We start from the raw sequence: 288,358 nt of genomic DNA, 5'->3' as shown, positions 1-288,358 counted from the left end.
TTCCGGAGGGTCCACGCCATCGGACTCCATCACCAGTCGTTTCCCGCCGATTGTCCGCCATTTCCAACTTGTTCCCGCCATCTGCAGAGTTTCCCGCCACTGGGCGACGCTTCCCGCCAAAACCGCAGATTTCCCGCCTTGGAAGAGCAGCGGACTCCATTATGGGCGTGCCAAAGGAGGGCAAGAGGCCACCTCCCATCGTGGGCCGGGACAGAAAATGGCGCCAAAAGTGGAAACCGCCCCCACCAACAGAGACTGTGATGCTGGAGGTGTCTGTCAGCGTGAAAGAACTACCCCTGGAGCTGACAGTCACCGAGTTGCCCCGGGACCGCCCTCGAAGTGGGAGGAGACGAAAGAGAAGAGAAAAGATGGGTGTCGCTTGGAGCAGTCTAGAATGAGCGCACCCGGAGACAAGGTGTCTAGAGCAAGAGCACCCGGAGTCGAGGAGAGAAAGAGCAGACCCGGGAATGGAGCGGCAGCAGTGCAGCACCGGCCCGCTGGCCAGGAGCCTGCAAAAGGAAGAAGGAGGAGAGCAGAGCAGCACCGGCCCGCTGGCCAGGAGCCTGCCGGAAGCAGAGCAGAGCAGCACCGACCCGATGGTCAGGAGCCTGCTGGAGTCAACAACCCCGCTAGGCTTAGCGGAGATCCTGGCGCAGCTTCCCCGAGATCGGGAGTGCGCGCGGAGTGCCCTGGAGGGCCTCGCGGGAAGGATGGCCCGAGTGCAGAGGGAGATCCTGGCGGAGTGGGGCCGGGAGATGGCCCAGCAAGCTGGAACCCGTCCACGGAACCCGCTCCCTTGGAAGAAGACATCGACTGCCTCTGCGGATGACGCGGGAGGATCCAAGGCCGGAGACGGCGCAGAAGAGGGAGCGAGACGCATGGCAGCAGGTAAGGGGGACGCCTATACCCCATACCGGAAGACCGCTTACCTGCCCCAGCTCCCCGTCGCAGAGCCCGAAGGTCCCCCGGCCGTACCCGAGACCGCCATGACACCGCCACCGACTAGGCCCCGACCGGAAGCCGCCGTCGCGACCCCGGTGACGTCACGCGTCGTGACCCGGAGCGTGGCGAAGGAGGAGGAGCCTCCGGCCTGGTCGCAGGGCCTAGCGTTTCCGGGCGCCGCATCCCCAGCAGAGCCATCTACCTCCGCGGAGCCTCCGGCCTGGTCGCAAGGCCAGGTAGCCCAGGGCGCCGCCGTGTTAACAGTTCCATTTACCTTCCAGATGCCCCCGGCCTGGCCGCAAGGCCTGGGCAACCTGGGCGCCCCCACCATCGCGCCCGCACCCGAAACACCAAGGGTGCCATATCTGGGAGAGGACCCCTTCAGCCAGCTAACGTGGCCGGACGGGCGGCCTTTCATCTGGCCCAAAGAATTCTTGGAACTGGAGCGACAAAAGAAGTTAGGTCCCCTGTGTGAGCCCCTGATCCCGGCTCCAAAGCCCGTGACTCGGGTCTCGCCTCCACTAGAAGAAGCCCAATTCGTGTGGGACCCCACGGGAGAAGATTTGATGGGGTTCACCGGAGAGACTCGGGCAGCTGCAGCAGAGCGTACCGAGTGTTGCCGTCAACAGCTGGCAGAGTTCAAGAGAGAACGGGAGGAGAGGCGGGCCAGAGAGCAATGGGCCCGGACCCGCAGCGCGGAGCAAAAGAGTCGGACCAGAAGGGACCCCTATGCAGCAGATCGTCCCCGTACCATCGGGACGGTAATAAAGTTTAATGCGCAGCATGGGTGGGGCTTCATAAAGGACCGGAACACCATGGGTGACGTCTTCGTTACCCGACGGGATGTCGAGTCCCACCTGCCAGAGGGTCACAAAGGCCGTGACCTCTACGTCGGTGACGAGGTAACGTTCACCCGGCACAAGTGTGCCAAGGGACCTTACGCCCTCCACGTGCATCGCCTGACAGAGGAGGAGTTGCGGTGTAGGGAGGAGGAGCCAGAAGACCCGGACGGGTTCAAGGCTAGAAGGTACTATGACTGAAATAGTACAAAGGAGATGTAAATAGTTACACGTCGGGGTACCCAAGTAACCGTGGCTGCTTTAAAGTTTAGTCCCCGTTGGGACCAGTGAACAGTTTAACCCGTGTGTCCCCTACCCAAACCAGGCTGAGGACTGTGAGCAGCCATCCCTTTCCCCTTACTTGGCCGGGGACTGAGAACGGCCAAAACTTCCCTGTACATAGTTGCGCTTCCTAAGGCGCCCCCTACTGGTTTTATGAGAAACTGCTTATCAAAAGACTGTCGCACTTTACCTGGTCACGAGTTGCACGGTGACCAGAGGAGGAAGAAAGAAAGAGACGACGAGAATGTTATAATGATGTTTATATGAAAAAGTTTATATATATAATATTTTATATGTTTTATATGTTTATAAAAATTTGTATGTTTTGGTGTTTTTGTCTTTGCAGCCCGAGGACGTGCTGTGATTTACCAGGGGGGAATGTAGCACCCTGAGGATTCGGCTGCTACAGGAGTATTGCACCTCAACCCAGAGGTGTGATATTCCACTCCCGGGTAAGGATGGAGTGTGGAACTGAGCTCAGATAGACTGCATGCACTACATACATCCCATTCCAGAGGAGCAGGCCGACGGCACTCCCACTTAGAAATGTGCAGGTGCGACCGAGCCTGTTCCTGGCTGGAGTGGGAGGGGGGTGGTACATCCCATGTAGTGTAGGGGCAGATAGGGGGAGCAGTCTGGGTAGTGATAGGAGCTCATTGGGTGCTGGTCACCTGAGCTCACACATAGAGGGATATATAAGGAGGGCACCAACTAGAATCAGGGTCAGACGCAGAGGAGCCTGTCAGATGCAGAGGAGCCTGTCAGACGCGGTCAGTCAGTCAGTGCAGAGGACAAGTCAGCAGGAGAGGAGGAGCGGAAGCTGGCAGAGGAGCAGCTGAAAGAAAGAGAGGCCCTGAAGAGAGAGAGTGGAGTGAAGAAAGACCCAGAGGGGGACAAAGAAGGGACCCAAGAACCCAAATAAGAACACCGGGTGAGGAGTCAGCAGAAGGGTACCGGAACCCAAGCTGGTGGGGGCAAAGACATTCCCCAGCCAGAGACCGGAGACCGTGGGCAGTGTCTGTCACGGTCACCCACTACATTCACCCTGAAGGCACACCACAGGAAGGGTCAGGGAACCTAAGGCCAAAGGTTGCCCAACAGAAGGCCCGAGGGAGCTGGACTTAGGTGAATCACTGGTGGGGACGGCTGAAGTAAGGACAGAGGGAGAGCTCAGGGCCACGCTCCGGACTTGTTTGGGGGTTGGCCGGATCCAGGACCTGGTGGACGCAGCACGGCTCGGGAGGTCACTTGGAGCTAGAGTGACCAGGAACATCTGCAGTAAGTAAAGACCCTTAACTGCACAACCCGAGTCTGTCATCATTACCGGCTGCACCGCACCACCACAACCCCCATCCTCTGCGCCTGTCCCCTCTGAGGCTATACCCCTCCCGTTGGGGGTTATCCCACCAAGCTGCGCATCCACCATCAGCCTCAGCGGACCCTGCTGCAGCGGCGGCCACAGTGACCGCATCACAACGGGTGGCGTAGTCGACACAACGAACTTTAATAACATCAGTAAAGACTGCCACATAACACTGAGCTTGACGCCCTGGGCACGGGACCGGGTCACAGCCGCTCGGAGACTACAACCCCCCATCTGATCCGGTGCCGGGTATTCCCCTCAAAAAGGAATATGTCCCAGGGGGCGCGTCACCGGCAGGAGAGGTGACTTTCCCGATCACCTCCCCTTGCCCCCGCAATGCTGCGAACGACTTCGATCGTAGCATTGCGGGGGTTAATGTGCGGAACCTCTCCCAGCACATAGCACCGGGTGTCAGCTGTGACAATCAGTTGACACCCGGCGGCGATCACGCCCGCACAGCCTGTGTGCGGGCGCGATCGCAAAGATGTACTAATACGTATCAGGCTCTTAAGTCCCAGGGCGCAGATACGTATCAGTACGTCTTGGGCTTTAAAGAAGTTAAAATTATGTGAAAATGGGAAAAGTCACAAAACTTTGCAACTTTTCAAGAACTTTATGCCAGTTTTCTGGCAAAAACACTGGTGAATCGGGTTCATAATCTCTAATCCTTTCAGCTCCCTTTAATTAGACTACTTTCAACAAACTAATTATAAGTATTGGGTCTGTTTTTTTTTTAATGCTTTTAAAATAATTGTAAATATTTTCAATCCCCTTTTGTTATAAGGATTTCCCAAAAATTAGCTAATCATAGGTTGTCCTGCATTCGTGACAGTGATTGACTGCGCGGTCACTTGGAAGTTTACATTGGCATCACTACAGGGCCGGTAAAGAAGGACTGTCAGGGACCCCCAGAGTGTGGTAAAATGCGCCAACTAATTCATAATTCATTTAATTCTCACACAATATACTAAGTTAGTGTAAGTCTACAAAAAAGCAACAAAACTTGGTGCTAAAAAAATTGAGCATAACTTTTTGAAAAATGAACCAGGTTATGCCAAATCTTACATATTTTGTGACTTTGTGATCAGTTATCAACACAAATATTTTACTCAAATTACCAGATCGATGGATAAGAATTGTGACTTTTCCCTAAATCTCTCCAAAACATCACCGCTTATAGAAGACCACCCTCATATCCAGATCAGATTTTCTGTGAGAGATGCCCAGATTCACAATATAGTATGCATACTGGCCATCTATGAGAAGTCCACCCCAATGGAAGTCCAGTTATTAAAGGAGATTTTACTGTTTATATAAGGGGCAGACAGTGACAGTGAAGGGCCCTTAATCAGGACTTCTGATCTGGGCCCCCCACCCTCCATCAGGCACCACCTACATATACATTTCCATGTATATTTATATTAGGCACACATATAAAATTTGCACATGCTAATACTCTATACACATTTTAACGTATGCATATACATAGTGCACACAAACATAAAATACGGACATACAGTGCTGGCCAAAAGTATTGGTACCCGTGCAATTCTGTCAGATAATACTCAGTTTCTTCCTGAAAATGATTGCAATCACAAATTCTTTGGTATTTTTGTCTTCATTTAATTTTCTTGCAAGGAAAAAACACAAAAGGGAATGAAGCAAAAATCAAATCATTGATCATTTCACACAAAATTCCAAAAAAGGGCCAGACAAAAGTATTGGCACCCTCAGCCTAATACTTGGTTGCACAACCTTTAGCCAAAATAACTGCGAACAACCGCTTCCGGTAACCATCAATGAGTTTCTTACAATGCTCTGCTGGAATTGTAGACCATTCTTCTTTGGCAAACTGCTCAAGGTCCCTGATATTTGAAGGGTGCCTTCTCCAAACTGCCATTTTGAGATCTCTCCACAGGTGTTCTATGGGATTTAGGTCTGGACTCATTGCTGGCCACCTTAGAAGTCTCCAGTGCTTTCTCTGAAACCATTTTATAGTGCTTTTGGAAGTTTGTTTTGGGTCATTGTCCTGCTGGAAGACCCATGACCTCTGAGGGAGACCCAGCTTTCTCACACTGGGCCCTGCATTATGCTGCAAAATTTGTTGGTAGTCTTCAGACTTCATAATGCCATGCACACGGTCAAGCAGTTCAGTGCCAGAGGCAGCAAAGCAACCCCAAAACATCAGGAATCTCCGCCATATTTGACTGTAGGGACCGTGTTCTTTTCTTTGAATGCCTCTTTTTTTTCCTGTACACTGTATGTTGATGCTTTTTCCCAAAAAGTTCTACTTTTGTCTCATCTGACCAGAGAACATTCTTCCAAAACGTCTTAGGCTTTCTCAGGTAAGTTTTGGCAAACTCCAGCCTGGCTTTTTTATGTCTCGGGGTAAGAAGTGGGGTCTTCCTGGGTATCCTACCATACAGTCCCTTTTCATTCAGACGTCGACGGATAGTACGGGTTGACACTGCTGTACCCTCGGACTGCAGGTCATCTTTAACTTGTTTGGATTTTAGTCGAGGTTCTTATCCACCATCCGCACAATCTTGCGTTGAAATCTCTCTTCAATTTTTCTTTTCCGTCCACAACTAGAGAGGTTAGCCACAGTGCCATGGGGTTTAAACTTCTTGATGACACTGCGCACGGAAGACACAGGAACATTCAGGTCTTTGGAGATGGACTTGTAGCCTTGAGATTGCTCATGCTTCCTCACAATTTGGTTTCTCAAGTCCTCAGACAGTTCTTTGGTCTTCTTTCTTTTCTCCATGCTCAATGTGGTACACACAAGGACACAGGACAGAGGTTGAGTCAACTTTAATCCATGTTAACTGGCTGCAAGTGTGATTTAGTTATTGCCAACACCTGTTAGGTGCCACAGGTAAGTTACAGGTGCTGTTAATTACACGAATTAGAGAAGCATCACATGATTTTTCAAAGGGTGCGAATACTTTTGTCCACCCCCTTTTTTAGGTTTGGTGTGGAATTATATCCAATTTGGCTTTAGGACAATTCTTTTTGTGTTTTTTTCATTGAAGACAAATTAAATGAAGAGAATAATACCAAAGAATTTGTGATTGCAATCATTTTCAGGAAGAAACTGAGTATTATCTGACAGAATTGCAGGTGTGCCAATACTTGTGGCCAGCACTGTACACATAAGATGCACATACACAGTATAGAGTCCCGGTAGTCCTCATAGTTTTAAGCATGGACCCTGGCAAATTGTAGACAGACTTTTATTGTTCATGGGCTTTAAGGGAGAGAGGCTTCCTTTGTGGAGGACACTCATGAATGCCATTCATTTGCAGTGTACACCGTGTCGTGTCATGGAAAACACTCACCCTAGTTTGGCTTTCTACTTCTTCAGCTAATAGCAATGAATTTGCCTGTCGATTTTCTTCTCATCAGAAGATGCTTTTGTTTAGATGTTAACTTCCATCTGACTGATAAGAAAAGCTTTGCTGATCTTCTTGTCGACTTCACATTTTTTGTAAAGAAATTATTTTCTTTCTCAGAAATGTCTTGTGACATTTCTCTTCTATGTGGTGCCAGTTACCCTTCTCATCAGAGGACGCTTTTGTTTAGGTGTTAACTTCCATAGTCGGCCTGGACGTCTCTGTAAGATGGTTGCAATTCCATCTTTGTTATAGTTTTGCATCACTTTTGCTACAGTATTCTGACTGATAAGAAAAGCTTTGCTGATCTTCTTGTAGACTTCACATTTTTTGTAAAGAAATTATTTTCTTTCTCAGAAATGTCTTGTGACATTTCTCTTCTATGTGGTGCCACTTACCCTTCTCATCAGAGGACGCTTTTGTTTAGGTGTTAACTTCCATAGTCGGCCTGGACGTCTCTGTAAGATGGTTGCAGTTCCATCTTTGTTATAGTTTTGCATCACTTTTGCTACAGTATTCTGACTGATAAGTAAAGTTTTGCTGATCTTCTTGTAGACTTCACATTTATTGCAAAGAAATTATTTTCTTTCTCAGGTTTTGTGACATTTCCCTTCTATGTGGTGCCATTGCTGATAGCATGAAATGGGAAGGAGTTTTCTTTATTAAGTAACTTCCTTTTACAGACACCTGTCTGCTGGACATCTGTTTAATGAATAATTACACTTACCTGTGGTTCAGTTCTTGTTAATTAGAATTTTGTTGTCTAAACTTAGCTTTTCTCTTAAGACTGTTACTGGGATGTTCTCATTTTTGAAACATGATCTTGAATGAGTTTGTTAAGAAAATTACTTTTTTGGGGTCTGCAAAATACCAAATCTTGTTTGCATTCAATGGCTCAAATTTGTGAGAGTATTTTGTAGTATGGTATCCCATATAAAATGATGATTCTGAAAGGAAACTACAGGTTTGCTGACAAATCTATTTGGGTGTACTGATTTATGCTAAACACTGTATATATATATATATATATATATATATATATATAAACCTTATAAGTTTGGTATCACAGTAATCGTACTACTGACTCTGAATCATTTTGTCAGTTTGTTTTTACAACACAATACACACTGTAAAATGAAGGAACCCAAACCTGGCATTTTTTCTCATTTTTCAACACATTATATGATAAAATGAATGGTGTTGTTCAAAACTACAACACTAAGCGTCAGCACACTGTGATTTGCTGATCTGTAAGATGTGTTCTTTGTGCTGTGAAAATACACAGCTGTGATATCTCACCAAATATTCATAGTGGGAACTTAAAATTACGTTTTTCTGCCATGATTAAGGATGGTTTGGATGTATGAAACATGTTGACCTTTTATTTCTATCTTTGTGGAATTAAGGCTGCATGAACCAGTCACCAACCATTATCTGTATATGTACAAATATTAAGTGCTACTGAGTGCTGTAGCAAAAACTTAGAATAGTGAGGTGATTTGATAGTCCTGCCACAAATAATCTGTTTCTACTGCACACTTAAAATCTCTGATAGTGGGAATGAACCTGATTGCCTGCAGTAGTGCACTCCTGAGAGCTGGTGCAGCAGAGGAAATGTCTTGGACATGAAAGTGGGAGGTCCTGATTATGGAGGATGTTAATCTTAGCTCATTGGAGTGTAGATATGGTAGAGATGCAGGACTGTGCAGCAGTGTGGAGAGGTTTGTGAATGAATGTAATGACTGGTACAGGGTGGAGGCACCAGTGTAACTGCTGGACAGAAATATGAGACTGCTGCATTAAGGATAATGAGAAATACATTTAGTGAGAAGAAGAGCAATTAGTGAGTTACAAGTATTTGTGAATTCAAGACAAAAAGGAATCGGGGCAACAGTAACTGATTTTACTTTTTTTTAATTAATAATGGGATGAATAAAATCGTGAACATTATCAAAAGACTAAATCAAAGTCAGGAAGATAGCCGAGGTCAGATACCAGGTGATCAGTAAATGACAAGTCAGACGAGCAGTATGAATACCGCGGAGCCCGATGACAGAGGCGTTACTGAAACTTGTCCAGGTTGACCAGTCAGAAGGCCACAGGTAGATGGTGAAGGTCCTTCTATACAGCTCCAGCAGTGATGATGGATCTGCTGGACTTCAGGGCTCTGGATGCTTAGGTGTCCCGTCTTTTAGATGGTTTTAGGGCAACAGTGACAGCATGCAAATGCGCGAGCAGCCCTGGATAATCCACGCCGGCAGGATGATAAGATCCGGCGGAAGATGGAACCTATGAGAAGAGAAATAAATATAATGTAAGTGATGGGACTCCATATTACATGATAATGCTGTGCAGTCACTGTGGCCGGACGGCAGAGGAATATTATCATACAGAGGTCAGGGGTCATTGTCAGCAATCATACATGTGACAATCCCATCACTGACAGATGACATCTACTCCACATGAATTATTCTCACTGACATCACACAACATGGAGTTGATTCTCACACTTACCTCGTCTCTTTTTCCCATTTTTTCCATTTTCTGAGTTTTGTTGCTCCATACTCAGATTTATTGCCGATTTTCTTTCTTCATGAGATGGAAATTCTGATGAAAAATTAAAAAAAAAAATCAGTAACAATATCTTCTTATAGGATCTGCTTTGTCATAATATGGATAACATAAGAGACCTATAGTATTGTATAAAACCATGTGGGAATATTTGAGCCTTGAAGTCAACATTCACATTGCTGGTGCTGTAGACATGTACATACCTGGCAATGGGGACGAGGGTGGCAAGATGGTAACAGCATTGTCTGTATTACATACAGGAACAGATACTTTCTGCCTGTTTGAAGAAGAAAAACATGTAAATCTCAAGTAAACTCCGTATAAAAGGGGTTGTCTCACTAGAAGAACACCGACTATAAGGCCAGTAGGACATATGACTGTCATAGTGTGGAAGGTCTTCTGCTCAAGACTACCTTTTATAGAGAGCTGAGAGGAAAACAACTACCAAGAATGGCCGGCATTTCATACTACATCTCTCCTACAGTGAGGGCAGCACTAAAAGTGCATGACCGGCCACAATTATGGGCTGTTATCTCCAACAATTCCGAAAGCTGAAAGCACAATGACCCATAACCATGGGGCGGTGGATGCTGCATTTGATATTATGGTATTTATGTCCTATATTTGGTGTTGTGCACATATATCAGCCTGGAGCTCCCAGTAATGACCCCATAATCTACTCACATTTCTGAGATGTTTGTGTTGGATTCTGGTGTACACTCTGGAGGGGCCTTGGGATCCTCGTTGTTCACCATCCCGTTAGTGGTGGTAGAGTGCTAAATGTGGATAACAATAAGTTATTAAATATACATACTTTTTAATTTTATAGATCCTTTTTTGTACATATTTTGGATTTATCGATCACATACTTACTTTAGAAAGCCTCTCAGAAGATGATGATGCAAATATTCGGAAGATAAAGTTCTCATGGTCCTCACTTGTGCCCTCCTTATCCTCTGAGACCAGATGGTTGTTTTCATCAGAGTGATCTACAAGACATAGGTAAGGAAGGATTGTTAGAGGGTGTCAGTATAACACAGTCGCTATATCTCACTAGGTTAATAGATGATGCAACGTAATATACAGAATACATGAAAAAAAACTCCTGTACAAAATTAGGGAAATAGGGATACAGTACGAACCCATGGTCAACATAGCTGAGATCCATGAAACATGGATAACATAGTAGACCAGAAAAACCATGTGGAAATATTTGAGCCTTGAAGTCAACATTCACATTGTTGGTGCTGTAGACATGTACATACCTGGCAATGGGGACGAGGGTGGCAAAATGGTAACAGCATAGTCTGTATTACATACAGGAACAGATTCTTTCTGCCTGTTTGAAGAAGAAAAACATGTAAATCGTAAGTAAACACAGTATAAAATGGGTTGTCTCACTATAAGAACACTGACTATAAGGCCTAATAGGACATATGACTGTCATAGTGGGGAAAGTTTTCTGCTCAAAACTACCTTCCATGGATCAGAACACAACTACCAAGAATGGCTGGCAAGTAATACTACAGCTCTCCTACAGAGTAGGCAGTGCTAAAAATGCATCACCTGCCACAATTATGGGCTGTTATCGTCTGCATTTTCTGAAGCCAAAAGTACAATGACCGTTAACCATGAAGCGGTGAATGCTGCATTTGATATTCTGATATTTATGTCCTATATTTGGTGTTGTGTACATAGATCAGCCTGGAACTCCCAGTAATGAAGTAATGACCCTTTATAATCTACTCACATTTCTGAGATGTTTGTGTTGGTTTCTGGTGTATAATCTGGAGGGGCATTGGAATCCTCATTGTTCACCATCCTGGTAGCGATGATACAGAGCTAAATACGGATAAAAATAAGATATAAAATATTTTTTTACGTGCTTTTAGAGATTTTTAAATTTTTTTTTACATATTTTGGATTTATTAATCACATACTTACTTTACAAAGCTTTTCAGAAGATGACGTAAGATTTTGGAAGTCAAGGCTCTCATTGTTCTCACTTGTGCCTTCCTCATCCTTTGAGACCAGATGTTTGTTTATATCAGAATGATCTACAAGAAATAGGTAATGAAGTATTATTAGAGGTTGTCAGTATAACACAGTCACTATTTATCACTAATATTAATGGGAACAGATGATCACATATTAGGGAAGATGAGACAAACAGTCGCTTAGTCTAGATGACGTCTCCTTCTACTTACTGATAAATAAGCTGGTGTCTGCGTCTGAAACAAGCTGAGGAACATACTCCAGCTCCTGGCTCAGAATGTTGTCAAAGTCCAAGTCACTCAGGAATGGATGAACCTTGATCTCAAATGCTCCTCCTAGAAAAAGAAAAACAAAAGTGATGCGGACATAGTCAGGGATGGCTCCATATCTGAACAGTTTATCGTAATCTGAACTAATGACAAAACTGAGCCGACATGAAGGAAATAAACTGAAAGTCTTAGTGTGGAGAACTAGAAATACAGTAGATGAGCTGATAGAGAAATGCTGATCTTCATGGACATGAGCGATATGTCCTTGGTCTAATAAGGGAATATTAATACTAGTATATCTGTTACCTGTCCCAAGTCTACGCACAGGATTTCTTCTCAGCAGCTCAGTGATGAGATTCTGAGCATCCAGGGGTGGAGCGCGATCACAATTCCAAATTAGTTCTCCTGTTACATAGAAAATTACAGAAAATAAAACCTCTTTACTGGACTGTAACATAAAGCAAAGGAAATAACTAAACAAATGTAACCAATCAACGCAATGATCGGTTTATTCTACTCACCAATGACAACCCTTTTATAAAGCTCAGTGAGGGAATCAGCATCAAATGGTACACATCCCAGCAGGAATTTATACAGGATGATCCCCAATGACCACCAGTCAACAGGTCTTCCATAGCCTTCTTTCAGGATGATCTCTGGGGCTATGTAACATGGGGTGCCACAGAACTGGAAACCAACAGAACATAGAGATGAGAATCGATGAAACAATTATTATGACAAGATATCATCGTTAACCACTTCGCACCAGAGCCTGTTTTTGCCTTCGTGACCGGGCCAATTTTTTCAATTCTGACCACTGTCACTTTATGAAGCAATTACTCTGGAACGCTTCAACGGATCCCCCTGATTCTGAGACTGTTTTTTCGTGACATATTGTACTTCATGATAGTGGTAAAATTTCTTTGATATCACATGCGTTTATTTGTGAAAAAATCGGAAATTTGGCGAAAATTTTGAAAATTTTGCAATTTTCAAACTTTGAATTTTTAAGCCCTTAAATCAGAGAAATATGTCACACAAAATACTTAATAAATAACATTTCCCACATGTCTACTTTACATCAGCACAATTTTGGAACCAAAATTTTTTTTTGTTAGGGAGCTATAAGGGTTAAAAGTTGACCAGCGATTTCTCATTTTTCCAACAAAATTTACAAAAACATTTTTTTAGGGACCACATCATATTTGAAGTCACTTTGAGGGGTCTTTATGACAGAAAATACCCAAAAGTGACACCGTTCTAAAAACTGCACCCCTCAAGGTGCTTAAAACCACATTCAAGAACTTTATTAACCCTTCAGGTGCTTCACAGAAATTTTTGGAATGTGGAAGAAAAAAATTAACATTTAACTTTTTTCACAAAAATGTTACTTTAGACCCAATTTTTTTTATTTTCACAGGGGTAACAGGAAAAAATGGACCCCAAAATTTTTTGTGCAATTTCTCTTGAGCGTGCTGTTACCCCATATGTGAGGGAAAACCACTGTTTGGGCGCACGGCAGGGCTCGGAAAGGAAGGAGCGCCATTAGACTTTTTGAATGTAAAATTTGTCTGAATAATTAGCAGACACCATGTTGCGTTTGGAGAGCTCCTGATGTGACTAAACAGTGGAAACCCCCCACAAGTGACACCATTTTGGAAACTAGACCCCTTAGGGAACATATCTAGATGTGTGGTGAGCACCTTGAACCCCAAGGTGCTTCACAGAAGTTTATAATATTGAGCTGTAAAAATAAAATTTTCACATTTTTCCCACAAAAACGTTTTTCATCCCTTAATTTTCCATTATCATAATGGTAATAGGATAAATTGCACCATTAAATTTGTTGTGCAATTTCTCCTGAACACGCCGATACCCCATATGTGGGGGAAAACCACTGTTTGGGCGCACGGCAGGGTTTGGAAGGGAAGGAGCGCCATTTGACTTTCTGAATGTAAAATTTGTCTGAATAATTAGCAGACGCCATGTTGCGTTTGGAGAGCCCCTGATGTTCCTAAACAGTGGAAACCCCCCACAAGTGACACCATTTTGGAAACTAGACCCCTTAGGGAACTTATCTAGATGTGTGGTGAGCACCTTGAACCCCAACGTGCTTCACAGAAGTTTATAATAATCAGCTGTAAAAATAAAATTTTCACATTTTTCCCGCAAAAACGTTTTTCATCCCTTAATTTTGCATTATCATAAGGGTAATAGGATAAATTGCACCATGAAATTTGTTGTGCAATTTCTCCTGAACACGCCGATACCCCATATGTGGAGGCAAACCACTGTTTGGGTGCACGGCAGGGCTCGGAAGGAAAGGAGCGCCATTTGACTTTTTGAATGTAAAATTTGTCTGAATAATTAGCAGACGCCATGTTGCGTTTGGAGAGCCCCTGATGTTCCTAAACAGTGGAAACCCCCCACAAGTGACACCATTTTGGAAACTAGACCCCTTAGGGAACTTATCTAGATGTGTGGTGAGCACCTTGAACCCCAACGTGCTTCACAGAAGTTTATAATAATCAGCTGTAAAAATAAAATTTTCACATTTTTCCCGCAAAAACGTTTTTCATCCCTTAATTTTGCATTATCATAAGGGTAATAGGATAAATTGCACCATGAAATTTGTTGTGCAATTTCTCCTGAACACGCCGATACCCCATATGTGGGGGAAAACCACTGCTTTGGTGTACGGCAGGGTTCGGAAGAGAAAGGAGCGCTATGTTGGCTGGGATAGGCAGCAGACACCATGTCACATTTGAAGAGTCGCTGACATGCAGAAACAGCAGAAACCCCCACAAGTGACCCCATTTTGTAAACTACACCTCTCAAGGAATTCATCTAGGGAAGTAGTGAGTATTTTTTAATTTTTAAATTTATACCATTGGGCAGTGAAAAAAGCATAATTATATTTTTACCACAAAAAAATGTTTTACCCTCAGATTTTACATTTTCACACAGGGCAATGGGTAAAAATGGTGCCGAAATGTGTCACACAATTTCTTCTAAAAGTGCCAATACCCCATATGTGGCTGTATCGTACCGCTCAGCCATACGGCGAGATCTGGGGGGGACGGAGTGCTATTTGACAATTGGAGAACAAATTATTGTAGAATAGGCATTTGGATTTGGGAGCACAAAATTTTTTGAATTTCTTTTGGGGGGCAAGGGCCATTTCGCTTTTCCAGAGCCTTTCTGCTACCAGTAACTTGGAAGTCCCTTATATTTTTAACAGATGACGGACCTGAGTGGGGACTAGCTTTTTTTGAGGACTGAGTTGAAGCTTTTATTGGGAACATTTTACGTAACATTTATCCGGCGCTCTAGGCTGAGCACTTACATCGGGGTTTCCATCTAAATTTCCAAGTGATGTAATTCAGATGAAACCCCTGCGGGATCCATTCACTGTAATGAGGCAGCAGAGTTACTCTGGACTCCGTCTGGCCTCTGTTTAGCGGTGTCCTTTTTTTCAGAAGTGCACAAAACTGTGGCCAACCGCACTTTTATGCACGCCTAAAACAAATGACACCGTGGGATCACAGGCCAGACGGCATCCACAGTGGCCTATATCTGCCTCATTACAGGGAATCTTCCGTCATGGGTTCCGGCTGAATCACATATTTCAGAGATTTACATGGAAACTCTGGCGTAAGTGCTCAGCGCAGAGCGCAGGATAAATGTGTGCCGAGCCATACTGCGATCTTTGGGAGACATAATAAACAAATCAGTAGCAGGTGAAGAATTGGTTTTATTTATTTTTTACGCCGTTCCTAGTGTGATATAACTGATTAGATTACTTTATTCTTCGGGTCGGTGCGATTACAGAGATACCAGATTTATATCGGGTTTTTATGACTGACAGCTGTCACACACTAAGAGACGCTTTTTTTTTGCAAAATCTAGTTTTTGCATCGCCATATTTTGAGAGCTATAATTTTTCCATATTTCGGCCGACAGAGTCATGTGATGGCTTGTTTTTTGCGGGACGAGTTGACATTTTTATTGGTACCATTTGTGGGTACGTGACATTTTTTGATCGCTTTCTATTCCGTTTTTTTGGGAGGTAAAATTAACAAAAACCAACAATTCAGGAATTGTTTTTTGAGGTTTTTTTTTATGCCGTTCTGCGTGTGGTAAAAGTGATCAGGCAGCGTTATTCTTCGGGTCAGTACATTTACAGCGATACTACACTTACTGTATATTTTTTTATGTTTTGGCGCTTTTACACAATAAAACAATTTTAAAGAAAAAATATTTTTTTTGCATTGCTTTATTCTGAGAGGTATAACTTTTTTATTTTTTGGCTGATGGAGCTGTATAGTGGCTTGATTTTTGCAGAACAAGATGACGTTTTCAGCGGTACCATTTCTATTTCCATTTTGCTTTTTGATCGCATTCTTTTCCACTTTTTGTTTGGCGATATGAGGAAAAAGCATAGTTTTTTGCTCCGTTTTTTATTTATTTTTATTACGGTGTGCACAGAAGGAGTTAATTAGTGTGACAGTTTTATAGCTCGGGTTGTTTCGAACGCGGCAATACCAAATATGTGTACTTTTTTTATTTTTGCATAACTATATGGATTTATCGGTTTAATATTTTATTTATTTATTTTTATTTATTTTGTATTTTTTTTTTAACAGTTTCAAAACATTTTTTTTTACTTTTTTTACATTTTTACTTAGTCCCTGTATGGGACATTAATTTTTATTTTTCTGATCCCTGATCTCATGTAATGTAATAGACATATATTACATTACATTACATTACATGAGATCTTCCCTGACTGTTTCAGTCAGAGTCTCCTGTCTGGCTCAGCTTGCAGGCTGAGCCAGACAGGACACCATATATGGCAGAGCTGGAGGCGGTCATGTGACCTCCACCTGCCATAGCAACCCCAGGTCCTGGAAGGAATCGGAGGTCTTCGGAGAGGTAAGTAAGACGACCCCCTCTCCTCCTGCTGTCTCCTATATGCCGCGATCACTATAGATCACAGCATATAGAAGACAGCAAAGGGTTAACATCACTGGGACCTGATCCAATTAGGTCCCGATGATGTTCCCTGTCAGAGCTAACGCTCTGCACCGCTCCTGAAGCGCTTGCAGGACCCTGGGGGTCCTGAGCACTGCGAGACCACCCACCGTTTTTAAACGTCCGCGCTGCACAGAGCCCAGGCAGCGCGGACGTTTATCTACAGTGGGCGGTCGGGAAGCGGTTAAAACACAATGCAGAAGATAAAATATTAGTGGAAAAGTTCTCTAGAAAGGAAGATCGTAGAGAAGAGACAATAGTGTGATGAGATTTGCAAATAACAAGCTAAGTTCTTGTAGGTGATGCTGACCTCACGGTCCTGGAACTCTCTGGAGATGTCCACTGCTAATTCCTTGTAGGTGTTGGTTTTCGGTATCATTAGACCAAGTTTTGAAATCCCAAAATCGGTAACTTTAATATGTCCAGTAGATGTAATCAGGAGGCTGCAAAAGAGAAGATGGTTTTAGCCTCACAGACTGAATGATAATAAATGACAACTTTCCCCACTTTATTATACTACGGGGGCACTTACTTTTCCGGCTTCAGGTCTCTGTGCACCACACCGTAACTATGCAGGTATTCCACGGCAAGTACCGCCTCTGCAAAGTACAAGCGGGCCATGGGGACAGAGAAAGGACCCCTGGTGCTTAGAAGGGTCCCACAGTCTCCACCTATAGAAGAAAGGAAATATGACGGGTGAGGGGTTTATACAGAAGATAACCATGATATACCACGAGCAGATAACCATGATGTATAATGAGCAGTGAGCGGAAACATCCTGGGGAGATCACACAGATAGTGGCGCACATAGAAATCACAAGACCCCATATCAAAAGTTGTAATTGCCCCCCACCCTAAAAATTAAAAAAGAAATATATTTATATCCCTGTTAAAGCAGCTTGGTGTTCTCACCAGCAATACAACTTTTATGGCCATTTTAGAGTATGATGCTCCCAAAAATGCCCACACCTACACTCAGTGAGTATGGTGTCTCCACAGTGAATCCTCCTAAGGAGGCCACCACTTAGAAGGAGGCCAGCCACAACCCCCTACTTGATGTGATGGCACCCACAGGAACCCTCCCACTCAGGATAATGGTTCCCACAGTCCCTCACACGATATAATGGTCCGCATAACTCCCCACTCAGTATGATGTCCCCACACAGAATGGGGGCCTCCATATAGAGTGAGGACCCCCACAGCACCCCACTTAATATGATGACCTCCACTCAGCATTCACAGTCCCCCCATATCTAGTCATACGGCCCCCTTTCAGTATTTTGGCCCTTACTAGCCGCCTACTCAGTATTTTTGCCCCCACCAGCCCCACCTCCTTGAAGAAGCAAATACCGCTGAAATTGTGATGACAGGTGGAGGGATGCTGCCCACTGCCGAGCGTCGACAGACCCCCTCCGACTGATGAGCCCCATAGCGCCCCTGCACCAAGATCAATGAATTTATCAGCATCTTGGTAATAGATAACCTATAGTAAATGCTCTGTGGGGATGTAACCAACAATGTCCTAATGATATGAGCAGTGATAAGATGAAAGCAGACATGGGCTGAATATAATACAATAGATGTGTCTTACCTCCTACATACTCCATGACCATACACAGGTGAGATCTAGTTGGAAAGGAGCAGAGCATGGAGACCACAAAGGGACAATCAGCAAATGTTAAGATGTCCCTCTCCAGAAAGGCCCATTCCAATCTCTGTGCAGTATTTAGGTTCCGCTTAGCCATTTTCTTCATAGCAAAGGTCTGGTGTGAGTCTTTATGATGCACTAAGTAGACGGCCCTGAAGAGAAGGAGAATCCATCGGTTATAATAAATCCTTATTAATAATCCATCTATAGAAATCATTATATGTTTAATACTGGTATCCAAGGGGTAACATTTCTCCTTGCGGAGAGTGACATGTTAAGCTTGTCAAGGTGAGGAGACTTTTAAGCCTCAATGATCCTCTGGGAAATGTGCAAATTGTCTCTTCAGAGAGGAAGAGAACTAGAACTCTAGGGCCACCTATAGGAAGTAGTAATCCTAAAAGTCAATATCGACCCTTTAACGAGCCTTATCACATGACATGGAATAATAGCCATAACCAAAATCTCAATTTTCGGACACTATGTTTTGGGGTACAAGCACTCATCAGTGCAAAGTGTGAGATATGGTTTGGCTGGGTGAGAGGCATCTGACCGGGATCCAAGCGGTAACGTTTCTCCTTGCGGAAAAAGCCATGTTAAGCATGTCAAGGTGAGGAGACTTTTAAGCTGCAATGCTCTTCTGGGAAATATGCAAATTGTCTCTTTTCAGAGAGGAAGAGAACTAGCACCCTAGTGCCACCTATAGGAAGTAGCAATCCTATTTCCCAGAGGAGCATTGCGGCTTAAAAGTCTCCTCATGTCCGCAAGGAGAAACGTCAACCCCTTGGATACCGGTCAGACACCTCTCACCCAGTCAAACCATATCTCACACTTTGCACTGAAGAGGGGCAGTACCCCAGAACACAGTTCCTGCAAATTGAGATTTTGGTTTTGGCTATTATCCTAAGTCATGCGACAAGGCTTGTTAAAGGGTCGATATTGACTTTTAGGATTGCTACTTCCTATAGGTGGAGTTCTAGTTTGCTTCCTCTCTGAAGAGACAATTTGCATATGTTTAATACTAGAAGTCTGGCCGCCACTATAAATCCACATCTAGAAATACATAAAATAGCACTACATAGATCACCTATGGGAGGTCTCCACAATGCCACTTCTGCCGGAGCCATCACCCAGGTCACATTATAGATACGAGAATCTATCGAAATTCTCTTTGGGCAGATTCGCTATAACTGACCAAATATAATTTAGTGCAAATAAAATTGGTCCAAAATGAATGTGCTCCAGGGCTCTCTTCTGCTGCTGAGGCCAGTGATTGGGCCCACATGGTCATGGTGGAGGGTGTAGATGTCATTGACGTCAATATGGTGTCACCCTTCATGTGACCATGTGTAGCCAACTTCTCTGATCAGCTTCATAATGGAGCCCCCCCATCAAAACAAAGATCAGAGTGGAGAGCAGAAAAGCTCAGGTGGAGGAGGCAGCATAAGAACAGATGAGGGTCTAGCACAGGCGAATGTAATAATATTATATTATTATATATTATATTATATGTAATTATATTATTTAAATCGCTTTCCTTACAGTTTGATTTGCTACAGATCATATAATTTCCCTATGATAACACTGAATGGCAGAGTGCAGGGGCAGAAGCATTGTCATAGGGAACCCTGAGAAATGTGGATTATGGCAATAGAAATCTCACCCAAAATTTCCACTGCTGATGAGTTTGGAAGTTTCATAGTCGCTCATGTGCGGCTTTCTCGCCGGAACCAATGAATCGATCACACTCTATAAAAGAATAAGAAATAATACTGATTTATTGAAGATGCAGGGAAAAAGTTACAGATGCAAAAACTTCTCCCCCCATATTATGTCCCAGATAATTTACACTGATATGATGTTGGGAGGATACAAACCGGACGCTGGGCAGACCTGGCGCTAGCACCCAGCGCACCCAGGCAAGTGCCGGGGCCCTGAGTAGGCGAGGGGCCCACTTGCTGTCGGGCACCCTGGCGCGCTATGGGACCGGTGAGCAGAGGAGAGTGGTGCCAGCGCCAGCTAGTGGGCCTTGCTCCCCCCCCCCCCCCAATGCTTGCCCAGGACCACGGCCGGCACAATACTTACCTCTCCACAGCTGGTGAGCAGTGAGGTGAGCATTTGATTTTTTTTTTTTAATGTATGGAGGTATGGGGCATTATATGGGGGGAGAAGTGACATCCTGCATGGGGCATTATATGGGGGGGAGGTAGGGACATCCTGCTTGGGGTATTATATGGGGGAGGAGAAGTGACATCCTGCATGGGGCGTCATATGGGGGGAGTGACATCCTGCATGGGGCATTATATGGGGTGAGAGGTGACATCCTACATGAGGCATTATATGGGGGGGACATCCTGCATGGGGCATTATATAGGGGGGTGACATCCTGCATGGGGTATTATATGAGGGGGAGAAGTGACATCCTGCATGGGTCATTATATGGGGGGGAGTGACATCCAGCATAGGGCTTTATATGGGGTGAGAGGTGACATTCTGCATGGGGCATTATATGGGGGGTGACATCCTGCATGGGGCATTATATGGGGGGAGTGACATCCTGCATGGGGTATTATATGGGGGGAGAAGTGACATCCTGCATGGGGCATTATATGGGGTGAGAGGTGACATCTTACATGGGGCAGTATGTGTTGGGTGGACATCCTGCATGGGGCATTATATGGGGGGGTGATATTCTTCATGGGCATTATATGGGGGGTGACATCCTGTATGGGCCATTATGTGGGGTGGGACATCCTGCATGGAGCATTATGTGGGGGGGATATCCTGCATGGGGAATTATATGGGGGGTGACATCCTGCATGGGGCATTATGTGGGGGGGATATCCTGCATGGGGCATTATGTGTGGGGGACATCCTGCATGGGGCATTATGTGGGGTGGGACATCCTGCATGGGGCATTATGTGGAGGGGACATCCTGCATGGGGAATTATATGGGGGGTGACATCCTGCATGGGGCATTATGTGGGGGGGATATCCTGCATGGGGCATTATGTGTGGGGGACATCCTGCATGGGGCATTATGTGGGGTGGGACATCCTGCATGGGGCATAATGTGGAGGGGACATCCTGCATGGGGAATTATATGGGGGGGCACAGCCTGCATGGGGTATTATGTGGGGGGCACAGCCTGCATGGGGCATTATGTGGGGGGTCACAGCCTGCATGGGGTATTATATGGGGGCACAGCCTGCGTGGAGCATTTTATGGGGTCCATTATTCTATATGGAGCAATATATGGAGCTCATAATACAGTATAGAGGACTATGTGGTACCATTATACTGTGTGGAGGACATTACTGTCCGGTCTGCACTGTGAGCTGTGAGGATTCGCCGCTTTCTGAGTTATTGTGGAATTTACAATAGATATCGCTCATGTAATGTAAGAAGTGAAATCTTCGGGCTTGTACTATATATATATATATATATATATATATATATATATATTTATTTATCTGCGGTATCTGTGCATCATGAATCGTGGTATGTGTTAAAGGGGCCACTGAGACTCTTTCGCCCAGGGCCCACAAAATCCTGGAGCCGCCCTGCAACGGTCATCATACATTACTATAACATTCTGGATAATGTGGGAGATCACACAGAGGAGGACTTACAGGTAATCTGTCACCAGGTGTTTGCTATGTATTCTGAAAGCACCATGATGTAGGGGCAGAGACCCTGATTCCAGTGATGTGTTACTTACTAGGCTGTGTGTGGCTGTTTCAATAAAATCAGTAGATTATCACTAGAAGACTATCTGTCTAGCCAGGTAGTCCTATTGCTCTGTACCCCTGCCTCCACCACTGATTAGCAGCTTTCTGCCTATGCACAGTGTACACAGAAAGCTGCCAATCAATGGTGTGGGCGGGGTTTTACAAGACTCAGCATTCAGAGCTCTGCAGCAGAAAAAAATAGTGATTTTATCACAACTGCTCCACCGAGTAAAGTAATCAACACATGGAATCAGGGTCTCTGTCCCTGCATCATGCTTCTCTCAGACCAAATAGCATAAACCTGGTGACAGATTCCCTGTAATTCAAATGTAATTAACACCATAGGGTCATCTACACTTAGAATAGAGACGTCCCATGGTTGTATGGGGGATAATACTGGACGAGTCATTCACACCCCATGATCTGATGACACACACGCATCCCCCTCTATGATACTTACGGGTTCTTGGATCTCCGGGATCTCACTAATTCCATTGTTAGGATTCGACAGCTCAGTTGTTTCTAAAATAATGATGAAGAAATGAAATGTATTAGAGGATATTATTCCTACATAGATAATACAGCAATATAACGGAGAAATGACAAGATGTCTGTAAATGGGATTAATACTCGTTATATGGGGATTCTAAATATGAGAATATACGGGGAATCCATAGATAAATGTAATGTAAATGATGGAGAAACCCCTTCATAAATAACAAAAGACTGACCATCACTTCCGAAAAGAAAATGGGTGTGAACAGGTGCATACTAAGAGTAGCCATCCAAATACATAACTAACAAAGTTGCACTCTGTAACGCTATAGCATGTAAACATGAAATAAATGAAATTTGAATTGCATTACTGCTGTAGAAAATAGGATAAAAGGAAGATACTTAGCGCATAATTTGGCCAATTCATGCATGGCCAGCAGCCACGGCAAGGCGACCTTCTTTTTCTGGGTGCATGCCAAGTAGCCACGGCAAGGTGACCTTTTTTTTTGCTGGGTGCATGCCCAGCAGTCACGGCAAGACGACCTTCTTTTGCTGGGTGCATGCCCAGCAGTCACGACAAGGCGACCTTCTTTTGCTGGGTGCATGCCTAGCAGTCACGACAAGGCGACCTTCTTTTGCTGGGTGCATGCCTAGCAGCCACGGCAAAGCGACCTTCTTTTGCTTGGTGCATGCCCAACAGTCACGGCAAGGTGACCTTTTTTGCTGGGAACCTATCTCCACCCATCAGCCCGGGGTGGTTTTAATTACAACAGGATCCTACCTACCCATATAAATGTAGGCTTCAGCCTAGGAGAGGATTCACATTAGGAGAGGATTCCAACAAAAAGATCGCCTTGTCATTGGCTGCTGGGCATTCATGAATTGGCCAAACTATGTGCTCAGTATCTTAGTTTTTTCCCATTTTCTAGAGCAGTAATGCAATTTAAATTTAATTTATTTCATGTTACTTGCTATAGCACTGCAGAATGGACCCTCCATCACATGAATGAGGAAGCCCCCACACACGCTGCACATACGAGTGATGGTAAGAGAGCTGAAACATAGGAGAGATTTGCAAATTAGCCTGGAAGTGCACTGGGGGCGTGTCACTGCACTTGGATTTCTTCTTTCACGCCCCCAGCGCACTTCCATTCTGATTTGTATATGGTGTCTACTTTACATTTCTCCTGACTGGCACATTGGATTTCTACAAACAATTATTATTAGGGGACAATGGCCTATACCGTCACACCACTACTTCTATATGTAACAATGTGCTGCCAGGTTCCCATTACACAGAGTAGAGAGTAAATCTAACATTATCCTCCGTCCTCTGTAATATCTGGACATTCCTTGTAGAAGGTCGGGTGATCGCTCACCTGTAATCAGATCGCTGTTCAGCTCCGGCTGACTCCTATTAGGGTCAGGGATTTTCGGGGTCACATTTTGCCCATATTTGGCGTCGCCTCCTGTTGTTTCCTGATAGATATAATATATATAATTAATATGTGGAAGATTTCACTAAATCACCAAATACATAAATCATGAAGGACTAAACCAACATTTACAGATGCACCAATTGTAACGATACAAATCCCGCGCCATCTTCAGACCTTTTCTCAGAAAGTCTCCTCAGATACGGTGGATTAAGATACGTCTATTAATATTGATCCTTACCGGGCGTTCCAATGAGCGTTCTAGTATAGACAGGACTTTTTCGGCCAGTTCTTTAAAGACAGCCAAATCTTCAGTCTGAGATCTTTCTTCAGCCTATAAAGAAGGAAAAATGGAAAGGAGAATTTTGAGATGAGAGCGGTCAGAATGGAGGCGGAAATTGTAGGTGACATCGGTTCTCTGTCTGCAGATACAATGACTACATACTGTATTTGGGGACTCGTTGTGTTTTACCGTATTTTTTGGACTATAAGATGCCTTTTTTTCCAAAATTTTTGACCTCCCTTCTAATACTCTCGCACCCCTCCAATCTATCCTAAACTCTGCTGTCTGACTAATCCACCTGTCCCCCCGCTATTCCCTGGCTTCTCACCTCGCTCCGCCAATCCCTTCACTGGCTCCACATTACCCAGAGACTCCAGTTCAAGACCCTAACCTTGGCATGCAAAGCCACCCACAACCTGTCTCCTCCATATATCTGTGACCTAGTCTCCCGGTACTTACCTGCACGCAACCTCCGATCCTCACAAGATCTTCTCTACTCCCCTCTTATCTCCTCTTCCCACAATCGCATACAAGATTTCTCCCGTGCATCCCCCCTACTCTGGAACTCTCCACCCCAGCATATCAGACAGATTATTAATAATAATAATTGTCTGAATGTAGTTTACCAGGGGGGTGGCAGTGGTGGAGTGAGGTCACAGGAGGTAGGGTCACTGCTGTAGGAAGCCGGCAGTAGAAGTGGGGCGCTGCTGCGGGCCCCGAGCTGGGAGGAGCGGGGTATCCAGGAGGTGCGAGGCTGCGGGCAATGGGCTTCAAGGAAATGTTAGCGGTGATTTAGTAGGGGAGTCACCGCTCTGCCCATTGATTTTCTGGCGGTGGGCTTCAGGCAAATGGCCGCTGGAGGCAGTGCATGTGCAGATTTAGATCTCGGCTTAATGACGAGCTGAGATCTCAATCTGCGTATTGGCCATCTCCAGCAGCCTACTTCTTGAAGCCCACTGCAGAGAAATCAATAAGCAGAGCAGGGCCTCCCCTCCTGAATTACCGCTAACATTTCCTTGAAGCCCAGGGCCCGCAGCCTCGCACCTTCTGGACACCCCGCTCCTCCTAGCTTGGGGCTCGCAGCAGCGCCCCACTCCTACTGCCGACTTCCTGCAGCAGCGACTCTGCCTCCTGTGACCTCGCTCCACTGCCACCACCCCCCTCAGTAAGCAACCGAAAATTCGGACTATAAGACAGACCCCCATTTTATTATAATAAATGTTTTTCCTATTTACCTCCCAAAAATTTTTGGTGCGTCTTATGGTCTGCAAAATACGATATATTAGAAGAAAAAGCTTCTATCCGTCCATTATTATCTATTAATATTGAGATGTTCTGTGCAGAGTGTCTGCCACTTACCTGGTGTAGTAATGTCCTGATGTTCTGAAGTAAATCCGTCAGATAGTCTGACGTTAGACGACGTTGTCGGTGTTTGGTCAGGCAATCCTTTACTAGCTCCATCACCAGCCGGTGAGTGAAGCTGAGGACGCCATCGGGTGGTAGAAGCACACTTTTAGGACGATTGATCATAAGGATCATCAATAGTGCTTTTACCTGAGGAATGTCCAAAACAATTCCAGCCATAGTGAAAAACTGCAAGTGCTATCAGTCACTATAGAGCCAAGAAAGGCACGGGTGAGCCTATGTGCATTGTATATATAGCGCCTGTGAGCAGTGATGTCACCATCACCTGTGATGTCATCACGGAATCTTGTGATAGAATCTTCACGGAGCAGCTCTGCGCAAATAGAATGCGGCCTGGTATTATATAAAGTGAAAACACTATACAATTAACTACCCATGTTATCATGACCGTTCTATTTTATATCCATATAGAACACAACCAGGATAAAGGTGTGTTCACAAGTTGGATTTTGGCAGCATTTTTTTTCTACCTCAAAAATCAAAGGAGGCAGGAAAAACGCTGCTTAAAATTCAGGTGTTTTTACTTATGTTTTTTTTTCCATTCATTTGAATGGGTGAAAAATGCTGCAAAACCTCTGAAAGACTTGACAAGCTGCAGATTTAAAAAAAATGCAAAAAAAACAGCATGTGAATGAGATTTCAGAAATGTCATTCACTAAGATGGTACTGTAAAACACAGCATTTTTGCTGCAGAAGAAAAAACAGTGAATACACCCTAAAGATATCCTCAGTCATATTATGGGAAATATTGTATATTTCGCATTTATTATCTCACGTGTTTTTCTTCACCATAGAGCTTTTAAGGCTGTGTGCCCACTATGCGTTTTTTAGGCGTTTCTGCAGCGTAACTTCCGCCGCGGAAACACTTAAAAAACGCTTGGTGATAGGTCTGCAATGGTCCCCAATGATAATCCGCATGTGCTGTGCACATGCCGCGGAGATTTCCGCTGCGGATTATCATTGCGGAAAAATCCGCAGCACGTCCTTTAATTTTGCAGAGTCGCTGCGATTTAGCCGCCATTGACTTGCATTGGAACGCATAACATCCGAATGACTACAAATACACATGTGGATATTATGCGACTCAATGCGTGGATGGTACCCGGGTCTGGAGATGAAGAGACTCTCCTCCAGACCCGGGTACCATAGTACCATAGAATTAAAATAAAAAATAAACATATACTTACCTTCTGATGGCCCCTGTCTGCTCCCGGCGGTGCTGCTGGCTCTTCGGCTGCTCGTGGTGGTAAAATGACCTTGCATGACGCCATTTAGTCATGTGACAGGTCACGCGACCGCTGACATCGGCGGTCGCGTGACCTGTCACATGACTAAATGACGTCATGGAAGGTCCTTTTACAGCACCGTGATCCGCCGAAGACACCGGACGCACCGGAGAAGGAGATCGAGGACCATCGGAAGATGAGTATAATGTTTTTTTTTTTATTTTTCACCATTATTATTCTTTTTTTTCATTATTGATGCTACATTTGCAGCATTGTAACTTGGTCACACTATATAAATCCATGCCGGTTGCATGGAATTATATAGAGTGACCAAGTTGTCAAGCACTTTTCCAAGTGATGCTAAAATCACTTGGCAAAGCGCTTGACAATCCAGGGAGATGCAGAAACGCTTAGGAAAAATCTGCAGCATCTGCTTCGTGGTCATATATCCTAACTCATTGGCAAACTGTTATACAAGGCTATATTCACACTAGACGTTTTTTTAGCGGGCTTTTTTATGCAAATTTTCAGCTTCGTTTTACAGTACCAACAAAGTCTATGAGATTTCCGAAATCTCATGCACAAAGCTTGTTTATTTGTCATCAGTATTTTGTGCTTTTCATGGCTTTTTGCAATAGAGTATGTCACTTGTTTCAGCGTTTTTCACCCATTAAAAAAAAGGGTGGTGGAAAAAAATGCTGAAAAAAAGCCTAGTGTGAACATTTTGCTGCGTTTTTAGTGAAAAAAGCAAGTATGTGACACACATTTATTCTTGTGATTTTCCCAAGTTTAAACCATCTTGTCTTGGTCACCTGAGATAGCAGCTTGGATTATTACAGTTTAATTAAATTAGTGATGCCTACAAAGTAAACATTGGTTGAGCTAGGTGTGAGATTGAACAACACGTGTGGCCCAGGGAGGTGTGAAAATGAACAAAGCCTGAGCAACTCAATGGCAAACCATAATGTGAAAGTAAATAGTGTCCTACAAATTCAATGCAATGCCAGGGTCTTAGATAAACCATTCCAGACCAATTCACCCCCCCCCCCTGTTACATTTGTAATGTGTACTTTTTCATGAACATATGTCTTGCAATGGTGACCTGTTTTCATGTGTCTATGGTGGAAGCAAAGCTGAACTTTGGGATCCTGAAAAACGCACCAAAAATGCACCAAGAACCACTGCAAAAAAACACACCAAAACCTGCGTTTTTGACGCTACTTCTTTCCTGCCAAGAGATTATGTTTTGCTGCAGAAAAAAACACCTAGTGTGAATATAGCCTAAGACTTACTCTGCTAGCATTAATAGTCAATATTCTGTATACAAATAGGACTCCAATCCAGGTATTCAGTTTATCATAAACATGCCTGAGTTAATCTGCCAAATACACATAGTATGCTTTCTCATAGGTGAAATATAAATCCTGTTAAAGGTCCAAGTTGCAGCAGTTAAGTAGAACAAAACAGACCTCTTCATTCTTTGTAGGTGGAAAAACTTTCGAAATTGTCAGTGTATCAAGTACTTATACTCCTGACTGTATATAGTATAATTGCCGCACTACTACATACAGGTGCTTCTCAGAAAATTAGAATATCATCAAAAAGTGAATTTATTTTAGTTCTTAAATCCAAAAAGTGAAACTCATATATTATACAGAGTCATTACAAACAGAGTGATCTGTTTTAAGTGTTTATTTCTGCTAATATTGATGATTATGGCTTACAGCCAATGAAAACCCAAAAGTCATTATCTCAGTAAATTAGAATTAACAAGAAACACCTGCAAAGGCTTCCTAAGCCTTTAAAAAGGTCCCTTAGTCAGTTTCAGTAGGCTCCACAATCATGGGCAAGACTGCTGACTTGACAGATGTCCAGAAGGCAGTCATTGACACACTCCTCAAGGAGGGTAAGCCACAAAAGGTCATTGCTAAAGAAGCAGCTGTTCACAGAGTGCTGTATCCGAGCATATTAACGAACGTGGAAGGAAAAAGTGTGGTAGAAAAAGGTGCACAAGCAACTGGGATAACCGCAGCCTTGAAAGGATTGCTAAGAAAAGGCCATTCAAAAATTTGGGGGAGATTCACAAGGAGTGGACTGCTGCTGGAGTCATTGCTTCAAGAGCCACCACACACAGACGTATCCAGGACATGGGCTACAAGTGTCGCATTGCTTGTGTCAAGCCCCTCATGACCAATAGACAACGCCAAAAGCGTCTTACCTGGGCCAAAGAGAAAAAGACCTGGACTGATGCTCAGTGGCCCAAGGTGTTGTGTTCAGATGAAAAGTAAATTTTGCATTTCATTTGGAAATCAAGGTCCCAGAGTCTGGAGGAAGAGTGGAGAGGCCACAATCCAAGATGCTTGAGGTCTAGTGTGAAGTCTCCACAATCAGTGATGGTTTGGGGAGCCATGTCATCTGCTGGTGGAGGTCCACTGTGTTTTATCAAGACCAAAGTCAGCGCAGCCGTCTACCAGGACATTTTACAGCACTTCATGCTTCCCTCTGCCCACAAGCTTTATGGAGATGGAAATGTCATTCTCCAGCAGGACTTGGCCCCTGTCCACACTGCCAAAAGTACCAATACCTGGTTTACACACAACAGTATCACTGTGCTTGATTGGCAGCAAACTCGCCTGACCTTAACCCCATAGAGAATCTATTATAGAGAATCTATGGGGTATTGTCAAGAGGAAGATGAGACCCCAGACCCCACAATACAGATGAGCTGAAGGCTGCTATCAAAGCCACCTGGGCCTCCATAACACCTCAGCAGTGCCACAGGCTGATCCCTCCATGCCACATTGCCGCATTGATGCAGTAATTGATGCACAAGGAGCCCGAACAAGTATTGAGGGCATTTACTAAACATACATTTCAGTAGGCCAACTTTTCGGATTTTAAAAACATTTTTCAAGCTGTTGTTATGAAGTATTCTAATTTACTGAGATAATGACGTTTGTGTTTTCATTGGCTGTAAGCCATAATCATCAACATTAACAGAAATAAACACATAAAATAGATCCCTCTGTGTGTAATGACTCTATATAATAGATCCCTCTGTGTGTAATGACTCTATATAATGGATCACTCTGTGTGTAATGACTCTATATAATAGATCCCTCTGTGTGTAATGACTCTATATAATAGATCCCTCTGTGTGTAATGACTCTATATAATAGATCCCTCTGTGTGTAATGACTGTATATAATAGATCCCTCTGTGTGTAATGACTCTATATAATAGATGCCTCTGTGTAATGACTCTATATAATAGATCCCTCTGTGTGTAATGACTCTATATAATAGTTAGTAAAGCCGAATAAAGACTTGCGTCCATCAAGTTCGACCTGCTAGTTCCGTAATTGCTAAAGTTGATCCAGAGGAGGGCAAAACCCCCAAATGATTTAGCCAATCTTCACCTGAGGAAAAATTCCCTCCCGACTCTGAAACCAGCAGTCAGAATAAATCCCTGTATCAACCTACTATTTTATTTTATTTTTAAGTATATGCAGAAATCTGCCTGGTATCTAGAAAAGCATCCAGTCCCCGCTTGAACTGGTTTAGTGAATCCGACATTACCGTCTCCTCACTCAGTGAATTCCATATTCTCACTGCTCTTACCGTAAAGAACCCCTTCCTATGCTGGTGCTGAAACCTTTTCTCTTCCAGTCTTAGTGAATGCCCTCTTGTTACCGTAATATCCCTCCTTTTGAACAAATCCCGGGCAAGGTCTCTATACTGTCCCCTAACATATTTGTACACATTTATTATGTCCCCCCTCAACCTTCTCTTTTCCAGGCTGAATAGTCCTAGTTTTGCCAACCTCTCTGGGTATTGCAGTCCCTCCATTCCCCTTATTAATTTTGTTGCCCTCCTTTGTACCTTTTCAAGCTCATTTATATCCTTTCTATATATTGGGGCCCATAACTGAGCACAGTATTCCAAGTGTGGTCTGACCAGTGCTTTGTACAGTGGAAGAACAATGTTCTCATCCTTTGCAGCTATACCTCTTCTGATACATCCCATTACCCTGTTTGCCCTTACAGCAGCGGCCTGACTTTGGGCACTCCAATTTAGTTTGCTATCAATCAAGATGCCCAAGTCCTTCTCCATCTCTGAATTCCCCAATGATTTCCCATTCAGTGAGTACTGGTGACTTCCATTTTTCCTTCCCATATGTATGACCTTACATTTCTCCTCGTTAAACCTCATTTGCCATTTAATGCTCCACCTACCCAGCTTATCCAAATCCCTCTGTAGGTCTTCACTATCCTCTTTTGTATTAATTGTTTTACATAACTTTGTGTCATCTGCAAATATTGATATTTTACTATTTATCCCGTTGACTATGTCGTTAATAAAGATATTAAATAACATTGGGCCTAGTACAGACCCCTGTGGTACCCCACTAGTGACGCTTACCCAATCTGAGTATATTCCATTTATAACCACCCTCTGCTTTCTATCCTTTAGCCAGTTAGCTACCCACTTGCAGACATTTTCCCCCAGCCCCATCATTCTCATTTTGTATACCAACCTATTATGTGGCACGCTATCGAACGCTTTTGAGAAGTCGAGATACACGACATCCACTGGTTCCCCCTGATCTACTCGAGAGCTAACCTCCTCGTAGAAGTCAATCAGGTTTGTTTGGCAGGAGCGATTCCTCATGAATCCATGTTGGTTCGGGGTTAATAGATTATTAGCGTCAAGATGCTCCATGATTGCCTCATTAATAAAGCCTTCAAAAATTTTGCCCACAACGGACGTCAGACTCACCGGCCGATAGTTTCCGGTGTTACTTTTTGCTCCCTTTTTGAATATTGGCACTACATTCGCCTGTCGCCAATCAAGTGGCACAGACCCAGTCTCAACAGAGTCCTTAAATATAAGATATAACGGTCTGTCTATCACATTACTTAGTTCCCTTAGTACCCGTGGGTGTATGCCATCAGGTCCTGGTGATTTGTTTATTTTAATGTTACTGAGGCGTTTCTGTACCCCAACTTGGATTAGATTTGTCATACTTAGTGGAGGATTAAGCTTGTCACTTCTCATTTCGCCTGTTAGTTCTATTTCCTTTGTGAAAGTTGACGAAAAAAATGTATTTAATAGATTAGCTTTATCCTCATCTTTCTCTATGATTTTGCCTTCATCACTTTTTATCGGTCCAATATTATTCGATTTAATCCTTTTACTATTTATATACGTAAAGAACAGTTTGGGATTTGATCTACTTTCCCTAGCAATACGTCTCTCTGTTTCCTCCTTTGCTATTTTTATTTGTTTTTTGCAGGTTCTCGTTTTTTCCTTGTAACACATTAGTGCTTCCTTACTGTTTTCCTGTTTTAATCTCTTGAATGCCTCTTTTTTGCTATTTAACGCCCCTTTTACGTTCTTGTTCAACCATATTGGTTTCCTCTTATTTCTGGCCCTTTTATTCCCATACGGTATATATCTCTCGCACTGAGTATTCAGAATTCTTTTGAAGGTTTTCTTTCAGCTGATCAAACTTCGCCCTTCTAAAGTTTAATGTTTTAGTTGTTCCCTTATTGATAACCCTACTGAAGGGCATTTTGAAATTGATAATATTATGATCGCTATTACCTAGGTGCCCCCCTATCTGTACCTCAGTTATTCTATCAGGCCTATTAGTCAATATTAAGTCCAACACTGCCTTCCCTCTCGTTGGTTCCTGCACTAGTTGGGAGAGATAATTATCCTTGATATTTGTCAAGAACCTTTTTCCTTTCTGCGATCTACAGGTTTCTGTTTCCCAGTCAATATCCGGGTAGTTGAAGTCCCCCATTGCAATCACCTCATTATGTTTTGCTACTTTGTCTATTTGTCCTAATAGCAGTTTCTCATTCTCCTCTGTTATATTGGGTGGCTTATAGCAGACCCCCAGTAATATTTTATTATTATTTTTTGCCCCCTCTATCTCTACCCACATGGACTCGACCCCCTCTTCTCCCTCTCCTATATCTTCCTTTAGTCTGGGCTTTAGACGTGACTTTACATATAAGCAGACTCCTCCGCCCTTCCCCTGTTTCCGGTCCCTTCTAAATAAACTATAATCTGTTAAATTTACCCCCCAGTCGTAGCTATCGTCTAGCCAAGTCTCTGTTATACCTACGATGTCATACCTCTCCTCCGATATAAGCGCCCGCAGCTCATCCGCCTTATTGGTCAGGCTTCTTGCGTTGGTCAGCATGCAAGATAAAACTTTGGGGTTATTTAGCATCCTATTCTTCTCTAACGATCTAACTGTACTATCCCCAATAGATCCCTCTGTGTGTAATGACTCTATATAATAGATCCCTCTGTGTGTAATGACTCTATATAATAGATCCCTCTGTGTGTAATTACTCTATATAATAGATCCCTCTGTGTGTAATGACTCTATATAATAGATCACTCTGTGTGTAATGACTCTATATAATAGATCCCTCTGTGTGTAATGACTCTATATAATAGATCCCTCTGTGTGTAATGACTCTATATAATAGATCCCTCTGTGTAATGACTCTATATAATAGATCCCTCTGTGTGTAATGACTCTATATAATAGATCCCTCTGTGTGTAATTACTCTATATAATAGATCCCTCTGTGTAATGACTCTATATAATAGATCTCTCTGTCTGTAATGACTCTATATAATATAGGAGTTTCACTTTTTGCATTGAAGAACTGAAATAAACTAACTTTTGATGATATTCTAATTTTGTGAGAAGCACCTGTATATAGTATGAAGCCCCACTGCCCCATATGTGCATGTATAATTTGATGCACATGACTCGCCCCCTGGGCCGTGGGGTACACGGAACCGGGCCTTCTAGTGTACGGTGCTGATGGGGGTAGTAGTGGCAACCCGATCCCATGGCTCAGGGTGGTCAGACCAAATGGTGGCAGTCTATTTATCAGTGTTTTGAATGTCTGATTACGCCACCCGTGGATTGCGGTCAGGGATAACCGCCGCTGCGAGGCAGACTGCTGAGGCTGGTGTTGGTGTGCAGCACAGGTGTAGGATAACTCCCCACGGGAAGAGTGTAGCCTCAGGGCAGTGTAGGTGGATGTTGGGGGTGATAGTGCAGGCCGCAATAGTAAGAGTTCAGAGTCCGCTTCAAACAGTTCAGGGTCTTTATTGTAGATATTATTAATGACCCAACAGTACCGGTTAGGAATGGGCCTGGGTGTCTGAGAGCATTCGGGCGAGCCCCACTGGTCAGGGTGAGTGTGTAGGCCTACCGTTCTCTCTATGCTCTTTCTGACTATCCCCCTTTTCGTGGTGTAATAGCCCACGTCCCTGAGCTGGCCGTGTACTTCTCGCCTGTATGGCATGCGACTAGGGCCTTGGGTACCTGTTGCTTGCTCCTCGCTGTACTGGTCCCTCTGTGTGGCGGAGCCTCCAGGCTTCTTAGGCCAAGGGACCTGAAATCACTCGCAGGTTGGTTCTCTGCTGCTGGGCTTGTAACCCTGACAGCCCCGGACCCCAATGCCCGGTAGATTGGTTCTCTTCCAGGACCTGCTCTCTGTCCCTGGCTTGCAGTTTCTCCTCTGCCTCACGGACTCCTCAGCTACAGCTGAACTGTCCCTCCTTCTCTGGGACTAGTCTCACTCCTGAGCTAGGTCTTCCAGTTCTCTCTAACCCTGCCCCCAGTTCCAGCTTTTATAGAGGCAGCCAGCTCCCCCTGCTGGCCTGGGACAGGAGGTGCTGTATGCTAATTGTCCCTAACCAGGGGACCTCCCTCTTGCTCTCAGACACAGATTATTGTTTGTGGCATCCAGGCCTGGGGTAACACATTCTCCCCTAGCAAAATTTAGTACTCCGGACTAAACAGGAAAGACAAATACAGGGTATAAATGACAACATAACATATATACAAGTATATTTTGTCCTTGAGGTCACGGCGCTTCCGTGACCGGGTGTCCATGTCACCCAACAAGGTGAAGTTTTCCACGGTGTGGGGACCTGTTTCCATAAACCCCAAGTTCCTGGCCTTGGGCGTGGCGACAAGGTTGAGCTCTCTACTTTGGGCCACAAGGAGGCCACACCGGACAGATTTTTCTTCCGTGGCCATCTTCGAAAGAGGGCACCAAGTGCAACTATCTACAAGACAGTTCCGGTTATTCAGCGTCCATAACCTGTTAGTCCATGAACTAGAAAGACTGGAAAAACATAATTAGCAACCAGGCAACAAACATAAAACATTTACAATATACAGCATTTAGATCTTCCAGCGAGCTGGTATTTGCCCCCTAGTGCTCCGGGTTGACCTGCGTAACCCACTGTCTGGTGGTGGTCTAACCTGACTTTCCCCACTAGCATTCAGGGTACAGCTACTAGCTGGGTTTACAGGCAGTGCAGGCAGCTATCTGCGGGTCCTTTGGCTTACCGCAGGTATGGCAGGCTCACTGTCTGCAGAGGGTTGACTCTCCTGGGCTGCTGGCATGGGTTCTTCTGCCTCTAGGGCTGCTTGGTCTTCTGATTCCTTCTGCTCTCCTGTAGGTTCCTGCTGGGTTGGTTGAAGGAAGTGTAGGACGGGTACCACTATTGCATCATTTATCCGAGTCCAGGACCGGGGGAACTCTCCAAGAACTGTGCTGATCATTTCTTTCTTGTCTTCTGCGGGTTCAAGGTCATCTTGATCTTCTCCTGCACTCTGTAGTTGCTTGGGGCACCTTTTTAGGTGGTCTCTGGAGACGGTGCTAGTGGTTTCTCCTCCATCTTTGGTAATTACACATACCTTCGGGTTGTTGTGGTTGGACTGCAGTACTGTGTACGGGTCGCTCTCCCACTGGTCATCTAGCTTGTGAAGCCTTCTCTTCCGCTTCAGGACCTGCTCACCAGGTTCCAGGGGACCAGCAGGGGCGTGTTGGTTGAAGAGCCTCTCTTGCTTTTCTCTCGCTTAAGCCAGACTCCTCTCCACACTCTCCTGCACCTGCCGTTCCGTATCCCAGTCTGCGTCTGGGGAGGTGTCCTCGGGGGTCAGGACTCCCATCTCCAGGTCTATCGGCAGCTTACCTGGTCTTGCCCTCATCAGGTAAGCCGGGGTGCAATTTGTAGCATTCACCGGGATATGGTTGTATAAGTCTATCAGGTCTGGCAGCTTCTCCGGCCACAGGCTGCGTTCTTCCAGGGGCAACGTTTTGAGGAGATCAATGACGATATTATTCATTTTCTCACATAGCCCGTTGGTTTGTGGGTGGTAAGACGTTGTCCGAATCTTCTTACAGCCGTAGAGGTTGCAGAACTCCTGGAAGATTTCAGCCTCAAACGCTGGACCTTGATCTGTCAAGACCTGTTCCGGATACCCGTGTGGACGGCAGAAGTGTTGTTGGAAGGCTCTGGCCGCTGTTTGGGCTGTCAAGTCTTTAACAGGAACCACCACCAGGAACCGGGAATAGTGGTCCACTATTGTCAGGGCATAGACGTAGCCCGACCGGCTTGGAGCCAGTTTCACATGGTCCAGAGCTACCAGCTCAAGAGGCTGCCTGGTGACGATGGGCATCAAGGGCGTCTTCTGGCTGGTACCGTCCTTCCTTCTGAGGTTACATGGGCCGCAGTCCCTGCACCACTTCTCTATGGCCCCTCTCATTCCGACCCAGTAGAACCGCTCTCTCAGTAGGAACTCCAGTTTCTTCCACCCGAAGTGTCCCGCTCTGTCATGGTAGGCCTCCAGGACCATTGCTGCATCTCGTCTCGGGACCACTACCTGCCAGGTCAGCTCGTGCGTCCGGTGGTTGACAAGCCTTCTGCACAGCTTACCTTCGTAGAGGAATAGCCTGCTTTTCTCCTTCCATAACTGCTTGGCTTCCTCTGGAGCGTCCGAGCCAGGGCTAGCGTCTGCCTGGGTCAACAGGTCTTTCACCAGGCGAATTGCAGGGTCACTATCTTGCGTTTCAGCCCAGCCGTGGTGAGGTAAGGTATTGAACATGACAGTGGTCAAGTCTTTGTCTCTTACACGGTGGTAGTACTGAGTGGCCCCGTACCGGTGGAATGCAGGGCGCTCTATTTCCTCCAACTCGTCTGGATCTTCTCCCTCATCGGGCAAGTGGGGCATTCTCGATAGGGCATCTGCATTGGCATTGGCTCGGCCTGCCCGGTACTTGATGGTGAAGTCATAGTTTGCTAGCCGGGGCATCCACCGCTGCTCTAGGGCACCAAGTCTCGCATTGTCCAGATGTGTCTACGGATTGTTGTCCGTGTACACAGTGAACTTCACAGAGGCCAGGTAATGCTTGAAACGTTCTGTTACGGCCCACACCACTGCCAAGGACTCCAGCTTAAAGGAGCTGTAATTCTCCGGGTTTCTCTCGGTGGGCCTCAGCTTCCGGCTGGCGTACGCGATCACCCTTTCTCTGCCCTGTTGGTTCTGTGACAGTACGGCTCCCAGCCCCACATTACTGGCATCTGTGTGGAGGATAAAAGGCTGGCCATAATCAGGGTAGGCCAGGATCTCATCCCCCGTGAGGGCCATCTTCAGCTGGCGGAAGGACTCCTCTTCCGGCTTGTCCCACTTGAAGGGTGGCTTTTGGCTTCTGGTCTTAGATTGTCCTATAAGGAGGTCCTGCATAGGGGTTGCCATCTTGGTGAACCTGGGGATGAACCTTCGGTAGTAGCCTACCAACCCGAGGAACTGCCTCACTTCTTTTATGTTAGAGGGGCTTGGCCAGTTCTTTATTGCCGTGATTTTGTCAGGGTCGGGGGCTACTCCTTCTGCACTCACCACGTGTCCCAGGTACTGTACCTTCGGCTTTAACAGATGGCACTTGGAGGGTTTCACTTTCATGCCAAAGCCTGCCAGGGCCTTGAACACCTCGGCCAGGTGCTTTAGATGGTCCTCGTAAGTCTTCGAATAGACAATCACGTCGTCCATCGAATAGACAATCACTTCGTCCAGGTAAAGTAGGACCGTCTCAATGTTTCGGTGCCCCAGACAGCATTCCATCAGCCTCTGGAAGGTCCCGGGTGCGTTGCAGAGCCCGATTGGCATATAGTTGAATTCACTTAATCCCATCGGGGTGGTGAAGGCGGTCTTCTCCTTATCAGCCTCTGCCACAAGAACCTGCCAGTACCCACTAGTAAGGTCCAAAGTAGAGAATAAATTAGCTGATTTTAGTGCGACCAAAGACTCCTCTATTCTAGGCAACGGGTATGCGTCTTTATGAGTGATACAATTGACTTCTCTATAGTCCACGCACATTCTCATAGTACAGTCTTTCTTTTTTACCAGAACCAAGGGGGCTGCCCAGGGGCTACAACTGTCTCTAATGACCCCGGCTTCCTTCATTTCTCTCAGCATGCCCTTTGCGTTCTGATAGTGTGCGGGGTGGTACAGGTCTGTATCTTTCTTTTATTGGTGGGTGGCTCCCCGTGGGGATGTGGTGTTCTACCCCTTTCACTCTGCCGAAATCTAGCGGGTGCTTACTAAAGATTCTCTCGTACTCTTGAACCACCCGGTAGACTCCTTGTTTTTGGTGCAAGGGAGTGGAGTCAGCACCCACGAGGAGTTTCTGGCACCAGTACTCCTTGGGTTTCTGGGAACCATTACCCTCCGCCTGGGGAGATGGAGGCAAGGGTTCCATGGCCCTGACAGCATTGTATTCAACAGTATACAATTTGGCTAGTGTAGCGTACCGGGGCAAGTGTACTTCCCTTTCCCCAATGTTTAAGATCCGGACGGGCACCCTTCCATGGCGGACATCGACCACCCCCCGGGCTGTCAAAATGGTGGGCCTGCTGTCTGAGTACACGGGTTCTACCATGGCTTGGTAGTCTCTCCCTCTTAACCCGATTGCAGTCCGACACCAGATCATTTCACTTTTGGGGGGCATGGCAATGGGGAACGGGTCGCTCATCCTCACGCTACCGATCTCACCACCAGACAGTTCTACCTGTTGCCATCTCATCAGGGCTCTTATCTCCTTCTGGAGGACCCTCTGTTGGCTGGAGCTCGTGTTCATCGCCACCTGCTGCAAAATTACAATTGCTTCTGAAAGACAATTTTTAATCACATTAGTACCAAAGGTTATTTTAGGGTGACTTTCTCGACGGTCAATGTCCAAAATGATCACTCCCTGTGCCGGCAGTTCAACTTTACCAATCTTAATGGTCATCTCTCTGAACCCCACCTGCGGCACGGGTTGACCATTGCTGGCGATGATGCTCAAGTCATCGTCTGGATAACGAGTTATATCAGTGTCACTCCAGTACTGCTTGAAAAGTACATAGGGGATGGTAGTCACTTGGGACCCGGTGTCCAGCAGTGCACTCATGGGGATACCGTCCAGCACTACGGGTAAAACCGGGCGTCCCCCTACGTACTTATCACGCCAATTAGATGGGCCTGATGACCTTATGCCTGGGGGTTGGCCCTTTGCCCCAGGTCGGACTCATTTAAAGTACAGTACCTGGCTACGTGTCCCGGCTGGCTGCAACGGCGGCAAATCAGCTGTCCATCCTCAGTGTAATGATCGGCGGGCCTCCCTCTGAACGACGGGATCCTCCTCCGTCGACGCCACGGGACATCCTCCGGACTGGAAGCCAGCTTGATTGGTCCTGACGGGTCCATCTGTAACGACTGTACGGTCCTGGTCAATGCAGCAACACTCTTTGTTAATTCTTGGACCTGATGGTGCAGGTTTGCAGGCGGGGATGGATTTAGGGCCTGCGCATCAGCCCCCACAAGGTCTTCGGGATAGGGCGCCGCCCCCTGGTGGTAAGGGATGGCAGGGCGCCGGGAAGCTACAGCGCCACCCGGTGCAGGTTCTCGGAGCACCCGGATGGCCCTATCTTTGAACTGTGCAAAAGTCAAATCGGGGTTCTGAAGGGCCATGAGGCGCAGCTGGGTTCTGTGGGCGCTGGACAGCAGACCTTCTATGAACTGGTCAGTCAATAGTTTATCTGTATCCTGCACGCTGCCAGGGTCAGCTTGCTTAATTGCCCCCAAGGCTTCCTGTAAATTTAGGGCATAATCTCGGATGCTATCTTGAGCTCGCTGCTTACATCCATAGAACCGCATTTTGATTTCTGCTGAGGTACGGGTATCAAAGGTGTCCCGTAGACGGGTCAGAACCCCCCTTACAGTCCTTTTCTCCTCAGCTGTCCAAGACTTTACCTCCCGCTGGGCCGCACCAGTTAACTGCCCTATCAGTATGCTTACTTTCTGTTCTTCTGTCAGGGGATAAACTTTGAACAGTCTATACAGCCTTTCTTTAAAGTCGCCCAAGGTATGCGACTCGCCGGCATACTGGGGCAGCCAGGCCGCTCCGGGGATATAGGCAGGGGTGGATTAAGAGTAGCAAGGGCCCCGGGCAGTTTAGAAGGCGCGGGCCCCCTCCACACACCTAATTTATCACGTGACATGTCACATGATCCCCTGTGATAGATCATGTGATAGTTCACGGGAAATTAATTTGGCATAATATTAAATGTGCTGCCTCATCTGAGAGCAGCACAATATTGGGGCAGATACCCTGATTCCAGCGATGTGTCACTTTTTCAGCTGCTTGTTGTCATTTTGAGAAAATCACCGTTTTATCTGCTGCAGATCTAGCAGCTCTCTGAATGCTGCGCTCTGTATAGCCCCACCCACACCACTGATTGGCAGCTTTCTGCCCATGCTCAGTGTACACAGAAATCTACTGATCAGTGATGGGGGTGGGGTCCTACAGAACTTACTAGTCATCTAGTGATAATTACCTTCTGACAAATCAATGATTTTATCAAAACAACACTAAGCTGCCCAGTAAGTGACACATTACTGGAATCAGTGCCTCTAACCCTACATTATGCTGCTCTCAGATTAGGTGGCAAAAACCTGATGACAGATTCCCTTTAAAGGAGCTGTAAAGACAAAAAAGTTTGTATTTAAAAAAATACAAGCCATTTGTTAAATTAACTTTTTTTCATTGTTAATTCACATTAGACTGTATCTTCAACACTTTTGTCAGCAGGTCTTATTACAGACTCTGAATAGGGCAGCTCTCTCCCTCTCCCTCAGCAGAAAGTCACAGCATGGTTAAAAAACGGGATCTTTTATGATTTTCTCATAATAAATAAAAAAGGACATGCAAGTCCTCCAAACTATTTTCCGTTTCTCTATAGGGGAGGTCCTAAATCTTTCTTGTTCTTTAGTTGATCACATGTCAAAAATGCAAAGCATTTACTATGAACTCGCCTAAAAAAATATACACTTGGAGAGTAATATCATCATCTACATGTAAATATTCCTTGACTCTAAGGGCTCGCTCACACTGTCGTATAACACGGCCGAATGCTATGTGATGTTTTATCGGATAGGACTCGGCCCTATGTTATGCTATGGGACAGTGCGATTATTGGCATGAGAAAATAATCTCATTCGATATTCGGACCATGTGCACCCATACAAGTCTATGGGTGCACGTAAAACATTGGACTGCACTCGGATGTCGTCCAAGTGCAGTCCGATGAACACTCACAGAGACTATGGAGAAGATGGAGAAATTAAGTTCTCCATCTTCTCCATATCTGTGCTGCGAGAGAATCGGATCACACTCAGTTGAAGCTCTGACAGAGTTTGAGCCCAGTGTCATTAGCATAATTGGCCCTATTCTCTTGCATGAGAGAATATATGGCTTAGTGAGTGGACCCTAAAACTGAATAGTAGTGACGGACAGGCACCTCACAAGCGGGATCCATGTAGCTCTCAGATGTCATGTAGGTAGGGCTTCATTCCATGGGGTAGGGCTTAATTTCAAGGTATATAAAAAAATGGACTTCAAATAAAAATTAAATGAACACAAAAAGCACTAATTGAATTATTTTTTTCGTATTTATGTTTGCAGCCCCTTTAAAAACCCTTTGAGGACCAAGGCACATATATGTCCCATAGTTTTAAACTGTAAAAAAATTTGATTGAATAAAATGTAAGGTCCTCGAAGGTTTAAGTAGGTCATAAATTCATATGAATACTTGCTCATACAATTGCACATGCCAAAAGATGAAGAAGAACAGAATCAAAAATATGACATTAAGTGGAGCACTTACAGGTATTCAAGGTGAAAGAGACCAGCAAAGGCATCGTCTCGAATGACAGTAAATGAGTTAGAATTCAGCAAGCTGAAAATGAAGACAGCAGGTTAGAAGCGAACCAGACTTTATGGTGCTCAGAATTAGTCAAGCAGAATTTATTGACTGCTCTTGCAAAGCACTGAGACTCCCGCTGTGTATAGATGGCGCCGTGCGGCCTCCCGCTGTGTATAGATGGCGCCGTGCGGCCTCCCGCTGTGTATAGATGGTGCCGTGTGGCCTCCCGCTGTGTATAGATGGCACCGTATAGATGGCTACGTGCGGCCTCCTGCTGAGTATACGTGTATAGATGGCTACGTGCGGCCTCCTGCTAAGTATACGTGTATAGATGGCTACGTGCGGCCTCCTGCTGAGTATAGATGCCGCACGGCGCTCCCCCCAGAGACAGCAGGAGGCCGCACAGCGCCATCTATACTCAGCGGGAGGCCGCACATAGCCATCTATACACAGCAGGAGGCCGCACGGCGAAATCTATACTCAGCGGGGGCGCACGTAGCCATCTATACACAGCGGGGGGCCCACGTAGCCATATATACACAGCGGGAGGCCGCACGGCGCCGTCTATACACAGCGGGGGACCGCACGTAGCCATCTATACACAGCGGGGGACCGCACGTAGCCATCTATACACAGCGGGGGGGGCGCACGTAGCCATCTATACACAGCGGGAGGCCACACGGCGCCCCCCCCAGAGACATCAGGAGGCCGCACGGCGCCAACTATACTCAGCAGGAGGCCACACGCAGTCATGCACACACACAATCATATACAGACACGCATAAACACATTTGAAACACAAAAATACATACAAACAGACATCACACAATGACATCTGCCCACACACACACACAAACACACACAAACAAACAGAGAGACATCACACACACACACCTGCCCACACACACACACACACACACATACACACACACATACACACACACACACATAAACACACATACACACACACACACACACACACACTCCTGCCCACACAGACACCTGCCCCCACAGACACCTGCCCACAAACACACACACACCTGCCCACACACACATCTGCCCACACACACACACACACACTCACCATCCCCCGGCTCAATTCCTCCTGCCTGCTCTCTCTCTTTTCCGGTGCAGCACTGCAGGCCGGGGCGCACTGTGTGACGTCACAGCTAGGAGACACAGCTGCGCACAGGGCCATGTCTCCTAGCAGTGACGCGGCCGGGCCAGCACAGGGAAGTTAACTGCTGCAGTGCTGGCCCGGCCGATGAAGAAGTAGCGGCGGCCGCTGCTGGGGGAGCGGTCCGGGCCCCCCCCCTCCCGCCACTGCTACCGCTATGTGCCGCGGCGGGCCGCACATATAATGAGGGCAATCCGGCATTAGACACCCCGCCTGGAGCCGCGGGCCCCCTGCAGGATCGGAGCCCTGGACGGTCGCCCGGATTGCCCTCATTATAATCCGCCTATGGATATAGGGCATGGAAAACGGCATCACATCTGCAGCGGCTACGCTGGTGGTAGAGGGTCCCTCCGCGTCCGACATCTTCCTCCCCCCTAGTTAACCGTGGCCTACCTTCTGGCGATCCTCTTCTGTATGCCGCGGCTCCGCTCGCGATGCTCTGGGCGAGGACCTTGCATTGCTCGGTGATGACGTCGGCATCCGCTGGATCTCCTTCCAGGACCTTGAGCAGCGTCTCAGCGTAGGGCGGGGCTTCAGGTCTCACGCGTTTTTGGACGTCCACGCCCCTCTTCTTCCCGCGCGGCGTCCCGAAGATGGCGCCCGATGGCGGGAAACGGCTCCGATTGGCGGGAAATGGCCCCGAATGGCGGGAAACTTCACTCAGATATGTATAGAGTCTTTTCCAGGCACGCAATACCCATTTGTGGCGGGTTGGTCACAATTCTGCCGACTACGCCAAAGCTGACTCGCCCCCTGGGCCGTGGGGTACCCGGAACCGGGCCTTCTAGTGTACGGTGCTGATGGGGGTAGTAGTGGCAACCCGATCCCGTGGCTCAGGGTGGTCAGACCAAATGGTGGCAGTCTATTTATCAGTGTTTTGAATGTCCGACTACGCCACCCGTGGATTGCGGTTGGAGATAACCGCCGCTGCAAGGCAGACCGCTGAGGCTGGTGTTGGTGTGCAGCACAGGGGTAGGATAACTCCCCACGGGAAGAGTGTAGCCTCAGGGCAGTGTAGGTGGATGTTGGGGGTGATAGTGCAGGCCGCAATAGTAAGAGTTCAGAGTCTGCTTCAAACAGTTCAGGGTCTTTATTGTAGATATTATTAATGACCCAACAGTACCGGTTAGGAATGGGCCTGGGTGTCTGAGAGCATTCGGGCGAGCCCCACTGGTCAGGGTGAGTGTGTAGGCCTACCGTTCTCTCTATGCTCTTTCTGACTATCCCCCTTTTCGTGGTGTAATAGCCCACGTCCCTGAGCTGGCCGTGTACTTCTCTCCTGTATGGCTTGCGACTCAGTCCTTGGGTACCTGTTGCTTGCTCCTCGATGTACTGGTCCCTCTGTGTGGCGGAGCCTCCAGGCTTCTTAGGCCAAGGGACCTGAAATCCCTCGCAGGTTGGTTCTCTGCTGCTGGGCTTGTAACCCTGACAGCCTCGGACCCCAATGTCCGGTAGATTGGTTCTCTGCCAGGACCGGCTCTCGTCGCCTCTGTCCCTGGCTTGCAGTTTCTCCTCTGCCTCACGGACTCTTCAGCTACAGCTGAACTGTCCCTCCTTCTCTGGGACTAGTCTCACTCCTGAGCTAGGTCGTCCAGTTTTCTCTAACCCTGCCCCCAGTTCCAGCTTTTATAGGGGCAGCCAGCTCCCCCTGCTGGCCTGGGGCAGGAGGTGCTGTATGCTAATTGTCCCTAACCAGGGGACCTCCCTCCTGCTTTCAGAAACAGATTATTGTTTGTGGCATCCTGGCCTGGGGTGACACACACACACTGCTCTATATTTAGTATGATGCCCCACTCCTCCATATATATAGCATGATGGTCCCACTGCTCCATATACAGGTGCATCTCACTAAATTAGAGTATCATCAAAAAGTTTATTTATTTCAGTTCTTCAATACAAAATGCTGTCTTTCAGCTCATCTGCATTGTTGGGTCTGGTGTCTCTCATCTTCCTCTTGACAATACCCCATAGATTCTCTATAATAGATTCTCTATGGGGTTAAGGTCAGGCGAGATTGCTGCCAATTAAGCACAGTGATACTGTTGTGTGTAAACCAGGTATTGGTACTTTTGGCCGTGTGGACAGGGGCCAAGTCCTGCTGGAGAATGACATTTCCATCTCCAAAAAGCTTGTCGGCAGAGGGAAGCATGAAGTGCTGTAAAATGTCCTGGTAGCCGGCTGTGCTGACTTTGGTTTTGATAAAACACAGTGGACCTACACCAGCAGATGACATGGCCCCCCAAACCATCACTGATTGTGGAGCCTTCACACTAGACCTCAAGCAGCTTGGATTGTGGACTCTCCACTCTTCCTCCAGACTCTGGGACCTTGATTTCCAAATGAAAATTGGAACTCTAGGACCTTGTGGAGTGTGTCAATGACTGCCTTCTGGACATCTGTCAAGTCAGCAGTCTTCCTCATGATTGTGGAGCATACTGAAACAGTATTGAAGAACTGGAATAAATTAACTTTTTGAAGATATTCTAATTTAGTGAGATGCACCTGTATATACTATGATGGTCCCACTGCCCCACATACATATAGTATAATGGCCCCACTACTCCATATGTAGTATGATGGACCCACTACTCCAGATATATAGTAGGATGGCTCCACTGCCCGATCATTTAAAAAAATAAAGTTTATTCTCACTTAATCCTGATTCCCTACATCACGGCCTCTGTCAACCTTCCATGGCGGTACTGCAGAGCAGAGCGATGCAATGATGTCATCGAGCCACCTGCGTGAGTATGCTGACATCTCATTAACCGCAGGCCTATGGCGATCTGTGGCATATGAAAGAGATAGTGATAGGGCAGGGAGCTTGTGTCTCACTGCTTTATCATGCGACGCCTCTGCATAAGAGACATTAGGGCTACATTAGCTACGTCACAGAAGACACTGGAGCTGGAGTATATAGAATAGGAGACACTGGGGCTGGCGTATATTCATCACAGGATACATTGGGGCTAGAGCATATACATCACAGAAGAAGCTGGAGTATATAGAATAGGAGACACTGGGGCTGGAGTATATAGAATAGGTGACACTGGGACTGGCGTATATTCATCACAGGATACATTGGGGCTAGAGCATTTACATCACAGAAGAAGCTGGAGTATATAGAATAGGAGACACTGGGGCTGGAGTATATAGAATAGGAGACACTGGGGCTGGCGTATATTCATCACAGGATACATTGGGGCTAGAGCATATACATCACAGAAGAAGCTGGAGTATATAGAATAGGAGACACTGGGGCTGGAGTATATAGAATAGGAGACACTGGGGCTGGCGCATATACAGTTCTGCTCAAAAGTTTACATACCCCGGCAGAATTTTTCCTTTCTTGGCCTTGTTTCAGAGAAAATGAATGATAACAAAAACACTTTTTCTCCACTCATGGTTATTGGTTGGGTGAAGCCATTTACTGTCACATTTCTGTGTTTTCTCTTTTTAAATCTTAATGACAACTAGTGATGAGCGAGCATGCTCGCTACTGCTCGGTGCTTGCCCGAGTATCTCACTGCTCGAGATGCTCTGCACTCACCGAGTATTTCCGGGTTGGTCGGACGGGAAGTCGGGTCCCCTCCCTGCATGTTTGGCGCTCTTTACAGAGCCAATGAACATGCAGGGATTGCCTGCCATGCACTGTAATGCCATAACCATGTTGGTTGTGGGCATTACAGTGATTGGCTGGCCGCACAGCGTCATCAGGTCTATATCTGACCTGGCGCCGCCATGCTCATCACAGTCACTCCGGATCAGACAGTGTAGGGAGAGCTGCTGCTGCGTTAGGGAGAGATTTGATCGTGCATTAGGTAGTGTAGGGAGAAAAACCGCACATTACACATATCCATCTCAACAAACAGTCCTTCTGAGGACTAATCCATCTGCAGAGATATCAGGCAGGCAGTGTATATAGGCAGGCAGGCAGTGTATATAGCAGACTGCAGTGCATATAGCACAAGAGGCTCCATTCCAATTCTGCCTTCTGCTGCTGTTAGATATTTCTATACAAAGGCCCAGGTCTCAGGGGCGAGGAATACTTTTCTTTGGATCTTAATCCTCATTATTTGCTTATAAAGCAATCCAGAGAACACCGTTTTTCTGCGCCATTTGCTTGTTGGCACTGCAGAATACAGCCAGGTCCTTTCCATATTAGAGCGCTAGAAATCCAGCTATTTAAAACTGTGTTTTTTCCGTCAGACGGATCACATATACGTTGTCAGAAAATACTGCCATTTCTGGCCTCCATTTTTTCAGTGTGTCAGTGAAGCAATTCACAGCAGTTTGCTCTTCACACTACTTACCTACAGGCCAGGTATTTAAAACTCTGTTTTCTCCATCACACCGATCACATATAACTTCGCTTCAAACTCAGTCATTTGTAGTGAGCGTGGAAGATACTATCCTCCATTTAAAATGGGCAAGGCACGTGGCAAGGGACGGGGAACTGGACGTGATGGTAATGGTGCATGCAGAGGCCGAGGACAAGGCCGTGGGCAAGCCGAAATTGTGCCACAACAAACACCCACATCTTCTCGCCTGACCTTCCTGTCCCAATTTCTAGGGGACCGCAGCACACCACTATTGAACCCAGATCAGTGTCAAAAGGTTGTTGGTTGGATAGCAGATAATGCTTCCAGTCACTTAGCCACCACCACCCTGTCTTCCACACGGTCAAGTCTCAGTAGCCATGAGTCTGGACCTCATATTCCTCACCCTGATCCTCCTTCCTCCCACCATGCCGAGTACCCAGAGACAACTGATCCCACACTTGGACAATCTGAAGAGCTGTTCACTTTTCCATTTATAGATTCGGGCCTCTCACCCGGTCCACTTGAAGCGGGGCAAGAGGAGATCACGTGTAGCAATGCCCAAATATTTGAGCAGCCACGGTCACACGAAGGCGACGGTGGGAAACTGTCACAAGAGGTGGACGATGATGAGACACAATTGGCAGAAAGTCAGGAATAGTACCAGGGTGCAGAAGTGGGAGACGAGGTGGTGGCTGATATAGTAACTGACCCAACCTGGCAGGAGGACATGCAGAGCAAGGACAGCAGCACACAGGGGGAGGGAGGCAGAGCACCCCAACAGGCAGGAAGAAGCAGTGTGGTGGCCGCAGACAGAAGGCAGGCTACCGTTTCCCGTAACACCAACATGAAGGAAGTTGCCACTACAACTGTTAGGTCTTCCCGAGTCTGGTTGTTTTTTAAAGACTCTGCCGATAACTCCAAAAAGGCCATTTGCATCACGAGCCAGACCAGCATCAGCAGGGGTGGCAAAACGACCAGCCTGACCACCACCAGCATGATCAGGCACATGGCAGCAAAGCACTCGACTTTGTGGGCCGAACACCAGGGTCCAGGAACAGTGTCTACAGGTGGCACCATTGCTTCTTCTGCTGTTGTGCATGCAAGTCAATCCCCTGTCCATAGTGCATGCAAAGATGCCTCCTGCCCTGCACCTGTCATTGCACACTCTCAAGTAGCAGCATCAGGAAGCACGTCCATGTCCTTGTCCCAGCGCAGCGTTCAGTTATTCATACTCCAGTCCTTGGAATGCAAGCGCAAATATGCAGCCAACGTCCCACAGGCCACACTACTAAATTCTCACAATTCACGACTGCTTGGCTCGAAATGTTGCCTTTTAGGCTTGTGGAGACAGAAGCATTCCGCAACCTGATGGCGGCGGCCGTCCCTCGGTACTCTGTCCCCAGCCGCCACTATTTCTCCCAGTGTGCCGTCCCCACATTACACAAGCACGTGTCCCAAAACATTAGCCGTGCCCTCAACAACGCAGTTACCGGTAAAGTCCACCTAACCACGGACACGTGGACAAGTGCTTGTGGGCAGGGACGGTACATCTCGCTGATGGCACACTGGGTTAACATAGTGGAAGCCGGGACCCAGTCGGACCTTGGGACGGAACACATCCTCCCGACGCCAAGGATTGCAGGCCCTAGGTCAATCAGGGTTGCCCCCACGGTCTACAGCTCCTGAACCTCATGCTCCTCAGCCTCCTCCTCCTCCTCAGCCTCCATCTCCGAAATGACCACATCAGTCACAAGCTGGAAGCACTGCAGCACTGCCTCGGCCAAGCGGCAACAGGCTGTGCTGAAGCTAATATGCTTAGGTGAAAAAACACACAATGCTGAAGAGTTATGGACAGCTCTGAAAGAGCAGGCAGATCTGTGGCTCAAACTGCTGAACCTACAGCCAGGCATGGTCGTGTGTGACAATGGCCGGAACCTGGTGGCGGCTCTGAGGTGAGGCGAGCTCACACACGTACCATGCCTGGCCCATGTGCTTAACCTCGTGGTTCAGCGGTTACTCAAATCCTACCCGGAGCTGCCGGATCTGCTTGTTAAAGTATGCCGCCTGTGTGCCCATTTTAGAAAGTCAGCTACAGCTTCCGCCGCCCTTGCAGTGTTTCAGCAGCGTTTGCAGCTTCTGGCTCACAGACTGGTGTGTGATGTCCCCACACATTGGAACTCTACATTGCAGATGTTGGGAAGGATTTGTGAGCAGAAGAGGGCAGTTGTTGAGTACCAGCATCAAAAAGGCTATCGGTATTCAGTTCAGACTCCACACATAAGACCTCAGTAGTGGACGTGGATGTCAGACATATGTACCATCCTCCAAAACTTTGAGGACTCCACCAAGATGGTGAGCGGCGATGACGCCATAATTAGCGTCACCATCCCGCTTCTCTGTCTTCTGAAACGCTCTCTGCTCACAATCAAAGATGATGCATTGCAGGCGGAGCACGATAAGATGGAGCAATTAACCATACAGGGTGATTACACACAGCCAAGCCTCATCTCATCCCAACGTGGATTGGGTGACAATGAGGATGAGGAGGAGGAGGAAGGACAGGAACTAGTTTCATGCACTATAGACGGTGCTATCTGCACAGCTGTCATACCGTCTGTTAAGCGTGGATGGCCAGAGGACAGAGAGGAGGAGGAGGAGAGCATGGTCAGTCATCCTCTTGGTGAGTACACGGAAGTCTTGCCTGTTAGTAGTCTGGCACGCATGGCTGAGTTTATGTTATGCTGCCTTTCCCATGACCCTCGCATTCTCAAAATTTTAGGTCATTACTGGTTGGTGACACTTCTAGACCCACTCTACAAGGAGAACTTTATATCTCTTATTCCTGAGGCGGACAGGTGTACAAAAATGAGGCAGTACCAGAAGGCCCTTGTTGCGGAACTATTAAAAAAATTCCCATCTGAAAACGCTGGAGGCAGAGGGCACACTTCGTTCGACAACCAAGGAGTACAGGCGAGAGAGACACAACTTCAATCCAGCAGAGGCAGGGGAACACTGTCAAAGTTCTGGGAGAGTTTTCTCAGACCCTCCCATCGCACAGGCCCTGAGGCGCAGGGTACTCTCACAAGGAGTGCAAAGTTTGGGAAGATGCTGAGGGAGTACCTTGCCATACCGTACCAACGTCCTCCGTGATTCCTCTGTGCCTTATAAATATTGGGTATCCAAGCTAGATATGTGGAATGAACTGGCTCTCTATGCCTTGGAGGTCCTGGCCTACCCTGCCGCCAGCGTTTTATCAGATCGGGTTTTTAGTGCCGCTGGTGGAATTATAACTGATAAGCGCATCCTCCTGTCAACTGAAAATGCTGACAGGCTCACTCTTATAAAAATGAACAAGGGCTGGATTGGGCCAGACTTCTCAACACCACCGAATGATAGCAGCGTAACATAAACTCAAATCCAGTGTCTTTTCTTGGGAGGTGTATTCCCATGCACCTTTTCACACCCACACATGGGTATACGCTTCCTGATTTTGGCTATTTGCTCTTGTCCTCCTCCTTCTCCTCATCCTCCACCACCATATCACCAGGGTGACCGTGGTCCATGATGCAACACTCACATAATTTTTTTAAAGGGTGTTTGACTCGCCCCTGGGCCGTGGGGCACTCGGAGCCGGGCAATAGGTAGACGGTGGGGGTAGTAGTGGCGACCCGGTTCCGTGGCTCAGGGTGGTCAGACCAGTGGTAGTCCTTTAGCAGTCCTAAGTGATGTCCGACTACGCCACCCGTGGATTGCGGTTATTATGAACCGTCGCTGCAAGACAGACCGCTGGGGCTGATGATGTATGCAGCTGAGGTAGTGTGACTCCCCACGGGAAGAGTGCAGCCCCAGGGCAGTGTAGTGGATGGTGGGGGTGATGGTGCAGAGAGTCCCAGTGCCTTTAGTGCTGGAGGAGCAGAAGAGTACACAGACAACGTACTGCAGTCCAATGTCTTTTACTCACAGTTCATGTACTCCGGGTCACTTCTGTCAGCAATGACCGCCCGAGCCGTTCTGCGTCCACCAGGTGAGGGGCTCGGTCAACCCCAGGCAGTTCAGGAGCATGGCACAGGACCCCTTCAATCCTTTCTCTGGCCTGTCTCACCAGTGACTCACTTTTGTCCAGCTGCCGCGGACTTGTGCGGGTAAACGTGGTTCCCGTTCCCCGCTGTCCTATATGGTGCCTTCCTAGCAGGTTTGATGAGGTGTCGCACCAATAAATGATCACGACCTCCGGTCTTTGGCTGAGGGCTGTTTCTCCTCCACTAACTTGGGATCCGGTACCCTTAATCTGCCTGACCCTTCACCCTGTATTCTCGTGGGTTCTTAGGGTCCCTTCTGCCGTCTTGTTCCTGAGCCCTTCTGTTTCTCTCTTTCTCTTTCTCTTCTGTTCCTTTCTGTTCTTGTTCCTTTCTGTTCTTGTTCCTTTCTGTTCCTGGCCTTCACCCTAGGCCTGCCTCGTGGAGCTGGGCCCAGACTGAGCCACAGCTCCCTGTCAGCCCTCTCTGGCTGAACTCCTTCTCTTACTCCACTCACTGAACTTCTCTTCTTCTCTTCTCTCTGTGCTGGCTGGGCCTCAGAGGCTAGGCCCGCCTACGGAGCAGAGCCCCTTGCAGAGGCCCCCACTCTGTCACTTCTTCTCTCTGACTGAACACTGTTCTAAGATGGTGCCCACCTTTTATACCTCCCTCTAGAACATGAGCCCAGGTGACCAGCAAACAATGGGCTCCTATCTACGCTCAGGATCCAACCCCTATCTGCTCCTATATCACTGGGTATTCCTACCCCTCCCCACTCCAGCCAGGGACATGGTCTGTCGTGCCTGCATTTCTGTCTAATGTGAGCACCGTTGAGCTGTCCCTCGGAAATGGGGTGAGTGTGCTGTATGCAGCTAACTGAACCCTGGTCCATACTCCATCCTTACCCGGGAGTGGAATATCACACCTCTGGCAGAGGTGCAATACCCCTGTAGCGGCCGAGCCCTCGGGGCGCTACATTTTTATGATGCCCGTAAAAAAAATTTTTTATACAGTATGTTCTTGTATACCCCCCAGGAGTAAATGTTTGTCAGCCCATACACTTAGTGCATGGCATTACAAGTATAGGAGGCCCGCTCCTTTCTAATGGTAAAAAATTTTTATGATGCGCTCCTCCACGTCTCTTCCAAGGGCCATTGAAGTACCTCCAAATTTTTGGCAGCCCTTGCAGTCACTGCAAAGTCCAACACTATGGGAGACTCTCTCCTTTCTAAAGGGAATTTGTCATTACTGTGGCCTGGTCTATGTGTCTTTAAATTCTTAGTGGGTTTTTTCCTAAACTTGGTCAGCCGTTGGACTCACTGCATACCCTATAACTGTATAGCTGACCCTCTCCTTTCTAATGGGAACATGTCATATCTTGTTACTGTGGCCCTGCTCTGTGTGTCTTTAAATTCTTAGTGGGGATTTTCCTAAAATCTGTCAGCCGTTGGACTCACTGCATACCCTATAACAGTATAGCCGACCCTATCATTTCTAATGGGAATTTGTCGTTACTGTGGCCCTGCTCTTTGTGTCTTTAAATTCTTAGTGGGTTTTTTCCTAAAATTGGTCAGCCGTTGGACTCACTGCATACCCTATAACTGTATAGCAGACCCTCTACTTTCTAATGGGAACATGTCGTACCTTGTTACTGTGGCCCTGCTCTGTGTGTCCTTAAATTCTTAGTGGGGTTTTTCCTAAAATTTGTCAGCCGTTAGATTCACTGCATACCCTATAACTGTATAGCAGACCCTCTCCTTTCTAACGGGAACATGTCGTACCTTGTTACTGTGGCCATGCTCTTTGTGTCTTTAAATTGTTAGTGTTTTTTTTCAAAAATTTTGGCCACCCTTGCAGTCACAGCATGGGCATTACCACTATAGAAGACCCGCTCCTTTATAATGGGAACTTTTTTTTTACTGAGACCCTCCTCTATGTCTCTTCAAAGGGGTATTAGGTTGCGTCCAAATTTTTGACAACCCTTGCAGTCACCGGATGCGCAATAACAGTATAGGAGACCCACTTGTTAATAATGGGAACAACAAAGCATAGCCCTCTGATGGCTCTCTAACAATAGCTAGGGCCGACTGCTGGCCTTTTAAGAATAGTAAGGGCCGTCTGATGTCCCTATAAAAATAGGCTTTATGACTTTCAGAGTCCCTCCATCAGAAATAAAACAGGATGTGTCTGATGACACCACATTGCCAGATGAGGTTGTAAAATGTTAAAACGACATTTCCCGGTGAATGCATTTGTCAAAAAAAATAACATAAAAAAACATAACAATAAGATCTTTCTTTAGTATAAAAAACAGCATCACCAATTTAACCTCAATGTAATCACATTGTTCAGCTCATGCACCTCCTCCTCCATCTCCGAAATGACCACATCAGTCACAAGCTGACAGTGTGTCACCCTACCTGGATGCCACAAGTGTAATTAAAGCTGTGTCTGAGAGCAAGGGGGAGGTTCTCTGGCCAGGGGAACATTAGCATGCAATGCCTCCTGTCTCAGGCCAGTAGGGGGAGCAGGCTGCCCCTGTAAAAGCTGGTACTGGGGACAGGGTTAGGGAGAACTGGATTGCCTGTCTCAGCTTTGAGACGTGTCCCAGAGTGGAGCAGGGACAGAAAGTTGATTGCACCTAAGAGGAAGTGTGGCAGTAGGAGAGAGCCACAAGCCAGAGACAAGAGGCAAAGAGAGCCTGTCTTGGCAGAGAAAAGACTTTATTTTACCAGACTTTGGTGTCTGAGGCTGGAAGGATTCCACATCCCCCAGCAGAGAACCAGTCTGCAAGGGACTGTACATTCCTTGGCCTAAGAAGCCTGGAGGCCCTGCCACAACCGAAGGGACCAGTGAAGCCGTACAAGGCTGGGAGCAGAAAGGAACCCACGTCGCAGGCCATACAGGTGAGAAAGCACGGAAAGCTCGGAAACGTGGGCTGTTACCCTATCAGGAGGAGATAGCCAGAAGGAGCGCAGAAAGCACGGTAGGCCTACACCCTCACCCTGACCAGGGCCAATTTCCCCGTTGTTCTCAGACATCCAGGTCCCCTCCTAGCTGGGACTGTTTGTGGGTCAGTTTACCTGTTCTAGTAAAGACCCTGGACTGCAACCTGTTGTCTGTGTGCTCCTTGCTCCTCCAGCAATATCATCACTGGGACTCTCACTACCATCACTCCCACCATCCACTATACTGCCCTGGGGCCGCACTCTTCCCGTGGGGAGTCACACTACCATAGCTGCACACCCCATCAGCCCCAGCGGTCTGCATGCAGCGGCGGTTCCTAATAACCGCAAATCCACGGGTGGCGTAGTCGGACATAATCATTAACACATAACGGACTACCACTGGCCTGACCACCCTGAGCCACGGAACCGGGTTGCCACTACTACTCCCATCGTTTCCCCCTATTGCCCGGATCTGAGTGCCCCACGGCCCAGGGGGCGAGTCAGCTTTGGTGTAGTCGGCAGGATTTCGTGCCCGCAACCACCGGGTAAGGAAGATGTCGGACACAGAGGCCCCCACTACCACCAACGCAGCTGCAGCAGCGGTTATGCCCTTTTCCTTACCCTACATCCCGGGAGCGGCCTGGCTGCCCAAGTACTCAGGGGAGCCCCATGCCCTAACTGACTTCAAGGAAAGGCTATACAGTTTGTTCCACGTTTATTCCCTGACACAGGAACAGAAGGTCAGCATATTAACAGGGCAGTTAACTGGCGCAGCCCAGAGGGAGGTAAAATCATGGCCCACTGAGGAGAAAAGGACTGTGAAGGGTATTCTGGCCCGGCTGCGGGGTACCTTTGATACACGTACCTCCGCTGAGATTAAAATGAGGTTCTATGGATGTAAGCAGCGGGCACAGGACAGCATCAGAGACTATGCCCTAAATCTGCAGGAAGCCTTGAGGGCTATTCAACAAACTGACCCTGGCAGTGTGCAGGAAACTGATAAGCTGCTAACAGAACAATTCATAGAGGGTCTGCTGTCCAGCGCCCACAGGGCCCAGCTGCGCCTCATGTTCTTCCAGAACCCCGACCTGACCTTTGCCCAATTTAAGGACAGGGCCATAAGGGTGCTCCGTGAATCTGCAACCAGTGGCGCTATAAACCCCCGGCGCCCTGCTATCACCTAACACGAGGAGGCAGCGCCCTCCTCTATGGACTTCGTGGAGGCTGATGCACAGGCCCTGAACCAAGCCCCGTCGAAAGGCCTGCACCACCAAGTCCAGGAGCTGACCAGGAGCGTCGCGGCGTTGACCAGGACTGTCCAGGCGTTGCAAGTGGACCCGTCAAGACCCATCAAGCTGGCTTCAAGTCCGGAGGATGTCCCGTGGCGTCGACAGAGGAGGATCCCGTCGTTCCGAGGGAGGCCCACAGACCGCTACGCAGAGGATGGACAGCCCATTTGCCGTCGATGCAACCAGCCTGGACACATTTCCAGGTACTGTAATTTAAACGGGTCCAACCTGGGGCAGAGGGCCGACCCCCAGGCATAAGATCACCAGTCCCTTATAATTGGCGTGATAAGTACGTTGGGGGGCGCCCGGTTTTACCCGTGGTGCTGGACGGTATCCCCATGAGCGCCTTGCTGGATACTGGGTCGCAAGTAACCACAATCCCTTATGTACTTTTTAAGCAGTATTGGACTGATGCTGATATCACACGGTATCCAGACAGTAACTTGAGCATCATCGCCAGTAATGGCTTACCCGTGCCGCAGATGGGGTTCAAGGAGATGACCATTAAAATTGGTAAAGTTGAACTGCCGGCACAGGGAGTGATTATTGTGGACGTTGACCGTCATGAAAGTCACCCTAAAATAACTGTGGGTACTAACATAATTGAAAATTGTCTTTCAGAAGTAATTGTAATTCTACAACAGGTGGCGGTGAATGCTAGTTCCAGCCAAAAGAGAGTCCTCAACAAGGAGATAAAAGCCCTGATGAGACGGCAGCAGGTAGAACTGTCTGGTGGTGAGATCGGTAGCGTAAGACTGAGTGACCCATTCCCCATTTCCATGCCTCCCAAAAGTGAAATGATGATCTGGTGTCGGACTGCAATCGGGTTGAGAGGTAGAGACTACCAAGCCATGGTAGAACCCGTGTACTCAGACAGCAGGCCCACCATTTTGACAGCCCGGGGGGTGGTTGATGTCCGTCATGGGAGGGTGCCCGTCCGCATCCTCAACATTGGGGAGAGGGAAGTACACTTACCCAGGTACGCTACACTCGCCAAACTGTTTGTCGTCGAACACCAAGCTATCAGGGCCGTGGAACCCTTGCCTCCATCTCCTCAGGCGGAGGGTAATGGCTCCCAGAAACAAAAGGAGGACTGGTGCCAGAAACTCCACGTGGGTGCTGACTCCACTCCCCTGCACCAAAAACAAGGAGTCTACCGGGTGGTACAGGAGTACGAGAGAGTCTTTAGTAAGCACCCGCTAGACTTCGGCAGAGTAAAAGGGATAGAACACCACATCCCCACAGGGAGCCACCCACCAATAAAAGAGAGGCACAGACCTGTACCCCCTGCACATTATCAGAATGCCAAGGGTATGCTGCGGGAAATGAAAGAAGCTGGGGTCATTAGAGATAGCTGTAGCCCCTGGGCAGCCCCCTTGGTTCTGGTGAAAAAGAAAGACGGCACCATGAGAATGTGCGTGGACTATAGACAAATCAACCGTATCACCCACAAAGACGCATATCCGCTGCCTAGAATAGAAGAGTCTTTGGCCGCACTAAAATCTGCTAACTTCTTTTCTACTTTGGACCTTACTAGCGGGTACTGGCAGGTTCCTGTGGCAGAGGCTGACAAGGAGAAGACCGCCTTCACCACCCCGATGGGACTGAGCGAATTCAACTGTATGCCTTTCGGGCTCTGCAACGCACCAGGGACCTTCCAGCGGCTGATGGAATGCTGTCTAGGGCACCGAAACTTCGAGACGGTCCTCCTTTACCTGGACGACGTGATCGTCTATTCGAAAACCTACGAGGACCACCTAAAGCACCTGGCTGAGGTGTTCGAAGCCCTGGCAGGCTATGGCCTGAAGGTAAAACCATCGAAGTGCCACCTGCTGAAACCAAAGGTCCAGTACCTAGGGCACGTGGTAAGCGCGGAAGGAGTGGCCCCCGACCCTGACAAGGTCACGGCAATCAAGAGCTGGCCAAGCCCCTCGAACATCAAAGAGGTGAGACAGTTTCTCGGGTTGGTAGGCTACTACCGAAGGTTCATCCCCGGGTTCACTAAGATGGCAGCTCCTATGCAGGACCTCCTGATCGGACAGTCCAAGTCCAGAAGTCAAAAGCCACCCTTCAAGTGGGATAAACCGGAAGAGGAGTCTTTCCGCCAGCTAAAGTTGGCCCTCACTGGGGATGAGATCCTGGCCTACCCTGATTACGGCCAGCCTTTCATTCTCCACACAGATGCCAGTAATGTAGGACTGGGAGCCGTACTGTCCCAAAACCAACAGGGCAGAGAACGGGTGATCGCATACGCCAGCCGGAAGCTGAGGCCCACCGAAAGGAACCCGGAGAATTACAGCTCCTTCAAGCTAGAATTCTTGGTGGTGGTGTGGGCCATGACGGAACGCTTCAAGCATTACCTGGCCTCCGCAAAGTTCACCGTGTACACGGACAACAACCCGTTGACACACCTGGACAATGCAAGACTGGGTGCCCTGGAACAGCGGTGGATGGCCCGTCTCTCCAACTATGACTTCGTGATCAAGTACCGGGCAGGCAAAACCAACGCCAACGCGGACGCCCTATCAAGAATGCCTCACTTACCTGAAGGTGACGAAGACCCAGAAGAGCTGGAAGAGGTAGAACTCCCCGCGTTTCACCGGTATGGAGCCGTTCAACACTCTCACCGCGTGAAGGAGGAGGATCTAACAACTGTGATGATGAATCCCCTACCTCACCACAGCTGGGCCGAAACCCAAGATAGTGACCCTGCTGTCCGCCTGGTGAAAGATCTGCTGACCCGGGAAGACGCCCCCCTAGATCCAGATGCCCCAGAGGAAGCCAAGCAGCTATGGAAGGAGAACAGCAAGCTGTTCCTCTACGAAGGCAAGTTGTGCAGAAGGATTGTCAACCACCGGACGCACGAGCTGACCTGGCAAGTCGTGGTCCCAAGGCGAGATGCAGCTATGGTCCTGGGAGCTTACCATGACAGAGCGGGACACTTCGGTTGGAAGAAACTGGAGTTCCTACTAAGAGGAAGGTTCTTTTGGGTCGGCATGAGAGGAGCAGTAGAAAAGTGGTGCAGAGACTGTGGCCCTTGTCACCTGAGGAGGAAGGACCGCACCAGCCAGAAGACACCCTTGAGGCCCATCGTCACCACGCAGCCTCTTGAGCTGGTAGCTCTGGACCACGTCAAATTGGCTCCAAGCCGGTCCGGATACATCTACGCCCTGACAATCGTGGACCACTATTCCCTTTTTCTAGTGGTGGTCCCGGTAAAGGACTTGACAGCCCAAACAGCGGCCCGAGCCTTCCAGCAATACTTCTGCCGTCCACACGGGTATCCGGAACAGGTCCTGACAGACCAGGGTCCAGCGTTTGAAGCCGAAATCTTCCAGGAGTTCTGCAACCTCTATGGCTGTAAGAAGATTCGTACAACGCCTTACCACCCCCAAAACAACGGGATGTGTGAGAAGATGAACAATATAGTCATTGATCTCCTGAAGACGTTGCCCCTGGAGGAACGCAGCCTGTGGCCAGAAAAACTGCCGGACCTGGTAGACATGTACAACAATATCCCGGTGAACGCTACAAACTGCACCCCAGCTTACCTGATGCGAGCCAGACCGGGTAAGCTGCCCGTAGACCTGGAGATGGGAGTCCTAATACCTGAGGACACCTCCCCGGATGCGGACTGGGATACGGAAAGGCAAATGCAGTACAAGAAGGTACAGGAGAGTGTAGAGAAGAGCCTGGCCCAGGTGAGAGAGAAGCAAGAAAGACTCTTCAATCAACACGCCCCTGCTAGTCCCCTAGAACCTGGTGAGCAAGTCCTAAAGCGAAAAAGAAGGCTACATAAGTTGGACGACCAGTGGGAAAGGGAACCCTACACCGTACTGCAGTCTGACCACGACAACCCAAAGGTGTGCGTAATCACCAAGGACGGAGGAGAAACCACTAGTGTCGTCTCCAGAGACCACCTCAAAAGGTGCCCCAAGCAACTCCGTAGTGCAGAAGAGGATCAGAGTGACCTTGAACCCGCAGAGGACAAGGAAGAAATGATCAGCACCGTTCTCGGAGAGTTCCCTCAGTCCTGGACTCGCATAAATGATGCCATAGTGGTACCTGTCCTGCATTTCCTGCAACCGGCACAGCAACAACCAACACCAGAGCCGGAAGGTGAAGAGGAGCAAGCGGTTCCAGAGGCAGAAGAGCCTGTTCCAGCAGCCCAGGAGAGTCAACCCTCTGCTGACAGTGAGCCTGCCATGCCTGCGGTAAGCCAAAGGACCCGCAGACAGCTGCCTGCCCTACCTGTACACCCAGCTGGTAGCTGTACCCCTAACACTAGTGGGGAAAACCAGGTTGGTCCACCACCAGACAGTGGGCTACGTAGGTCAACCAGGAGCACGAAGGGGCAGATACCCGCTCGCTGGAGAATATAGAGTGTACTAAAAGTGTAAATAACCCTGTTGCCAAATGTTGAATCGTTTGCAAAGTTACATGCATGTTTGGTAATACTCTGTTTCAGTTTCTTGCAGCTACCGTAAGGACTCACAGGTTATGGACTTTTATAACCGGGACCTTGTATGGACTGCATTCTGAGCCTAACCCAGGAATGAACTAAGACTGTGAAGGACTTGGGGTATGACAGACCCCCACCTGGTTAAGGCTCCCGTTGTGTTGGTGATATGGACACCCGGTCACAGACCACACTGTGACCTTAAGAACTCAATTTGTGCGTCGTCTGTCTATTAATGTTTTATTGTTATGCATATTGTCTTTGTTTACTGTTTAGTCCCGGAGTACTAAATTTCACTAGGGGGGAATGTGTCACCCTACCTGGATGCCACAAGTGTAATTAAAGCTGTGTCTGAGAGCAAGGGGGAGGTTCTCTGGCCAGGGGAACATTAGCATGCAATGCCTCCTGTCTCAGGCCAGTAGGGGGAGCAGGCTGCCCCTATAAAAGCTGGTACTGGGGACAGGGTTAGGGAGAACTGGATTGCCTGTCTCAGCTTTGAGACGTGTCCCAGAGTGGAGCAGGGACAGAAAGTTGATTGCACCTAAGAGGAAGTGTGGCAGTAGGAGAGAGCCACAAGCCAGAGACAAGAGGCGAAGAGAGCCTGTCTTGGCAGAGAAAAGACTTTATTTTACCAGACTTTAGTGTCTGAGGCTGGAAGGATTCCACATCCCCCAGCAGAGAACCAGTCTGCAAGGGACTGTACATTCCTTGGCCTAAGAAGCCTGGAGGCCCTGCCACAACCGAAGGGACCAGTGAAGCCGTACAAGGCTGGGAGCAGAAAGGAACCCACGTCGCAGGCCATACAGGCGAGAAAGCACGGAAAGCTCGGAAACGTGGGCTGTTACCCTATCAGGAGGAGATAGCCAGAAGGAGCGCAGAAAGCACGGTAGGCCTACACCCTCACCCTGACCAGGGCCAATTTCCCCGTTGCTCTCAGACATCCAGGTCCCCTCCTAGCTGGGACTGTTTGTGGGTCAGTTTACCTGTTCTAGTAAAGACCCTGGACTGCAACCTGTTGTCTGTGTGCTCCTTGCTCCTCCAGCAATATCATCACTGGGACTCTCACTACCATCACTCCCACCATCCACTATACTGCCCTGGGGCCGCACTCTTCCCGTGGGGAGTCACACTACCATAGCTGCACACCCCATCAGCCCCAGCGGTCTGCATGCAGCGGCGGTTCCTAATAACCGCAAATCCACGGGTGGCGTAGTCGGACATAATCAGTAACACATAACGGACTACCACTGGCCTGACCACCCTGAGCCACGGAACCGGGTTGCCACTACTACTCCCATCGTTTCCCCCTATTGCCCGGATCTGAGTGCCCCACGGCCCAGGGGGCGAGTCAACAGCACTGCAGCACTGCCTTGGCCAAACAGCAACAGGCTGTGCTGAAGATAACATGCTTAATGCTTAATTGACAAACCGCCCAGCGCTGCATAGTTGTTGAAAGCTGTAACACAGCAGCTTGATCTGTGGCTCTCATAGCAGAACATACAGCCAGGCATGGTCGTGTGTTACAATGGGCGGAACCTGGTGATGGAGAAATGACAACCGGGGTAGATAAGGTTTCCCTCTATGCCAGTCCTTTCACAGAGCTAAAGAATATGGCTGTGGTGAAATACAACTCCCACTGAGAAGCTGTTTCAGATTGAAAAACATTTTGCCCACCAGAGGATTTGTTTCTGAGGGCTAACCTTTCTCACCCGCTCAAGAGCCCCATAGCAGCTGCAAAGTTAGCGCTATCATGAACTCTCCTGAGGTAGAAGCCAAGGCACACCAGAGAATTCTCTGGTGGGACTGTCCAACCCTGCCGAGAAGCAGTCCTGGCTAAGAAAAGTGTGTGGGAAGATTCCAGGACACTCTATTTTTACTGAGGAGGAAACACATGCAAACATGGGGAGAACATACAAATTTCTTGCAGATGTTGTCCTTGCTGGGATTTGAACCCAGGATCCCAGTGCTGCAAGACTTCAGTGCTAACCACTGATCCAATGTGCTGCCGTTCACCCTCTAATATCTAACAGGCTGGAGAAACTTGAACCTACTGCCACTCTATCATCAGCTCCTTTGTGAGAAAATGTATTTGGGCAGCCACTCAGTCTACCAAATAAAATTCCAGAGAAGGAAATTGAGGATGGCTTCGCTACTGGTGCTGGGGGCAGTGCTAATACCATGGTGTTGTACCATAGTTTGCTGGAAATATTCCAGGCTGGTAGGAGGCAAGAAAATTTCCACAGAAAAGTACCAGCAGTAATGTTCAGGCCACATTTCAAGTGCAAGCAGCTTTAGAGGACTTCCTGGGAGAAATGACACGCAGGGTAGATACGGTTTCCCTCTCTGCCAGTCCTTTCACTGAGCTAAATACAACTCTTATCAAAAAAAGTTGTGGACTGGCTCCGTACCGTCCCTGGCCACATTCACCTGTCCACGTGTTTGTGGTTAGGCAGTCCTTCTTAGTAAGTGCACTGGGTAGGGCATGGGTAATGTTGTGGGACCCATGCTTGTGGAAGGCGAAGGCGATACTGGGAAAAATAGTGGCGGCTGGGGACCGAGTATGGACACCCGGCCGCCGCCTGCATGAGGTTGTGAAAAGCTTCCACCTCCACAAGCTTAAAAGGCCATATTTCAAGTGCAAAGAGCTGCCCAGAAATCTGTCAGTTTAGTGTTGCGGCCTGTGGGTGGGTGGGTGGCTGGCTGCATACTTGCAATTGCATTCCAAGTAACAGAAAACTAAGCAGATGATGGCCTCTATCATCATCATGGCCTCACCTCGGCACTATGAACTCTCCTGAAGGAGAAGCCAGGGCCCGCCGGAGGAGTCTCCGGTTCTCTGGTGGGCCCATGCAACCCTGCCGAAAAGCAGCCCTGGCTAAGAAAAGTATGGGGGAAGGTTCCTGGACACTCTATGGCTGCTTTTTTAATGTGGATCGGCCATGCTTATGCATGTTATTTCTCAAAACGCATTACGGATCAGGCCATTTTCCAACTCTGTATTCAAGAAATTAAATGCGCAAAGAAAGATGTGTGTGTGTCAAAGCACCATTGACAAGTGCGAGTTGATGTTGGATGGGCTGCTATTGCTTCTGCAACGAGCTCAATTACAGGATTTTCTGGGAGAAATGACACGCAGGGTAGATACGGTTTCCCTCTATGCCAGTCCTTTCACCGAGCTAAATACAACTCTTAGCAAAAAAAGTTGTGGACTGGCTCCGTACCGTCCCTGGCCACATTCACCTGTCCACGTGTTTGTGGTTAGGCGGTCCTTCCCAGTAAGTGCACTGGGGAGGGCACGGGTAATGTTATGGGACCCGTGCTTGTGGAAGGCGGAGGCGATACCGGGAAATATAGTGGCGGCTGGGGACCGAGTATGGACACCCGGACGCCGCCGGCATGAGGTTATGAAAAGCTTCCGCCTCCACGAGCCTAAAAGGCCACATTTCAAGTGCAAGCAGCTGTCAAAAATTTGGCAGTATAGTATTGCAGCCTGTGGGTGGGTGGCTGCCGGCATTCTTGTGCTTCCATTCCAAGGAATGGGGTAGGGACAACTGAACACTGCAGTGGGACAAGGACGTGGACGGTGATTGTTGCAAGTCTGCAACGACAGGTGCATGGCGGGAGGCATCTTCGCATGTGCCAAGGATCACTTATGATTAGAGATGAGCGTTGTTCTACTCGAACTGTTCGCCAATCTCAAATTCGAGCTGTTTTGGGCGGTGTTCGAGCCGTTCGGCGAACACGAACGATTTGAGAAAAATTCGGCTGTTCGAGGTTATGTTCGATAACTGTTCGTGCACCAAAATCATAACTGGATTTTTTCTCAGTAATGATGAAAATTAATGTTAATACGCAGTTTGAGTGTACAGCGGGGTGGGGGGAGGGGCAGGGGATGGATCTCTGCAGGAATAATGAAGATCTCCATTTTTTTTTCTCTTTCCCACATTTACAGTGGGGAGGTGCAGTCTGTCAGCCTATCAGCAGCGCACACACGGAGCGAAGTGCTTTTTTTCACACAAGCAAGGGCATGTGTCATTGGCAGTGTATGTCACATGTCCTTGCCCTATAAGACCAAGCCATTTTCCCCGTCGCCACCATTTTCTCACTGCTGCAGCTGCGTGTTAGACGACACCGCTGTTGCTGTGTGCGCTATACCTTGTTAATTTCAAGCCAATTTTCGCACAAATCTACAGATAGCTTGGGAGTAGGGAATAGTTGTGATTGCAGTCCTTTTAAGGACTAGGTTACAGCATTTCCTACGACTTTTATCAGGCAGGTCTGTGCTCTTAAATAGATAGGTTGTGGGAGTAAAGACTAATTGTAAGTGGAGTCCTTTTCAGGACTAGGTTACATCAGTTCCTATCAGTTTTTGCCAGGCAGGTCTGTGCCAGTGCTGTGCAAGTTTTTTTCACAGCATTTGGCTAAATCTAGCAAAGCTAATCCTTTTTGGCCTATTGCAGAGTGTGTTAGTCAGTGGAGTAGCCTATCTGTGTTGCAAGATATACCACCTGTGTATTGAATACCAATTTTTTTACTGCACCTAGTGAAGTAAAATCTTTTGGGCATAGCATCATTCTATTAGTCCATCTATACTGACCTCCATCAGGTTGCAAATTGAATATAATTTTTTTCTGCATCTAGCTCTGAAAAAATATTTGGCCTTCTAGCAGTGTGTGGGACTTTCTCTATTAGTCCATCTATACTGACCTCCGTCAGGTTGCAAACTGAATATATTTTTTTCTGCATCTACCTCTGAAAAAATATTGGGCTTGTAGCTGTGTGTGGGACTTGTTCTATTAATCCATCTATGCAGACCTCCATCAGGTTGCAAACTGAATATAATTTTTTTCTGCATCTACCTCTGAAAAAATATTTGGGCTTCTAGCTGTGTGTGGGACTTGTTCTATTACTCCATCTATACTGACCTCCATCAGGTTGCAAATTGAATATAATTTTTTTCTGCATCTAGCTCTGAAAAAATATTGGGCTTCTAGCTGTGTGTGGGACTTGTTGTATTAGTCCATCTATACTGACCTCCATCAGGTTGCAAACTGAATATATTTTTTTCTGCATCTACCTCTGAAAAAATATTGGGCTTCTAGCTGTGTGTGGGACTTGTTCTATTAATCCATCTATACAGACCTCCATCAGGTTGCAAACTGAATATAATTTTTTTCTGCATCTAGCTCTGAAAAAATATTGGGCTTGTAGCTGTGTGTGGGACTTGTTCTATTAGTCCATCTATACTGACCTCCATCAGGTTGCAAACTGAATATAATTTTTTTCTGCATCTAGCTCTGAAAAAATATTTGGCCTTCTAGCAGTGTGTGGGACTTTCTCTATTAGTCCATCTATACTGACCTCCATCAGGTTGCAAACTGAATATAATTTTTTTCTGCATCTAGCTCTGAAAAAATATTTGGCCTTCTAGCAGTGTGTGGAACTTTCTCTATTAGTCCATCTATACTGACCTCCATCAGGTTGCAAATTAAAAATAATTTTTATCTGCATCTAGCTCTGTAAAAATATTTGGGCTTCTAGCTGTGTGTGGGACTTGTTCTATTACTCCATCTATACTGACCTCCATCAGGTTGCAAATTGAATATAATTTTTTTCTGCATCTAGCTCTGAAAAAATATTGGGCTTCTAGCTGTGTGTGGGACTTGTTGTATTAGTCCATCTATACTGACCTCCATCAGGTTGCAAACTGAATAAATTTTTTTCTGCATCTACCTCTGAAAAAATATTGGGCTTCTAGCTGTGTGTGGGACTTGTTCTATTAGTCCATCTATACTGACCTCCATCAGGTTGCAAACTGAATATAATTTTTTTCTGCATCTAGCTCTGAAAAAATATTTGGCCTTCTAGCAGTGTGTGGGACTTTCTCTATTAGTCCATCTATACTGACCTCCATCAGGTTGCAAACTGAATATAATTTTTTTCTGCATCTAGCTCTGAAAAAATATTTGGCCTTCTAGCAGTGTGTGGGACTTTCTCTATTAGTCCATCTACAGTTATATGAAAAAGTTTGGGCACCCCTATTAATCTTAAGCTTAATGTTTTATAAAAATTGGTGTTTTTGCAACAGCTATTTCAGTTTGATATATGTAATAACTGTTGGACACAGTAATGTTTCTGCCTTGAAATGAGGTTTATTATACTAACAGAAAATGTGCAATCTGCATTCAAACAAAATTTGACAGGTGCATAAGTATGGGCACCTCACCAGAAAAGTGACATTAATATTTAGTAGATCCTCCTTTTGCAAAAATAACAGCCTCTAGTCATTTCCTGTAGCTTTTAATGATTTCCTGGATCCTGGATGAAGGTATTTTTGACCATTCCTCTTTACAAAACAATTCCAGTTCAGTTAAGTTTGATGGTCGCCGAGCATGGACAGCCCTCTTCAAATGATCCCACAGATGTTCAATGATATTCAGGTCTGGGGACTGGGATGGCCATTCCAGAACATTGTAATTGTTCCTCTGCATGAATGCCTGAGTAGATTTGGAGCGGTGTTTTGGATCATTGTCTTGCTGAAAGATCCATCCCCTGCGTAACTTCAACTTTGTCACTGATTCTTGAACATTATTGTCAAGAATCTGCTGATACTGAGTGGAATCCATGCGTCCCTCAACTTTAACAAGATTCCCGGTGCCGGCATTGGCCACACAGTCCCAAAGCATGATGGAACCTCCACCAAATTTTACTGTTGGTAGCAAGTGTTTTTCTTGGAATGCTGTGTTTTTTTGCCGCCATGCATAACGCCTTTTTGTATGACCAAACAACTCAATCTTGGTTTCATCAGTCCACAGGACCTTCTTCCAAAAAGAAATTGGCTTCTCCAAATGTGCTTTTGCATACCTCAGCCGACTCTGTTTGTGGCGTGCTTGCAGAAACGGCTTCTTTCGCATCACTCTCCCATACAGCTTCTCCTTGTGCAAAGTGCGTTGTATAGTTGACCGATGCACAGTGACACCATCTGCAGCAAGTTGATGCTGCAGCTCTCTGGAGGTGGTCTGAGGATTGTCCTTGACTGATCTCACCATTCTTCGTCTCAGCCTTTCTGATGTTTTTCTTGGCCTGCCACTTCTGGCCTTAACTAGAACTGTCCCTGTGTTCTTCCATTTCCTTACTATGTTCCTCACAGTGGAAACTGACTGGTTAAATCTCTGAGACAGCTTTTTGTATCCTTCCCCTGAACAACTATGTTGAATAATCTTTGTTTTCAGATCATTTGACAGTTGTTTTGAGGAGCCCATGATGCCACTCTTCAAAGGAGATTCAAACAGGAGAACAACTTGCAAGTGGCCACTTTAAGTAGCTTTTCCCATGATTGCATACACCTGGCTATGAAGTTCAAAGCTCAATGAGGTTACAAAACCAAAAAAAGTGCTTTAGTAAGTCAGTAAAAAGTAGGTAGGAGTATTTAAAACAAGAAAATGATAAGGATGCCCATACTTATGCTCCTGTCAAATTTTGTTTGAATGCAGATTGCACATTTTCTGTTAGTACAATAAACCTCATTTCAAGGCAGAAACATTACTGTGTCCAACAGTTATTACATATATCAAACTGAAATAGCTGTTGCAAAAACACCAATTTTTATAAAACATTAAGCTTAAGATTAATAGGGGTGCCCAAACTTTTTCATATAACTGTATACTGACCTCCATCAGGTTGCAAACTGAATATAATTTTTTTCTGCATCTAGCTCTGAAAAAATATTTGGCCTTCTAGCAGTGTGTGGGACTTGTTCTATTAGTCCACCTATACTGACCTCCATCAGGTTGCAAATTCAAAATAATTTTTTGTCTGCATCTAGCTCTGAAAAAATATTTGGCCTTCTAGCAGTGTGTGGGACTTTCTCTATTAGTCCATCTATACTGACCTCCATCAGGTTGCAAACTGAATATTTTTTTTTCTGCATCTACCTCTGAAAAAATATTTGGGCTTCTAGCAGTGTGTGGGACTTGTTCTATTAGTCCATCTATACTGACCTCCATCAGGTTGCAAATTGAATATAATTTTTTTCTGCATCTAACCCAGCCAATAGTTTTGGCCTAATACCACAGTTTGGCCACTCAGCTCTGCTCGGTTCCCATCCATTGTTTTTTTGTGCAAACAACTCCAGAGTTGTGAATTAGTTAACCACCAAAATGAGTGGAAAAAGGCCTGCTGCTGGTGGAAAGGGGAATAGGCATGTTGGGAAGGGGAAAAAAGGTTGTGTCCGTGGGGTAGGTGTTAAAGCAACAGTAACATCTGCAGAAGAAAGACCATCTTCTAGCCAAACTAAAATGTCTACTTCTTTTAGCGGACAATGTGATAAGATCCCTTTCTTACGGCCACGCCAATCGCTACAAATTCCAGATGAGGCACAAAAACAGCAGGTGCTTCAACGGATATCAAGTGCTCCTTTAAGTGGGCTCTCCTCCACATCAACTTCAACATCACAAATACTCCAGTCCTCAAAGGTGTCACCCCAATCGCACTTGCTTCCTCACAGCTCCCAAATCTCCAGCTGCCCGTCTGAGTATGAGGTAGAACAGATGGTTGAGTCTGCAGAGCTGTTTACTCATACTATAGCCTGGGAATCAGAGGTCGACTCCAGCGCTTCTGTGAATCCAGACGAGGAAATGATCTGCACTGATGCCCAGAATCTTTATGAGTCGGATCCAGGACCAGACGCAGAAGGTTCTGACCATAATGTAGACCCTCATTCCCAAACTGTAACTCCTGTTGGTGGAGACAATGAGGAAGACGATGATGAGACTCAAATACCTGATTGGAGCGACAACTTTAGTTTTTTGTCAGGGCAGGAACAGGTTGGCTCTGAGGACGACGGGTGTGATAACGCACAGGGTGATGATGATGAGGTTGGAGATCCCACTTACTGTCAACCCACAGTCAGCCAAGAGAAGAGGTCAGCAGAGGAGGTGGAGGAAGATGCTAGTGACGACAAGGTCAGGTTGCGCCTTCCTGGACAGAGACGTAGTACTGGAAGCACGTCAACAACTGCATCCTCAAACACAACTCTGCCTCTCACCACAAGTCGTGGTGGCTCTTCAGGTCGCATGGGTGCTAAGCCTTGCATAGCCTGGGCATTTTTTCAGATCGATAAAGATGACCCAACTCGTGTTATCTGTAACATTTGTCAGCAAAAGCTAAGTAGAGGCCAAAAAATACATAGTTTGAGTACTTCATGCATGAACCGGCACATGGACATGAAGCATAAGTTGCAGTGGGAAGCTCAGTGTGCTACAATGCGGCCTAGCCGGCCGGGCCAACCACCGTCTGCCATATCTTGTGCATCCGCGGCCTCTTCATCCTCTGTGACTGGGGGGACAGCAGTCACACCTGTTTTGGGGCGCAGACCTGCCACCTCTTTACCTGCAACAGCCAGCGTGATTGGCAGGTCATCATTTTCTTTGGAGGTGGTAACACCAGCTGGTGTTGAGCGCTGTCCGACATCGATAGCACCACCTTTGGATCAAGGCAACCTAACATGTCCGCCTGCATCTTCCTCACAGACCGGCAGTTTGCCGGGGACACCCTTATCAACCCCGTCTAAGCACAATAGCCAGCCCTCGGTCCCTCAGATGTGGACAAGTAAAAGACCATTTCCTCCTAGCCATGAGAAAGCTAAGAGGTTGAATTTCACCATCTGCAAGCTCTTGGCTACAGAAATGCTGCCTTTCCGCCTGGTGGACACAGAGGATTTTCGAGACCTTATGTCCGTCGCAGTGCCCCAGTACCAGATGCCCAGTCGGCACTACTTCTCAAAGAAACGTGTGCCTGCACTCCACCAGCATGTCGCACACAACATCACCGCTTCTTTGAGAAACTCTGTGTGTGACAGGGTGCATTTCACCACAGACACTTGGACGAGTAGGCATGGACAGGGGCCTTACATGTCGCTGACTGGGCACTGGGTAACTATGGTGACAGCAGGACAAGGGGCTGCTGTCCAAGTCTTGCCGTCCCCATGAGTTGTGCGTCAGTCCTCTTTATGTCAAAGTTCCTCCACTGCTTCTGCCTCCTCAACCTCCTCTCGGTCTTCCACCTGCACCCAAAGCCTGTCTGGTCATGCCACAAGCTTTCTAACTGCGCAGAAGGGATCCTGCACACCTCCTTACTATGCTGGCAGTAGGGCTCAACGTCATCAGGCGGTTTTTTACTTTGAAATGTCTGGGAAATGTGAGTCACACAGCTGAGGAGTTGTGGTCAGCTCTGGAGAACCAATTTCATGAATGGTTGTCTCCACTGGACCTGAAACCAGGGAAGGCCGTGTGCGACAATGTTGCAAACCTGTGTGCGGCCCTTCGCCGGGGCAATGTCACACACGTGCCTTGTATGGCTCACGTGTTGAACCTGGTTGTCCAGCAATTTTTAGCCCACTATCCCAGACTAGATGGCCTTCTGCAGAGGGCACGGTCGCTGTGTGCTCACTTCCGCCGTTCGCATCCCGCAGCTCAGCGACTCACATCTCTACAGAAGTCGTTGGGCCTCCCACTTCACCGGCTAAAATGCGATGTGCCTACCCGGTGGAATTCAACTCTGCACATGTTGCAGCGACTGTGGCAGCACCGACAAGCCCTGATGCAATACGTTCTGACGTATAGCCTGGGCCAACGAGATCCAGACGTGGGGCAAATCACGCTGGAGGAGTGGTCTCAGATCAGGGACCTATGCACCCTTCTGCACAGTTTTGAAATGGCGACGAAGATGTTTAGTGCTGACGATGCCATTATCAGCATGACTATTCCGGTGATTTACATGCTGGAGCACATGTTAAACAGAATTCGGAGTCAGGTGGTGGCACAAGAGGAGGTGGAGGAGGAGTTGTATGCGGAAGGGCTAACATCTGCAAGGTCCAGACGGTCGGCAGCACCAAGGCGGCAGGCATGTGAGGGTGGGGGAGATGGTTTTACCAGGGCGCATGGTAGCAGCCAAACTAGTGAGGAAGGTGCAGGAGCCCAGGAAGAAGTGGAGGACAAACTGATGGAAGACTCATCAGATGAGGGAGACCTTGTTCACATTTCTGTTGTGCGAGGTTGGGGGGAGAGGACAGAGGAAGGAAGCATGATTGTTACTTCGCCACCAACACAACAGGGACTTGGTGCTCCTGGATGCGCAACACACATGAGTGCCTTCTTGCTGCACTACCTGCAACATGACCCTCGAATTGGGAGAATTAGAAATAATCCTGACTACTGGGTTGCCACACTGTTAGATCCCCGGTACAAAAGTAAATTTGCAGAAATTATTCCTGCCATAGAAAGGGATGCACGCATGCAGGAGTATCAGCAGAGACTGTTGCAGAATCTTACATGTGCTTTTCCACAAAACACCAGTGGTGCACGTAGTGAATCTCACAGTTCCAACTTGCCAACCGTGGGACCGTCAAGTGTTCAGCACTCAAACCATAACAGAACCACAGTATCTGCTGGTAACATCAATTTTGCGCAATCATTTCACCACTTTTTTAGCCCATCCTTTGCAAGGCCACAGGAGACAAGAAGTCTGACACATAGTCAACGCCTAGAGACGATGGTACAGGAGTATCTCCAAGTAAACATTGAAGCCATGACTGTGTCACTGGACCCTTGCTCTTTTTGGGCTTCCAATCTGGATAAATGGCCGGAGCTAGCCACTTACGCCTTGGAGATCTTGTCATGCCCCGCAGCCAGCGTTCTGTCTGAACGTGTGTTCAGCGCTGCTGGTGGTGTGCTGACAGATAAGCGCACGCGGCTCTCCACTGATAATGTAGACAGACTCATGTTCATAAAGATGAACAAATCATGGATCCGAAACGACTTTTCTACCCCTGTGTCATCCTGGGGAGAGTAAAAGATGGATGATTGGTTAAAATCACCCTACCAACCGTTTTAAGCTTTCAAATTACTAATCATGTTTATCTGTATCTTGGCTGGAAAATAATTTGGGCTTTGTAGCAGTGTGCAGCACTGATTCTATTAGGCCATCTATAATAAGCTCCACCAGATTTAAAATTACTAATCATGTTTATCTGTATCTTGGCTGGAAAATAATTTGGGCTTTGTAGCAGTGTGCAGCACTGATCCTATTAGGCCATCTATACTAAGCTCCACCAGATTTAAAATTTATAATAATTTTTAGCTGCATCTAGCCCGGAAAATAATTTTGGGGCTCCGAGATGCGCAAGACACATAAGTGCCTTCTTGCTGCACTACCTGCAACATGACCCTCATATTGTCAGAATTCGAAGTAATCCTGACTACTGGGTTGCCACACTCTTAGATCTGCCAAACTTTTCGATCAACCTTTTCATTTTAATAAAGACCAAAAAAATGGTCATTTTTGAAATTATAAGCATTAGCAGGTTATTAGAAACTGAAATCAAACAGTTTTCAACTCTAAACTTTATTCTAGGTGATGTTACATTTTCACATAGGACCCGTTGTTCGAAAGGAGCTTCTGAACTCTCTCGTCCATTGAATTTGTCAGGTTTTGGATGGTTTCTGCTTCAATTGTTTTGCATGAGGACAGAATACCCTCCCAGAGCTGTTGCTTAGATGTGAACTGCCTCCCGCCATCATAGACACTCCTTTTGATGATGCTCCAGAGGTTCTGAATGGGGTAGAGGTCAGGGGAGCATGGGGGTCACACCATAAGTTTGTCCCCTTTTATGCCCATATCAGCCAGAGATGCAGATGTTTTATGTGCAGCATGAGATGGTGCATTATCATGCAAAAAAATGATCTTGCTGTGAAATACACGGTTCTTCTTCTTGAACCATGGCAGGAAGTGCTGTTTGATAAAATCCACATACATTATGGAGTTCATCTTTAGCGCCTTCAGGGATCCTAAAGGGGCCGACAATCTCTCTCCCCATGATTCCAGCCCAAAACATTACTCCACCTCCTCCTTGTTGGCGCTGTAGCCGTGTTTGCGTGGGGTGTCCATCAACCAGCCATCCTCCACTCCATCCATCTGGACCATCGAGCGCTGCACGGCACTCATCCGTGAACAAAACAGTTTTGAAATCAGTCTTCATGTAATGTTTGGCCCACTGGAGCCATTTCTGCTTGTGTGAAGTGGATAGAGGAGGTCGACAGGATGGCGTATGCACAGCTGCAAACCTCTGAAGGACCCTGCATCTTGTTGTTCGGGGGACGTTGGAGGCACCAGCAGCTTCAAAAACTTGTCTGCTGCTATGACAAGGCTTTTTTGCCGCTGCTCTTTTAACCTGACGTAATTGCTTGTAGGAAAGAGTCCTCAATTTGCCCTTATCAGCACGCACACGTGTGTACTGTGAATCAGCTACATACTTCTTGATTGCCAAGACACTTCATCCTGATCATCGCACAATGTTGATTGTAGTCATGCCTTGACCTAAACACTCCACAATTTGTTGCTTCTCAGCAGCCGACACATCCTTTTTCTTTCCCATTTTGGCAGAAAATGTAGGCTGCTTAATAATGTGAGACAGCCTTCTTAAGTAGTCTTGCCTTTCATTGGACACACCTGCCAAACTAATTAGCACAGGTGTCTGCAATTGCTTACAGTGATATAAAGAGCCCTGACACACATCACCATCAATGAGTTTAACTGACAAACAAACAAATTCTTCCCTTATCACTCCTAAACACTTTTTGCATAATAATTTGGAACACAGTGTACATGTGCTTTTCCACAAAACACCAGTGGTTCACGTAGTGAATCTTACAGTTCTAACTTGCCAACCGTGGTCTGTATGGAGTTGTTCAATAAAGGGCCCAAAATTAAGATAACATAGATGGGAGAGGTCTCTATGAATAGGAATTCCTAAGTATTTGATATCCTGTGAGGGCCAGGCAAAGGGAAAGTTGGACTGGATGGAATCCTATATGGATTTGGGGAGGGAGACATCGAGGGCCTCAGACTTCGCTGCATTGATTTTAAAATTTGACCATGTAACAAAGTGATCTATTTCAGCCATAACAGCATGGATGGATATATGTGATTGAGTGATATATACTAGGACATCATCAGCAAATAGAGAGCACTTGTACTCGGTGCCTCCCACCTCAATCCACCTAATATTGGGGTTATGGCGAATTGATGAGAGCAGGTGCTCCGTCACTAGGATGTATAAGAGAGGGGACAGAGAACATCCCTGCCTTGTCCCATTGGTGATTGTGAAAGGTGATGAAAATGTTCTGACTCGCCCCCTGGGCCTTGGGACACCCGGAGCCGGACCCTTTTTGGTGGATGCTGGTGGTTGTAGTCTCCGTGGCGGCGACCCGTTTCCGTGGCTCAGGGCGGTCAAACCAGTGGCGGAACTATTTATGTGGTTTTGATGTTTAAATGTCCGACTACGCCACCCGTGGATTGCGGTCAGAGTGAACCGCCGCTCCAGGGCAGACCGCTGAGGCTGGTGTTGTGGGTGCAGCAGAGCGTAGCATAACTCCCCACGGGAGGAGTATAGCCTCAGGGCAGTGTATGCGGAGGATGGGGGTGATGGTGCAGGGCAGCAGCAGTAACGACACGGAGTCAGTGATGCAGTCCAGGGCCTTTACTCACAGTTCTTATTATCCAGACCACGTCTGCAGGTAACGGCTGCCCACGTCGTACTGTGCTCACCAGGTGAGGGGCTCAGACAACTCCCAGATAACTTTGGAGCGCTTCACAGGACCCCCTTTGTGTGTCCTTTGCCTGGCCTTTCTTAACAACCCTTCTGTCCGGCTGCCTCGGGCTTCCTCTTGGTAAACTTGGCGCCAATTTCCCTGACCCTATGTGGTGCTTTCTAGCGGGTGTAGCGAGGGGCTGCGCCACATAAAATGTCACAGCCTCCGGTTTCTAGCTGAGGGTCGTTTCCTGCCTCCACTAGTTTCGGGGACCGGTCTCCCCCTTTGGCCTGACCCCTCCACGCAGGTGAATTCGGGCGTGCGGTGGCGACTCGCCCGTCCGCACCCCTGGGATCCCTTCATTCCTCGTTCCTGGAGCCTTCTCCGCTCCTCTTCCTTCCTTCTCCCTCTTCCAGGCCTGGGCCTCTGTTACTAGGCCCGCCTCCGGAGCAGAGCTCATGCAGAGCCCCTGCTCCCTGCCACTTCTGCTCAGACTTCTCTGCACTGAACTAAGATGGTGCCCACCTTTTATACTCCCTTCTCAATGCACCCAGGAACTGCTTCCTCCCTGCTCCTGCACTACAGGGTTCCCCTTCCTCAGTGTTCCCTCCCCCCACTCCAGCCAGGGACAGGGACTGTCGTGCCCATCTCAGGGGCATATTGGTCGCCCTGCCCCACGGCAATGTGGTGTAATGCATGCAGGTGTCGGGTCCTGATCCACACTCCATCCTTACCTGAGAGTGAGATATCACACCTCTGGGTGAGGTGCAATACCTCTTTAGCAACCGAGCCCTCAGGGTAATACAGTTCCATTTATCTTCAGCCTAGGTGACGTATTGCGATACAGGGCCGTGATTTTGGCTATAAAAGGGTCCCCTAGACCCCTACCCCAAGCTTTTTAAGAGAATCATATATGGCGTGCCAGGAGACTCTATGGAATGCTTTCTCAGCATCCAACGAGAGTATCTAATTACAAATTTTTAACTGCATCTAGCCCAGGAAATACTTTGTGCCTAGTAGCAGTGTCTGCTAGTCAGCGGATTATCCCGGCTGTTAAGCAAGCTACACCACCTGTAGTTTTGACACTTAATTTTTTCAAAGGAAATGCTTCGGGACCACGGGATACTCAGTGAAGAGCATCAGGAGGCACCCCAAGGCATAGGGGCTGGGACTGGCAGTAGGATGCCTTGCGGTGGACAGCCGAGCTCGATCCTTATAAAAGCTTTTTAACTGCAGTAGCTTTAGTGGACGCTACTGGAGCTGGAATTACCGCGGCTGCTGGCATGAGACTTGCCCTCCAATAGATCCTTGTAAATGGATTTAAAGTGTATTCATTCAAATTAGAGAGACAATTTAAATTAAAAAGCTTAGAGCTGCCTCCACCACAGGGGGGCTCGCTCGACCCACCAGCGGACAGGCACCAGTATTGGGAGAGGGGGGCTGGCCGTCAGGGTTCACCGCGGCTCTGGCACAAACCCGGCGACACGGAGGTGGCACGGGCAGGAGCGGACTGAACGTGTCGGCTTCTCACTTTTTGGATTTTAGAAGGGCATGACATGCCTATATCTGTGTCTCCCCCTCCTTTTACTCCTCCTCCTCTTTTCTTTTCGCATGACTATATGTACTTGTCACTTTTCCATGTGTTAGTTGTGTCTTCTGAGCAGTTTGTCAGCTTTTGGACACCTTTGAAGGTGTTTTCTATGTGTTTCTATGTGTTTTTGTTTGCCTGCCATTGGTTTTAACGGTGTTCGAAGGTGTTCGACGAACAGTTCGACGAACAGTTCGGCGAACACACGGGTGTTCGACGAACCGAACCGAACTCGAACACTACGGGGGTGGCTCAACACTACTTATGATAGGCACACATTTAGGCAGTGACCTGGGAGTCAGAGATGTTTCCAGAGGTCTTCCCCTTGCTGTTCCCATGTCTTTTCAGCACTGTATGCATGTGTCTGATGATGTGTCACACACCACATGGCCAGATAAGGTTGTAAAATGTTAAAATGACATTTCCTGGTGAATGCATTTGTCTTGGTTGAAAGCAATGCAAAAGTGCAAAAACGTGTCAAAAATGCTACGTGTGAACATAGCCCAAGGTGTGTAGGAGTATTTTTGTTTTTGTTTATTTATTTTGCCTTATATACAAGTCATCACCCTGGAAAGGATGTTCCTTACGCCGTAAAAGTGGCGTAATACTCTGACGACGTTGTTGACAGCAGTGATCTGGGAGTCAGAGATGCTTCCAGGGGTCTTCCCCATGCTGTTCCCATGTCATTTGAGCACAGTTCCCATCGATTTGGGCAATTTTTAGGCCCTCTGCAGACCGCCTTGGGGAGCCACCTGAAAAATGCTCAAGTTTCCCCTAGACTTATATTGGGCTCATTGCTCGGGTTGAGCACCCGAGTATTTCAATTTGCTCGACCCGAGCAACGAGTACTCGAGCATTTTAGTGCTCGCTCATCACTAATGACAACCAAAAACATCCAAATAATCCTGATCAAAAAGTTCACATACCCTGGTGATTTTGGCCTGATAACATGCACAGAATTTGACACAAATGGGTTTGAATGGCTACTAAAGGTAACATCCTCACCTATGACCTGTTTGCTTGTAATCAGTGTGTGTGCATAAAGCTGAGTGAGTTTCTGGGATTCAGCCACTGACGTTTCTGGATTTTGAGATGGAGAAAGCAAAAGAATTATCAATGGATCTACGGGAAAAGGTAGTTGAACTGTATAACACAGGAAAGGGAGGCAAAAAGAGTATAACACAGGAAAGGGATACAAAAAGATATCCCAGGAATTGATAATGCCAGTCTGCAGTGTTCAAACTGTGATTAACAAATGGAAAATCAGATGCTCTGTAAAAACCAAACCACAGTCAGGTAGACCAACAAAAATTTCAGCCACAACTGCCAAGAAAATTGTTCGGGATGCAAAGAAAAACCCACAAATAACATCAGCTGAGAACACACTTAGGGGTGTACTCACTTTTGTTGCCAGCTGTTTAGACATTAATGGCTGTGTGTTGAGTTATTTTGCAGGCACACCAAATTTACAGTTAAACAAGCTGTACACTGACTACTGTACATTGTATCAAAGTGTCGCATCTTCAGTGTTGTCCCATCAAAAATATATATATGTATTCCGGCCCATTTTTGGAGTTTTGTGTGAAATTATATCCAATTTGCCTTTTTTTTCTCAGTTTTTTTGTGTTGTTCCAATAAACACAAAGGAAATAAACATGCGTGTAATAAAACATGTGTAATTTTCTGAAACAATTTCAAGGGTGCCAGCACTTTCCGCCATGACTGTATATGCAGGTAGAGTCCTTAACTCCTTTACAACCCAAAGTGGTTTGCACGTTAATGAGAAGGCCAATTTTTACATTTCTGACCACTGTCACTTTATGAGGTAATTACTCTGGAACGCTTCAACGGATCCCCCTGGTTCTGAGAATATTTTTTCATGACATATTGTACTTTATGACTGTGGTAAAATTTCTTCGATATCACTTGTGTTTATTTGTGAAAAAAAACAGAAATTTTCAAAATTTGAATTTTTATGCCCTTAAATCGGAGAGATATGTCACACAAAAAAAGTTAATAAATAACATTTTCCATATGTCTACTTTACATCAGCACAATTTTGGAACCCAAATTTATTTTTATTAGGGAGCTATAAGGGTTAAAATTGACCAGCGATTTCTCATTTTTCCAACAAAATTTACAAAACCATTTTATTAGGGACCACATCACATTTGAAGTCACTTTGAGGGGTCTTTATGACTGAAAATACCCAAAAGTGACACCATTCTTAAAACTGCACCCCTCAGTGAATCGGGTCATCATGGCAACATCCGGGAAGCCGCGGCACACATTGCTGGACGCCGGCAGGAGAGGTGACTATCCCGATCACCTCCCCTTGCCCCCGCAATGCTGCGAACGACTTCGATCGCAGCATTGCGGGGGTTAATGTGCGGGACCTCTCACAGCACATAGCACTGGGTGTCAGCTGTGACAATCAGTTGACACCCGGCGGCGATCACGCCCGCACAGCCTGTGTGCGCGATCACAAAGATGTACTAATACGTATCAGGCTCTTAAGTCCCAGAGCGCAGATACGTATCAGTACGTCTTGGGCTTTAAAGAAGTTAAAATTATGTGAAAATGGGAAAAGTCACAAAACTTTGCAACTTTTCAAGAGCTTTATGCCAGTTTTCTGGCAAAACACTGGTGAATCGGGTTCATAATCTCTAATCCTTTCAGCTCCCTTTAATTAGACTACTTTCAACAAACTAATTATAAGTATTGGGTCTGGTTTTTTTTAATGCTTTTAAAATAATTGTAAATATTTTCAATCCCCTTTTGTTATAAGGATTTCCCAAAAATTAGCTAATCATAGGTTGTCCTGCATTCGTGACAGTGATTGACTGCGCGGTCACTTGGAAGTTTACATTGGCATCACTACAGGGCCGGTAAAGAAGGACTGTCAGGGACCCCCAGAGTGTGGTAAAATGCGCCAACTAATTCATAATTCATTTAATTCTCACACAATATACTAAGTTAGTGTAAGTCTACAAAAAAGCAACAAAACTTGGTGCTAAAAAAATTGAGCATAACTTTTTGAAAAATGAACCAGGTTATGCAAAATCTTACATATTTTGTGACTTTGTGATCAGTTATCAACACAAATATTTTTCTCAAATTACCAGATCGATGGATAAGCATTGGGACTTTTCCCTAAATCTCTCCAAAACATCACCGCTTATAGAAGACCACCCTCATATCCAGATCAGATTTTCTGTGAGAGATGCCCAGATTCACAATATAGTATGCATACTGGCCATCTATGAGAAGTCCACCCCAATGGAAGTCCAGTTATTAAAGAGGATTTTACTGTTTATATAAGGGGCAGACAGTGACAGTGAAGGGCCCTTAATCAGGACTTCTGATCTGGGCCCCCCACCCTCCATCAGGCACCACCTACATATACATTTCCATGTATATTTATATTAGGCACACATATAAAATTTGCACATGCTAATACTCTATACACATTTTAACGTATGCATATACATAGTGCACACAAACATAAAATACGGACATACACATAAGATGCACATACACAGTATAGAGTCCCGGTAGTCCTCATAGTTTTAAGCATGGACCCTGGCAAATTGTAGACGGACTTTTATTGTTCATGGGCTTTAAGGGAGAGAGGCTTCCTTTGTGGAGGACACTCATGAATGCCATTCATTTGCAGTGTACACCGTGTCGTGTCATGGAAAACACTCGCCCTAGTTTGGCTTTCTACTTCTTCAGCTAATAGCAATGAATTTGCCTGTCGATTTTCTTCTCATCAGAAGATGCTTTTGTTTAGATGTTAACTTCCATCTGACTGATAAGAAAAGCTTTGCTGATCTTCTTGTAGACTTCACATTTTTTGTAAAGAAATTATTTTCTTTCTCAGAAATGTCTTGTGACATTTCTCTTCTATGTGGTGCCACTTACCCTTCTCATCAGAGGACGCTTTTGTTTAGGTGTTAACTTCCATAGTCGGCCTGGACGTCTCTGTAAGATGGTTGCAGTTCCATCTTTGTTATAGTTTTGCATCACTTTTGCTACAGTATTCTGACTGATAAGTAAAGTTTTGCTGATCTTCTTGTAGACTTCACATTTATTGCAAAGAAATTATTTTCTTTCTCAGGTTTTGTGACATTTCCCTTCTATGTGGTGCCATTGCTGATAGCATGAAATGGGAAGGAGTTTTCTTTATTAAGTAACTTCCTTTTACAGACACCTGTCTGCTGGACATCTGTTTAATGAATAATTACACTTACCTGTGGTTCAGTTCTTGTTAATTAGAATTTTGTTGTCTAAACTTAGCTTTTCTCTTAAGACTGTTACTGGGATGTTCTCATTTTTGAAACATGATCTTGAATGAGTTTGTTAAGAAAATTACTTTTTTGGGGTCTGCAAAATACCAAATCTTGTTTGCATTCAATGGCTCAAATTTGCGAGAGTATTTTGTAGTATGGTATCCCATATAAAATGATGATTCTGAAAGGAAACTACAGGTTTGCTGACAAATCTATTTGGGTGTACTGATTTTTGCTAAACACTGTGTATATATATATATATATATATATATATATATATATATATATATATAAACCTTATAAGTTTGGTATCACAGTAATCGTACTACTGACTCTGAATCATTTTGTCAGTTTGTTTTTACAACACAATACACACTGTAAAATGAAGGAACCCAAACCTGGCATTTTTTCTCATTTTTCAACACATTATATGATAAAATGAATGGTGTTGTTCAAAACTACAACACTAAGCGTCAGCACACTGTGATTTGCTGATCTGTAAGATGCGTTCTTTGTGCTGTGAAAATACACAGCTGTGATATCTCACCAAATATTCATAGTGGGAACTTAAAATTATGTTTTTCTGCCATGATTAAGGATGGTTTGGATGTATGAAACATGTTGACCTTTTATTTCTATCTTTGTGGAATTAAGGCTGCATGAACCAGTCACCAACCATTATCTGTATATGTACAAATATTAAGTGCTACTGAGTGCTGTAGGAAAAACTTAGAATAGTGAGGTGATTGGATAGTCCTGCCACAAATAATCTGTTTCTACTGCACACTTAAAATCTCTGATAGTGGGAATGAACCTGATTGCCTGCAGTAGTCCACTCCTGAGAGCTGGTGCAGCAGAGAAAATGTCTTGGACATGAGAGTGGGAGGTCCTGATTATGGAGGATGTTAATATTAGCTCATTGGAGTGTAGATATGGTAGAGATGCAGGACTGTGCAGCAGTGTGGAGAGGTTTGTGGATGAGTGTAATGACTGGTACAGGGTGGAGGCACCAGTGTAACTGCTGGACAGAAATATGAGACTGACTGCTGCATTAAGGATAATGAGAAATACATTTAGTGAGAAGAAGAGCAATTAGTGAGTTACAAGTATTTGTGAATTCAAGACAAAAAGGAATCAGAGCAACAGTAACAGATTTTACTTTTTTTTAATTAATAATGGGATGAATAAATTTGTGAACATTATCAATAGACTAAATCAAAGTCAGGAAGATAGCCGAGGTCAGATACCAGGTGATCAGTAAATGACAAGTCAGACGAGCAGTATAAATACCGCGGAGCCCGATGACAGAGGCGTTACTGAAACTTGTCCAGGTTGACCAGTCAGAAGGCCACAGGTAGATGGTGAAGGTCCTTCTATACAGCTCCAGCAGTGATGATGGATCTGCTGGACTTCAGGGCGCTAGATGCTTAGGTGTCCCGTCTTTTAGATGGTTTTAGGGCAACAGTGACAGCATGCAAATGCGCGAGCAGCCCTGGATAATCCACGCCGGCAGGATGATAAGATCCGGCGGAAGATGGAACCTATGACAAGAGAAATAAATATAATGTAAGTGATGGGACTCCATATTACATGATAATGCTGTGCAGTCACTGAGGCCGGACGGCAGAGGAATATTATCATACAGAGGTCAGGGGTCATTGTCAGCAATCATACATGTGACAATCCCATCACTGACAGATGACATCTACTCCACATGAATTATTCTCACTGACATCACACAACATGGAGTTGATTCTCACACTTACCTCGTCTCTTTTTCCCATTTTTTCCATTTTCTGAGTTTTGTTGCTCCATACTCAGATTTATTGCCGATTTTCTTTCTTCATGAGATGGAAATTCTGATGAAAAATTTTAAAAAAAATCAATAACAATATCTTCTTATAGGATCTGCTTTGTCATAATATGGATAACATAAGAGACCTATAGTATTGTATAAAACCATGTGGGAATATTTGAGCCTTGAAGTCAACATTCACATTGCTGGTGCTGTAGACATGTACATACCTGGCAATGGGGACGAGGGTGGCAAGATGGTAACAGCATCGTCTGTATTACATACAGGAACAGATACTTTCTGCCTGTTTGAAGAAGAAAAACATGTAAATCTCAAGTAAACTCCATATAAAAGGGGTTGTCTCAGTAGAAGAACACCGACTATAAGGACTAGTAGGACATATGACTGTCATAGTGGGGAAGGTCTTCTGCTCAAGACTACCTTTTATAGAGAGCTGAGAGGAAAACAACTACCAAGAATGGCCGGCATTTCATACTACATCTCTCCTACAGTGAGGGCAGCACTAAAAGTGCATGACCGGCCACAATTATGGGCTGTTATCTCCAACAATTCCGAAAGCTGAAAGCACAATGACCCATAACCATGGGGCGGTGGATGCTGCATTTGATATTATGTGTAGCGCTGGCGTCCCTGCCCTCTGCTAGGCAGGGACGCTGCTCCCCTCACCGCTCTGCTGTCAGCGCGCGCTCCGTCCCGGCGTCCTCTCCCCGCTCTGCTGTCAGCGCGCGCTCCGTCCCGGCGTCCTCTCCCCGCTCTGCTGTCAGCGCGCGCTCCGTCCCGGCGTCCTCCTCCTGCTCTGCTCTCAGCGCGCGCTCCTTCCCGGCCCCTGTGCTTAGGGCGCGCGCGCTTCCCTCCTCTTAAAGGGGCCGCGCGCGCCGCCCTAAAGAGTCCCCGGCCAATGGCCGGAGGACTTCATCATATATAAGGCACCTCCTCCAAAATGGAGGTGCCCGAGCAATGTTGTTTGCACCTGTGTCTCACCTGTGCTTCAGCCCTCAGGTCCCGTTGCCAGTTACCTGCCAGTTACCTGCCAGTTTCCTGCCAGTTTCCTGCTAGTTACCTGCCAGTACCTGCCAGTTACCTGCCTGATTCCTGCCTGAATACTTGTTACCTGTCTGCCAGTCTGAGGTCCGACGGTCTGCCTTACTACTCCTGTCAGTCTGTCTAAAGGACCAGCCTGCCCGCTCACCTGGGAGCGCATATCAGCTACCTGCCTGCTTGCCTGAGGTCCGACGGTCTGCCTTACTACTCCGGTCAGTCTGTCTATGGACCAGCTTGCCCGCTCACCTGGGAGCGCTTCTCCGTTATCTGCCTGCTTGCCAGCCCGGAGGCTCCGTTGTCACGTGCTGTGACCACCAGCTACTCCAGACTCTTGCCCGCTCACCTGGGAGCGCATCTCCGTTACCTGCCTGCTTGCCAGCCCGGAGGTCCCGTTGTCACGTGCGGTGACCATCAGCTATTCCAGAGACTCTTGCCCGCTCACCTGGGAGCGCTTCTCCGTTACCTACCTGCCTGCCAGCCCGGAGGTTCCGCCGTCACGTGCCGTGACCACCTGCTATTCCAGAGACTCTCGCTTGCTCACCTGGGAGCACACATCTACCACCTGCCTGCTAGCCTACCCGGAGGCTCTGCCATCACAGGTCGTACCTACCCCTTACCCAGAGACTGCCCTGATCACTTGCCGTAACTCCCTGTCCGTTCACCCAGAGACTGCCACCCGCTCCCTTACAAGGGCCGCCCCCTTGTATAGTAGCTCAGAGGTTCCGCCTCCCGGACCCGTTACAGTCCGCCTCCCGGACCCGTTACAGTTTGCTCGGGCCATGGAACCCGGTGGCACCCAAGCTCCCTCGCTCACGGACCTGTGTCATGAACTGTCCCGTCAAAGGTCCCAACAGGAGTCCATCCTGGGTCACCTGCGGAATGTCAATACTCGCCTGGATACTCTGACAACACCACCTGCAACTACGGCCAGTACCATGGTATCCTTTTCCGGACCCCGGCTCTCTGCACCTCCTCGCTTCGGAGGCGACTCCGTCCTGGCTCGGGGCTTCATAAATCAGTGCACCCTGCATTTTGAACTATTGTCCCACCAGTTTAACTCCGACCGAGCCAAAATTGCATTCATCATGTCCCATCTCACCGGGGAGGCTCTGGCCTGGCTAAATCCTCTATGGGAGAGAGGAGACCCCCTGGTGTCCGACTTGCCTGCCTTTCTCACGGCTTTCCGGAAAGCCTTCGACGAACCCGGACGGAGGACCTCATCCGCATCATCTCTGCTACGCCTCCGTCAGGGAAGCCTCACCGTGGGTCAATATGCTATACGGTTCCAGGAACGTGCCAAAGAGGTCACCCGTGAAAAGGGGCTTCCACGTCTGGTTCCTACTTTTCTGAAACCCGTCACTCCTTCCGTTTCTCCCCAGGTACACTCTCCTGAGCCTATGCAGGTCGACCAGACCAAGATGGTCAAATCCCGTCAGGACTTTCGCCGTGCCGAGGGGAGCTGCTTCTACTGTGGCAGTAAGGAGCATCGGATCCGTGCCTGCCCGGAGAGGTCGGGAGAACGCCTGTGTCTAGGTTCGCTCAGAGGACTTGATCTAGACAAAAATAAATCCTCTTCATCCCTGCTGCTGTCTGTCTCAATCATCTGCAGGGAGAATCGTTATTCCGAACTAGCCCAACTTGACTCTGGAGCAGCCGGAAATCTTATTTCACTGTCCCTGGTGGAGAAATACCGCATCCCCACCAAACCTCTGGCTGTACCCTTGTCTGTTGTTGCCGTGGATGGGGGCCTCTTATCTCGCCCCATCCAATTCATCACCGAATCCATTACTCTGCAAGTGGGTATGCTGCATTCAGAGAGTATCTCCCTTCACGTTCTGCCTGGACTCTCTCACGCCCTCTTGCTAGGTCTGCCTTGGCTCCAGAGACATGCACCCGTGCTTGACTGGCAAACCGGAGAAGTCCTTCGCTGGGGACAAGACTGTCATAAAACCTGTCTGGTTCCCGTCCATTCCGTCCGTCCCTCTCCTATCCCAGCTAATCTACCTGGACTTCCGATTCCTTATTGGTCTTGTGCTGATGTCTTTGATATGGAGGAGGCAGAGACATTACCACCTCATAGACCATGTGACTGCCCCATCGATCCCGCCAGAGTAATGCAGGTGGCTCCCGTGAGTCTAAATTGTCTCCCTCCTGGTAAGACGTTCGTATCGGTACCTGATCGGGAGAGGATCCTACACTGGGGTCATTCGTCTAAACCAGCTGGCCACGCCGGTCAGAAAAAGACCCTCCAGCTTATTACCCGGCACTACTGGTGGCCTAACCTGCACAAGGATGTTATGGACTTTGTTTCTGCCTGTGTGTCCTGCGCCCGCAACAAGGTTCCGAGACACCTGTCGGCCGGCCGCCTTCTTCCTCTGCCAGCACCTGCTGCCCCCTGGCAGCATATAGCGATGGACTTCGTAACTGATCTGCCCGTCTCTGCCGGTTGTACGGTCATTTGGGTGGTCGCTGACCGCTTTTCCAAGATGGCTCACTTCATTCCCCTGCCAGGTCTTCCGTCTGCACCCGAGCTGGCTAGAGTCTTTATCCGCCACATCTTCCGTCTTCATGGCCTGCCCCGTCACATCGTGTCGGATCGAGGAGTACAGTTCACTTCTCGTTTCTGGAGAGCCACTTGTAAATTGCTAGACGTCACTCTGGACTTCTCCTCCGCTTACCACCCACAGTCTAATGGTCAAGTGGAGCGGATCAATCAGAACCTGACCAGTTACCTCCGGCACTTCGTTAATGCTCACCATTCTGACTGGGTGGATCTCCTGCCATGGGCCGAATTCTCGTACAACAATCACGAGAGCGAGTCTTCCTCCATATGGGAGAGTACCCGGTCCGCACTCCTTCTGTCATCCGAGCGTATGAAAAGGCACGCTGACAAAGGACGTCTGGATCCTCCTCAATTCCGTCCTGGGGATAAAGTCTGGCTCTCGTCCAAATATGTCCGGCTCAAGATCCCTTCCTATAAGTTGGGGCCTCGGTTCATCAGCCCACTGGAGGTTATCAGTCAGATCAACCCGGTGGCCTATAAATTGAAACTCCCGGCCAACTTACGGATCCCTAACTCCTTCCATGTATCTCTCCTCAAACCTGTGGTACTTAACTCTTTTTCTAAGTCTACAGGTACGCCTCTTGCTCCGGTTTCTGCTGAGGACGAGTTTGAGGTAGAGAACATTCTTGCCACCAAAAGGGTAAGAGGAAAGACCTTTTTCTTGGTAGATTGGAGGGGGTTTGGTCCTGAGGAGAGAACGTGGGAGCCCCGGGAGAATATCCATGCCCCTCTCATCCTAGCTAAATTTCTGTCTGGCCTAAAAAAGGGGGGGCCTAAAGGGGGGGGTACTGTAGCGCTGGCGTCCCTGCCCTCTGCTAGGCAGGGACGCTGCTCCCCTCACCGCTCTGCTGTCAGCGCGCGCTCCGTCCCGGCGTCCTCTCCCCGCTCTGCTGTCAGCGCGCGCTCCGTCCCGGCGTCCTCTCCCCGCTCTGCTGTCAGCGCGCGCTCCGTCCCGGCGTCCTCCTCCTGCTCTGCTCTCAGCGCGCGCTCCTTCCCGGCCCCTGTGCTTAGGGCGCGCGCGCGCGCGCTTCCCTCCTCTTAAAGGGGCCGCGCGCGCCGCCCTAAAGAGTCCCCGGCCAATGGCCGGAGGACTTCATCATATATAAGGCACCTCCTCCAAAATGGAGGTGCCCGAGCAATGTTGTTTGCACCTGTGTCTCACCTGTGCTTCAGCCCTCAGGTCCCGTTGCCAGTTACCTGCCAGTTACCTGCCAGTTTCCTGCCAGTTTCCTGCTAGTTACCTGCCAGTACCTGCCAGTTACCTGCCTGATTCCTGCCTGAATACTTGTTACCTGTCTGCCAGTCTGAGGTCCGACGGTCTGCCTTACTACTCCTGTCAGTCTGTCTAAAGGACCAGCCTGCCCGCTCACCTGGGAGCGCATATCAGCTACCTGCCTGCTTGCCTGAGGTCCGACGGTCTGCCTTACTACTCCGGTCAGTCTGTCTATGGACCAGCTTGCCCGCTCACCTGGGAGCGCTTCTCCGTTATCTGCCTGCTTGCCAGCCCGGAGGCTCCGTTGTCACGTGCTGTGACCACCAGCTACTCCAGACTCTTGCCCGCTCACCTGGGAGCGCATCTCCGTTACCTGCCTGCTTGCCAGCCCGGAGGTCCCGTTGTCACGTGCGGTGACCATCAGCTATTCCAGAGACTCTTGCCCGCTCACCTGGGAGCGCTTCTCCGTTACCTACCTGCCTGCCAGCCCGGAGGTTCCGCCGTCACGTGCCGTGACCACCTGCTATTCCAGAGACTCTCGCTTGCTCACCTGGGAGCACACATCTACCACCTGCCTGCTAGCCTACCCGGAGGCTCTGCCATCACAGGTCGTACCTACCCCTTACCCAGAGACTGCCCTGATCACTTGCCGTAACTCCCTGTCCGTTCACCCAGAGACTGCCACCCGCTCCCTTACAAGGGCCGCCCCCTTGTACAGTAGCTCAGAGGTTCCGCCTCCCGGACCCGTTACAGTCCGCCTCCCGGACCCGTTACATTATGGTATTTATGTCCTATATTTGATGTTGTGCACATATATCAGCCTGGAGCTCCCAGTAATGACCCCATAATCTACTCACATTTCTGAGATGTTTGTGTTGGATTCTGGTGTACACTCTGGAGGGGCCTTGGGATCCTCGTTGTTCACCATCCCGTTAGTGGTGGTAGAGTGCTAAATGTTGATAACAATAAGTTATTAAATATACATACTTTTTAATTTTGTAGATACTTTTTTGTACATATTTTGGATTTATCGATCACATACTTACTTTAGAAAGCCTCTCAGAAGATGATGATGCAAATATTCGGAAGATAAAGTTCTCATCGTCCTCACTTGTGCCCTCCTTATCCTCTGAGATCAGATGGTTGTTTTCATCAGAGTGATCTACAAGACATAGGTAAGGAAGGATTGTTAGAGGGTGTCAGTATAACACAGTCGCTATATCTCACTAGGTTAAAAGATGATGCAACGTAATAAACAGAATACATGAAAAAAAACTCCTGTACAAAATTAGGGAAATAGGGATACAGTACGAACCCATGGTCAACATAGCTGAGATCCATGAAACATGGATAACATAGTAGACCAGAAAAACCATGTGGAAATATTTGAGCCTTGAAGTCAACATTCACATTGTTGGTGCTGTAGACATGTACATACCTGGCAATGGGGACGAGGGTGGCAAGATGGTAACAGCATCGTCTGTATTACATACAGGAACAGATTCTTTCTGCCTGTTTGAAGAAGAAAAACATGTAAATCGTAAGTAAACACAGTATAAAATGGGTTGTCTCACTATAAGAACACTGACTATAAGGCCTAATAGGACATATGACTGTCATAGTGGGGAAGGTTTTCTGCTCAAAACTACCTTCCATGGATCAGAACACAACTACCAAGAATGGCTGGCAAGTAATACTACAGCTCTCCTACAGAGTAGGCAGTGCTAAAAATGCATGACCTGCCACAATTATGGGCTGTTATCTTCTGCATTTTCTGAAGCCAAAAGTACAATGACCGTTAACCATGAAGCGGTGAATGCTGCATTTGATATTCTGTTTTTTATGTCCTATATTTGGTGTTGTGTACATAGATCAGCCTGGAACTCCCAGTAATGACCCTTTCTAATCTACTCACATTTCTGAGATGTTTGTGTTGGTTTCTTGTGTATACTCTGGAGGGGCATTGGGATCCTCATTTTTCACCATCCTGGTAGCGATGGTACAGAGCTAAATACGGATAAAAATAAGATATAAAATATTTTATTTATGTACTTTTAGAGTTTTTTTTTTTTTTTTTTTACATATTTTGGATTTATTAATCACATACTTACTTTACAAAGCTTTTCAGAAGATGACGTAAAATTTTGGAAGTCAAGGCTCTCATTGTTCTTACTTGTGCCTTCCTCATCCTTTGAGACCAGATGTTTGTTTATATCAGAATGATCTACAAGAAATAGGTAATGAAGTATTATTAGAGGTTGTCAGTATAACACAGTCACTATTTATCACTAATATTAATGGGAACAGATGATCACATATTAGGGAAGATGAGACAAACAGTCGCTTAGTCTAGATGATGTCTCCTTCTACTTACTGATAAATAAGCTGGTGTCTGTGTCTGAAACAAGCTGAGGAACATACTCCAGCTCCTGGCTCAGAATGTTGTCAAAGTCCAAGTCACTCAGGAATGGATGAACCTTGATCTCAAAAGCTCCTCCTAGAAAAAGAAAAACAAAAGTGATGCGGACATAGTCAGGGATGGCTCCATATCTGAACAGTTTATCGTAATCTGAACTAATGACAAAACTGAGCCGACATGAAGGAAATAAACTGAAAGTCTTAGTGTGGAGAACTAGAAATACAGTAGATGAGCTGATAGAGAAATGCTGATCTTCATGGACATGAGCGATATGTCCTTGGTCTAACAAGGGAATATTAATACTAGTATATCTGTTACCTGTCCCAAGTCTACGCACAGGATTTCTTCTGAGCAGCTCAGTGATGAGATTCTGAGCATCCAGGGGTGGAGCGCGATCACAATTCCAAATTAGTTCTCCTGTTACATAGAAAATTACAGAAAATAAAACCTCTTTACTGGACTGTAACATAAAGCAAAGGAAATAACTAAACAAATGTAACCAATCAACGCAATGATCGGATTATTCTACTCACCAATGACAACCCTTTTATAAAGCTCAGTGAGGGAATCAGCATCAAATGGTACACATCCCAGCAGGAATTTATACAGGATGATCCCCAATGACCACCAGTCAACAGGTCTTCCATAGCCTTCTTTCAGGATGATCTCTGGGGCTATGTAACATGGGGTGCCACAGAACTGGAAACCAACAGAACATAGAGATGAGAATCGATGAAACAATTATTATGACAAGATATCATCGTTAAAACACAATGCAGAAGATAAAATATTAGTGGAAAAGTTCTCTAGAAAGGAAGAACGTAGAGAAGAGACAATAGTGTGATGAGATTTGCAAATAACAAGCTAAGTTCTTGTAGGTGATGCTGACCTCACGGTCCTGGAACTCTCTGGAGATGTCCACTGCTAATTCCTTGTAGGTGTTGGTTTTCGGTATCATTAGACCAAGTTTTGAAATCCCAAAATCGGTAACTTTAATATGTCCAGTAGATGTAATCAGGAGGCTGCAAAAGAGAAGATGGTTTTAGCCTCACAGACTGAATGATAATAAATGACAACTTTCCCCACTTTATTATACTACGGGGGCACTTACTTTTCCGGCTTCAGGTCTCTGTGCACTACACCGTAACTATGCAGGTATTCCACGGCAAGTACCGCCTCTGCAAAGTACAAGCGGGCCATGGGGACAGAAAAAGGACCCCTGGTGCTTAGAAGGGTCCCACAGTCTCCACCTATAGAAGAAAGGAAATATGACCGGTGAGGGGTTTATACAGAAGATAACCATGATATACCACGAGCAGATAACCATGATGTATAATGAGCAGTGAGCGGAAACATCCTGGGGAGATCACACAGATAGTGGCGTACATAGAAATCACAAGACCCCATATCAAAAGTTGTAATTGCCCCCCACCCTAAAAAATAAAAAATAAATATATTTATATCCCTGTTGAAGCAGCTTGGTGTTCTCACCAGCAATACAACTTTTATGGCCATTTTAGAGTATGATGCTCCCAAAAATGCCCACACCCACGCTCAATGAGTATGGTATCCCCACAGTGAATCCTCCTAAGTAGGCCACCACTTAGAAGGAGGCCAGCCACAACCCCCTACTCGGTGTGATGGCACCCACAGCAACCCTCCCACTCAGGATAATGGTTCCCACAGTCCCTCACACAATATAATGGTCCGCATAACTCCCCACTCAGTATGATGTCCCCACACAGAATGGGGGCCTCCATATAGAGTGAGGACCCCCACAGCACCCCACTTAATATGATGACCTCCACTCAGCATTCACAGTCCCCCCATATCTAGTCATACGGCCCCCTTTCAGTATTTTGGCCCCTACTAGCCACCTACTCAGTATTTTTGCCCCCACCAGCCCCACCTCCTTGAAGAAGCAAATACCGCTGAAATTGTGATGACAGGTGGAGGGATGCTGCCCACTGCCGAGCGTCGACAGACCCCCTCCGACTGATGAGCCCCATAGCGCCCCTGCACCAAGATCAATGAATTTACGAGCATCTTGGTAATAGATAACCTATAGTAAATGCTCTGTGGGGATGTAACCAACAATGTCCTAATGATATGAGCAGTGATAAGATGAAAGCAGACATGGGCTGAATATAATACAACAGATGTGTCTTACCTCCTACATACTCCATGACCATACACAGGTGAGATCTAGTTGGAAAGGAGCAGAGCATGGAGACCACAAAGGGACAATCAGCAAATGTTAAGATGTCCCTCTCCAGAAAGGCCCATTCCAATCTCTGTGCAGTATTTAGGTTCCGCTTAGCCATTTTCTTCATAGCAAAGGTCTGGTGTGAGTCTTTATGATGCACTAAGTAGACGGCCCTGGAGAGAAGGAGAATCCATCGGTTATAATAAATCCTTATTAATAATCTATCTATAGAAATCATTATATGTTTAATACTGGTATCCAAGGGGTAACATTTCTCCTTGCGGAGAGTGACATGTTAAGCTTGTCAAGGTGAGGAGACTTTTAAGCCTCAATGATCCTCTGGGAAATATGCAAATTGTCTCTTCAGAGAGGAAGAGAACTAGAACTCTAGTGCCCCTTATAGGAAGTAGGAATCCTAAAAGTCAATATCGACCCTTTAACGAGCCTTATCACATGACATGGAATAATAGCCATAACCAAAATCTCAATTTTCGGACACTATGTTTTGGGGTACAAGCACTCATCAGTGCAAAGTGTGAGATATGGTTTGGCTGGGTGAGAGGCATCTGACCGGGATCCAAGCGGTAACGTTTCTCCTTGCGGAAAAAGCCATGTTAAGCATGTTAAGGTGAGGAGATTTTAAGCTGCAATGCTCTTCTGGGAAATATGCAAATTGTCTCTTTTCAGAGAGGAAGAGAACTAGCACCCTAGTGCCCCCTATAGGAAGTAGCAATCCTATTTCCCAGAGGAGCATTGCGGCTTAAAAGTCTCCTCATGTCCACAAGGAGAAACGTCAACCCCTTGGATACCGGTCAGACACCTCTCACCCAGTCAAACCATTCACACTTTGCACTGAAGAGGGGCAGTACCCCAGAACACAGTTCCTACAAATTGAGATTTTGGTTTTGGCTATTATCCTAAGTCATGTGACAAGGCTTGTTAAAAGGTCGATATTGACTTTTAGGATTGCTACTTAGGTGGAGTTCTAGTTTGCTTCCTCTCTGAAGAGACAATTTGCATATGTTTAATACTAGAAGTCTGGCCGCCACTATAAATCCACATCTAGAAATACATAAAATAGCACTACATAGATCACCTATTGGAGGTCTCCACAATGCCACTTCTGCCGGAGCCATCACCCAGGTCACATTATAGATACGAGAATCTATCGAAATTCTCTTTGGGCAGATTCGCTATAACTGACCAAATACAATTTAGTGCAAATAAAATTGGTCCAAAATGAATGTGCTCCAGGGCTCTCTTCTGCTGCTGAGGCCAGTGATTGGGCCCACATGGTCATGGTGGAGGGTGTAGATGTCATTGACGTCAATATAGTGTCACCCTTCATGTGACCATGTGTAGCCAACTTCTCTGATCAGCTTCATAATGGAGCCCCCCCATAAAAACAAAGATCAGAGTGGAGAGCAGAAAAGCTCAGGTGGAGGAGGCAGCATAAGAACAGATGAGGGTCTAGCACAGGCGAATGTAATAATATTATATTATTATATATTATATTATATGTAATTATATTATTTAAATCGCTTTCCTTACAGTTTGATTTGCTACAGATCATATAATTTAGCTATGATAACACTGAATGGCAGAGTGCAGGGGCAGAAGCATTGTCATAGGGAACCCTGAGAAATGTGGATTATGGCAACAGAAATCTCACCCAAAATTTCCACTGCTGATGAGTTTGGAAGTTTCATAGTCGCTCATATGCGGCTTTCTCGCCGGAACCAATGAATCCATCACGCTCTATAAAAGAATAAGAAATAATACTGATTTATCGAAGATGCAGGAAAAAAGTTACAGATGCAAAAACTTCTCCCCCCATATTATGTCCCAGATGATTTACACTGATATGATGTTGGGAGGATACAAACCGGACGCTGGGCAGACCTGGCGCTAGCACCCAGCACACCCAGGCAAGTGCCGGGGCCCTGAGTAGGCGAGGGGCCCACTTGCTGTCGGGCACCCTGGCGTGCTATGGGACCGGTGAGCAGAGGAGAGTGGTGCCAGCGCCAGCTAGTGGGCCTTGCTCCCCCCCCCCAATGCTTGCCCTGGACCACGGCCGGCACAATACTTACCTCTCCACAGCTGGTGAGCAGTGAGGTGAGCATTTGATTTTTTTTTTTTATGTATGGAGGTATGGGGCATTATATGGGGGGAGAAGTGACATCCTGCATGGGGCATTATATGGGGGGGAGGTAGGGACATCCTGCGTGGGGTATTATATGGGGGGGAGAAGTGACATCCTGCATGGGGCATTATATGGGGGGGAGTGACATCCTGCATGGGGCATTATATGGGGTGAGAGGTGACATCCTAGATGAGGCATAATATGGGGGGGACATCCTGCATGGGGCATTATATAGGGGGGTGACATCCTGCATGGGGTATTATATGAGGGGAGAAGTGACATCCTGCATGGGTCATTATATGGGGGGGGAGTGACATCCAGCATAGGGCTTTATATGGGGTGAGAGGTGACATTCTGCATGGGGCATTACATGGGGGGTGACATCCTGCATGGGGCATTATATGGGGGGAGTGACATCCTGCATGGGGTATTATATGGGGGGAGAAGTGACATCCTGCATGGGGAATTATATGGGGTGAGAGGTGACATCCTGCATGGGGCAATATATGGGGTGAGAGGTGACATCCTACATGGGGCAGTATGTGTTGGGGGGACATCCTGCATGGGGCATTATATGGGGGGTGACATCCTGCATGGGGCATTATATGGGGGGTGACATCCTGTATGGGCCATTATGTGGGGTGGGACATCCTGCATGGAGCATTATGTGGGGGGGACATCCTGCATGGGGAATTATATGGGGGGTGACATCCTGCATGGGCATTATGTGGGTGGGATATCCTGCATGGGGCATTATGTGTGGGGGACATCCTGCATGGGGCATTATATGGGGTGGGACATCCTGCATGGGGCATTGTGTGGAGGGGACATCCTGCATGGGGAATTATATGGGGGGTGACATCCTGCCTGGGCCATTATATAGGGGGTGACATCCTGCATGGGGTATTATATGAGGGGGAGAAGTGACATCCTGCATGGGTCATTATATGGGGGGGAAGTGACATCCAGCATAGGGCTTTATATGGGGTGAGAGGTGACATTCTGCATGGGGCATTATATGGGGGGTGACATCCTGCATGGGGCATTATATGGGGGGAGTGACATCCTACATGGGGTATTATATGGGGGGAGAAGTGACATCCTGCATGGGGCATTATATGGGGTGAGAGGTGACATCCTGCATGGGGCAATATATGGGGTGAGAGGTGACATCCTACATGGGGCAGTATGTGTTGGGGGGACATCCTGCATGGGGCATTATATGGGGGGTGACATCCTGCATGGGGCATTATATGGGGGGTGACATCCTGTATGGGCCATTATGTGGGGTGGGACATCCTGCATGGAGCATTATGTGGGGGGGACATCCTGCATGGGGAATTATATGGGGGGTGACATCCTGCATGGGCATTATGTGGGTGGGATATCCTGCATGGGGCATTATGTGTGGGGGACATCCTGCATGGGGCATTATATGGGGTGGGACATCCTGCATGGGGCATTGTGTGGAGGGGACATCCTGCATGGGGAATTATATGGGGGGTGACATCCTGCCTGGGCCATTATATAGGGGGTGACATCCTGCATGGGGTATTATATGAGGGGGAGAAGTGACATCCTGCATGGGTCATTATATGGGGGGGAAGTGACATCCAGCATAGGGCTTTATATGGGGTGAGAGGTGACATTCTGCATGGGGCATTATATGGGGGGTGACATCCTGCATGGGGCATTATATGGGGGGAGTGACATCCTACATGGGGTATTATATGGGGGGAGAAGTGACATCCTGCATGGGGCATTATATGGGGTGAGAGGTGACATCCTGCATGGGGCAATATATGGGGTGAGAGGTGACATCCTACATGGGGCAGTATGTGTTGGGAGGACATCCTGCATGGGGCATTATATGGGGGGGGGTGACATCCTGCATGGGGCATTATATGGGGGGTGACATCCTGTATGGGCCATTATGTGGGGTGGGACATCCTGCATGGAGCATTATGTGGGGGGGACATCCTGCATGGGGAATTATATGGGGGGTGACATCCTGCATGGGGCATTATATGGGGGGGATATCCTGCATGGGGCATTATGTGTGGGGGACATCCTGCATGGGGCATTATGTGGGGTGGGACATCCTGCATGGGGCATTATGTGGAGGGGACATCCTGCATGGGGAATTATATGGGGGGTGACATCCTGCATGGGCCATTATGTGGGGGGGCACAGCCTGCATGGGGCATTATGTGGGGGGCACAGCCTGCATGGGGCATTATGTGGGAGGGAAATTCTGCATGAGGAATTATATGGGGGGTGAGATCCTGCATGGGCCATTATGTGGGAGGGGGACATCCTGCATGGGGCATTATGTGGGGGGGGCACAGCCTGCATGTGGCATTATGTGGGGGGTCAAAGCCTGCATGGGGCATTATGTGGAGGTCACAGCCTGCATGGAGCATTATGTGGGGGGTCAAAGCCTGCATGGGGCATTATGTGGGGGGCACAGCCTGCATGGGGCATTATGTGTGGGGTCACAGCCTACATGGGGCATTATATGGGGGCACAGCCTGCGTGGAGCATTTTATGGGGTCCATTATTCTATATGGAGCAATATATGGAGCTCATAATACGGTATAGAGGACTATGTGGTGCCATTATACTGTGTGGAGGACATTACTGTCCGGTCTGCACTGTGAGCTGTGAGGATTCGCCGCTTTCTGAGTTATTGTGGAATTTACAATAGATATCGCTCATGTAATGTAAGAAGAGAAATCTTCGGGCTTGTACTATATATATATATATATATATATATATATATATATATATATATATTTATCTGCTTTATCTATGCATCATGAATCGTGGTATGTGTTAAAGGGGCCACTGAGACTCTTTCTCCCAGGGCCCACAAAATCCTGGAGCCGCCCTGCAACGGTCATCATACATTGCTATAACATTCTGGATAATGTGGGAGATCACACAGAGGAGGACTTACAGGTAATCTGTCACCAGGTGTTTACTATGTATTCTGAAAGCACCATGATGTAGGGGCAGAGACGCTGATTCCAGTGATGTGTTACTTACTAGGCTGTGTGTGGCTGTTTCAATAAAATCAGTAGATTATCACTAGAAGACTATCTGTCTAGCCAGGTAGTCCTATTGCTCTGTACCCTTGCCTCCACCACTGATTAGCAGCTTTCTGCCTATGCACAGTGTACACAGAGAGCTGCCAATCAATGGTGTGGGCGGGGTTATACAAGACTCAGCATTCAGAGCTCTGCAGCAGAAAAAAATAGTGATTTTATCACAACTGCTCCACCGAGTAAAGTAATCAACACATGGAATCAGGGTCTCTGTCCCTGCATCATGCTTCTCTCAGACCAAATAGCATAAACCTGGTGACAGATTCCCTGTAATTCAAATGTAATTAACACCATAGGGTCATCTACACTTAGAATAGAGACGTCCCATGGTTGTATGGGGGATAATACTGGACGAGTCATTCACGCCCCATGATCTGATGACACACACGCATCCCCCTCTATGATACTTACGGATTCTTGGATCTCCGGGATCTCACTAATTCCATTGTTAGGATTCGACAGCTCAGTTGTTTCTAAAATAATGATGAAGAAATGAAATGTATTAGAGGATATTATTCCTACATAGATAATACAGCAATATAACGGAGAAATGACAAGATGTCTGTAAATGGGATTAATACTCGTTATATGGGGATTCTAAATATGAGAATATACGGGGAATCCATAGATAAATGTAATGTAAATGATGGAGGAACCCCTTCATAAATAACAAAAGACTGACCATCACTTCCGAAAAGAAAATGGGTGTGAACAGGTGCATACTAAGAGTAGCCATCCAAATACATAACTAACAAAGTTGCACTCTGTAACGCTATAGCATGTAAACATGAAATAAATGAAATTTGAATTGCATTACTGCTGTAGAAAATAGGATAAAAGGAAGATACTTAGCGCATAATTTGGCCAATTCATGCATGGCCAGCAGCTACGGCAAGGCGACCTTCTTTTTCTGGGTGCATGCCAAGTAGCCACGGCAAGGTGACCTTTTTTTTTGCTGGGTGCATGCCCAGCAGTCACGGCAAGACGACCTTCTTTTGCTGGGTGCATGCCCAGCAGTCACGACAAGGCGACCTTCTTTTGCTGGGTGCATGCCCAGCAGTCACGACAAGGCGACCTTCTTTTGCTGGGTGCATGCCTAGCAGCCACGGCAAGGCGACCTTTTTTGCTGGGAACCTATCTCCACCCGTCAGCCCGGGGTGGTTTTAATTACAACAGGATCCTACCTACCCATATAAATGTAGGCTTCAGCCTAGGAGAGGATTCACATTAGGAGAGGATTCCAACAAAAAGATCGCCTTGTCATTGGCTGCTGGGCATTCATGAATTGGCCAAATTATGTGCTCAGTATCTTAGTTTTTTCCCATTTTCTAGAGCAGTAATGCAATTTAAATTTAATTTATTTCATGTTACTTGCTATAGCACTGCAGAATGGACCCTCCATCACATGAATAAGGAACCCCCCACCCACGCTGCACATACGAGTGATGGTAAGAGAGCTGAAACATAGGAGAGATTTGCAAATTAGCCTGGAAGTGCACTGGGGGCGTGTCACTGCAGTTGGATTTCTTCTTTCACGCCCCCAGTGCACTTCCATTCTGATTTGTATATGGTGTCTACTTTACATTTCTCCTGACTGGCACATTGGATTTCTACAAACAATTATTATTAGGGGACAATGGCCTATACCGTCACACCACTACTTCTATATGTAACAATGTGCTGCCAGGTTCCCATTACACAGAGTAGAGAGTAAATCTAACATTATCCTCCGTCCTCTGTAATATCTGGACATTCCTTGTAGAAGGTCGGGTGATCGCTCACCTGTAATCAGATCGCTGTTCAGCTCCGGCTGACTCCTATTAGGGTCAGGGATTTTCGGGGTCACATTTTGCCCATATTTGGCGTCGCCTCCTGTTGTTTCCTGATAGATATAATATATATAATTAATATGTGGAAGATTTCACTAAATCACCAAATACATAAATCATGAAGGACTAAACCAACATTTACAGATGCACCAATTGTAACGATACAAATCCCGCGTCATCTTCAGACCTTTTCTCAGAAAGTCTCCTCAGATACGGTGGATTAAGAGACGTCTATTAATATTGATCCTTACCGGGCGTTCCAATGAGCGTTCTAGTATAGACAGGACTTTTTCGGCCAGTTCTTTAAAGACAGCCAAATCTTCAGTCTGAGATCTTTCTTCAGCCTATAAAGAAGGAAAAATGGAAAGGAGAATTTTGAGATGAGAGCGGTCAGAATGGAGGCGGAAATTGTATGTGACATCGGTTCTCTGTCTGCAGATACAATGACTACATACTGTATTTGGGGACTCGTTGTGTTTTACCGTATTTTTTGGACTATAAGATGCCTTTTTTTCCAAAATTTTTGACCTCCCTTCTAACACTCTCGCACCCCTCCAATCTATCCTAAACTCTGCTGTCTGACTAATCCACCTGTCCCCCCGCTATTCCCTGGCTTTTCCCCTCGCTCCGCCAATCCCTTCACTGGCTCCACATTACCCAGAGACTCCAGTTCAAGACCCTAACCTTGGCATGCAAAGCCACCCACAACCTGTCTCCTCCATATATCTGTGACCTAGTCTCCCGGTACTTACCTGCACGCAACCTCCGATCCTCACAAGATCTTCTTCTCTACTCCCCTCTTATCTCCTCTTCCCACAATCGCATACAAGATTTCTCCCGTGCATCCCCCCTACTCTGGAACTCTCCACCCCAGCATATCAGACAGATTATTAATAATAATAATTGTCTGAATGTAGCTTACCAGGGGGGTGGCTGTGGTGGAGTGAGGTCACAGGAGGTAGGGTCACTGCTGTAGGAAGCCGGCAGTAGAAGTGGGGCGCTGCTGCGGGCCCCGAGCTGGGAGGAGCGGGGTATCCAGGAGGTGCGAGGCTGCGGGCCCTGGGCTTCAAGGAAATGTTAGCGGTGATTTAGGAGGGGAGTCCCCGCTCTGCCCATTGAATTTCTGGCGGTGGGCTTCAGGCAAATGGCCGCTGGAGGCAGTGCATGTGCAGATTTAGATCTCGGCTCAATGAGGAGCTGAGATCTCAATCTGCGTATTGGCCATCTCCAGCAGCCTACTTCTTGAAGCCCACTGCAGAGAAATCAATAAGCAGAGCAGGGCCTCCCCTCCTGAATTACCGCTAACATTTCCTTGAAGCCCAGGGCCCGCAGCCTCGCACCTTCTGGACACCCCGCTCCTCCCAGCTTGGGGCCCGCAGCAGTGCCCCACTCCTACTGCCGACTTCCTGCAGCAGCGACTCTGCCTCCTGTGACCTCGCTCCACTGCCACCACCCCCCTCAGTAAGCAACCGAAAATTCGGACTATAAGACAGACCCCCATTTTATTATAATAAATGTTTTTCCTATTTACCTCCCAAAAATTTTTGGTGCGTCTTATGGTCTGAAAAATACGATATATTAGAAGAAAAAGCTTCTATCCCTCCATTATTATCTGTTAATATTGAGATGTTCTGTGCAGAGTGTCTGCCACTTACCTGGTGTAGTAATGTCCTGATGTTCTGAAGTAAATCCGTCAGATAGTCTGACGTTAGACGACGTTGTCGGTGTTTGGTCAGGCAATCCTTTACTAGCTCCATCACCAGCCGGTGAGTGAAGCTGAGGACGCCATCGGGTGGTAGAAGCACACTGTTAGGACGATTGATCATAAGGATCAACAATAGTGCTTTTACCTGAGGAATGTCCAAAACAATTCCAGCCATAGTGAAAAACTGCAAGTGCTATCAGTCACTATAGAGCCAAGAAAGGCACGGGTGAGCCTATGTGCATTGTATATATAGCGACTGTGAGCAGTGATGTCACCATCACCTGTGATGTCATCACGGAATCTTGTGATAGAATCTTCACGGAGCAGCTCTGCGCAAATAGAATGCGGCCTGGTATTATATAAAGTGAAAACACCATACAATTAACTACCCATGTTATCATGGCCGTTCTATTTTATATCCAATTAGAACACAACCAGGATAAAGGTGTGTTCACAAGCTGGATTTTGGCAGCATTTTTTTTCTACCTCAAAAATCAAAGGAGGCAGGAAAAACGCTGCTTAAAATTCAGGTGTTTTTACTTGTGTTTTTTTTCCATTCATTTGAATGGGTGAAAAATGCTGCAAAACCTCTGAAAGACTTGACAAGCTGCAGATTTAAAAAAAATGCAAAAAAAACAGCATGTGAATGAGATTTCAGAAATGTCATTCTCTAAGATGGTACTGTAAAACACAGCATTTTTGCTGCAGAAGAAAAACAGTGAATACACCCTAAAGATATCCTCAGTCATATTATGGGAAATATTGTATATTTCGCATTTATTATCTCACGTGTTTTTCTTCACCATAGAACTTTTAAGGCTGTGTGCCCACTATGCGTTTTTTAGGCGTTTCTGCAGCGTAACTTCAGCCGCGGAAACACTTAAAAAACGCTTGGTGATAGGTCTGCAATGATCCCCAATGATAATCCGCATGTGCTGTGCACATGCCGCGGAGATTTCCGCTGCGGATTATCATTGCGGAAAAATCCGCAGCACGTCCTTTAATTTTGCAGAGTCGCTGCGATTTAGCCGCCATTGACTTGCATTGGAACGCATAACATCCGCATGACTACACATACACATGTGGATATTATGCGACTCAATGCGTGGATGGTCAGGAGATGAAGAGACTCTCCTCCAGACCCGGGTACCATAGTACCTGTAGTTAAAATAGAATTGAAATAAAAAATAAACATATACTTACCTTCTGATGGCCCCTGTCTGCTCCCGGCAGTGCTGCTGGCTCTTCGGCTGCTCGCGGTGATAAAAGGACCTTCCATGACGCCATTTAGTCATGTGACAGGTCACGCGACCGCCGATGTCAGCGGTCGCGTGACCTGTCACATGACTAAATGGCGTCATGGAAGGTCCTTTTACAGCACCGTGATCCGCCGAAGACACCGGACGCACCGGAGAAGGAGATCGAGGACCATCGGAAGATGAGTATAATGGGTTTTTTTTATTTTTCACCATTATTATTCTTTTTTTTCATTATTGATGCTGCATTTGCAGCATTGTAACTTGGTCACACTATATAAATCCATGCCGGTTGCATGGAATTATATAGTGTGACCAAGTTGTCAAGCACTTTTCCAAATGATGCTAAAATCACTTGGCAAAGCGCTTGACAACCCAGGGAGATGCAGAAACGCTTAGGAAAAATCCGCAGCATTTCTGCATCGTGGTCATATATCCTAACTCATTGGCGAACTGTTATACAAGGCTATATTCACACTAGACGTTTTTTTTGCGGGCTTTTTTATGCAAATTTTCAGCTGCGTTTTACAGTACCAACAAAGTCTATGAGATTTCCGAAATCTCATGCACAAAGCTTGCTTATTTGTCCTCAGTATTTTGTGCTTTCCATGGCTTTTTGCAATAGAGTATGTCACTTGTTTCAGCGTTTTTCACCCATTAAAATAAAGGGTGGTGGAAAAAAATGCTGAAAAAAAGCCTAGTGTGAACATTTTGCTGTGTTTTTAGTGAAAAAAGCAAGTATGTGACACACATTTATTCTTGTGATTTTCCCAAGTTTAAACCATCTTGTCTTGGTCACCTGAGATAGCAGCTTGGATTATTACAGTTTAATTAAATTAGTGATGCCTACAAAGTAAACATTGGTTGAGCTAGGTGTGAGATTGAACAACACGTGTGGCCCAGGGAGGTGTGAAAATGACCAATGCCTGAGCAACTCAATGGCAAACCATAATGTGAAAGTAAATAGTGTCCTACAAATTCAATGCACTGCCAGGGTCTTAGATAAACCATTCCAGACCAATTCACCCCCCACCCCCCCTGTTACATTTGTAATGTGTACTTTTTCATGAACATATGTCTTGCAATGGTGACCTGTTTTCATGTGTCTATGGTGGAAGCAAAGCTGAACTTTGGGATCCTGAAAAACGCACCAAAAATGCACCAAGAACCACTGCAAAAAAACACACCAAAACCTGCATTTTTGACGCTACTTCTTTCCTGCCAAGAGATTATGTTTTGCTGCAGAAAAAAACACCTAGTGTGAATATAGCCTAAGACTTACTCTGCCAGCATTAATAGTCAGTATTCTGTATACAAATAGGACTCCAATCCAGGTATTCAGTTTATCATAAACATGCCTGAGTTAATCTGCCAAATACACATAGTATGCTTTCTCATAGGTGAAATATAAATCCTGTTAAAGGTCCAAGTTGCAGCAGTTAAGTAGAACAAAACAGACCTCTTCATTCTTTGTAGGTGGAAAAACTTTCGAAATTGTCAGTGTATCAAGTACTTATACTCCTGACTGTATATAGTATAATTGCCGCACTGCTACATACAGGTGCTTCTCAGAAAATTAGAATATCATCAAAAAGTGAATTTATTTCAGTTCTTAAATCCAGAAAGTGAAACTCATATATTATACAGAGTCATTACAAACAGAGTGATCTGTTTTAAGTGTTTATTTCTGCTAATGTTGATGATTATGGCTTACAGCCAATGAAAACACAAAAGTCATTATCTCAGTAAATTAGAATTAACAAGAAACACCTGCAAAGGCTTCCTAAGCATTTAAAAAGGTCCCTTAGTCAGTTTCAGTAGGCTCCACAATCATGGGCAAGACTGCTGACTTGACAGATGTCCAGAAGGCAGTCATTGACACACTCCTCAAGGAGGGTAAGCCACAAAAGGTCATTGCTAAAGAAGCAGCTGTTCACAGAGTGCTGTATCCGAGCATATTAATGGACGTGGAAGGAAAAAGTGTGGTAGAAAAAGGTGCACAAGCAACTGGGATAACCGCAGCCTTGAAAGGATTGCTAAGAAAAGGCCATTCAAAAATTTGGGGGAGATTCACAAGGAGTGGACTGCTGCTGGAGTCATTGCTTCAAGAGCCACCACACACAGACTTATCCAGGACATGGGCTACAAGTGTCGCATTGCTTGTGTCAAGCCCCTCATGACCAATAGACAATGCCAGAAGCGTCTTACCTGGGCCAAAGAGAAAAAGACCTGGACTGATGCTCAGTGGCCCAAGGTGTTGTGTTCAGATGAAAAGTAAATTTTGCATTTCATTTGGAAATCAAGGTCCCAGAGTCTGGAGGAAGAGTGGAGAGGCCACAATCCAAGCTGCTGGAGGTCTAGTGTGAAGTCTCCACAATCAGTGATGGTTTGGGGGGCCATGTCATCTGCTGGTGTAGGTCCACTGTGTTTTATCAAGAACAAAGTCAGCGCAGCCGTCTACCAGGACATTTTACAGCACTTCATGCTTCCCTCTGCCCACAAGCTTTATGGAGATGGAAATGTCATTCTCCAGCAGGACTTGGCCCCTGTCCACACGGCCAAAAGTACCAATACCTGGTTTACACACAACAGTATCACTGTGCTTGATTGGCAGCAAACTCGCCTGACCTTAACCCCATAGAGAATCTATTATAGAGAATCTATGGGGTATTGTCAAGAGGAAGATGAGACCCCAGACCCCACAATACAGATGAGCTGAAGGCTGCTATCAAAGCCACCTGGGCTTCCATAACACCTCAGCAGTGCCACAGGCTGATCCCTCCATGCCACATTGCCGCATTGATGCAGTAATTGATGCACGAGGAGCCCGAACAAGTATTGAGGGCATTTACTAAGCATACATTTCAGTAGGCCAACTTTTCGGATTTTAAAAACATTTTTCAAGCTGTTGTTATGAAGTATTCTAATTTACTGAGATAATGACGTTTGTGTTTTCACTGGCTGTAAGCCATAATCATCAACATTAACAGAAATAAACACATAAAATAGATCCCTCTGTGTGTAATGACTCTATATAATAGATCCCTCTGTGTGTAATGACTCTATATAATAGATCCCTCTGTGTGTAATGACTATATAATAGATCCCTCTGTGTGTAATGACTCTATATAATAGATCCCTCTGTGTGTAATGACTCTATATAATAGATCCCTCTGTGTGTAATGACTCTATATAATAGATCCCTCTGTGTAATGACTCTATATAATAGATCACTCTGTGTGTAATGACTCTATATAATATAGGAGTTTCACTTTTTGCATTGAAGAACTGAAATAAACTAACTTTTGATGATATTCTAATTTTGTGAGAAGCACCTGTATATAGTATGAAGCCCCACTGCCCCATATGTGTATGTATAATTTGATGCACATGACTCGCCCCCTGGGCCGTGGGGTACACGGAACCGGGCCTTCTAGTGTACGGTGCTGATGGGGGTAGTAGTGGCAACCCGATCCCGTGGCTCAGGGTGGTCAGACCAAATGGTGGCAGTCTATTTATCAGTGTTTTGAATGTCCGACTACGCCACCCATGGATTGCGGTCAGGGATAACTGCCGCTGCAAGGCAGACTGCTGAGGCTGGTGTTGGTGTGCAGCACAGGTGTAGGATAACTCCTAACGGGAAGAGTGTAGCCTCAGGGCAGTGTAGGTGGATGTTGGGGGTGATAGTGCAGGCCGCAATAGTAAGAGTTCAGAGTCCGCTTCAAACAGTTCAGGGTCTTTATTGTAGATATTATTAATGACCCAACAGTACCGGTTAGGAATGGACCTGGGTGTCTGAGAGCATTCAGGCGAGCCCCACTGGTCAGGGTGAGTGTGTAGGCCTACCGTTCTCTCTATGCTCTTTCTGACTATCCCCCTTTTCGTGGTGTAATAGCCCACGTCCCTGAGCTGGCCGTGTACTTCTCGCCTGTATGGCATGCGACTAGGGCCTTGGGTACCTGTTGCTTGCTCCTCACTGTACTGGTCCCTCTGTGTGGCGGAGCCTCCAGGCTTCTTAGGCCAAGGGACCTGAAATCCCTCGCAGGTTGGTTCTCTGCTGCTGGGCTTGTAACCCTGACAGCCCCGGACCCCAATGCCCGGTAGATTGGTTCTCTTGCAGGACCGGCTCTCGTCACCTCTGTCCCTGGCTTGCAGTTTCTCCTCTGCCTCACGGACTCCTCAGCTACAGCTGAACTGTCCCTCTTTCTCTGGGACTAGTCTCACTCCTGAGCTAGGTCTTCCAGTTCTCTCTAACCCTGCCCCCAGTTCCAGCTTTTATAGGGGCAGCCAGCTCCCCCTGCTGGCCTGGGACAGGAGGTGCTGTATGCTAATTGTCCCTAACCAGGGGACCTCCCTCCTGCTCTCAGACACAGATTATTGTTTGTGGCATCCAGGCCTGGGGTGACACATTCTCCCCTAGTAAAATTTAGTACTCCGGACTAAACAGGAAACACAAATACAGGGTATAAATGACAACATAACATATATACAAGTATATTTTGTCCTTGAGGTCACGGCGCTTCCGTGACCGGGTGTCCATGTCACCCAACAAGGTGTGAAGTTTTCCACGGTGTGGGGACCTGTTTCCATAAACCCCAAGTTCCTCGCCTTGGGCGTGGCGACAAGGCTGAGCTCTCTACTTTGGGCCACAAGGAGGCCACACCGGACAGATTTTTCTTCCGTGGCCATCTTCGAAAGAGGGCACCAAGTGCAACTATCTACAAGACAGTTCCGGTTATTCAGCGTCAATAACCTGTTAGTCCATGAACTAGAAAGACTGGAAAAACATAATTAGCAACCAGGCAACAAACATAAAACATTTACAATATACAGCATTTAGATCTTCCAGCGAGCTGGTATTTGCTCCCTAGTGCTCCGGGTTGACCTGCGTAACCCACTGTCTGGTGGTGGTCTAACCTGACTTTCCCCACTAGCATTCAGGGTACAGCTACTAGCTGGGTTTACAGGCAGTGCAGGCAGCTATCTGCGGGTCCTTTGGCTTACCGCAGGTATGGCAGGCTCACTGTCAGCAGAGGGTTGACTCTCCTGGGTTGCTGGCATGGGTTCTTCTGCCTCTAGGGCTGCTTGGTCTTCTGATTCCTCCTGCTCTCCTGTAGGTTCCTGCTGGGTTGATTGAAGGAAGTGTAGGACGGGTACCACTATTGCATCATTTATCCGAGTCCAGGACCGGGGGAACTCTCCAAGAACTGTGCTGATCATTTCTTTCTTGTCTTCTGCGGGTTCAAGGTCATCTTGATCTTCTCCTGCACTCTGTAGTTTCTTGGGGCACCTTTTTAGGTGGTCTCTGGAGACGGTGCTAGTGGTTTCTCCTCCATCCTTGGTAATTACACATACCTTCGGGTTGTTGTGGTTGGACTGCAGTACTGTGTACGGGTCGCTCTCCCACTGGTCATCTAGCTTGTGAAGCCTTCTCTTCCGCTTCAGGACCTGCTCACCAGGTTCCAGGGGACCAGCAGGGGCGTGTTGGTTGAAGAGCCTCTCTTGCTTTTCTCTCGCTTGAGCCAGACTCCTCTCCACACTCTCCTGTACCTTCTTGTACTGTAGCCGCCGTTCCGTATCCCAGTCCGCATCTGGGGAGGTGGGGAGGACTCCCATCTCCAGGTCTATCGGCAGCTTACCTGGTCTTGCCCTCATCAGGTAAGCCGGGGTGCAATTTGTAGCATTCACCGGGATATGGTTGTATAAGTCTATCAGGTCTGGCAGCTTCTCCGGCCACAGGCTGCGTTCTTCCAGGGGCAACGTTTTGAGGAGATCAATGACGATATTATTCATTTTCTCACATAGCCCGTTGGTTTGTGGGTGGTAAGACGTTGTCCGAATCTTCTTACAGCCGTAGAGGTTGCAGAACTCCTGGAAGATTTCAGCCTCAAACTCTGGACCTTGATCTGTCAAGACATGTTCCGGATACCCGTGTGGACGGCAGAAGTGTTGTTGGAAGGCTCTGGCCGCTGTTTGGGCTGTCAAGTCTTTAACAGGAACCACCACCAGGAACCGGGAATAGTGGTCCACTATTGTCAGGGCATAGACGTAGCCCGACCGGCTTGGAGCCAGTTTCACATGGTCCAGAGCTACCAGCTCAAGAGGCTGCCTGGTGACGATGGGCATCAAGGGCGTCTTCTGGCTGGTACCGTCCTTCCTTCTGAGGTTACATGGGCCGCAGTCCCTGCACCACTTCTCTATGGCCCCTCTCATTCCGACCCAGTACAACCGCTCTCTCAGTAGGAACTCCAGTTTCTTCCACCCGAAGTGTCCCGCTCTGTCATGGTAGGCCTCCAGGACCATTGCTGCATCTCGTCTCGGGACCACTACCTGCCAGGTCAGCTCGTGCGTCCGGTGGGTGACAAGCCTTCTGCACAGCTTACCTTCGTAGAGGAATAGCCTGCTTTTCTCCTTCCATAACTGCTTGGCTTCCTCTGGAGCGTCCGAGCCAGGGCTAGCATCTGCCTGGGTCAACAGGTCTTTCACCAGGCGAATTGCAGGGTCACTATCTTGCGTTTCAGCCCAGCCGTGGTGAGGTAAGGGATTGAACATGACAGTGGTCAAGTCTTTGTCTCTTACACGGTGGTAGTACTGAGTGGCCCCGTACCGGTGGAATGCAGGGAGCTCTATTTCCTCCAACTCGTCTGGATCTTTTCCCTCATCGGGCAAGTGGGGCATTCTCGATAGGGCATCTGCATTGGCATTGGCTCGGCCTGCCCGGTACTTGATGGTGAAGTCATAGTTTGCTAGCCGGGCCATCCACCGCTGCTCTAGGGCACCAAGTCTCGCATTGTCCAGATGTGTCTACGGATTGTGGTCCGTGTACACAGTGAACTTCACAGAGGCCAGGTAATGCTTGAAACGTTCTGTTACGGCCCACACCACTGCCAAGGACTCCAGCTTAAAGGAGCTGTAATTCTCCGGGCTTCTCTCGGTGGGCCTCAGCTTCCGGCTGGCGTACGCGATCACCCTTTCTCTGCCCTGTTGGTTCTGTGACAGTACGGCTCCCAGCCCCACATTACTGGCGTCTGTGTGGAGGATAAAAGGCTGGCCATAATCAGGGTAGGCCAGGATCTCATCCCCAGTGAGGGCCATCTTCAGCTGGCGGAAGGACTCCTCTTCCGGCTTGTCCCACTTGAAGGGTGGCTTTTGGCTTCTGGTCTTAGATTGTCCTATAAGGAGGTCCTGCATAGGGGCTGCCATCTTGGTGAACCTGGGGATGAACCTTCGGTAGTAGCCTACCAACCCGACGAACTGCCTCACTTCTTTTATGTTAGAGGGGCTTGGCCAGTTCTTTATTGCCATGATTTTGTCAGGGTCGGGGGCTACTCCTTCTGCACTCACCACGTGTCCCAGGTACTGTACCTTCGGCTTTAACAGATGGCACTTGGAGGGTTTCACTTTCATGCCAAAGCCTGCCAGGGCCTCGAACACCTCGGCCAGGTGCTTTAGATGGTCCTCGTAAGTCTTCGAATAGACAATCACGTCGTCTGGGTAAAGTAGGACCGTCTCAAAGTTTCGGTGCCCTAGACAGCATTCCATCAGCCTCTGGAAGGTCCCGGGTGCGTTGCAGAGCCCGAACGGCATATAGCTGAATTCACTTAATCCCATCGGGGTGGTGAAGGCGGTCTTCTCCTTATCAGCCTCTGCCACAGGAACCTGCCAGTACCCACTAGTAAGGTCCAAAGTAGAGAATAAATTAGCTGATTTTAGTGCGACCAAAGACTCCTCTATTCTAGGCAACGGGTATGCGTCTTTATGGGTGATACGATTGACTTCTCTATATTCAACGCACATTCTCATAGTACAGTCTTTCTTTTTTACCAGAACCAAGGGGGCTGCCCAGGGGCTACAACTGTCTCTAATGACCCCGGCTTCCTTAATTTCTCTCAGCATGCCCTTTGCGTTCTGATAGTGTGCGGGGTGGTACAGGTCTGTATCTTTCTTTTATTGGTGGGTGGCTCCCCGTGGGGATGTGGTGTTCTACCCCTTTCACTCTGCCGAAGTCTAGTGGGTGCTTACTAAAGATTCTCTCGTACTCTTGAACCACCCGGTAGACTCCTTGTTTTTGGTGCAAGGGAGTGGAGTCAGCACCCACGTGGAGTTTCTGGCACCAGTCCTCCTTGGGTTTCTGGGAACCATTACCCTCCGCCTGGGGAGATGGAGGCAAGGGTTCCATGGCCCTGACAGCATTGTGTTCAACAGTATACAATTTGGCTAGTGTAGCGTACCGGGGCAAGTCTACTTCCCTTTCCCCAATGTTTAAGATCCGGACGGGCACCCTTCCATGGCGGACATCGACCACCCCCCGGGCTGTCAAAATGGTGGGCCTGCTGTCTGAGTACACGGGTTCTACCATGGCTTGGTAGTCTCTCCCTCTTAACCCGATTGCAGTCCGACACCAGATCATTTCACTTTTGGGGGGCATGGCAATGGGGAACGGGTCGCTCATCCTCACGCTACCGATCTCACCACCAGACAGTTCTACCTTTTGCCATCTCATCAGGGCTCTTATCTCCTTCTGGAGGACCCTCTGTTGGCTGGAGCTCGCGATCATCGCCACCTGCTGCAAAATTACAATTGCTTCTGAAAGACAATTTTCAATCACATTAGTACTCAAGGTTATTTTAGGGTGACTTTCTCGACGGTCAATGTCCACAATGATCACTCCCTGTGCCAGCAGTTCAAGTTTACCAATCTTAATGGTCATCTCTCTGAACCCCACCTGCGGCACGGGTTGACCATTGCTGGCGATGATGCTCAAGTCATCGTCTGGATAACGAGTTATATCAGTGTCACTCCAGTACTGCTTGAAAAGTAAATAGGGGATGGTAGTCACTTGGGACCCGGTGTCCAGCAGTGCACTCATGGGGATACCGTCCAGCACTACGGGTAAAACCGGGCGTCCCCCTACGTACTTATCACGCCAATTAGATGGGCCTGATGACCTTATGCCTGGGGGTTGGCCCTTTGCCCCAGGTCGGACCCATTTAAAGTACAGTACCTGGCTACGTATCCCGGCTGGCTGCAACGATGGCAAATCGGCTGTCCATCCTCAGTGTAATGATCGGCGGGCCTCCCTCTGAACGACGGGATCCTCCTCCGTCGACGCCACGGGACATCCTCCGGACTGGAAGCCAGCTTGATTGGTCCTGACGGGTCCATCTGTAATGACTGTACGGTCCTGGTCAATGCAGCAACACTCTTTGTTAGTTCTTGGACCTGATGGTGCAAGTTTGCAGGGGGGATGGATTTAGGGCCTGCGCATCAGCCCCCACAAGGTCTGCGGGATAGGACGCCGCCCCCTGGTGGTAAGGGATGGCAGGGCGCCGGGAAGCTACAGCGCCACCCGGTGCAGGTTCTCGGAGCTCCCGGATGGCCCTATCTTTGAACTGTGCAAAAGTCAAATCGGGGTTCTGTAGGGCCATGAGGCGAAGCTGGGTTCTGTGGGCGCTGGACAGCAGACCTTCTATGAACTGGTCAGTCAATAGTTTATCTGTATCCTGCACGCTGCCAGGGTCAGCTTGATTAATTGCCCCCAAGGCTTCCTGTAAATTTAGGGCAGAATCTCGGATGCTATCTTGAGCTCGCTGCTTACATTCATAGAACCGCATTTTGATTTCTGCTGAGGTATGGGTATCAAAGGTGTCCCGTAGACGGGTCAGAACCCCCCTTACAGTCCTTTTCTCCTCAGCTGTCCAAGACTTTACCTCCCGCTGGGCCGCACCAGTTAACTGCCCTATCAGTATGCTTACTTTCTGTTCTTCTGTCAGGGGATAAACTTTGAACAGTCTATACAGCCTTTCTTTAAAGTCGCCCAAGGTATGCGACTCGCCGGCATACTGGGGCAGCCAGGCCGCTCCGGGGATATAGGCAGGGGTGGATTAAGAGTAGCAAGGGCCCCGGGCAGTTTAGAAGGCGCGGGCCCCCTCCACACACCTGATTTATCACGTGACATGTCACATGATCCCCTGTGATAGATCATGTGATAGTTCACGGGAAATTAATTTGGCATAATATTAATTGTGCTGCCTCATCTGAGAGCAGCACAATATTGGGGCAGATACCCTGATTCCAGCGATGTGTCACTTTTTCAGCTGCTTGTTGTCATTTTGAGAAAATCACCGTTTTATCTGCTGCAGATCTAGCAGCTCTCTGAATGCTGCGCTCTGTATAGCCCCACCCACACCACTGATTGGCAGCTTTCTGCCCATGCTCAGTGTACACAGAAATCTACTGATCAGTGATGGGGGTGGGGTCCTACAGAACTTACTAGTCATCTAGTGATAATTACCTTCTGACAAATCAATGATTTTATCAAAGCAACACTAAGCAGCCCAGTAAGTGACACATTACTGGAATCAGTGCCTCTAACCATACATTATGCTGCTCTCAGATTAGGTGGCAAAAACCTGATGACAGATTCCCTTTAAAGGAGCTGTAAAGACAAAAAAGTTTGTATTAAAAAAAATACAAGCCATTTGTTAAATTAACTTTTTTTCATTGTTAATTCACATTAGACTGTATCTTCAACACTTTTGTCAGCAGGTCTTATTACAGACTCTGAATAGGGCAGCTCTCTCCCTCTCCCTCAGCAGAAAGTCACAGCATGGTTAAAAAACGGGATCTTTTATGATTTTCTCATAATAAATAAAAAAGGACATGCAAGTCCTCCAAACTATTTTCCGTTTCTCTATAGGGGAGGTCCTAAATCTTTCTTGTTCTTTAGTTGATCACATGTCAAAAATGCAAAGCATTTACTATGAACTCGCCTAAAAAAATATACACTTGGAGAGTAATATCTTCATCTGCATGTAAATATTCCTTGACTCTAAGGGCTCGCTCACACTGTCGTATAACACGGCCGAATGCTATGTGATGTTTTATCGGATAGGACTCGGCCCTATGTTATACTATGGGACAGTGCGATTATTGGCATGAGAAAATAATCTCATTCGATATTCGGACCATGTGCACCCATACAAGTCTATGGGTGCATGTAAAACATTAGACTGCACTCGGATGTCATCCAAGTGCAGTACGATGAACACTCACAGAAACTATGGAGAAGATGGAGAAATTAAGTTCTCCATCTTCTCCATATCTGTGCTGCGAAAGAATCGGATCACACTCAGTTGAAGCTCTGACAGAGTTTGAGCCGATTGTCATTAGCATAATTGGCCCTATTCTCTTGCATGAGAGAATATATGACTTAGTGAGTGGACCCTAAAACTGAATAGTAGTGACGGACAGGCACCTCACAAGCGGGATCCATGTAGCTCTCAGATGTCATGTAGGTAGGGCTTCATTCCATGGGGTAGGGCTTAATTTCAAGGTATATAAAAAAATGGACTTCAAATAAAAATTAAATGAACACAAAAAGCACTAATTGAATTATTTTTTTCATATTTATGTTTGCAGCCCCTTTAAAAACCCTTTGAGGACCAAGGCACATATATGTCCCATAGTTTTAAACTGGAAAGAAATTTGATTGAATAAAATTTAAGGTCCTCAAAGGTTTAAGTAGGTCATAAATTCATATGAATACTCATACAATTGCACATGCCAAAAGATGAAGAAGAACAGAATCAAAAATATGACATTAAGTGGAGCACTTACAGGTATTCAAGGTGAAAGAGACCAGCAAAGGCATCGTCTCGAATGACAGTAAATGAGTTAGAATTCAGCAAGCTGAAAATGAAGACAGCAGGTTAGAAGCGAACCAGACTTTATGGTGCTCAGAATTAGTCAAGCAGAATTTATTGACTGCTCTTGCAAAGCACTGAGACTCCCGCTGTGTATAGATGGCGCCGTGCGGCCTCCCGCTGTGTATAGATGGCGCCGTGCGGCCTCCCGCTGTGTATAGATGGCACCGTATAGATGGCTACGTGCGGCCTCCTGCTGAGTATATGTGTATAGATGGCTACGTGCGGCCTCCTGCTGAGTATAGATGCCGCACGGCGCTCCCCCCAGAGACAGCAGCCATCTATACTCAGCGGGAGACCGCACGTAGCCATCTATACACAGCAGGAGGCCGCACGGCGACATGTATACGCAGCGGGGGGCCGCACGTAGCCATCTATACACAGCGGGGGGCGCACGTAGCCATCTATACACAGCGGGGGGCCGCACGGCGCCGTCTATAATGCACGGAGCCCCCCCAGAGACATCAGGAGGCCGCACGGCGCCAACTGTACTCAGCAGGAGGCCGCATGCAGTCATACACACACACAAACATATACAGACACGCATAAACACATTTGAAACACAAAAATACATACAAACAGACATCACACAATGACATCTGCCCACACACACACACACGCAAACAGACAGACATCACACACACACACACCTGCCACACACACACACACACCTGCCCACACAAACACACCTGCCCACATACACATCTGTGTGTGTGTATGTATATTGTGTGTGTGTGTATAATGTGTGTGTATGTATACTGTGTGTGTATGTATAGTGTGTGTGTGTGTGTGTATAATTTGTGTGTGTGTATTTTTTTTTTAAGCTAAAAACAAGTAAAATGCTTGTGGCATCAATATCAAGACTCCAGATATAAGGGCCTATTCACACTGAATTTTGCAATGCATTCATCTCCTCTTTCCAGGCTTCTATCTAAATCCCTGAAAAATGGCATTCAGATGGGCCTTGACATAGCCATTGATTTGAACAAAGGCAAACCGAGGCTAAAGTCTGAATCTTTAGGCTCCATTTTCTCTGCTTTCAGATGTCTCATTTCAGACAGCACAATCCTGAATTTCAGGGATTTAGTTGTAAGCCTTGTGTAAAGACCTGAATGCAGCGCTGAATGTAGTGTGAATAGGTCCTTACATCCTACACCACCTCAGGGGATTGTTGTTATGGAGTATTGCCCCTGGGTGGCCGCAGTTATGACCACCACCAGGGCTCGCGGGCACCCACCCTAGCTTTGGTATTCTGGGGAGCTGGTATAATGAATATCTGAGAAGAGCCCTAGAAAAGCAAGAACATTGGACAACCAAGAGGTGGTGGCCTCAAGTCAGGTGTAGTGTTCAACAGGGCAAGACTTTCTAACCTGCCCACACACACACACACACACACCTGCCCACACAGACACACCTGCCCACACAGACACACACACACCTGCCCACACACACACACACACACCTGCTCACACACATACACACACACACACACACCTGCCCACACACATACACACATACACACACACACACCTGCCCACACACACACACACCTGCCCACACACACACCTGCCCACACACACACATACACACCTGCCCACACACACACACACCTGCCCACACACACACCTGCCCACACACAAACACACCTGCCCACACACAAACACACCTGCCCACACACACACACACCTGCCCCCCCACACACACACACCTGCCCACACACATACACACCTGCCCACACACACACACAAACACCTGCCCACACACACACACACCTGCCCACACATACACATACACATACACACACACACACACATACACATACACACACACACACACACACACACACATACACACACACACACACACACATACACACACACACATTCACACACACACACACACACACATACACACACACACACCTGCCCACACACACACACACCTGCCCACACACACACACACCTGCCCACACACAAACACACCTGCCCACACACACACACACCTGCCCCCCACACACACACACCTGCCCACACACATACACACCTGCCCACACACACACACAAACACCTGCCCACACACACACACACCTGCCCACACATACACACACACCTGCCCCCACACACACACACCTGCCCACACACATACACACCTGCCCACACACACACACAAACACCTGCCCACACACACACACACCTGCCCACACATACACACACACCTGCCCACACACACACACACCTGCCCACACATACACACACACCTGCCCACACATACACACACACATACACACACACACACACACATACACACACACATACAGACACACACACACACACACACATACACACACACACACATACACACACACACACACACACATACACACACACACATACACATACATACACACACACACACTCATTTAAAAAATAATCTTCATGGGAGGGCTTCTTAAATTCTGAGGAGCAAGAAGTGATTGTTTCCTCGCAGTCCGCTGTTCCTTTTTTGATCCACTCTTAGATTTGTAAGTGGACCCACTAGTCTAGCGTCCATAGAGCACCATACAAGTTTTCTGCTGGGGATTTGTTTTCAGGGCCATGTTCACACATGTCCATGTTGCCGGACACTGCTGTTTCTGGGGCATGTGCATGGATTTATACACTCGCTATTCTCATCAATCTGACTGTGACATAGAAGCTTTCATGAAGCCCGCACCTACTAATTCTCCGCTTTCTCTTTTTTAAGGTCTCTTAGAATAGTTCACATAGAAGACGTTGGTTGTTGGACCCCAGGAAGCACATTTTCTGTATTTCTGATTGGAAGGTAACAATGATTGTTCTCCGTTCTGTTGATAGATTATCTGATCTGTTTTTTTTTGTACAATTTAACTCCTATTGTTCATTTCGCATCGACTCAGCTCTGTATCTGCTTTAGGATACTTCTAATATTTGTTACTTTCTGTTACCCATATTGGAATGGTTTATATTAAATACTTCATTTCTGTGAATTGAGCCTTTTACTCAGTAAATGAATGATTTGTGAACGGTGGAACCTCAGAGCAACTATACAAAGGGGCAGTCCTTGTAAGGAAGCGGGTGGCTCCCAGGGAAGGCGGGTAGGTAGACACTGCAAGTGACAAGGACAGTCTCAGGGTAGAAGGGCAGGAGGTCACAGCAAGTGACGGGGACAGTTTCTTGACAGGCGGGTGGTCACGGCAAGTGACGGGGACAGTCTCTTGACAGGCGGGTGGTCATGGCAAGTGACGGGGACAGTCTCTTGACAGGCGGGTGGTCACGGCAAGTGACAACAGGGTAAGAGTCTGTAGGCAGGCAGGGGGTCACGGCAAGTGACGGCAGAGCCTCCAGGTAGGCTAGCAGGCAGGTAGCAGGTGAGCGCTCCCAGGTGAGCGGGTGAGAGTCTCTGGACAGGCAGGTGGTCACAGCAAGTGACTGCTAAGCCTCCAGGTAGGCTAGCAGGCAGGTAGCAGGAGAGCGCTCCCAGGTGAGCGGGTGAGAGTCTCTGGACAGGCAGGTGGTCACAGCAAGTGACTGCTAAGCCTCCAGGTAGGCTAGCAGGCAGGTAGCAGGAGAGCGCTCCCAGGTGAGCGGGTGAGAGTCTCTGGACAGGCAGGTGGTCACAGCAAGTGACGGCTAAGCCTCCAGGTAGGCTAGCAGGCGGGTAGCAGGTAAGCGCTCCCAGGTGAGCGCTCCCAGGTGAGCGGGTAAGAGTCTCTGGACAGGCAGGCAGGTATCTGGCAGGTAGTTCCTGGTCCGCAGGCGGACTGATCCATAGACAGACTGGCAGGTGCTGGTAGGCAGACTGTCGGACCACAGGATTGCAAGCAGGTAGACAGAAATCAGGCACATATCAGGCAGGTATCAGGCAACGGGACCTGAGGGCTGAAGCAGAGTTGAAAGGCTTTGCAACAACAGAGCTCGGGCACCTCCATTTTGGAGGAGGTGCATTATATATGGTGAGGTCCTCCGGCCATTGGCCGGGGACTCCTTAGGACGGCGCGCGCGGCCCCTTTAAGAGAGAGGGAGCGCGCGCGCGCGCCCTAAGCACATTGACCTGGAAGCAGCGTGCGCTGCCAGCAGAGCGGGAGGAAGACGCCGGGCACGGAGCGGAGAGGTGAGGGGAACGGCGTCCCAGCCTAGCAGGAGGCATGGACGCCGACGCTACAGTCGTCAAGTGATTGTAGCAGCCGTCACGTGATTGTGGCAGCCGTCATGTGATTGTGGCAGCCGTCACGTGATTGTGGCAGCCGCCACGTGCTGGTATAACACGCTGCAATTAGAAATGGGAATCGGCACAGGAGTCACAATATAAAGTCAGTGCTGGTAGTAACACAAGAATCCAACAAGCCGAGTGTCCACACGTCGTCCAACAGCCCAACATGGATGATGAGAAGCTGCGGGATGCCACATAATCCGCGATATTCAGGCAGAGAACACAAACCGCAATGTGCTGCCACCGACATCTTCATCAGCTCAGGAGGAGGCGACTGTGTAAGAACATCACCGTTTTGTTTTCCCCCCTGAATATCGTGGATTATTAGATGACTGATGTTCAGCTACATTTTCTTTTTGAAGTTGTCTACACACATAATGGCTGCAGAGGACTGAGAGAAAGTCCACAGGGAACAAAACAGAAGTCGGGAACCGAAGGGGAGACGAGGGCTGAGCCACTTACACAGACAGAAAGCTGAGGAGGACATGTTATTACTCCAGGATCTGCTCCATTCATTCCCTATGTGGCATCCAAGCGCTGAGCTCGGCTTTTTCCAGAGCCCCATAGAGAATGAATGGAGCTGCAGTTGTTCCCTGACTTTCCGTTCCTTCCCGATCAGACGATGGTTCGCAGTGGTCAGACCCCACGATCAGTAAGTGATCACTGAGCCTGTGGATAAGTGATAACTAAAGTTAACAAATCCCCAGGCCCGGATGGGATACACCCGCGAGTACTGCAGGAATTAAGTAACGTCATAGATAGACCATTATTTTTAATCTTTAAAGATTCCATAATAACAGAGTCTGTACCTCAGGACTGGCGTATAGCAAATGTGGTGCCAATATTCAAAAAGGGGACAAAAACCGAACTTGGAAAATATAGGCCGGTAAGCTTAACCTCTACTGTGGGTAAAATCCTGGAGGGTTTCCTAAGAGATGCTATAATAGAGTATCTGAAGAAGAATAACCTCATGACCCAATATCAACATGGGTTTACGAGGGACCGTTCCTGTCAGACTAATCTGATCAGTTTTTATGAGGAGGCAAGTTCTGGACTGGACCAAGGAAATGCAGTGGATGTTGTGTATATGGACTTTTCAAAAGCTTTTGATACGGTTCCACACAAAAGGTTGATACATAAAATGAGAACAATGGGGATAGGGGAAAATATATGTATGTGGGTTAAGAATTGGTTCAGTGATAGGAAACAAAGGGTGGTTATTAATGGAAAACACTCAGACTGGGTCTCATTTAACAGTGGGGTACCACAGGGGTCAGTATTGGGCCCCCTTCTATAATATTTCTAATAAAAAAATTCTAATATTTGCAGATGACACTAAACTCTGCAGGGTAATCAATACAGAGGAGGACAATTTTATATTACAGGAGGATTTATGTAAACTAGAAGCTTGGGCTGATAAATGGCAAATGAGCTTTAATGGGGATAAATGTAAGGTAATGCACTTGGGCAGAGGAAATAAAATGTATAATTATATGCTTAATTGTAAAACACTGGATAAATCTGTCACTGAAAAAGACCTGGGTGTATTGGTGGACGACAAGCTCATGTTTAGTGGCCAGTGTCAGGCAGCTGCTGCAAAGGCAAATAAAATAATGGGATGCGTTAAAAGAGGCATAGATGCTCATGAGGAGAAGATAATTTTACCTCTATACAAGTCATTAGTGCGACCACACTTAGAATACTGTGTACAGTTCTGGTCTCCGGTGTATAAGAAAGACATAGCTGAACTAGAGCGAGTGCAGAGAAGAGCGACCAAGGTTATTAGAGGACTGGGGGGTCTGCAATACCAAGACAGGTTATTACACTTGAGGTTATTTACTGTGGAAAAAAGAAGGCTTAGGGGTGATCTTATTACTATGTACAAGTATATGAGGGGACAGTACAAAGACCTTTCTACTGATCTTTCTACTCTGAGGCCTGAGACGGGGACAAGGGGGCATCTTCTACGTCTGGAGGAAAGAAGGTTTAATCATAATCACAGACGGGGATTCTTTACTGTAAGAGCAGTGAGACTATGGAGCTCTCTGCCGCATGATGTTGTAATGAGTGATTCACTGTTAAAATTTAAGAAGGGCATGGACGCCTTTCTTGAAAAGTATAATATTACAGGTTATATATACTAGATTCCATGATAGGGCGTTGATCCAGGGAACTAGTCTGATTGTCGTATGGAGTCGGGAAGGAATTTTTTTCCCCAATGTGGAGCTTAGTGTTTGCCACAGGGTTTTTTTTTGCCTTCCTCTGGATCAACATGTTAGGCTATGGGTTGAACTAGATGGACTTAGTCTTCCTTGAACCTTAAAAACTATGTTACTATGTATGTAACTTGTTATCTTCAGACATCCCCTCTAAGCAATGGCGCACGCCAGCAGTGAAGGCGGGAGGAGGCGCTGGGTACAGGGAAGACTTTACCTCTGGGGGCCACATATAGGGTATGTGAGGGGTGGACACTTCCCGTATTCACCATTACTGAGCCCCCGCTCTGTACCGCTCTTATCTGAGTGTAGGAGACACAGCAGTCACTAATCAGCCCCTCTCCGGCACTTGCAGCTGTCCGAGCTCTGCTGTGCCTGTTAGGGGTGAAGTTCGGGTCCTAGGAGGCAGCGACTATGCAGCCTGCAAAGCAGATCACAGCCCGGGTACCGCATCTCCGGATAAATCTCCACCTTGTGAGCTGCTTCTTGTGCAGCAGCCTCATGCAAGTCGCTCCGCTCTCCTCAGCCAGCTCCTGCTGAAGACTGAGCTCCTCTGCCCAATCTAGGAGCCCAATAGCCCTTATCACACCAGTGGTAGCCCAGTGCTGCTGGGGGGGGCAGGGCTAGATCCGATTTACAGATAGCAAACTAATCAGCCCTAGATATTTCTAATAGCTGCAGAGCAGGCGACATAACTCTGACCGGTGTCCTCATAGACCTCTCCTCAGCCGGGGTCTAATAAGAGCAGTAAGATGGCCGTCATGGGGTCTATTGTTAGATCTCGGCTGCCATAGAAACTCACCGGCACCATGATCGCACCTCCCTCTCCGGTCTTAAGTGCCTAAATGCTGTGAAAGCCACTGACTGTGTCATATAAGGGGTTAAGCTGCCAGGATCAGGGTTGGCTCCACGGCTGGCGCCTGAGGCAGGAGTGGGACTGTGTTATACTGCCACACGACTGCCGCAGATCTTGTAAGAGCCCTGACTGCACCTGCCTGATGATAATGTGTCCTATAACGCGGGTCCTGGTACCAGACTGCCCTTTACATATTAATCACTAGCTGGGAACCAGTTACTTACAGGTTCTAGTTTCTGATGTGTTTCCAGGACCTGTAGTTATCAACATTTTACCCTTAAGGCCCAGTTATAATATTACTGCAACACTCTCACTACATATGAGTGTCCTGTACCTGTATACCTGCCCTGTGTGCGGTACAAAAGTATATAACAAAATGTGTGTACACAAATACCTATCTCCTGAATGGTATTACTGCTAGATCTCCTGTACATAGAAATATGAGGTTCTTAGCGCACACTTTGAGCAAATTGTGCGAGCCCATCTGCCAACGTCAAGGCGACCTCTTCAGATGGGTCCCTACACTAACACTACACTAACTTACTAACTGGGACCACCATTTTTAATGTTTATTATTACTGTACTAATGCAATCAATTGTACCTGTTATAATTCATTTTTTTAATTAGTTTTATAATTTTTTATTACTCTTGTGTTTATGATAATGGTATTACTAAAATCCCTATACTTAGTGTTGATCCAGAAGAAGGCAAAAACCCCAGGACACCTTCAGCCAATTTGTGTCACAGGGGAAAAATTCCTTCTTGACCCCGAGAAAAGGCGATCAGTCCTAGGACCCTGGATCAAATCTAATAATGTTATTACTAGTTATTAATAATTCTTATTAATATTACACAACTAATTGTACTGCTACTGTAGTTATTAGTATTTTAATTTAGGTTTTTGTACTTTTTATAGATTATATATTATTTATGTCCTGCTATCTTATTACTTTGCTATTCTAACTTTTCTATAACTACTTAAAATAATCAAAACAACACTATAATTATTTTTATATTCTTACTATTATTAACATCCTGCTATCTTATTACAGTATTATTCTACTTTCCTATCACTACTAATACTACCCTATACCTAGAGTGTTGATCCAGAAGAAGGCAAAAACCCCAGGACACCTTCAGCCAATTTGTGTCACTGGGGAAAAATTCCTTCTTGACCCCGAGAAAAGGCGATCAGTCCTAGGACCCTGGATCAAACCTAATAATGTTATTATTAGTTGTATAATTAATATATTACTTATTGTGCTACTGGAGTTATTTTAATTTATGTTTTTATTTTTATAAATATAGCTATTTAATATTCTTCTTATTATTAATAACCTGCTATATTTTTACATTATTATTATTCTTTCCTATCACTACTAATACTACCCTATAACTACAGTATTGATCCAGAAGAAGGCAAAAACCCCAGGACACCTTCAGCCAATTTGTGTCACAGGGGAAAAATTCCTTCTTGACCCCGAGAAAAGGCGATCAGTCCTAGGACCCTGGATCACACTGCTATTCTACCTACTACTATTACTACTGTTATTTTATTATTTTTTTATTTATTTCTTACTATTATCACTAGTATTATTACTCTTACTACACTAATACTGATACACTACCACTATATTACACTATCCTGCTGTTATTTGGTGGTCTGATACTTACCAGCCGGTATTGCCGTATGTGATGTTATCGGCAGAGAGGTTCCAGCAGGATGGTCCACATGATGTTCCTCTTTCCTCTCAAATACCGGTTGATGTACTGGCGGAAGTTGGTCTGGTTCTCCTTCTTCCTTCTTGTTGTTGGGATCGGTTGTCTTCTTTTCTGGCCTTTGGCCGTCACTTCCCCCCTAGGGATCTTGATGTGGAGTTTCATCTTCTTTGCTTTCTCTTCTTTCTCTTCTTCCTCTTCATCCAGGTAGGCGCACAGTTCTTTTAGTGTCTTCTGTCTTAAATCCATGATGTCCAGCTTTATCTTCTTTGCTGCTTTCTCCTCTTCTTCCTTCTCTTCTTCCTCGTCTTCCTCTTCATCCAGGTACTTGCGCCGTTCTTTTAGTTCCTTGCGCCTTTCTTCCCTCTTCCTTTTCTCCCTGGCTTTATACTCTTCGATGCATCTTCTTTGGGCAATGGGGTTGGTCGGCATAAGGCGCTGGAAGAGAAGAGATGAAGTTAGGAGGCTACAAGGAAGATCCGAATACACAGCTACCTTATAGAAGAGGCCGTAGCGTTGCCCTGAGTCGTCTCACTGACCTCCTTCTTGTAGAGGGGAGAAGGGAGAAACTTCACACAATACGCCAGTCTCCTCAGCTGTTCCTCAGGACTGATGTAATCTGCAGAAAACACAACCAGATATTAGGAGCAATCCTCAGCGTACAAAGAGGACGTATGTATGTTAAGACTGTCAGAAGGAGCTCACTGATGGATTCTCAGTTAACTAGTTCTGCAGCCAGCAATAGACAGTACAGCACAGAGGGTACAGGAGGCAAACTGTGCACAATTTTCAATAAAACTCAGAAAAATATTTACCACCAAGTATATGCATTAAAGGAAAGAAAATGTCCCACAGATGAGTCTGTTTAATGAAAGCCCCAGAAAGCCATGTAACAAGAGTATAGAGAACGGTGAGTGAGTGATGGATACTACCTGCTCCAACGCTGGCAGAATACTCCATCCCCATGGTGTCCGCTGATATCTTCTCTTGTAGAAATGTCTCCACAATCTATAAAACCTCAGGAGGCGTCAGCAGAGGGTTTGGGGATTGGCTGATATTTCTTTGGTCTTAGAAACATTGGCTATAGATAATTCGGGGGCTCTGCTGGGGAAAGGGCAAATTGGGAAATGTGTAGGATATTTACTGTTCTGTATCTGAGCTTCATTAAAGGGGAATTATCAGATGGAACAAGTCATCCCCTTATCCCTGGGCTCGGTGACGACTGATAGATCAGTGGGGTCCGACCGCGGGAAACTCCAGCAATCACCAAAAAAGGGCAGTGACCCCCATTAGAAGTGATGGCTGGATCCTTCCAGATGGGAGATGTGATGAGTGTGGCGCCCCCCACTGGTGTCTCAGCGTATCATGTGTTGGGGAATAATGACTTCTCCTCTGGTAAATGGGCTGATTCCTGTCAGTTGTGGTCGCTGAGTGCGTGTGATGGGATGTGGCTCCGTCCATTATATTATATCACGTCTTATACCTATAATCTCTCGCTGATCGCAGGTCTCTGTCTTCACACTCAGATCAGATGGAACAAACTGACCACATAGGAGTTTATTTTTTTTTCAAATTCAAACCGAGCAATCCTATTGGCTGAGTATGACTGTCGTTACCATGGTGACAGAATTTTAAAGGGACAGAACATTAATAATGTATAATAGTGTATTTTATGACATATTTCACATAATAGTGGCTGATATATGGACCTGTACAGATAATATGTGGGCGCACACTTCTATAACTCCTCATATTTTTCATACAGCAATTTAGTGGTGCTGCAGAGATATTTTGGGCGTAATATAACTTGTGCTGGCAATTGATCATCTATAAAGTAGTCTGGTAATGTATGTAATGGTCCTAAGATTGTGGTTTTATGTTCAATACAAATCTAAATATTAATCAGACGTCACTCCCTGCTATTTGAAGGGTTTTTGTCCCTTTCCCTATGTCAGAGTAGTATCACATATAGCTCGGATACGCTGCAGCCTTCAGAACAATGAGGTCCGTTGTGGCTTTTCCCTGCACATTCGGCCATTATATAAGTGACGGCAGCTGCGTTGTGTCCCTGCACGGCTGATAGCGTCGCTGTGCAGGGATTCAGTATGGTGGAGCTGCGGCTCTTTTCTTTTATGGGTCGATACAAGTCTTGTTCAGACATATAAATATGCCTTGATTACATTGTAGAAAAGAAGGGTGACATTACAGGAGTTCCATCCATTCTCAGTGTAAGATCAGTGGGGTCGGACCCCCGGCACCAGGGAGTATACAGAAGGAGCTTGTGAATGTCTTACTTTAGTGGTCTTGTAAGCTCCTCATCCCACACTTTTCCTGTATAGGACATATAGCTTTTCTGTATACATAACTCTTATGTAAAAACAACATCCTCCATGCACATTTCTGTAGGTTGCCTGATGGTTCAGGTGTATTTACATCATTTTTTTCTACTGCCTGACCTAACAGCGTTCGCTTGCTCTTTTAGCAATCCAATTGTATTGTTTCACATTTGGGGCGATTGTGTCAGCAGCAGGTTTCATTGTGGGGTTATATAATGGGCACTATTTTTATAGGCTTATTTGGATATTAATGCCTTTGTGAATAGATACTTTGCTGCTACCTTGCTCTTTATTATATTGTGGTGGGCCGTCTGTAGTCATATAGTGAGATTTTCTGTGACTAGTTGGGCATATATATGTGAGGATTAACCATATCAGTACCTTGCAATGGTTTTGTTATTCATTGGCACAATTGTTGCTTTTTAGTTGTTTTTTTTTAACATGTCTTGTATGTTTAGTCTTTAATAAAATTCTATATTTTTGCTATTCCTTGGTGATCCCGGTCATTGCATCCTTTCTTTCTCCTTGTTTCTTTGCATCTCTATTATGTAGCTGCAGGGTTAGGGACGGCCGGTTCCTTGCAGGAATAGTTATCAGGACGGGTGCGGTTTCTGCTGTAATAACTCATTTATGTGACCCATCAGTCATCACCCGATCAGCCGGGCAATGCTCAGCACAGGCCGCCGTCATCCCACTTCTCTACATCTATTATATAGACACTCCACAACTGCTCCTTCTCTTCACAATTCAGAAAGATTTTTTTTTTAATTTATTTATTTTTTTATTTCCGCAGCCATGCAGTGACGCTAGGTAGGTGCAGAGCTAAAGGGAAACCCACCTCAGAAGAAAATTCTAGGGTCCTGATCACTAGAGATGAGAGCTTAAAGGGAATCTGTCACTAGGTTTTTGCCATATATTCCGAGAGCAGCATGATGTAGAGACAGAGACCCTGATTCCAGCGATGTGTGACTTTCTGGGCTGCTTGCTGGTGTTTTGATAAAATCTTTGTTTTATCAGTAGGAGGTTGTGACTAGAAGACTAGTAAACCTGCAACCAGGTATCCCTCATTTTTCAGGAGTGGTCCAAATTAAATAAAAAAGCGGTCTATAGGGCGCTAAAAGAATGAACACTAGAAGTGAAAAAAAATTTTAGGACTAAAAAATAAATTTAATGAGCCCTTTCCACAAAGCGTTTCGATAGTGAACTATCTTCCTCAGGTGGTACATGGCACGCTTTTTCTCCCTTTCTCTTTTCTCATTTTTCACAAGGTTTGTATAGCAGCCTTCTGCCTATGCACAGTGTACACAAAAGCTGCCAATCAGTGGTGCAGCCGGTTATACGGAGCTCAGCATTCAGAGCACTGCTAGATCTGCAGTAGATAAAACTAAAATTTATCAAAACTGCAGCGAAATAAGGGACACATTTCTGGAATCAGGTTTCTGCCCTTACATCATGCAGATGGGATAGCAAAACCTGGTGTCAGATTCCATTTTAGAGCCATCGGATATTACCTTGTGACCTCTCAAAGGGGAACTTGATGTCTAGGATGGTTATTATTTTATGTCATGTGTCTCTTGATGCGGGATAACTTGTATGTAATGTGTTGTATGTTAGGTCTATGAACAGTACAAGTCCTTCAGTATAGGGTTACCTGAGAAGCGTACCCAGCATGAAGCAGGACTTGTATTATGTTTTGTCAGGGATGATTAATGTCTGAGTGCTTTATGCTGCGTTCTGCAGTCATCTCTCTGCCATCCTCCGTACACCCATCGCCGTCCTGTTCTCACACTTCTTTATTTGGCTTTTTTCTTGTGGTCGTAATATGGAGCATGTTGTATCCATAAAGCGGTCAGATTTGCCGGACCTCATGCTGTTCTGCCGAATCAGACCTAGATCATTATTGGGGGCTGGGGCACCTCCAATTCAAGACGGTAGACAAATCGTGTCTTGTGAGACTGCACGCTCCAGCACCCACAATACTGGAGCATCGGTTAGGTTTACACACATCCACCTGTTGTGTTTTCTTTTGGGACACAGCAGTTTGTAGAATTGTCATCATTAATGTTTTCTTTTTTTTTATCTTTCCAGTATTACTGAAATTCAGAAAGATGTGGAGTACAGACTGCCAATCACCTTTAAGAACTTCACCATCAGCATCAATATGTAAGTGACACGGGGTGCTATTGTCTTAGTTGAGAGATTACGTTGCATTTGTTGGGGTTATTAAATGTGAACCTAATGGGAATTAAAGGGATTGTCCTCTACTTTGATATTGATAACATCAGCATTGGGTATCAATATCAAATCGATGGGGTTCTGACAGCCCCCCAGAGAGGGAGCCGCATGCTCCTATTACCTTGTGAAGATGGCCCCCACTGATTCCATATTAATGACCTATCCAATGGGTAAGTGATCAATATCAAGGTAGTGGGCAACCCCTTAAAGAAAGCAGACCATATTAGGTACTTCTAGAATATCATTGTCCCATGCTGTTGATAGACCCCACCGCGTGTAATCGGTACCCTACAATGACTTGTCATCCATAGTCATGTCTTGTAGCACTGGAGCCATTAAATGATGTTGCTTGGCGGCTCATGACGTCACTATAGATGATGTGTATTAATGCAAGTTGTTTAATTGCTACTAATAAGAAATCACTTTAAATCAATATGGAGGCTTATAGGGTCCTCTCAGCTTCCTTTTACATATGGAAGTAGTGGTAGAACAGTATCGTCGATTGTCCCTCCCCAGAAAAATTATCCTTTTTTTTTTGCAGAGCTCCGATGTGCCAGTCAAAAGGAAATGGAGTGTCTGCAGATTGGTGTGGGAGTGCAGAGGGGCGTGTCCGTGCACTTGAAAGGAGCTGTCTAAGTGCAGGGATACGCCCCAGTGCACTTCCAGACGGATTTGCATATGTTTTCCACACTAGATTTGTCATGATGGACTCATCAGATCTCTTATAACACCATTACGATCATATGTCAAGGTGCTGACGTCCCTTTATGCCTTACGCTACGTGCCACCTAAATGGATTTTCCATTGAGATGAGATGAGGGTGTTGGGTATTTTCCCCGGACCTGTCACGTTTCTGTAGGCTGCAGTCATGTTTCCCGCGTCTTGCTCTAATACTTTGTTTTTATTGCAGTTTACTTCCGCCACAATTTCCTCAAGACAAACCTCTCATCACAGTCTTTCCACCGATAAGACATCACCTGGTGGACAAGCAAGGCCCCAATGTCACCTGTCCTTTACTACATAATGTAAGGAGACTTGGGAGATTTTGAGCACTGGACTTAGGAATGTTGTAATTTAACCTTTCAATGACTGAGGTGTTTTTTTTTTATAAAGTGGATCTGTGTGGTCTCCTGACACATCTGTTTTAGTAATCTTATAAACCCTATAAAATCACAAATGTGCAGAATTTGTGTTTCAGACCACTGTGCAGTGCCTTTGAAGGCCATGTTCACACATTGCGTTTTTTTCCGCGTTTTTTTAATGCAAATTTTCAGCTGTGTTTTACAGTACAAGCGAAGTCTATGAGATTTCAGAAATCTCATGCTCACACCCTGGTTTCTGTATGATCAGTATTTTGTGATTTGCATTGTTTTTTGCTGAATAGAGCACGTCACTTCTTTCAGTGTATTTCACCCATTGAAAGTAATGTGTAGTGAAAAAACGCCTAGTGTGAACATAGCCTTACATCTAATTGACAATGGGGTGTTACCTTACTCCTTGTCCATGTCTAATCAGTTTGGACAGTAGGCATAATCACTACGACCAGGGGCCTGGCAGTGGCCAGTTGTCAATGTATCCACACATTTCCAGAAGATTGGCACAACGCAGAGGACCCGGGAAGAAGAGATGCCACGGTATTGTTAGTTCATAGGGAATAGGTCTTTGTCAAACACATCTTCAGCAGAGGAGAATGAAATGAAAGGATTAATGTATGTGTTAATGACCCGGTTCTGCGTGTGCTCTACGTAAAATGTGGCTGCAGATGGCTGTGCTGCATCGACACGTGAGGTTTGGGAGCCCCCTTACATCTAATGGGTGGGGGTCTTACATTGAGGTCCCCACTTCAGACATTTCTGATATTTCCAGTGAATTTTCCAAGGAAGTTTCAGATAAAAATACCATAAGAAAATGTGGTCAACCTTGTTTTTTTTTTTAATATATAAGATTTTTAGTTATAGTCTTTGTTATGTTCACATAGAAGACCGGTGGGTTTTTTCTTTTTTAGCAACAAAGTATATACAGTGGGGAAAATAAGTATTGGATACACTGACGATTTTGCAAGTTTTCCCACCTACAAAGAATGGAGAGGGCTGTAATTTTTATCGTAGGTACACTTCACCTGTGAGAGACAGAATCTAAAAATAAAAAACAGAAAATAACATTTTATAATTTTTACATACTTATTTCATGCAATTATGCAAATTAATTATTTGATGCAATAGAAAAACAGATCTTAATATTTGGTACGGAAACCTTTGTTTGCAATTACAGAGGTCAGACGTTTCCTGTAGTTCTTGACCAAGTTTGCAGACACTGCAGCAGGAATTTTGGACCACTCCTCCATACAGATCTTCTCCAGATCTTTCAAGTTTCGGGACTGTTGCTGGGTGCAGTTGTCCTGTCCCCTTTGCAGAAAAGCACCCCCAAAGTATAAGGTTTCCCCCAGCATGCTTCTCAGTTGGGACGGTGTTCTTGGGGTTGTACTCATCCTTCTTCTTTCTCCAAACACGGCAAGTGGAGTTGATACCAAAAAGTCCTATTTTGGTCTCATCTGACCACATGACCCTCTCCCATGCCTCCTCTGGATCACCCAGATGGTCATTGGCGAACTTCAAACGGGCCTGGACATGTGCTGGCGTGAGCAGGGGACCTTGCGTGCCCTGCAGGAGTTTAATCCATGACGGCATAGTGTGTTACTAATGGTAATGTTTGAGACTGTAGTCTCGGCTCTCTTCAGGTCATTGACCAGGTCCTCCTGTGTAGTTCTGGGCTGATTCCTGACCTTTCTCAGAATCATCCTTATCCCACGGGTCGAGATCTTGCATGGAGCCCCAGACCGAGGAAGATTGACAGTCATCTTGTGTTTCTTCTGTTTTCTAATAATTGTGCCAACAGTTGTTGCCTTCTCATCAAGCTGCTTGCATATTGTCCTGTAGCCAATCCCAGCCTGGAGCAGGTCTACAATTTTGTCCCTGGTGTCCTTAGATAGCTCTTTGGTCTTAACCATGGTGGATAGGTTGAAGTGTGATTGATTGATTGTGTGGACAGGTGTCTTTTATACAGGTAACGAGTTCAAACAGGTACAATAAATACAGGTGAGGAGTGCAGAGTAGGAGGGCTTCTGAAAGAAAAACTAACAGGTCTGTGAGAGCCAGATTTCTTGCTGGTTGGTAGGTGATCAAATACTTATTTCATGCAATGAAATGCGATTTAATTATTTAAAAATCATACAATGTGATTTTTTTTTGGATTTTATTTTTAGATTCTGTCTCTCACAGTTGAAGTGTACCTATGATAAAAATGACAGACCTCTCCATTCTTTGTAGGTGGGAAAACTTGCAAAATCGGCAGTGTATCAAATACTTATTTTCCCTACTGCGTGCGTGTATGTATGTATATATATGTGTGTGTGTGTGTGTGTGTGTGTGTGTGTGTGTGTGTGTGTATGTACAGTACAGACTAAAAGTTTGGACACACCTTCTCATTTAAAGACTTTTTATGTATTTTCATGACTATGAAAATTGTACATTCACACTGAAGGCATCAAAACTATGAATTAACACATGTGGAATTATATACTTAACAAAAAAGTGTGAAACAACTGAAAATATGTCTTATATTCTAGGTTCTTCAAAGTAGCCACCTTTTGCTTTGATGACTGCTTTGCACACTCTTGGCATTCTCTTGATGCGCTTCAAGTGGTAGTCACCGGAAATGGTCTTCCAACAATCTTGAAGGAGTTCCCGGAGATGCTTAGCACTTGTTGGCCCTTTTGCCTTCACTCGGCAGTCCAGCTCACCCCAAACCATCTCGATTGGGTTCAGGTCTGGTGACTGTGGAGGCCAGGTCATCTGGCGTAGCACCCTATCACTCGCCTTCTTGGTCAAATAGCCCTTACACAGCCTGGAGGTGTGTTTGGGGTCATTGTCCTTTTGAAAAATAAATGATGGTCCAACTAAACGCAAACCGGATGGAATAGCATGCCGCTGCAAGATGCTGGGGTAGCCATACTGGTTCAGTATGCCTTCAATTTTGAATAAATCTCCAACAGTGTCACCAGCAAAGCACCCCCACACCATCACTCCTCCTCCTCCATGCTTCACTGTGTGAACCAGGCATGTAGAGTCCATCCGTTCACCTTTTCTGCGTCGCACAAAGACACGGTGGTTGGAACCAAAGATCTCAAATTTGGACTCATCAGACCAAAGCACAGATTTCCACTGGTCTAATGTCCATTCCTTGTGTTCTTTAGCCCAAACAAGTCTCTTCTGCTTGTTGCCTGTCCTTAGCAGTGGTTTCCTAGCAGCTATTTACCATGAAGGCCTGCTGCACAAAGTCTCCTCTTAACAGTTGTTGAAGATATGTTTCTGCTGCTAGAACTCTGTGTGGCATTGACCTGGTCTCTAATCTGAGCTGCTGTTAACCTGCAATTTCTGAGGCTGGTGACTCGGATAAACTTATCCTCAGAAGCTGAGGTGACTCTTGGTCTTCCTTTCCTGGGGCAGTCCTCATGTGAAACAGTTTCTTTGTAGCGCTTGATGGTGACTCGCCCCTTGGGCCGTGGGGCACTCGGATCCGGGCAATAGGGGAACGATGGGGGTAGTAGTGGCAACCCGGTTCCGTGGCTCAGGGTGGTCAGGCCAGTGGTAGTCTGCTAAGTGCTGTTGATTATGTCCGACTACGCCACCCGTGGATTGCGGCTATTAGGAACCGCCGCTGCATGCAGACCGCTGGGGCTGATGAGGTGTGCAGCTAGGGTAGTGTGACTCCCCACGGGAAGAGTGCGGCCCCAGGGCAGTATAATGGATGGTGGGAATGATGGTGGTGAGAGTCCCAGTGCTGATAGTGCTGGAGGAGCAAGGAGCACGCAGACAACAGGTTGCAGTCCAGGGTCTTTACTAGAACAGGTAAATTGACCCACAAACAGTCCCGGCTAGGAGGGGACCTGGATGTCTGAGAGCAACGGGGAAATTGGCCCTGGTCAGGGTGAGGGTGTAGGCCTACCGTGCTTTCTGTGCTCCTTCTGGCTATCTCCTCCTTATAGGGTAACAGCTCACGTTTCCGAGCTCTCCGTGTATTCTCGCCTGTATGGCCTGCGACGTGGGTTCCTTTCTGCTCCCAGCCTTGTACGGCTTTGCTGGTCCCTTCTGTTGTGGCAGGGCCTCCAGGCTTCTGAGGCCAAGGAATATACAGTCCCCTGCGGACTGGTTATCTGCTGTAGGATGTGGAATCCTCCCAGCCTCAGACACCAAAGTCTGGTAGATTAAGTTCTCTATCTGCCAAGACAGGCTCACTTCGCCTCTTGTCTCTGGCTTGTGGCTCTCCTCCTGCCACACTTCCTCTTAGGTGCAATACAACTTTCTGTCCCTGCTCTGCTCCGGGACATGTCTCAGTGCTGAGACAGGCCATCCAGTTCTCTCTAACCCTGCCCCCAGCACCAGCTTTTATAGGGGGAGCCTGCTCCCCCTACTGGCCTGAGACAGGAGGTACTGCATGCTAATGTTCCCCTGACTAGAGAACCTCCCCCTTGCTCTCAGACACAGCTTTATTACATTTTGTGGCATCCAGGCCAGGGTGACACATTCCCCCCTAGTAAAATTTAGTACTCCGGGACTAAACAGTAAACAAGGATTATATGCATGACCATAAAACATTAGTATACAAGCGACGCACAGATTGAGTTCTTAAGGTCACAGTGTGGTCTGTGACCGGGTGTCCATATCACCAATACAACGGGGAGCCTTAACCAGGTGGGGGTCTGTCCTACCCCAAGTCCTTTACAGTCTTAGTTCATTCCTTGGTTAGGCTCCGAACGCAGTCCATACAAGGTCCCGGTTATAAAAAGTCCATAACCTTTGAGTCCTTACGGTAGCTGCAAGAAACTGAAATACACTATTAATAAAAATGCAGGTAACTTGGCAAACATTTCAACATTTGGCAACAGGGTTATTTACAATTTTAGTGTACTCTATATTTTCCAGCGAGCGGGTAGCTGCCCCTTTGTGCTCCTGGTTGATCTACGTAGCCCACTGTCTGGTGGTGGACCAACCTGGCTTTCCCCTCTAGCGTTAGGGGTACAGCTACCAGCTGGGTGTACAGGTAGGGCAGGCAGCTGTCTGCGGGTCCTTTGGCTTACCGCAGGCATGGCAGGCTCACTGTCAGCAGAGGGTTGACTCTCCTGGGCTGCTGGTACAGGCTTTTCTGCCTCTGGAACTGCTTGCTCCTCTTCACCTTCTGGCTCTGGTGCAGGTTGTTGCGCAGTTGGTTGCAGGAAATGCAGGACAGGTACCACTATGGCATCATTTATGCGAGTCCAGGACTGAGGGAACTCTCCGAGAACGGTGCTGATCATTTCTTCCTTGTCCTCTGCGGGTTCAAGGTCACTCTGATCCTCTTCTGCACTACGGAGTTGCTCGGGGCACCTTTTGAGGTGGTCTCTGGAGACGGTACTAGTGGTTTCTCCTCCGTCCTTGGTGATCACGCACACCTTCGGGTTGTCATGATCAGACTGCAGTACAGTGTAGGGTTCCCTTTCCCACTGGTCGTCCAACTTATGTAGCCTTCTCTTCCGCTTCAGGACCTGCTCACCAGGTTCTAGGGGACCAGCAGGGGCGTGTTGGTTGAAGAGTCTTTCTTGCCTTTCTCTCACCTGGGCCAGGCTCTTCTCCACACTCTCCTGTACCTTCTTGTACTGCAGTTGCCTTTCCGTATCCCAGTCCGCATCCGGGGAGGTGTCCTCAGGTGTTAGGACTCCCATCTCCAGGTCTACGGGCAGCTTACCTGGTCTGGCTCGCATCAGGTAAGCCGGGGTGCAGTTTGTAGCATTCACCGGGATATGATTGTATAAGTCTATCAGATCCGGCAGTTTTTCTGGCCACAGGCTGCGTTCCTCCAGGGGCAACGTCTTTAGGAGATCAATGACTATATTGTTCATCTTCTCACACATCTCGCTGGTTTGGGGGTGGTAAGGCGTTGTACGAATCTTCTTACAGCCATAGAGGTTGCAGAACTCCTGGAAGATTTCAGCCTCGAACGCTGGACCCTGGTCTGTCAGGACCTGTTCCGGATACCCGTGTGGACGGCAGAAATATTGCTGGAAGGCTCTGGCCGCTGTTTGGGCTGTCAAGTCCTTTACCGGGACCACCACTAGAAAACGGGAATAGTGGTCCACAATTGTCAGGGCATAGATGTATCCAGACTGGCTTGGAGCCAATTTGACGTGGTCCAGAGCTACCAGCTCAAGAGGCTGCGTGGTGACGATGTGCCTCAAGGGTGTCTTCTGGCTGGTGCGGTCCTTCCTCCTCAGGTGACAAGGGCCACAGTCTCTGCACCACTTTTCTACAGCTCCTCTCATGCCGACCCAAAAGAACCTTCCTCTTAGCAGGAACTCCAGTTTCTTCCAACCGAAGTGTCCCGCTCTGTCATGGTAAGCCCCCAGGACCATGGCTGCATCCCGTCTTGGGACCACGACTTGCCAGGTCAACTCGTGCGTCCGGTGGTTGACAATCCTTCTGCACAGCTTGCCTTCGTAGAGGAACAGCTTGCTCTTCTCTTTCCATAGCTGCTTGGCTTCCTCTGGAGCATCCGGATCTATGCGGGCATCTTCCTGGGTCAGCAGATCTTTCACCAGGTGGATGGCAGGGTCACTATCTTGGGTCTCGGCCCAGCTGTGGTGAGGTAGGGGATTTATCATCACGGTTGTTAGATCCTCCTCCTTCACGCGGTGGGAGTATTGAGCGGCTCCATACCGGTGAAACGCGGGGAGTTCTACCTCCTCCAGCTCTTCTGGGTCTTCGTCACCTTCAGGTAAGTGGGCCATCCTCGATAGGGCGTCAGCGTTGGTATTGGTTTTGCCGGCCCGGTACTTGATCACGAAGTCATAGTTGGAGAGACGGGCCATCCACCGCTGTTCTAGGGCACCCAGTCTTGCATTGTCCAGGTGTGTCAACGGGTTGTTGTCCGTGTACACGGTGAACTTTGCGGAGGCCAGGTAATGCTTGAAGCGTTCCGTCACGGCCCACACCACCGCCAAGAATTCTAGCTTGAAGGAGCTGTAATTCTCCGGGTTCCTCTCGGTGGGTCTCAGCTTCCGGCTGGCGTATGCGATCACCCTTTCTCTGCCCTGTTGGTTTTGGGACAGTACGGCTCCCAGTCCCACATTACTGGCGTCTGTGTGAAGGATAAAAGGCTGGCCACAATCAGGGTAGGCCAGGATCTCATCCCCCATGAGGGCCATCTTCAACTGGCGGAAGGACTCCTCTTCCGGTTTATCCCACTTGAAGGGTGGCTTTTGACTCCTGGACTTAGACTGTCCGATCAGGAGGTCCTGCATAGGAGCTGCCATCTTAGTGAACCCGGGGATGAACCTTCGGTAGTAGCCTACCAACCCGAGAAACTGTCTCACCTCCTTGATGTTCGAGGGGCTTGGCCAGCTCTTGATTGCCATGACCTTGTCAGGGTCGGGGGCTACTCCTTCCGCAGTTACCACGTGCCCTAGGTACTGGACCTTTGGTTTCAGCAGGTGAGACTTCGATGGTTTCACCTTCAGGCCATAGCCTGCCAGGGCTTCAAACACCTCAGCCAGGTGTTTGAGATGGTCCTCGTAGGTCTTCGAATAGACGATCACGTCGTCCAGGTAAAGGAGGACCGTCTTGAAGTTTCGGTGCCCTATACAGCATTCCATCAGCCGCTGGAAGGTCCCTGGTGCGTTGCAGAGCCCGAAAGGCATACAGTTGAACTTGCTCAGTCCCATCGGGGTGGTGAAGGCGGTTTTCTCCCTGTCAGCCTCTGCCACAGGAACCTGCCAGTACCCGCTAGTAAGGTCCAAAGTAGAAAAGAAGTTAGCTGATTTTAGTGCGGCTAAAGACTCCTCTATTCTAGGCAGCGGATATGCGTCTTTGTGGGTGATACGGTTGATTTGTCTATAGTCGACGCACATTCTTATGGTGCCGTCTTTCTTTTTCACCAGAACCAAGGGGGCTGCCCAGGGGCTACAGCTGTCTCTAATGACCCCAGCTTCTTTCATTTCTCTTAGCATGACCTTGGCGTTCTGATAATGTGCAGGGGGTACAGGCCTGTGTCTCTCTTTTATTGGTGGGTGGCTCCCTGTGGGGATGTGGTGTTCTATCCCCTTTACTCTGCCGAAGTCTAGCGGGTGCTTACTAAAGACTCTCTCGTACTCCTGTACCACCCGGTAGACTCCTTGTTTTTGGTGCAGGGGAGTGGAGTCAGCACCCACATGGAGTTTCTGGCACCAGTCCTCCTTTTGTTTCTGGGAGCCATTACACTCCGCCTGAGGAGATGGAGGCAAGTGTTCCACGGCCCTGATAGCTTTGTGTTCGACCACAAACAGCTTGGCGAGTGTAGCGTACCTGGGTAAGTGTACCTCCCTCTCCCCAATGTTGAGGATGCGGACGGGCACCCTCCCATGACGGACATCAACCACTCCCCGGGCTGTCAAAATGGTGGGCTTGCTGTCTGAGTACACGGGTTCTACCATGGCTTGGTAATCTCTACCTCTCAACCCGATTGCAGTCCGACACCAGATCATCATTTCACTTTTGGGAGGCATGGAAATGGGGAATGGGTCACTCAGTCTTACGCTACCGATCTCACCACCAGACAGTTCTACCTGCTGCCGTCTCATCAGGGCTTTTATCTCCTTGTTGAGGACTCTCTGTTGGCTGGAACTAGCATTCACCGCCACCTGTTGTAAGATTACAATTACCTCTGAAAGACAATTTTCAATTACGTTAGTACCCACAGTTATTTTAGGGTGACTTTCACGACGGTCAATGTCCACAATAATCACTCCCTGTGCCGGCAGTTCAACTTTACCAATTTTAATGGTCATCTCCTTGAACCCCATCTGCGGCACGGGTAAGCCATTACTGGCGATGATGCTCAAGTTACTGTCTGGATACCGTGTGATATCAGCATCAGTCCAATACTGCTTAAAAAGTACATAAGGGATAGTGGTTACTTGTGACCCAGTATCCAGCAAGGCGCTCATGGGGATACCGTCCAGCACCATGGGTAAAACCGGGCGCCCCCCAACGTACTTATTACGCCAATTGTAAGGGCCTGCTGATCTTATGCCTGGGGGTTGGCCCTCTGCCCCAGGTTGGACCCGTTTAAATTACAGTACCTGGAAATGTGTCCGGGCTGGTTGCATCGACGGCAAATGGGCTGTCCATCCACTGCGTAGCGGTCTGTGGGCCTCCCTCGGAATGACGGGATCCTCCTCTGTCGACGCCACGGGACATCCTCCGGACTTGAAGCCAGCTCGATGGGTCTTGCCGGGTCCACTTGCAACGCCTGGACGGTCCTGGTCAATGCCGTGACGCTCCTGGTCAGCTCCTGGACTTGGTGGTGCAGGTCTTTCGACGGGGCTTGGTTCAGGGCCTGTGCATCAGCCCCCACGGGGTCCATAGAGGAGGGCGCTGCCTTCTGGTGGTAGGTGAGAGCAGGGCGCCGGGGGTTTATAGCGCCACTGGTTGCAGATTCACGGAGCACCCTTATGGCCCTGTCCTTAAATTGGGCAAAGGTCAGGTCGGGGTTCTGAAAGAACATGAGGCGCAGTTGGGCCCTGTGGGCGCTAGACAGCAGACCTTCTATGAATTGTTCTGTTAGCAGCTTATCCGTTTCCTGCACACTGCCAGGGTCAGTTTGTTGAACAGCCCTCAAGGCGTCCTGCAGATTTAGTGCATAGTCTCTGATGCTGTCCTGTGCCCGCTGCTTACATCCATAGAACCTCATTTTAATCTCAGCGGAGGTACGTGTGTCAAAGGTACCCCGCAGCCGGGCCAGAATACCCTTCACAGTCCTTTTCTCCTCAGTGGGCCATGATTTTACCTCCCTTTGGGCTGCGCCAGTTAACTGCCCTGTTAGTATGCTGACCTTCTGTTCCTCTGTCAGGGGGTAAACCTGGAACAAACTGTACAGCCTTTCCTTAAAGTCAGTTAGGGCATGGGGCTCCCCTGAGTACTTGGGCAGCCAGGCCGCTCCAGGGATGTAGGGCAGGGAAAAGGGCATCACCGCTGTTGCAGCTGCGTTGGTGGTAGTGGGCGCCTCTGTGTCCGACATCTTTCTCCCCCCTAGTTAAGCGTGGCCTACCTTCTGACGATCCTCTCCTGTAGGCCGCGGCTCCGCTGCTGCTGCTCTGGACGAGGACCTTGCGTCGCGTGCTGATGACGTCAGCGTCGCTCTCTCTACCTTCCAGGACCTTGCGCAGCGTCGGTGCGTGGGGCGGAGCTTCAGGTCTCACGCGCTTTCGGCGTCCACGCCCCTCTTCTTCCCGCGCGGCGTCCTGAAGATGGCATCCGACGGCGGGAAAACGACTTCGGATGGCGGGAAAACAGCTGAAGATGGCGGGAACCGACTGAAGATGGCGGGAAACGGCTCCGGATGGCGGGAACCTTCACCACGGCAGGTATGACAGTCTTTTTAAGGCACACAGTACCCGGTGGTTGCGGGCACGAAATCCTGCCGACTACGCCAAAGCTGACTCGCCCCTTGGGCCGTGGGGCACTCGGATCCGGGCAATAGGGGAACGATGGGGGTAGTAGTGGCAACCCGGTTCCGTGGCTCAGGGTGGTCAGGCCAGTGGTAGTCTGCTAAGTGCTGTTGATTATGTCCGACTACGCCACCCGTGGATTGCGGCTATTAGGAACCGCCGCTGCATGCAGACCGCTGGGGCTGATGAGGTGTGCAGCTAGGGTAGTGTGACTCCCCACGGGAAGAGTGCGGCCCCAGGGCAGTATAATGGATGGTGGGAGTGATGGTGGTGAGAGTCCCAGTGCTGATAGTGCTGGAGGAGCAAGGAGCACGCAGACAACAGGTTGCAGTCCAAGGTCTTTACTAGAACAGGTAAATTGACCCACAAACAGTCCCGGCTAGGAGGGGACCTGGATGTCTGAGAGCAACGGGGAAATTGGCCCTGGTCAGGGTGAGGGTGTAGGCCTACCGTGCTTTCTGTGCTCCTTCTGGCTATCTCCTCTTTATAGTGTAACAGCCCACGTTTCCGAGCTCTCCGTGTATTCTCGCCTGTATGGCCTGCGACGTGGGTTCCTTTCTGCTCCCAGCCTTGTACGGCTTTGCTGGTCCCTTCTGTTGTGGCAGGGCCTCCAGGCTTCTTAGGCCAAGGAATAAACAGTCCCCTGCGGACTGGTTATCTGCTGTAGGATGTGGAATCCTCCCAGCCTCAGACACCAAAGTCTGGTAGATTAAGTCCTCTATCTGCCAAGACAGGCTCACTTCGCCTCTTGTCTCTGGCTTGTGGCTCTCCTCCTGCCACACTTCCTCTTAGGTGCAATACAACTTTCTGTCCCTGCTCTGCTCCGGGACATGTCTCAGTGCTGAGACAGGCCATGCAGTTCTCTTTAACCCTGCCCCCAGCACCAGCTTTTATAGGGGAAGCCTGCTCCCCCTACTGGCCTGAGACAGGAGGTACTGCATGCTAATGTTCCCCTGACTAGAGAACCTCCCCCTTGCTCTCAGACACAGCTTTATTACATTTTGTGGCATCCAGGCCAGGGTGACACAATGGGTTTTGCAACTGCACTTGGGGACACTTTCAAAGTTTTCACAATTTTTCGGACTGACTGACCTTCATTTCTTAAAGTAATGATGGCCACTCATTTTTCTTTACTTAGCTGCTTTTTTCTTGCCATAATACAAATTCTAACAGTCTATTCAGTAGGACTATCAGCTGTGTATCCACCAGACTTCTGCACAACACAACTGATGGTCCCAACCCCATTTATAAGGCAAGAAATCCCACTTATTAAACCTGACTGGGCACACCTGTGAAGTGAAAACCATTTCCGGTGACTACCTCTTGAAGCTCATCAAGAGAATGCCAAGAGTGTGCAAAACAGCCATCAAAGCAAAAGGTGGCTACTTTGAAGAACCTAGAATATAAGACATATTTTCAGTTGTTTCACACTTTTTTGTTAAGTATATAATTCCACATGTGTTAATTCATAGTTTTGATGCCTTCAGTGTGAATGTACAATTTTCTTAGTCATGAAAATACAGATAAATCTTTAAATGAGAAGGTGTGTCCACCTTTTGGTCTGTACTGTATATATACACAGCTCAAAAAAATAAAGGGAACACTTAAACAACAGAATATAACTCCAAGTAGATCAAACTGTCCACTTAGGAAACGACACTGATTGACAATCAATTTCACATGCTGTTGTGCAAATGGAATAGACAATAGATGGAAATTATTGGCAATTATCAAGACACCCTCAAAGGATTGATTCTGCAGGTGGGGACCACAGACCACATCTCAGTACCAATGCTTTCTGGCAGATGTTTTGGTCACTTTTGAATGTTGGTTATGCTTTCACACTCGTGGTAGCATGAGACGGACTCTACAACCCACAGAAGTTGCTCAGGTAGTGCAGCTCATCCAGGATGGCACATCAGTGCGAGCTGTGGCAAGAAGGTTTGCTGTGTCTGTCAGCGTAGTGTCCAGAGGCTGGAGGTGCTACCAGGAGACAGGCCAGTACACCAGGAGACAAGGAGGGGGCCGTAGGAGGGCAACAACCCAGCAGCAGTACCGCTACCTCCGCCTTTGTGCAAGGAGGAACAGGGGGAGCACTGACAGAGCCCTGCAAAATGACCTCCAGCAGGCCACAAATGTTCATGTGTCTGCACAAATGGTTAGAAACCGACTCCATGAGGGTGGTATGAAGGCCCGACGTCCACAGATGGGGGTTGTGATCTCATCCCAACATTGTGCAGGACGCTTGACATTTGCCACAGAACACCAGGATTGGCAAAGTCGCCACTGGCGCCCTGTGCTCTTCACAGATGAAAGCAGGTTCACACTGAGCACATGTGACAGACATGACAGAGTCTGGAGACGCCGCGGAGAGCGATCTGCTGCCTGCAACATCCTTCAGCATGACGGGTTTGGCAGTGGGTCAGTAATGGTGTGGAGTGGCATTTCTTTGGAGGGCCGCACAGCCCTCCATGTGCTCGCCAGAGGTAGCCTGACTGCCATTAGGTACCGAGATGAGATCCTCAGACCCCTTGTGAGACCATATGCTGGTGAGGTTTGCCCTGGGTTCCTCCTAATGCAGGACAATGCCAGACCTCATGTGGCTGGAGTGTGTCAGCAGTTCCTGCAAGATGAAGGCATTGAAGCCATGGACTGTCCCGCCCGTTCCCCAGACCTGAATCCGATTGAGCACATCTGGGACATCATGTCTCGCTCCATCCACCAACGTCACGTTGTACTACAGACTGTCCAGGAGTTGGCGGCTGCTTTAGTCCAGGTCTGGGAGGAGATCGCATAGGAGACCATCCGCAACCTCATCAGGAGCATGCCCAGGCGTTGTAGGGAGGTCATATAGGCACGTGGAGGCCGCACACAATACTGAACCTCATTTTGACTTGTTTTAAGGACATTACATCAAAGTTGGATCAGCCTGTAGTGTGTTTTTCCACTTTTATTTTGGGGGTGGCTCCAAATCCAGGCCTCCATTAGTTAATAAATTTGATTTCCATTGATGATTTTTATGTGATTTTGTTGTCAGCACATTCAGCTTTGTACAGAACAAAGTATTCAATGAGAATATTTCATTCATTCAGATCTAGGATGTGTTATTTGAGTGTTCCCTTTATTTTTTTGAGCAGTGTATGTATATGTGTGTGTATATATATAATTTTTTAAAAAATTTTTCAATACATATTTCACTTTGGAGCTGACATAAGTCATGGACATGGGCTCTGTATCATGATATGTCTCCAATTTAGCAAATCTAGATCATGAAAGTAACTCTGTGACCTGCCATGTTGTCACCCTGAGTAATATGCTATAGGTATCATTACTGAGTCATATAGTGATGAAGTGATTGACAGTTGCTCCTGCTTTCTATCGAGCGTCTCTCCTGTTCTTTCTCTAGAGCGTCTCTCCTGCTCTCTCTCTCGAGCATCTCTCCTGCTCTCTCTCTCGAGCATCTCTCCTGCTCTCTCTCTCTAGCTTCTCTCCTGATCTTGAGCGTCTCTCCTGCTCTCTCTCTCGAGCGTCTCTCCTGCTCTCTCTCTCGAGCATCTCTCCTGCTCTCTCTCTCGAGCGTCTCTCCTGCTCTCTCTCTCTAGCTTCTCTCCTGCTCTTTCTCTCGAGCGTCTATCCTGCTCTCTCTCTCTCGAGCGTCTCTCCTGCTCTCTCTCTCAAGCGTCTCTCCTACTCTCTCTCTCTCGAGCGTCTCTCCTGCTCTCTCTCTCGAGCGTCTCTCCTGCTCTCTCTCTCTCGAGCGTCTCTCCTGCTCTCTCTCTCTAGCGTCTCTCCTGCTCTCTCTCTCGAGCGTCTCTCCTGCTCTCTCTCTCGAGCGTCTCTCCTGCTCTCTCTCTCGAGCGTCTCTCCTGCTCTCTCTCGAGCGTCTCTCCTGCTCTCTCTCTCGAGCGTCTCTCCTGCTCTCTCTCTCTAGCGTCTCTCCTGCTCTCTCTCTCTTGAGCGTCTCTCCTGCTCTCTCTCTCGAGCGTCTCTCCTGCTCTCTCTTGAGCGTCTCTCCTGCTCTCTCTCGAGCGTCTCTCCTGCTCTCTCTCTCGAGTGTCTCTCCTGCTCTCTCTCTCGAGCTTCTCTCCTGCTCTCTCTCTCGAGCGTCTCTCTCTCTCTAGCGTCTCTCCTGCTCTCTCTCTCTCGAGCGTCTCTCCTGCTCTCTCTCTCTCGAGCGTCTCTCCTGCTCTCTCTCTCTCGAGCGTCTCTCCTGCTCTCTCTCTCGAGCGTCTCTCCTGCTCTCTCTCGAGCGTCTCTCCTGCTCTCTCTCTCGAGCGTCTCTCCTGCTCTCTATCTCTCGAGCGTCTCTCCTGATCTTGAGCGTCTCTCCTGCTCTCTCTCGAGCGTCTCTCCTGCTCTCTCTCTCTCGAGCGTCTCTCCTGATCTTGAGCATCTCTCCTGCTCTCTCTCGAGCGTCTCTCCTGCTCTCTCTCTCGAGCGTCTCTCCTGCTCTCTCTCTCGAGCGTCTCTCCTGCTCTCTCTCTCGAGCGTCTCTCCTGATCTTGAGCGTCTCTCCTGCTCTCTTTCTCGAGCGTCTCTCCTGCTCTCTCTCGAGCGTCTCTCCTGATCTTGAGCGTCTCTCCTGATCTTGAGCGTCTCTCCTGCTCTCTCTCTCTCGAGCGTCTCTCCTGCTCTCTCTCTCGAGCGTCTCTCCTGCTCTCTCTCTCTCGAGCGTCTCTCCTGCTCTCTCCAGCCCTTGTCTGCTTGATCGCTGATACTGCCATACTTTGTGGTCTGTATACACTGTGTTCCAAATTATTATGCAAATAATATTTTCTCAGATTTTCCCAAATTACCAATATGAATTGCAGTCATTGTAATTTTCCAGTCAAATAACTATTAGAGTACAATTGAAAGGTTTTTGTACAAACTGCCTATGATAACAGTATATTTAAAAAAATAAAAAACTCAAACTGCACTCAAAATGCATGTTCCAAATTATTCTGCACAGCAGAGTTTTCAACCTTTTCATTTTAATAAAGAACAAAAAAATGGTCATTTTTGAAATTATAAGCATTAGCAGGTTATTACAAACTGAAATCAAACAGTTTTCAACTCAAAACTTTATTCTAGGTGATGTTACATTTGCACATAGGACCGCTTGTTCGAAAGGAGCTTCTGAACTCTCTCGTCCATTGAATTTGTCAGGTTTTGGATGGTTTCTGCTTCAATTGTTTTGCATGAGGACAGAATACCCTCCCAGAGCTATTGCTTAGATGTGAGCTGCCTCCCGCCATCATAGACACTCCTTTTGATGATGCTCCAGAGGTTCTCAATGGGGTTGAGGTCAGGGGAGCATGGGGGCCACACCATAAGTTTGTCCCCTTTTATGCCCATAGCAGCCAGAGATGCAGATGTGTTATGTGCAGCATGAGACGGGGCATGAAAATGATCTTGCTGCGGAATGCATGGTTCTTCTTCTTGAACCATGGAAGGAAGTGCTGTTTGAGAAACTCAACATACATTATGGAGTTCATCTTTACCCCTTCAGGGATCCAAAAAGGGCCAACAATCCCTCTCCCCATGATTCCAGCCCAAAACATTACTCCACCTCCTCCTTGTTAGCGCCGTAGCCGTGTTTGCATGGGGTGTCCATCAACCAGCCATCCTCCACTCCATCCATCTGGACCATCGAGATCATTTCATGCATGATAATGCCCCGTCTCATGCTGCACATAACACATCTGCATCTCTGGCTGCTATGGGCATAAAAGGGGACAAACTTATGGTGTGGCATCCATGCTCCCCTGAACTCAACCCCATTGAGAACCTCTGGAGCATCATCAGAAGTAGTGTCTATGATGGCGGGAGGCAGTTCACATCTAAGCAACAGCTCTGGGAGGGTATTCTGTCCTCATGCAAAACAATTGAAGCAGAAACCATCCAAAACCTGACAAATTCAATGGACGAGAGAGTTCAGAAGCTCCTTTCGAACAAGCGGTCCTATGTGCAAATGTAACATCACCTAGAATAAAGTTTTGAGTTGAAAACTGTTTGATTTCAGTTTGTAATAACCTGCTAATGCTTATCATTTCAAAAATGACCATTTTTTTTGTTCTTTATTAAAATGAAAAGGTTGAAAACTCTGCTGTGCATAATAATTTGGAACATGCATTTTGAGTGCAGTTTGAGTTTTTTATTTTTTTAAATATACTGTTATCATAGGCAGTTTGTACAAAAACCTTTCAATTGTACTCTAATAGTTATTTGACTGGAAAATTACAATGACTGCAATTCATATAGGTAATTTGGGAAAATCTGAGAAAATATTATTTGCATAATAATTTGGAACACAGGGTAAAGCCAGGAATCTCTGATCATGTTAGGTGTTATTATGGCATTAGCCACATGATTCTTTCTGATGAGAGTTTACAGCTGTTAACATCTTAACAATTTTCTCCTTTTTTAGTTTACTATGCACTCAGATCTTGGGAAAATAGTCCAGAATTTACTAGAAGAGTTTTGGAAAAGCCCTCCAACCCTGGCCCCAACCTCTGGCTCTTTCCCCTAGTAAGTAATTATATTGTCCTGAGATCTCAGATCCTTCCATTGTTATGGTGGAATATCATCTAAGTTTAAAGGGTTATTCCAATATTCTTAAACTGGTGAAATTGCAAAATTCTTGTAAAATCAAGCAATTTAGTAATTTACTTGTTATTAAAAATCCTTTCCATTCTCAACAATGGAAGTATATTTAATTTTATTCTTTTCTGCTTCTGCGGTGGCAAAATACAAGTCCTTCCCAGTAGAGCTTGTAAGCACTGCCCGAAGCTGGCTGGATGGCTGGAGCGCACTGCCGGCTTCAGTGCCGCTGCTTCCCAGATGCTGCAAAGGCAAAATGATCTCTGCTTGCAGCACCAGAGAGCGCATAGTTCGGACAAGCCGCACAACACATGCCGCTGCACCAAGCTGTCAATCAAGCAGGAGCGCACTGCTCCCCATAAATCGGGAAGCGAGGAGGCTGGGGAGTGCACTTCTACTTTATAAGATGGCACATCCGCTTTTAGCACTTATTTCTGGTCATCTGAACGATTGTTTACCCTCACATTGCGGCTGAATTTGTGGTTCCATGTAGCAAATGACAGTAAGTTCTAATTTTGACTGCAGGTTTCTTTGTAGAGTTGTACCTTAACTTGTACCTGAACATTTCTTTTTCTCTCCTTTAGACTTTTAACATTATCAAAATTCAGACTTTACAAATTATGGGTCCCCTCCTTTCCACATTGTTTGATGGGAATACCCACTGTACACCAATGCTGAGAGTTTTGTACCGAGTGGTTGGGGTCTAAGGGCTAGCGTTTCTCCTTGTGGAGAATGCCAAGCCAAGCCTGGCATGTCAGAGTGAGGAGACGTATAAGCCGTGCATGCTCCTCTGGGCAATTAAATATGCAAATTGTCTCTTCAGAGAGGAAGAGGATTAGAACTTTAGCGCCACCTTTTGGAAGTAATCCTAAAAGTCAATATCGACCCTTTAACGAGCCTTGCCATATGACTTAGGATAAAAGCCAAACCAGATTCTCAATTTGCAGACACGGTGTGTCGGGGAAACTCTGCATGATGCCGCTGCACATGAGACTATGTTCACACGTCAGTAATCATCCATTAGAACGTTCTAACATGATTACTGGATGTGTGAACATAGTCCGTATCCAGCAGCAATCTGATAACAGAACAGTTGTGCAGGCCCAACTTTTTTTTTATGTGGCAAAAAAAAAAAACTTATTTCAATTTGATCCATTTTGTAACATTGAACCCTATGGAAAACTGATTTGTTAATTAGCCATCCATTTTTTTTTCATTTTGCAAAAGGTTAATTGTTCTATTTACTGGATCAGTTTCAAAAGGAAGAAACCAGATGGCTAATAAACGGATCCGTTTTCCATAGACGTCAGTGTTAAGAAAATGGACCGAGTTGAAATTAGTTTCTTTTCAGGTGGACAAAAAAGTTGTGTCAATTTTTTTTTTTTGTGTGTGAATGGATCGCTGCTGGATCCATCCTAACTGATGATTACTGGACATGTGAACATAGGCTAACGCTATGGGAGCTGTGGAAATGGCGGTGTGTTCACAATCATTTACACTTCAGAGACCAAAGAAGTCTTCAGTTGTAGTGACAAGTTGGACGCACAGTGATGTAAATTTATCTCCATCACTCAACAGAAATATGTGGCGGTGAATAGAAGAGACTTGGAGCACAAAGCTGGTGCGATGGGGCGGTCATTTTCAAGACTGCTTAAGCTGTAGCGTTATTGGCAGCACATCATCGCCCTGTGTGATCAGATCGTGTGCTGCTGAGATTCTATCATATTAACCATCATTCTGTGCGGACAGAAGTGCGGCTCGCCTGTCTACACATCTCCAGAAGTGACTGCCTATGGATATGATGCTGCTGATGGGCAGAATGGGTATAATGACTAAACCCAGCATTACAGGGTGCTATATACCATCCAGGCGGCTCCTCTTACTTCTCTTGTACATTTTCTGTCCGTGGATGTGCTGTATGTTGCTGCTGCCGGTAAGCAGGGCCCGGACAGTTCTCTCCCATTGTGCACCTTGCATGGCGGCTACACTAGCAGTAGAGGAGAGGTGATCATCTGGCAGCCCATGTGGAGTAAGGGCTACATTGTGTCCTCATGAAGCCTGTCAGTAACCTTATCTGCAGATTAACATCTCTGGTATACTAATAGGATTGCAGGGTAACTGTGTGTTAATACGTGTGTATCTGTCCGTACCAGGGTGGATTTGATTTAAATCTAACGGATTTAAATCACGATTTAAATCACTAGTCAGTAAGGCTTGATATAAATCAGTGATTTAAATCAAAGTTTCTACCTAAACTAGTTCTTGCTACTTTAACATGCAAGTAGATGAAGATTTTTAGAATCACTTTTTATATTACTTTTTTCTCCCCAGTTTAATGGGTTAATCATTCATATTTGGACACCACTGTTCTGTTGTACTTAGGAAGGAGAAAAATAATCCTGACCTTAATAACAATTGAAATAGATTTATTCAACTGAAACAATAACAACATTACAGCATAAGTTATTTGCTTAAACAAACATCCATGTTTGTTAACTAATTTGGCTAAACAAAATATATATATATTTTAAGAAACTTAGACTGTCAGCCCAGCCGACACATGAAAAACTTAAATACTACTGTCCCTGCTGTCCTCTGTAGCTCACTCGTCGTCATCTTCATCATCATCTTCTTCTTTGTTCCTATTCATAATCTGGAAAAGAAAAACAAGCTTTCCTGCTTTATTGGGTCCCAACCGATTTCTCAATTTAGAATGAATGAGTCCAAAGGAAGAGAATATTCTTTCAACGTCTGCAGAAGAAGCTACTGCTGTTAAAAGTGAAATCATTACTTGAACAGTCTCTAAATCCAAGCGCTTGAGTGACTTCCACCAGTTTACTGGTGTGACCTTCCTTAAAATATCTTCAGCAAACATATATTTCTTGAATGGTTCCCCCTTAGCTCTGAAGTTTATTATAGTTGGCATTAAAGATGGATGATTGCTGGATACCCATGTCATAGCTAACTCCTCTTCCTCAGCACTTAGGTTTTGACCCTGATATTGGATATTGACAATATTTGCCAAAAAATGAGCTGGAGTCAGTGCTTGTCCCATTCGTTTGTTTACTGCTTGTAACTTAATTCTGTCCATGTGTAGTTCTGTTTTTAAGTGTTCACTCAGTTCCTTCCAAATTTCAACAGCATCCGCAATAAAACAGCTATTTTTCTGTATTTTGTTTAAAGCTTGAGAGATGGGTTTCAGGAAGCTCAGCATATGTTCAACATTTCTCTTAAGCCCAATGTTGAGGATTTTGGCCGTGACAGTGCCATCTATTTTATCTCGATTTTCTTCACAAAGTGTCATCAGAATAGGCCAGTTTTTGATATACTGCTCAAAACAGTCCACCACAGAGTTCCATCTAACATCTTGTGGGAGCGTTAGCTTGGTTCCACCCATCCTTTTCAGAGCTGCTGCAGCAAAATGATTATTACGGAAGTATTTAGCAATTTCAACAACATTAGCCTTTATTTCTGGAACACTTAAGTCTTTGGCTAAGAGGTGCAGCAAATGAGCACTGCAACCATATGTTATTAGCAGCTTTGTATTCCCTCTTCTAAATTTCTTCTCATCTTGGATACGTTTGCAGCATTGTCAGTGACCAAACTGCGTACTAGACATTTGAATTTTTGTTCACATGTTGTTATAGCTTTTACTGCCACTTCTTGTAAGTATTCTGCTGTGTGTGCATTTCCTGACGTATCAGTTGTTTGTGCAAGGAAGACTTTACCTTCTTCTGTTGTTATACAAGCACATACAATAGGATCATTGTGGACATTACTCCACCCATCAATACTTAGGTTAACAATTTTACCCTCCAGAGCTGTTGCACATTGCTCCATTTCTCTGTCATACACTTGATCCAGCAGTTTCCCAGCAACATCAGCTCTGCTGGGTGGACTGTATCCTGGTCTCAGTGACTGAACCATATTAATGAAATGTGGGTTCTCAGTCAGACGGAAAGAAGAGTTCGTTGCATAAATAAACTGGGCAATTTTTTCATCAATCAACTCTTTTTCTAATCTGCTAGTTCTTATCACAAACCCATCTATGGTGGTTCCAGGAGGTAAAGGTTTTTTCTTCCTTTTGGGTGATGGTGATATGTGGCTGTGGGTGTCTGATGATGATGCTGCTGCTAATGAAGCACTATCCTGGATGGATAACTCTGAAACTGTAGAACAGGATGATGGTGATCTTGGAGGTGGATAGTTTCCGGAATCCATGAATTCCCCTAAACAAAAAAAGTCAATGCTGTTATTTTATTGTTTATACAATTTCTGATTATTGTACACAACACATCACTGCCCCTGCCCCAAAAGGAATATTTGTTTTTCTTCATAACTGTACCAAATGACAGTAACATGCAGTAATAATAAGAAATATAATTTTTCTAACACATGACAGTTCAGTTTTTAGAAATAGGATTCAATAAAAATGTTTACCAACAGATCCTGCCTGTTCAGAAGTGTTTCTTTGGTCATCTTCATCACCGCACTTCTCATGATGTTGCCTCATTCGCGCCACCAGGCCTTGCATCTCTTTGTTGCATCGTTTGCATTTTGCACGCATGACTGCCTTACCGATAGGCGAAGGAGCTTCATTAAAATATTCCCAAACTGGGTCTCTTTTACGGCCTGCTGCCATTATAAGGAAAGAATGTAATAAACCTCAGATCGTACACACAAACAGATCCAGACTTGTCTGTCTGTGGCTATGCTGCAGTATTGTGCTCAAAGTTTCACTTTCATTTTCTTGTCTGCTTGCCCTTCCTCCTCCTCACACTTAGATTCACATTCTTCTTGTGTTGTGCAGATCTATTCCACTCCAAACAATCAGAAACATATTGTCTAACTTCTTGGACTTGGCACTGAAGGGGTTGATTCTGTATTCATAGGTTTGTAGAACAATAGGATTAAGGTCTTTTTCTCAACTCTGTTCATGTTGTAACATTTTTGCCGTGAAGAAGAGGCTGGGACCTCTGCGGAGTCAAATTCAGTTTTGAGAACTGCGTAAGTAAAGCGAGCGTCTGTGATAATATAGGAGAGAAACTGCCCACTAATCCTACAGAAACCTCTGGAAGAGCATGGCATTGTGAATGTTACACATATACAGCCTTTATTCTACTGAGTTAAACAACTCAGCTTTATCTCATGATGGAAGAACCTTTGGATGGTAAAATATTTTCCTCAAAAAGCAGTGTATTGAAAAAACTCCGATTTAAATCAAAAAAATCCGATTTAAATCAAAAAAATCCGTTTTTGATTTTTTAAAAAAAAAACATTGATTTTTATCCACCCTGGTTGGAGGTGATCCGACAGCGGAATAGCCTTGGTTCCAGGCAATCACTTGGAATATAGAGCAAGGAAAAAGAGAGCACCAGATATCCAGCGGATCTTCATTAAAATATAGCTTTTATTGGAAACGTATAAAAGCAGCCATGTCACAAGGACAAAACACGGAATACTAATCCACAGAGCATGGTAGTACCAACGCGTTTCAGCTAAGTGTTAGCCTTAATCATGATTAGAACCCTCCTGTTAGTTTTTGCTATCTTGTGTTTTGCGGTCACGTGGCAAGCTGCCTATATATTCCAGCTCCGCCCTTCTGGCTTTGCTGGACTTCAGTGTTGTTTTGACTGTCTCTCTAGCCAGGTGCTTCGGTGCCCATCTCTGTCAGTTCTTGGTCCTCTGGGACCTTTAGTACTTTTTGTAAGTTTGTCCTTTTTGCTCTGCAACAACTTCTGTTTAGGAGGTGTCCCATTTTTGTCCCAGTCCTTAGTTCTTTTAGGGACCTCTCCCTTAATTCTATAGGTCTCCGTTCAGACTAGCCGAGGACGAAGGCGGGTCTGTTCACAAGGAACAGGCAGCCCGCTACATCGTAAGGATTCAGCTTAGTCTTACTGTAGGGACAGCTTTCCCTTATCTTTCCTTAGTTTATGTTGCAGGTCATAACAAAGTGTCCATTCTGCTTACCTTTAGGCCGGCAGGCATATGGGCCCTGAACATATTTTGAAAATAATGTTTTCTGTTCTAATGATATTATTGCTAAGTATTAATTAACCTTTTATTTATGGTAAAGTTAATTTCTCCAATTACTTTTCTGACCCTAAATGAGGAGGCTTTGTAGAAAAATGACTGCAATTTTTAAACGTTTCACGGGACATTTTTGGTCAACCCCTTTAATTAAACCTGAAAGTCTCCACTTCAAATACATCTCAGTTGTTTCATTTTAAATCCAAATTAGTGGCCTGCAGAGCTGAAGTCATGAAGATTCTGTCACTATACAGATACTTCTGGACCTTACTGTATTCATATATTTACCAGTGACCTCGTACACGCGCGGCTCCGCTCCGTACACCTCGTACACACACGGCTCTGCTCCGTACACATTGTACACACGCGGCTCCGCTCCGTACACCTCGTACACACACGGCTCCGCTCCGTACACCTCGTACACACACGGCTCCGCTCCGTACACCTCGTACACACACGGCTCCGCTCCGTACACCTCGTACACACGCGGCTCCGCTCCGTACACCTCGTACACACGCGGCTCCGCTCCGTACACCTCGTACACACGCGGCTCCGCTCCGTACACCTCGTACACACGCGGCTCCGCTCCGTACACCTCATACACGCGCGGCTCCGCACACCTCGTACACACATGGCTCTGCTCCGCACACCTCGTACACACATGGCTCCGCACGCCTCGTACACACATGGCTCCGCTCCGTACGCCTCGTCCACACACGGCTCTGCTCCGTACACCTCGTACACACGCGGCTCTGCTCCGTACACCTCGTACACACGCGGCTCCGCTCCGTACACCTCGTACACGCGCGGCTCCGCTCCGTACGCCTCGTACACACACGGCTCCGCTCCGTACACCTCGTACACGCGCGGCTCCGCTCCGTACGCCTCGTACACACACGGCTCCGCTCCGTACGCCTCGTACACACACGGCTCTGCTCCGTACGCCTCGTACACACGCGGCTCTGCTCCGTACGCCTCGTACACACGCGGCTCTGCTCCGTACGCCTCGTACACACGCGGCTCTGCTCCGTACGCCTCGTACACACGCGGCTCTGCTCCGTACGCCTCGTACACGCGCGGCTCTGCTCCGTACGCCTCGTACACGCGCGGCTCTGCTCCGTACGCCTCGTACACGCGCGGCTCTGCTCCGTACGCCTCGTACACGCGCGGCTCCGCTCCGTACGCCTCGTACACGCGCGGCTCCGCTCCGTACACCTCGTACACGCGCGGCTCCGCTCCGTACACCTCGTACACGCGCGGCTCCGCTCCGTACACCTCGTACACGCGCGGCTCTGCTTCGTACACCTCGTACACGCGCGGCTCTGCTTCGTACACCTCGTACACGCGCGGCTCTGCTTCGTACACCTCGTACACACACGGCTCCGCTCCGTACACCTCGTACACACGCGGCTCCGCTCCGTACACCTCGTACACACGCGGCTCCGCTCCGTACACCTCGTACACACGCGGCTCCGCTCCGTACACCTCGTACACACGCGGCTCCACTCCGTACACCTCGTACACACGCGGCTCCGCACACCTCGTACACACATGGCTCTGCTCCGCACACCTCGTACACACATGGCTCCGCACGCCTCGTCCACACATGGCTCCGCTCCGTACGCCTCGTCCACACACGGCTCTGCTCCGTACACCTCGTACACACACGGCTCTGCTCCGTACACCTCGTACACACGCGGCTCCGCTCCGTACACCTCGTACACGCGCGGCTCCGCTCCGTACACCTCGTACACGCGCGGCTCCGCTCCGTACACCTCGTACACACGCGGCTCCGCTCCGTACACCTCGTACACACGCGGCTCCGCTCCATACACCTCGTACATGCGCGGCTCTGCTCCGTACACCTCGTACACACGCGGCTCTGCTCCGTACACCTCGTACACACACGGCTCTGCTCCGTACACCTCGTACACACGCGGCTCTGCTCCGTACACCTCGTACACACGCGGCTCTGCTCCGTACACCTCGTACACGCGCGGCTCCGCTCCGTACACCTCGTACACACGCGGCTCTGCTACATCCACACTGTAAACCCCTCCTGACCCCACACATAAACTTCAGCTCATCCAGCACCATGACAACCAGCACAGCAGAGTCCTGCATCCACTGAGGCCCCTGATCATGTGACCCCTGACTCCTCCCCTCCTGTGACCTCATCACAGCTCCTGTGCGCACAGAGCAGCCATATATGTGGTGGCGGCTCTGCAGGTGGAGGTATGTGGAGATTCCCCATTACTGGGCATTAACCCCTTCAGCACGGAGACTCTTGGGGTCTCTGTGTGATGTGAACAGTGAGGTAACAGCTGTGGACAGAATGCGGCTTAGCTGGTTCCCGTCCACATTAGATCCATTCAGACGACTGCAGGATGAAGGACAGAAGCCCAGAGAAGTCCTCACACAACGCCATTATTCCTCTCCTAGCTCCAGCACAGTAATGTAGATACTGGTGATTATCTCTCCATTACGAGTATCGGGGGAGTTCTAGTCCGCGCCCCGTATGTCTTGTGTCTGTTATACGGCCAATATACATTCGGGCATTGCCTGCCATACACTGTAGTGCTGTAGCCATGTTTTCTACTGGCATTACTGCGATTGGCCGGCCGCATCTTGTTATCGGTAGTGATGAGGGAACGTGCTCCGATAAGGGGTTAACCGAGCACGCTGGAGCATAACTGAGTATCATCGGAGAGTGCTTGTATATCATGTTCGAGTCCCTGTGTCTGCATGATTTGCAGCTGTTAAACAGCTTCAACACGTGAGGATTCCCTAATAAACAGGCAATCCCGTCATGTGTTGAGGCTGTCTAACAGCCGCAAATCATGCAGACACAGGGACTCGAACATGATATACGAGAACTCCGATGACACTCGGTTGTGCTCGGTTAACACCTTATCCAAAGACCATTCGCTAGTTATTGGGCCTTACAGAAGACCCCGCGATGCGATGCTTGGCCCACTGTCCTCAGAAAGTACAGTAGTTCAAGGAGAGTTGTTATAGGAGGGAGTGCTTAGATTAATGTCATCTCCCTTCTAAATATTATAAAGCTGCCTTCCATGTGGCACTAAAGGGTGTATTTCACCTTTTTTAACACCTTTCCGACATGGTCAGTAATAGTACGCACAACGTCAGAAAGGCCGGTTCAGCGGTGTCTCCGGCGCTGAGCCCGCACTGGACCGAGCACATGGCAGCTGATTATTACAGATCCGCCCGCGACTACTAACTAGTTAAATGCTGCTGTCAATCTCATTAACAGCGCCGCGCCGGAAGCGCGTCACTTACCCCACCCATCGGTGACCCCGTCACGTGATCGCGGGTCACTGATGGGTGGGCATGACAGCCCTGGGTCTGCAGCAGACCCCAGTGGTTGTCAGGTAAAGATTGCTATGAGCGCCACCTAGTGGTCGGTACTCATAGCACAGGAGCATTTCTGCTACATAGAGGTGATCTGCTCATCACCTCTATGTAGCAGAGGCGATCGGACAGTTGCTGCTTCTAGTCTCCTATGGATACTATAGAAGCAAGCAAAAAGTGTAAAAAAAAAGTTTTTAAAAGTTTAAATCACCCCCTTTTGCCCCATTCAAAATAAAATAATAAAAAATAAACCCCATATACACATATTTGGTATCACCGCTTTCAGAATCACCCGATCTATCAATATAAAAAAAATAATTCATCCAATCAGTAAACGGCATAAGAAGAAAAAAATTCCAAATGCCAGAATTACGTTTTTTTGGTCGCCACAACATTGCAATAAAATCAATAACGGGCGATCAAAACATCGGATCTACCCCAAAATGGTATCAATAAAAACGTCAGCCTGGCACGCAAAAAATAAGCCCTCACCCGGCCTCAGATCCCGAAAAATGGAAACACTACGGGTCTCGGAAAATGGCGCCATTTTTTTTTTTTTTTTTTTTTTTTAGCAAACTTTGGAATTTTTTTTCACCACCGAAATAAAAAAGAACCTATAAATGTTTGGTGTCTACGAACTTGTAATGACCTGGAGAATAATAATGGCAGGTCAGTTTTAGCATTAAGTGAATGTGGAAAGAAAAAAGAACAAAAAACAACTGTGGAATTGCATTTTTTTTGCAATTTCACTGCACTTGGAATTTTTTTCCCGTTTTCCAGTACATGATATGGTAAAACTAGTAATGGCGTTTAAAAGTACAACTCTTCCTGCAAAAAATAAGCCCTCACACGGCCATATTGACTGAAAAATAAAAGGGCTATGGCTCTGGGAAGAAGAGGAGCAAAAACGAAAACTCAGAAACTGAAAATGCTCCTGTCATGAAGGGGTTAAACCTAGTAAATAAATAATGAATTAAAAAAAATGACATGGAGTCCCCCCCTATTTTTGATAACCGGCTAAGGTACATCAGACAACTTTGGGCTGATATTATCCTGCTGGGAAGGTCCATGGATATTGGCCCCTTCCAGCCTAAAAATACCCGTCCGCAGCAGCCTCAGAATTGTCAAATCACATTAGATGCAACAAATTTTGGCACTTTGTCTACCTCTTCCCAATTGCCCTGGTATGTTGGCAACCGGGGTAATATTTTTGTGGTTTATGTCAGTTATGTATTGTCAGCTGTTATCAATCCTAACAGTTAGTATTGGAGAAGCGTCTATCAGGCACCCCCATTACAAACCCAGTAAACTGAAAGAAAATAAACACAAATATATTTTTTTATAAAACAACTTCCCAGCAGACAGCAGAGGAATAAAGTTCAGAGAAGAAGCTTCATAGAAAGACAATGAAGTTACAGACGTCATTTAACCCTCTGAGAGAAAGTGATTCCAGGGAGTAAATCCAGAACATGTCTCAGTAGAAGTTTACAGCGTTGTGATTGTGAATCCGCTGCGGTCGCCTCTTCTAACACCGACCATCGGAGATCAGAACTTTTATCACCATCTCTGAGAAATGTCTGGCCACGGTGGTCTCACCAAACTTCTGCTCTTTATGCTTTTTCTTGCAGTAGCCGTAGTGGATTTCATCCTAGACTCATAGAGCCGAATAGAGGAGCCATGTTCCTTCAGTCTGATTGTAATTGATCATGACGTTTGTCCAATGTCCACTTTAAAGAATTTGTCCACTACTTTTTATGAACCCCCCAATGTACCCCCCGGGGCCCAGAAATGTTTTTGTAAATACCTTGTGGTGCCTTTCTGCCTCCTTGCGACGCTACCGCTGGCCGCTCAGAGGCATCACATGACCCGTCACTGATGTCACGTCAAGTGAGGCGTGACATCAGTGACGCGCTCCCCACGGTGGATGCTTGGCTGTGGGCGGGGTTACCCCGTGCATCACACCCAGCATCTACCGCTCGCTTTCCCAGTGAATGAGGAGAGGAAGAGCGTGCAGTGGATGCCGGGTGGGACGTGCTGGGTAACCCACACCACAGCCCAGCGTCCACCGTGAAACGCAGAAGTGAGTACCACCTGGTGCAGCCGGAACTTGACGTGACATGAGCGGATGTCAGAGCCGGCTGCAGCCAGGGGTCACGTGATGCCTGTGAGCGGCCAGTGATAGCGCCACTCACAGGCAGAAAAGGCACCACAAAGTATTTAGAGAAACACTTATGGGCCCCGGGGGAATACATTGGGGGATCATATAAAGTAGTGGACAACCCCTTTAACACAAGGGCACTTTACCGAGTAAATCACACCAGAAATGTAGCAGGTAAAAACCACCAATATCCACAGGTGTCCCTTCTAATTGATGGGAAAACTGTCACCTGTAATAATCCTCCAACAGTTCTTGCATGAAAAACACGGAAAAGTGCCCCTTTATGGATTTGAAAGAAAGTCTGTTTAGACACTTGAGCTTAATAGTATCAGCTCTAATCAAATGGTTAGATAGTGATTTACCCTGAAGATTCACAAATTGTGAGGTTGTTTTAAAAATGTTATGTTTAGGGTGTTTTTGTGAATGAATCATGTATTGCTCCCATAGTACAGTGCCCCTTTCTTGGCCCCCACACACAGTATACTGTTCCCCTAGTACCGCCATCCACCCACACACTGTATAATGTTTCCCCAGTACCTCCATCCCCAATTTTATTTTTTGGGGGTGTTTTTCATGTAATCTATGGAAACCTACATGAAAATGCTAAAAAATTCCCATCATATCCAGAGAAAAAAAATACATTGTATATGGAGAATTTGGCATCAAATACCTCTTGTGTTGGTGTTCTTACAAACAAGCTTTTATAAATGTCTCAAACTTCTGTGTGTGAATCAGACATGAGATCTAACGGGATAGAAGATTACAGTCCGGAAACATTCATATAGACGGCCGGTGGTGATGTAGTCAGTGATGGACTCTGGCCAAATATGTTTCTAAAGCCGTAGTTGAAGATCAAAATGTCGTCCTCATCATGAAGTAGTTATTTCTCATGTCACGTGTAATGAATATCTTCTGCAGTATTGCTAATGCCGATTCCAGTGTCGGTAAATGAGACGAGAATTAGCAATAAGGAAGATGAGTCTATGAGAAACGTATTCAGCTGCAGACGCCAAGGAAGAAACTGCTTGTTGTCTGTGGCCTAAAATATATAGGTTTTATTACTAGATGTAAAGAAGAAAACAAATTAGTAGAAAATAGTAAATCTCATATGTTTCCCTTATTATCTCCAGTGATTGTATTATTACTAGTGTTGAGCGAGCACTAAAATGCTCGGGTGCTCGAAACTCGGGCCGAGCTCACCGTGATACTCGGGTGCTCGACCCGAGCAACGAGCCCAATGTTAGTCTATGGGAGACCCAAGCATTTTTGCGGCGGCACCCCCGGCAGTCTGTAGAAAGCCTAAAAAGTGTCCAAATAGTGACAGTGCTCAAAAGACATGGGGACAGCATGGGGATCACCCCAGGAAGCATTTCTGACCCCCAGGTCACTACTGTCAACAATATGGTCAGAGGTATTAAGCCACTTTTATGGGCTCACAATAAAACATTCAAAAACGAAACTGAAACGGTTTTCCTGTGAAATATGTTAAGGAATTTCCTTTCCAGGTTAAATCCTTGTGTATAATGTAAAATAAATAACCAAAAACAAAAATACTCCTCCACACCTTGGGCTATGTTCACAAGTAGCATTTTTTATGCGTTTTTGCACTTTTGTATTGCTTTCAACTGTGACAAATGCATTCACCGGAAAATGTAATTTTAACATTTTACAACCTTATCTGGCCATGTGCTGTGTGACACATGCATACAGTGCTGAAAAGACATGGGAACAGCATGGGGAAGACCCCTGGAAGCATCTCTGACTCCCAGGTCACTGCCTAAAAGTGTGCCCATCAGAAGTGATCCTTGCCGCATCAGAAGATGCAGGCTTGCAACTATCCCCGTGCAAGTCCTTGTCCCAGGGCAGTGTTCAATTGTACCTCCCCCATTCCTTGCAATGCAAGCGCAAATATGTAGCCAACCACCCACCCGCAGGCTGCAATACCATACTGCTAGCTTGCACTTGAAATGGGGCGTTTTAGTTTGGAGGAGGCCGAAGCTGGCCACTACCTCATGGCTGCTTCGGCAGCGAGGTGTCCATACTCGGTACCCAGCCGCCCCGCGGTCGGGTGTCAACACACGATCCCCAGCCGCCTGGCGGCGGCCGGGTGTCCATTAATGGTCCCCAGCCACCCCTATTTCTCCTGAGAACTTCCCCCACACTTTTCTCAGCCTGGCCTGCTTTAGGGCAGCATTGGACAAGCCCACCAGAGAACCAGACTCCTCCGGTGGGCCCTGGCTTCTCCATCAGGGGAGTTGAGAGTGCCAAGGTGAGGAGCATGATGATGATGATAGAAGTTAGCATCTGCTTTGTTTTCTTGGAATGCAAGCGCATGTATGTAGTAGCAGCTAGGCCTGAGGTTTTCCTGCTACTATCCCAGTTCTATGACTCCCGTTAAAACAAAGCTTCAGTTGATAAATGATGGATGACGTGGTGGCAAAGGAGAAAGAGCAGGAGGAACAGGGACCATTCACATCAATATCAGGCCAGTCAACCACACATGTCTTGTAGGATATGTTTCTGTACCAAAAGGAGCTGTTCGGCTACACAGTTATAGGGCATACAGTGAGTGCAATGCCTACCAAAAATTTCGAGGCACTCCAATGCCCCTTGCAAGTGACATGGAGGTTTTTTCCATTTATAGCAACTGGGTCTCCTGTACACTGTTGGCCTAAGCAGTGAATGGAAGGCTTTCCAATAATTATGAGAAACTGCAATGCTCCTTGAAACAGACGTGGATTACAGCGTACTAAAAACCTTCTACCCATTATTGGGGAGTGGGTCTCCCTTAGTTTTCGCCTTTGCATTGGAAAGCAAAAGCTGACTAAAAGCTGACTTTGGGAAAATTAGGATGGAGGAACTTGCAATACCCCTTACAAGAGCCATTCACTACAGCATATTACAAAAATTATTCCCATTATTGGGGAGTGGGTCTCCCATAGTCTTTGCTTATGACTTCCAAGCAAAAGCTTCCAAAAATTAGGATGGAGGAACTTGCAATGCCCCTTACAAGAGCCATGCAGTACAGCATATTACAAACATTATTCCCATTATTGGAGTGGGTCTCCCATAGTCTTTGCTTATGCCTTCCAAGCAAAAGCTGCCAAAAATTAGGATGGAGGAACTTGCAATGCCCCTTACAAGAGCCATGCAGTACAGCATATGACAAACATTCCCATTATTGGGGAGTGGGTCTCCCATAGTCTTTGCTTATGCCTTCCAAGCAAAAGCTGCCAAAAATTAGGACGGAGGAACTTGCAATGCCCCTTACAAGAGCCATGCAGTACAGCATATTACAAACATTATTCCCATTATTGGGGAGTGGGTCTCCCATAGTCTTTGCTTATGCCTTCCAAGCAAAAGCTGCCAAAAATTAGGACGGAGGAAATTGCAATGCCCCTTACAAGAGCCATGCAGTACAGCATATTACAAACATTATTCCCATTTTTGAGGAGTGGGTCTCCCATAGTCTTTGCTTATGCCTTCCAAGCAAAAGCTGCCAAAAATTAGGATGGAGGAACTTGCAATGCCCCTTACAAGAGCCATGCAGTACAGCATATTACAAACATTATTCCCATTATTGGGGAGTGGGTCTCCCATAGTCTTTGCTTATGCCTTCCAAGCAAAAGCTGCCAAAAATTAGGACGGAGGAAATTGCAATGCCCCTTACAAGAGCCATGCAGTACAGCATATTACAAACATTATTCCCATTATTGGGGAGTGGGTCTCCCATAGTCTTTGCTTATGCCTTCCAAGCAAAAGCTGCCAAAAATTAGAATGGAGGAACTTGCAATGCCCCTTACAAGAGCCATGCAGTACAGCATATTACAAACATTATTCCCATTATTGGGGAGTGGGTCTCCTATAGTCTTTGCTTATGCCTTCCAAGCAAAAGCTGCCAAAAATTAGGATGGAGGAACTTGCAATGCCCCTTACAAGAGCCATACAGTACAGCATCTTAAAAACATTATTCCCATTATTGGGGAGTGGGTCTCCCATAGTCTTTGCTTATGACTTCCAAGCAAAAGCTGCCAAAAATAAGGACGGAGGAACTTACAATGCTGGCAACACGGACCACGGTCACCCTGGTGGAATAGTGGTGGTGGAGGCTGAGGATAAGGAGAAGAGCATAAAACAGCCGAAATGAGGAAGCGTATACCCATGTGTGGGTGTGAAGCGGTGCATGTAAATACACCTCCCGAAATAACACAGTGGATTTGACTTTGTTACTCTGCTGTCATTTGGTGGTGATGAGAAGTCTGGCCCAATCCAGCCCTTGTTCAATTTGATAAGGGTCAGCTTGTCAGCATTGTCAGTTGACAGGCGATTGTGCTTATCAGTTATAATTCCCCCAGCGGCACTAAAAACACGCTCCGATAACACGCTAGCGGCAGGGCAGGCCAGGACCTCCAAGGCGTACAGAGCGAGTTCATTCCAAGTGTCCAGCTTGGATACCCAATAATTAAAAGGCACAGAGGAATCACGGAGGACACTGGTACGGTCGGCAAGGTACTCCCTCACCATCTTTTGAAACTTTCCACTCCTTGTGAGAGTACCCCGCGCCTCAGGGCCTGTCCGAAGGGAGGGTCTGAGAAAACTCTCCAAGAATGTTGACAGTGTTCCCCTGCCTCTGCTGAATTGGAGTTGCGTCTCTCTCGCCTGTACGCCTTGGTTGGGCAACGAACTGTGACCTCTGCCGCTAGCGTGTTCAGATGGGAATTTTTTTAACAGTTCTGCAGCAAGGGCCTTCTGGTACTGCCCCATTTTTGTAGACCTCTCCACCTCAGGAATAAGAGAGTGAAAGTTCTCCTTGTAGCGGGGGTCTAAAAGTGTCACCAACCAGTAATGACTGTCACCCAACATTTTGACAACGCGAGGGTCACGGTTAAGGCAGTGTAACATACACTGTGTTCCAAATTATTATGCAAATAATATTTTCTCAGATTTTCCCAAATTACCTATATGAATTGCAGTCATTATAATTTTCCAGTCAAATAACTATTAGAGTACAATTGAAAGGTTTTTGTACAAACTGCCTATGATAACAGTATATTTTTTAAAAAATAAAAAACTCAAACTGCCCTCAAAATGCATGTTCCAAATTATTATGCACAGCAGAGTTTTCAACCTTTTCATTTTAATAAAGAACAAAAAAATGGTCATTTTTGAAATTATAAGCATTAGGTTATTACAAACTGAAATCAAACAGTTTTCAACTCAAAACTTTATTCTAGGTGACGTTACATTTGCACATAGGACCCCTTGTTTGAAAGGAGCTTCTGAACTCTCTCGTCCATTGAATTTGTCAGGTTTTGGATGGTTTCTGCTTCAATTGTTTTGCATGAGGACAGAATACCCTCCCAGAGCTGTTGCTTAGATGTGAACTGCCTCCCGCCATCATAGACACTCCTTTTGATGATGCTCCAGAGGTTCTCAATGGGGTTAAGGTCAGGGGAGCATGGGTGCACATTACACATCTGCATCTCTGGCTGCTATGGGCATAAAAGGGGGCAAACTTATGGTGTGGCACCCATGCTCCGCTGACCTCAACCCCATTGAGAACCTCTGGAGCATCATCAAAAGGAGTGTCTATTATGGCGGGAGGCAGTTCACATCTAAGCAACAGCTCTGGGAGGGTATTCTGTCCTCATGCAAAACAATTGAAGCAGAAACCATCCAAAACCTGACAAATTCAATGGACGAGAGAGTTCAGAAGCTCCTTTCGAACAAGGGGTCCTATGTGCAAATGTAACATCACCTAGAATAAAGTTTTGAGTTGAAAACTGTTTGATTTCAGTTTGTAATAACCTGCTAATGCTTATAATTTCAAAAATGAGCATTTTTTTGCTCTTTATTAAAATTAAAAGGTTGAAAACTCTGCTGTGCATAATAATTTGGGACATGCATTTTGAGTGCAGTTTGAGTTTTCTATTTTTTTAAAAAATATACTGTTATCATAGGTAGTTTGTACAAAAACCTTTCAATTGTACTCTAATAGTTATTTGACTGGAAAATTACAATGACTGCAATTCATATAGGTAATTTGGGAGATTCTGAGAAAATATTATTTGCATAATAATTTGGAACACAGTGTAAAGTCAGCCATGCGTGCCAGACTGGTAACGGGCAAGACTTCCGTGTCCTCACCAAGATGACGACTGACCATTCTCTTCTCCTCCTCCACCTCCTCCTACCCCCCTGTCCTCAGGCCACCCACGCTGAACCGACGGTATGACAGTTTTACAGGTACTACCGTCTACAGCGCATGATACCAGCTCCTGTTCTTCCTCCTCCTCCTCTCCCTCATTGTCCCCCAATGCACGTTGGGATGAGATGAGGCTGAGGCTGGGCCCCTACGGCTTCTTGATCCATCTCATCATACTCTGGCTGCAATGCCTCCTCTTTAATTCTCTGCAGAGAGCATTGCAAAAGACAGACAAGTGGAATGCTGACGCTAATGATGGCGCCATCTTGGTGGACTCCTCAAAGTTTGGCAAGATGGCAGACATCCAGGTCCACTCCTGAGGTCTTATGTGTGAAGTCTGACTGAATATCGACGGCCTTGTTGCAGCTGGTACTCCCAACTGCTCTCTTCTACTCACAAATCCTTTGCAACATGTGGAGGGTAGAGTTCCAACGTGTGGGGACATCACACACCAGTCGGTGTGACGGAGGCTGCAAGCGCTGCTGCAACACAGCAAGGGCGGCGGAAGCTGTAGCCGACTTGCGAAAATGAGCTGACAGGCGGCGTACTTTGACGAGCAGATCTGGCAACTCGGGGTACGATTTAAGAAACCGCTGAACCACGAGGTTAAGCACGTGAGCCAGGCATGGTACGTGTGTGATCTCGCCTCGCCTCAGAGCCGCCATCAGGTTACGGCCATTGTCACACACGACCATGCCTGGATGTAGGTTCAGCGGTCTCAGCCACAGATCTGCCTGCTCTTTCACAGCTGTCCACAATTCACAAGCAGTGTGAGGTTTCTCACCTAAGCTTATGAGTTTCAGCACAGCCTGTTGCCGCTTGGAGGAGGCAATACTGCAGTGCTTCCAGCTTGTAACTGACGTAGTGATCTGAGATGGAGGCTGAACATGAGGAGGAGGAGGATGATGCGCAGGAGCTGTACACTGTGGGGGCAACTCTGACTGACATAGGTCCCGCAATCCTCGGTGTGGGGAGGATGTGTTCCGTCCCAAGGTCCGACTGGGTCCCGGCTTCCACTATGTTTACCCTGTGTGCCGTCAGGGAGATGTACCGTCCCTGGCCACAAGTACTTGTCCACGTGTCCGTTGTCAGGTGGACTCTCCCAGTGACTGCCTTGTTGAGGGCACAGCAGATGTTTTGGGACACGTGCTTGTGTAGTGCGGGAATGGCACACCGGACAAAATAGTTTCGGCTGGGGACCGAGTACCGAGGGACGGCCACCGCCATAAGGTTGCGGAAGGATTCCGTCTCCACCAGCCTAAAAGGCAGCATTTCCAACGCAAGCAATTGGGAAATGTGCGAATTTAGGACTGTGGCCTGTGGGGCGTTGGCTGCAAATTTGCGCTTTTGTTCAAAGGTCTGGGATATGGACAATTGAACGCTGCGGTGGGATGTGGACGTTGATGCTGTTTCTTGAGAAACTGCCATAACAAGTGAAGACTGAGAGGAGGGGGCATCTTTGCATGCAGTATGGACAGGGGATTGCCTTGCACACACAACAGGGGGTTCTATTGCACGCACAACAGCGGAAGAAGCAGTGGTGACACCCGCTGACACTGGTCGTGGACCCTGGGGTTCACCCCACAAAGTCGGGTGCTTTGCTGCCATGTGCCTGATCATGGTGGTGGTGGTCAGACTGGTAGTTTTGTCACCCCTGCTGATGCTGGCATGGCAGGTGGTACAAATGGCCTTTTTGGGGTTATCAGCAGAGTCTTTGAAAAAATTCGAGACTCTGGAAGACCTACAGGTTGTATTGGCAACGTCCCTCATGTTGGTGTTACGGGGAACTGTTGCCTGCCTTCTGTGTGCGGCCACCACACTGCTACTTCCTGCCTGTTGGGGTACTCTGCCTCCCTCACGCTGTGTGCTGCTGGCCTCGCTCTGCATGTCCTCCTGCCACATTGGGTCAGTTACTAGATCATCCACCACCTCCTCCTCTTCCACTTGCGCACCACTATCCTCCTCCTCACTTCCTGGCAATTGTGTCTCGTCATCGTCCACCTCTTGTGACAAATTGCCAGCGTCGACTTCCTGTGGCCGTGGCTGTTCATATATTTGGGCATCACTACATGGGATCTCCTCTTCCACCACTTCAAGCGGAGCAGGCGAGGGGCACAATTCTGGAAATGGACCAGTGAACAGCTCTTCAGAGTGTACAAGTGTGGGATCAGTTGCTGTCTGACGACACTCGGCATGGTGGGAGGAAGGAGCATCAGGGTGAGGAGGAGTATGCAGTTGAGACTCACGGCTACTAAGATTTGACCGTGTGGAAGACAGACCGGAGGTGGTGGTGCCCAGGTAACTGGAAGTATTATCTGCTATCCAATTAATAACCTGTTCACACTGATCAGTTCGCAATACTGGTGTTGTTCTGTGCTTCCCTAGTAATTCAGTCAAGAACTGGGAGTGAGAAGATGTGGCTGTTGGTTGTGGCACATTTTCACCTTGGCCACGGCCCCGTCCTCTGCACGCACCATCACCAGAACGTCCAGTTCCACGTCCCTTGCCACGCACCTTGCCCATTGTAAATTAAGTAAAATATATTACACTCGCACTATCAATAGAAAAAGGGTAATAAAATGGAGATTAGAACCATGGAAGAGGAAAACCACAGTTCTCTTTCTCTGGTCTACACCCGACTCTTTTAAACAATCTGAACAATCAGGGAGAAACTATTACTGTTTTTCTTTAAGGAAAAAATACCAAAAGCTGGATAATAGAGATTTTTTTACCGTGGAATGGCAAAACCACTTATTGTTTACTGGGATATACCAGACTTTTTTAAATAGATATATTTGCGGCTGAACAGTGAGCGACACACTCAAACTGTTTTTTTTTTAGGTAAAAATGGCCCAAAAGTGGATAATACAGAGGTTTGAACTGTGGAACTGCAAAACCACACTTCTATTTCTCTGGCCTACACCAGACTATTTTAAACAGATATATTTGTGTCTGAACAATCAGGGAGAAACTATTACTGTTTTTCTTTACGGAAAAAATACCAAAAGCTGGATAATAGACATTTTTTTACCGTGCAACGGCAAAACCACAGTTATAATTTACTGGCGTATACCAGACTCTTTTAAACAGATATATTTGTGTCTGAACAATCAGGAGACACTATTACTTTCTTTATGGCAAAAAATGCCAAAAGTAGGATAATACAGAGATTTGACCTGTGGAACAGCAAAACCACACTTCTATTTCTCGGGCCTACACCAGACTCTTTTAAACAGATATATTTGTGTCTGAACTGTCACAGACACACTTTTTTCTTTTTTTTTGGGGGGGGGCACCAAAAGGTTAATAAGATGGGTATTTGTACAGTGTGAAGAAGGAAAAAAAAAAAAAAAAAAGAGGATTTAGATGAAAAAAAAAAGATTTTTTCTGGCCCCCGAGACCTGGAGCTAATTCTAGCAATTTGAGCAGCACCACACAGGACTGTAATGCAGCATTTGCTGGTATAACCAATGCGTCTCCTATACAGCCTGCCTGCCTGATATCTGGGATAGATATTAGTCCTGAGAAGGTCTGTTTGTTTGATTTGGCAGGCTTTAGAGACCCTACACTACCTATTTCGCACTATAAATCTCTCCCTAGCTCAGCAGCGCTGTCCCTACACTGTCTGATCCCGGCCGTCTGTGTCCAAGATGGCGGCGCCCCGTTTTAAATACTCGAGGTGACGCTGTGCAGCCAGCCAATCACTGTAATGCCCACAAACAACATGGCTGCAGCATTACAGTGACTGGCTGGCAATCCCTGCATGTTCATTGACTCTGTAAAGAGCGCCAAACATGCATGGCGGAGACCCGAGCTCCCGCCCGAGTAACCCAGAAATGCTCGGTGCTCGCCGAACATCCCGAGTAGTGTGATGCTCGGGCGAGTACCTGTTAGAACCCTCCTGTTAGTTTTTGCTATCTTGTGTTTTGCGGTCACGTGACCAGCTGCCTGTATATTCCACCTCCGCCCTTCTGGCTTTGCTGGACTTCAGTGTTTTTTGCCTGTCTCTCTAGCCAGGTGCTTCGGTGCCTATCTCTGTCTAGATTGCCTGGTCCTCTGGGACCTCTAGTACTTTTTGTCAGTTTGTCTTTTTGCTCTGCAACAACTTCTGTTAGGAAGTGTCCCATTTTTGTCCCAGTCCTTTATTCTATAGGTCTCTAGACTAGCCTAGGACGAATGTGGGTCTGTTCACAAGGAACAGGCTGCCCGCTACATCATAGGGATTCAGCTTAGTCTTACTGTAGGGACAGCTTTTCCCATTCTTTCCTTAGTTTATGTTGCAGATCATAACAGTACCGAGCAGTGTTGTGCATGCTCGCTCAACACTAATTATTACACAAGATTTTTATGAATTTACATCGGCTCATCATCTTCTTATTCAGGTCTCTACAATATTGGATCCCCTAAATAAGAAAATTTTTCTGATTCATTCATTAAGCATGGATATGGACAGGGGCAAGATGGCGGAGAGGATATTACACCTCACCCTAGAGATCCTCTTCCGGCTTACTGGAGAGGTGAGAGATTCTGATGACGTCACATTACATCATTCTTATCTATGGGAATAACAGATGAACAGAACTGGAGAGGTGAGGACTCTGGAAATGTCTGGAGGGAGTTTTGTTAATGTGTCTCTCCATAACCAGGATTACACAGTAGTGAAGAAGACCTCTAGTGAGCTCTGTCAGGACCCTGTGTCTGAGGGATGGGGAAGACCCCTGAGCCCAGTCACAGGGCCTCCACCACACCCACTGATACATGAGGACATCAATGACCAGAAGATCCTAGAACTCACCTACAAGATGATTGAGCTGCTGACTGGAGAGGTGACACTGCTGGGAATGCTGGGACATTATACAGTAACGCTATGAAGGGATCGGGGGGATGACTGTATCATTGTATGTGTCAGGTTCCTATAAGGTGTCAGGATGTCGCCGTCTATTTCTCCATGGAGGAGTGGCACTATTTAGAAGGACACAAAGATCCGTACAAGGACGTCATGATGGAGGTTCTCCAGCCCCTCACATCACCAGGTAATAGAAAGGGCTAAATACACATGGCCTATAATTATCTGTACGTAAAGAATGAATTCAGTCCCTGTATGTGTTTCCTCCAGCTCTATTCAGTAAGAGGACAACACCAGAGAGATGTCCCCGTCCTCTTCTTCCTCAGGACTGTAAACAAGAAGATCCCAATGTTCCTCAGGATCATCAGGTAGATGGAGAGAAGGTGTCATGAGATCTCCCCTATGATGTGTAGACTGCTGTGAAGGTCTTGTGCTCAGTCTTGTTTTATCCACCATTATTATGTTTTATACTTGTGTAATGAGAACGGTGGAGATGGCAGGATTAGAGCTGATCATAGATGGGACTTCTCCATCTGTCTGTGACTTTTACAATATTTGTTTCAGGGTGAAGATCTGACCCATATTAATACTACAGAGACATATGTGAGGGATGATGAGCGGTGTAAAGAGGAGATTCCGACATATGACTACCCAGGTGAGTAGTAACCACTAAATGCAGAGAAGTCACAGATTCTTCTTAGATAATAGTGTAGAAAACCTCAGCACTGCTGGAATAGGTGACGTATGGTCCAAAGCCATTCAAATAGCAAATGAAACTTGCCACTCTAAAGCCCCCGTCTCACATAGCGAGATCGCTAGCGAGATCGCTGCTGTGTCACGGTTTTGGTGATGCAACAGCGACCTCACCAGCGATGTCGCTATGTGTGACACTTTGCAGCGATCAGGCCCCTGCTGTGAGATCGCTGCAAAGTGTCCTGGACCATTTTTTGGTCGTTGCCCTCCCGCTGGTGAGCACACATCGCTGTGTGTGACTAGCGGGAGCAGCGATCAGGCTGGTAACCATGATAAACATCGGGTTACTTGGGGCACACGCGCACCTAGTAACCCGTTGTTTATCATGGTTACCACTCTGCTACAGTGAGCGGGAGGTTACCACTCACTTTAGCAGGCTCATAACCATGATAAACATCGGGTTACTAGGGGTACACGCGCACCTAGTAACCCGTTGTTTATCATGGTTACGAGCCTGCTAAAGTGAGCGGTAACCTCCCCGCTCACTGTAGCAGAGTGGTAACCATGATAAACAACGGGTTACTAGGTGCGCGTGTGCCCCTAGTAACCCGATGTTTACCATGGTTACCAGCCTGCTCCTGCTTCAGCAGGTTGGCAACCAGGAGCAGGACATCGTGGAAAGATTCTTTCCATGATGTCGCTGCTCCCCTGATCGTTGGTGAGCCTGCCTGTTTGACAGCTGACCAGCGACCACATAGCGACGCAGCAACGATCCCTGACAGGTCGTATCGTTGTTGGGATCGTTGCAGCATCGCTAAGTGTGACCGGGCCTTAACAGGCATAATTTTAAAGTATTTAATTGCAGTCCAACACAGGTACAATTGTTTCGGTCCTCAAGACCTTTATCAGAATGTACTGCAGCATAATGACAAAAAAAGAAAAACTGAAGATATCAGACAAAAACATAAAAAGTACTAGAAACAAACTGTCGTAAGGTATTTCTGAAATTCATAATCATCTGAAAATCCAAAACATTGCAATAGAGAGCACATAATAGCGGTATAATAAGTGTGACCTACTAGACTGTTTGTGTCCTTCATGCTTTCATCTTTAGCTATATTCCAGTGTCTCAGTGGAAAGACAGGATCTAGGGAGACAAACAGCCATAAGAACATCAGCCCCATAGGGAATTATCCAATAGGGACCAGCAGATATATGTAGAAACATACCCAATAGTGAGTGTAGGAAGTGTGACAGGCAGGGAACGTGGTATCCGCCACTGGTTCCTAAGGTCGCCATGTCAAGGGAGGAGAAAGCCTGGTATATGTGGTCAGAGGGCGGGACCTAATGTCCCAGGAGACCAATCAGGGTGAACCGCTAGTGCAACGTTCCCGGAAGTGGAGAAAAGAATAATAAGCCTGGAAATGTGACCGGAAGCGAACAGGTGTAAGTAGAGCAGCCTGTGGGCAGTGGAGGATAATAATCAGTGATTACAATAAGGAGAAGCCGTTCTGCAACATAAAGAATACAAAATAAATACCATGATAATGAAAGAAAGTTAATCTCTCTTAAATGACATGCAAATACTGTATCTCAAAACACATATATGTACACTCCACAGTGAAAAACTCAAAGTTAACAACAACAATGTGCTACGTCTTATGCAGTTCTCCCTAAAATTATCACAGGAATGACAATAAAACATAATCCATATTGAGCCCTCTGGGGGTAAGGGTTTGAAGGTCATGGATCCAAAAGGCCTCCCTTACTTCAGTAGGCGTACACGTTCACCTCCTCGTGTAGGGGGAAGCACCTGTTCAATGACCTGGAACTTAAGTTGAGATATGTTATGGCCTAATGTAACGAAAGAGTAGCAAGAGTAGTAGTAGATTCTTACATCTAATTGTGGACTTATGCTTGTGGTTGTGTTGTCTCATCAATGTATGCCAGACCACAAGGGAATTTAATGAGGTATACTACGAAGTAGGTGTAACACGTAAAATACCCTTTGACCGGGTATTGTTTACCGGTATGGGGATGGTAAATGGTGTTCCCATATAGGACGTTGTTACATTGGTGGCACTGCAAGCAGGGGAAGGTCCCCCTCTTAGGAATTAGTAAAAAAACGTTGTTTGACCCCTGTACGTGTGGGGTCCACATCGGCACGAAGTAATGAATCCTTGAGACTGGGCACCCGTTTGAAACACGGAAAAAATGGTTGTTGGAAATCTGGGATGTGGGGATAAGCGGATTGTAGGATGTTCCAATGTCTCAGGATGGTTTTGTGCAAGATGTATGGGAACGGATGGTAAGTGTGGACAAACAGAATCCGGTTCATGGGTTTAGGACGGGTGTGGGCTGAAGGTGTGTTATGTTGGTGTAGGATTTTGGGGGACTAGCCCCTTTTCTCAAATTTGTGGCACATTTCCTGTAGCTTCTCTGAGCGTAATTGATCATTGCCACTATCCTATTTACCCGCTGGAGCTGGGATTTGGAATTGACCGTTTCATTTGTAATGCGTGATTATTCGTAAAGTGTAAGAGACCGTTTAGATCGGTAGGTTTTGTGTAAAAGTTGGTCCTTGAGGACCATGGTATCCAGGAAACTGATTTGATGAGAACTGTGAGTCATGGTAAAGCCCAGGTCTGGAATTCAGGAGGTCATAGAACTCATTTAGAGATTCCTGTGGGCACCCCCATTTGCAAGAAATGTCATCGATGTAATGTTTCCATGCGATGGAGTGATTATGAAAGAGTGGATTGGAGTAAATTACTAGGGCCTCAAAGGTGGCCATATAACAGTTTGCATAAGGGGGACCACGTTAGAGCCCATCACTGTCCCTTTAGTGTGTAGGAAGTAAGTATCTTGGAACAAGAAATTATTTTTGATAAGAACTAACGTTAGGAGTTCAATGCAAAGTTCAATGATAAGGGGATCTGTCTGTGACTCAAGCAACAGACTGTGTACAGCACGTATACATTCAGAGTGTGGAATGCACGTATAGAGTCTGTTTACTTCAAAAGAAACCAAGACTGATTCAGGGGGGACACATTTTAGGTCAGTGATAAAACTGAGAAAAGCTCCTGTATCTAGTAAAAAGGAGGGACTTTTTTAATCAATGGTATCAATATTTTCTCTAACAAAATTGATAAAGGTTAAAGAAGCGAGTCTGTCGAGGCTACTATAGGACGACCGGGAGGATGGTCAAGGCTTTTGTGAATTTTGGGGAGTACATAAAAGACAGGTGTGATAGGATGTTGCTTAGTGAGAAAATCACGTGTCTTACTATCAATCACTCCTCTGGCGAGAAAATGTTCCAACACAGATGCTATTGCAGTCCTGACTTGGTGTGTTGGGTCATGGAGTAGTCTACGGGATGTGGAGTTATTGTTAAGTTGTCTATTGACTTCCAGGAGATAATCCCCTTTATTCATCACTACTATGGTGTCCCCTTTGTCTGCCAGTTTGATGATAAGATTACTCTCTTCCTGAAGGCTTCTGAAGGTCAAGGGGAGAAAGATTGGACTGGTAATGAAGCAGCCCTTTGTCTACCTTGGAATGTAAGTCTGTAAAGGCACTATCCACGCAACCAATGAAAGTCTCGAGCGCATGTGAGTCATGTGGAGGTCTGTATGCACTTTTGGAGCGTAGGCCGAGACTGGCGCCATGATGGAGGTATTAACATCAGAGAGGGTAGAGGGAATAGACAAGGTATTGCCTGGTGTGTCATTGGTAAAGTGTGTCCTAAGGCGTAGTGAGCGACAAAATCGCTGTAACTCCATATCAAGATTGAACGTTTTGTACTTGTTAGTGGGACAAAAAGATAACCCCTTCTGTGGTACAGAAAGTTGTGCAATACTCAAAGTCCTAGAGGAGATATTTACCACCAATGGTGCTGTATCCCTGGGAGTGGGTCACTCAGATGAAGTCCGTGTTTCCCCTTGTGTTGGCCACCTCTTCTGTTCTTCTGCGTTGGGAATATCTTTTTCATTTATCTAAAAAAAACGAGCAGAAGTGTTGAAAAGGTTCCTCCTGTCTGTGTCCGAAGCGGAGGTAGAAGGATCTGTAGTGGATTTGGCAAATCTGGGAGGATAATTTCTTGAGGTGTATCTGTCTTGCCATCTATAGACCAGTCTTGCTCATAATCTTCAGTATCTCGCAAACTTATTCCTTTTTTTGCTCTCCGTATCTCGTCGATGCTCATCTTGTTTTGTAGAGTGATGAGTTCTTGTGTAGAGATAGTAGCAGCAAGCTGAGTTTCAATATTTTTTACCTGTTCCTTGGTAGATACAATAGCCTTCTGTAAGTAGTCAATTGTTAGGGTAATAATATCAAAAGAACATTTATTAAGTATATGTTCAAATTTTATGCAGTACTCAGACTGATCGCTAAACAGGGTTGGACAAATTGGGACCCTCAATTCCCTTGGGATCCTTTGTACTCTCAAGTATTCCAACCATGTGGCACAATGCAACTCAATGCTGGTGAGGTAGCGTAATTCTCACTTTAAGTTCCATCCTTGCATCTCCTTCGGAGGGACTTTTAAGAAATCACACAATAGGTTAGATTGTGCAATGATATTGGATGCTTCCTCAACATTATACGAGAACGTAGAAGAGGACATGACACTTCAGCGTGCTTACGTACTGGAGTAGATAATAGTGTAGAAAACCGCAGCACTGCTGGAATAGGTGCACAAGTAGGGTCTAAAACCATGCAAAAGGCAAATGAAACTTGGCAATCAAACAGACATAATTTTAAAGTATTTAATTGCAGTCCAACACAGGTACAAACGGTTTGGTCCTCAAGACCGTCATCAGTGTGTACTGCAGCTTAAACACAAAAAAATAAAAACTACAAATATCAGACAAAAACATAAAAAGTATTAATGAAAAACTGTCATAAGGTATTTCTGAAATTCATAATCATCTGAAAATCCAAAACATTTACAGATTATTCTCAGTCACCGGCTGTGGATGCTTTATCGGTGGTGTAGTCCGGCCGTATCACAATCGTGTAATCACCATAATAATAATAATAATAATCTTTATTTTTATATAGCGCTAACATATTCCCCAGCGCTTTACATACATCATCGTCGTTGTCGTCACTGTCCCCATCGGGGCTCAAAATCTAGATTTCCTATCAGTATGTCTTTTGAGTGTGGGAGGAAACCAGAGAACCTGGAGGAAACCCACGCAAACATGGGAAGAACATACAAACTCCTTGCAGATGTTGTCCTTGGTGGGATTTGAACCGAGGACCCCAGGGCAGCAAAGCTGCAGTGCTAACCACTGCACCACCATGTTGCCTCTAGACCACAACATTCTCCTCCACCCAAAACTGTTTGAATGACTTTGTGCATTGAAAGCCCTTTTCTATAGAACTTACAACCTGGAGGATCCACCTACCCCCTGGGATTAGAAGATTACAAAATCATAATAAATACACAGGAGTATAAGCCAAATATAAGACTGTTTATTAACACAAATAACACAATACATTACTGGTAAAAAGAGAGTATCAGACATGGGCAACGTCACTCAGGAAGAATGTTGGACACCAACAGCATCATGAAGGAAAAAATGCTGCAATCATAGTCATAGACAATGATTCCCAAAAAAACACTATGCATGGTCTACATATTCATGCTTATAAATGAATGAATACAATGGTGGCAATGAATCCTAACAAAGGAGATTTCCATATGCACTAAACCAAACCGTGATATACAACTGACCTGAGTGAGTCAAATAAAATAAAGCAAGGAATCAGTGTGTCCTTAACAACACACAAATGTTGTGACACAGGAACTTAGGTAAAAAGAGTTGAATGTCTGCCTGAAATATGTTATATGGATGAATCCAAGTAAAGAAAAGGCCCAGAGTATACCTAAAATGTGACGAGATAAGGTGACCTGTGTGGCTACCAATGGGACACCCCTGATGCGTGTTTCGCGTGCAGCTTCCTCTGAGGGGTGATGCAAAGGTGTCAGGAGAAGGTTTATATATCATGGCTTACCAATGACAGGTGTTTGAGATGTTCACGTTGCCTGTATCCCACGCTGGAACAACCAGGGTCGGCGTCCCACGTCACCTCCGCCCGCCCACACCGGAAGAAATTTTGATGTGGACGGGGAGAGACAAGGTAGAGATGCGTTGCCATGGCGATCTGTCACCTCCGCCCTCCCACACACGTGACCACAGTGCGGGCGGGGAGAGGCAAAGCTGGGACGCCTAACCACAGAAGCCCAGTTGGCAGGGAGCAATGGACCTGTGACCCAAGCCACCTCATACCACCCACGCACTAGATCCGAATGTGGGTGGGGAGAGGAAAGACAGGGACACGCAGAGCATGGCAACCCGGCCAGGTAGGAGGGGATAAACTCGTGTCACCCCTCAGCCGCCCACAATAAACACAATGCGGGAGGAGAGAGGCAAAGCAGGACACGTAGCCAGGGAATCCAGCCCAAATATGTCAAAAGAATGAGCGAATGATACAAATAAACTGAATGCATTTGAGAAGAATTCATCACGTACATAACTGCCTGAAGAATAGACATTATGGTGCAATTATAAGATAAGGGACACTTAAATGTGCAAAATATATGCAAGAAAAATTCAAGATATGCATAGCTGAGTGTTCATTAGATCAATTCGTAAAGTGAATAGTGCAATGGTTAAACATGATAAAAAAAGTGCAACATGATGTATGAGATATAATACATAAAGTGAATAGTGCATGCACAAGAACTCCAATATAAAATCTAATATTAAAGTGCAGAATGTGCAAAACAATCATACTTTAAAAAAAATCATACATTTTGGCAGTGAGACAACGTCAAACTAGTAGGAGATGTCCTCTAGTGGACGTGTTCATTCTCAATGAACACGTGGAAAAGATAATAATATAGTTTCTCTCACTGGTGACAAATCAATAAATTAGAACGCTTTACATCAAGACTATATAAAGACCACACATTCACTGTCATTTAAAAATTGCACAATTTTTCTTTTATTGTTATTGGTAAATAAACGTTATATATTAATAGAGAATCTTGAGTTAGGGATCATTTGCCTTATTGCAATTAGTTAATAACTGATCTGACACCCGGCACTCAATGCACCGCTCCTGCTACTTTAGCCTCTTAAAGCTGCTATTGATATCCATCGCAGCATTTAAGAGGGAACCCCCTCTGCCCTCCAATCGGCGTCCCCCGCGTCATGCTGAACCGATGTCATCATGACGACATCCGGGTCATCAGAGCTAGCAAACTTATTACACCATGCTGAGAGCAAGTTTGTCTGCCAGTGCAGCGCTGACAGTTTGTAAAGCATAGCAAACCTATTGTATTGCTATTCTTTATAAGCGATCAGACTGCAAAAAGTGAAAGTTTCATAGTAGGACAAAGTAAAAAATTGTAAAAATATAAAAAAAAATAAAAAAATATATATTTTGTACATAAATATTTTATGATAAAAAAATAAACAAATAAAGTACACATAATTGGTATTGCTGCGTCTGGAACGACCCGACCTATAAAACTTCCCGCCAGTTAACCCCTTTATTGAACACCGTAAAAAATTTTTTAAAAAAACAAGGCAAAAAATGATGTTTTATCATCATACTGCCAAACAAAAAGTGGAGTAAAATGTGATTGTGAAGAATATTCTAGAATAATCACATGTGCCCTGGTTGTCAGGTCTCCAGGCATAGTGTAATCCAACTCTTTTGAATTCCTTTGCAGCCAGCAAAGGGGGGTGAGAAATCCACCTCCCCTGGCAGCTGTGAGCTGAGCTGACAGGCAGGCTTCCTACCGAGATCCTCTCTTTGTTCTCAACATGTACTATGTTGTGTAAGGTACTATACTTCAATACCAGGCTGTGGAGTGGAAGAACTATAGGTCCCAGCTCTTCACAAGATGGATTTTCTAGCTCAGGGGAAGATCGTGAACGCGAGACTGCTTCCTAGCCCACTCTAGCGTGTAGGGACGAGGAGATGCACGTCTTAGCCTTTTGGAACCTCCTACAACTGCTTTGTTTGGTATCCACACGTAGCAGGGGCCCGGCCGGGTCCGTTGACAGCAGAATCGGTTTCCTGGGACCATCCAGTACAGAGGTATGGGCCACGTTAGTTCTGGGAGTCTCTTAGTCAGGAAGGAACAGGGGGTGGAGACTTGGGATGAACAGGGGCAGGTAATGGGAGTTCTCAGTGAGTTGGAAGGTCTGTGTAGCAAAAGCCTATTGTCTTTTCCCTGGGGAAGCTTGTGACATGCAGACTTGAGAGACAAGTCCAGCAACCAAGCAGGGCACACATTCTTCCCCATGTCGCCCAATCCCTGAGCCATGCTTTCCATCTAGCCGGTAGTTGACTTTAAGATCTGTTATGCTTGATGTACCATGTTTTTGTATTTGTAACTCTGCCCACTCTATATATAAACCCTGATGTATATAGTAGATTGTTTAGTGAGCCCTTATGGTGATTAAATATATAATTTAATCTTGGGCTGTTCTTTTATCTCGAACCATGAACCTTACGTCTGTTGTTTGGTCCGACGAATGCACTACCGGGCTGGTTTCTAGCTCGATATAAGTCTGTTATATCAAATAGAAACTGGTGGCAGCTCTATCCAGGCCAACAAGGCTCTGCTTCACTGGAGTAGTGAAAGAGCCTCTCAGCCTGTCAAGAGTGTGGGAGGGTGTGGGGCCACATCAGCGTCTGAGTGGACCACCTTGTCCAACTCCCTGGTGCCTCTCTGTACCCGCGTGGACAGGAGGTGACAGTGTAGAACTGTGCCGATCTGACCTTACACGTCCCTGAGGGGGGTGCGGAACGTCACGGTGCAAAGGGTAGATCCGTATCATGTGCTCGGTCTGGCGTAGTGTGACATCAGGTGTATGGCGGGGTGTGGATCCACCAGAAGAAGCTGCGACAGCGGGATTCCTCGGGGCCCCCCTGGTGCTGTTTCTTCACAGTGATCAAAAATACAAATGTAAATAAATATGGTATCTCTGAAAACATCATCTTGTCCTGCAAAAAACAATCTGCCAGACAGCTCCATCAGTGGAAACATAAAAAAGTTATAGCTCTCTTAGAATAAAGTGATGCAAAAATAATATTTTGTTTTATAAAATAGTTTTTATTGTGTAAAAGTGCCAAAACATAAAAAATAAGAAATAAATGTGGTATCGCTGTAATCGTACTGACCCGAAGAATAATACTGCCTTATCAATTTTACCACATGCGGAACAACACTAAAAAAAAAAAATAATTCCTGAATTTCTGTTTTTTATTGACTCTGCCTCCCAAAAAATGCAATAGAAAGCGATCAAAAAATGTTATGTGCCCAAAAATGGTACCAATAAAAAAAAACAACTCGTTCCGCAAAAAATAAGCCATTGCATGACTCTGTCGGCAGAAATATGAAAAAATTATAGCTTTAAAAATATGGCGATACTAGTTTTTGCAAAAAAATCATCTTTTAGTGTGTGACAAAAGCCAAACTTAAAAAAACTATATAAGTATGGTATTGCTGTAATTGCACCGACTCGAAGAATAATGTCGTCTAGTCACTCATGCTGCACGATGAACGGTGTAAAAAATAAATAAAACCAATTCTTCATCAGCTGCTGATTTGTTCATTCTGCCTCCCAAAGACTGCTGTAAAGCTCGGCTCACATTTATCCTGCGCTGAGCGCTTATACCACGGTTTCCTTGTAAATCTCTGAAATATGTGATTCAGACAGAACTCTCGGCAGAAGACTCAATGTAATGAGGCAGATGAAGGCACTGTGAATGCAGTCTAGCCTATGATCCGGCAGTATCCTGTCTATTTAGTCGTGCATAAAAGTACGGACGGCCACAGTTTTGTGCACTTCTGAAAAGAAGGGATGACGCTGAACAGACGCCAGACGGAGTCCAGAGTAAATATGCTGCCTCATTATAGTTAATGGATCCCTTGAGGGTTTCTTCTGAATCCTGTCACTCAGAGATTTAGATGGAAACCAGTGCTCAGTGTAGAATGTAGGATAAATGTGATCCCAAATGTTATGTAACATGTTCCTAATAAAAGATTCAAATCAATCCACAAAAAAACCTCACTCAGGTCCGTTATCTGTCAATAGAAATTTTGGAGCTTCCACGGTACTGGAAGCACAGAGGCTCTGGAAAAGTGAAATGGCTCTCCAAACGAAACATGGCATCCGCTAATTATTCCAGCAAATTTTGATGCTTCTTCCCATACAAGTCCTGCCGTGCGCCCAAACATTAGTTTTCGTCCACATATTGGGTATCAGCGTACTCAGAAGAAATTGCACAAGAAATTGCATGGTGCAGTTTCTCCTGTTACACTTGTGAAAATCCAAAATTTAGGGCTAAAAAACATTTTTGTGGGAAAAATTTAATTTTCTGTATATTCACAGCTTAATATTATAAACTTCTGTGAAACACCTGGGGGCTCAATGTGCTCACCACACATATACCACATTTTTCAGACTATAAGACGCACCTCAACTTTAGACAGCAGAAAAAAGAAAACCACCGCTCCACCATACGCTGCACTACCCTCACCTACTGTATCCTCACCCATCCCTTGTAGATTGTGAGCCCTCGCCGGCAGGGTTCTCACTCCTCCTGTACCAGTCGCTAACTCATTTTGTTCAAGATTATTGTAACTGTATTTGCTATATATACCCCTTTTTCACATGTAAAGCGCCATGGAATAAATGGTGCTATAATATTTAATAATAATATAATAGGAAATAATTTTTTTCCTATTAATTAAAACGTCCCTGGTGGTGTAAAATGGAGGGGTCAGTATCACAAATCTTATGTACTAGGGTAGAATAGGGAGGTAATAAATCTATTGTTAGTGTCTCTCTGCAGTGCTATATACACAACATAGCTCTGCTGCATGCACATATACACACACACAGCTCTGCTATATGCACATATACACACACACAGCTCTGCTATATGCACATATACACACACAAACAGCTCTGCTATATGCACATATACACACACAAACAGCTCTGCTATATGCACATATACACACACAAACAGCTCTGCTGTATGCACATATACACAGACAAACAGCTCTGCTGTATGCACATGACGCGCCCCTGGGCCTGTGTCGCGCAGCGTTGCGCACGCGGGAGCTTACCCGGAGCCGGATCTGTTGAGGGTTGTAGTCTCGTGGCGGTGATCCGGTCCGTGCCCAGGGAGTCAGACTAAGTGGCGCTGTATTAGCGGTAGATGTTGGACGGTGTTCAACTACGCCACCCGTTGAATGCGGCTATGAAGCCGCCGCTGCAGGGCAGACCGCTGAGGCCGGTGGAAGGATGGTGCAGCGTGGATGGTATAACCCCCAACGGGAGGGGTATGGCCTCAGGGCAGCCGACATGGATGATGGGGGTAGCAGGAACCACTCGGAGACGGTACGGTGTAGTTCAGGGTCTTTACTGGTGACAACGATAGACCCTCCCGGAGTACTGGCTAGCGATTGGGGCCTGGTCAGTCCTTGAGCAGATGGGATCTCCCCTGGCCAGGCGGAGTTGTAGGCCTCCCAAATTGACTGTACTCTTCTGGCTAACTTGCTAGAGGCGGGTATAAGTAGCCCACGTCCCTGAGTGTACCGTGTGGTGCTCACCCGTATGGCCGGTGACTCGGGGCCTTCTAGTAGCTTCCGCTCCACGACGGCGGTGCTGGTCCCATGCGTGTGACCGTGCCTTCGGGCTTCTTGGCCAGAGGACCTGAAATCCCCTGCCTGACGGATTCTGCTGCTGGGTAGGAGTTAGTCCCCACAGCCTCGGACTCCGGGTCCGGTAAGAAATCTTCTCAGTCAGGGCGAGCTCTGCAGCTGCCAGCCCCTGACTCCTTGTAACACTGCTCCCACAGAGCTCCTGATGTTTCTTCCCATAGCTGCTTCTCTTCTCTGTCTCTACTTCTGGCATGGCCCAGGAGCTGGGCCCAGCCGGAGCCACAGCTCCCTGTCAGCCCTCCTGGCTGAACTCTCCCTCTCAACTCCCTAACCCTGCCTCAGCCCCAGGTTTATCTAGGGGAAGTCCTTCCCCTCCCAGGACTGGGCAGGAGGTGTGGCATGCAAAGGATTCCTGACCAAGAGACCTCCCACCTGCTCTCAGACATAACATTGCTGTTACTGTGGAAACCAGACCCCTGGGGTGCCACACACATATACACAGACAAACAGCTCTGCTGTATGCACATATACACGCACACACAGCTCTGCTATATGCACATATACACACACACAGCTCTGCTGTATGCACATATACACACACAAACAGCTCTGCTGTATGCACATATACACACACAAACAGCTCTGCTGTATGCACATATACACACAAACAGCTCTGCTGCATGCACATATACACACACAAGCAACTCTGCTGTATGCACATCTCCACACACAAACAGCTCTGCTAAATGCACATATACACACACAAACAGCTCTGCTACATGCACATATACACACACAAACAGCTCTGCTGTATACACATATACCCACACAAACAGCTCTGCTACATGCACATATACACACACAAACAGCTCTGCTATATGCACATATACACACACAGCTCTGCTGTATGCACATATATGTAGCACCCTGAGGATTCGGCTGCTACAGGGGTATTGCACCTCAAGCCAGAGGTGTGATATTCCACTCCCGGGTAAGGATGGAGTGTGGAACTGAGCTCAGTAGGCTGCATGCACTACACACATCCCATTTCCGAGGAACAGACCGATGGTACTCCCACTAGAGAAATGTGCAGGTACGACAGTGTCTGTTCCTGGCTGGAGTGGGAGGGGGGATGGAACATCCCAGTAGTGTAGGGGCAGATAGGGGGAGCAGTCTGGGTAGTGCTAGGAGCTCATTGGGTGCTGGTCACCTGAGCTCACACATAGAGGGAGTATATAAGGTGGGCGCCATCTTAAATCAGGGTCTTTGCAGAGGAAGAGAGCAGAGGAGAAGAGCAGCTCCAAGGCCAAGAGAGAGAGAGAGGAGAAAGAAAGAAAGATCCAGAGGGGGAGAAAGAAGGAACTCCAAGAGCCCAAATTAGACCAGAGGGTGAAGAGTTGGCAACAGGGTACCGGATCCCAAGCTGGCAGAGGCTACAGCACACCTTAGCCAGGAACCGGAGGTCGTGGGCAGGATCTGCCACGATCACCCACTAAATCCACCCGGAAGGCAGACCACGAATAGGGTCAGGGAACCCAGAGACAAGGGTTTACCACCAAGAGGCCCGAGGGAGCCGGACATAGGTGGATCCCTGGTGGGGAAGGCCAGAGAAGAGGACAGGACAGAAAGGGAGCTCAGGACCACGCTCCAGAATCACCTGGGGGTTGGCCGAGTTCAGGACCTGGTGGACGCAGCACGGCTCGGGTGGTCACTTAAGGCCGGAGTGACCAGAACAACTGCAGTAAGTAAACAAACCCTGAACTGCACAGCCCGACTCTGAGTCTCATTTCCATCCCCGCTGCACCACCACAACCCCCATCCTCTGCAACTGACCCCCTGAGGCTATACCCCTCCCGTTGGGGGTTATACTACCTGAGCTGCACATACATCACCAGCCTCAGCGGACCCTGCTGCAGCGGCGGCCGTATTGACCGCAAATCAACGGGTGGCGTAGTCGACATAAAAGAACATCTAGTAACATCTATAAGGACTGCCACACACTGAGCTTGACACCCTGGGCACGGACCGGGTCACAGCCACTCGGAGACTACAACCCCCATCTGATCCGGCTCCGGGTATCCCCAACAACACTGGCCCAGGGGGCGCGTCATATACACACACACACAGCTCTGCTATATGCACATATACACACACAGCTCTGCTGTATGCACATATACACACACAAACAGCTCTGCTATATGCACATATACACACACAGCTCTGCTGTATGCACATATACACACACAAACAGCTCTGCTGTATGCACATATACACACGCAAACAGCTCTGCTGTATGCACATATACACACGCAAACAGCTCTGCTACATGCACATATACGCACAAACAGCTCTGCTACATGCACATATACACACACACAGCTCTGCTATATGCACATATACACACACACAGCTCTGCTATATGCACATATACACACACAAACAGCTCTGCTATATGCACATATACACACACAAACAGCTCTGCTATATGCACATATACACACACAAACAGCTCTGCTGTATGCACATATACACACACAAACAGCTCTGCTGTATGCACATATACACACACAAACAGCTCTGCTGTATGCACATATACACACACAAACAGCTCTGCTGTATGCACATATACACACACAAACAGCTCTGCTGTATGCACATATACACACACAAACAGCTCTGCTGTATGCACATATACACACACAAACAGCTCTGCTGTATGCACATATACACAGACAAACAGCTCTGCTGTATGCACATATACACACACAAACAGCTCTGCTGTATGCACATATACACACACAAACAGCTCTGCTGTATGCACATATACACACACAAACAGCTCTGCTGTATGCACATATCCACACAAAAACAGCTCTGCTGTATGTGTAGCACCCTGAGGACTCGGCTGCTACAGGGGTATTGCACCTCAACCAGAGGTGTGATATTCCACTCCCGGGTAAGGATGGAGTGTGGAACTGAGCTCAGTAGGCTGCATGCACTACATACATCCCATTTCCGGGGGACAGAACGACGGTACTCCCACCAGTATATGTGCAGGTACGACAGCGTCTGTCCCTGGCTGGAGTGGGAGGGGGGTGGAACATCCCAGTAGTGTAGGGGCAGATAGGGGGAGTAGTTTGGGTAAAGCTAGGAGCTCATTGGGTGCTGGTCACCTGAGCTCACACATAGAGGGAATATATAAGGTGGGCACCATCTAGTTGCAGGGAAAAGAAGAGTCTAGGAGAGCCTGAGCAGAGCAGAGGAGCTCGGCCAGGAGGGCTGACAGGGAGCCGTGGCTCCGGCTGGGCCCAGCTCCAGAACAGAGCCTGCAGAGGGAGAGAGGAGAAAAGAAGGACCCAGAGAGAAAGACAAGAAGGGAACCCCAAGACCCCAGAATAAGGACAAAAGGGTGAAGGGTTGGCGGACAAGGGTACCGGATCCCAAGCTGGCAGAGGCCAAAACAAACCTTAGCCAGGAACCGGAGGTCGTGGACAGGATCTGCCACGACCCTCACCAAATCCACCAGAATGGCACACCGAGCATAGGGTCAGGGAAGCCAGGGAAGGTTCAACCAACAAGAGACCCGAGGGAGCCGGACACAGGTGGATCCCTGGTGGGAACGGCCAGAGAGAGAGAGAGAGTCAGAAGGGAGCTCAGGACCACGCTCCGGAATCGCCTGGGGGTTGGCCGAGTCCAGGACCTGGTGGACGCAGCACGGCTCGGGTGGTCACTCAAGGCCAGAGTGACTAAAAGGACACCAGTAAGTAAAAACCCTGAACTGCATCTCCCGACTCTGAGTCTTCTTACTGCACCGTCACAACCCCCATCATCCACACCTGCTGCCCTGAGGCCATACCCCTCCCGTTGGGGGTTATACCATCACTGCTGCACATATACCACCGGCCTCAGCGGACTGCTCTGCAGCAGCGGCTTCAAAGCCGCACTCAACGGGTGGCGTAGTCGACACTTAACAACATCTACAAAGACTGCCACTTATTTGACACCCTGGGCACGGACCGGGTCACCGCCACAAGGACTACTACCCCCATCGAGATCCGGCTCCGGGTATCCCCTACAGCACTGGCCCAGGGGGCGCGTCATATGCACATATACACAGGCAAACAGCTCTGCTGTATGCACATATACACGCACACACAGCTCTGCTGTATGCACATATACACACAAACAGCTCTGCTGCATGCACATATACACACACAAGCAACTCTGCTGTATGCACATATACACACACAAACAGCTCTGCTGTATGCACATATACACACACAAACAGCTCTGCTGTATGCACATATACACACACAAACAGCTCTGCTGTATGCACATATACACACACAAACAGCTCTGCTATATGCACATATACACACACAGCTCTGCTGTATGCACATATACACACACAAACAGCTCTGCTGTATGCACATATACACACGCAAACAGCTCTGCTACATGCACATATACACACACAAACAGCTCTGCTATATGCACATATACACACACACAGCTCTGCTGTATGCACATATATACACACAAACAGCTCTGCTATATGCACATATACACACACAAACAGCTCTGCTAAATGCACATATACACACACAGCTCTGCTGTATGCACATATACACACACAAACAGCTCTGCTGTATGCACATATACACAGACACAGCTCTGCTGTATGCACATATACACACACAAACAGCTCTGCTGTATGCACATATACACACACAAACAGCTCTGCTACATGCACATATACACACACAAACAGCTCTGCTATATGCACATATACACACACACACAGCTCTGCTGTATGCACATATACACACACAAACAGCTCTGCTATATGCACATATACACACACAAACAGCTCTGCTATATGCACATATACACACACAAACAGCTCTGCTGTATGCACATATACCCACACAAACAGCTCTGCTGTATGCACATATACCCACACAAACAGCTCTGCTGTATGCACATATACCCACACAAACAGCTCTGCTGTATGCACATATACACACACAAACAGCTCTGCTGTATGCACATATACCCACACAAACAGCTCTGCTGTATGCACATATACCCACACAAACAGCTCTGCTGTATGCACATATACACACACAAACAGCTCTGCTGTATGCACATATACACACACAAACAGCTCTGCTATATGCACATATACACACACACAGCTCTGCTGTATGCACATATACACACAAACAGCTCTGCTGTATGCACATATACACACACAAACAGCTCTGCTGTATGCACATATACACACACAAACAGCTCTGCTGTATGCACATATACACACACAAACAGCTCTGCTGTATGCACATATACACACACAAACAGCTCTGCTGTATGCACATATACACACACAAACAGCTCTGCTGTATGCACATATACACACACAAACAGCTCTGCTGTATGCACATACACACACACAAACAGCTCTGCTGTATGCACATATACACACGCAAACAGCTCTGCTGTATGCACATATACACACACAAACAGCTCTGCTAAATGCACATATACACACACAGCTCTGCTGTATGCACATATACACACACAAACAGCTCTGCTGTATGCACATATACACACACAAACAGCTCTGCTGTATGCACATATCCACACACAAACAGCTCTGCTGTATGCACATATCCACACACAAACAGCTCTGCTATATGCAGATATACACACACACACAGCTCTGCTATATGCACATATACACACACAGCTCTGCTGTATGCACATATACACACACAAACAGCTCTGCTATATGCACATATACACACACACACACAAACAGCTCTGCTACATGCACATACACACACACACACAAACAGCTCTGCTGTATGCACATACACACACAAACAGCTCTGCTGTATGCACATACACACACAAACAGCTCTGCTGTATGCACATACACACACAAACAGCTCTGCTGTATGCACATACACACACAAACAGCTCTGCTGTATGCACATACACACACAAACAGCTCTGCTGTATGCACATACACACACAAACAGCTCTGCTGTATGCACATATACACACACAAACAGCTCTGCTGTATGCACATACACACACAAACAGCTCTGCTGTATGCACATATACACACACAAACAGCTCTGCTGTATGCACATACACACACACAAACAGCTCTGCTGTATGCACATATACACACACAAACAGCTCTGCTGTATGCACATACACACACACAAACAGCTCTGCTGTATGCACATATACACACACAAACAGCTCTGCTGTATGCACATATACACACGCAAACAGCTCTGCTGTATGCACATATACACACACACACAGCTCTGCTGTATGCACATACACACACGCAAACAGCTCTGCTGTATGCACATATACACAGGCAAACAGCTCTGCTGTATGCACATATACACAGGCAAACAGCTCTGCTGTATGCACATATACCCACACAAACAGCTCTGCTGTATGCACATATACCCACACAAACAGCTCTGCTATATGCACATATACACACACACACACAAACAGCTCTGCTGTATGCACATATACACACACAAACAACTCTGCTGTATGCACATATACACAAACAAACAGCTCTGCTGTATGCACATATACACACACAAACAGCTCTGCTGTATGCACATATACACAGGCAAACAGCTCTTCTGTATGCACATATACACACACACACAGCTCTGCTATATGCACATATACACACACACACAGCTCTGCTGTATGCACATACACGCACAAACAGCTCTGCTGTATGCACATACACACACAAACAGCTCTGCTGTATGCACATACACACACAAACAGCTCTGCTGTATGCACATACACACACAAACAGCTCTGCTGTATGCACATATACACACAAACAGCTCTGCTGTATGCACATATACACACACAAACAGCTCTGCTGTATGCACATACACACACAAACAGCTCTGCTGTATGCACATACACACACAAACAGCTCTGCTGTATGCACATACACACACAAACAGCTCTGCTGTATGCACATACACACACGCAAACAGCTCTGCTGTATGCACATATACACAGGCAAACAGCTCTGCTGTATGCACATATACACAGGCAAACAGCTCTGCTGTATGCACATATACCCACACAAACAGCTCTGCTGTATGCACATATACCCACACAAACAGCTCTGCTATATGCACATATACACACACACACACAAACAGCTCTGCTGTATGCACATATACACACACAAACAGCTCTGCTGTATGCACATATACACAGGCAAACAGCTCTTCTGTATGCACATATACACACACACACAGCTCTGCTATATGCACATATACACACACACACAGCTCTGCTGTATGCACATACACGCACAAACAGCTCTGCTGTATGCACATACACACACAAACAGCTCTGCTGTATGCACATACACACACAAACAGCTCTGCTGTATGCACATACACACACAAACAGCTCTGCTGTATGCACATATACACACAAACAGCTCTGCTACATGCACATATACACACACAAACAGCTCTGCTGTATGCACATACACACACAAACAGCTCTGCTGTATGCACATACACACACAAACAGCTCTGCTGTATGCACATACACACACAAACAGCTCTGCTGTATGCACATACACACACAAACAGCTCTGCTGTATGCACATATACACACACACAAACAGCTCTGCTGTATGCACATATACACAGGCAAACAGCTCTTCTGTATGCACATATACACACACACACAGCTCTGCTATATGCACATATACACACACACACAGCTCTGCTGTATGCACATATACACACACACACACACAAACAGCTCTGCTGTATGCACATACACACACAAACAGCTCTGCTACATGCACATACACGCACAAACAGCTCTGCTGTATGCACATACACGCACAAACAGCTCTGCTGTATGCACATACACACACAAACAGCTCTGCTGTATGCACATACACACACAAACAGCTCTGCTGTATGCACATACACACACAAACAGCTCTGCTGTATGCACATACACAAACAGCTCTGCTGTATGCACATACACACAGACACAAACAGCTCTGCTGTATGCACATACACACACAAACAGCTCTGCTGTATGCACATATACACAGGCAAACAGCTCTGCTGTATGCACATATACACAGGCAAACAGCTCTGCTGTATGCACATATACACAGGCAAACAGCTCTGCTGTATGCACATATACACACGCACACAGCTCTGCTGTATGCACATATACACACACACACACAAACAGCTCTGCTACATGCACATACACACACACACACAAACAGCTCTGCTGTATGCACATACACACACAAACAGCTCTGCTGTATGCACATATACACACACAAACAGCTCTGCTGTATGCACATATACAAACACACACAGCTCTGCTGTATGCACATATACACACACACACACACACAAACAGCTCTGCTACATGCACATACACGCACACACACAAACAGCTCTGCTGTATGCACATACACACACAAAAAGCTCTGCTACATGCACATACACGCACAAACAGCTCTGCTGTATGCACATACACACACAAACAGCTCTGCTGTATGCACATACACACACAAACAGCTCTGCTGTATGCACATATACACAGGCAAACAGCTCTGCTGTATGCACATATACACAGGCAAACAGCTCTGCTGTATGCACATATACACACGCACACAGCTCTGCTATATGCACATATACACACACAGCTCTGCTGTATGCACATATACACACACACACAAACAGCTCTGCTACATGCACATACACACACACACACAAACAGCTCTGCTGTATGCACATATACACACAAACAGCTCTGCTAAATGCACATATACACACACAAACAGCTCTGCTGTATGCACATATACACACACAAACAGCTCTGCTGTATGCACATATACACACACAAACAGCTCTGCTACATGCACATATACACACAAACAGCTCTGCTGTATGCACATATACACACACAAACAGCTCTGCTGTATGCACATATACACAGGCAAACAGCTCTGCTGTATGCACATATACACAGGCAAACAGCTCTGCTACATTCACATATACACACACAAACAGCTCTGCTGTATGCACATACACACACACAAACAGCTCTGCTGTATGCACATATACACACACAAACAGCTCTGCTGTATGCACATATACACACACAAACAGCTCTGCTGTATGCACATATACACACACAAACAGCTCTGCTACATGCACATATACACACAAACAGCTCTGCTGTATGCACATATACACACACAAACAGCTCTGCTGTATGCACATATACACAGGCAAACAGCTCTGCTACATTCACATATACACACACAAACAGCTCTGCTGTATGCACATATACACACACAAACAGCTGTGCTACATGCACATACACACACAAACAGCTCTGCTGTATGCACATACACACACAAACAGCTCTGCTGTATGCACATACACACACAAACAGCTCTGCTGTATGCACATACACACAGACACAAACAGCTCTGCTGTATGCACATATACACACACACAAACAGCTCTGCTGTATGCACATATACACAGGCAAACAGCTCTTCTGTATGCACATATACAAACACACACAGCTCTGCTGTATGCACATATACACACACACACACACACAAACAGCTCTGCTACATGCACATACACGCACACACACAAACAGCTCTGCTGTATGCACATACACACACAAAAAGCTCTGCTACATGCACATACACGCACAAACAGCTCTGCTGTATGCACATACACACACAAACAGCTCTGCTGTATGCACATACACACACAAACAGCTCTGCTGTATGCACATATACACAGGCAAACAGCTCTGCTGTATGCACATATACACAGGCAAACAGCTCTGCTGTATGCACATATACACACGCACACAGCTCTGCTATATGCACATATACACACACACACAGCTCTGCTGTATGCACATATACACACACACACAAACAGCTCTGCTACATGCACATACACACACACACACAAACAGCTCTGCTGTATGCACATATACACACAAACAGCTCTGCTAAATGCACATATACACACACAAACAGCTCTGCTGTATGCACATATACACACACAAACAGCTCTGCTGTATGCACATATACACACACAAACAGCTCTGCTACATGCACATATACACACAAACAGCTCTGCTGTATGCACATATACACACACAAACAGCTCTGCTGTATGCACATATACACAGGCAAACAGCTCTGCTACATTCACATATACACACACAAACAGCTCTGCTGTATGCACATGTACACACAAACAGCTCTGCTACATGCACATATACACACACAAACAGCTCTGCTACATGCACATACACACACACAAACAGCTCTGCTGTATGCACATATACACACACAAACAGCTCTGCTGTATGCACATATACACACACAAACAGCTCTGCTGTATGCACATATACACACACAAACAGCTCTGCTGTATGCACATATACACACACAAACAGCTCTGCTGTATGCACATATACACACACAAACAGCTCTGCTGTATGCACATACACACACAAACAGCTCTGCTGTATGCACATATACACAAACAGCTCTGCTGTATGCACATATACACACACAGCTCTGCTGTATGCACATATACACACACATACAGCTCTGCTGTATGCACATATCCACACACAAACAGCTCTGCTGTATGCACATATCCACACACAAACAGCTCTGCTGTATGCACATATGCACACACAAACAGCTCTGCTATATGCAGATATACACACACACACAGCTCTGCTATATGCAGATATACACACACACACAGCTCTGCTATATGCACATATACACACACAGCTCTGCTGTATGCACATATACACACACAAACAGCTCTGCTATATGCACATATACACACACACACAAACAGCTCTGCTGTATGCACATACACACACAAACAGCTCTGCTGTATGCACATACACACACAAACAGCTCTGCTGTATGCACATACACACACAATCAGCTCTGCTGTATGCACATACACACACAAACAGCTCTGCTGTATGCACATATACACACACAAACAGCTCTGCTGTATGCACATACACACACAAACAGCTCTGCTGTATGCACATATACACACACAAACAGCTCTGCTGTATGCACATATACACACACAAACAGCTCTGCTGTATGCACATACACACACACAAACAGCTATGCTGTATGCACATACACACACGCAAACAGCTCTGCTGTATGCACATATACACACACAAACAGCTCTGCTGTATGCACATACACACACACAAACAGCTCTGCTGTATGCACATATACACACACAAACAGCTCTGCTGTATGCACATATACACAGACAAACAGCTCTGCTGTATGCACATATACACACACACACAAACAGCTCTGCTATATGCACATATACACACACACACAAACAGCTCTGCTGTATGCACATATACACACACAAACAACTCTGCTGTATGCACATATCCACACACAAACAGCTCTGCTGTATGCACATATACACACACAAACAGCTCTGCTACATGCACATATACACACACAAACAGCTCTGCTACATGCACATATACACACACAAACAGCTCTGCTGTATGCACATATACACACACAAACAGCTCTGCTGTATGCACATATACACACACAAACAGCTCTGCTGTATGCACATACCCACACAAACAGCTCTGCTATATGCACATATACACACACACACAAACAGCTCTGCTATATGCACATATACACACACACACAAACAGCTCTGCTGTATGCACATATACACACACAAACAACTCTGCTGTATGCACATATCCACACACAAACAGCTCTGCTGTATGCACATATACACACACAAACAGCTCTGCTATATGCACATATACACACACAAACAGCTCTGCTGTATGCACATATACACACACAAACAGCTCTGCTGTATGCACATATACACAAACAAACAGCTCTGCTGTATGCACATACACACACAAACAGCTCTGCTGTATGCACATATACACACACAAACAGCTCTGCTGTATGCACATATACACACACAAACAGCTCTGCTGTATGCACATATACACACACAAACAGCTCTGCTGTATGCACATATACACACACACAAACAGCTCTGCTGTATGCACATATACACACACACACAGCTCTGGTGTATGCACATATACACACACAAACAGCTCTGCTATATGCACATATACACACACACAAACAGCTCTGCTGTATGCACATATACACACACAAACAGCTCTGCTATATGCACATATACACACACACAAACAGCTCTGCTGTATGCACATATACACAGGCAAACAGCTCTTCTGTATGCACATATACACACACACAGCTCTGCTATATGCACATATACACACACACACAGCTCTGCTGTATGCACATATACACACACACACACAAACAGCTCTGCTACATGCACATACACACACAAACAGCTCTGCTGTATGCACATATACACAGGCAAACAGCTCTTCTGTATGCACATATACACACACACAGCTCTGCTATATGCACATATACACACACACACAGCTCTGCTGTATGCACATATACACGCACACACACAAACAGCTCTGCTGTATGCACATACACACACAAACAGCTCTGCTGTATGCACATACACACACAAACAGCTCTGCTGTATGCACATACACACACAAACAGCTCTGCTGTATGCACATACACACACACACAAACAGCTCTGCTGTATGCACATATCCACACAAACAGCTCTGCTGTATGCACATATACACACACAAACAGCTCTGCTGTATGCACATATACCCACACAAACAGCTCTGCTATATGCACATATACACACACACAGCTCTGCTGTATGCACATATACACACAAACAGCTCTGCTGAATGTGTAAGAAAGTCCTTACTGAGAACTGGAAGATCCTGGAAAACAGTGTAGACAATTCTTCAAAGCAGAGAATGCAGTTTATTCAGAGGTATGCGGCAGAACAGTTCAGAATACAGGCAGGGAGAATACACTGGACACACGCAGGTGTCTAGATAAGCAAAACAGCATTGGGATATCTGGCGATGGTCTGGCCATGGTGTGGCCTTGGCGATGGACTGCCTGTAGACTGACGATAGCATGGCGATGGACTGCCTGTAGACTGACGATAGCATGGCGATGGACTGCCTGTAGACTGACGATAGCATGGCGATGGACTGCCTGTAGACTGACGATAGCATGGTGATGGACTGCCTGTAGACTGACGATAGCATGGCGATGGACTGCCTGTAGACTGGCGATAGCATGGCGATGGACTGCCTGTAGACTGACGATAGCATGGCGATAGACTGCCTGTAGACTGACGATAGCATGGTGATGGACTGCCTGTAGACTGACGATAGCATGGCGATAGACTGCCTGTAGACTGACGATAGCATGGTGATGGACTGCCTGTAGACTGACGATAGCATGGCGATGGACTGCCTGTAGACTGACGATAGCATGGCAATAGAATGGTGATAGAATGGCCCCGAACCACAGTATCGGAGCCTTTTTATGCATAGCTTAAACAAAGGAACTACATATTGCGGCAAAAGGCGTATACATGATAACATCATACTGCAGGGAGGACGTGCATTTTAGAACAACAATGTGATAATGCAACATGACAATATTCATGAGTATTTTTACCAAACTCCATTCAATCCATAAATTCCCATGTCCTTAATTAAGAAATGACTTATTGACAACTATATTGTCCTAATTTCTATACAATTACAATAACATTATTTACTACCCTATAACACCACTTATTTACTTTCACAATGATCTGCAGCTGTTCCCATTAACCTTTGTGTATACTACCATACTTACTAATGGCACTGACATCATTTTATGGCGCCATTGTGACTAGGACATGTGTAGGACATGCATCTCATTAGCTGCAAAACTCAGTTCTCAAACTTCTGAACAAGATGGCTGCTAGGTTTATCATGGCTGTTCAGAATATTAGGACTTCTCATTCTCTTACAAATGCACAAATACACACAAACAGCTCTGCTGTATGCACATATACACACACAAACAGCTCTGCTGTATGCACATATACCCACACAAACAGCTCTGCTGTATGCACATATACACACACAAACAGCTCTGCTGTATGCACATATACACAGACAAACAGCTCTGCTATATGCACATATACCCACACAAACAGCTCTGCTGTATGCACATATACACACACAAACAGCTCTGCTGTATGCACATATACACACACAAACAGCTCTGCTGTATGCACATATACACACACAAACAGCTCTGCTGTATGCACATATACACACACAAACAGCTCTGCTGTATGCACATATACACACACAAACAGCTCTGCTGTATGCACATATACACACACAAACAGCTCTGCTGTATGCACATATACACACACAAACAGCTCTGCTGTATGCACATATACACACACAAACAGCTCTGCTGTATGCACATATACACACACAAACAGCTCTGCTGTATGCACATATACACACACAAACAGCTCTGCTGTATGCACATATACACACACAAACAGCTCTGCTATATGCACATATACCCACACAAACAGCTCTGCTGTATGCACATATACACACACAAACAGCTCTGCTGTATGCACATATACACACACAAACAGCTCTGCTGTATGCACATATACACACACAAACAGCTCTGCTGTATGCACATATACACACACAAACAACTCTGCTGTATGCACATATACACACACAAACAGCTCTGCTGTATGCACATACACACACAAACAGCTCTGCTGTATGCACATATACACACACAAACAGCTCTGCTGTATGCACATATACACAGGCAAACAGCTCTGCTAAATGCACATATACACACACAAACAGCTCTGCTGTATGCACATATACACACACAAACAGCTCTGCTGTATGCACACACACACACACAAACAGCTCTGCTACATGCACATATACACACACAAACAGCTCTGCTGTATGCACATATACACACACAAACAGCTCTGCTGTATGCACACACACACACACAAACAGCTCTGCTACATGCACATATACACACAAACAGCTCTGCTGTATGCACATATACACACACAAACAGCTCTGCTGTATGCACACACACACACACAAACAGCTCTGCTGTATGCACATACACACACACAAACAGCTCTGCTGTATGCACATATACACACACAAACAGCTCTGCTGTATGCACATATACACACACAAACAGCTCTGCTGTATGCACATACACACACACAAACAGCTCTGCTGTATGCACATATACACACACAAACAGCTCTGCTGTATGCACATATACACACACAAACAGCTCTGCTGTATGCACATATACACACACAAACAGCTCTGCTGTATGCACATATACACAGACAAACAGCTCTGCTGTATGTACATATCCACACACAAACAGCTCTGCTGTATGCACATATCCACACACAAACAGCTCTGCTACATGCACATATACACAGGCAAACAGCTCTGCTACATGCACATATACACAGGCAAACAGCTCTGCTACATGCACATATACACAGGCAAACAGCTCTGCTACATGCACATATACATACGCAAACAACTCTGCTGTATGCACATATCCACACAAAAACAGCTCTGCTGTATGCACATATCCACACACAAACAGCTCTGCTGTATGCACATATCCACACACAAACAGCTCTGCTGTATGCACATATCCACACACAAACAGCTCTGCTGTATGCACATATCCACACACAAACAGCTCTGCTGTATGCACATATCCACACACAAACAGCTCTGCTGTATGCACATATACACACACAAACAGCTCTGCTGTATGCACATATACACACACAAACAGCTCTGCTACATGCACATATACACACACAAACAACTCTGCTGTATGCACATATCCACACAAAAACAGCTCTGCTACATGCACATATACACACACAAACAGCTCTGCTGTATGCACATACACACACGCAAACAGCTCTGCTGTATGCACATATACACAGGCAAACAGCTCTGCTGTATGCACATATACACAGGCAAACAGCTCTGCTGTATGCACATATACCCACACAAACAGCTCTGCTGTATGCACATATACACAGGCAAACAGCTCTGCTGTATGCACATATACCCACACAAACAGCTCTGCTATATGCACATATACACACACACAAACAGCTCTGCTATATGCACATATACACACACACAAACAGCTCTGCTGTATGCACATATACACACACACAAACAGCTCTGCTGTATGCACATACACACACAAACAGCTCTGCTGTATGCACATACACACACAAACAGCTCTGCTGTATGCACATACACACACAAACAGCTCTGCTGTATGCACATACACACACAAACAGCTCTGCTGTATGCACATACACACACAAACAGCTCTGCTGTATGCACATACACACACAAACAGCTCTGCTGTATGCACATATACACACACAAACAGCTCTGCTGTATGCACATACACACACAAACAGCTCTGCTGTATGCACATATACACACACAAACAGCTCTGCTGTATGCACATATACACACAAACAGCTCTGCTGTATGCACATACACACACAAACAGCTCTGCTGTATGCACATATACACACACAAACAGCTCTGCTGTATGCACATATACACACACAAACAGCTCTGCTGTATGCACATATACACACACACAGCTCTGCTGTATGCACATATACACACACAAACAGCTCTGCTGTATGCACATATACACACACAAACAGCTCTGCTGTATGCACATACACACACAAACAGCTCTGCTGTATGCACATATACACACACAAACAGCTCTGCTGTATGCACATATACACACAAACAGCTCTGCTGTATGCACATACACACACAAACAGCTCTGCTGTATGCACATATACACACACAAACAGCTCTGCTGTATGCACATATACACACACACAGCTCTGCTGTATGCACATATACACACACAAACAGCTCTGCTGTATGCACATATACACACACAAACAGCTCTGCTGTATGCACATATACACACACAAACAGCTCTGCTGTATGCACATATACACAGGCAAACAGCTCTGCTACATGCACATATACACACACAAGCAGCTCTGCTGTATGCACATATACACACACAAGCAGCTCTGCTGTATGCACATATACACAGGCAAACAGCTCTGCTACATGCACATATACACACACACACAGCTCTGCTACATGCACATATACACACACAAGCAGCTCTGCTGTATGCACATATACACACACAAACAGCTCTGCTGTATGCACATATACACACACAAACAGCTCTGCTGTATGCACATATACACACACACAGCTCTGCTGTATGCACATAAACACACACAAACAGCTCTGCTGTATGCACATATACACACACAAACAGCTCTGCTGTATGCACATATACACACACACAGCTCTGCTGTATGCACATATACACACACAAACAGCTCTGCTGTATGCACATATACACACACAAACAGCTCTGCTGTATGCACATATACACACACACAAACAGCTCTGCTGTATGCACATATACACACACACACAGCTCTGCTGTATGCACATACACACACACAAACAACTCTGCTGTATGCACATACACACAAACAAACAGCTCTGCTGTATGCACATATACACACACAAACAGCTCTGCTGTATGCACATATACACACACAAACAGCTCTGCTGTATGCACATATACACACACAAACAGCTCTGCTGTATGCACATATACACACACAAACAGCTCTGCTGTATGCACATATACACACACAAACAGCTCTGCTGTATGCACATATACACACACAAACAGCTCTGCTGTATGCACATATACACACACAAACAGCTCTGCTGTATGCACATATACACACACACAAACAGCTCTGCTGTATGCACATATACACACACACAAACAGCTCTGCTGTATGCACATATACACAGGCAAACAGCTCTTCTGTATGCACATATACACACACACACAGCTCTGCTATATGCACATATACACACACACACACACACACAAACAGCTCTGCTACATGCACATACACGCACACACACAAACAGCTCTGCTGTATGCACATACACACACAAACAGCTCTGCTACATGCACATACACGCACAAACAGCTCTGCTGTATGCACATACACACACAAACAGCTCTGCTGTATGCACATACACACACAAACAGCTCTGCTGTATGCACATACACACACAAACAGCTCTGCTGTATGCACATACACACACAAACAGCTCTGCTGTATGCACATACACACACAAACAGCTCTGCTGTATGCACATATACACACAAACAGCTCTGCTGTATGCACATATACACACACAAACAGCTCTGCTGTATGCACATACACACACAAACAGCTCTGCTGTATGCACATACACACACAAACAGCTCTGCTGTATGCACATACACACACAAACAGCTCTGCTGTATGCACATACACACAGACACAAACAGCTCTGCTGTATGCACATATACACACACACAAACAGCTCTGCTGTATGCACATATACACAGGCAAACAGCTCTTCTGTATGCACATATACACACACAGCTCTGCTATATGCACATATACACACACACACACAGCTCTGCTGTATGCACATATACACACACACACACACAAACAGCTCTGCTACATGCACATACACGCACACACACAAACAGCTCTGCTGTATGCACATACACACACAAACAGCTCTGCTACATGCACATACACGCACAAACAGCTCTGCTGTATGCACATACACACACAAACAGCTCTGCTGTATGCACATACACACACAAACAGCTCTGCTGTATGCACATACACAAACAGCTCTGCTGTATGCACATACACACAGACACAAACAGCTCTGCTGTATGCACATACACACAGACACAAACAGCTCTGCTGTATGCACATACACACAGACACAAACAGCTCTGCTGTATGCACATACACACACAAACAGCTCTGCTGTATGCACATATACACAGGCAAACAGCTCTGCTGTATGCACATATACACAGGCAAACAGCTCTGCTGTATGCACATATACACAGGCAAACAGCTCTGCTGTATGCACATATACACAGGCAAACAGCTCTGCTGTATGCACATATACACACGCACACAGCTCTGCTATATGCACATATACACACACACACAGCTCTGCTGTATGCACATATACACACACACACACAAACAGCTCTGCTACATGCACATACACACACACACACAAACAGCTCTGCTGTATGCACATATACACAAACAGCTCTGCTGTATGCACATACACACACAAACAGCTCTGCTAAATGCACATATACACACACAAACAGCTCTGCTGTATGCACATATACACACACAAACAGCTCTGCTGTATGCACATATACACAAACAAACAGCTCTGCTGTATGCACATATACACAAACAAACAGCTCTGCTGTATGCACATATACACACACACACACAAACAGCTCTGCTACATGCACATACACGCACACACACAAACAGCTCTGCTACATGCACATATACACACAAACAGCTCTGCTGTATGCACATATACACACACAAACAGCTCTGCTGTATGCACATATACACAGGCAAACAGCTCTGCTACATTCACATATACACACACAAACAGCTCTGCTAAATGCACATATACACACACAAACAGCTCTGCTGTATGCACATATACACACACAAACAGCTCTGCTGTATGCACATATACACACACAAACAGCTCTGCTACATGCACATATACACACAAACAGCTCTGCTACATGCACATATACACACACAAACAGCTCTGCTGTATGCACATATACACAGGCAAACAGCTCTGCTACATTCACATATACACACACAAACAGCTCTGCTGTATGCACATGTACACACACACAAACAGCTCTGCTACATGCACATATACACACACAAACAGCTCTGCTACATGCACATATACACACACAAACAGCTCTGCTGTATGCACATACACACACAAACAGCTCTGCTGTATGCACATACACACACAAACAGCTCTGCTGTATGCACATATACACACACAAACAGCTCTGCTGTATGCACATATACACACACAAACAGCTCTGCTACATGCACATATACACACAAACAGCTCTGCTGTATGCACATATACACACACAAACAGCTCTGCTGTATGCACATATACACAGGCAAACAGCTCTGCTACATTCACATATACACACACAAACAGCTCTGCTGTATGCACATATACACACACAAACAGCTCTGCTGTATGCACATATACACAGGCAAACAGCTCTGCTACATTCACATATACACACACAAACAGCTCTGCTATATGCACATATACACACACACACAGCTCTGCTATATGCACATATACACACACACACAGCTCTGCTGTATGCACATATACACACACACACAAACAGCTCTGCTACATGCACATACACACAGACACAAACAGCTCTGCTGTATGCACATATACACAGGCAAACAGCTCTGCTGTATGCACATATACACAGGCAAACAGCTCTGCTGTATGCACATATACACAGGCAAACAGCTCTGCTGTATGCACATATACACAGGCAAACAGCTCTGCTGTATGCACATATACACAGGCAAACAGCTCTGCTGTATGCACATATACACACGCACACAGCTCTGCTGTATGCACATATACACACGCACACAGCTCTGCTGTATGCACATATACACACACACACAGCTCTGCTGTATGCACATATACACACACACACACACAAACAGCTCTGCTACATGCACATACACACACACACACAAACAGCTCTGCTGTATGCACATATACACAAACAGCTCTGCTGTATGCACATACACACACAAACAGCTCTGCTAAATGCACATATACACACACAAACAGCTCTGCTGTATGCACATATACACAGGCAAACAGCTCTGCTGTATGCACATATACACAGGCAAACAGCTCTGCTACATTCACATATACACACACAAACAGCTCTGCTACATGCACATATACACACAAACAGCTCTGCTGTATGCACATATACACACACAAACAGCTCTGCTACATGCACATATACACACACAAACAGCTCTACTACATGCACATATACACACACAAACAGCTCTGCTACATGCACATATACACACACAAACAGCTCTGCTGTATGCACATACACACAGACACAAACAGCTCTGCTGTATGCACATACACACAGACACAAACAGCTCTGCTGTATGCACATACACACAGACACAAACAGCTCTGCTGTATGCACATATACACAAACAGCTCTGCTGTATGCACATATACACAAACAGCTCTGCTGTATGCACATACACACACAAACAGCTCTGCTACATGCACATATACACACAAACAGCTCTGCTGTATGCACATATACACACACAAACAGCTCTGCTGTATGCACATATACACAGGCAAACAGCTCTGCTACATTCACATATACACACACAAACAGCTCTGCTACATGCACATATACACACAAACAGCTCTGCTGTATGCACATATACACACACAAACAGCTCTGCTACATGCACATATACACACACAAACAGCTCTGCTGTATGCACATACACACACAAACAGCTCTGCTGTATGCACATACACACACAAACAGCTCTGCTGTATGCACATACACACAGACACAAACAGCTCTGCTGTATGCACATATACACACACACAAACAGCTCTGCTGTATGCACATATACACAGGCAAACAGCTCTTCTGTATGCACATATACACACACACACACAGCTCTGCTATATGCACATATACACACACACACAGCTCTGCTGTATGCACATATACACACACACACACACAAACAGCTCTGCTACATGCACATACACGCACACACACAAACAGCTCTGCTGTATGCACATACACACACAAACAGCTCTGCTACATGCACATACACGCACAAACAGCTCTGCTGTATGCACATACACACACAAACAGCTCTGCTGTATGCACATACACACACAAACAGCTCTGCTGTATGCACATACACAAACAGCTCTGCTGTATGCACATACACACAGACACAAACAGCTCTGCTGTATGCACATACACACAGACACAAACAGCTCTGCTGTATGCACATACACACACAAACAGCTCTGCTGTATGCACATATACACAGGCAAACAGCTCTGCTGTATGCACATATACACAGGCAAACAGCTCTGCTGTATGCACATATACACAGGCAAACAGCTCTGCTGTATGCACATATACACAGGCAAACAGCTCTGCTGTATGCACATATACACACGCACACAGCTCTGCTATATGCACATATACACACACACAGCTCTGCTGTATGCACATATACACACACACACACAAACAGCTCTGCTACATGCACATACACACACACACACAAACAGCTCTGCTGTATGCACATATACACAAACAGCTCTGCTGTATGCACATACACACACAAACAGCTCTGCTAAATGCACATATACACACACAAACAGCTCTGCTGTATGCACATATACACACACAAACAGCTCTGCTGTATGCACATATACACAAACAAACAGCTCTGCTGTATGCACATATACACAAACAAACAGCTCTGCTGTATGCACATATACACACACACACACACAAACAGCTCTGCTACATGCACATACACGCACACACACAAACAGCTCTGCTACATGCACATATACACACAAACAGCTCTGCTGTATGCACATATACACAGGCAAACAGCTCTGCTACATTCACATATACACACACAAACAGCTCTGCTAAATGCACATATACACACACAAACAGCTCTGCTGTATGCACATATACACACACAAACAGCTCTGCTGTATGCACATATACACAAACAAACAGCTCTGCTGTATGCACATATACACAAACAAACAGCTCTGCTGTATGCACATATACACACACAAACAGCTCTGCTACATGCACATATACACACAAACAGCTCTGCTGTATGCACATATACACACACAAACAGCTCTGCTGTATGCACATATACACAGGCAAACAGCTCTGCTACATTTACATATACACACACAAACAGCTCTGCTAAATGCACATATACACACACAAACAGCTCTGCTGTATGCACATACACACACACAAACAGCTCTGCTGTATGCACATATACACACACAAACAGCTCTGCTACATGCACATATACACACAAACAGCTCTGCTGTATGCACATATACACACACAAACAGCTCTGCTGTATGCACATATACACAGGCAAACAGCTCTGCTACATGCACATATACACACACAAACAGCTCTGCTACATGCACATATACACACACAAACAGCTCTGCTGTATGCACATACACACACAAACAGCTCTGCTGTATGCACATACACACACAAACAGCTCTGCTGTATGCACATATACACACACAAACAGCTCTGCTGTATGCACATATACACACACAAACAGCTCTGCTGTATGCACATATACACACACAAACAGCTCTGCTACATGCACATATACACAGGCAAACAGCTCTGCTACATTCACATATACACACACAAACAGCTCTGCTGTATGCACATATACACACACAAACAGCTCTGCTGTATGCACATATACACAGGCAAACAGCTCTGCTACATTCACATATACACACACAAACAGCTCTGCTATATGCACATATACACACACACACAGCTCTGCTATATGCACATATACACACACACACAGCTCTGCTGTATGCACATATACACACACACACAAACAGCTCTGCTACATGCACATACACGCACAAACAGCTCTGCTGTATGCACATACACACACAAACAGCTCTGCTGTATGCACATACACACAGACACAAACAGCTCTGCTGTATGCACATATACACAGGCAAACAGCTCTGCTGTATGCACATATACACAGGCAAACAGCTCTGCTGTATGCACATATACACAGGCAAACAGCTCTGCTGTATGCACATATACACAGGCAAACAGCTCTGCTGTATGCACATATACACACGCACACAGCTCTGCTGTATGCACATATACACACACACACAGCTCTGCTGTATGCACATATACACACACACACACACAAACAGCTCTGCTACATGCACATACACACACACACAAACAGCTCTGCTGTATGCACATATACACAAACAGCTCTGCTGTATGCACATACACACACAAACAGCTCTGCTAAATGCACATATACACACACAAACAGCTCTGCTGTATGCACATATACACACACAAACAGCTCTGCTGTATGCACATATACACACACAAACAGCTCTGCTGTATGCACATATACACAGGCAAACAGCTCTTCTGTATGCACATATACACACACACACAGCTCTGCTATATGCACATATACACACACAAACAGCTCTGCTGTATGCACATATACACACACAAACAGCTCTGCTGTATGCACATATACACACGCAAACAGCTCTGCTGTATGCACATATACACATACACAAACAGCTCTGCTGTATGCACATATACACAGGCAAACAGCTCTTCTGTATGCACATATACACACACACAGCTCTGCTATATGCACATATACACACACACACAGCTCTGCTGTATGCACATATACACACACACACACAAACAGCTCTGCTACATGCACATACACGCACACACACAAACAGCTCTGCTGTATACACATACACACACAAACAGCTCTGCTGTATGCACATACACACACAAACAGCTCTGCTGTATGCACATACACACACAAACAGCTCTGCTGTATGCACATACACACACAAACAGCTCTGCTGTATGCACATATACACACACAAACAGCTCTGCTGTATGCACATATACACACACAAACAGCTCTGCTGTATGCACATATACACACACAAACAGCTCTGCTGTATGCACATATACACACACAAACAGCTCTGCTGTATGCACATATACACACACAAACAGCTCTGCTGTATGCACATATACACAGGCAAACAGCTCTGCTACATTCACATATACACACACAAACAGCTCTGCTATATGCACATATACACACACACACAGCTCTGCTATATGCACATATACACACACACACAGCTCTGCTGTATGCACATATACACACACACACAAACAGCTCTGCTACATGCACATACACACACACACACAAACAGCTCTGCTGTATGCACATATACACAAACAGCTCTGCTGTATGCACATACACACACAAACAGCTCTGCTAAATGCACATATACACACACAAACAGCTCTGCTGTATGCACATATACACACACAAACAGCTCTGCTACATGCACATATACACACAAACAGCTCTGCTGTATGCACATATACACACACAAACAGCTCTGCTGTATGCACATATACACAGGCAAACAGCTCTGCTACATTCACATATACACACACAAACAGCTCTGCTACATGCACATATACACACAAACAGCTCTGCTGTATGCACATATACACACACAAACAGCTCTGCTACATGCACATATACACACACAAACAGCTCTGCTACATGCACATATACACACACAAACAGCTCTGCTGTATGCACATACACACAGACACAAACAGCTCTGCTGTATGCACATACACACAGACACAAACAGCTCTGCTGTATGCACATATACACAAACAGCTCTGCTGTATGCACATACACACACAAACAGCTCTGCTAAATGCACATATACACACACAAACAGCTCTGCTGTATGCACATATACACACACAAACAGCTCTGCTACATGCACATATACACACAAACAGCTCTGCTGTATGCACATATACACACACAAACAGCTCTGCTACATGCACATATACACACACAAACAGCTCTGCTGTATGCACATACACACACAAACAGCTCTGCTGTATGCACATACACACACAAACAGCTCTGCTGTATGCACATACACACAGACACAAACAGCTCTGCTGTATGCACATATACACACACACAAACAGCTCTGCTGTATGCACATATACACAGGCAAACAGCTCTTCTGTATGCACATATACACACACACACACACAGCTCTGCTATATGCACATATACACACACACACAGCTCTGCTATATGCACATATACACACACACACAGCTCTGCTGTATGCACATATACACACACACACACACAAACAGCTCTGCTACATGCACATACACGCACACACACAAACAGCTCTGCTGTATGCACATACACACACACAAACAGCTCTGCTACATGCACATATACACACACAAACAGCTCTGCTGTATGCACATACACACACAAACAGCTCTGCTGTATGCACATACACACACAAACAGCTCTGCTGTATGCACATACACACAGACACAAACAGCTCTGCTGTATGCACATATACACACACACAAACAGCTCTGCTGTATGCACATATACACAGGCAAACAGCTCTTCTGTATGCACATATACACACACACAGCTCTGCTATATGCACATATACACACACACACAGCTCTGCTGTATGCACATATACACACACACACACAAACAGCTCTGCTACATGCACATACACGCACACACACAAACAGCTCTGCTGTATGCACATACACACACAAACAGCTCTGCTACATGCACATACACGCACAAACAGCTCTGCTGTATGCACATACACACACAAACAGCTCTGCTGTATGCACATACACACACAAACAGCTCTGCTGTATGCACATACACAAACAGCTCTGCTGTATGCACATACACACAGACACAAACAGCTCTGCTGTATGCACATACACACAGACACAAACAGCTCTGCTGTATGCACATACACACGCAAACAGCTCTGCTGTATGCACATACACACGCAAACAGCTCTGCTGTATGCACATATACACAGGCAAACAGCTCTGCTGTATGCACATATACACAGGCAAACAGCTCTGCTGTATGCACATATACACAGGCAAACAGCTCTGCTGTATGCACATATACACAGGCAAACAGCTCTGCTGTATGCACATATACAAACGCACACAGCTCTGCTATATGCACATATACACACACACAGCTCTGCTGTATGCACATATACACACACAAACAGCTCTGCTACATGCACATACACACACACACACAAACAGCTCTGCTGTATGCACATATACACAAACAGCTCTGCTGTATGCACATACACACACAAACAGCTCTGCTAAATGCACATATACACACACAAACAGCTCTGCTGTATGCACATATACACACACAAACAGCTCTGCTGTATGCACATATACACAAACAAACAGCTCTGCTGTATGCACATATACACAAACAAACAGCTCTGCTGTATGCACATATACACACACACACACACACACAAACAGCTCTGCTACATGCACATACACGCACACACACAAACAGCTCTGCTACATGCACATATACACACAAACAGCTCTGCTGTATGCACATATACACACACAAACAGCTCTGCTGTATGCACATATACACAGGCAAACAGCTCTGCTACATTCACATATACACACACAAACAGCTCTGCTAAATGCACATATACACACACAAACAGCTCTGCTGTATGCACATATACACACACAAACAGCTCTGCTGTATGCACATATACACAAACAAACAGCTCTGCTGTATGCACATATACACAAACAAACAGCTCTGCTGTATGCACATATACACACACAAACAGCTCTGCTACATGCACATATACACACAAACAGCTCTGCTGTATGCACATATACACACACAAACAGCTCTGCTGTATGCACATATACACAGGCAAACAGCTCTGCTACATTTACATATACACACACAAACAGCTCTGCTAAATGCACATATACACACACAAACAGCTCTGCTGTATGCACATATACACACACAAACAGCTCTGCTGTATGCACATATACACACACAAACAGCTCTGCTACATGCACATATACACACAAACAGCTCTGCTGTATGCACATATACACACACAAACAGCTCTGCTGTATGCACATATACACAGGCAAACAGCTCTGCTACATTCACATATACACACACAAACAGCTCTGCTGTATGCACATGTACACACACACAAACAGCTCTGCTACATGCACATATACACACACAAACATCTCTGCTACATGCACATATACACACACAAACAGCTCTGCTGTATGCACATACACACACAAACAGCTCTGCTGTATGCACATACACACACAAACAGCTCTGCTGTATGCACATATACACACACAAACAGCTCTGCTGTATGCACATATACACACACAAACAGCTCTGCTACATGCACATATACACAGGCAAACAGCTCTGCTACATTCACATATACACACACAAACAGCTCTGCTGTATGCACATATACACACACAAACAGCTCTGCTGTATGCACATATACACAGGCAAACAGCTCTGCTACATTCACATATACACACACAAACAGCTCTGCTATATGCACATATACACACACACACAGCTCTGCTATATGCACATATACACACACACACAGCTCTGCTGTATGCACATATACACACACACACAAACAGCTCTGCTACATGCACATACACGCACAAACAGCTCTGCTGTATGCACATACACACACAAACAGCTCTGCTGTATGCACATACACACAGACACAAACAGCTCTGCTGTATGCACATATACACAGGCAAACAGCTCTGCTGTATGCACATATACACAGGCAAACAGCTCTGCTGTATGCACATATACACAGGCAAACAGCTCTGCTGTATGCACATATACACAGGCAAACAGCTCTGCTGTATGCACATATACACACGCACACAGCTCTGCTGTATGCACATATACACACACACACAGCTCTGCTGTATGCACATATACACACACACACACAAACAGCTCTGCTACATGCACATACACACACACACACAAACAGCTCTGCTGTATGCACATATACACAAACAGCTCTGCTGTATGCACATACACACACAAACAGCTCTGCTAAATGCACATATACACACACAAACAGCTCTGCTGTATGCACATATACACACAAAAACAGCTCTGCTACATGCACATATACACACAAACAGCTCTGCTGTATGCACATATACACACACAAACAGCTCTGCTGTATGCACATATACACAGGCAAACAGCTCTGCTACATTCACATATACACACACAAACAGCTCTGCTACATGCACATATACACACAAACAGCTCTGCTGTATGCACATATACACACACAAACAGCTCTGCTACATGCACATATACACACACAAACAGCTCTGCTACATGCACATATACACACACAAACAGCTCTGCTGTATGCACATATACACACACAAACAGCTCTGCTGTATGCACATATACACACACAAACAGCTCTGCTGTATGCACATATACACACACAAACAGCTCTGCTGTATGCACATATACACACACAAACAGCTCTGCTGTATGCACATATACACACACAAACAGCTCTGCTGTATGCACATATACACACACAAACAGCTCTGCTGTATGCACATATACACACGCAAACAGCTCTGCTGTATGCACATATACACACGCAAACAGCTCTGCTGTATGCACATATACACACGCAAACACCTCTGCTGTATGCACATATACACACGCAAACACCTCTGCTGTATGCACATACACACACGCAAACACCTCTGCTGTATGCACATATACACACGCAAACAGCTCTGCTGTATGCACATATACACACGCAAACAGCTCTGCTGTATGCACATATACACACGCAAACAGCTCTGCTGTATGCACATATACACACGCAAACAGCTCTGCTGTATGCACATATACACACACAAACAGCTCTGCTGTATGCACATATACACACACAAACAGCTCTGCTGTATGCACATATACACACAAACAGCTCTGCTGTATGCACATATACACACGCAAACAGCTCTGCTGTATGCACATATACACACACAAACAGCTCTGCTGTATGCACATATACACACACAAACAGCTCTGCTGTATGCACATACACACACAAACAGCTCTGCTGTATGCACATATGCACACACAAACAGCTCTGCTATATGCACATATACACACACACACAGCTCTGCTATATGCACATATACACACACAGCTCTGCTGTATGCACATATACACACACAAACAGCTCTGCTATATGCACATATACACACACACACACACACACAAACAGCTCTGCTACATGCACATACACACACACACACAAACAGCTCTGCTGTATGCACATACACACACACAAACAGCTCTGCTGTATGCACATACACACACGCAAACAGCTCTGCTGTATGCACATATACACAGGCAAACAGCTCTGCTGTATGCACATACCCACACAAACAGCTCTGCTATATGCACATATACACACACACACAAACAGCTCTGCTGTATGCACATATACACACACAAACAACTCTGCTGTATGCACATATCCACACACAAACAGCTCTGCTGTATGCACATATCCACACACAAACAGCTCTGCTATATGCACATATACACACACAAACAGCTCTGCTGTATGCACATATACACACACAAACAGCTCTGCTATATGCACATATACACACACAAACAGCTCTGCTGTATGCACATATACACAAACAAACAGCTCTGCTGTATGCACATATACACACACAAACAGCTCTGCTGTATGCACATATACCCACACAAACAGCTCTGCTGTATGCACATATACCCACACAAACAGCTCTGCTGTATGCACATATACCCACACAAACAGCTCTGCTATATGCACATATACACACACACAGCTCTGCTGTATGCACATATACACACACAAACAGCTCTGCTATATGCACATATACACACACAAACAGCTCTGCTGTATGCACATATACACACACAAACAGCTCTGCTGTATGCACATATACACACACAAACAGCTCTGCTGTATGCACATATACCCACACAAACAGCTCTGCTGTATGCACATATACCCACACAAACAGCTCTGCTGTATGCACATATACACACACAAACAGCTCTGCTGTATGCACATATACACACACAAACAGCTCTGCTATATGCACATATACACACACACAGCTCTGCTGTATGCACATATACACACACAAACAGCTCTGCTGAATGTGTAAGAAAGTCCTTACTGAGAACTGGAAGATCCTGGAAAACAGTGTAGATAATTCTTCAAAGCAGAGAATGCAGTTTATTCAGAGGTATGCGGCAGAACAGTTCAGAATGCAGGCAGGGAGAATACACTGGACACACGCAGGTGTCTAGATAAGCAAAACAGCATTGGGATATCTGGCGATGGTCTGGCCATGGTGTGGCCTTGGCGATGGACTGCCTGTAGACTGACGATAGCATGGCGATGGACTGCCTGTAGACTGACGATAGCATGGCGATAGACTGCCTGTAGACTGACGATAGCATGGCGATGGACTGCCTGTAGACTGACGATAGCATGGCGATGGACTGCCTGTAGACTGGCGATAGCATGGCGATAGACTGCCTGTAGACTGACGATAGCATGGCGATAGACTGCCTGTAGACTGACGATAGCATGGCGATGGACTGCCTGTAGACTGACGATAGCATGGTGATGGACTGCCTGTAGACTGACGATAGCATGGCGATGGACTGCCTGTAGACTGACGATAGCATGGCGATGGACTGCCTGTAGACTGACGATAGCATGGCAATAGAATGGTGATAGAATGGCCCCGAACCACAGTATCGGAGCCTTTTTATGCATAGCTTAAACAAAGGAACTACATATTGCGGCAAAAGGCGTATACATGATAACATCATACTGCAGGGAGGACGTGCATTTTAGAACAACAATGTGATAATGCAACATGACAATATTCATGAGTATTTTTACCAAACTCCATTCAATCCATAAATTCCCATGTCCTTAATTAAGAAATGACATATTGACAACTATATTGTCCTAATTTCTATACAATTACAATAACATTATTTACTACCCTATAACACCACTTATTTACTTTCACAATGATCTGCAGCTGTTCCCATTAACCTTTGTGTATACTACCATACTTACTAATGGCACTGACATCATTTTATGGCGCCATTGTGACTAGGACATGTGTAGGACATGCATCTCATTAGCTGCAAAACTCAGTTCTCAAACTTCTGAACAAGATGGCTGCTAGGTTTAGCATGGCTGTTCAGAATATTAGGACTTCTCATTCTCTTACAAATGCACAAATACACACAAACAGCTCTGCTGTATGCACATATACACACACAAACAGCTCTGCTGTATGCACATATACACACACAAACAGCTCTGCTGTATGCACATATACACACACAAACAGCTCTGCTGTATGCACATATACACAGGCAAACAGCTCTGCTAAATGCACATATACACACACAAACAGCTCTGCTGTATGCACATATACACACACAAACAGCTCTGCTGTATGCACATATACACACACAAACAGCTCTGCTAAATGCACATATACACACACAAACAGCTCTGCTGTATGCACATATACACACACAAACAGCTCTGCTGTATGCACATATACACACACAAACAGCTCTGCTGTATGCACATATACACACACAAACAGCTCTGCTAAATGCACATATACACACACAAACAGCTCTGCTGTATGCACATATACACACACAAACAGCTCTGCTGTATGCACATATACACACGCAAACAGCTCTGCTGTATGCACATATACACACACAAACAGCTCTGCTGTATGCACATATACACACACAAACAGCTCTGCTGTATGCACATATACACACACAAACAGCTCTGCTAAATGCATATATACACACACACAAACAGCTCTGCTGTATGCACATATACACACACAAACAGCTCTGCTGTATGCACATATACACACACAAACAGCTCTGCTGTATGCACATATACACACACAAACAGCTCTGCTGTATGCACATATACACACACAAACAGCTCTGCTGTATGCACATATACACACACAAACAGCTCTGCTGTATGCACATATACACACACAAACAGCTCTGCTGTATGCACATATACACACACAAACAGCTCTGCTGTATGCACATATACACACACAAACAGCTCTGCTGTATGCACATATACACACACAAACAGCTCTGCTGTATGCACATATACACACACAAACAGCTCTGCTGTATGCACATATACACACACAAACAGCTCTGCTGTATGCACATATACACACACAAACAGCTCTGCTGTATGCACATATACACACACAAACAACTCTGCTACATGCACATATACACACACAAACAGCTCTGCTATATGCACATATACACACACAAACAGCTCTGCTATATGCACATATACACACACAAACAGCTCTGCTGTATGCACATATACACACACAAACAGCTCTGCTATATGCACATATACACACACAAACAGCTCTGCTATATGCACATATACACACACAAACAGCTCTGCTGTATGCACATATACACACACAAACAGCTCTGCTATATGCACATATACACACACAAACAGCTCTGCTGTATGCACATATACACACACACAGCTCTGCTGTATGCACATATACACACACAAACAGCTCTGCTACATGCACGTATACACACATAAACAGCTCTGCTGTATGCACATATACACAGACAAACAGCTCTGCTGTATGCACATATACACACACAAACAGCTCTGCTACATGCACATATACACACACAAACAGCTCTGCTGTATGCACATATCCACACACAAACAGCTCTGCTGTATGCACATATCCACACACAAACAGCTCTGCTGTATGCACATATACACACAAACAGCTCTGCTACATGCACATATCCACACACAAACAGCTCTGCTGCATGCACATATCCACACACAAACAGCTCTGCTGTATGCACATATCCACACACAAACAACTCTGCTGTATGCACATATACACACACAAACAGCTCTGCTGTATGCACATATACACACACAAACAGCTCTGCTACATGCACATATACACACACAAACAGCTCTGCTGTATGCACATATACACACACAAACAGCTCTGCTGTATGCACATATACACACACAAACAGCTCTGCTGTATGCACATATACACACACAAACAGCTCTGCTACATGCACATATACACACACAAACAGCTCTGCTGTATGCACATATACACACACAAACAGCTCTGCTGTATGCACATATACACGCACACACAGCTCTGCTGTATGCACATATACACACAAACAGCTCTGCTGCATGCACATATACACACACAAGCAACTCTGCTGTATGCACATATACACAAACAAACAGCTCTGCTGTATGCACATATACACAAACAAACAGCTCTGCTGTATGCACATATACACACACAAACAGCTCTGCTGTATGCACATATACACACACAAACAGCTCTGCTACATGCACATATACACACACAAACAGCTCTGCTGTATGCACATATACACACACAAACAGCTCTGCTGTATGCACATATACACACACAAACAGCTCTGCTACATTCACATATACACACACACACAAACAGCTCTGCTACATGCACATATACACACAAACAGCTCTGCTGTATGCACATATACACACACAAACAGCTCTGCTGTATGCACATATACACACACAAACAGCTCTGCTACATGCACATACACGCACACACACAAACAGCTCTGCTACATGCACATATACACACAAACAGCTCTGCTGTATGCACATATACACACACAAACAGCTCTGCTGTATGCACATATACACAGGCAAACAGCTCTGCTACATTCACATATACACACACAAACAGCTCTGCTAAATGCACATATACACACACAAACAGCTCTGCTGTATGCACATATACACACACAAACAGCTCTGCTGTATGCACATATACACAAACAAACAGCTCTGCTGTATGCACATATACACAAACAAACAGCTCTGCTGTATGCACATATACACACACAAACAGCTCTGCTACATGCACATATACACACAAACAGCTCTGCTGTATGCACATATACACACACAAACAGCTCTGCTGTATGCACATATACACAGGCAAACAGCTCTGCTACATTTACATATACACACACAAACAGCTCTGCTAAATGCACATATACACACACAAACAGCTCTGCTGTATGCACATATACACACACAAACAGCTCTGCTGTATGCACATATACACACACAAACAGCTCTGCTACATGCACATATACACACAAACAGCTCTGCTGTATGCACATATACACACACAAACAGCTCTGCTGTATGCACATATACACAGGCAAACAGCTCTGCTACATTCACATATACACACACAAACAGCTCTGCTGTATGCACATGTACACACACACAAACAGCTCTGCTACATGCACATATACACACACAAACATCTCTGCTACATGCACATATACACACACAAACAGCTCTGCTGTATGCACATACACACACAAACAGCTCTGCTGTATGCACATACACACACAAACAGCTCTGCTGTATGCACATATACACACACAAACAGCTCTGCTGTATGCACATATACACACACAAACAGCTCTGCTACATGCACATATACACAGGCAAACAGCTCTGCTACATTCACATATACACACACAAACAGCTCTGCTGTATGCACATATACACACACAAACAGCTCTGCTGTATGCACATATACACAGGCAAACAGCTCTGCTACATTCACATATACACACACAAACAGCTCTGCTATATGCACATATACACACACACACAGCTCTGCTATATGCACATATACACACACACACAGCTCTGCTGTATGCACATATACACACACACACAAACAGCTCTGCTACATGCACATACACGCACAAACAGCTCTGCTGTATGCACATACACACACAAACAGCTCTGCTGTATGCACATACACACAGACACAAACAGCTCTGCTGTATGCACATATACACAGGCAAACAGCTCTGCTGTATGCACATATACACAGGCAAACAGCTCTGCTGTATGCACATATACACAGGCAAACAGCTCTGCTGTATGCACATATACACAGGCAAACAGCTCTGCTGTATGCACATATACACACGCACACAGCTCTGCTGTATGCACATATACACACACACACAGCTCTGCTGTATGCACATATACACACACACACACACAGCTCTGCTGTATGCACATATACACACACACACACAAACAGCTCTGCTACATGCACATACACACACACACACAAACAGCTCTGCTGTATGCACATATACACAAACAGCTCTGCTGTATGCACATACACACACAAACAGCTCTGCTGTATGCACATATACACAGGCAAACAGCTCTGCTACATTCACATATACACACACAAACAGCTCTGCTACATGCACATATACACACAAACAGCTCTGCTGTATGCACATATACACACACAAACAGCTCTGCTACATGCACATATACACACACAAACAGCTCTGCTACATGCACATATACACACACAAACAGCTCTGCTGTATGCACATATACACACACAAACAGCTCTGCTGTATGCACATATACACACACAAACAGCTCTGCTGTATGCACATATACACACACAAACAGCTCTGCTGTATGCACATATACACACACAAACAGCTCTGCTGTATGCACATATACACACACAAACAGCTCTGCTGTATGCACATATACACACACAAACAGCTCTGCTGTATGCACATATACACACGCAAACAGCTCTGCTGTATGCACATATACACACGCAAACAGCTCTGCTGTATGCACATATACACACGCAAACACCTCTGCTGTATGCACATATACACACGCAAACACCTCTGCTGTATGCACATACACACACGCAAACACCTCTGCTGTATGCACATATACACACGCAAACAGCTCTGCTGTATGCACATATACACACGCAAACAGCTCTGCTGTATGCACATATACACACGCAAACAGCTCTGCTGTATGCACATATACACACGCAAACAGCTCTGCTGTATGCACATATACACACACAAACAGCTCTGCTGTATGCACATATACACACACAAACAGCTCTGCTGTATGCACATATACACACGCAAACAGCTCTGCTGTATGCACATATACACACGCAAACAGCTCTGCTGTATGCACATATACACACACAAACAGCTCTGCTGTATGCACATATACACACACAAACAGCTCTGCTGTATGCACATACACACACAAACAGCTCTGCTGTATGCACATATACACACACAGCTCTGCTGTATGCACATATACACACACATACAGCTCTGCTGTATGCACATATCCACACACAAACAGCTCTGCTGTATGCACATATGCACACACAAACAGCTCTGCTATATGCACATATACACACACACACAGCTCTGCTATATGCACATATACACACACAGCTCTGCTGTATGCACATATACACACACAAACAGCTCTGCTATATGCACATATACACACACACACACACACACAAACAGCTCTGCTACATGCACATACACACACACACACAAACAGCTCTGCTGTATGCACATACACACACACAAACAGCTCTGCTGTATGCACATACACACACGCAAACAGCTCTGCTGTATGCACATATACACAGGCAAACAGCTCTGCTGTATGCACATACCCACACAAACAGCTCTGCTATATGCACATATACACACACACACAAACAGCTCTGCTGTATGCACATATACACACACAAACAACTCTGCTGTATGCACATATCCACACACAAACAGCTCTGCTGTATGCACATATCCACACACAAACAGCTCTGCTATATGCACATATACACACACAAACAGCTCTGCTGTATGCACATATACACACACAAACAGCTCTGCTATATGCACATATACACACACAAACAGCTCTGCTGTATGCACATATACACAAACAAACAGCTCTGCTGTATGCACATATACACACACAAACAGCTCTGCTGTATGCACATATACCCACACAAACAGCTCTGCTGTATGCACATATACCCACACAAACAGCTCTGCTGTATGCACATATACCCACACAAACAGCTCTGCTATATGCACATATACACACACACAGCTCTGCTGTATGCACATATACACACACAAACAGCTCTGCTATATGCACATATACACACACAAACAGCTCTGCTGTATGCACATATACACACACAAACAGCTCTGCTGTATGCACATATACACACACAAACAGCTCTGCTGTATGCACATATACCCACACAAACAGCTCTGCTGTATGCACATATACCCACACAAACAGCTCTGCTGTATGCACATATACACACACAAACAGCTCTGCTGTATGCACATATACACACACAAACAGCTCTGCTATATGCACATATACACACACACAGCTCTGCTGTATGCACATATACACACACAAACAGCTCTGCTGAATGTGTAAGAAAGTCCTTACTGAGAACTGGAAGATCCTGGAAAACAGTGTAGATAATTCTTCAAAGCAGAGAATGCAGTTTATTCAGAGGTATGCGGCAGAACAGTTCAGAATGCAGGCAGGGAGAATACACTGGACACACGCAGGTGTCTAGATAAGCAAAACAGCATTGGGATATCTGGCGATGGTCTGGCCATGGTGTGGCCTTGGCGATGGACTGCCTGTAGACTGACGATAGCATGGCGATGGACTGCCTGTAGACTGACGATAGCATGGCGATAGACTGCCTGTAGACTGACGATAGCATGGCGATGGACTGCCTGTAGACTGACGATAGCATGGCGATGGACTGCCTGTAGACTGGCGATAGCATGGCGATAGACTGCCTGTAGACTGACGATAGCATGGCGATAGACTGCCTGTAGACTGACGATAGCATGGCGATGGACTGCCTGTAGACTGACGATAGCATGGTGATGGACTGCCTGTAGACTGACGATAGCATGGCGATGGACTGCCTGTAGACTGACGATAGCATGGCGATGGACTGCCTGTAGACTGACGATAGCATGGCAATAGAATGGTGATAGAATGGCCCCGAACCACAGTATCGGAGCCTTTTTATGCATAGCTTAAACAAAGGAACTACATATTGCGGCAAAAGGCGTATACATGATAACATCATACTGCAGGGAGGACGTGCATTTTAGAACAACAATGTGATAATGCAACATGACAATATTCATGAGTATTTTTACCAAACTCCATTCAATCCATAAATTCCCATGTCCTTAATTAAGAAATGACATATTGACAACTATATTGTCCTAATTTCTATACAATTACAATAACATTATTTACTACCCTATAACACCACTTATTTACTTTCACAATGATCTGCAGCTGTTCCCATTAACCTTTGTGTATACTACCATACTTACTAATGGCACTGACATCATTTTATGGCGCCATTGTGACTAGGACATGTGTAGGACATGCATCTCATTAGCTGCAAAACTCAGTTCTCAAACTTCTGAACAAGATGGCTGCTAGGTTTAGCATGGCTGTTCAGAATATTAGGACTTCTCATTCTCTTACAAATGCACAAATACACACAAACAGCTCTGCTGTATGCACATATACACACACAAACAGCTCTGCTGTATGCACATATACACACACAAACAGCTCTGCTGTATGCACATATACACACACAAACAGCTCTGCTGTATGCACATATACACAGGCAAACAGCTCTGCTAAATGCACATATACACACACAAACAGCTCTGCTGTATGCACATATACACACACAAACAGCTCTGCTGTATGCACATATACACACACAAACAGCTCTGCTAAATGCACATATACACACACAAACAGCTCTGCTGTATGCACATATACACACACAAACAGCTCTGCTGTATGCACATATGCACACACAAACAGCTCTGCTGTATGCACATATACACACACAAACAGCTCTGCTAAATGCACATATACACACACAAACAGCTCTGCTGTATGCACATATACACACACAAACAGCTCTGCTGTATGCACATATACACACGCAAACAGCTCTGCTGTATGCACATATACACACACAAACAGCTCTGCTGTATGCACATATACACACACAAACAGCTCTGCTGTATGCACATATACACACACAAACAGCTCTGCTAAATGCATATATACACACACACAAACAGCTCTGCTGTATGCACATATACACACACAAACAGCTCTGCTGTATGCACATATACACACACAAACAGCTCTGCTGTATGCACATATACACACACAAACAGCTCTGCTGTATGCACATATACACACACAAACAGCTCTGCTGTATGCACATATACACACACAAACAGCTCTGCTGTATGCACATATACACACACAAACAGCTCTGCTGTATGCACATATACACACACAAACAGCTCTGCTGTATGCACATATACACACACAAACAGCTCTGCTGTATGCACATATACACACACAAACAGCTCTGCTGTATGCACATATACACACACAAACAGCTCTGCTGTATGCACATATACACACACAAACAGCTCTGCTGTATGCACATATACACACACAAACAACTCTGCTACATGCACATATACACACACAAACAGCTCTGCTATATGCACATATACACACACAAACAGCTCTGCTATATGCACATATACACACACAAACAGCTCTGCTGTATGCACATATACACACACAAACAGCTCTGCTATATGCACATATACACACACAAACAGCTCTGCTATATGCACATATACACACACAAACAGCTCTGCTGTATGCACATATACACACACAAACAGCTCTGCTATATGCACATATACACACACAAACAGCTCTGCTGTATGCACATATACACACACACAGCTCTGCTGTATGCACATATACACACACAAACAGCTCTGCTACATGCACGTATACACACATAAACAGCTCTGCTGTATGCACATATACACAGACAAACAGCTCTGCTGTATGCACATATACACACACAAACAGCTCTGCTACATGCACATATACACACACAAACAGCTCTGCTGTATGCACATATCCACACACAAACAGCTCTGCTGTATGCACATATCCACACACAAACAGCTCTGCTGTATGCACATATACACACAAACAGCTCTGCTACATGCACATATCCACACACAAACAGCTCTGCTGCATGCACATATCCACACACAAACAGCTCTGCTGTATGCACATATCCACACACAAACAACTCTGCTGTATGCACATATACACACACAAACAGCTCTGCTGTATGCACATATACACACACAAACAGCTCTGCTACATGCACATATACACACAGAAACAGCTCTGCTGTATGCACATATACACACACAAACAGCTCTGCTGTATGCACATATACACACACAAACAGCTCTGCTGTATGCACATATACACACACAAACAGCTCTGCTACATGCACATATACACACACAAACAGCTCTGCTGTATGCACATATACACACACAAACAGCTCTGCTGTATGCACATATACACGCACACACAGCTCTGCTGTATGCACATATACACACAAACAGCTCTGCTGCATGCACATATACACACACAAGCAACTCTGCTGTATGCACATATACACAAACAAACAGCTCTGCTGTATGCACATATACACAAACAAACAGCTCTGCTGTATGCACATATACACACACAAACAGCTCTGCTGTATGCACATATACACACACAAACAGCTCTGCTACATGCACATATACACACACAAACAGCTCTGCTGTATGCACATATACACACACAAACAGCTCTGCTGTATGCACATATACACACACAAACAGCTCTGCTGTATGCACATATACACACACAAACAGCTCTGCTGTATGCACATATACACACACAAACAGCTCTGCTGTATGCACATATACACACACACACAAACAGCTCTGCTGTATGCACATATACACACACAAACAGCTCTGCTGTATGCACATATACACACACACACAAACAGCTCTGCTGTATGCACATATACACACACAAACAGCTCTGCTACATGCACATATACACACACAAACAGCTCTGCTGTATGCACATATACACACACAAACAGCTCTGCTGTATGCACATATACACACACAAACAGCTCTGCTACATGCACATATACACACATAAACAGCTCTGCTGTATGCACATATCCACACACAAACAGCTCTGCTGTATGCACATATCCACACAAAAACAGCTCTGCTAAATGCACATATACACACACAAACAGCTCTGCTATATGCACATATACACACACAGCTCTGCTGTATGCACATATACACACACAAACAGCTCTGCTGTATGCACATATACACACACAAACATCTCTGCTGTATGCACATATACACACACACACTATACATTACCACATCCTGCAGTTCCTGATCGGGTCCTGTACAGAGGCTGCAACAGAAGAGCATCTGCAGGACATTCCACTTTATTAAGTTAAGTACCTTTCAGGACATGTGATCAGTCACATGACCTGAAAGGTCTTGGAATTCCTGTTGCAGAAGGTACTTCAGCTGCTCAGCTCCTGCAGCCTCTGTTCTGTCGGTAAGCTTTCTCTCCTGCTCTGCAGCAATCACATAGATTAGTGCAGAGAAGGAGAGTAGACAGCTGCTCTCTCTGTGATCGGGGAGAACGCGGTGTCAGCGTTCTCATCCATCATAGGAAGCAGCCTCCGGGCTATGACGCACGCACTTTTTAACTAATTTTTCTTATAGTCCAAAAAATATGGTAGATAAATTCCTTAAGGGGTCTAGTTTCCAAAATGGGGTCACTTGTGGAGGTTTTCCTCTGTTTAGGCACATCAGGGGCTCTCCAAACATGACATGACACCCGCGGACCATTCCATCAAAGAAACGTCACTCCTTCCTTTCTGAGGCATGGCATGCGCCCCCACAGTAGTTTTCCCCCACATATGGGGTATCTGCATACTCAGCAGAAATTGGACAACAAATTGTGTGGTGCAATTTTACTTGTTACCCTTGTGAAAAAGCTAAATTTGGGGCCAAATAAAAACATTTTTGTGGGAAAAATTAGATTTTCTGTATTTTCACGGCTCAACATTATAAACTTTTTCTGTGAAGAACATGTGGGTTCAAGGTGCTCACCATACTTCAAACAGTTGTTTCCCCCATGAGGGGTATCGGCGTGCTCAGTAGAAAAAGCACAACTAATTTTGGTGTCCATTTTCTCCTGTTACCCTTGTAAAACAAAAAAAAATTGTTAAATGTTCATTTTTTTTTCCTTCCACATACCATCAATTCCTGTGAAACACCTGAAGGGTTATCTTGCTTGATAACTTAGAAGAGGGCAGAAAAAGAGGTCTATTCTCAAATAATGAATTTGAATATCTCAAACCTGAAACACCAACAGTACCTACCTTCTATGCCCTCCCAAAGGTCCATAAGGTCCTCAGTCCATTAAAAGGCCACCCTATGGTTGCTGGAGTAGATTCGCTATCACAAAATAACGGTATTTACATTGACAGAATATTGCGTCCTTTTGAGATCTCCCTGCCTTCATTTGTTCGATATACACCTCACCTGCTTACTCAACTTGAGGGTGTTGCTGTGGAGGAGGACACCTATCTGACCTCCATTGATGTGGAGGCCCTCTACAGCAGCATCCCTCATGAGGCGGGGATACAGACAGTTGGACATTTCCTAAAATTGAGGGCAGTGCAGTGCTACAATCACAACAGACTGGTGGAGGAATTATTGTGGTTCACACTTACCAATAACTACTTAGTGTTTGGTACTTCCACCAGCTCAGGGGCAAAGTGTTGGGGAGCCCCTGTGCCCCCACGTACGTCAGTCTGCTCCTGGGCTGCTGGTAGGAAACCATCATTTTTGGGGAGGAGGAGAGATGGCTGCACTCCCATGTTGGCCGCTGGGCCAGATACTTTGGTGACATACTGGTGTTCTGGTCTGGCCCGGCCCAGAGGCCGGCTTTAGGCGATTTATGGAAGCCATCAACATAAATTCCTTTGGACTCAGGTTTACATCTGAATGCCATAAAGACAGCTTAATATTCTTAGATGTTAAAGTAAAAAAGGAGAAGGATGGTTCCATAGACACATGCACGTATCGCAAACCTACTGCAACAAGTAGCCTTTTGAATGGAATAGTCATCATCTTGAGAATCTAAAGCTGGGTAATCCTAAAGGCCAGTTCTTACAAATAAGGAGAAATTGCACTAACATCGGGGGTGTGTGTATGCAAATGCGGGGCATTGGTCTAATCCGGACCCCACTTTGGTAAGTCACACCCCAGAGATGACGCGATGGCACATGCGTAGTACCTCTCTCTGCGCTCTATTGTGAGACACACGGGTCACTTCCGGAGTGGAGGTGACGTTCTAGTGCATGCGCAGTATCTCTTCTGTGCGCGCCAATGTGAGATGCAACAGTCACTTTCGCAATGGACCGGAAGTGACATGGACGCGCTAAAAACCTTTTTGAATTTGCAGCCTCTAGTGCCCAAAGGTATGTGACATGCGCAATCCACATCTGAGGACAGAAGACTGCCTTTTTAAAGGGGGAGAGCTAGAGAGAATGAGCATGTGGGACTCACTAAAGAGGGATGGATTAACCTATTTAAACACAGCCTTCCATCAAATCAATATAGCTTGCCTTCATCTACCATGCATTTATATTGACATCTCTCTGGATCACTCACTATATGGCCTCCTGATGAACCGACCGAACGGGGAAATTTCCAGAATAAGAGATAAGTTTTACTATCTGGATATGTTTATTGTTATGCACTAGTTTAGTGTTATATATGTATTAGAGCAAGCCATCACTCATTTCCTGTATATAGCTCACTCCATCAGAGCAAGACCGGGATAGTGAGGGATGAGGGCGCCAAACTCGCTCTCTAGGGTGCCAACCCCCATGATAGACAGTCTCAGAACAGGCTACAGAGAAGGCAAGTTAACGGGATTATCATATATAGTACACTTGTGTTCATGTATTTATGTATTGCATTGACTCTATTTAGTCCCATGGGGACACTGTTTTTTTTAGTAGGACCACCATACAGAGACATGATTTTTATCCCTTTGATCACATGGGTTTGGTATTTTTAATAGTATCTCGATAAAAATTATACGTTTTAGAGGATTTATGTTTACACAACCATTGTCTCCTGTCTCCTTGTAAAACTAAAAAAAATTGGTTGTAAATTAAATTGTTTGTGAAAAATAGTTAAATGTTCATTTTTTTCCTTCCACATTCCATTAATTCCTGTAAAACACCTGAAGGGTTAATGCATGTCTTGAATGTGGTTTTGAGCACCTTGAGGGGTGCAGTTTTTAGAATGGTGTCACTTTTGGGTATTTTCGGTCATATACAGTACAGACCAAAAGTTTGGACACACCTCATTTAAAGATTTTTCTGTATTTTCATGACTGAAAATTGTACATTCACACTGAAGGCATCAAAACTATGAATTAACACATGTGGAATTATATACAAAAAAGTGTGAAACAACTGAAAATATATCTTATATTCTAGGTTCTTCAAAGTAGCCACCTTTTGCTTTGATGACTGCTTTGCACACTCTTGGCATTCTCTTGATGAGCTTCAAGAGGTAGTCACCAGAAATGGTCTTCCAACAATCTTGAAGGAGTTCCCAGAGATACTTAGCACTTGTTGGCCCTTTTACCTTCATTCTGTGGTCCAGCTCACCCCAAACCATCTCGATTGGGTTCAGGTCTGGTGACTGTGGAGGCCAGGTCATCTGGCGTAGCACCCCATCATTCTCCTTCTTGGTCAGATAGCCCTTACACAGCCTGGAGGTGTGTTTGGGGTCATTGTCCTGTTGAAAAATAAATGATGGTCCAACTAAACGCAAACCGGATGGAATAGCATGCCGCTGCAAGATGCTGTGGTAGCCATGCTGGTTCAGTATGCCTTCAATTTTGAATAAATCCCCAACAGTGTCACCAGCAAAGCACCCCCTCACCATCACACCTCCTCCTCCATGCTTCATGATGGGAACCTGGCATGTAGAGTCCATCCGTTCACCTTTTTGCGTCGCACAAAGACACGGTGGTTGGAACCAAAGATCTCAAATTTGGACTCATCAGACCAAAGCACAGATTTCCACTGGTATAATGTCCATTCCTTGTGTTCTTTAGCCCAAACAAGTCTCTTCTGCTTGTTGCCTGTCCTTAGCAGTGATTTCCTAGCAGCTATTTTACCATGAAGGCCTGCTGCACAAAGTCTCCTCTTAACAGTTGTTGAAGAGATGTGTCTGCTGCTAGAACTCTGTGTGGTATTGACCTGGTCTCTATTCTGAGCTGCTGTTAACCTGCAATTTCTGAGTCTGGTGACTCGGATAAACTTATCCTCAGAAGCAGAGGTGACTCTTGGTCTTCCTTTCCTGGGGCGGTCCTCATGTGAGCCAGTTTCTTTGTAGCGCTTGATGGTTTTTGCAACTGCACTTGGGGACTTTCAAAGTTTTCCCAATTTTTCGCACTGACTGACCTTCATTTCTTAAAGTAATGATGGCCACTCGTTTTTCTTTACTAAGCTGCTTTTTTCTTGCCATAATACAAATTCTAACAGTCTATTCAGTAGGACTATCAGCTGTGTATCCACCAGACTTCTGCACAACACAACTGATGGTCCCAACCCCATTTATAAGGCAAGAAATCCCACTTATTAAACCTGACAGGGCACACCTGTGAAGTGAAAACCATTTCCGGTGACTACCTCTTGAAGCTCTTCAAGAGAATGCCAAGAGTGTGCAAAGCAGTCATCAAAGCAAAAGGTGGCTACTTTGAAGAACCTAGAATATAAGACATATTTTCAGTTGTTTCACACTTTTTTGTTAAGTATATAATTCCACATGTGTTAATTCATAGTTTTGATGCCTTCAGTGTGAATGTACAATTTTCAAAGTTATTAAAATACAGAAAAATCTTTAAATGAGGTGTGTCCAAACTTTTGGTTTGTACTGTACATATTGACAAATTACCCAGAGTGTAAAAAAAACATGGTTGAGGGGTATATTAAATCATTACTTTTATTACTGTTTTACTAAAATGTGGTAAAGAAGTAAATTAAAACTACACTAGTTTGTCTGTGCCCTTACTATAATAATCAAGAAAGAAAGAATTGTGAAGCACTAGAACAACTAGACAGGGGATTAGGTTATAACACACAAACCTTTTATTGTTTAATACGCTCTCTAACGCCACGACGCGTTTCGATAGCAGAAGCTATCTTCCTCAGGTAGATCAGATAGTATCTAGCTGAGGAAGATAGCTTCTGCTATCGAAACGCGTCGTGGCGTTAGAGAGCGTATTAAACAATAAAAGGTTTGTGTGTTATAACCTAATCCCGTCTAGTTGTTCTAGCGCTTCCCTAACACCGCACAATTCTTTCTTTCTTGATTGCTAATCTCCCCTGTGGAGAGCGGTGGAAGCTGCTCTGTTTACAACTAGCCTACTACAGGACCTGCCGTGATGTCATTGTGGAACGCCCACTTTGGTCACATGGTCCCGGTCATGTGACCGCTGAAGCCGACAGAAACTCCTTACAGCAGTCTCTGCTAAGCTGCGGTCATCTTACAGACTCCCACCTGGAAGCTTTTTCCCTTGTTGTGCGGGGCCCCTTTGCACAACAGGACCAGGTGAGTGGTCACAACATCCTCCCCCTTCATCCCCCCCCCCCCCAAACGTCAGGCTCTTCCCCATTGGCACTCCAACTGCTTTTGTTTCCCTTACTATAATAAGTCTCTTGAAACTGTATAGTATTAGAATACATCTGATATCATGAGCTCATTATATTCATTATAGTCTTACTCTGTGCCTGTAGTTCATAGATTGGTTGGTCAGATTATTTAGGACATACACAGGTTCCATAGTGCTAACTAAAATATATACATATCCTCCCCAACAAGTTTCGCCATGTCTGGCTTCCTCAGGGGGCTGGGGTTATTAGTGGCTGAACAGAGCCCAGAGCTTCTTTTTCTGATGTCTCCTCCATCACCAGCGCCGCCTACATATTGAATAAGACGCTTCCTGGTGACAGAAACAGACGTCGCACAAGGAGATCCCAGAGGAGATGAGACACACCATTTTCAGAAGCCCTAATGTTACAAAATGGCCGAAAACCAGAGCAGTATAAATCACCATGAAGTGACTCCATTTTGGAAATTATAATCCTCAGGGAATTAATCTATAGGAGTAGTGACTATTTTGACTCCACAGTCACTTTCCTGAAATTATCACGCAGTGGATGATGGAGAGTGAAAATTGCACATTTGTCGTTTTATAACCCAACACATAGTGCCCAGATTGTGCTTTAGGAGACACACAAACCGTAAATTAAGTGGGTTCTTCTCACTATAGTAATGCCGAATACATAGATGCTAAATGTGGTTTGGGCGCACTGCAAGGCTCAGAAGTGAAGGGGAGATTCGACTTTGGGAGAGCGGATATTGCTGGATTGGTTTATGGAAGCCATATTGTTTTTCAAAAGCCTTTGAGCCACTAATAATGTGGAAACCTCTGTTTTTCCATTGACAGATGATGGACCTGGGTGGGGACTTGTTTTTTTGTGAGATGAGTAGAAGTTTTTATTGGTATTATTTTCGCCTATATAACATTGGTGGCTTTTTATTCCATATTTGGGAGGCAGAATGAACAAACAATTGAACACCACACTATACTGGTTCATGCTATGAGGTTGTCTATTAGACTGTGAACTGTCATTGTCGAGGTGAGGAGTACATTTTTTTGCAAAACTTGCCATTTTTTCAGACCGTTTAAGTAGAAATGTTCAAAAATATAAAATTCAACAATTTTTTATTAAAAAATAATAATTGTTTTTATTCTTGGCAGATGACTGTACCAGAAGATCAGAGGGACAGCTGACATCTTCAGTTTTCAAATCAGATAATTTTGATATCCAACAGAATACAATTGAAATTAATGCAATTTCTCCAGATTTACCATCATCCCTTCACAGCAAAGATCTGTCATCTGATCCTTTGAAACAGGTTCTATCTTCTGATTCATTACAGACTACTCAGGAAAATGAAAGTCACAAAATAAGCATTAAAAAACAAATTGCTCCTAAAGCAAATAAGCCATTTTCAGGTTCAGAATATAGAAATAGTTTTTCCCTTAAAAAGTGTTTTCATAAACATAAAAAAATTCACACAGCGAAGAATAGATTTTCTTGTTCCACATGTTGGAGATGTTTTAATCAGAAATCAGATCTTGTTAGGCACCAGAGAACTCACACAGGAGAGAAGCCTTTTTCATGTTCAGAGTGTGAAAAATGTTTTAACCAGAAATCAGATCTTGTTAGGCACCAGAGAACCCACACAGGAGAGAAGCCATTTTCATGTTCCGAATGTGGGAACTGCTTTACAGAGAAATCAAATCTTATCACACATCAGAGAACTCACACAGGGGAGAAGCCATTTTCATGTTCAGAATGTGGGAAATGTTTTGCAAAGAAATCAAATCTTTGCAAACATCAGAGAACTCACACAGGGAAGAAGCCTTTTCCATGTTCAGAATGTGGAAAATGTTTTAACCAGAAATCAGATTTTGTTAAGCACCAGAGAACTCACACAGGAGAGAAGCCTTTTTCATGTTCAGAATGTGAAAAATGTTTTAAGCAGAAATCGGATCTTGTTAGGCACCAGAGAACTCACACAGGGGAGAAGCCATTTTCATGTTCAGAATGTGGGAAATGTTTTTCAAAGAAATCAAATCTTACCAAACATCAGAGAACTCACACAGGGAAGAAGCCTTTTCCATGTTCAGAATGTGGAAAATGTTTTAACCAGGAATCAGATTTTGTTAAGCACCAGAGAACTCACACAGGGGAGAAGCATTTATCATGTTCAGATTGTGGAAAATGTTTTGTACAGAAATCACAACTTAATACACATCACAGAACCCACACAGGGGAAAAGCCTTTTTCATGTTCAGTATGTGGAAAATGTTTTAACCTGTAAGGGCATCTTGATAGCCACCGGAGAAACCACCCAGGTAAGAATGCTGCAGCCACACCCAACTAGTCTCTGTACAGACTAGAAAGGCCCTAGCTGCACAACTAAAAACGCCACCATGGACCTAACTCCCTAATAGGCCGTTGATGAGTTTCTCGTGCCTCCTGAGGAACCAGAGGGGAGGTCGCAACACTGTGAACAAGGGGAAAGGAAAGTATGAAGAAATATATGAAAACACTGAGTGAGAAACTAAAACATATTCATATAGGGCAAAGAAGGCAAGCTAAGGAGAACCTAAAATAAAAGGAACAAGTATAATCTCCCAGAAACCTAACATTGTTAGCATGAAAAGATACTGGTAGGGAAAGCAAACTGACCGGGAGGTTAGTTTCACCTTTGTGGTGAAACTTACAAAATTCATCCTCACCAACTGTAAATGTAAAAACTGTCCATTTATAATGACCATGGACAAGATAAAGATTCCCAACTCACAGGACCACAAGATCCCAGGTACTTTCAGATGCATCACATCTAATGTAGTGTACTTAATTGTATGTACCAAATGTCCAACTGGGGGTCTGTACGTAGGGGAGACAGGGCAAAAACTTAGAACACGGATGAATTCTCATCGCCATACAATTAAAGAATAGACCTACTTGTTACAAAATATTTTTGTATCCCTGATCACAGCATCATGGACATGAAACTAATTGTATTAAAAGGTAACTTCAAATCTCAGAGAGACAGAGTTATGACAACCTTTGACACAGAGCAGGAATGAATGTGTCACATGGATTTGTCTTTTTACATCAGCTAAGACAAATCTATTTAAGGGCATCACAATCATGAACCAAACCTCAGACACAGGACAATAAAACTTTCACACTCCTTATCTTTGAACTGTTCCAATATTTACGGCCACAACTGCTTCTCCCTTTCCCATACTGATAGTTCTGCTTCACGTCACTTGTCTTATCTATTGCATTATTCCTGTGCCCTGTTGTGTATAAATATGAGACTTCAGATTTCGTGTTGATAAAGAGACCTGAGTAGTCTCGAAAGCTTGCAATTTGCAATCTTTTCAGTTAGCCATTAAAAGGTATCAACCACGGAGGACTCGCAAATTTTAATATTTTTCTCCAAACAGCAATTTTAAGATCTTTCCACATGTGTTCAATGGGATTTAGCTCCTGACTCCTTGCTGGTCAGAACGCTCAAGCACTTTGTTTCCACCCATTTCTAGGTTCTTCTTGAAGTATGTCATTGTCATGCTGGAAGACACATGACCTAGGACGCAAACCCAGCTTTCTGACACTAGGCACTACATTGTGACCCCAAATCCTTTGCTAATCTTCAGATTTTATGATGCCTTGCACACAGTCAGGGTGCCAAGTGCCAGAGACAGAAAAACAACCCCAAAACATCTTTGAACCTCCACCCTATTTGACTGTATGAATTGTAAATGTATTGATTATATTCCGCACCATGGACAAAGGAACATCCGGATCTCTGAAGATGGACTTGTAATCTTGAAATTGTTGATATTTTTCAACAATTTTGGTTCTCAAGTCCTCAGACAGTTCTCTTCTTCTGTTTTCTCCATGCTTAGTGTGGCACATGCATGCACACAATGCAAAGATTGAATCAACTTCTCCCTTTTTTATCTAGTTTTAGGTGTGATTTTCACATTGCCCACACCTGTTACTTGCCACAATTGTGTTTGAACAAGCTTCACGTGCTTGAAAAAAAGTTGTTTACCCACAATTTTGGCAAGGTGCCAACAATTTTTTCAGGCCCATTTTATGTGGTTTTGTGTGAAATTTTGTTCAATTTGCTTTTTTTTCTGTTTTCTTGTGTTGTTCCAATACACACAAAGAAAATAAACGTGTATAACAAAACGTGTAATTGCAATAATTTTCTGGGAGAATTACTTCATTTTCTGGAACAATTTCAAGGGAGCCAACACTTTTGACCATGACTTGTTTTTGTTTCCTTTTTAATTTTTTGTGGCATATCATCCTCTACGTGTTCAGCTATATTAGGAGGCTTGTAGCGAAGTCCAATTAGCAGCTTTCCATTATTGCCATTTCCATGTACATTACCCATACTGATTTTACATCAGGAATGTAAAACTCAAAACACGCAGAGGGCCAAATTGAAAAACTTGAACAAAGTCGTGGGCCAACCAGTATACAGTATAATGAGCCCCACATAGTCCTCCATACAGTTTAGTGGGCCCCGTATAGCTTTCCATACAGTATAATGGGCCCTACATAGCTTTCCATACAGTATAATGGGCTACACAAAGTCCTCTATGCAGAATAATAACCCCACATAGATGTGGTGGTTCTGATATCGCAGGCCAAATATAATCACCCGAAGTTGGGCATGTGTGCTCTACATTGTCGAAGCTTCCCCTTATGTTGTCATTGAGCTAAAAGGTCTTAAGTTGGATTTAACAAAATTACCCACCCCTCTACCTTCTTTTCTTTCCTATCCTTTTGAATGTAGTGTAACCCTCTCTGTTTGTCACCCAAGCTTTCATCCAGCCAGGTTTCCGTAATGGCCACTACATCGTAATCTGTGGCTGACATAAGAGTCTCTAATTCATTAATTTTGTTTTCAAGACTTCTTGCATTTGTCTGCAGACATTTAATACTATTAGCACTTGAATGTTCCAGCCCCCCTAAATCCTCATTGACCCCTACTGTGTCACTCTGTCTACTCTACCCCCTTATTTGCACAGCTACCCTCCCTCCCCCACATCCTAGTTTGAAAGCTTCTCCATCCATCTAGCCAGTTTTTCCCCAGCACAGCTGCACCCTCCCCATTAGAACTGCAGCCTGTCTCTATCGTAGAGCCTGTAGCTGACAGAAAAGTCAGTCTAGTTCTCCATGAACCCAAACCCTTTCTTCCTGCTACTTAATTATTTCCTTAAGCTCCCTCTAGGAATTATCTTAAGGACCATTATCTTTTACTTAATGAGATAATGCAGACAGCACCTGACCCACCTGGAACCAAGAACTCGCCCTACCTCATACTCCCGATACCCTTCCAAATCCACCTCAATTATGTCTTGAGGTGCCCTCAAATTTTTTTTAAAAGAGAAGAATGGAAAGAATTATTGATTTTCCAGGCAATAGGAAGTTGCAACTTAAATATCACAGGATTTAAAGTTTTAATTTTATAAGAACTTACAAATTTAAGTGCAAACTTTCTAGATGTGATCTTTAAGCGCAGAGTTTTTGAGGACAACCACACAAAATCCCCCCACCCTAAAGACAGGAGCCTTCCTACGTCTGCGATTAGCACCTCTTTTGGCCTGGTCACCAGTTACCAAAAGATACCTTTCGACCTCCCTCCACACCTTAATTAATTGGGAACAAAATCTCTCCTCCTCTGGCATAGAGGACTGTAATCCTGAAAAATTCCCAAACACTGGATGAAAACTACCGCAGCTAAAAAAAGCAAGGTCTAAGTACCCTTTGAGGTATGTTTATTTAGCGCACACTTTGTAAGGGGCAGAAATTCCACCCAGTCTTCCTGATTAGAGGAGACAAAACATCCCTAATTCCCTAATACTGCTCTATTCCCTGGTTCATTCTTTCCGTTTGTTCATTAGTCTCGGGATGATAGACTGCGAGAAAAGACAGCTTGATACCCAAGCAGCTTTTGAAGAGGGACCAAAAGAACCATTTTGCTAAAACTGTTCACCACCAACAACACTACAGTATTACTACCAGTGTTCAGCAAATCGGTGACAAAGTACATGGACGTGGGTCCAGGGCTGCGACGGAACATCGTTAGGAAAGAGATAACCCGCTGACCTTGATGAGAGGCTTTAGCCCTGGCACAGACTTTGTATTTACAGACATACCCTTCAATATCCTTAAGAGCATTCTGAAACCAAAAGGACCTAGAGAGAGATCTCCAAGTGGCAGACGAACCCACATAGCTAAAACGGAATCATGTACTTCATTAAGAAGATCTACGCGTAAAGAGGGAGGTACATAAAGTTTGTTTATAGGTAAACCTTCCTTCACACTGTCCTCAGCATCCTGAATATGGTGCCTGAGATCTTCACACTGTCCTCAGCATCCTGAATATGGTGCCTGAGATCTTCACCACCTCACTAAGAATCTTGACTGGAATTTCGTGTTAGCATTCTTAGATCTGGGGAGATAAGTAATGGCAAAATCTAAGCGGGCAAAAAATACAGGGCCCACCAAGCCTGTCTGGTGTTTATGCACTTAGCACCATCAATATACAACAGGTTCTTATGATCGGTCAAGACAGTCACCATATGTGCTGGATCTCAAATTTACATTTCTCCAGTTTGGCAAATAAATGGTTGTCATATGGAACCTGGAGAAACTGTCTGACATGCTCACAATGCTCCTCCAGAGTATGTGAATTAATCAATGTCATCTGGGTAAATCACCACAAGTCTACCCACCAATGAGCAAAAAATGTATGAAATTTTGAAAGACGGCCAGAGCATTGGTTAACCCAAATTACATCACTAAATTTTCAAAATTACACTGAGGAGTATTGAACAGGGCTGTGGAGTCAGAGTCCGATTCCATTTTGATGGAGTCAGTATAAAATGAACTGACTCCAACTCCTAAAATATATAATAAATTGGGTACAGTAGTTCAATGCAGTTTGTGGGGAATATTTTTTTCATAAGAATTTGGGAAAGTTATGAAATGTCCTGTAAATATCTGTCCTATTCCTGATCTAAGGGTCTAGACTTTTAGCTGAGATAAATCTGTGCTACAGTAAATTAAACATGAGCCATGTATGAGGGAGTCGGAGTTGGTGTCATGGAAATTGAGGAGTCTGAGTCAGAGGTTTAGCTTATCGACTCCACAGCCCTGGTATTGAATGCGGTCTTCCATTCGTCACCCTGACGTACGAGTATAAGGTTATATACCCCTCTCTAGTCACATTTGGAAAACCATGCAGCTCCAGATAATTGGTTAAACTGGTCCGGTATAAGGGGTAAAGGATAGGGATTGTGAACCGTTATTTTATTGATCTCTCTAAAATCCAAGCACAAATGCAACCCTCCAACCTTTTTTAACAAGACAACCCCCCAAGTCGACTGGAGAGGTGGATGGCTATATATGAGGCTACGACCTCACTATCAGTATTTGGTGAGTATTTTTTCTCCGGAGTGGTGTAGCATCGGCGTCTCTGCCCCCTGACGGTCAGAGATGCCGTCCCCCTTACCGCCGCGCTCCTGGCCTGGCGTCCTCCTACTCCCCTGCTGCTGCTGCCGGCGCGCGCAGCTTCCCAGGCACTATGCTTAGGGCGTGCGCTTCCTCCCTCTTAAAGGGGCCGCGCGCGCCATCCTAAAGAGTCCCCGGCCAATGGCCGGAGGACTTCTCATATATAAGGCACCTCCTCCAAAATGGAGGTGCCCGTGCAAGGTTGTTGCTCTGTGTACTAAACTCTGCTTCAGCCCTCAGGTCCAGTCCGCCAGCCTGACTACCAGTCCAGTCCGCCAGCCTGACTACCAGTCCAGCCTGACAGTCTGCTACTGCCCAGTCCGCCAGTCTGTCTATGGGCTTGGCCAGTTCGCTTATCCGGAGCCTTTACCTGTTACCTGTCTCCGCCAGCCAGTACACACTCCAGCCCGACAGTCTGCCAACGGTCCAACCCGCCAGTCTGTCTATGGGCTTGGCCAGTCTGCCAACCCGGAGAACTTACCAGTAACCTGTGGTGCCTGCCAGCCAGCCTACCTATAGGCTCCTGCCTGTTACCTTTCGTGCCTACCAGCCTGCCTACCTGGAGGCTCCTGCCTGCTACCCGCCGTGCCTACCAGCCGGCCTACCTGGAGGCTCCTGCCTGTTACCTGGCGTGCCTACCAGCCTGCCTGCCTGGAGGCTACTGCCTGTTACCAGTCGTGCTGCCCACCCTGCCTACCTAGATGCTCTTGCCAGTTACCCGTGGTGTCCGCCGGTCCGTCTACCCGGACCACCCGTCAGCCTGCCTGCCGTGCTCATCTGCTGTACCGGTCAGTCCCTGCCATCTGACCCATGGGAGTCACCTGCTCTTATACAAGGTCTGGCCCAGAGTGGCACCTGGTCCCTCTGCTCAGTCCCTCCCTGGTTCACGGAGTCGATTGAGCCGCCGTGCGACCTTGGTCAGTCCAAGTAGATACTTAGTTATGCCCCTCTGGTCCCTCCTTGCACCGCAGCACAGAGGTTCCATCACCCGGATCCGTAAAAAGTGGGAGCCAAAACCAGAAGTGGGTCAAAATTTCAGAAGTGGTGCACTTGTTTCTATTATACCTTTTCTCTGATTGTTCCTCATCTGGTTTTGGCTCTCACTCCTGAGTTAAAATACTAGTAGTAGAGAATTCATATAATCCATCAAACTCAATCTGAAAGGTGCCCCGTCCCCATCAAAGTGTATCAAACTGTCTAACCCCTCCCCTTTTTGCAGAGCTTGACCCCTCCCCTTTGACACTATGAAATTGATAGTGTTATTAGTGTATCAATTAAAATTGATAGGGTCATTATCAAATCATTTAATTTTGATAAATTAATTGATTTGATAATGTTACTATCAATTTCCGGGGTTTATTATTATTTTTGGGTCTGTGCTGCACAATGAATTTGATAGTGACACAATTAAAATAGATTTGATAGTGTTACTATTAATTAAATGTCCGGGGGCTATTATTATTATTATTATTATGTTGTTTTGAATTTGGTTGAATTTGATAGTGGCATATTATGTATGTCACTATCAAATTCACTATTATTATTATGTTGTTGTACTGCACAGTGGATATGAAAGGCACTTCATAAGTTTTAATGATTTTATTAAAAAATAGAATGTATCAGACACATTTCAGCCAAACAGAATGCTGTAAAGCATTACAATAACATAAGGTGTTGAATTTAAAAAAATATGTTTTACAAGTGTTCAGAATAATATAAAAAGTATTTCATAATCTGTAGTAGCACAGGCACATTACAAGCGCGTCTCAGACCGCTGACCCCTACACATGGAGGATGTTGCAGGGCCAGCATCATTTTCCGCATGGTCAGAGACTGTTTTTAGAGCGATTACCAGCTCGGTGCCCTGGCTACCAGATAAAATGACCACTAACCCAGCACCGCCTCGTCCTGACCAGATAGTGTCCAGTGTTATCATCTGATAGCGTGATGCAGCCGTGTGGTCAGCTCAAAGCAATTCCACATCACATTGTCAGCTAAACATCGCCATACTAGGCGTAACACAGAAAAAGTGTATTTTTACTCACTAGAAAATAAACCTAATTTATGTCTGCAATCAAAGAATTCATTATCGCATTAGCAACTATAACAATAATTTTAGCTGTTATCACAAAGGGCCAAACAACGCTGCTTATAAAGGTAGCTTGTTCTATAGGTTGAATGTGCAGGACATAGATTATTCTTCAGAAACGGGGTCACTATTTGCCCAATTTGATTTAAATTTGTATTGAAGAAGCTCAATATCTTCTTATAGGTCAGCCCCCGGGCAAAATGATTCAGAAAAGATACACAGAAATGTCCGCACACACTACTAAATGTATCTTGCAACTGCCGATTTTGATAGGCATATGCCGCATAGTTCCTATTCAAGAATGTCGCAAAATCACGGGGAAATAAAATATTATTTGGCTCGAACCTGTAACTATCGAAAAATATGGTCTTTTTATCATTGCAAAGCACTATTAATATTCAGTGCCGACCGGGACGACCTAAGGGATCCGTGTTGATAATGAAGGCAGCGGGTGTCTTGTTCACTCTCTCAGACAGCAGCAAGTCACACGGCGGCACACCTGCAAATATGCGCTCTGTACACTCCCTGACAGAAGTTATGTCACTTATCCATGTTATGTAAATAAAAGCTTATAACTTGACGTTATATTCATCCATTGGTTTTATAAATTACTCTTTTGAAAGCTGAAACCCTCCACAAATTTGGTTTAGGCTAAGAAAATAAATTGGCATCAATGGTGAAATATTGATCATTTAATGAACGCAGAATGGTCAGATTTTGGCAAGACAAAAGTTTTGTCGTCCACAGAAAGTAATGTGATATTCAAACAAATAATTATCTTAAAATACAAATATACACTGTGTTCCAAATTATTTTGCAAATAATATTTTCTCAGATTTTCCCAAATTACCTATATGAATTGCAGTCATTGTAATTTTCAAGTCAAATAACTATTAGAGTACAATTGAAAGGTTTTTGTACAAACTGCCTATGATAACAGTATATTTTTAAAAAAATAAAAAACTCAAACTGCACTCAAAATGCATGTTCCAAATTATTATGCACAGCAGAGTTTTCAACCTTTTCATTTTAATAAAGAACAAAAAAATGGTCATTTTTGAAATTATAAGCATTAGCAGGTTATTACAAACTGAGATCAAACAGTTTTCAACTCAAAACTTTATTCTAGGTGATGTCACATTTGCACATAGGACCGCTTGTTCGAAAGGAGCTTCTGAACTCTCTCGTCCATTGAATTTGTCAGGTTTTGGATGGTTTCTGCTTCAATTGTTTTGCATGAGGACATAATACCCTCACAGAGCTGTTGCTTAGATGTGAACTGCCTCCCGCCATCATAGACACTCCTTTTGATGATGCTCCAGAGGTTCTCAATGGGGTTTAGGTCAGGGGAGCATGGGGGCCACACCATAAGTTTGTCCCCTTTTATGCCCATAGCAGCCAGAGATGCAGATGTGTTATGTGCAGCATGAGACAGTGCATTATCATGCATGAAAATGATCTTGCTGCAGAATGCACGGTTCTTCTTCTTGAACCATGGCAGGAAATGCTGTTTGAGAAACTCAACATACATTATGGAGTTCATCTTTACCCCTTCAGGGATCCTAAAGGGGCCAACAATCTCTCTCCCCATGATTCCAGCCCAAAAAACATTACTCCACCTCCTCCTTGTTGGCGCCGTAGCCGTGTTTGCATGGGGTGTCCATCAACCAGCCATCCTCCACTCCATCCATCTGGACCATCGAGATCATTTCATGCATGATAATGCCCCGTCTCATGCTGCACATAACACATCTGCATCTCTGGCTGCTGTGGGCATAAAAGGGGACAAACTTATGGTGTGGCCCCCATACTCCCCTGACCTCAACCCCATTGAGAACCTCTGGAGCATCATCAAAAGGAGTGTCTATGATGGTGGGAGGCAGTTCACATCTAAGCAACAGCTCTGGGAGGGTATTCTGTCCTCATGCAAAACAATTGAAGCAGAAACCATCCAAAACCTGACAAATTCAATGGACGAGAGAGTTCAGAAGCTCCTTTCGAACAAGCGGTCCTATGTGCAAATGTAACATCACCTAGAGTAAAGTTTTGAGTTGAAAACTGTTTGATTTCAGTGTGTAATAACCTGCTAATGCTTATAATTTCAAAAATGAACATTTTTTTGTTCTTTATTAAAATGAAAAGGTTGAAAACTCTGCTGTGCATAATAATTTGGAACATGCATTTTGAGTGCAGTTTGAGTGTTTTATTTTTCAAATATACTGTTATCATAAGCAGTTTGTACAGAAACCTTTCAATTGTACTCTAATAGTTATTTGACTGGAAAATTACAATGACAGCAATTCATATAGGTAATTTGGGAAAATCTGAGAAACTATTATTTGCCTAATAATTTGGAACACATTGTATGTTGCATAACATTGGTGAATGAAGTTGTGGTGCTATTAGTCATATTTAATATTTTGTGTGACTTCCATAAGCTTGAAGGACTGCATCCATGCGGTTCAACAATGATTCATACAATTTATTAATGAAGTCATCAGGAATAGCAAAGAATGCAGTCTTACATGCCTCCCAGAGTTCATCTAGAGTTTGGTTTGGTCTTCCAAGCTTCCTCTTTCATCCTACCCCAAACATGCTCAATGATGTTCATGTCTGGTGACTGGGCTGGCCAGTCCTTGAGCACCTTGATCTTTTTTGCCTGGAGGAATTTTTGTAGAGATGGATGTATGAAATGGAGCACCATCCTGCTGCAGAATTTGACCCCTTTTATGATTTGGAATGTAAGAGGTAGCTAAGACTTCTTGATATTTTAGGCTATTGATATTGCCTTCCACTATGCAAATGTTTCACACACCCCCATACTGAATGTAACCTCAGACCATGATCTTTCCACCACCAAATTTAACTGTTTTCTGGGTGTATTATGGATTCATACGGGCTCCAGTAGGTCTCCTGCAGTATTTGCAGCAGCTGTGGTGTAATTCTACTGAAGATTCATCAGAGAAATCCACCTTCTTCCACTTTTCCAGCATCCATCTGTTTAGCAGGCTGTGGGACTTTGTAAATGCCACGCATTTTTTTATTTGCCTTTTGTTTAGTGCTGGCTTTTGGGCACTGATTCGACCATGGAGGCCATTTTGAGACAGAATCCTACAAACTGTTCTAGTTGACACAGGGACTTGAGGTGACCAGGCCTGTTAGAGCTCTGCTGCAGTGGAAGAGGGGCTTGCTTTGGATTTTCTAACCAACAAACGTTTCTCCTGAGCAGTTGTCTTGCGGGGTCTGCTGGACCTGGGCTTGTCAAACACATCTCCAGTCTCTTCAAATCTTTTTTTAATTCTTTGTATTTGACGCTGACACACATTAAAGGTGCCAGCCACCTCTGCAGTGGATTTGGTCTTCAGCCTCTTGATAATCAAGGCTTTGGTTTCAGGGTGGATTTTTGGCATGTTGTCAGAGCTCAAGTTGCAGTTCAAGTGAAGGTCTGGGGTGCTGGGTTTCTTTTTATACACACTCACTAATTAACCGATCATTTACTAAGCACTGGTGAGGATTAGTGATGAGCGAGCACTAAAATGCTCGGGTGCTCGAAGCTCGGGTCGAGCACATTGGAATACTCGGGTGCTCGACCCGAGCAACGAGCCCAATGTAAGTCTATGGCAAACTCGAGCATTTTTCTGGTGTCCCGTCCCCCCCGGCGGTCTGCAGAAGGTCAAAAATTGCCAAATCGATGGGAACAGTGCTCAATTAAACATCAGGCAGGCAGAATATATAGGCAGACAGGCAGGCAGGGTATATAGGAGGGTGTATGAAAAACATAGCAGGGCACTTGGAACACACAAGTGCCCTGCGATTTTCATGAACCCGTCTCTTTAAAAAAGCCAGCCAGCAATTCATCAGCGGCATACATCGGTACCCGACAATTTAGAACAGAAAGAATAGAGAATCACACAGATTAGATAGAGAGAAACATGTCAGTCACATATATAATAAGTACAGTGACAGTGTTGGTTACTGCACTTGTCATTTAGTGTTAAAATAAAGGATTTATTAAAAAAAAAAATTGGCGTGGGGTTCCCCGTAATTTTTGTCTTTAGCGGAGGTTAAGCAGATGGTTGGGGCAGATGTTTGAAGCCTGGGAAGGGGGTAATATCCACGGAGCTTCCCAGGCTACTAATATCAGCCCCCAGCTGAATACCTAGCCTTTACTAGCTATTAAAATTGGGGACCCAAAAAAAAAATGACGTGAGGTTCCCCCTATTTTAATAGCTAGCAAAGGCTAGGCAGACAGCTGGGGGCTGATATTAATAGCCCAGGAAGGATGCCATGAATACTGGCCCCCTCCCAGGCTAGAAACACCAGTCGTCAGCCGCCCCAGAAATGGCGCATCCATAGGATGCGCCAATTCTGGCACTTAGCCTCGCTCTTTTCACTGCCCTGTAGCGGTGGCAAGTGGGTAATAAGGTTGGGGTTGATGTCAGCTTATAATGCCAGCTGACATCAAGCCCAGGTTAGTAATGGAGAGGCGTCTATAAGACACCCCCATTACTAACCCCATAGTCAAAGTTAAAAACAACACACACACCCAGAATAAAGTCCTTTAATTGAAATAAACACACAATTCTTTATTGTTGTAAATTAAACCATACTTACTGTCACGCCCATTCCAGCTGAAGCCAACGATCTCCTGCAATAAAAGTAAAATAATAAACCAACCTCATCCTTACCTTTCCATGGTTCCCAGGACAGCTTCAGCTCTGCTACATTGACATGACAGGCTGGACCGCAGCAGAACGCTGCCATCCAGCTTGCCATGCCCCAGACACTGGGAAGCTCCACAGTGAAGCTCATCAGTGTCTGGCTGTGATGGCATCCAGATGAGCCGAGGTCATGTCCAATGAACTCAGCTCACCTCATGCACGTCACTGATAGCATGGGAGAATTCTCCTACTCAAGCGGTGGCCATCCATAAATTCTTCACGGTCTATTGACAGTCCGCTATCAGACTTGTACTTGCCAGATATGTCCGCAAGTGCCATATACTCCCTGACTGCTAAATCGACATTAAAATAAGGCTCGAAGGGCCTTGCATGGATCTGTTGTCCGTCCAGGTATAGCACGGCGTGGTTCACATTATAATGATGGAACAGCAATGGATTTTTATTAATCGTGCCGCTAAATGCTTCATTATTGACAAAACCTAATATAACAGTTTTAGGTAGCTGCCCGAGGAAGATATTTTCGTGGTTTCTTACGCGCGTACCAGCTCGAATACTGTAAACTTTTAAACAAGCCCGATCAAGTGCATATTTGGCGGTGGCCGCTAGTACTGCCTGGCTGTGGCCTATACGGACAGCCGGTGAGACTTGCACCCTCTTTACATAGAGAGCGGCCTGTAAGATTTGCACCTTGAACGAGTCGGCTTCTGCGGACATGAGACAGAAAGCATCCTTACTTCTCGATAACTTCACCTTAAGGTCAAGCCCGTCCAATATAAGCTTCGGTTTGTTAGAAAAATTAACACTTCCTTACTCTAGGTAAGGACACGGTGAAGAGAGAAGAAAAGCAATCTTGAGTTGTGTGGATAAAACAAAAGCTTATTTAATGTTCATTCACAAGTGATTACAAAAACGGAAAAAATAGTTCATAGCACACAAAGAGGTATAAGGTTAAAAAGAGATAGGAAACAATTATAAGTTCTTACATATCCAGTCTTAGAAGCATGAGATGATCCGTGGTGGAGATTCTCAAGGTATGAGATATCTACTCTCCATACAACTGCCTCTCCTTATATACCATCTTGCCTCATGGACATACATTGAAGACTATTTTTACAGTTTCATAACCCAATATGGCGACTTGCTAATATATTCGTAGCGTCTCCATATTAAGGCAAACCTAGTAATGGAATATGTATTTTGACTACGTGCACAATTACCTCATGTTGGCATATGGCTAATGACCTTTAAAAGGATCATTAGTTATCTCCAAATAACCCATATTGACTTATTATGTATTTTTTATCATAAGAGATTAATATTTTACAGTCCCCCCTGATTATGATTTAAGAAATATCATAATCAATCCTAAACTCATTCTCTCACCATTCGTATCACATTCATTCTTTATTCTGAAAACCTTGTATCAACTCCTGTACTGAATGTCATCTGAGTTCCCAAAAGCTTCTGAATGAAAAATTAAAAATAAAAATTCACTCAAAAAGTAATATTTTTTTCTTTTTAGCATTTCTCTTAAAATATCATCCTCCTTTTTCATTTCTGTCATTATTTTTTTATATATTTTCTTAATTCTACACGTTATTAAAATCTGATAAATGATATACAGCAAGATCAAAATAAATATGATTATGATTGGATTTGTTAATACATTTCATGCTGCCATTTTTGCTGAAGACTGTGACCAACTAGTTACTGATCTTCCTAGATTTCTCCTCCAAGATGAGCCTGACATACTTGTCCATTCATGTTCAATATCATTTAAACGACCTTGTTCATGTCTGAATACAATTTCAGCTTCTTTTAGTTGTTTTGTTAACAAACCTTTGTCTTTCTTTATCTCATTTGTCCACATATCCCAAGGGAAATTCTTTATTTGGGACAAACTGAACTATATCGGAAGGATTTTCAGATTTCTTGTCCCTATTGATGTAATATTAATACTTCCTTCCTTCTTGTAGATAGTTTTCACACTTCCCTCCATACAATATAAACCTATTGTCAGATTTTCAGCATGTACACAAGATGAGAAGAATGCAGAAACAACTTCTTTTTTGGACATAACTAGTAAACAAATTTTGTTCGATCCTATTGGAGTCACCAAGTCATGTATCGTGTGCACATTCTCAACTCTGGCATGACATGAGGTATGATTATGGAAACACGAGTTATAAATGACTTTATCCTGTCCAGGTAGACACATTACCTTAGAAACTAAATGTAAGCATGAAGAAATGTCTAATTGTTCAGTGTTTGTACCATCAAATGCTAAATCTGTGTCCTGTAATAGATAATATAGTAATTGTGTATTACTAACAGGAATGCCCAGACAGTAATAGGAACCATGGTTTCTTCTCTTCCCGATATTGGGATTAGCCATATTCCTATACAAATGTTCTGTTCACATCCTAACCACTTATTTACCCACAAATCTGTGTGATCTAAAATTATCTTCTGCAGGCAAATTTCTCATTATTCCTAAAGGTGTAATTCCACTTTGCAATGCTTGTGCAATCATTTTCAGATTGGTGGAGTATTCAATCTGAATTTCTAGACATGCTCTGGCTGTTCACTTTCTATTAGAGCTAAAGTAGTAACTTGTAGATGTGACACCGAAGATCCCAACACAGCAGCAGTGTTCAAAACCATCTTCTCAAGGAGTTGATTCAAACTTTTCTGAATTTTTACCCCTTTACCTCCAATATACCCAATATTTTCCAAATCTGATTTAAGTGTATGTATGTCCATAGTGTTAATTAAACTTCCCACTGTTCCTAATCCCCCCAAAATGCCTTCTAATAGCCCCCTCTTACTTCTAACCGGTGTTGAAGTTCTTCTCCCAAACCATTGTTCTATTCCCATCTCCATGTTGATGAGATGTGATTGACATTGGGGATATCTGGATGAGATTTTGCAACTAGACATGTTAAAAGTCCAGACAATAGTCATCAACACTCCCATCTCTTAATAGAGGTTTAGATTGGAATTGATTGATTTGGAAAGGAGTAGATGGTTGAAACCTTGTCTGTGTACATACATTATCTACTGCTGACAAAAAATTTACATCTTTACATTGTTTATAATTATTTTTAGTTAAAACACAACATTGGTAAAGTCCTGAATCCCTAGATCGATTATCTAGAGAAAAATCAAAATTCTTATGCAACCATCTCACATTCCCGTATTGACTTCTATGTATAACATTTGTTGGACCATTTGAAAAACTTCCCAAAAATAATTTGTTTCTGGTCCAAGTTAACAAAGACTCGGGAGGTAACTCTAACCTTGTGTTGAATTTCAATTCAAGAGGAGCCATATTTTCTTGACTATGTACTGCTTGTGGTGCAACCCTTACTTCTGGAGCGATCATATTTGTTACTGATTCTCTGGAAGTTCCATGTTTTTACCCAATCTTCATCTCCTTCTGTAATAGAAAGTAATGAAGGATAAAAAAATTTCCCCAAAACTTGTGTCTTTAACACAATCTCTGTTTCGGATGTTCTAAATGTCCCTTTTGCAAGCATATCATTAGTAATATCACCTGACCACACAGCTTTCTCTTTACCTCTTATCTCTATATTCCATTATAGCACATCTGTAGGATTACATTCCCATATGCCTGTCATGTCATGTGATACATAATGTATCTAATAATGTATCTAATCTCCTTGTAATTGTGTAAATTTAGACTTAGGTCCTATGGCAGCATGTAATATTAAGTGTCGTTTATGAAGTGTAGCTCAATTCAGCATTTTACACCATAACCCATGCAAATGTTTCCAGTAATATCTACTGAATCGTCCGGTTTGTCTTCATCTATTAGATTTTGTAGACTTGATCCTCTTGGTTTTCGTGCATGTAAAGTTCCTTTGATATGTCCATTCACTTCACTAGTATTTGTTCCATGATATAAAATGTCTTCTGCGTAGATCACAATTGAAATAGTACAAAGTAGCAGAAATGTAGTTCCATCAAATAGTAGCTTTTCCTGGGAAACTTTTCTTGAAGGATTGGTGTTGAATCCCTTCCATCAAGGACATGGTATTCCGTATTCCAGCTCTTATTGGAATCCATTTCTTCCTAAAAGAAATGCAGTATCATTATTTTGCAATACACAATTTGCATTGATCAACATGTACCCACAATTTTTGTTGTCTGCGGATATTTTTAACCATGTTGGATGCTGGTCGCACTAGGATCATAACTTGTCCCATGGTGTCGATTATTTCAAAGGGACCTTCCCAGTTACTTTCCTAAGGTCCACTCTTCCTGAAAGTTTTAATCATGACTAGAGCCCCTTTTTTGAATTTGGATTCATATGGTGGCTTCATCCTCTGCATTCATGTGGAAGAATGGTTTTCAAGTTTTCCTGCAACAATTGCAACCATTTGGACCTTGCAACAGCATCTTTTTGAGATGTGGACAAAAATGGTTCATGTGGGAAAATCAATGGCATTTTCCTTCCTGTCAATAGTTCAAAAGGAGTAAACTGAGTTGTGTAGGAAGTTGTTCCTCTAACACTCAACAGTACAAAAGGTACTACATCCACCCAAGTATCACCTTTGTCCAATAACATTTTAGCAATTCTGGATTTTATTGTCTTATTCATCCTTTCCACAATACCAGCAGACTGTGGATGGTAAGGTACATGAAACTGTTGTTGTACCCCTAGAATAGTACAAACTGCTCGCATGATTTTTCCTGTGAAGTGACTTCCTCGATCAGAGGTAATCATTCTTGGGATCCCCCAAGTACAAAAGACACGATTAACTAATGCTCTAGCTGTAGACAAAGCATCATCTTTCCTGACAGGTAAAATTTCAACCCATTTAGAAAAAACATCTACTACAACCAATGCATACCTGAGACCATTTTTACCCGATGGTAATGGACCAATGTACTCGATTTGTAACCATGGACCGTCTGCAGGTGCGGTTCACAGTAGTGGTGGTTTCTGTCCTTTTGGACAAAGTTGCATCTTTTTCTTGTTCTTCCGCAAAAGAAGGGATATGCGTGTCTGTTCTTTGAACTGCTGAAACCTTCGAGAGGTTCAGGTTCAAACATTTCTTCTCCTGTCAGGGCTGACTCTTTGGCTAACATATCTGCAGTTGCATTTCCAACAGATCAGACTTCATCAGACTTTTTATGGGCAGGAACTTTGACAATAGCAAAACCATTAGGGGTTTTTGAAGCTATCTCAAAAATAGTTTTCAGTGTGTCACTATGTGCAAGAGTCTTGTTAGAAGAATCTACATAGCCTCTTTTTTCCCAAACTGGCAGGTAATCTGTCAATGATCTCACAACATAGGAGCTGTCACTGTAGATTACAATGGGACACTGATCGTCAGCCTCATTCAGCTGTAGCACCATTTTTACTGCTTCTAGTTCTGCCCTCTGGGCTGAAAAAATGATTCGGTAACTTGTGTTTTACCACCTGTCCTCATGTGGGATAAAAAATGTCATATCTTGTATAATAGTGCCCATCTGAATAGAATCTGGAACCATCTACAAAGACTGCTTCATCTGTTACCTCTGCCTACCGTCTGAAAAGTGATGGAATCGGATCTTGAAAAGACTGGAGACAATCATGAGTTTGCCCTTCATATTGCATCAACTGACGAAGAACTTTGGCTTTATAATCTACCTCAATTTGATTGGGAGACAATGACAGTAACCAATGGGCAAATCTCTGATGTGACACACCTGAGATATTTTTCTCAAAGAGAAGTTTTAGTGTAGAATGAGGAGTTTGCAGAATGATTTTGTTGAAACCAACAAAGTGTTCAGTTGCTTTGACGGCAAAGTAGACGCCTACGAAGTGTCTGGCACAAGTTCAAAACCTCTTTCAACTGGTGAGAGAAGCTTAGAAAAATAGCCCAAAATTCTCCACTCTTCTGCCTGCAATTGTAACAGAACAGCAGACACCGCTGTCTCTGATGTGCGAACTTGCGAAGCAAATGGAGCTGAAGGATCTACTGTGGACAAAGCAGGTGCATTCTGTAAATTCATTTTCAATTGTTCAAATGAGGTTTGTTGTTCAACACCCCAGGGACCAAAGTAATCATTATTTTTGCCTTTTAAAAGATCATAAAAAGGCCTGGTCTTATCAGCAAAATCCTCAATGAAATCCCTTGAATAGTTTACAAGACCAAAAAAATGTCGCAATGCCTTGTGTGTGGTTGGGATTGGGAGAGAAGTGATTGCCTCTATTCTTTCCTGCAATGGCTGTCTTTTTCCTGGACTCAACAATACTCCCAGAAACCTGACCTCAGTCTGCATCAATTTGACCTTTTTAGTGTTAAATTTCAACCCTGCGTCATACAACAGTTCAAACAATTCTGTCAAAAGAGAAACACATGACTCCTTATCCTCAGTAGACAACACAATATCATCCACATATAGCAGTATGTAATCAGGCCTAGAAAATCTGGATAATACCTTCACCAATGCCTGATGAAAAACACTAGGTGACAAATGTGCTCCTAGAGGTAACCTGCAAAACAGATATTGCTCATCCAAGAAAGTGAATGCAAACTTGTACTGACAACTCTTTTCAAGAGGTATACTGAAAAAAATGTTACTAATGTCTAGTACAGAGAAATATTTTGCCTTTGCATTTAGCCTTGCCATCATGTCATAAGTATTGGCAACAATGGATGCAACATTGGGAGTATGTTTATTAAGCATCCGCAAATCCAATATGATTCGATATCTACCATCAGATTTCAATACACACCATAAAGGATTGTTACTTACAGAGTTAGCCTTAGGTATGACACCTTGAGCTAACAATTCCTGTACGATCTTAGACATAGAACCAATTGAATCTGGAGGCAATTTATACTGACGCTGTGGAGGAGGATCACGTCCTTCTACATTCACAATTACATCCTTCATTGTACCCACCTTATTCCTGAACTGAGCCTAAAGAGAAGGAAAACATTGTACAATTTCAGTCTGTACTTCATCACCGCCAGTTTCAGGCTATAAATTATCTGATGACACAAAACATCATTCAAGCAAATACTTCCAACATGGCTATATTCACTAGGGTCAATGACTACAGGTTTACGTCCAGTAGAATCTTTCCAGATCACTTGATTCCCTAGATCAATTACCCATCCTAATCTCTGCATAAAATCTGTGCCAAGTATATTCTCAGAATCACAACAATACCAAGTGTCAATTTCTGTTTTGTTTATTTCCAACATAACATTGGGAACGAGCTTTGCGTTTGTTTTTCCTTTTCCGCTGAATCCGATAATATTACAACTTGAAGATTCTGGTTTTACCATCAAATCAAGGTTAGTAACACTTAATTGTGCCCCTGTGCCATATGTGAGGGTAACCAAACTCTGAATGTCTTGTTTTTTTGTTCATCATTAAGATTGAATTTATTTATTTGTATTAGATTCAAAAATGTCTGCATTATCAAAAGCATCCATCTTCTCATTGTACTTTGGAATGTCTTTTACAATTTTCATTAATTGATCGTGTATTTTAAGACTGATTCGTGCTGCTCTGTCATGTAATTTTTTCCTTTGTAATTCATTTCCCTGTAAACCTTCTACTGAAATATCTCGATCTTGTGTGTCTGGTACAAATGATGTGGAGGCATTATCTTCACTTTTACTATTGGATCTTGTATGAACAGAAACCTTTTTTATGTCTTGGTGTAATTTGGACAATAACTCTGTCCGAGTATCAATTTGATCCTCCAATTGTTCAATATGTTCTGCCAAAATCAAACAATTTAGACAATCAAAGTAATCCCCGTCAGTGTCCTGTGTGTCAGTATGACTGGTCTCTTGTATGTCCACCTGTTTGTCAGAATGACTGATGTCCTGTGTGATAATGCATGCTTTCTATGTGTCAGTTTTTTCAAAAACCAAATTATTGTACACACGGACCATTTGCATCACATTTTGAAGCCTTCTCTGTAACTTTTTTTTACAGAAAAAAAACTTTTATCAGTACTAAGATTCTCTGCTTCACATTGGCTATACAAATAGACCATAATTGTGCATCTGTATGGCTATGAACAAACTTAAATTGTATGTTACTTTTCTTAGAATAGTCATGAATAAAATCCATTTCTCACCTATTGAATGGCTTTTTCTCTCCTGGATTGATCCAACAGTCAATGGATGGTTCTTTGTGGCTTTTCTGTGTTCCGCAGATCTCAACGTGGTTGTATGCTTTGGAGACAAACTCCTCACCGTCCTGTAGATTCCGTCTGATCCTTGTGAATATGTGGAATTCCTGAGACTTGTACAACATATACAGTACAGACCAAAAGTTTGGACACACCTTCTCATTTAAAGATTTTTCTGTATTTTCATAACTATAAAAATTGTACATTCACACTGAAGGCATCAAAACTATGAATTAACACATGTGGAATTATATACTTAACAAAAAAGTGTGAAACAACTGAAAATATGTCTTATATTCTAGGTTCTTCAAAGTAGCCACCTTTTGCTTTGATGACTGCTTTGCACACTCTTGGCATTCTCTTGATGAGCTTCAAGAGGTAGTCACCGGAAATGGTTTTCACTTCACAGGTGTGTCCTGTCAGGTTTAATAAGTGGGATTTATTGCCTTATAAATGGGGTTGGGACCATCAGTTGTGTTGTACAGAAGTCAGGTTGATACAGAGCTGATAGTCCTACTGAATAGACTGTTAGAATTTGTATTATGGCAAGAAAAAAGCAGCTAAGTAAAGAAAAACTAGTGGCCATCATTACTTTAAGAAATGAAGGTCAGTCAGTGCAAAAAATTGGGAAAACTTTGAAAGTGTCCACAAATGCAGTTGCAAAAACCATCAAGCGCTACAAAGAAACTGGCTCACATGAGGACCGCCCCAGGAAAGGAAGACCAAGAGTCACCTCTGCTTCTGAGGATAAGTTTATCCGAGTCACCAGCCTCAGAAATCGCAGGTTAACAGCAGCTCAGATTAGAGACCAGGTCAATGCCACACAGAGTTCTTGCAGCAGACAAATCTCTTCAACAACTGTTAAGAGGAGACTTTGTGCAGCAGGCCTTCATGGTAAAATAGCTGCTAGGAAACCACTGTTAAGGACAGGCAACAAGCAGAAGAGACTTGTTTGGGCTAAAGAACACAAGGAATGGACATTAGACCAGTGGAAATCTGTGCTTTGGTCTAATGAGTCCAAATTTGAGATCTTTTGTTCCAACCACTGTGTCTTTGTGCGACGCAGAAAAGGTGAACAGATGGACTCTACATGCCTGGTTCCCACCATGAAGCATGGAGGAGGAGGTGTGATGGTGTTGGGGTGCTTTGCTGGTGACACTGTTGGGAATTTATTCAAAATTGAAGGCATACTGAACCAGCATGGCTACCACAGCATCTTGCAGCGGCATGCTATTCCATCCAGTTTGCGTTTAGTTGGACCATCATTTATTTTTCAACAGGACAATGACCCCAAACACACCTTCAGGCTGTGTAAGGGCTATTTGACCAAGAAGGAGAGTGATGGGGTGCTACGCCAGATGACCTGGCCTCCACAGTCACCAGACTGAACCCGATCGAGATGGTTTGGGGTGAGCTGGATCACAGAGTGAAGGCAAAAGGGCCAACAAGTGCTAAGCATCTCTGGGAACTCCTTCAAGATTGTTGGAAGACCATTTCCGGTGACTACCTCTTGAAGCTCATCAAGAGAATGCCAAGAGTGTGCAAAGCAGTCATCAAAGCAAAAGGTGGCTACTTTGAAGAACCTAGAATATAAGACATTTCAGTTGTTTCACACTTTTTTGTTAAGTATATAATTCCACTTGTGTTAATTCATAGTTTTGATGCCTTCAGTGTGAATGTACAATTTTCATAGTCATGAAAATACAAAAAAATCTTTAAATGAGAAGGTGTGTCCAAACTTTTGGTCTGTACTGTATTTTTAGCACAAACTCTCCTCCCTTTTGTGCAAGGAGAAGGATTCCACACAAAAATAGCACAAAAAAATGTCAGAACTGGCTGTGGCTCGTCATTAATGTTAATTTTTCTAACACTTCCTTACTTTAGGTAAGGGCAGGGTGAAGATGGAAGAAAAGCAATCTTGAGTTGTGTGGATAAAACAAAAGCTTAACTCAATGTTCATTCAAAAGTGATTACAAAAATGGAAAAAAAAATAGTTCATAGCACACAAAACAACAATTATAAGTTCTTACATATCCAGTCTTAGAAGCATGAGATGATCCGTGGTGGAGATTCTCAAGGTATGAGATATCTACTCTCCATACAACTGCCTCTGCTTATATACCATCTTGCCCCATAGACATACATTGAAGATTATTTTTACAGTTTCATAACCCAATATAGCGACTTGCTGATATATTAGTAGCTTCTCCATATTAAGGCAAACCTAGTAATGGAATATGTATTTTGACTACGTGCACAGTTACCTCATGTTAGCATATTTTAAACATATTTAAAAGGATCATTAGTTATCTCCAAATAACCCATTTTGACAAGGGCCCTATAGGTTTGACGTATAGAACAGGTGTCTCTGCCAAGATCTTCAAAATAACTCAGTCTTTCTCTGAAAATATTTAAAACTAAACATGATTCGGACCAAAGCTTCAAAGTTTATTATGTATTTTTTTATCATAAGAGATTAATATTTTACAGTATGTCACTGGAGCCTGTTGCTCATAAGACTTAACTTGCACTGGCTGTGCGGCTTCTTATTAAATGCTACTTTTCTACCGTTTATGAGGACTCTTGTCAAGTGTGTTTGGTCAGCAAGTGAAACAACCTACGTGTCTGTGCCAGAGGGTCAATACCCCTGTGTGCCTGAGAGAAGCTGCAGCACATGGTCTATGCTCGCCCTGAATAACGGTTCCCCCAGGATTCCAAAGAATTCATCAAACCTGTCTTGCCCTATCTGAACCTAGCGGCGTGTGTGTAACACCATGACATACATATATACATATATTATATTATATATATATATATATATATATATATATATATATATATATATATATATATATATATATATATATATATATATATATATATATATATATATATATAATATATGCAAAAAAATGAAGACAGTCCTCTTTGAAAAAATCGATTTATTAGCCTATAAGGGCTGATGCAACGTTTCGGCTCCAAATGTGAGCCTTTCTCAAGCAGTGACAAAGTGTAGATGCCAGGTTTTTATACATATAGATAATCATAAATTTATCATATATCATTAAACTATGGATACAGTGCTGTGCCAAATAATTTAGATCCATGCATTTCACATATACATACAGGTGCTTCTCACAAAATTAGAATATCATCAAAAAGTTAATTTATTTCAGTTCTTCAATACAAAAAGTGAAACTCATTATATAGAATCATTACAAACAGAGTGATCTGTATCAAGTGTTTATTTCTGTTAAGGTTGAGGATTATGGCTTACAGCCAATGAAAACACATTAATTACAGTTTCCTCTTTTATTATGTATAATGCCGTCCCTTACTACATAAAATCCTCTCTATTTATGTATGGTGCCGTCCTTTATTATGTAGCGTCCTCTGTTATTTGGGGCGCTGACAATTATTACATATCATCTATCTCACCATCCCTTACATTGAATATTCTCATTATTTTTGTTATTCACAGCGCCCTCTCTATTACATAGTGTCCTCTTTTGTTAGCTATAAAATGACTGAGTTGAAATGAGTTAAATTCCCTAGACACACACAGGCCTGATTACTGCCACAACTGTTCTAAATCAAGAAATCGCTTAAATAGGACCAGCCTGACAATGTGAAGTGGACTAAAAGATCCTCAAAAGCTATACATCATGCTGCAACCTAAAGAAATTCAAGAACAAATGAGAAACAAAGTAAATGAGATCTATCAGTCTGGAAAAGGTTATAAAGCCATTTCTAAAGCTTTGGGATTCTAGCGAGCCACAGTGAGAGCCATTATCCACAAATGGCAAAAACATGGAACAGTATGAACCTTCCCAAGAGTGGTTGGCCGACCAAAATTACCCCAAGAGCACAGCGACGACTCATCCAAGAGGTCACAAAAGACCCCACAACAACATCTAAAGATCTGCAGGCCCCACTTGCCTCAGTTAAGGACTTGCTGCGGTAAATGGAACCATGAATTCTGCTGTTTACTAAAAAATCCTAAAGGAGAATGTCCGGCCATCTCTTAGTGACCTCAAGCTGAAGCGCGCTTTGATTACACAGCAGGGCAATGATCCAAAAACACACAAGCAAGTCTACCTCTGAATGGTTTAAGAAAAACAAAATTAAGACTTTGGAGTGGCCTAGTCAAATTACTGACCTCAATCACATTGAGTGCAGTGGCATGACCTTAAAAAGGCGATTCATGCTCGGAAACCCTCCAATGTGGCTGTAACATACCTGGCAGCGTGCTTGCATAGTGCACCATCTCTCACTATGCAAGATCGCAATCTTAACCTTCAGTCCAGTCTGCTAGTCTTGCTCCTGTTCATACTGTGTGCTTGCCTCTGGTCTGACTGCTTAGGGCAGCGGCCCGGTTACTTCCTGTTTCTTATAGCTGCTGTGGGCATACTCCTAATGCGTCCCCAGCCTATTGCTGTGAGTCACTGGATATTTAAACCCACTCCACCCTGTAGGAGAGGCCTGAGCAACACTAATTTCAGTGTGCTCCTACTCTGAAGTCGCCAGGTCCTGTTCTGTTTCTTGCCTGTCCCGCCATTCTGGGGGCTGTATTCTCAGACCTGTTATCTGTGTCTTCTAACCTGTTTCCGCCTTTCTGGGGGCCGGATACTCAGACTCGCTCCTGTATCTCGTTGCAGTGTCAGTTCCTGTCTGAACACTCTCCTAGCCTGTTTGTCTGCCATTCTGGGGACCGTATACCCAGACTCACTCCTGTATCTTGTTGCAGTGTCAGTTCCTGTCTGAACACTCTCCTAGCCTGTTTGTCTCTATGTCCATATCTTCCCTTTTCCTGCAGTGTCTGAACCTGCACCTAACTCCAACTCATTGTCTCTGTACTTCTGTTTGTGAGTTTAGAGTCCACTCGCTACTTCATTGCAAGTACCTTGTGTGTTTCTGGTTCTGCTTGTCCCTTCCATTCTGTTCCATGTGAACAGAGCTCTTTCCTCTCTGCTCTGACTTGCTCACCACTCCGGTGGTTTCTCTCTGCCCTGCCTTGCTCACCGCTCCGGCGGTTTCTCTCTGCCCTGCCTTGCTCACTGCTCCGGCGGCTTCGCCCTGCTCTGCCTTGCTCACCGCTCCGGCGGTTCCTCTCTGCTCTGCCTTGCTCACCGCTCCGGCGGTTCCTCTCTGCTCTGCCTTGCCCACCACTCCGGCAGTTTCGCCCTGCTCAGCCTTGTCCACCACACCTGCGGTTTCGCCCTGCTCTGCTTGCTCAACCCTCCGGCGGTACCTCTCGGTTCTGCCTTGCTCACCGCTCCGGCAGTACCTCTCCGCTCAGCCTTGCCCACCGCTCCAGTGGTTACTCTCTGCTCTGCTTGTCTACCGCATCTGCGGTTCTGTTCCTGAATCCCAGTCTGTACTGGACCCTATCCAGCCTGCGCTCCAACCTGCTAGTGCCTCCCTGTCTGCACTCCAGCCGTGCTTGCCAGTACCCCCCTGTCTGCATACCAGTCGTGCTTACCAGTACCCACCTGTCTGAATACCAGTCGTGCCTGCCAATACCCACCTGAGCCAGCCTAACCTGCCTGTTCCTGCATTCCCTGGTGTGGATCAACAGCCGTGTCCGGGGTCTGACCTAGGAGTAGCACCTGGTCCCTCTGCACGGTTCCTCCTTGGTGCACAAAGTCGACTGAGCCGCCGTGCGACCTTGGTCGGATCGGGTTGATACTTAGTTATGCCCCTTCAAGCACTCCCCGGTTCATGGTACAGTGGGATCACTAATCACGCACACGCCAGCCAGTCCGGGCATGCGCATAACAGTGGCTGAATTACAACAATTTTGCAAATATAAGTGGGCCAAATTCCTCCAGATAGTTGTAAAAGACTCATTGCCCGTTATCGCAAACACTTGATTGCAGTTGTTACTGCTAAGGGTGGACCAACCAGTTATTGTGTTTAGGGGACAATCAATAATAAAGATATTCATTTAAAAACTGCATTTTGTATTTACTTATTTTTTACTTACAGTAAATTTACATTTGCTTTGTGATCTGAAACACTTAAGTGTGACAAACATGCAAAAGAATTAGAAATCATGAAGGGGCAAACACTTTTTACCCCACTCTATGGCTGAATTCTGTCACTTGTCATATGTTTTTTTGTCCTGAGGACGAAGTATGGTACTTCGTAATGCATAGACAGTAAAAAAACGCATAATATTCTAGTGTGGACCTGGATTTACTTTTATCTACCAGCAGTGCAGATTTTCCACTTTTCTTTACTTTCCACATACTACTGGTTTGGGAGACCAAATGCACGTCAGCAACTACCGAAGTCATAACAACAGTCGGTATTGTAGAGCTTTGGGAAGCACTCATAGTACTAGAAAACTGACCCTGCAGCTGGGACTGTGAAGATCCTAGCTTCTGGTATTTCCTGGCCAGTTCCTGAACCATCTGTGTCATATTTTACACCTGATCACAGAGTGCACCAACTGGATCCATTGGTGCGGGAAAAAAGTATAGGTCATGCGTAATGTGGCGCTAGTCACAACTCATGGACAGGCTGTGAAGCAGGGTAGTCAAAAGTTCTGGGGTCAGATAGCAAGAGAACACATAGAAAACTAAAGTTAAAAGACAAAGCCGAAGTCAAGTCATGATCTGAGGTCAGAATACCAGGAAGATAGCTGATCAGGGCAAAGGGGCTAGACAAATGGATGGTCAGGACAAGGTCCAAAGTCAGACAGCAAAGGATTAACAGAGCACAAAAATACAAAGCACACTACTGAGCAGATGCTACATCTGGAAGAAGTTTGAGACTGACAGCTCAGCTAAGTAACTGGGTAATCACCTAGAATAGGAAACACCTGAAAGAAGCTCAGCACTAGTGTTGAGCGAATTTGTTGAGCATTTCAAATTCGTGTTCGTGGTTTCGGCTCGTTCGCGCCAAAAAAATCGGCATCCCTGATTTACCACACTGTCACACAGATAACATCAGCGTGGCAATTCAGGGATGTTCGTGGGTGGAGCCGATTTTTTTGGGTGCAATCCAGCCAGAACCCTGAACACAAACCCGAATTTGAAATGCCAAACAAATTCGCTCAACACTACTCGGCACCGACAGCTCAGCTTACAACTGCACCAGATTGAACAACTGAGCTGTCAATCACAGCGTTCAAGACACACTGAGCGTAGGAATTTTGACACTCTGATGTTTATTAAGCAGAAGTTTATTAAGATTTCATTTCCATGTAAAACATTTCCCACATTAAGAACATGAAAAAGGCTTCTCCTCTGTGTGATTACTCTGGTGACTAAGAAGAGATGATTTCTTCACAAAGCATTTTCCACATTCTGAACAGGAAAAAGGCTTCTCCCCTGTGTGAGTTCTCTGGTGTCTAACAAGAGATGATTGCTGGTTAAAACATTTTCCACATTCTGAACAGGAAAAAGGCTTTTCCCCTGTGTGAGTTCTTTGGTGTATAATAAGATTCAGTTTATAGTTAAAACATTTCCCACACTCTGAACAGGAAAAAGGCTTCTCCCCTGTGTGAATTTTCTGGTGTGTAACAAGATTAGATTTCTGGTTAAAACATTTCCCACATTCTGAACATGAAAAAGGTTTCTCCCCTGTGTGGGTTCTCTGGTGCTTAACAAAATCTGATTTATTGTTAAAACATTTCACACATTCTGAACATGAAAAAGGCTTCTCCCCTGTGTGAGTTCTTTGGTGCATAATAAGATTTAGTTTATGGTTAAAACATTTCCCACATTCTGAACAGGAAAAAGGTTTCTCCCCTGTGTGAGTTCTCTGGTGTCTAACAAGAGATGATTTCGTGTTAAAACTTTTCTCACACATGAAACAAGAAAATCTATTCTCTGCTATGTGTATTTTTTGATGTTTAAGAGTAGACTTTTCGCGGGAAAAGCTATTTCCATATTCTGAAAGTGAAAATGGCTTCGTTGGAACAATTTTTTTTTTAATGCTTATTTTGTGACTTTGATTTTCCTTAGTAGTTGGTAATGAATCAGAAGATAGGACCTGTTTCATAGGATCAGATGACAGATCTTTCCTGTGAAGGGATGATGGTATATTTGGAGTAATGTCATTCACTTCAATTGCATCCTGTGGGATCTCAAGATCATCTGATTTAAAAATTGAAGATGTCAGCTGTCCCTCTGATCTCCTGGTACAGTCACCTGTTAAGAATAAAGCCAATTATTATTTTTGAATAAAATATCCTTGAGTTTTATATTTTTGAGCATTTCTACTTAAACTGTAAAAATAAGAAGTTATGTAAAAAAAATTGAATTATTCACCAAGACAATGACAGTTCACACTCTAATAAAAAACCTCATTGGATGATTCAGTAGAGCGTGGTGTCCAACTGTTTGTTCATTATTCCCCCAAAAATATGGAATAAAAAGCCACCAAACAATGATATGTAGGCAAAAATAATACCAATAAAAACTTCTACTCATCTCACAAAAAAACAAGTCCCCACTCAGGTCCATCATCTGTCAGTGGAAAAACAGAGGATTCCACATTATTAGTGGCTCAAAGACTCTAGAAATGCAACATGGCTTCCATAAACCAATCCAGCAATATCCACTCTCCCAAAGTCAGATCTCCCCCTCGCTTCTGAGCCTTGCAGTGTGCACAAACCACATTTAGCATCCATGTATTTGGCATTACTATAGTGAGAAGAACTCACTTAATTTACGGTGTGTGTCTCCTGGAGCACAATCTGGGCACTATGTGTTGGGTAATAAAATGGCAAATGTACAAGATTCATTCTCCAACATCCACTGCGTCCTAATTTCCGGAAAGCGCCTGTGGAGTCAAAATAGTCCCTACTCCTATAGATTAAATTCACTGACGGGTTATAATCTCCAAAATGGAGTCGCTTTACGGGGATTTCTACTGCTCTGGTTTTCTGTTATTTTGTCATATTAAGGCTTCTGACAAAGTTGTGTCCGATTGTTTTCTGGGATCGGCTCCTGTGACGTCTGCTTCTGTCACCAATAGTGGTAGAAAACGCAGCACAACTGGACCAGGGTGCACGAGTAGGGTCCAAAACCGTATATAGTATAAAAGAAACCTCGGTACTCAGGTAATGGATTTTAGCAAATTAAATTTTAATTGCAGTCCACAGCAAAAATAACGTTTCGGTCTATACGACCTTCATCAGTGTACCACTTGCTGGGAATGAAATAGAGAAGGAGGGTGAGGACGCAGTGTCTCAGGCACGTGATTCCTTGGGACCAGAAGATAAGGAGAAATGACAGACAAGACCGCGGTATCCACTGCTGGTGTCTGGCGTGCACTAATGAAGGTCGAATAGCCCAAAACGTTATTTTTGCTAAAATCCATTATCTGAGTGCCGAGGTTTCTCTTATGCTTCTGTCCCTAAGTGCCGCCTCATCCAATCTGCAGGCGGCGCTGGTGATGGAGGATACATCAGAATTAGAAGCTCTGGGCGGCGCAGGCTTTGTCCAGCCACTAAGATTAGGGTGCCTGGGACCAGTAGTACCATCCAGTCTGGCAGTATGGGTGTGTGTGCTGTCCAGCTGGAGTAATCTGCTTCCTGCTTCAGCCAATTAGAAAGCACCGCACCCTACTAAAGCTGGAAGCATATTGCCGGAAGCTGCCAGATACAGCCTTGTTCTCCTCTGGTTCAGTCCTCTGTGCTCAGCTCCCGGCTTGTGTATTTGTGTCCTGTTGTGATCCCGGCCCGTTTACTGACTACTCTTGTGTCTTCTGATTTTGTAGAAGTCCAGATTTATGTAGAGGGGTTAAAGGGTGATGGGCAAAACTGTGACTATAGACAATAACATCTCCTGAAATGATCAAACTTAACAGTCTTCTTCAGTAAAAAATAAGTAACTAGTGGTGAAACCTCTCTGGGGTAATTAGAGTATGGGGCTCGGTGGCTCTTGGCAATCTAAACTATCATAAGGGACAATATTTTCTATCAGATGAGTTTCAAGAAGAAATATTAGACGTTCAAAAATAACTTATTATAATAGTGCAGAGCTTAGATTAAATTTACATCTTGGGCATTTGGCAGTGGCAAGGAAGACCTTTTCTTTTAAGACTTACAGACTCACATAAGTGAGGCCGGCCGATCCCACCACAATCAAACTATCATACAGAATGGAGCTGTAAAAAAAGAAACAATATAAAAACATGTAACATCTCCAACAACAACGTATGTATGAAGGGAGAACTCCAACACTAAACCGGAGTCGCACTCATTCATGGTGGACCATTGGAGCTACTACGACTCCTGAGCAGAAGAGTAGAGAAAGTATTAGCGCCCCCATTTCAGGAGAGATTGTGCAGTAATCTGAATTCCTTAGGATCGAAAACATAATGGAATTTATGACGTGGAGTGAATCCATGAAACCAGGGCTCGAGCCATGCCAACACATCTCCTGCAGGCGTGAATAATTGTATATTACAGCCATCAGCCATGCACAGCTTAGAGATATATCATGGCACAGGTGTAATGTTTTCTGTGTAGTTTATCACAATCCTGTTTGAAGTTAGTTGGTTTGAAAAGAAATTGAAAAGTCAGGATAAAGGGAAACTCTGTTGTTATTGGACAGAAAGTCACAATTGGCCCTCACTGCACATTTAATGTTGTCTAAAATAAAAGTGAAGTTTGGCCAGAAAGACTGGACCTGGTCTTGTAGGGACCATATGAGCACATTCAGCAGCACAGAAGGGAGAGAAGGTAGATTCATCCTATAAGATATCAGGATTCTAGGAAGCCAACAGCATCATTACCCTCCGCTTTCTCTTCAAGTGATTTTCTCACTTGTCAGCACATTCTACATACGCTGTCATTTGGCTTTGTAGTTTACAGATCTGGGCCGGTAACGGTCAGCGTCTCCTAATCCCAAGGGGTAGGTGGATCCTCCAGATTGTAAGTCCTACAGAAAAGGTCTTTCACAATTACAAAAAGTATTGTGAACATTTTTGGATGGAGGAAAATGTTGTGGTCTAGCGGTAAAATAATGATTACATGATTTTGATACGGCCGGACTACACCACCGATAAAGCAGCCACAGCCGGTGACTGAGAAGAATCTGTGACTTCTCTGCATTTAGTGGTTACTACTCACCTGGGTAGTCATATGTAGGAATCTCCTCTTTACACCGCTCATCACCCCTCACATATGTCTCTGTAGTATCAATATGGGTCAGATCTTCACCCTGAAACAAATATTGTAAAAGTCACAGACAGATATAATACTGGTGGATAAAACAAGACTGAGCACAAGACCTTCACAAACATCTACACATCATAGGGGAGATCTCATGACACCTTCTCTCCATCTACCTGATGATCCTGAGGAACATTGGGATCTTCTTGTTTACAGTCCTGTGGAAGAAGAGGACGGGGACATCTCTCTGGAGTTGTCCTCTTACTGAATAGATCTGGAGGAAACACATACAGGGACTGAATTCATTCTTTACATACAGATAATTATAGGCCGTGTGTATTTAGTCCTGTCTATTACCTGGTGATGTGAGGGGCTGGGGAACCTCCATCATGACGTCCTTGTACAGATCTTTGAGTCCTTCTAAATACTCCCACTCCTCCATGGAAAAATAGACTGCGACATCCTGACACCTTATAGGAACCTGACACATACAATGATACCGTCATCCCCTCGATCCCTCCATAGCGTTACTGTATAATGTCCCAGCATTCCCACCTCTCCAGTCAGCAGCTCAATCATCTTGTAGGTGAGTTCTAGGATCTTCTGGTCATTGATGTCCTCATGTATCAGGGGGTGAGGTGGAGGTCCTGTGATTGGTCTCAGGGGTGTCACCCATCCCTCAGACACAGGGTCCTGACAGCACTCACTAGAGGTCTTCTTCACTACTATGTAATCCTGGTTATGGAGAGACACATTAATAAATCTCACTATAGACATTTCCAGAGTCCTCACCCCCCAGATCTGTCCATCTGTTATTTCCATAGATAAGAATGATGTAATGTGACGTCATCAGAATCTCTCACCTCTCCAGTAAGCCGGAAGAGGATCTCTAGGGTGAGGTGTAATATCCTCTCCACCATCTTCTTTCTGTCTCTAGCCATTCTTCTCTAGGAAAATTATATAGATAAATTATTAGTATCTAATATTGTATCAGACGGTAATGGGGAAGCTGAAAGGATATATAGGAGAGATGCATGTATGTCATCCTATGGTATGTTATTTTATTATTGTATGTACTGGTTTCTTGTTTTGTAAAAAAAAAAAAACCTAATGAAAAAATCTCAATAAAAATATATTGGATTAAAAAAAAAAAAAAAAGAATAGCAAAAAGGCTTCTCCCCTGTGTGAGTTCTCTGGTGCTTAACCAAAGCTGAATTATGGTTAAAACATTTCCCACATTCTGAACATGAAAAAGGCTTCTCCCCTGTGTGAGTTCTCTGGTGATCAACAAAAACTGATTTCTGGTTAAAACATTTTCCACATTTGGAACAAAAAAATCTATTCTCCGCTGTGTGTATTTTTTGATGTTTAAGAATAGACTTTTCGAGGGTAAAACTATTCCCATTTTCTGAACGTGAAAATGATTTCTTTGCTTTAGGAGCAGTTCGTTTTTTAATGCTTATTTTATTTTGATTTTCCTTAGCAGTCGGTAATGAATCAGAAGACAGGACCTGTTTCTTAGGATCAGATGATTGATGTTTGCTGTGAAGGGATAATGGTATATCTGGAGTAATGGCATTCACTTCAATTGTATCCTGTGGGATCTCAAGATCGTCAGATTTAAAAATCTCCTGTCCCTCTGATCTCCTGGTACAGTCATCTGCCAAGAATAAAAAACAATTATTAATTTTGAATAAAATATCCTTGAAATTTATATTTTTGAACATTTCTACTTAAAATATCTAAACAAACACATCCCTGGGCTACATGCTAATCCAGGGAAATGAAGAGATATATGCTGCATTTTCAAGGTGCTGCAGCCAACAACCACAATTAAATCGCCGAAAAGGTGGCCGCATAAGGTCCAGGGGACTGCGCGTCGCCCGACAAGGCCCGAGGCTACTGGCTTGGGACACTGATTGACAGGCGCAGGACAGGAGGGCGAGAGCCAGCGCAGTGAGACAACCGGGAAAGGTACATAGAACGGGGTCCCGTGCAAGTGCTCCTGAAATACCTGAGAGTTTGCTGGCTCACTACCCCGGAGGACACAGGACGACGTGGGCGGTTATAATCCGGAAAGTGCAACCTGAGGAACTTAACAACTGTGAGTAAAATCTGAAGACTGCACCCCACTGTGTCCTTGAATAATTGCTGCGCCAGCACCAGCCCTGCACTACACAGCACCAACAAACATCTACCTCATAAAATCCCCATCTATTGCCCTGGAGCTAAGCTCTGCCTGTGGAGAGCTGAACCAACTATGCTGCGTCACCATCAGCTCCAGAGGATCTGCACCGCAGCGGCGGTTCCATATAGCCGCATACCACAGGTGGCGTCATGAACATTATCTCTAAAAACTTTATTCCCCTTTTACTTTTCCCCTTTAATTGACCACCCTGGGTCACGGACTGGGTCACCACCACCGTGACCTCCCCCAGCATCGACCAGGACGGCTACCTAGTACCCCACGGCCCAGGGGGCGCGTCACTTCCATAAACCAATCCAGCAATATCGGCACTCCCAAAGTCAGATCTCCCCCTCACTTCTGAGCCTTGCAGTGTGCACAAACCACATTTAGCCTCCATGTATTTGACATTACTATAGTGAGAAGAACCCACTTAATTTACGGTGTGTGTCTCCTGGAGCACAATCTGGGCACTATGTGTTGGGCAATAAAATGGCATCTCTCCAACATCCACTGCGTGATAATTTCTGGAAAGTGCCTGTGGAGCCAAAATAGTCACTACTCCTATAGATTAATTCACTGAGGGTTATAATTTCCAAAATTTAGTCACTTTATAGGGATTTCGTCCATTTTGTAATAATAGGGCTTCTGCAAATGGTGGGTCCCATCTCCTCTGGGATCTGCTCCTGGGACGTCTGCTTCTGTCACCAGGAGCCGCCTTATTCATCCTGCAGGCGGCGATAGTGATGGAAGAGACGTCAGGATCAGAAGCTCTGGGTGGTGCAGGTTCTGTCCAGCCACTAATATTAGGGTTGCTGGGACCAGTAGTACTATCCAGTCTGGCAGTATGGGTGTGTGTGCTGTCCAGCTGAAGTAATCTGCTCCCTGCTTCAGCCATTTGGAAAGCACCGCACCCTACTAAAGCTGGAAGCATATTGCCGGAAGCTGCCAGATACAGCCTTGTTCTCCTCTGGTTCAGTCCTCTGTGCTCAGCTCCCGGCTTGTGGATTTGTGTCCTGTTGTGACCTCAGCCCGTTTACTGACTACTGGTGTCTTCTGATTTTGTATTTCCTCTGCCCTCCTGGTTCTGACCCGGTTACCTTACTATTCATCTTGACGTTAAAGGGTGATGAGAAAGGCAGTCCCTGGGATCTGGAGTATATAGCGCCAAGCCTATTCGTGGTGGCCATCTTTTGAGTTGCCAGGTGACCATGAACATTTCCCCAATACATTGTGTCTGCAAACTATTCCACCAAGATCTGCATTCAAATAGCTAAATGTCGCTTCTCCCCTTCTTAACCTCCCATGTGCCCAGACAGAAGTGTACAACCGTATATAGGGGATTGTCAGATTCAAGAGAAGTTGGAAAATAATTTGTAAGGTCCATTTGTTTCCTATTATCCTTTGTGAAGAATTCCAGAGTTATCACCACATAAAGTGACACACGTCAGATTTGAAAAATGGGGCCTAATTAGGAACAAAAAACTGGCTGCAGGAAGAGGTTAAATTAGAGTATTTTGAGAACTAACTACTATAGTCAAAAACTGACTATAGACAATAACACATCTACAGAAATGATCAATCTCAATAGTCTTCATCAGTAAAAAATTAGTAACTAGTGGTGAAACCTCTCTGGGGTAATTAGAGTATGGGGCTCGGTAGTTCTTCGTAATCTAAACTATGATAAGGGCCAATATTTTCTGTCAGATGACTTTCAAGATGAAATATTAGACATTGAAGGAGACCTTTTTATAATAGTGCAAAGATGAGGGGTCTTAAATTTAGACCTCGGGCATTGGGAAGAGGCAATGGAGACCTACTTTTAAAGACTACCAGGGAGTTACAGACTCACATAAGTGAGTCAGGCCGATACTACCACAATAAAGGTATCATACAAAATGAACCTGGAAAAAAATACAGAATAAAAGATATGTTACATCCCAAACAACAACGTATGTATCAGGGGAGAGAACTTCAAACCTAAACCAGAGCCGCACTCATTTATGGTGGACCATTGGAGCTACTATGAGTCCTGACCAGAAGAGTAGAGAAAGTATTAGCGCCCCCATTTCAGGAAACATTGTGCAGTAATCTGAATTCCTTAGGATTGAAAATATAATGGAATTTATGACGTGGAGTGAATCCATGAAACCAGGGCTCGAGCCAACACATCTCCTGCAGGCGTGAATAAATGTATATTACAGCCATCAGCCACGCACAGCTTAGAGATATATCATGGCACAGTGTAATGTTTTTTGTGTAGTTTATCACAATCCTGTTTGAAGTTAGTTGGTTTGAAAAGAAATTGAACAGTCAGGATAAAGGGAAACTCTGTTGTTATTGTACAGAAATTCACACTTGGCCCTCACTGCACATTTAATGTTGTTGATCGTAAAAGTGAAGTTTGGCCAGAAAGACTGGACCTGGTCTTGTAGGGACCATATGAGGACATTCAGCAGCACAGAAGGGAGAGAAGGTAGATTCATCCAATAAGATATCAGGGATCTAGGAAGCCAACAGCATCATTACCCTCCGCTTTCTCTTACAGACCCATCATAATATTTTTCTTCAAGTGATTTTCTCACTTGTCAGCACATTCTACGTACGCGGTCATTTGGCTTTGTAGTTTACAGATCTGGGCAGGTAACGGTCAGCGTCTCCTAATCCCAGGGGGTACGTGGATCCTCCAGGTTGTAAGTTCTATAGAAAAGGTCATTTACAATTACACAAAGTAATGTGAACAGTTTTGGATGGAGGAGAATGTTGTGATCTAGCGGTAAAATGGTGATCACACGATTGTGATACGGCCGGACTACACAACCGATAAAGCAGCCACAGCTGGTGACAGAGAAGAATCTGTGACTTCTCTGCATTTAGTGGCTACTACTCACCTGGGTAGTCATATGTAGGAATCTCCTCTTTACACCGCTCATCACCCCTCACATATGTCTTTGTAGTATTAATATGGGTCAGATCTTCACCCTGAAACAAATACTGTAAAAGTCACAGACAGATGGAGAAGTCCCATCTATGATCAGATCTAATCCTGATATCTCCACCGTTCTCATTACACTATGATTGTAGAAAATCAATTAGTTTATTTTAATAGATTACCTAATCAGTGTGAATCAATATACCGATGATGGAATAATCTATGTGTATGTATGTATGCAAATGTGTATATGCACATGGATTATGTTAATAGTTAGTTATATATTCATTAACAGCTTCTGTTCTAATCTGTATACAAGAACAACTAAATGATTTCCTGGGAATGGCGTATGCATGGGAATGGCTGATAACAGAAAGATTCATGTCGAGTTGGCAAAGATGGCGCTGAGAGGCGAACTCACTCCCTCCATCAGAATTCCTAAGGCGTTACTCAAACCAAGAGATACATAGATGAACGAATTATAGCGTGCCGAGTTATCAGAAAAGAGCAATACATTTTTACTAATCCCACCTAGAAGGAGAATGCTATTTAACCCCATGTCTACCTAATAAAGTATGCCATTTTGCGTGGTTCAGTTTCTGAGTGAAGTTTTTCAACCAGATAAGCAGATTTGGTTAATTAGCTTCTCTGCATGCACTCAGACATCTTTAATTTGGAGGAGAGCAGTTACCTAGTGTATCTTAAATTGGTGTAACCTTCACAAATAGTGCCGTGTCTCGGAATGTGTATGATGAAGATCATCATGATCAGTGTGTGACACAACTTAGAGCTACAATCAACAATATTCTGAACTATGTTGGAACAAGGAACCTTACTTCTATTGCTCTTCCTGCAATAAGTTATGGAATGTATGGATTTCCTATGCAAGCCTGTGCCCAAGCAATAGTCCAAGCTATACCGGAGTATAGAAGATTAAGGCTATGTGCCCACGATGCAGAAATGAAGCAGAAAATTTCTGCAGCATTTCTGCATCTCCCTGGCAGAAAAAAACGCATGCAGATTGTGCATGCGTTTTTCCTGCAGAATACATGCGGGTTCACATGCGTTTCCGCATGCAGATTGACAAGCACTTTCCAGGCGATAGCATCACTTGGAAAGTGCTTGACAACTAGGTCACACTGTATAAATCCATGCAAACAGCATGGATTTATACAGTGTGAACCGTAAAAATTAAAACAAATAAAGCTATACTCACCCCCGAGGCCCCTGTGTGCTGCAGCGCTCGTTCCTGTCTGGTTCCCGGCTGCCGGCATATCGCGAGACACAGCGGTGAAGGGCCTGCAGTCACATGACTGTGACGTCACCGAAGGTCCTTCAGGGCTGCTGGCATTCAGAGAGAAGACGCCGGACAGGTGAGTATAAACTTTATTTGTTATTTTATTCTTTTTTTACAGGTACAATGGTACCCAGGTCTGGATGAGAGTCTCCTCTCCTCCAGAACTGGGTACCATCCGCACATAGAGACGCATAGAAGCCGCTTGTAAAAATGTACAGTCGCAGTTTCTGTGCGTCTCAATGCAAGTCAATAGCGGGGCTTCCGCTGCACTTCCGCAAAATTAAATGACATGCTGCGGATTTTTGTACGCAGCATAAACGCTGCGGAAAAATCCGCAGCATGAGCATAGAACATGCGGAATCCCCTTGGGGACCATGGGGTGCGGATTACCTAGCGTTTTACAAGCGTTTCCGCTGCTTGAAAAACGCTACGTGGGCACACAGCCTAACTATGTTAGAGGAGATAAGACTAATCAGCAATTACTATCATAAATCTCAAATTCTCACCCGAGCTGTGGAAAGTGCCACAGCTAGATCAGACTCACTCAGCCGCCAGATGACCTCACAAGATAACCAGAATGAACTATTTCCTAGACAAACAAGCCCACCTCCTGCTATAAGAAAGGAGCATTAATTCCCTGTGTTTCTCCAGCTAACACTCCATTGTTTCCAGTGAAGAAAAACTGCAAGAGGAGAACCGGATAAATTCAGGATGGTGCAAGATCTGAGAGCTGTGAGTGCAGTTACAATCCTGGAGACCCCAGTGGTGCCAAATCCACATATATTACTCAGTGAAATTCCCCCCGAGGCAACGCATTTTACAGTAATCGACTTGGCAAACGCCTTCTTCAGTGTGCCTCTGTATCCAGACTGTCGGTATCTTTTTGATTTTACGCACAGAGGAGTACAGTACACCTGGACCGTTATGCCTCAAGGAGCTCAGAACTCTCCTCATCACTTCACACTGGCCTAAACTACCTGTCTCCAACCCTGGAAGAGTGAGAACCCTGAAGTCATATTGATACAATATGTCGATGATCTACTACTCTGTTGTCCAGACGACCAAACTTGCCACAGGTTCAGCTATTCTTTGCTCCAATTTCTGGCCACCTTCGAATGCAAAGTTACTACAGCTACAGCTACAGAACTCCTCCACAGAACAGCAGATGTTGTACTTGGCCATCCTACAACTATACTGGCCCCTCATGATTTGCAAGCTATCCTTGCACAAACCCAGCACAACCATCTATCTATGCAACGTCGTGTCAGAATCCAATGTGAGCTCCTTTTACCAGAAAATATAGCTCTTCGGCAATGTACTGTCTTGAACCCCTCCACTCATGCTTCCTCTGTCAAGGGGGGACTGCCCTGAAGACTTAGGGGGGTCCTCAGAAGACCATGAATACCCTGATTCGAGTGACCATGATTGCCTTGAGGTCATGAAGGCAGAAACTTCTCACCTACCTACTGTCTCTGAGCAGCCACTGCCTGAAGCGGATCTGATACTGTATACTGACGGGTCCAGATACGCAGATGAATATGGAACGTACCATACCGGATATGCGGTGGTGTCCCCACCAACGGTTATTTCTGCTGGACCACTGCCATCTTATATGTCAATTCAAGAGGCCGAACTGTATGCTCTGACCGAAGCCTGCAAGTGCGCAGAGAGTCGAGTGGTCAATATCTACATGGACTCGAGGTACGGATTCGGGATTGCCCATGACTTTGGCCTGATATGGGCCCTGAGGGGCTACAAGACAGCCAGTGGAGCTCCAATCCGGAATGCAGCGGCAGTGAGAAGTCTGCTAGAAGCTCTGAAGTTACCTAGGCAAGTGGCTGTGATCAAAATTAAGGCTCATGGGAAACTGAATTCAGAGGAAGCCAAGGGCTGACATTACAGCAAAAGCAGCAGCTATGGAACCAATATTTCCAGAGGAAGCAGAGGTGTCGGGTGGTACGGAGGTGTTTGTGCTCACCAGAAGTCAGAGACAACAAGGAGATGAGGAAGAAACGGGAATGAGAAATTTGGGGTTGGAAGATGAAGAGGAGCAAAGACTGGAAGAGAATCTGACACACAGGACTTACGTGGACTGGCAGAATGCGGTAACGGAAGAAGGAAAACAAAACAAAATTCTTAAAGCCAGTAAAGAATTTTCACTTCCATGGCCGGAGGTGCTGCCTATTGCCCTATACTCAGTCCGAAATACCCCGAGACAACCCACAGGGCTCACATCATACGAGATCTTGTTTGGTGGGCCACCTAGAATGGGTCGATATTACCCACAGCAGCTTAGTTCAGGGAATGATAAGCTTGTGAATTTTGTTGTCAGACTTGCTAAAGAGTTAAAACTAACACATGCTACAGTGTACTCTTCTATTCCAGACTCAGATCTTGAATCAGGTACTCACAGTATCCAGCCTGGAGATTTTGTCTGGATAAAGAATCACGTGCGAGGCACACTGGATGCCAGATTTGAAGGGCCCTACCAAGCACTACTTACATCCCCTACGGCTGTGAAGGTCGAAGGCCAAACATCATGGGTCCACACATCCCATTGCAAGAAGGCGGTCTCAGACCCACAACCCTGATGTTCCTTTGTCTGATGACAGTAGCTTGGGGGGGAAGCCTTTGTTACGGTAACACGTGCATTCCAAACAATTATTACTAAAGAGAATGATATTCCAGTTTTCTGGTACAACACTTCCTTGAATGTGGTGACATGAAGATTAGGATTAGATTGGAGGGCAAATAGACTGGGGAATGTGCCATAACTAAAGCAATAATGTCTGTTTACCTTATATCTGAGTCCCAGGAATCCAAAGAGGAAATAAAGGCTGTGTTTGCAGGTACATACAGGGCCAAGAGATAAGTTAACCCCAAAGGCAGTTTTGATCCACATATATATATATATATATAGATGTTCTCGGGGTTCTTAGGGGGGTGCCAGACGAATTCAAGGCCTGAGACCAAGTGAAGGTGGGATTTGAGTCCATAATACCCATAATAACCATTAACAAGAACGTAGATTGGATACATTACATATATTATAACCAACAAAGATTTGTCAATTACACCAAAGATGCCTTATAAGGGATAGCTGACCAACTAGCACCCACATCTACCATGGCCTTGCAAAACAGAATAGCTCTGGATATGTTATTGCAGAAAAAGGAGCGGTATGCAAAATGATAGGTGACCATTGTTGTACATATATCCCAGACAATACCGGCCCCACAGGGAAAGTTACTAAGGCTCTCAAAATCTATGAACAAACAGTTCCCCTTAGAACAAAAGTGTTGTACCAGAGAGAATACCGGAAGTAAATGAGTTTGTAAAGTTAATATCCATATTTCTGTGTTAGGGGTGACCCGCGATTACACAGTCACTAGATCTTTTAGGGTCTCCACCCCTTTCCTGTAGGTCTTCGTACGAGTTAGATTTAGGAACGTCGGTGGGTCCGGCTAAAAGGGACGGGCCGCCCGTCACATCGTAGGGTTCCAGAATAGCCTTAACATAGGGTCAATTTCTTCTCCCCCTCTGATTTTTAGCATATGGATATTAAAAGCAAATAATTGATTTTAGGGGGGCTTGTCAAGGTTAAATATATATATTATAGAAAATCAATTAGTTTCTTTTAATAGATTACCTAATCAGTGTGAATCAATATAGCGATGATGAAATAATCTATGTGTATGTATGTATGCAAATGTGTATATGCACATGGATTATATTAATAGTTAATGAATATATAACTAACAGCTTCTGTTCTAATCTGTAGACAAGAACAACTAAATGATTTCCTGGGAATGACGTATGCATGTGCATGGCTGATAACAGAGAGATTCATGTCGAGTTGGCAAAGATGGCGCTGAGAGACGAACTCACCCCCTCCATCGGAATTCCTAAGGCATTAATCAAACCAAGAGATACATAGATGAACGAATTATAGCGTGCCAAGTTATCAGAAAAGAGCAATAAATTTTACTAATCCCATCTAGAAGGAGAATGCTATTTAACCCCATGTCTACGTAATAAAGTATGCCATTTGGCGTGGTTCAGTTTCTGAGTGAAGTTTTTCAACCAGATTAGCAGATTTGGTTAATTAGCTTCTCTGCATGCACTCAGACATCTTTAATTTGGAGGAGAGCAGTTACCTAGTGTATCTTAAATTGGTGTAACCTTTACAGTATAAGACATATAATACTGGTGGATAAAACAAGACTGAACACAAGACCTTCACAGCCGTCTACACATCATAGGGGATATCTCATGACACCTTCTCTCCATCTACCTGATGATCCTGAGAAACATTGGGATCTTCTTGTTTACAGTCCTGTGGAAGAAGAGGATGGGGACATCTCTCTGGTGTTGTCCTCTTACTGGATAGATCTGGAGGAAACACATACAGGGACTGAATTCATTCTTTACATACAAATATTTATAGGCCGTGTGTATTTAGTCCTGTCTATTACCTGGTGATGTGAGGGGCTCGGGAATCTCCATCATGATGTCCTTGTACAGATCTTTGTGTCCTTCTATATACTCCCACTCCTCCATGGAGAAATAGACAGCCACATCCTGACACCTTATAGGAACCTGACACATACAATGATATCGTCATCCCCCGATCCCTTCATAGCATTACAGTATAATGTCCCAGCATTCCAAATAGTGTCACCTCTCCAATCAGCAGCTCAATCATCTTGAAGGTGAGTTCTAGGATCTTCTGGTCATTGATGTCCTCCTGTATCAGGGGGTGAGACTGAGGTCCAGTAATTGGGCACAGGGGTCTTCCCCTTCTCTCAGACACAGGGTCCTGACAGCGCTCACTAGAGGTCTTCTTCACTACTGTGTAACCCTAGTTATGGAGAGAAACATTAATAAATCTCACTCCAGACATTTCCAGAGTCCTCACCTCTCCAGTTCTGTCCATCTGTTATTCCCATAGATAAGAATGATGTAATGTGACGTCATCAGAATCTCTCACCTCTCCAGTAAGCCGAAAGAGGATCTCAAGGGTGAGGTGTAATATCCTCTCCGCCATCTTGTCTCTGTCCATATCCATCATTGATAGGTGATTCAGAAAAATTCTCTTAATATAGAAGATCTTCACTGAGAGGATCTGATATTGTAGAGACCTGAATGAGAAGAAGAGCCGATGTAACATCATAAAGAATTCTGTGTATTAATACAATTACTGGAGACAATAAGGGAAATATATCAGGAGATAGAATGCGTAGATGTTGTATTCTCTAGTCTTTTATGGATTGGAACACAAGTTGAATTGCTGACTTAGGCTATGTGCCCACGATGCAGAAATGCTCAGGATTTTTTCCTGAGCATGTCCTGCCAAAGACATGTGGATGTGAAGCGTTCTTCACATGCATTTCCGTATGAGGGTTGACAACCGCTTTCCAAGCGATTTTAGCATCACTTGGAAAGTGCTTGACAACTTGGTTACACTATATAAATCCATGCAACAGACATGGATTTATATAGTGTAACCCCCAAAGAATGTCAAAAAATAAAAAAATAAATATATACTTACACTCCGATGGCCCCCGCAGTCTTGCTTCGCTCCGTCGTGGCTGCAGGCAACTGGTGGTGCACTGTACTGAAGGACCTGCTGTCACATGACTATGACGTCAGCGCAGGTCCTACAGTTCATCGCGAGATGCCGGCAAAGGAGGACGAGCGTAGTGCGGGCCGCCAGAAGGTAAGTATAATCTTTATTTTTTATTTTATTCTTTTTTTTACATGTTCTATGGTACCCAGGTCCGGAGGAGAGTTTCCTCTCCTCCACACCTGGGTACCATCCGCACATTAGAATGCATGGAAGACGCATCTACAGATGTAGTAATGTGTAATCCATGCGTTCCAATGCTAGTCAATGGCGGTGAAAATGCATTTTTTTCCACAATGATAACCCGTAGCGGAAATTTCCGCAGCATGTGCACACCACATGCGGATTATCATTGGGGAACATGGCAGGCCTTCTACCATGCATTTTTTAAGCGTTTCTGAAGCGTTTTTGCTGCGGTGGAAACGCTTAAAAAACGCATCGTGGGCACACAGCCTTAGACATCTCCTCCGTACTTCCAATCACTGGCTAATTTGGCCACTGCTTCAGTAAGAATCACCCAGAAACCCAAGCAGCAATGGTAATTTTATTATTTTACAACATTCTGCTTTTGTCCCTGACGTACTAATAAAAGCTATATATTTTAGACCACAGACAACAAGCAGTTTCTTCCTCGGAGTCTGCAGCTGAATACGTTTCTGATAGACTCATCTCCCATAACGCTAATTCTCGTCATATACATTACACGTGACATGAGAAATAACAACTTCATGATGAGGACGACATCTTCATCTTCTAATACGGCTCTAGAAACAAAGTTGGCCAGAGTCCGTCACTAACTACATCATCACCGACTGTCTGTATGAATGTTTCCCGTCTTTCCCAGGTTGTAATCTTTTATCACGTTACATCTCATTTATAAGAGCTTGTTTGTAAGAACACCAAGACAGGAGTTATTTGATGCTAATGTCTCCTTGTACAGTGTTTTTTCTTCATGGATATTATGTTTCTTTTAGCATTTTTATGTAGGCTTCCATATATTACATGAAAAACACCAAAAAAAGAAAACCAAGTGTTAAAACATAAAATAAAATTGGGGATGGCGGCACTGTGGGATCATTATACTGTAAGTGAGGGGGATGGTGGTAATGTGGGAATATTATATTGTATGTGGGAAGATGGCGGGACTGTGACATTATACTGTATGTGGGAAGATTGCGGGACTGTGGGAACATTATACTGTATGTGGGAAGATGGCGGTACTGTGAACATTATACAGTGTGGGGAAATAGAGGTACTATGAGAGGATTAATGACCGCAGTCGCTCCTGTGACCGGGCCAAGCCAACACCAACCCCTGCTTCAGCAGGATGTGTGTTCTCGGACTGACATTCAGCTTAGTGCCACAATACACGCTGCCGACCAATCAGAGGCCAGCAGCTGACATCGGCATGTACGTCATTAGGGGCGCATGGAAGTAACATCATGCTCTCCTGTCGCTTCCAGCTGAAGTCAGCGGCAGCTCCAGAAAAAGACACCGCGCGGCGAGGGAGCGAAGAGAAGGTGAATATAATGTTATTGTTTTTTTAAATCAGCGAGTACACGGTGCCCTTGGCCATACTACTACATGTAAGAGTATGGACTGTGCATTATACTACTACATGTAAGAGTATGAGCTGTGCATTATACTGCATGGATGACTGTGGGCTGTACATTATACTACATGTATGAGTATGGGCTGTGCATTATACTACATGTATGACTGTGGGCTGTGCATTATACTACATGTGTGGATTATGGGCTGTGCATTATACTACATGGATGACTGTGGGCTGTGCATTATACTACATGGATGACTATGGGCTGTGCATTATACTACATGGATGACTATGGGCTGTGCATTATACTACATGGATGACTGTGGGCTGTGCATTATACTGCATGGATGACTGTGGGCTGTGCATTATACTGCATGGATGACTGTGGGCTGTACATTATACTACATGTATGAGTATGGGCTGTGCATTATACTACATGTGTGGATTATGGGCTGTGCATTATACTACATGTGTGGATTATGGGCTGTGCATTATACTACATGTATGGACTGTGGGCTGTGCATTATACTACATGTATGACTATGGGCTGGGCATTATACTACATGGATGACTATGGGCTGTGCATTATACTACATGTACGGACTATGGGCTGTGCATTATACTACATGTATGGACTGTGGGCTGTGCATTATACTACATGTATGGACTGTGGGCTGTGCATTATACTACATGTATGACTATGGGCTGTGCATTATACTACATGGATGACGGTGGGCTGGGCATTATACTGTATGGAGGATTATGGGGAGTGCATTATACTACATGTATGGACTGTGGGCTGTGCATTATACTACATGTATGACTATGGGCTGGGCATTATACTACATGGATGATGGTGGGCTGGGCATTATACTACATGTATGACTATGGGCTGTGCATTATACTACATGTATGACTATGGGTGGACCATTATACTAAATGTGTGGACTATGGGCTGTGCATTACACTACATGTATGGGCTGTGCATTATACTACATGTATGGACTATGGGCTGTGCATATACTACATGGATGACTATGGGCAGTGCATTATACTACATGTATGACTGTGGGCTGTGCATTATACTACATGTATGACTGTGGGCTGTGCATTATACTACATGTATGACTGTGGGCTGTGCATTATACTACATGTATGACTATGGGCTGGGCATTATACTACATGGATGACGGTGGGCTGGGCATTATACTACATGGATGACTATGGGCTGTGCATTATACTACATGTATGGACTGTGGGCTGTGCATTATACTACATGTACGACTATGGGCTGTGCATTATACTACATGGATGACGGTGGGCTGGGCATTATACTGTATGGAGGATTATGGGGAGTGCATTATACTACATGTATGGACTGTGGGCTGTGCATTATACTACATGTATGACGGTGGGCTGGGCATTATACTACATGTATGACTATGGGCTGTGCATTATACTACATGTATGACTATGGGTGGACCATTATACTAAATGTGTGGACTATGGGCTGTGCATTACACTACATGTATGGGCTGTGCATTATACTACATGTATGGACTATGGGCTGTGCATATACTACATGGATGACTATGGGCAGTGCATTATACTACATGTATGGACTATGGGTTGTGCATTATACTACATGGATGACTATGGGTTGTGCATTATGCTACATGTACGGACTATGGGCTGTGCATTATACTACATGTACGGACTATGGGCTGTGCATTATACTACATGTACGGACTATGGGCTGTGCATTATACTACATGTACGGACTATGGGCTGTGCATTATACTACATGTACGGACTATGGGCTGTGCATTATACTACATGTACGGACTATGGGCTGTGCATTATACTACATGTACGGACTATGGGCTGTGCATTATACTACATGCAAGGACCATGGGCTGTGTATTATGCTACATGTACGGACTATGGGCTGTGCATTATATTACATGTACGGACTATGGGCTGTGCATTATACTACATGCAAGGACCATGGGGTGTGTATTATGCGACATGTACGGACAACGGGCTGTGCATTATACTACATATATGGACTATGGGCTGTGCAATATACCACATGGATGACTATGGGCTGTGCATTATACTGTATGGAGGATTATGGGGAGTGCATTATATCGTGCATTGTGAAAGTATTTGGCCCCCTTGAACTTTTCTACCTTTTGCCACATTTCTGGCTTCAAAGATATAAAATTCTATTTTTGGGGGGGAAGAATCAACAACAAGTGGGACACAATCGTGAAGTGGAATGAAATTTATTGGATATTTTAAACTTTTAAAAAAAAATAAAAACTGAAAAGTGGGGCGTGCAATATTATTCGGCCCCCTTGAGTTAATACTTAGTAGCGCCACCTTTTGCTGTGATTACAGCTGGAAGTTGCTTGGGGTATGTCTCTATCAGTTTTGCACATCGAGAGGCTGAAATTCTTGCCTATTCTTCTTTGCAAAACAGCTCGAGCTCATTGAGGTTGGATGGAGAGCGTTTGTGAACAGCAGTTTTCAGCTCTTTCCACAGATTCTTGATTGGATTCAGGTCTGGACTTTGACTTGGCCATTCTAACACCTGGATACGTATATTTTTGAACAAATCCATTGTAGGTTTCGCTTTATGTTTGGGATCATTGTCTATTTGGAAGATAAATCTCTGTCCCAGTCTCAGGTCTCCAACAGGTTTTCATCCAGAATGGTCCTGTTTTTGGCTCCGTCCATCTTCCCATCAATTTTAACCATCTTCCCTGTCCCTGCTGAAGAAAAGCAGGCCCAAACCATGATGCTGCCACCACCATGTTTGACAGTGGGGATGGTGTTTTGAGGGTGATGAGCTGTGTTGCTTTTACGCCAAACATATCGTTTTGCATTGTGGCCAAAAAGTTTGATTTTGGTTTCAGCTGACCAGAGCACCTTATTCCACATGTTTGGTGATTCTCCCAGGTGGCAGGTGGCAAACTTCAAACGAGACTTTTTATGGATATGTGGCACCCCTGCGGGTTCAGTCGCCACAGAGGTACTGCATCTCACCGAGAGGTGTAGTATCTCACTCTCAGGTAACGATGGAGTACTGCCCGGAACCCACACACTAGCATGCATTACACTCCACTTCAGAGGGCAGGGCGAGATTGCTCCTAAAGGAGAGCACAGTCCCTGGTCCCTAACTGGAGGGCAGAACAATGTAGTGGGTGTGGGTGGAGGAAGAAGATCAGGGGAGCACTTCAGGAGTAGTATAAAAAGGGATGGAACCATCTAGAAGGGGTTGAGTCAGAGAAGACAGTGAGAGGAGAAGTAGTGGGAGCAGGAGCTCCGCAGGAGCTCTGCTCAGGAGGAGCGTGCCTGAGTGAGAGAGGCCCAGGAGTGGAGACTGACTGAACAGAGAGGAGAGGAGAGGAGAGGAGAGGAGAGGAGAGGAGAGGAGAGGAGCAGGAAAGAAGGCTCCAAGAAGGAAAGAGGGGATCCTAGGGGTACAGGAAGTGCTGGAGGCCACCCGTACGCCCGAATCTACCAGGATGTGGAGGGATCAAGCCGCAGAGGAGACCGGCCCCTAACTAGTCGGAATTGCCATATTCAGCTAGAAACCGGAGGCTTCTACATACATTTTCAGGGTGCAGTTGCCACAGCCACAATTAATCGCCAAAAAGGTAGCCACACAGGATACATGGAACTCCAGGTTGCCCGCTAAGATCTGAGGTTACCGGCTTGGCACACTGTTTGCGAGGCGCAGGGCAGGAGGGTGAGAGCCAGCCCAGGAAGATGACTGAGAAAGGCACACAGAAAGGGGTCCCGTTAAGTGCTCTTGAATTACCTAAGGGATTGCTGAACCTCTCCCATGGTGAATGCAGGACGACTTGGGTGGTTATAATCTGCAGTTGTAACCAGGAGCAACGTGATAAGCGTGAGTAAACCTTGAAGACTGCACCCCACTGTCTCTGTGAATTATTGCTGCGCCATCATCCCCTGCACCACACTGCACAACAACATCTACCTCATCTATAGTCACCACAGCAAGGCCCTGGAGCTTAGCTCTACCTGTGGAGAGCTGAACAAACTCTGCTGCATTACCAACAGCTCCAGAGGACCTGCTCCATACAGTCGCATACCACAGGTGGCGTCACGAACATTAAAATATCAGCAAAGGGATATAAACCACAAGTATTCAATAGAACGACGAGCAAAAAGTGGCAAAGTGTAATATAAAAATTAACTTTTATTTATCTATTTAAAAATAGTAGTGAATAAATAGAATTAGTATAAAACTCATATAAGAAAGAAGCGATAGCAAGTCTTGCAAACGGTACTTAGCCGCCTATAAAAAAGTAAATCTGTGGAACTGGTAACACTCCTAGTATAGTTCCTTCTGACACAGGAACCTAACGGACCACAGGTGTGTAACACTATAGACAACCACCTCAATTCCAAATAAGTTGTTCTGGTCCAAACTAAAGAGAAGACTGTCATACAATAAATGTTTCTTTAAATATACAACAAAGCATATTGAACAGACAGGTATACATCAAGAATCTCCTACACCCATGACTTTAATTCAGAAATGGGTGAGGAAAAGAGGAAGATAGACCAATTGTAATGTAGAGTCTAGATGTGACATAAAATACCTGGTGAATAATTAATATATAGAACAATCTCACCGTTAGAATGTCAGTATCATCGCTGTTGACTCATATCTATGCAATTCTAAGGAGAACCCTTTGGAAGTGGCAATATCCAGTAGAGTGCAGGACTCATTTCCTCTGGAAGGACTCAGACCAACAGGGTGAGGGGTGCTCTCCCGACGCGTTTCCTCATGTTACTGATTCATCAGGGGAGAGAGCAGTAGTACTAATGGGTCTATCAGCCCGAATAATGACAACATTTCCGCCTTTGTCAGACGGTTTTATGACTATGTATAAAGTCTTCACCTACATGTTCCAACTGATCTACGTGTGAGAGTATTGTGCCTCGGGAACTGATTAATCATTTCCTCTGTACCCCTCCCTGATCCTTGAACCCCGTGACAAACCGTTTTTTTCCCACTCTACCTAGGGCGCTGCATGATGTTTCCATTTTAAATCATCCCGTAAGCCGAATTATCCTAATGGTGACCTGATGGACCCGGGCAAATAGTATATTTACCTGATATTCCGCAGTCGTGTCTGGTTGATGTACATCAGGTTACCATCACAACACAGCAAGCGTCCGCCCAGTCGGAGGCTCGCGTCATCGGAAACGACGTTTGCATGTCATTTGCCGGCTCATGCGCTCCAAATACCGGAAGTTGAGGGGCCGGAAACCGGAAGTGACGTTACCGATGTAGCGCAGTAATACCGGCATATTTAAAAGAAGCGCGGGCACTACTTAGCAGCCGTGCCATCTCCATTTCGGGCCGATAGACCCATTAGTACTACTGCTCTCTCCCCTGATGAATCAGTAACATGAGGAAACGCGTCGGGAGGGCACCACTCACCCTGTTGGTCTGAGTCCTTCTAGAGGAAATGAGTCCTGCACTCTACTGGATAATGCCACTTCCAAAGGGTTCTCCTTAGAATTGCATAGATATGAGTCAACAGCGATGATACTGACATTCTAACGGTGAGATTGTTCTATATATTAATTATTCACCAGGTATTTTATGTCACATCTAGACTCTACATTACAATTGGTCTATCTTCCTCTTTTCCTCACCCATTTCTGAATTAAAGTCATGGGTGTAGGAGATTCTTGATGTATACCTGTCTGTTCAATATGCTTTGTTGTATATTTAAAGAAACATTTATTGTATGACAGTCTTCTCTTTAGTTTGGACCAGAACAACTTAGTTGGAATTGAGGTTATGGTCTATAGTGTTACACACCTGTGGTCCGTTAGTTTCCTGTGTCAGAAGGAACCATACTAGGAGTGTTACCAGTTCCACAGATTTACTTTTTTATAGGCGGCTAAGTACTGTTTGCAAGACTTGCTATCGCTTCTTTCTTATAAGAGTTTTATACTAATTCTATTTATTCACTACTATTTTTAAATAGATAAATAAAAGTTAATTTTTATATTACACTTTACCACTTTTTGCTCGTATTCACGAACATTAAATATAAAAACTATAAAATCCCCTTTTATTGACAGCCCTGGGTCATGGAGCGGGTCACCGTCACTGTGACATCTCCCCTAGCAACGACCGGCCCGGCTACCGAGTACCCCACTGCCCAGGGGGCGCGTCAGATACCTTTGAGAAATGGCTTTCTTCTTGCCACTCTTCCATAAAGGCCAGATTTGTGCAGTGTACCACTGATTGTTGTCCTATGGACAGACTCCCCCACCTCAGCTGTAGATCTCTGCAGTTCATCCAGAGTCATCATGGGACTTTTGGCTGCATCTCTGTTCAGTCTTCTTGTTCGAAATGAAAGTTTAGAGGGACGGCCAGGTCTTGGTAGATTTGCAGTGGTCGGATACTCCTTCCATTTCAATATGATCGCTTGCACAGTGCTCCTTGAGATGTTTAAAACTTGGGAAATCTTTTTGTATCCAAATCCGGCTTTAAACTTCGCCACAACAGTATCTCGGACCTGCCTTGTGTGTTCCTTGGTCTTCATGATGCTCTCTGCACTTGAAACAGAACCCTGAGACTATCACAGAGCAGGTGCATTTATACGGAGACTTGATTACACACAGGTGGATTCTACTTATAATTACCAGTCATTTAGGACAACACTGGATCATTCAGAGATCCACTTCTTGTTGATTCTTCCCCCCAAAAAATTAGAATTTTATATCTTTAGGTTTGAAGCCAGAAATGTGGCAAAAAGTAGAAAAGTTCAAGGGGGCCAAATACTTTCACAATGCACTGTACTTCTGTTATGGGGCCCCATCACTTCTATGTTCGCCCCTGGTGAGTGTAATAGTTTATTTTTTCTATACACTAAAGAACAGAGGCAGCACAGGGGACATATACCAGGATGGGGCCTAGGATAAGGGACATACATATACAGTGGGTACGGAGAGTATTCAGACCCCTTTAAATTTTTCACTCTTTGTTTCATTGCAGCCATTTGGTAAATTCTAAAAAGTTCATATTTTTTTCCCATTAAAGTACACTCTGCACCCCATCTTGACTGAAAAAAAAAACAAGAAATGTAGAAATTTTTCCAAATTTCTGAAAAAAGAAAAACTGAAAAATCACATGGTCATAAGTATTCAGACCCTTTGCTCAGTATTGAGTAGAAGCACTCTTTTCAGCTAGTACAGCCATGAGTCTTCTTGGGAATGATGTAACAAGTTTTTCACACCTGGATTTGGGGATCCTCTGCCATTCTTCCTTGCAGATTCTCTCCAGTTCCATCAGGTTGGATGGTGAACGTTGGTGGACAGCCATTTTCAGGTCTCTCCAGAGATGCTCAATTGGGTTTAGGTCAGGGCTCTGGCTGGGCCAGTCAAGAATGGTCACAGAGTTACTCTGAAGCCACTCCTTTGTTATTTTAGTTGTGTGCTTAGGGTCATTGTTTTGTTGGAAGGTGAACCTTCGGCCAAGTCTGAAGAGGTTTTCATCCAGGATATCTCTGTACTTGGCCGCATTCATGTTTCCTTCAATTGCAATCAGTCGTCCTGTCGCTGCAGCTGAAAAACACCCCCATAGCATGATGCTGCCACCACCATGTTTCACTGTTGGGATTGTATTGGGCAGGAGATGAGCAGTGCCTGGTTTTCTCCACACATACCACTTAGAATTATCACCAAAAAGTTCTATGTTCATCTCATCAGACCAGAGAATCTTATTTCTCATAGTCTGGGAGTCCTTCATGTGTTTTTGAGCAAACTCTATGCAGGCTTTCATATGTCTTGCACTGAGGAGAGGCTTCGGTGGGGCCACTTTGCCATAAAGGCCCGACTGGTGGAGGGCATAAGTGATAGTTGGCTTTATGGAACTTTCTCCCATCTCCCTACTGCATCTCTGGAGATCAGCCACAGTGATCTTGGGGTTCTTCTTTACCTCTCTCACCAAGGCTCTTCTCCCACGATTGCTCAGTTTGGCAGGACGGCCAGGTCTAGGAAGACTTCTGGTGGTCCAAAACTTCTTCCATTTAAGGATTATGGAGGCAACTGTGCTCTTAGGAACCTTGAGTAATGCAGAAATTCTTTCGTAACCTTGGCCAGATCTGTGCCTTGCCACAATTCTGTCTCTGAGTTCATGATTCTCATTTGGTCTGACATGCACTGTGAGCTGTGAGGTCTTATATAGACAGGTGTGTGCCTTTCCAAATCAAGTCCTATCAGTGTAATTAAACACAGCTGGACTCCAATGAAGGAGTAGAACCATCTCAAGGAGGGTCACAAGGAAATGGACAGCATGTGACTTAAATATGAGTGTCTGAGCAAAGGGTCTGAATACTTATGACCATGTGATATTTAAGTTTTTCTTTTTTAATAAATTTGCAAAAATTTCTACATTTTTTTTTCAGTCAAGATGGGGTGCAGAGTGTACATTAATGAGAAAAAAAAATAACTTTTTACAATTTACCAAAAGGCTGCAATGAAACAGAGTGAAAAATGTAAAGGGGTCTGAATAATTTCCATACCCACTGTATATATCAGGATGGGGGGTGGTCGAAATCTCGCAACGGGTCCCCATTAGACCTTAGCTATAACTCTGATTATACTGTGTGGGGGGATGGCGGTACTATGGGAACATTACACTACGTGGGGCCAAAAAAGGGGTATAATGGGGGCATTACACTGTGGGGGCATAATACATACTGCATAAGGTAAAACCTGCAAAAGACAAAAGACAAAAATATATCTCATACCCTACCATCATTATATATAAATGTAAAGCAAAGTTGCATAATAAATATAGGGTACTTAGTGAACTATTTTTGATCAAAAAAAGTATACAAGCCGTCCCACCAGCGGCAAGGTGACCCTAAATTGGGACGGTACCTATACTGCCTATATTAAAAACCTTACTGTATATCAAAGTTGAAGCAATGCATATAAAAGGGTAGACAAATAGGACCGGGTCCCAACTCCAGACCACCCAGGCCCGTGGTAAGCTACATATATACCAGTCAGCTCAACAAAAGGGAATGCCACACCCTTAAATTGCACAGAATGCAAACAAGATAAAAAACCAAGCAATGTGAACTGAGGTCTAAGATGGTAGACATGCAAGAATTAGGAGCATGTTCACACTAGCAAAAAGAAGCAAAACCTGCAAAAGACAAAAATATATCTCATACCCTACCATCATTATATATAAATGTAAAGCAAAGTTGCATAATAAATATAGGGTACTTAGTGAACTATTTTTGATCAAAAAAAGTATACAAGCCGTCCCACCAGCGGCAAGGTGACCCTAAATTGGGACGGTACCTATACTGCCTATATTAAAAACCTTACTGTATATCAAAGTTGAAGCAATGCATATAAAAGGGTAGACAAATAGGACCGGGTCCCAACTCCAGACCACCCAGGCCCGTGGTAAGCTACATATATACCAGTCAGCTCAACAAAAGGGAATGCCACACCCTTAAATTGCACAGAATGCAAACAAGATAAAAAACCAAGCAATGTGAACTGAGGTCTAAGATGGTAGACATGCAAGAATTAGGAGCATGTTCACACTAGCAAAAAGAAGCAAAACCTGCAAAAGACAAAAGACAAAAATATATCTCATACCCTACCATCATTATATATAAATGTAAAGCAAAGTTGCATAATAAATATAGGGTACTTAGTGAACTATTTTTGATCAAAAAAAGTATACAAGCCGTCCCACCAGCGGCAAGGTGACCCTAAATTGGGACGGTACCTATACTGCCTATATTAAAAACCTTACTGTATATCAAAGTTGAAGCAATGCATATAAAAGGGTAGACAAATAGGACCGGGTCCCAACTCCAGACCACCCAGGCCCGTGGTAAGCTACATATATACCAGTCAGCTCAACAAAAGGGAATGCCACACCCTTAAATTGCACAGAATGCAAACAAGATAAAAAACCAAGCAATGTGAACTGAGGTCTAAGATGGTAGACATGCAAGAATTAGGAGCATGTTCACACTAGCAAAAAGAAGCAAAACCTGCAAAAGACAAAAGACAAAATTATATCTCATACCCTACCATCATTATATATAAATGTAAAGCAAAGTTGCATAATAAATATAGGGTACTTAGTGAACTATTTTTGATCAAAAAAAGTATACAAGCCGTCCCACCAGCGGCAAGGTGACCCTAAATTGGGACGGTACCTATACTGCCAAAAAAGGGGTATAATGGGGGCATTACACTGTGGGGGCATAATACATACTGCATAAGGTGCATAATGGGGGCATTACACTGTGTGGGAGCATCATACATACTGCATAAGGGGCATAAAGGGGGCATTACACTGTGTGGGGGCATCATACATACTGCAAAAGGGGCATAATGGGGGCATTACACTGTGTGGGGGGCATCATACATACTGCATAAGGGGCGTAATGGGGGCATTACACTGTGTGGGGGCATGATACATACTGCATAAGGGGCATAATGGGGGCATTACATTGTGTGGGGTCATCATACAGACTGCATAAGGGGCATAATGGGGGCATTACACTGTGTGGGGGCATCATACATCATGCATAAGGGGCATAATGGGGGCATTAAACTGTGTGGGGGCATCATACATACTGCATAAGGGGAATAATGGGGGCATTACACTGTGTGGGGGCATCATACATCCTGCATAAGGGGCATAATGGGGGCATTACACTGTGTGGGGGCATCATACATCCTGCTTAAGTAGCATAATGGGGGCATTACACTGTGTGGGGTCATCATACATACTGCATAAGGGGCATAATGGGGGCATTACACTGTGTGGGGTCATCATACATACTGCATAAGGGGCATAATGGGGGAATTACACTGTGTGGGGTCATCATACATACTGCATAAGGGGCAAAATGGGGGCATTACACTGTGTGCGGTCATCATACATACTGCATAAGGGGCATAATGGGGGCATTACACTGTGTGGGGGCATCATACATACTGCATAAGGGGCATAATGGGGGCATTACACTGTGTGGGGGCATCATACATACTGCATAAGGGGCATAATGGGGGCATTACACTGTGGGGGCATCATACATCCTGAATAAGGGGCATAATGGGGGCATTACACTGTGTGGGGGCATCATACATCCTGCATAAGGGGCATAATGGGGGCATTACACTGTGTGGGGGCATCATACATACTGAATAAGAGGAATAATGGGGGCATTACACTGTGTGGGGGCATCATACATACTGCATAAGGGGCATAATGGGGGTATTACACTGTGGGGGCATCATACACACTGCATAAGGGGCATAATGGGGGCATTACACTGTGTGGGGGCATCATACATACTGCATAAGGGGCATTACACTGTGTGGGGGCATCATACATCCTTCATAAGGGGCATAATGGGGCATTACACTGTGTGGGGGCATCATACATACTGCATAAGGGGCATAATGGGGGCATTACACTGTGTGGGGGCATCATACACACTGTATATGGGGCATAATGGGGGCATTACAATGTGTGGGGGCATCATACATACTGCATAAGGGGCATAATGGGGCATTACACTGTGGGGGCATCACACATCCTGCATAAGGGGCATAATGGGGGCATTACACACTGCATAAGGGGCGTAATGGGGGCATTACACTGTGTGGGGGGCATCATACATCCTGTATAAGGGGTATAATGGGGGCATTACACATCCTGTATAAGGGGTATAATGGGGGCATTACACTGTGGGGCCAGTAAAGGGGTCCTGTACTATGAGAACAATCTGTTTCCTCCCTTCCTGTCTCCATAGTTGGGTCGTATGTATCTATTACAGGAAACAGAACAAAAACCTTATGATTCTTATAAAGGGGCAACACAAGACCCCAAAAGAGTCTCCGTGCTGAAGGGGTTAATGCCCCCTGCGCCCAGTAATGGGGTCTCCACATACCTCCACCTGCAGAGCCGCCACCACATATATTGCTGCTCTGTGCGCACAGGAGCTGTGATGAGGTCACAGGAGGGGAGGAGTCAGGGGTCACATGATCAGGGGCCTCAGTGGATGCAGGACTCTGCTGTGCTGGTTGTCATGGTGCTGGATGAGCTGAAGTTTGTGCTGGATGAGCGTGCGGAGCGTTCCCAAGTGTACGAGGTGTACGGAGCGGAGCCGCGCGTGTACGAGGCGTACGGAGCAGAGCCGCGTGTGTACGAGGCGTACGTAGCGGAGCCGCGCGTGTACGAGGCGTACGGAGCAGAGCCGTGTGTGTACGAGGTGTACGGAGCAGAGCCGCGCGTGTACGAGGCGTACGGAGCAGAGCCGTGTGTCTACGAGGTGTACGGAGCGGAGCCGCGCGTGTACGAGGCGTACGGAGCGGAGCCGTGCGTGTACGAGGCGTATGGAGCGGAGCCGTGCTTGTACGAGGCGTAGGGAGCGGAGCCGCGCGTGTACGACGTGTACGGAGCTGAGCCGCGCGTGTACGACGTGTACGGAGCTGAGCAGCGCGTGTACGACGTGTACGGAGCTGAGCCGCGCGTGTACGACGTGTACGAAGCGGAGCCGCGCGTGTACGATGTGTACGAAGCGGAGCCGCGCGTGTACGATGTGTACGAAGCGGAGCCGCGCGTGTACGAGGTGTACGGAGCGGAGCCGCGTGTGTACAAGGTGTACAGAGCGGAGCCACGTGTGTACGAGGCATGCGGAGTGGAGCCATGTGTGTACGACGTGTAAGGAGCGGAGCTATGTGTGTACGATCTGTACGGAGCAGAGGCTTTATTCGATAATCTCGTTCTGCCATTTGGATTCTCCAATGCACCAACAGAATTTCACAACTCTCTGAATGATATTTCTCTGATTACTTTGGGAGATTTCTTGTGATTTATCTTGATGATAGAGAATTTTCTCT

The 288,358-nt window shown here is 45.4% G+C and overlaps 3 protein-coding genes across 3 annotated transcripts; 2 read left to right on the top strand and 1 right to left on the bottom strand.

The window, feature by feature from the left end:
* Positions 1 to 153,579: 153,579 nt before the first annotated feature.
* Positions 153,580 to 168,011, top strand: LOC141201457 (oocyte zinc finger protein XlCOF29-like). Its single transcript, XM_073663448.1, has 3 exons — positions 153,580 to 153,640; positions 167,523 to 167,657; positions 167,787 to 168,011. The coding sequence occupies exons 2-3, from the start codon at positions 167,580 to 167,582 to the stop codon at positions 168,009 to 168,011; spliced, it is 303 nt and encodes a 100-aa protein (XP_073519549.1). The 5' UTR covers positions 153,580 to 153,640; positions 167,523 to 167,579.
* Positions 168,012 to 168,066: 55 nt separating this feature from the next.
* On the top strand, positions 168,067 to 231,614 carry LOC141201466 (uncharacterized). The gene is made up of 4 exons (XM_073663459.1): positions 168,067 to 168,173; positions 168,257 to 168,354; positions 168,551 to 168,641; positions 229,380 to 231,614. The coding sequence occupies exons 1-4, from the start codon at positions 168,089 to 168,091 to the stop codon at positions 230,507 to 230,509; spliced, it is 1,404 nt and encodes a 467-aa protein (XP_073519560.1). The 5' UTR covers positions 168,067 to 168,088; the 3' UTR covers positions 230,510 to 231,614.
* Positions 231,615 to 257,905: 26,291 nt separating this feature from the next.
* Positions 257,906 to 287,472, bottom strand: LOC141201456 (uncharacterized). The gene is made up of 13 exons (XM_073663447.1): positions 287,407 to 287,472; positions 273,214 to 273,364; positions 272,905 to 273,084; positions 272,699 to 272,822; positions 272,518 to 272,615; positions 266,886 to 266,976; positions 263,321 to 263,469; positions 262,673 to 262,756; positions 262,365 to 262,544; positions 262,167 to 262,290; positions 261,986 to 262,083; positions 261,768 to 261,858; positions 257,906 to 258,837 (listed from the first exon to the last, which is right to left on the bottom strand). The coding sequence occupies exons 1-13, from the start codon at positions 287,430 to 287,432 to the stop codon at positions 257,906 to 257,908; spliced, it is 2,328 nt and encodes a 775-aa protein (XP_073519548.1). The 5' UTR covers positions 287,433 to 287,472.
* Positions 287,473 to 288,358: the final 886 nt, after the last annotated feature.

The sequence above is a fragment of the Phyllobates terribilis genome, unplaced genomic scaffold (assembly GCF_046119375.1).
Source record: "Phyllobates terribilis strain yellow unplaced genomic scaffold, ASM4611937v1 Scaffold_116__1_contigs__length_5312468, whole genome shotgun sequence".
NCBI classification, from domain to species: Eukaryota; Metazoa; Chordata; class Amphibia; order Anura; family Dendrobatidae; genus Phyllobates; species Phyllobates terribilis.
The sequence above is the reverse complement of the archived record's forward strand: the minus strand, read 5'-3'. Positions and strand labels throughout refer to the sequence as shown.

What these genes read in the sequence shown, in the direction of transcription:
- LOC141201466 (XM_073663459.1), top strand. Translation starts at nt 168,089, where the DNA reads ATGGAGGAGTGGCACTATTTAGAAGGACACAAAGATCCGTACAAGGAC. An exon ending in ATGTTCCTCAGGATCATCAG is followed by an intron (nt 168,355 to 168,550) that starts GTAGATGGAGAG and finishes TATTTGTTTCAG; the next exon opens with GGTGAAGATCTGACCCATAT. An exon ending in TCCGACATATGACTACCCAG is followed by an intron (nt 168,642 to 229,379) that starts GTGAGTAGTAAC and finishes TATTCTTGGCAG; the next exon opens with ATGACTGTACCAGAAGATCA.
- LOC141201456 (XM_073663447.1), bottom strand. Translation starts at nt 287,432, where the DNA reads ATGTGGTGGCGGCTCTGCAGGTGGAG. An exon ending in CGAGCCCCTCACATCACCAG is followed by an intron (nt 272,616 to 272,698) that starts GTAATAGACAGG and finishes TGTTTCCTCCAG; the next exon opens with ATCTATCCAGTAAGAGGACA. An exon ending in ATGTTTCTCAGGATCATCAG is followed by an intron (nt 266,977 to 272,517) that starts GTAGATGGAGAG and finishes TATTTGTTTCAG; the next exon opens with GGTGAAGATCTGACCCATAT.
- LOC141201457 (XM_073663448.1), top strand. Translation starts at nt 167,580, where the DNA reads ATGGATATGGACAGGGGCAAGATGGCGGAGAGGATATTACACCTCACC. An exon ending in TCTTCCGGCTTACTGGAGAG is followed by an intron (nt 167,658 to 167,786) that starts GTGAGAGATTCT and finishes CTCCATAACCAG; the next exon opens with GATTACACAGTAGTGAAGAA.